The following is a 288,358-nucleotide window of genomic DNA, read 5'->3' as shown; positions in this document are numbered from 1 at the left end:
ACCTTCGTCAGTCTGAGGTTACTAAGAGTAACTTTGTAGAGGTGTTTAAATTAGCGAAGGCGATGTCCGATGCTGTAGTATCCTCTGGCCTCATCCCAATGCGGCGTGGCGATGTAGCTTACAGCAGGTTATGGTCGCTGAACTGCTGGCTGTCCAGGTGGTGCTCTGAAAACAGTGTGGGCTTTATAGATAATTGGGCTAATTTTGAGGGCACTGCTGGCCTGTTAGGGCGGGACGGTATCCATCCCACTCGGGAAGGTGCTGCTCTCATTTCCTGCAGCATAGGTCATAGTCTCAGAACAGGCCTAGTTAATTCCTGACAATCCAGAGCCAAGGCCAGGGAGCAGACGAACAGGCTAAACCGACTGTCTGCTAGCTGCACAGAGTCGTCACTCAGGGTCCACTACATCGAGACTGTGTCTGTTCCCCGAGCTCACCAAAAAGGTAGAAATACTCAGAGAGTTTGTTCCAGTAACCTAATCAATATAAAATTAGATCAGACTGACTGTACAGCTGCTGCCAGCACCTTTGATCTAAAGGTGGGGCTATTAAATATTAGATCTCTTACATCTAAAGCGCTAATGGTTAATGAACTCATTACTGATCAGGAGTTTAATGTACTGTGTTTAACAGAAACATGGATTAAGCCAAATGAATATATAGCATTAAATGAAGCGAGTCCTCCTGGATACAGTTATATACACCAGCCTCGTCTAACTGGCAGAGGAGGAGGCGTCGCGGTTATTTATAACGATTATCTAGGTGTAACACACAAACCTGGTTATAAATTTAATACATTTGAATTTCTTCATACTCATAGAATGTATGTAGCCTCGAAAAATAAGTCTACCCAGTTAATTCCATTGCTTATTATTTACAGGCCCCCGGGGCCATATTCTGAGTTTCTTTCTGAATTTGCAGATTTTATCTCAGATCTGGGGGCGGCACGGTGGTGTAGTGGTTAGCGCTGTCGCCTCACAGCAAGAAGGTCCTGGGTTCGAGCCCCGGGGCCGGCGAGGGCCTTTCTGTGTGGAGTTTGCATGTTCTCCCCGTGTCCGTGTGGGTTTCCTCCGGGTGCTCCGGTTTCCCCCACAGTCCAAAGACATGCAGGTTAGGTTAACTGGTGACTCTAAATTGACCGTAGGTGTGAATGTGAGTGTGAATGGTTGTCTGTGTCTATGTGTCAGCCCTGTGATGACCTGGCGACTTGTCCAGGGTGTACCCCGCCTTTCGCCCATAGTCAGCTGGGATAGGCTCCAGCTTGCCTGCGACCCTGTAGAAGGATAAAGCGGCTAGAGATAATGTGATGTGTGTGATGTGATCTCAGATCTGGTTATTTCCTTAGACAAAGCTTTAGTTGTCGGAGATTTTAATATTCACTTCGATAACCCAGAAGACCCTTTAAAAACAGCGTTTGTGTCCATCTTAGATTCAGTCGGGATTAAGCAGAATGTCATAGGACCGACCCATAATGGTGGTCACACCCTCGATCTAATACTAACATTCAGATTAAACGTAGACAATATAGTCACACTTCCACAGTCTGAAGTTATCTCAGATCATTGTCTCATCTCATTCAAAATATGTCTGAGTAATAATATATGCACCTCACCACGCTACTGTATTAAACGTACTTTCACGTCAACTACTGCACAGAGCTTTATAAATGATCTCCCAGAGCTGTCAACTTTGATTGGGTCACTGTCAGCCCCTGCAGAACTTGATCAGGCAACTGAATGCTTAGAGTCAACATTCCGCCATACTTTAGATAATGTAGCTCCTCTAAAAAGGAAAATGGTCAGAGACAAAAAATTAGCACCCTGGTATAATGATGACACTCGCACATTAAAAAAGACCACTCGAAAATTGGAACGTAAATGGCGTCAAACAAAATTGGTAGTGTTCAAATTAGCTTGGAAGGAGAGCTTCCTGAAGTATAGAAAAGCTCTTAGTGCTGCGAGATCAACATATCTCTCCTCCCTAATAGAAGATAACAAAAATAATCCTAGATTCCTATTTAATACTGTAGCAAAATTAACCAGGAATAAGTCCACTATAGACACATGCACACCTGCAGTATGGAGTAGCAACGACTTCATGAATTTTTTTTATGACAAAATTGAGAATATCCGACAAAAAATTCAAACTACTAATTTAAGGTCAGACAATGTAAGTGACCCTGTAGTTAACAATATAACTGTATCAGATCATCAGTTAGAATGTTTTACTCCCCTAAAAGAAACTGAATTACTTTCATTAATCTCTACATCAAAAGCCTCAACTTGCGTACTAGATCCCTTACCGACACACCTATTCAAACAGATAATGCCTGGAGTAATTGAACCGTTTCTAAAAATAATAAATTCTTCTCTTATGATTGGCTATGTACCCAAATCCTTTAAACTAGCAGTTATCAAACCCCTGATTAAAAAACCTGACCTTGATCCCTGTCAGCTGTCCAATTATCGGCCAATATCAAACCTCCCCTTTATCTCCAAGATCCTTGAAAAAGCTGTGGCACAGCAGTTATGCTCATATTTACATAGGAATAACATCCATGAGGTGTATCAGTCAGGATTTAGACCTCATCATAGCACAGAGACAGCACTGGTTAAAGTAGTAAACGACCTACTGTTGGCGTCTGATCAGGGCTGTGTCTAGCTACTTGCGTTGCTTGACCTTAGTGCAGCATTTGATACCATTGATCATTCCATTCTTCTGGATAGACTAGAAAATGTTGTGGGAGTTAAGGGAACAGCCCTCTCCTGGCTCAGCTCTTATCTAACTGATCGTTATCAGTATGTTGATATAAATGGTGATATTTCTAGACGTACCGAGGTAAAGTTTGGTGTTCCACAAGGTTCTGTCTTGGGTCCACTGCTTTTTTCTCTATATATGTTACCTCTGGGCGATATTATTCGTAAACATTGTATTAGTTTCCACTGTTATGCTGATGACACACAGTTGTATGTCTCTGCAAAACCTGATGAGAGACACCAGCTTAATAAAATTGAGGAATGTGTTAAGGACATTAGACACTGGATGCTTATAAATTTCCTTCTGCTTAACTCTGACAAGACTGAAGTACTTGTACTCGGACCACATACAGCTAGAAGTAAGTTTTCTGATTACACAGTAACTCTGGATGGCCTTTCTGTTTCTTCACGTGCAGCAGTAAAAGACCTCGGAGTGATTATTGACCCCAGTCTTTCATTCGAAACTCACATTGATCACATCACCCGGATAGCTTTCTTTCATCTGAGAAATATTGCAAAGATAAGAAATTTAATGTCATTGCATGATGCAGAAAAACTAGTCCATGCTTTCGCTACCTCCAGGTTGGAGTATTGTAATGCCTTACTGTCTGGATGTTCCAATAAGTGCATAAACAAGCTCCAGTTAGTTCAAAATGCAGCAGCAAGAGTCCTTACTAGAACTAGAAAATATGACCCCATCACCCCTGTCTTATCCACACTGCATTGGCTCCCAATCAAATTTCGTATTGATTATAAAATACTACTATTGACCTTTAAAGCACTAAATGGTCTCGCACCACAGTACCTGAGTGAACTTCTGCTCCTCTATGACCCGCCACACCTACTTAGATCAAAAGGTGCAGGCTATCTGCTGGTACCTCGTATAGTGAAGGCTACATCAGGGGGCGGAGCCTTTTCTTACAAAGCCCCACAGTTATGGAACAGCCTTCCAAGTAATGTTCGGGAATCAGACACAGTCTCAGCATTTAAGTCTAGGCTGAAAACATATCTGTTTAGTCAAGCCTTTTGTTAATGGTGTTTATGAGGTAAAGGAGTAGATCTGGAGGGTCCTCAGACATAGAGTGTTTTGGTAAACTGGGATGTATGGATGCTGTCAGTCCCCACTCGCTTGCTCACTCGAGTTTGTTGATGGTGTAGTGGCTGCTGCTTTATGTCCCGGGGCCCCTCATGCCTGTGTTACCTTCTGGCTCTCTCCTTTTAGTTATGCTGTCATAGTTAGTTGCCGGAGTCCCTGCTTGTACTCGGTGCAATATGTATACTGTTCCTACTTATTCAGGTGACATTGGGCATACCTAACCACCTGTGTTTTCTTTCTCTCCCCCCCACCCCAAATCTGTCCCTCTGAGTTACATGGAGTCAACAGGAAATCTTTTGGTGGAGACGGTGGAGACCTCGACTGGCTATCGTAGCCTGCAGGGAATCGGCCGTCAGACATTCTGTCGCATGTCCCAGACCCGGTGAAATGTAACTGAATTGTCTTGGCCAGCCCTAAGGGTCCCATTTGCATCTCATCATTGCTGAGGAGTGTGCTCCTATCACCCAATCAAGCATCCAGCCAGAGCAGGTCATGATATATTTTTACCATATTAACATGCCATTGTGTGTTATGCCTGATGTAAAGACTCGTCTCTGCGAGCCTACCACACAGATTTAATACTTGTCATTTTTAGGGCATACCTAACAACGTGTTTTCTTTCTCTCTCTCTCTCTCTCCCCCCCCCCACCCATCTGTCCCTCTGAGTTACATGTTGATCCTGGGATTGAGATGCTGGCCTCTTCTGCCCCTCGGACCTGCTTGATCCATCCTGGTGCCCTGTGTCTGGTCGGGGTTTTGTCGCCCCACTCCTGTGAAGGACGGCCCCATGAGGACAGTGTTACGACCCCGCTCGTTTAGGGAGCAACATGAAAAGGAGACGACAACAGAATTCAAATTTTAGGTCATTTATTGATTTTCAACAACAACCAGTATTTCAACAAGTGTCTAGGGGAGTAATAATGTATGGATGTATGCGAGTGAATGGTGTTTGAGTGGGTGTATCAGTATCAGTATGTCAGCTGTAAAGGAAGAGCAAAAGAGTGAGAGGACAGAGTTAGTGGAGATAGAATAAAACAGAGTACCAGCGGTGAGGTCGAGGTCAGAGTGCCCCCCCCTTGCAAAAGAGAAAAGGAGGTATTTAACGCCACCTGTCACCTGTGCACAGGTGCAATCAATTCCCCCCATTCAGGCTCCAGTACTGCACGTGCACTTGCAGATGTGTACCTGAAGGGGCACAGGGGGACGTGACACCTCCCTCCCTAAAAGAGGTTTACTAAAACCTCAGACAAAGAAAAGAACAAAACAAACCAACACCCCTCTATCCAATATCCCCGGCCGAAAGGACAAAAGGACAGAGTCAGTAGTGTTCAATGTGAATAAAAATACAATATAAAAATACATTACGTGTAAAATAGTTAACAGACAACCCTAGAGGTAGAAAACTCTAAGCACGAGACAAGGCATCAGCCACAATATTATCTTTGCCTCTAATGTGCTTGATCTGTAGCGGATACTGTTGGAGAAGAATACTCCAACGCATGATACGTTGATTCTTATTCCGCATACGGTCAATGAAGACTAAGGGGTTGTGATCTGTATAAACAACAGTGGGATTAGAAGAGGACCCCACATAGACCTCAAAGTTTTGAATAGCCAAAATCAAAGCAAGAGCCTCCCTTTCCACTGTAGAGTAGGCTCTCTGGTGACGGTTAAATTTTTTTGAATAATAGCACACTGGGTGCTCGACACCATCAGAACCCACCTGCAGCAAGATCGCGCCAGCGCCACTCTCACTGGCATCTACTGCAACACAAAAGGGACGGTCAAAGTTTGGTGCAGACAGAACAGGAGCAGTAGCAAGTAAAGCCTTTACATTAGCAAATGCAGCTTGACAGCTAGTGGACCACTCAAATGGAACTTTAGGACTAAGAAGAGCAGTAAGGGGTGTGACAACTGTGGCAAAGTTCTTACAGAAGGCCCTATAATAGCCAGCCATCCCAAGGAATCGCCGGAGCTCTCGACGGGTACTTGGTACAGGGTAATTGCAGATGGCCTCAATTTTAGCTTCGATAGGACGAACCTGCCCACCTCCCACTACCTTACCCAGATATGTGACACTAGCCTTCCCAAATTCACATTTAGCTAGATTTATGGTCAGGTTAGCCTTAGCAAGACGGGTGAAGAGTTCTTTGATCTGCCCCAAGTGATCAGCCCAAGTAGAACTGTATAAGACTAAATCATCCAGGTAAGCATCGCAACCACGCATGCCCACCAAAGTCCGGTTGACAAGCCTTTGAAAAGTTGCGGGAGCATTCCTGACTCCAAATGGCATGACCTGGTACTGTAGGAAATCATCAGGGGTTACAAAAGCAGACAACTCCTTTGCCCTGGCAGTCAAAGGGACCTGCCAATATCCTTTCAAAAGATCAAATTTGCTGACAAATCTTGCAGAGCCTACACGATCTATACAATCGTCACTCCTAGGCAATGGGTAACTATCAGGTTTGGTGACAGAGTTAAGTTTCCTGTAGTCAGTGCAGAAGCGGTAGGTCCCGTCTGGTTTGTTAACCAGCAGACAGGGGAAGCTCCATGCACTGGTACTAGCCTCGGCAAGACCATGGGTTAGCAGATAGTCAACTTCCTTTCTCAACAGTTCCCTCTTAACAGGATTAACACGAAATGCATGCTGTTTTATAGGCGGGGCCCCACCAACGTCAATGTCATGTTCAATCACTGAGGTACGAGTAGGAACATCAGGGAATAGAGAAGGGAATGATTTGATTAACTCAATAATGCTGTCTTGTTCGGAATCAGATAAATGAGAGAGTTGGAATGACAATGCTGCTAAATACTCAGAGTTTTTGAGGCGTCCCTCTACAACTGCCTGAGATGGGCACTTCACCCCATCATCTATTTCACAAACATCAGAGCTCAAACATTCAGACTCATTATCCATGGAAACAGAAGGAGACACAGTAGCGCCCTCTGCTGGCAAGGAAGCAATTAGCCCAACGGGTGTAGGTGGCTCAGACTCAACATAAGGTTTTAAAAGATTGATGTGGCAAACTTGAACTTTCTTACGCCTGTCAGGAGTACTAAGTAAGTAATTGTAATCAGGCAAACATTTCACCACTTCGTATGGCCCACAAAATTTCGCTTGAAAAGGACTGTGTACCAGGGGCAACATTGCAAGTACTTTTTCCCCTGGCTGGAAACTTCGGTGTTTAGCCTTACGGTTAAAAAGGCTCTGCATCTTTGACTGGGCCTTACCCAGTTTACGCTTCGCAGCAGCCCTTGCTTCATACAATCTGTAACGGAAACCACTAACGTAATCCAAAACGTTGGTCGGTGCTTCGGCGGCATCACACCAGTCGTCAGCTAAGACAGCTGTTGGCCCTCTAACAGTATGTCCAAACACAAGTTCGTTAGGGCTAAAACCTGTGCTCTCTTGCACCACCTCTCTAATGGCCAAAAGTAACCAAGGGAGTCCCTCTTCCCAATCAAAGCCTAGTTCAACACAATAGGATCGCAAGAGGGACTTGAGGGTCTGGTGGAATCTTTCCAACGCCCCCTGGCTTTGGGGATGGTATGCACTTGAGATATTGTGGCGTGCTTTTAGTTGTTTCAAAGCCCTAGAGAACTGTTTGGACATAAAGTTGGAACCTTGATCGCTTTGGATAATCTTTGGGATGCCAAAGATGGATATAAAATTGACCAACGCTTTCAGTACAGACTTTGTGGTGATTGATCTAAGTGGGTAAGCCGCTGGATAGCGGGTAGCCTGACACATTATGGTAAGAAGAAAACTATGTCCAGCCTTGGAGCGAGGTAGTGGTCCTACACAATCAACAATTATATGCTCAAAGGGGTTAGACATCACAGGGATGGGCTGCAATGGGGCAACAGGGATTTGTTGGTTTGGCTTGCCCGTCATCTGACACACATGACATGCTTTTACATAAGAGGAAACATCCCTCTTCAACCTAGGCCAAAAAAATCGCCGCATAATCCTATCATACGTTTTTCTTACCCCAGTATGTCCTGCCAACCCAGTGTGAGCTAAATCCATAACAGCCATTCGAAATTTATGGGGAACCACAACCTGCATCACTGTTTTTGAAAAGGTTCCATGCCGGTACACAAACTGCCTACATAGTAAATCATTCTGCAGAAGATAATGGCTCTTTTCATCATCAGAGTTTTCTTTACATGAAGCCATTGCAAAGAGAGGTTCAAGAGTAGAGTCACGAGTCTGTTCCTGAATTAACTCCTCACGAGAGACCTTAAACAGTTCTAATAATGAACAGGCATCAAACTTATCAGATTCCGTCAATTCATCAACAGGAGGACTCACATTCACAGATACAACTTCACTATCAGAATCTTCCCCATCCCCTACTGAATCAAAGTCAGCATTACCAGTTTTTGGCTCCTCTACACATGCCTGTGGGGGGAGATCGTCTACAACTGGAGGTTGGGCAAGGAAGGTATCTGTAAGTGGCACAACATCTGAGTTGAGCCCACGTGCAGTCATAGCACGAGTTACCACACATGCAGGAAATACACCAGGATATTCACGTTTACAGTCATCCGACACTCTGGAATTTTCAGACACAGGTCCAACAATAGGGACAGACACTACATTAGAGTCAGCCCACACCCTGGCACCAGCAAGATCATTGCCCAAGATGAAGGAAATTCCTGGGATAGGTAGAGATGAACGGACTCCAACCACAACATCACCAGTGACCAGTTCAGACACTAAGTGTACCCGGTGTAGGGGCACCAACATGGGAGTCATCTCAAAGCCTTTGATAACTACATGAGTCCCCATTGCAGTACTCTCAGAAAGCGGCAAGATACCAGCTAGCATAAAGGACTGTGCAGCCCCAGTATCTCTAAGTATGCGAATTGGAAGGCTAACATTGGACTGGCCAGACACAGAAACGAAACCAGGTGTAATGAAAGGTGCATAATCGGAATCTCCCCTCTCCTCACTACCTGTAATGGTAACCACAGCACGTTTACTCTTTTTAGACTTGGGCAAGAGGACTGGCCCAGTACCACATGCTGTAATTAGACCAGAAGACTTGGGGTTATTACCCTTCTTCTTACGGGAAAAGCACTCATTCGCTTTATGCCCAACTTTCTTGCAGTAAAAACAGACAAGATCAGATTTATCTGGTGGACGGCTAGGAAACGCAGATTGAGAGGACGGTGGACTATTACTACCTCCACTAGGTGGCTTACTCTTGGTAAATGGCTTACCCTTACCATAAGGTTTAGGCCCACGGCCATCAAACATGCCTTTATGGGTTAGGATGTATTTATCAGCTAAAACTGCAGCATTCTCCAAGGTCTTAACATCATGCTCCTTCAGGTGTACAGCCACAGACTCGGGAAGACCATTGGTGAAATCTTCAAAGAGAATCAGTTCACGCAAGTCTTCCTTAGTTCTAACATCATGTGCACTGCACCACCTGTCAAACAAATGCTCCTTCTCACGAGCATGTTCGACATATGTCTCCTGATCAGATTTTTTTGCATTTCTGAAGCGTTGGCGATACGCCTCAGGGACTAACTCAAAGATATGCAGGACAGTTTTCTTCACAATGTCATAGTCCTTGGATTCGGCAACAGGTAAAGCAGTAAACACCTCTCTGGCCTTGCCAGTAAACACACACTGGAGTAGCATCGTCCACACATTTTTAGGCCAGTTCAGCGAGGTAGCTACCCTCTCAAAATGGTTAAAGTATTTGTCCACGTCCTTCTCTGTGAAGGGTGGCACAAGACGGATATTTTTACAGACGTCAAACTTTGTCTCAGCAGACAGGGCAGAAGAAGCAGAAGTCTGAGGAGGTTCAAGAGGTGGTTTTGCCTCCAGCTCAAGCCTTTTCATGGCCAGAGCATGGTCGTTGGCCATACGCTGAAGTGCTACCTGGAGTTCCAATTGTTGATTCAACTCCAATCTCCGGAGCTCCACCTCCAGCTCCCTATCACGAGTACTCATGGCCCTTTTACTCTTAGGCTTTGGTGGCCCATGAGTATTCACAGGTGGAGCATTAGCAACCACCACTTCCTTCCGCTCTGCATTAACATCCCCTTTAACATCCACTTTACCGTCAACATCACCACCACCACCATTATCATCATCGTCATCATCACCATCAGCCTCTTCAAGCTCCTCCTCCACCTCCTCTTTAATAATGGAGAGTTCAATCAGCTGGTACTTAATAATGGTAACCAACGTCTCCTTTAACTTTTTATCTCCACTACTAATGGTTAGACCATACTGTTGCGCTACAGCCAGAAGTTGTTCTTTAGTGAAAGTTAACAACAATTCTACAGACGGCTGAGCAACAAAATCTTCAACAGATGCCATTGTAAAGAAGTACCTACTCAATGAGAACATACACTTTCATTAATCACAATAGCCTACTGACTACACTATCCAGCACAGTCAAACGTGTCAGTCTCACGCTAACATCAGTGATTAATTACGAATCAGGCATAGGCTACTAACCATACAAAGAGAAGGGAAAAAACGTGACAAAACAAAACGTGAGGCACAAACCTACCACTGGTGATTAAACAAAAGTCTATCCCCACTTTTACAAACGACAGCAGCTACAGAAAGCATTCAAATTACGATCTGCACAAGCTAAACAAACAATTATGTAATGTTTAGAAATAATTACTCGCTTGCTGTCCAAATTCACAGATACGCAAAGACGCGTTTAATCTGTACACCTCACTCACAGGCCAAGTTACAACCAATTATAAACGGAGATACCTCCTCGGTAACTTACAAAGCCTACGCGCTGCCTTCACCACAAACGGGAAAATGGGTTACTAATTAATGAACGCACACAATCGATCTAAAACAGACCCGCGTTCCAACCCAACATAACCGCAAAACAAGCAAGCGTTACAACAAACCGCTAACATTTACTGATACACAATACAAAATTCACTCACCCATCCTGCTGGCACGGCCCAAACTACTGCGATTGCATCCAGATGAGACCACTGATTAACATCGCTGAAATGTACAGAGTAGAAAAGTTACAGTCCTCTGGTGACCTGACATAGACAAAATACTAACTTTGCCTACCTAGTCTTCGGAGGCTTGCCGACCTCGGGGCGACTGGATAACGCATTAACTCAGTACAATCAAAAATTGTCTGAAGCGTGCCCCCGACAGGAATATAAAACTCCCGATCGGATTTACCCCTAAAAACAACAAACACAGATCGAAAATAATAAACAGGACTTCGATGGACAGGCAAAGCCTGGCTGAAGCACTCTTCCTAAACCAGAGACTGATAATTAACAACAAATGTTCTCACCTGGATGCGCTCACAGTCCAAGAGTCAAAGCCAAGCAGGCTCCCGGACGAGCCCCCAATTCATGTTACGACCCCGCTCGTTTAGGGAGCAACATGAAAAGGAGACGACAACAGAATTCAAATTTTAGGTCATTTATTGATTTTCAACAACAACCAGTATTTCAACAAGTGTCTAGGGGAGTAATAATGTATGGATGTATGCGAGTGAATGGTGTTTGAGTGGGTGTATCAGTATCAGTATGTCAGCTGTAAAGGAAGAGCAAAAGAGTGAGAGGACAGAGTTAGTGGAGATAGAATAAAACAGAGTACCAGCGGTGAGGTCGAGGTCAGAGTGCCCCCCCCTTGCAAAAGAGAAAAGGAGGTATTTAACGCCACCTGTCACCTGTGCACAGGTGCAATCAATTCCCCCCATTCAGGCTCCAGTACTGCACGTGCACTTGCAGATGTGTACCTGAAGGGGCACAGGGGGACGTGACAACAGTTGAGGGTTATACCTGTTAAAACTGTTAATATTATAGTCAGGCTGTCTGTTGTTGCCCAAATGAGGATGGGTTCCCTTTTGAGTCTGGTTCCTCTCGAGGTTTCTTCCTCATGTCGTCTGAGGGAGTTTTTCCTTGCCACCGTCACCACAGGCTTCATCATTGGGGATAGATTAGGGATAAAATTAGCTCATGTTTTAAGTCGTTCAAATTCTGTAAAGCTGCTTTGCGACAATGTTTATTGTTAAAAGCGCTGTACAAATAAACTTGATTTGATTTGATTTGATATAAATTATCCAAGGTACTTTCTTAATAATGACAAAGATGAATATAATATGGATGTGGTAGTTCATAGTTTCAACCATTACTTTGTAAACGTAGAACCAATCTTAGCAGAACAAATCCCGGATCCAGGAACATCTGCTGAAAATCTGGGCAATATAATAGATAATAATTCTTTTTCAATGTTCCTTACAGCAGCGGAAGAAAAAGAAATTGTTGATATTGTTGGGAAATGTATGAACAAAAAATCTACCAACTGTGATGACATTGACATGATGATATTGAAAAATGTTATTGATGGAATATCCAAACCATTCGCATATGTAATTTGTCATTTCTAACTGGTACATTTCCAAACAGAATGAAAACTGCAAAAGTCATTCCTCTGTACAAAACTGGGAGCAAACACCACTTCACAAACTACAGACCTGTCTCACTACTTCCGCAATTCTCCAAAATTCTAGGAAAACTTTTCAATAACCGATTGGATAAATTTATTCATCTCATCTCATCTCATTATCTGTAGCCGCTTTATCCTGTTCTACAGGGTCGCAGGCAAGCTGGAGCCTATCCCAGCTGACTACGGGTGAAAGGCGGGGTTCACCCTGGACAAGTCGCCAGGTCATCACAGGGCGGATAAATTTATTGACAAACATAATCTACTTAGTGACAGTCAATATGGATTTAGAGCACATAGATCAACATCACTGGCTTTAATAGAATTAGTTGAAGAAATCACCCATTCCATAGAGCAGAAAAAACATGCAGTTGGAATATTCATTGATTTGAAATTGAAATTGGAAAATTCATTGAAAAACCTGGTTATAAATTTAATACATTTGAAGTTCTTCATACTCATATAATGTATGTAGCCTTGAAAAATAAGTCTACCCAGTTAATTCCATTGCTTATTATTTACAGGCCCCCGGGGCCATATTCTGAGTTTCTTTCTGAATTTGCAGATTTTATCTCAGATCTGGTTATTTCCTTAGACAAAGCTTTAGTTGTCAGAGATTTTAATATTCACTTCGATAACCCAGAAGACCCTTTAAAAACAGCGTTTGTGTCCATTTTAGATTCAGTAGGGATTAATCAGAATGTCATAGGACCGACCCATAATGGTGGTCACACCCTCGATCTAATACTAACATTCGGGTTAAACGTAGAAAATATAGTCACACTTCCACAGTCTGAAGTTCTCAGATCATTATCTCATCTCATTCAAACTATGTCTGAGTAATAATATATGCACCTCACCACGCTACTGTATTAAACGTACTTTCACGTCAACTACTGCACAGAGCTTTATAAATGATCTCCCAGAGTTATCAACTTTGATTGGGTCACTGTCAGCCCCTGCAGAACTTGATCAGGCAACTGAATGCTTAGAGTCAACATTCCGCCATACTTTAGATAATGTAGCTCCTCTAAAAAGGAAAATGGTCAGAGACAAAAAATTAGCACCCTGGTATAATGATGACACTCGCACATTAAAACAGACCACTCGAAAATTGGAACGTAAATGGCGTCAAACAAAATTGTTAGTGTTCAAATTAGCTTGGAAGGAGAGCTTCCTGAAGTATAGAAAAGCTCTTAGTGCTGCGAGATCAACATATCTCTCCTCCCTAATAGAAGATAACAAAAATAATCCTAGATTCCTATTTAATACTGTAGCAAAATTAACCAGGAATAAGTCCACTATAGACACATGCACACCTGCAGTATGGAGTAGCAACGACTTCATGAATTTTTTGAATGACAACATTTAGAATATCCGACAAAAAATTCAAACTACTAATTTAAGGTCAGACAATGTAAGTGACCCTGTAGTTAACAATATAATTGTATCAGATCAGCAATTAGAATGTTTTACTCCCCTTAAAGAAACTGAATTACTTTCATTAATCTCAGCATCAAAAGCCTCAACTTGCGTACTAGATCCCTTACCTACACGTCTATTCAAACAGATAATGCCTGGAGTAATTGAACCGCTTCTAAAAATAATAAATTCTTCTCTTACAATTGGCTATGTACCCAAATCCTTTAAACTAGCAGTTATCAAACCCGTGATTAAAAAACCTGACCTTGATCCCTGTCAGCTGTCCAATTATCGGCCAATATCAAACCTCCCCTTTATCTCCAAGATCCTTGAAAAAGCTGTGGCACAGCAGTTATGCTCATATTTACATAGGAATAACATCCATGAAATGTATCAGTCAGGATTTAGACCTTATCATAGCACAGAGACAGCACTGGTTAAAGTAGTAAACGACCTACTGTTGGCGTCTGATCAGGGCTGTGTCTTGCTGCTTGTGTTGCTTGACCTTAGTGCAGCATTTGATACCATTGATCATTCCATTCTTCTGGATAGACTAGAAAATGTTGTGGGAGTTAAGGGAACGGCCCTCTCCTGGCTCAGCTCTTATTTAACTGATCGCTATCAGTATGTTGATGTAAATGGTGATTTTTCTAGACATACTGAGGTAAAGTTTGGTGTTCCACAAGGTTCTGTCTTGGGTCCACTGCTTTTTTCTCTATATATGTTCCCTCTGGGTGATATTATTTGTAAACATTGTATTAGTTTCCACTGTTATGCTGATGACACACAGTTGTATGTCTCTGCAAAACCTGATGAGAGACACCAGCTTAATAGAATTGAGGAATGTGTAAATGACATTAGACACTGGATGCTTATTAACTTCCTTCTGCTTAACTCTGACAAGACTGAAGTACTTGTACTCAGACCACATACAGCTAGAAGTAAGTTTTCTGATTCCACAGTAACTCTGGATGACCTTTCTGTTTCTTCACGTGCAGCAGTAAAAGACCTCGGAGTGATTATTGACCCCAGTCTTTCATTCGAAACTCACATTGATAACATTACCCGGATAGCTTTCTTTCATCTCAGAAATATTGCTAAGATAAGAAATTTAATGTCACTACATGATGCGGAAAAACTAGTCCATGCTTTCGTTCCCTCCAGGTTGGATTATTGTAATGCCTTACTGTCTGGATGTTCCAATAAGAGCATAAACAAGCTCCAGTTAGTTCAAAATGCAGCAGCAAGAGTCCTTACTAGAACTAGAAAATATGACCCCATCACCCCTGTCTTATCCACACTGCATTGGCTCCCAATCACATTTTGTATTGATTATAAAATACTACTATTGACCTTTAAAGCACTAAATGGTCTCGCACCACAGTACCTGAGTGAACTTCTGGTCCTCTATGACCTGCCACGCCTACTTACATCAAAATGTGCAGGCTATCTGCTGGTACCTCGTATAGTGAAGGCTACATCAGGGGGCGGAGCCTTTTCTTACAAAGCTCCACAGTTATGGAACAGCCTTCCAAGTCGTGTTTGGGAATCAGATACAGTCTCTGTGTTTAAGTCTTGGCTGAAAACATATCTGTTTAGTCAAGCCTTGTGTTAATGGTGTTTATGAGGTAAAGGTGTAGATCTGGAGGATCCTCAGACAGAGTGTTTTGGTAAACTGGGATGTATGGATGCTGTCAGTCCCCACTCGCTTGCTCACTCGAGTTTGTTGACGGTGTAGTGGCTGCTGCTTTATGTCCCGGGGCTCCCTCATGCCTGTGTTACCTTCTGGCTCTCTCCTTTTAGTTATGCTGTCATAGTTAGTTGCCGGAGTCCCTGCTTGTACTCAGTGACATATGTATACTGTTCCTACTTATTCAGGTGACATTGGGCATACCTAACAACCTGTGTTTTCTTCCCCCCCCCAAATCTGTCCCTCTGAGTTACATGGAGTCAACAGGAAATCTTTTGGTGGAGAGGGTGGAGACCTCGACTGGCTATCGTAGCCTGCAGGGAATCGGCCGTCAGGCATTCTGTCGCATGTCCAAGACCCGGTGAAATGTAACTGAATTGTCTTGGCCAGCCCTAAGGGTCCCATCTGCATCTCATCATTGCTGAGGAGTGTGCTCCCATCACCCAATCAAGCATCCAGCCAGAGCAGGTCATGATATTTTTTAACCATATTAACATGCCATTGTTATGTATTATGCCTGATGTCAAGACTCTCATCTCTGCGAGCCTACCACACAGATTTAATACTTGTGTCATTTTTAGGGCATACCTAACAACCTGTGTTTTCCTCCCCCCCCCCCCCATCTGTCCTTCTGAGTTACATGTTGGTCCTGAGATTGAGATGCTGACCTCTTCTGCTCCTCAGACCTGCTTGGTCCATCCTGGTGCTCTTTGTCTGGTTGGAGTTTTATCACATCGCTCCTGTGGAGGACGGCCCCATGAGGACAGTTGAAAGTCACACCTGGAGGATGCTCTCGACTCTTTCAGTAATGCTTTTATGGCTGAGGACTACAGTTGACTTGCTAACTTTTTAGGACTGCAGTTGTCATGAACAGTTTTGCACTCAAGTTTCCATCAATGAAGAGTTTATAACATCAACAAAACTGTCTTCATGTTAAAACTGTTAATGTTATAGTCATGAAGTCTGTTGTTGCCCAAATGAGGATGGGTTCCCTTTTGAGTCTGGTTCCTCTCAAGGTTTCTTCCTCATGTGGTCTGAGGGAGTTTTTCCTTGCCACCGTCGCCACAGGCTTCATCATTGGGGATAGATTAGGGATAAAATTAGCTCATGTTTTAAGTCATTCAAATTCTGTAAAGCTGCTTTGCGACAATGTTTATTGTTAAAAGCGCTATACAAATAAACTTGACTTGATTTAAAGAAAGCATTTGATACAATAAATCATGACATATTAATAAAAAAATGGAACGATATGGCATCAGGGGTATAGTTTTAAACTGGGTTAAAAACTACTTAAGCAACAGGAGACAGTTTGTGAAGCTGGGAGATTGCTCTTCCTCATGTTTGGACATTACTTGTGGTGTTCCCCAGGGGTCAGTGTTAGGACCAAAGTTTTTTATACTATATATCAACAACATATGTAGTGTATCTAAAGTAATGAAGCTTGTCTTGTTTTCTGACGATACAAATATCCTCTTTTCTGGTGATAATTTAATGGAACTATTGCAGGAGATCACAACAGAAATGAGTAAATTAATAACATGGTTCAACAGTAACAAATTATCATTAAACTTGAACAAATCCAAAGTAATATTATTTGGTAACAACAAAAGAAGCACGCAAATAAATATTCAAATAGATGGGGTTATTATAGAAAGAGTTAAGGAAATCAAATTTCCTGGAACAACTATTGATGAAGAACTCAGCTGGAAACCACATATAAAAAACATACAATCCAAAGTATCCAGAAGTATTGCAATATTAAACAAAGTCAAACAGTTTCTAGATCACAATTCACTCCAGATTCTTTACTGTTCCCTGGTTTCACCTTATTTAAGTTACTGTGCAGAGGTATGGGGCAATAATTACAAAAATACAATACATTCATTATTCATTCTCCAAAAAAGAGCAATAAGGATTATACACAAGGCTGGTTATCGGGATCATACAAATACATTATTCTCACAGTCAGAAATACTGAAGTTTGCAGATCTGGTGGACTTTCAAACAGCACAAATATTATTCAAAGCAAACAATAATCAACTACCACATCATATTCAAAAACTGTTCACTGAAAGAGAAGGGAGTTATAATTTAAGGGGTTTATTTAAATTTAAAAATGATAGGGTGCGCACAACCAAGAAGAGTTTTTGTATTTCTGTTTGTGGGGTGAAGCGGTGGAACAGTTTAAATGAGGAGCTCAAGGGATGTCCAGACATGAAGTGGTTTAAAAAGATGTACAAAAAATTGATTTTCACAAGGTATAAGGATGAAGGGGATTAATCATAACTGGCTGTTTATTGTGTAAATTTTCTTTTTTTCTTTTTTGAGTCTTCGTCTATTTGTTTTGTTTTTATTTTGTTCTCCATTGTGAGTGTGGTATTTGTAGTAAACTTGTGTGTAGACATATGGATATACATATATAATTAATTAATTATATGATATAGTCATAGAGAATTGATATCTGAATAGTTGAAGTAATAAGTAATACACAGTGTATGTGTGTATGTGTGTGTGTGTGTGTGTGTGTATGTGAGTGTGTGTGTAGTATTTTAGGAACGACAGAGACAATGGGGGGGTTATTATATGTGAAAAGCGCTATTAAATGTAAACAGATTGAATGGCAAACTGATATTGAATGTGTTGGGGTCAACATCACACTCTCACCTGAAATGACTCTCTCACTCATTTGTATGTATCGAAAGCCTTCAGCAAAACCTGAGTTTTATGATCAGTTAAAAAAGCTCCTACATCACTGTGATCTTAATAAAGAGGTTATTTTGATGGGTGATTTTAATGTCAATTGGAGTGATAAGGGTGGAAGAAAAAAGCTTAAAAACATTACAGACTATTTTAATCTTACACAGTTAATTGAACAACCCACAGGAGTAACTAATCATTCAGAAACTAAAATAGATTTGTTATTCACAAATAGACCAGAAAGAATTACTAAGACATTTAATCTAATAACAGGGCTGTCAGACCATAATATAATTTTCTTTGCTAAGAAGTTAAAAAAGCATCGTTTTTACTCCTCAACCGCACCCACATGTAATTTCGAATCAGTTCCAGTTAACCAACATCAAAATCTTGGGGCAGTACTAAGAGAAGTTGAATGGGATAAGGTCCTCTCTGGAGACATGGAGAATGACTGTGATCAGTTCACTTTAACAATTAAGAAAACTATGGAACCATTTTTGAAAAAGAGGAGTAAAAAGAAAATTAGGGATACTGTGCCTTTGAAGAATGTAGGGAACTCATGAAGGAAAGAGACCAATCACTGAAACTGTCGCTAAAATCTGGTCTTATTATACATAGACAAAAATTTACTTCACTAAGAAACAAAGTTATAAAAAAGTTAAGATTAGCTAAAGCCAACTTCTTCATTAATACCATTAAAGAGGCAAGAGGAAATAGGAAAAAGATACGGCAGACCTTAAACAAGCTTATTGGTAGGAAACAGAATCTTTGCAATAAAGAATTAGAGTTGAAAATAAACAATGCTCTAGTCACAGATCCAAGCATTATAGCATCAGAGTTAAACACTTTCTTTCTTAATTCTGTTTTTGAAATAACCCAACTTTTTAATCCTCCTAATTACCCCATTTGCTCCATTAATTGCTCCATTAATTATGAACAACCAGTCTTCCATTTGCAACAAATAACTGAAACAGATGTAGCTAACACCATTAGTGCCTTGAAAAATTCCAAGGCCATGGATTTCTATGGCCTTGATACAAATTTTTTTAAAAGGCAAAAAGATATCCTTGTACAGCCTATTACATGTTTGATAAATTTGTCCTTAAAACAATCTGTGGTGCCATCAGCATGGAAAATGGCCCTGGTCACACCCATTTTTAAATCAGGTGATAGATCAGACATGGCCAATTATCGGCCAATCAGTATTTTGCCTGTTGTATCAAAATATTAGAAAAATGGGTGGTTAAATTAATGATTCAACATCTCAATAAAAGTAAAAATACTCTCCACCCTATGCAATTTGGGTTCAGGACCCACCACTCAACGGAATCGGCCAACTGTTTGTTCTTAGAAAAGGTCAAAGGTTACCTCAATAGGAGCTCTTATATTGGTGCTGTCTTCCTAGACTTAAAACGAGCTTTTGACACTGTTAATCATAACATTCTTTTATCCAAGTTATCACATTTTAATTTCTCTGAGCAAGCTCTACACTGGATAAAATCATACTTGTCTGACTGAAAACAATGTGTTCATGTTAATGACTCAAAATCACCACCCTGTGACTGTCCAGTAGGGGTTCCTCAAGGATCCATACTTGGTCCAATCCTGTTCACACTGTATATAAATGACTTACCAGACATATGTAAATATGTTGATGTTCAGCTGTATGCAGATGACGCTGTAATTTTTACACATGCCAAGAACTATCAACAGATAGCCACTACACTTATGTCTGCAATGTCTCATATTGATGACTGGCTGACTAAGTCATGTCTATATCTCAATACGAAAAAGACAGTCTGCATGGTTTTCTCTAAGCAAAACATGAAGGTGTCACACTCTAATGTTTTCCTTAGAGGGCAGGAGCTTGATATTGTTAACAAATTTAAATATTTAGGAGTGATTTATGATTCAACCCTAACATTTAAAAGTCATGTAAAAAAGGTTGTAAGCAAAGTCAAATTCAACCTGCAGAATTTTAAACAAAGTTAGACCATATCTTGACACAAAAGCTGCCAAGCTGTTTTTACACACTATGATTTTTTCACACATTGAGTATTGTTTTACGAATTGGTCACTAACTAACATAACCGCACTTAAGAGTATTGAATCCCTTTTTAAGAAAGCTATAAAAATATTAGATAAAAAGCCTCTGTCATTTCATCACTGCAACATCCTCGAGAGACACAAACTGTTAAGTTTTGAGAATTTTAAAAACTTCAAGTATGTTTGTTTTTTGTACAAAGTGTTATACAGTCTTGCACCCCCTCCACTGCATGGCTTTTTTAGAAGACTTGAAAGTGGAGGTAGCACACGGGCCTCTGTAAAACGGGACTGTATAATCCCATTTAGACGCACCTCTTTTGGGCAAAATGTATTGTCAATAATAGGAGGTAATTTCTGGAATACTTTGCCCATCCCAATAAGAGAGTGTCCAACATACAACACTTTCAAAATTCATTTAAAACACAGTGGCTCCTAGAAAACCAGAGATGCACTCACTATTAATTGCCAAATATTTCACCATTTAAATGTCAGTGTACAGGTGAATGAGTATTAATGTCCTTGTCTTCTTTGTTGCTTGTCATTTGTTTGTTTGTTGTTGTTGTTTTTTTGTTTGTTTGTTTTGTGTATTTGTTTTGTGGCAATGACTATGTCATCATTATAGTGAGTGAGTGCTGGATGAATGTTTCGCTGTCTTTTTTATGCTTTGTTTTATGTTACCTGCCTGGGGACTGCAGATGAAAAGTAGTTATTTTACTAATTCTGGCATATTTACATGCTGTATTCTTATACAACAATGTTCATCAATATGCATGGTCCCTATTAAATAAACCATTAAAAAAAAAAAAAAAAATATATATATATATATATATATATATATATATATATATATATATATATATATATAAGGAAGCTCGATAATCAGTTTATATTGACTAAAGTAGAAGGGTGGGATTAAATAAGTTTTTACTTCAGCCCACTCCTTTTCGGACATGTAAACTCAAAACTGCTTAGTGCGTCCTTGTTTGTATTTTTGTCTTGTTTTCTTTTGTTTTGATTTTGATATATTATTATTACTTATATTATTTAAGGTTTATTTTCTAATTTAGTGGCTTTTTACGTGTTCTTTTTGCATATGCTGTTTTGCTTTTCTTGTTATCTGCTTATTTATTCATTGTTTGTTTACATGTTCGAAATAAACTATCATCATCATCATCATCATCATCATCACACTGCAAAAAATGATATCTTAGCAAGTGAAAATATCTTGAAAATAGTTGAAACAATCTAGCATTTCTTATTAGAAGAAAACAAGACACCAATTTTGAGATTATTAAACCTAGTTCTAGATTGCAACCAACTTATTCTAAGATGTCTTATCAAGTGTAATTATCTTACTGCACTGGCAGATTATTTCACTTGATTATAGTCTAAATGTTCTCAAATTTATTATGTTTTTCCTTATATTAGTTTTTGCAGTGCATAAACCCCTCCTGACAGGGGGTCACTGTGTTGTAGGATTCTGTGTAGATCGTTTAAGGATTCCTCAAAAAAAACCAACTGAAGCGCCCTTAAGGGTTCTAAAATGTCTTTATTAGACTGTTTTTCGGCACATACGGGACATATTTCTTGGTAGCAAAATAATTCTTTATGTGTTCTTTAAGGTGTAATTGTATAATTAAGGGTTCTTAGCTTCAAAAAAAAGTTTCTGTGTATTAAAAATAATAATGAGCATTAATTTGGAGTTTACATGCATTCCAAAATATGTGGCCAAAAGTTTGTGGACCCCTGACCATCACACCCATGTGTACTTGTTGAACATCTCACTCAAGATTTAGTTTCCTCTTCACTGTTATAATCTTGAGTGTTATATCACTCTTCTCTTCTGGGAAGGCTCTCCACTAGATTTTGGGGCGTGGCTGTGGGGATGTGGGTTCATTCAGCTACAGGAGCATCAGTACAGTCAGTGTTCCAGTTCATCCCAAAGGTGTTCATCTCATCTCATCTCATCTCATCTCATTATCTCTAGCCGCTTTATCCTTCTACAGGGTCGCAGGCGAGCTGGAGCCTATCCCAGCTGACTACGGGCGAAAGGCGGGGTTCACCCTGGACAAGTCGCCAGGTCATCACAGGGCTGACACATAGACACAGACAACCATTCACACTCACATTCACACCTACGCTCAATTTAGAGTCACCAGTTAACCTAACCTGCATGTCTTTGGACTGTGGGGGAAACCGGAGCACCCGGAGGAAACCCACGCGGACACGGGGAGAACATGCAAACTCCGCACAGAAAGGCCCTCGCCGGCCACGGGGCTCGAACCCAGGACCTTCTTGCTGTGAGGTGACAGCGCTAACCACTACACCACCGTGCCACCCCAAAGGTGTTCAGTGGGGTTGAATTCAGTCAGGACTCTGTGCAGGACACTCGGGTTCTTCACTCCAACCTTCACATGCCATGTCCTCATGGAGCTCGCTGTGTGCACACAGGGCCATTGACAGCTTTGGCTGGGCCCAGGACAAAATAATCTGAGTGGGCCCCCCCCCCCCCCAAATAATCTGAGTGCCCCCCCCCACACACACACACATACGCGCGCACGCACATCGCCACACAGCAACCACCCACACCCAACCCCTCTTTTCACAGTCTCCATTCACTCCAACCCTTAAATAACAGGTATTCCAAGCCCATTATAACAGTCAACCATTTTATTTCAACATTTCAGCATATTTACAGTTTGAACATTTCCTTAGTCTGCAACTATTCAGGTGCGAAATGCAATGCGCCGGACTTTTGCTGTGGCAAAGTCGTCAATAAGGTCATTGAAGTCCAGCTTCTTTGCAAGTTCGCGCTCTATAGAGAGCATAGCCAGCCCATTGAGCCTCTCCTGTGACATGTTTGAGTGCAGGTAGTTGATAAACCAAAATGATTGTTTACGGGATGGAACTGGGCCTCAATGAGAACAGAGTTATGGCTTTCCCAAAATCTGAACATAGAAGCATCACCACTCGTGATGTGTACAGTGAGTTTTTCAGTGTATTTTTTGTCTTGTTTTTCATAAACGTCCTTTCCGTACTCTATTTAGAATGTTACAAAAAAAATTGACACCCTCCCAACCACGTAACATTAGCCTATCTGACCTGGGGGCTGACACGTTTATTACAGATAAACCAAAAGGATTACAACGTTCCCTGGATATAGAACTGGACCGAGAAGATTTCAAAATCTTAACGTGTAAGCAACAACAATAAAACAGAGGTTGTTTTATTCATTTAGGGCTTATTAGGCTACTTTCATTAATTGCGCTTTTCATACAGGCCTATCATTTTTCACTTGAGCAAGGGAATTGTTTGAAGAGTATCCAGTCTAAGCGAAGTTTAATGTTTTGCAACAGACTAACCTCAAAACACCCCATTTATAGCCCATTCGTTACATTAAACTCTATCTAGCTGGCAATTTCACATGCCGTCGTATCTACATGGGATGATTTCCAACAAAATAAGGTTTAATTAACAAGAGGCAGCGTTCCACGGGCTTTCAGCTAACTGGAGTCCAGCTCAGCACAGCTCAGCAAGCGTGCCTAAAACATTTGGATATGATTGCGGGCCAATGTGCTATTCTTTGCTTCATTGAGATATATGCAACACAGTGTTATTAAACCGATATGTTTATGAAATAATTCAATGCCCTGTGCATTTCAGTGTTCACTCAGTGTACCCTGCTATCCCCTACTTTATAATTATGAATGGCGCGTCGCACGTGCTGGGGTTACATTACGGGGCTGGAAAAAAGTTATCTGTGTCTTACCTGGCTCAGCTGCCCCACTGCCTTCACCACCTGCTGCATCATCTGAATCTTTTCTAAAATATCTATGCAGTGAGCCCCTGAGGCTCTTGGCTTCTTCATCTCTTTTTCTCTTTTCTTTTCTTTGCTCCTGACTTGTGCATGTTGGCAAACGGGCTCGCACGCTTATTGTCGAAATGTTATGATGGAATAGTGCCGTGTTATTTGGCGCCTTAATCAAAGACCAAACCATTTCTGCATTAGGGGTGGTAGGTGGGTTCTTGAATCTATTTTCGAAGACAATAAAGGCAAAAGAACCAGAAATCATTCATTGAATGCAAATATAGCACATTTTTCTCCCCCAAATCAACACATTTTGAAATGAAACAGAATGATTAATGGCATCTTCATGAGGGACCAGTTCTGGGCCCCCCCCATGCCTGGGCCCGGGACAAAATACCCGGTTGTCCCCCCCTGTCGACGGCCCTGTGTGCACAGGAGCATCATCATGCTGGAGCAGGTTTGGATTCTGAGTTCCAGTGAAGAGGAACTGTAATGCTGCAGCCAATAGAGACATTCTGTACAACTGAAGAACCACATAAGGGTTGATGGTCAAGTGTCCACAAACATTTGGCCATATAGTGCATATACACGCTTAGAAACAAAGTGTTCTTCAAGGGTTATTTAAGGGTTCATTGGATAATGAAGGGTTCTTTTAGAAAAGGGTTCTAGTTTCTGTTAGGGAGCATACTACATTCTTTTAAAAAAGCTTCTTCAGTGACTTCTTTGTTCACGTAAAGGTGTTTGGATACGGAGGCGTTTCGAGGTGTGAATAAAACACTTTGTTGTACAGTTCTTTAACCTTTCAGTGTTCCTGCACAGTGACATCTGAAGAACCCTTCAGAGCTCAAAATGTTCTTTAAACGCATGATTCACATTTATTACACAATCTGGACAATTTTCCCACAAGTGTGTGCTTTTCTGAAGTGTTTTTGTATTTGCTGTATAAAAACTAAGTTTGGAAAATGAATAAAAGTCTTAAAGTATGAAGTTTAATGCTGAAGGCGGAGCTTCAATAATACTTTAAAGGAGCCATGACTGCCGAGCCCAGCACACACACACACACACACAAGAAACAATTTCCTGGCAACTGCACAAAATGGAACAGACCCCGAAAATAACTGCCTGCAAACTGCAAAACCACAAACACACACACACACACACTTCTGTTTCAGGTCGGGTCTTGCAGTGCAAGGCTGAGGAGACCTAAACATTTAAGTCAGAAAGAAGTCAAAAGAAAGATGATTTAATTTCATGATTTAATTTGCTTCTGGTCATGTGTGACCCTTTTTTTATGTGGCCTCGGGTTTTCTTTATGCTTGTGGATTGTGTTGTTGTAAATGGGTTCATCTGCAAAAAAAATAAAAAGGTTAACTCATACATGAGTGTTAAATGAAGAATAGCTGACGATGTGACACTAAATGAATTATGATGCTCACCTGGAGTGTCTCGCTTCCTTCTGCATTTTAAAATGAGTATTATCACGCTGCCAAGCAGAAGCAACCCTGCGAGCGCTGGGATCACAATCTGCAGGATATTAAGAGCCTGAGGAACTGAACGTTAAGAAAAAGAGAAATAATTCACAATAATTATAGATTTACTGTTGCAAGTGACAAAGACACTACTCCTGTCAGTCCCTAAAGCATTTCTGGTGATGACATTTTTTTAGGTGAAAACAAAATGACTCCCCAAAATGGGGAACAAATAAGATGTAGAGTGGAAAGTGGAAATAAATACACTCCTTTTCAAAAATGTTTACATTTTGTTGTGTCAGGTTCTGTGAACATCACTTGGACTTTTTTGAGGTTTTTGTTTTCTCTGATCCAAACATTACATTATAGGCCTTCAGCAGACGCTTTTATCCAGAGTGGCATACAACAAACTCAACCATTTTTATTGAATCTTCATATCTTTGAAGTGGGAGGACACCCACAAGGAGAACCTGCAAACTCCACACAGAAAGACCCCCATCAGCCATGAGGGTTGAATCCAGAACCTTCTTGGCAAACAACACAGTATACCACATGAATGCTCTCACCCCCCCATCTCTTCCCTCTTTCTGTCTCTCGTTTGCCTCTTTTCCACCAAATCAGTTCCAGGGCTGGTTCGGGGCCAGTGCTGGTGCTGGTTCACAACTCGTTCAACTTGTGAGCCTGCTGAGAACCAGTTTGCTTTTCCATTGCTCGCGGTGCTAAGGGAACCCACGTCATTACGTCACTGTATACGTCAGTTATGTCGTTGTATACGTCATTACGTCGCTGTATACGTCAGTTACGTCGCTACGTTTGCATAAACCTTGGCGCGAATATCGAAGCAAAAACAACACGGAAGAAGCAGCAGCAACAACAATAATAATAATGGATGACTAAGCATTTGTACTGTAGCATCAGCCACATAAAGTTTTATTTATCAGTAGCATAAAATAGTATCTATGTCTAAGACACTTCTTTATATTTCGTATTAAAACGTCTATGTAAAGTAAGACATAGAAAGCCTCACTTTAAGAGAAATTCAGGGCGAGCGTGAGCCTAGGAAGTCTATAGAGTTCTTCTCTGTCACTCACCCTGTCACTGACACATGCACACACCTCCTCGCTCCCTGTCCTATGGCCTTAGACCCTTTAAATCACGTACATTCTGACATCCTTCAGTATTCTTCAATGCTCCGAAATAGATTGACTGCTACACGCTTAAGGATTAGTTTTTTTCTTCTTCACCCTTTTTGAGGAAGGTACAGACAGACTTAAACCCACATCTGAAGAGGTGAGATCGCTCCTTTTTTGTTTCCTTTTTTTTTTTGCTGGCGAGGATTGTTTTGTTTTTGGAAAGCGCACAGGCGGTGCACGGTTTTTGTTATACTGCTTACACAGTGGTTGGACTAAACACTCTGCCCTGAAGGCTATTCTCTCACTCTTTCTCACTCTGCACCATCATACAATAAAATATTCACATTGGAAATATGTTGTAAGCGCGTTTCATGCATTAAGTTATAGGATTTGTTAACGGCTTGTATTGAGTTCGTTACAGTACAGCTGCTGCTTCTCGTCGCTTAAAAATGGCGATCTTTCACGGTCTTGTTATTGTTGTTGGTCTTAACAACTCCGCCCCCCCGCTGACGTAAGCGGTTCTTTCCTCTGGCCCAGCAGAGAGTTGGTGCTAGCCTGGAACCAGTTTTTCTGGCCCCAGAGCCAGTTCTTTGTCAGTGGAAACAGAAAACCCAGTTCCAAACTAAGCACTGGCCCCGAACCAGCCCTGGAACTGCTTTGGTGGAAAAGGGGCATCTGTTGAATTACATGTTGATCCTGAGACACCAGTGATGCTTTCTGCTCCTCAGGCCTGTCTGATCCACCCTGATGCCCTACTTCTGGCTGGAGTCTCATCACATCGCTCCTGTGGAGGACGGCCCCATATGGACAGTTGAAACTCTCACTGAGAAGACGCTCTGGACTCTTACAGTTTTGCTACGATGGTTTAGGATGACAATCGCCATGATAACTTTAGGACTACAGTTGTCATGAACAGTTTTACACTCAAGAGTCCATCAATGAACAGTTTATAACTTCAACAAGACAGACTTCCTGTTAAAACTATAATGAATTTCCTGGTTCCACAGTTGTACTTTGTGACTCTATAGGACACAGTTATAGACGTGAGTTATTTATAATCACGCTGTCTGTTATCACCCAGATGAGGATGGGTTCCATTTAGAGTCTGGTTCCTCTCAAGGTTTCTTCCTCGTGTCGTCTGAAAGAGTTTTTCCTCACTACTGTCACCTCAGGCTTCATCATTGGGGATAAATGAAGGATAAAATTAGCTCATGTTTAAAGTCTTTAATTTTCTGTGAAGCTGCTTTGTGACAGTGTCTAAAGTTAAAAGCGCTATACAAATAAACTGACCTGACTTGAATTCACTAAGAATTCATTTAAAAAAAATTTTTAAAAGTGAGAGCATTTGATTGAATTGAAATTTCCTCTCTTCTGAAGTACACACCCCCACAGTCTAAATTTGGTAAAATGACCTTTGGCAGAAGATACAGCAACCAGTGTTGTTGGCTGTCACTCCACAAGGTTACCACACCTGGATTTGGAGAAATTCCTCCTCCACTCCTTGTGGCAGAACCGTTCAAGTTCATGAATTCGATTATGAGTTATGTCTCTTTCCCCATTAGACCACAGCGTCTTTGAGTTTTGGTGAAGTTGTAACTTTAATTTTTCCAGCGTCTTCAGGACAGAGGAGTTCACACATTCTGCAGTTTCTCAGTAACGACAAGCATCATGCATCATTTTGTCTTATTAACTTCAAGAGGGAGGAAAAAGAGAAACTGGTAATGAAATGAGTGTTTATAGCTGCTATAATGTAAGTGAGAACAGGAAGTTGTTTTGCAGATGTTCCAGGAATCGAACGCTTTGGGACCATGTTCAGCTTCAGTGAGGTAACAGGAGCTCCACTACTGATTCCACCCTGTTACTGATTCCTGAACCACAGCAGTATTTTCCTGTGCTCGCAGTGTGAGCTTGTAAACCCAGTTCCACCCACTGAAGGGACATGATTGAGCCCACTTCCTGTGGCCATTATTTCATTTCCTTTTACCTTAATGACCTTTAAACCCCATTGTGTTGAAGTGTTTGTGTGTAAAAGGTGTCTTGGTGGTGTAGTGGTTAGCACGGTTGCCTCGCAGCAAGAAGGTTCTGGGTTCAAACCCAGTGGCCGGTGAGGGCCTTTCTGTGTGGAGTTTGCATGTTCTCCCTGTGTCTGCGTGGGTTTCCTCCAGGTGCTTCGGTTTACCCCAAAGGCATGCGGTTAGGTTAATATGGGACAGCCTTGGGCTGAGGCACCCTTGAGCGAGGCACCTAACTCCCAACTGCTCTCTGGGTGCTGTTCGCATGGCTGCCCACTGCACTGGGTATGTGTATGTTCACTGCTTCAGATGGGTTAAATGCAGAGAGGAAATTTCACAAGTGTGTGCTTGTTACAATCTGGCTCAGAATCGTAACAAAACCAAGGAGGACACGGGACACGAGATTACCAAATAATGAAAGAATTTACTTAAGAAAAGGAAAACTATATACAACATGTATGTGCAAAACATGTTAATCAGTAATGTTAAACATTGCAGACATGCAGTGTTAGTGTAGTGAAGCTAAATGCATGAAAAGAAATCAAATACAAAACAAAGCCATAATGAAAAACAAAGCAAAACAGCAGACGTGCGCCCAGAGACATGAGCAGCCGAGCAGAGAAGCAGCACGAGCAGCGTCAGCAATGACAGCGGACATCTTCTCCAAGTCTGGCCTTTTAAAGGGAGCAAATCGGGTGCGGCCTTAACAAGCGCCAAAGCCACGCCTATGAGCGCTCACAGAAAGAGCAGCGGCAGCAGTGCTCAGAGTCGTCACAGTGATGAATAAAGTTGTGCTTTCTTTCTTTCTCTGAAATAATCAGGTTGGGTTCTAGTCTTTTTTGAAGCCTTAAGCATGATTTAAACTGAGATTTTATTTTAACAGTAATATATTTAACATACTGTAAAATATGTATTTATACATGAATACATGAGCACAGAATATATAACTGTGGAGAAGCTGATTAGTTGTATGACTTTCTTTCTGTTCTGGATCAAATAGAATTTTAGATGGTCTCATGGTTTGTTTGTTTGTTTCTTCAAAATGGCATATTTTGTTGTGTTTTACTGAATATTGACCTTAAATGCCTTTATAAGGCTTTGCTTTTTGCTCTCTTTGGTCTCTGAGTGGACGTGGCAAGGTACTTGTATTTGGTAAGGTCATCTATAGTCTGCCTGCTCGTGCTCGGTTAGAAGGTTCCTCCATTGGATCCTGTTGGAGGCGACTCCCAGAGTGGAACCGATGTCCCAATGTTCACCCAGTAGATGCTTTATGTCAGAAGCAATAGATCGTAAAATGCTCTGATGAGGTCGTCCAACACTTCGGGCACCGTGTGAAGGAGTCCAGTTAAGAAGGTACTTTGGTAGTCGAGATGGTTCCAATCTTGCGATGTGGCCAAAGTATTGTAACCTATTTAACTGAGCATGGGTACCAAGTTTGATGCAGGTAGATCTTGCGTGGACCTCTTTATTGGGGATGTAATCATCTCAACGAATATCTAAGTCCCACCGAAGGCAAGAGTGTTGGAAGCTTTCCAAACGTTGCACTTGCTTATCTATTAGGGCCCAGGTCGGGGATCCATATAGCAGGAGTGAAAAGACACCACATTCCAGGATCTTGATCTTTGTGCGGAGAGTAATTCCCCAGTTTCTCCAAATGTTGTTCAGGGAGTTGAACGCTCCAGAGGCTTTCCCGATCCTGACGTTGATTTCTTTGTCTATGGAGCCATCACTTGAGATGATTGAGCCAAGGTACCTGAAATGATTCACCTGCTCCAAGTGATCATCGTCCACTGTTATGTCAAGGATTTCATCCTGCTGAAATGGGCACTGATAATGGAATTTGCCTATCAGCATGCAGTTGGTCTTCTTGGCATTGATCTTTAAGCCAGCTTCTTTGCCGAAGTAGGGAATATTTGATGTTGCTTCCTGAAGGCCAGCTACACTGCTGTCAAGGATGGCGATGTCATCAGCATAATCAAGATCGCTAATGTAAGCTGCTGGCTGCCGTGAACTGCGATGTTTTTGCAGCAGAAAACCATTTGAGATGTTTCTCTCTGATAATGCTTGTTCCAAGACCCAGTTGAGGATGATGTTGAAGATGGGAGGGGCCTGGATATCACCTTGGCCTGTACCAGAGTTGACGTCGAACCATTCTGTCAGCTTGTCTCCAATGCGTACTGCACTCACTGTGTTGGAATAGAATGCTCTGAATATGTTGATGTATTTGATGGGTATGCCGTAGTGTTTGAGAGCGGCCCAGATATAATCGCGATTGACTGAGTCAAAAGCTGCTTTAAAATCAATGAAATTAATAAACGGGGAAGATTGTACTCGAGAGCTTGCTCGATGATAACGCACAGAGAGAAGAGTTGGTCAATACAGGATCCGTTCCTCCAGAATCCGCACTGGTTTTCATGCAGGAGGGATTCTATGCTGTCCGATAATCTCGATACAATGATCATCTGGAAAAGTTTTGAAGCTACGTAACGGAGGGTGATACCTCTGTTGTTTTCGCAGTACGTTATGTCTCCCTTCTTCTCTACTTTGATGATAACTCCTTTTAGCCAGTCTGAAGGCACTTGTTCTTGATCCCAGACTCAGCTGAACAGGGGGTGGAGGAGGTCTACTGTGGCTTCTCCCCCGAAGCAAAGTTCCTCATTGCTAATTTCATCTATGCCGCAAGCTTTGTTGTTCTTAAGCTTTGAGAGGGCCTTGCTGATTTCACACTGAGTAGGGGAATATAAGGGTAGATCAATAAAGAGTTCATCTGCAATAAGATTGGAAGGAGGGACAGAAAATTGAGAACGGGATTAAGAAGCTCTTCAAAGTGTTCCTTCCACCGAGCAAGTTTCTCATCTTGAGCAGTTATGAAGTCCCTGTTTCAAACTGTGGAAGAGGCATTCTTCTTCTTGCCAGAAAGAACATTGATATTATGCCACACCTCTGTTAGGGTTTTGCACCCTGGTTGCTAGCATGATAATCCAGTAAACCCCCACTAGGCCACCAGGGGGATGACTCAAGTGCAGAGGCGTGAGGCGAAAGTAGAGTATCAAAAACAGTTTATTTACACTATATACAGTCCAAAGGAAAAAACAAAAGGATAATCCAAAAGCTCAGAAGATGTACAAAAAAACAAAAATATCCAAAGGGTCAAAGTCCAAAATCCAGCTAAGAAAAGAAGAGGCAAAAACTCAAATGCTCAGAAGATCAAAAGGTCAAAACAAAATCCACAAAGTCCAAAAGAAAGAAGCAAAAACCAAGAATACAAAGACACAGGCAAGGTACATGGGACAGAGGGAACTAGCACTAACAGCATAGCATAGGAAAAAGACTCCGTGACAAGGGAACAAACAGAGGGGTATTTATACACAAACTAAAATAGGACACAGGTGACACTAATGAGGACTAGGTGGGGCACAAGACACATGGAAAACAACAAACATAAAACACAGACACAGTGGCGGCCTCTAGAGGCCAAAACAAACATGACAAGAAAGAAATAACAGCGGCCTCTAGAGGCCAAAACAGTCCCAGTCCTAACAGGACCCCCCCCCCCCAGGAGCATCTCCTGTCATTCCCAGGGCGATCTGGATGGGCCAAATGGAAGACCTGGCATAGTCCTTTATCTAGAATGTCCCGGGCGGGGACCCAACAGCGTTCCTCAGGGCCATAGCCCTCCCAATCTACTAGATATTGAAGCCTGCCGTGGACCCAGCGGGAGTCAAGCAGGCAATGCACGGTGAACACAGTCTGACCCTGGAAGATGTGGGGGGGTGGGGGGTTCCTAGGGGTCAGGGGCATACGTGGACGTCAGTACGGGCCGCAACAGGGAAACATGGAATGTGGGGTTGATCCTCAGAGTCTGGGGCAACTGGAGCCGGTAGGCGACAGAGTTCACCCTGCGCACCACCTTGAAGGGGCCAATGTAGCGAGGAGCAAGCTTGCGGTTCTCCACCCGCAGCGGAAGGTCCTTAGTGGACAGCCAAACCTGCTGCCCAGGGCGGAAAGCATGGGCAGGTCTTCTATGGGGGTTGGCCTGAGTCTGGTTGGTTCTGGAGGTCTGGATGAGGGTCTTCCTGACCTTGCTCCAGGTCTTCCGACACCGTCTCACATATTGGTTGACCGAGGGCACCCCCGCGTCCTCCTCCTGGTCCGGGAACAGAGGTGGCTGGAACCCGAATTGGCACTGGAATGGTGACAGCTTGGTGGCCGATGACTGCAGGGTGTTGTGGGCATACTCTGCCCATGGCAGCCAGGTGCACCACGATGTCGGGTTATCCATAGCCAGGCCTCGCAGGGTGGTTTCCAGGTCCTGGTTGAGCCTCTCCGTCTGGCCATTGGACTGTGGGTGAAACCCAGAGGAGAGGCTGGCAGTGGCTCCGATGACCTTGCAGAACCCATGCCACACTCGGGAGGAGAACTGGGGCCCTCGGTCTGAGACGATGTCCTGCGGGAGACCAAAGACTCGGAAGACATGAGTGAATAATAGTTTAGCAGTTTCAAGAGCAGAAGAGAGCTTGCACAGTGGTAAAAAGCGGCAGGCTTGGAGAATCTGTCAACTATGACCAATATGACAGTGTTACCTTGTGACTCAGGGAGACCCGTGATGAAGTCCCCTGCCACGTGGGACCAGGGATGCCGGGGAATGGCCAGAGGATGCAGAAGACCCTGGGGATGCTGTCGCGGGTTCTTGGTTCTGATGCAGACCTCACAGGACAGGACAAATGACCTTACTTCCTTCTCCATGTTAGGCCACCAGAAGCGTCTTTTCAGGAAGTCCAGGGTCCTCCGAGCTCCCGGGTGGGCGGTGAGAGGGGAAGAGTGACCCCACTGGAGAACCTTGGCCCGGGCTTCATGTGGGACGTACAAGAGGCCTGGTGGCCCCATCCCAGGACCGGGGTCCTGGCATTGGGCTCGTCAGACGGCCTCCTCAATACCCCAGCAGACAGGGGCCACAATCCGGGACACAGGGATAATAGGCCCGACTTCACTCTCCCTGTTAGTGGCAGAGAACAGCCTGGACAGTGCGTCAGGTTTGGTGTTCTTCGAGCCGGGGCGGTACGAGAGGGTGAAGTCAAACCGACTGAAAAACAGGGCCCACCTAGCCTGTCGTGGGTTCAGTCTCTTGGCTTGCTGGAGGTACTCCAGGTTCTTGTGGTCCGTCCAAACCAGGAATGGATGTTGCGCTCCCTCCAGCCAGTGCCTCCACTCCTCAAGGGCCAGTTTGACCGCTAGCAGTTCTCAATCCCCCACATCATACCGGGACTCCGCAGGACTCAGGCGGTGGGAGAAGTAAGCGCAGGGGTGCAGCTTTCCTTCCGAACGTTGAGAGAGCACCGTGCCGACACCACTGTCCGAGGCGTCCACCTCCACGATGAATGGTTGGGAGGTGTCCGGGAGGACCAGAATGGGTGCCATGCAGAAGCGGTGCTTGAGGTCTTTGAACGCCTTTTCCGCCTGAGGAGACCAGACATAAGATCCACCTGTCCCTTTGGTGAGGTCTGACATGGGTGCTGCTACAGAACTAAAGTTCCTGATAAACTTGCGGTAGAAGTTAGCAAATCCTAAGAACCGGTGAACCTCTTTGACGGACTTGGGAGTGGGCCAGTCCCAGATGGCCAGGGTCTTGGCTGGGTCCATTTGGAGTTGGCCTGTCCGTACAATAAAACCCAGAAAGGAGACCTCGGGAACATGAAATTCGCATTTCTGGGCCTTGGCGAACAGATTGTTCTGTAGCAGCCTCTGGAGAACCTGGCGGACATGGTGGCAGTGCTCCTGCATGGTCTTGGAAAAGATAAGGATGTCGTCAAGGTAGACAAAAATGTACAGGTTAATCATGTCCCTCAAGACGTCGTTGATTAGGGCCTGAAAAACAGCTGGTGCGTTGGTGAGTCTGAATGGCATCACCTGGTATTCGTAGTGCCCAGACGGGGTGTTAAAGGCAGTCTTCCACTTGTCTCCCTGTCGGATACGGATGAGGTGGTATGCATTCCGTAGGTCCAACTTGGTGAAGACGGTGGCGCCTTGGAGCAGGTCGAATGCTGTGGACATCAGCGGAAGGGGATATTGGTTGCGCACAGTGATCTTGTTCAGGCCCCTGTAGTCAATACATGGTCGGAGCCCCCCATCCTTCTTGCCGACAAAGAAGAAGCCAGCACCAGCAGGTGAGGTGGAGGGTCGAATGAACCCAGTGACCAGGGCGACTTTGAGGTATTCCTCCATGGCCTTGCGTTCTGGCTGAGAGATGGAAAACAGTCTGCCACAAGGAGGGGTAGTCCCAGGGAGCAAGTCAATGGCACAGTCGTAGGCCCGGTGCGGAGGAAGAACGGCGGCCCTGCTCTTGCTGAATACCTCCTTCAAATCCCAGTACTCTGTGGGAACTTGAGATAGCTCAGTGAGATCAGGGGGCTTGGCAGGAGACACAGGAGAGCTAGAGAGCAGACAAGAGGCATGGCACGCAGGGCCCCATTCCACAACCTGGCTAGTGACCCAGTCTATATGAGGGTTGTGGCGGGTAAGCCAAGGAAGACCTAGAATAACTGGGAACTCAGGTGAAGGAATCAGGTGCAGGGATATTTCTTCCTTGTGACCTTGAGACTAGAGGAAGATTGGAGAAGTAACTTGGGTGACTCTTCCATCACCTAACGCTTGGCCATCGAGGGCAGACACAGACAGTGGGACTTCAAGAGGCACAGTCGGGACATTGATGCTTTGGGCGAAGTGGATATCCATAAAGTTTCCAGCCGCCCCTGAGTCTAACAAGGCTTGACAAGAGTGGACGGACTCACCCCAGGAGATGGAGACCGGGATGTAGATTCCTTGGCCAGGGAGTCCGGGAGAGAGGGTAGGCCCCGTCACAACCCTCCCTCGGCTGGACGGGGCGGTCCTTTTCCCAAGAGCTCGGGACATGATGTTCGGAAGTGACCAGGCTTGCCACAGTAGATGCAGCACTTGTCCCTCCTTCTGCGCTCCCTCTCGGCTATGGAGAGACGAGTACGGCCAACTTGCATGGGCTCTGAACAGTCACTGGAGGAGGTAGATGGGCTCCATGTAGAGGCAGTGAGGCCGGGGAGACTCACGACTTGGCGGCGTTCTCTAATCCTGTTGTCCAGACGAATAGCATGTGAGATCAGAGTTTCGAGGTCACTTGGGCATCCAATAGAGGCCAGGCTGTCTTTGATGAGGTCAGACAAACCAAGGTGAAAGGCTGAAACCAGGGCAGCCTCATTCCATCTGCTGACTGCTGCGAGCGTCCAGAACGATATGGCGTAGTCTGCGACGCTTCCTCCTTGCCGGATGGACATGAGCTTTCTGGCTGCGTCGGTACTGATGTCCGCCTGGTCGAAGACCCAAAGCATCTCATCAGTAAACAGTTCAAAATCAGAGCACTTGGGTCCCCGTCTCTGCCAGATAGCTGTTGCCCAAGCTCGTGCCTTACCAGCTAACAAGGTTATCACAAAGGCGATCTTGCAGCGATCCATAGTGTAGGTGGTAGGCTGAAGCTCAAAGGTGAGTTGGCACTGGGTAAGGAACTCCCAGCACTCACCGTGCTTGCCATCATACCTCTGTGGTGCAGGAAGGCTGGGTTTGCAAGGTGAAGGAGACAGTGTGGCAGGAGGCACTGGAGCAGGAGATGCAGGCAGAGGTGTCAGGGTTTTCCCAATTTGCTGAAGCAGTACCTCATGGCAAGCAAGGGCCTCACATTGGCTTATGAGCATTCGTCCATGGTCGCTCCAAAGCGTGTCAAAGCTGCCATAATTCCCTGAAGGTTGGCCGGGTAGACAGTTGAAGCAGCCTCTGCTGAGTCGGTCATGACGGAGTCTTTCTGTTAAGGTTTTGCTGGGATTCAAACCCTGGTCGCTGGCGTGATAATCCAGCAAACCCCCACTAGGCCACCAGGGGGATGACTCAAATGCAGAGGCGTGAGGCGAAAGTAGAGTATCAAAACCAGTTTATTTACACTATATACAGTCCAAAGGAAAAAACAAAAGGATAATTCAAAAGCTCAGAAGATGTACAAAAAACAAAAATATCCAAAGGGTCAAAGTCCAAAATCCAACTAAGAAAAGAAGAGGCAAAAACTCAAATGCTCAGAAGATCAAAAGGTCAAAACAAAATCCACAAAGTCCAAAAGAAAGAAGCAAAAACCAAGAATACAAAGACACAGGCAAGGTACATGGGACAGAGGGAACTAGCACTAACAGCATAGCATAGGAAAAAGACTCCGTGACAAGGGAACAAACAGAGGGGTATTTATACACAAACTAAAATAGGACACAGGTGACACTAATGAGGACTAGGCGGGGCACAAGACACATGGAAAACAACAAACATAAAACACAGACACAGTGGCAGCCTCTAGAGGCCAAAACAAACATGACAAGAAAGAAATAACAGCGGCCTCTAGAGGCCAAAACAGTCCCAGTCCTAACAACCTCCCGTTGGTTGCCAAAAGTAGCAGCATCCTGAAGTTTTGAGGCTACATTCGAGGCTCAGTTCTCATCATCCTTCTGAACACTTATCTTGACTTGCCTATTGTGGCAAGGTGATGCAGTGGTTATCACGGTCACCTTACAGCATGAAGGTTCTGGGTTCAAACCTTGTGGCCGACAGGGGTCTTTTTGTGTGGAGTTTGCACATTCTCTCCTCGTGCCTGTGTGGGTTTCCTCTGGCTGCTCTGGTTTCCTCCCACAGTCCAAAGACATGCAGATTTGGACTCCTATTTGCTCCTCCAAATCCCCCAGAGGTGTGAGTGTGATGGTTGTTGCTCTCTGTGTAGCCCTGGGATGGATTGGTGACCTGCCCAGACTGAACCCTGCCTCTCACCTGAAGTCAGCTGGGATTGGCTGCAGCTTCCCCTCTAACCCATGTAAGGTCACAGGGAAGCTGTATATATCACTTATAAATACAGGAATCTTAGAATCAAGAACAATTTCCTATTAAAGTGGCTGGTGAGTGTGTGCTTGACACAAGCGCAGAATGTGTAATGTTCAAGAGAGACAGTATCAGATGGTGTAAAAATAAGTGTGCTTTTATGCAAGAATAAAACTGAGTAAATAAAAAAACCACTCCAGTGACATGTTTTAGTATATTTAGTGAAGGAGAAGATGGACGATGGAAAATAAGGATAAAGATATAATATTAAATTCAACTGTAGACTGTTTGAAGTCCAAATTGATGGTAATGAAAAATGAACACTAATTTGTATAGATTTTAAAATAAGTTCAAGTTCAAGTCAACTTTGTCAATAATGCCATATGTGCAGGACATACAGAGAATTGAAATTGCATTTCCTCTTATCCACGGTGCAAACAATAATAAACATGAAATATAAAATATAGGTACAAGATATAAACTTTAAAAAGAAAAAAGGGGGGTTATTTACATACACAAGCTAAAGCTATCTAAGAAAAGACAGTGGCAATCCAGAAAGTGCAAATGTGGCAGTGTGAACAGAATTAACGGTATAAATTTAAATGTGACGAATGACAATATAAACAGAATGAACAATGTAAACGGGAACAGCAGTCTGACGGTATAGTAATTATCAGTATAAATAAATAAATATGGCAGTATGAGTAGAATTTTCAGTGTAAGTATAAATATGGCAGATATGACAGTATAAACAGTGTAGCAGTGAAGTCTATCAAAGATTAAAGATGTATAAAGTGTAAACAGTTATAAACAGTTTTTATATAGTGCAATTAACTAAAAAAAGGCAGCATGAGCAGAATTTTCAGTGTAAGTATAAATATGGCAGATATGTAAAAAGTGTAAACAGTGTTCTAAACAGTTTCTATATAGTGCAATTAACTTAAAAAAAACATATAGACAGTATTGTAGACAGTTTTAACATAGTGCAATTGAATTTCCTTACAGTTCGTTAAAGTGGCTGGTGACATTTGGTTTGTGTATTAAGGGAAGGGGGTACTGGCCTGGGAGGGAGTTCAGCATCCTGACGGCTTGGTGGATGAAGCTGTCTCTCAGTCTGCTGGTTCTCGCCCGGAGGCTTCTCATTCTCCTCCCAGAAGGCAGGAGGCTGAAGAAGTGGTGTTTGGGATGGGTGGAGTCGCCCGCAATGCTGAGTGCACTGCAGGCCAGGCATGTGTTGTAAATATCCTGAAGGGAGGGTAGGGGGACACCGATGATCTTCTCAGCTGCTCTCACTATGCGCTGCAGGGTCTTCCGGCAGGATGCAGTACAGCCGCCGTACCACACAGTGATGCAGCTGGTCAGGATGCTCTCAATGGTTCTGCGGTAGAAGGTCTGCATGATAGGGGCTGGTGCTTTAGCTCTTTTCAGTCTGCAGAGGAAGTAGAGGCGCTGCTGAGCTTTCCTGGCCAGCGATGCAGTGTTGCTGCTCCAGGAGAGATCCTCGGTGAGGTACACACCCAGGAACTTGGTGCTGCTCACTCTCTCCACAGCGGCACCATTGATGGTCAGTGGAGGATGCTGGGTGGAGGCTCTCTGGAAGTCGACAACCATCTCCTTCGTCTTCTCCACATTAAGAGAGAGATTGTTGTCTCTGCACCATGCAGCCAGTTGGCTCACCTCGTCCCTGTAGTATGACTCATCATTGTTGTTAATGAGTCCCACCACAGTCGTGTCATCCGCAAACTTGATGAAGAGGTTGGTGTTGTGTGTTGGTGTGCAGTCGTGGGTCAGCAGGGTGAAGAGAAGGGGGCTGAGCACACATCCTTGGGGGCCCCTGTGTTCAGTATGATGGTGCTGGATGTGTTGCTGCTGACCCAGACTGCCTGTGGTCTTCTGGTCAGGAAGTCCAGCAGCCAGTTGCAGAGGGAGGTGTTTAGTCCTAGACAGTCCAGTTTCTGTATCAGTTGCTGGGGGATGATTGTGTTAAATGCTGAACTAAAGTCTAACAACAGCATCCACATGTAAGAGTCCTTAGTGTCCAGGTGAGTGAGAGCTGAGTGGAGAGCGGTGGAGATTGCATCATCAGTGGACCGATTGGCCTGATATGCAAATTGGTATGGGTCCATGGAGGGAGGATGGATTTGATGTGCTGCATGACTAACCGCTTGAAGCACTTCATAATGATGGAGGTCAGTGCCACAGGGCGGTAGTCATTGAAGCAGGATGGAGAGGCCTTCTTTGGAACAGGGATGATGGTGATGCTCTTGAAGCAGGTGGGAACAACAGCTTGGCTCAGGGAGGTGTTGAAGATGTCTGTGAGCACTTCTGTGAGCTCCTCTGCACAGTCCTTTAGTACACGACCTGGAATGTTGTCAGGTGTTGATCCTGGAGAGGGATCTGCTCACACTGGCTGGAGACAGGGACAGCACCTGGTCATCTGGAAGGGGTGGTGTTTTCTGTGCAGGCATGCTGTTGTTGGCTTCAAACCGTCCAAAGAAGTTGTTTAGACTGTTCAACAGAGTGATATCCTTGTCACAGGTCTGTGGTTGAGGTTTATAGTCCATGATGGTCTGTATCCCCTGCCACAGGCTCCTTGTGTCTCTGCTGTCAGTGAAATGATGGGCTATCCTGCTACTGTACTGCTTCTTTGCTAGTCTGATGCCACAGGACAAGTTGGCTCTTGCTGATCTCAGACCAGCCTCATCATCTGCTCTGAAAGCAGCGTTCCAGGCTTTCAGTAACCGATAGACTTCCCCCATCAGCCATGGTTTCTGGTTGGCCCGTACTGTGGTGGTCTTAGTGTCCGTGACATCATCAGTGCATTTACTAATGTAGGCTGTAACAGTGTCTGAATACTCCTGGATGTTGATCTGGTGGTTGTAAGTGGCTGCCTGCTTAAACATGTCCCAGTCTGTGATGTTAAAGCAGTCCTGAAGTGCTGAGAAAGCACCCTCTGGCCACACCCGTACCTGCTTCTGGACCGGTCTGGTGACTTTGACCTTCGGCCTGTATGCTGGCATTAGCATAACAGTGATGTGGTCTGAAGCATCGAGATGGGGGAGGGGTGAGGCCTTGTATGCGCTTCTCAGTGTAGTGTAAACCTGGTCCAGTGTGTTGTTTCCCCGTGTTGCAAAGTCAATGTGTTGATGTAACTGAGGAAACACTGTTTTGAGATTTGCGTGGTTGAAATCCCCAGCTACGATGAGAAGTCCCTCTGGATGGGCTGTCTGTTGGTCGCTGTTCACTCAGTGCCTTGTCCCTATCATTGTTGTTGCAGCTGGGAGGAATGTAAACTGCAACAAGCAGGATGACAGAAAACTCCCTCGGTAGATAGAAGGGCCGGCGCTTGATGATCATAAACTCCACAAGGGGTGAACAGTGTCTGCAAACTACCACAGTGGACACCATGCATCCCTGATGTAAATACAGACCCTGCCGCCGCGGGTCTTACCTCCTTTAAAGGAAAAGTCCACCGTACTTCCATAATGAAATATGCTCTTATCTGAATTGATACTGAGCTCCGTATCAATGCGCTGTCAAAGCGCGCAGAAGGTGTTAGTACGCCCGTCATTATAGTGCGGACTTTCCATAGCATAGAAAATTGCTACGTTTCAATTTGTGTAACTGAACTTGTTTCATATCACTGGTCATATAAACCTATGTAAACAGGAAAAACGCGGAAGAGTTTGGTCGCATCTAACTACAGCCCCCAAAAATACCATTGGCCATGTTGAGCCTAGCTACATTGCTAACAGGAGTGACAGCGTGTCTGACTGCGTCTGACTGACTGGGAGGTCGCACAAAGCTCGGAGAGGCATGGAGCAGCTCGTCTCAATTCAGATAAGAGCATATTTCATTATGGAAGTACGGTGGACTGTTCCTTTAATGAGGGCTCTGTCTGCTCGATAGCATGTTAGCCGGTCGAGCTGGATGGCGGAGTCCGGTATGCTGTCGTTGAGCCATGTTTCTGTGAACACAAAAACACAACACTCTCTCACAGCCTGCTGGGTTGCTCTCAAAAGGTGAATATAGTCCAGTTTGTTATCCAAGGAGCGTACATTGGTGAGTATGATGGACGGTATAGCCGGCTTGTGTGGATTAGCCATTAGCCTGGCCCGGATATCCCCGCACTTTCCCCGCTTCTGCTTCCTCTCGCACCGCCTATGGCGCTTCCTCTGTGGGTGTGCAGCAGTAGTGGGGGTCGATGTCAAAGCGGGCTGCCGGAGTAGGCCGAGGTCATGTAGCTCCTTAGCATGTGCCAGGTTGAACTTACAGAAAAAAGTGTTGCCAATGTCAAAAAGAGTCCCACGGGTGTATGTGTGCCTCAAGACGGACAAACGCGATGAAAATATACCATCACTTGAGCACACCGATGAAGACAAACATGTAAACACCACATTATTGGGACAGAGAGGGGCTGCTGCATCCGCACGCGCCGCCATCTTGGTAAGGGCCAAGTTAATTTCTCTGGAAATTAACATACCGTAAGTTCATGTTAATTTCCAGAGAAACAGTATTAGTGTAAAAATATGCAGTGTTGTCAGGGGCATAGCTGGGGGGGGGGTCCTGGGGTGCCCGTGACCCCCCCCTTTGTCGGACCATACATTTTTTCAGTAGCCACATAAGAATATTAGAAAAGCACCCACAGTAATTTTTCTAACATTTTTTTTTTTTGAAACTAGATTGTCATCTCAGCCTCATTAGGGTTTCTATATCCTTGTATGGACTTCCTGTGGTTTGGGCGCGAAAACCCAGTTTGTCAGAGAGTGTGGGAGAGAGGCGGATGTAAGTTCAGATTTGTTAAATAATACACAGTGCGATATGAGCACAAAGTGCGTGAAACGCACACAACAGGCAAACAGTCCAAAACAGCAGGCAAAGTTGTAATTGAGGAAACAGGCAGGAGGTCAATCGAGGCGCAGACAGAATATCAGAGGCAAAACTAGACAAGATCAAGGGACGAGAAACAGGAGTTGAAAAAACAGGAGGTCAATGAGAACAGGGAACAAGGCTCAGTAAGGCACATTAGACACAACATAATATTTCGCATCATCCTTGCATGGGCGCAGTCCTTAAATAGCCCAAACACAGTTCATTGATTAAAGACAGGTGTTCTTTGTTCACAGCGTGCGTGCTGGAGCTCGTTAGGCGCATGCGCAGCCCGAGGCGCACCTTCAGGTGCACGAGCCAAGGCGCGCAGGACTGACACAGTTCTGCACAAGCGCAACACGATCGCACTAGAAAGCACGGTCAAGCTGCCAGTGTAGCTGCACTCTTTTTAGTTGTGAATTACAAGTATTTCCTCTTGTGTTAACAATTCGCCATGTCAAAATAAGCACAAGCAAAACTTTCTTCCTTCTTTCGACGTGAAGAGAGGTAAACAATTTATTATATATTTTTTTCCATCAAAGTTGCATTTTGTGGTTTTGAAGCTAAGTTTTATTGCCGTTTCTAGAACACTACATCAAGAAAACGTGGAAGAAACAGCAATAATGGAAGAGCCGGTTTCTAAGCTGCCTAAAACTAGCAATGGTAATTATTTTTTGTTACATAATGCACTCAGGCTGCCAGTCAGTGTGTGACCCCCCTTTGAAAAATCCTAGCTACGCCCCAGGTTGTGCATGAATACGCTCATATTTTTGGTAAACTGCTGGTTTTGTTAATGAACACATTACACAACTAAATATTCTGCCCTTTAGAATATGACATGCAGCTCTAGTTTTAAATGTCTGTTATATAGGTTGATGTTAACTCACGCTATGCTCTATTTCACTTTTAAGTGTTTAATATTTCAGATAAGTTGAGTTCAGTGGGAGCTCCAGATCTTGACGTTAGTGTGTATTATTTCAGGGATTGAATCAAAGCTGTTACCTGGTGTAGTGGATGTGGAGTTGTAAGTAGGGCTCTGTTCGGAATTTCCTGCAATGTAAGAGAAGTAAATCAGTAAAACGGTGCAAAACCTAAATCAGTCGTTCTCAAATGGTCTCGCCTCAGGACCCACTGTTTTTCCTGAGTCATTAAATTATGGTCCAAATCTTTGAACCACTCAAATAATAATAATAATAATAATAATAATAATAATAATAATAATAATATCTATAGTACCTTTCACTGTCCCAAGGTCACTTTACAGGAGAAAAAAAAAAGACTAAGCAGGAAGAGAGGAAGAGAAATGTTCATGGAAGAGAGAAGTCTTCAACTGAGATTTGAAAGTAGAGAAAGCAGAGCAGTCACGGAGAGATGGAGGAAGAGAATTCCAGAGTTTGCGGCAGTGGTGCTGAAGGTCCTGCCCCCACCCAAGGGTGGAAAGTCTGGTGTGTGGGACAGTCAGTAGGTTGTTACTAGAGGACCTCAGTGAGCAAAAGCTCCCCATAGCCAATGAAAAGTTCAGCCATGTCATATTATATATGTGGCATATTATGTGTCCAATCAAATATTGTTAATTTTGGTGCAAATTCATCTGTAAACAATTGGTGCTAACATCGATAAATAGAGTGAAATTCTCTATTTCTATAAAAAGCTGGAAAAAACTATGCAAAGTCAACAAAAAATATATCAAGCATGGTTTTCTGCAGGTGACAATGTGTTTTGTTTGGTGAGTTAAAGGCTGCGAAAAGCATGAAGCCATCGAAATTCATAAAGTAGGCTATTTAGAGACAAAACTCTCAATCCCTAAAGACTAGCCAGCTGAGCGATTTTCAAAAGAAAACAACGGAACCTGGATGCATCTAAAAATGATGAAAAAACATGCATGGTTCAGGAGCAAGCACTTCATGCATCATAACAATCCCATTCATTGCATTTCTAAATGCAAAAATACTCACACAGTTACAGAGGATTTTATTTTAGCTGCTGCTGTTGACGTGACCAGAGAGAGCTTCAGTGCAAATCTGCCACAAAATAAAAAAGTCTCGATCCACAAGACGGACAGAAACCAGCAGAAAGTAACATGCATTAAGGCAAGTGGGTATTTGGGTCAATGTTTGATTTATCTGGGAGGGTAAATTGCACTTATTCAGGATTATGTGCATGCATTGATACAGTGGCCCATTTTTATTCCAATTATCCACTGTCACTACTTATCAGGTACAACCTTAACAATCCAGTATGGAATCTGATCTGTTTCCTGTTATCTGAAATAAATGATTATTATCCATCTTTATTAGGCCTATGCAATGGATACATATTTATATTAATTGCATTCTCATCTCATCTCATTATCTCTAGCCGCTTTATCCTGTTCTACAGGGTCGCAGGCGAGCTGGAGCCTATCCCAGCTGACTACGGGTGAAAGGCGGGGTTCACCCTGGACAAGTCGCCAGGTCATCACAGGGCTGACACATAGACACAGACAACCATTCACACTCACATTCACACCTACGCTCAATTTAGAGTCACCAGTTAACCTAACCTGCATGTCTTTGGACTGTGAGGGAAACCGGAGCACCCGGAGGAAACCCACGCGGACACGGGGAGAACATGCAAACTCCGCACAGAAAGGCCCTCGCCGGCCATGGGGCTCGAACTCAGGACCTTCTTGCTGTGAGGCGACAGCGCTAACCACTACACCACCGTGCCGCCCATTAATTGCATTATTATGCTAAATTAAAATGCATTTCATCTTTTACATCCATATGATCAACAAATTCTGTGTGGTGTTGGGTGGGAAAGTGGAGGTCCTGAAGCAAAAACCAGTTGAGGACCACTGAGCTACAATCCAATGAATCCAAAGAGGAACGTGAAGTTAAGCCTTGTAAGATTTGATGACACTGATTCCAGAAACAGCTGTGTGGTAGATCTGAAGCAGTCTAGTGAAGGAGGTTGGGGGGGTCTCCACATTTTTCAACACTTTTTTCTACATTTAAAGACCATTTATGAATTTTGACGAAATAAAAGTAAGTGGTAAGACAGTAAAACTTGCCTGAGTACAGCGTCAGTGAGATGATGTACGTTTGAATTTCGCCATCTTTGAAAATGATTTTGCTCGTGTAGTTGCCACTGTCTTCCTGTTTGACATCTCTGATGACGATTGACCCATTCTGTGTGAACTGAAGTCTGCTTCCCTGCTGAAATATTACTGTGTTGTTAACATTGTCCAGGCTAATGTAGGCCAGCAGTTTGTTTCTGTCCATCTGTTTCCATTCGACTGAGCTGATGTCTGATCTGTCAGACTCCATGTTTGGCAGATGGAAGATGACCGTCTCGCCCTCCTGCACAGAGCTCTCAATGATGTTCATACCTTTTAGAAGAAGGCAGAGGAGCTGTTATTGAGCCCTTAGTCCTAAAGAGACATGATTTCATGGTTTCGGCTGGGGTCTAGGGGATGTCAATAAGACTATTCATATAATCAATTACTTTAGCTTACGCTTCTTTCTTTGTGCTGTCCAATCATGTTAGACACAATGACACCCTTCTGTTTTAATTCTTGAAATGTTATTTTAAGCTCTGTCTGTTCAGCCTGAATAAGAAATCATAAATAAAATGAAACGTAAGTCTGTATGCATTCGTACAACTGAGAAGCAAAACTCTACACTGCAATGCAGGTGAGGAATTGTGTTATTACTGTATATGAGTCAGTGCACGAGCAAAGGACTACAAGGGTCAGCTTTTACACCCGACTGCAGGCTACAGCACACATCACTACGGTGAAACAACTATAATCATCACAATCAGGTTTAAAAGAAGCATTTTGCTTTGAACCATATTCTCTATACACATGAAACATGACCAGGCTCACCTTCGATCACGAGGAAAAGGCTGAAGATGATGATGATGACTGTGTGTTTATGAATCTTCATCTCAGAGTAGATCCACCATGTAAACATTCACCACCACTTCCTCGTTACTGCTCATTCTCTTTATGCATTAACTTCTTACATGGCAGAAGACAGAGGAAATTGTTCTCGAAGACCATCAGGTTGGGTTGTGGTTCTGTGGTATTGTTATGTGTGAAATCATGGGGCTGTGAGTGTGACAATAAGAGGATGCTGAAGGAGATGAACAGTAGACGTGCTCTGCCTCCAACTGGATAAACAGAGACACTGCAAACAAACAGTTGTGAAAAAGAAATATACCGTCTTAAAGAGCATTGTCTCAAGATATCATCTTGTATTGTACAAGAACCTAAATTCTAAAGCAGGCTGCCACATCTAAATCTGTCGCTTCCACAGCAATGGGTATAGAGCTTATCAAAAGATGGATGGGTTTACATGGACACATTGAACTGGCTGATCTCTTGTTAAAAAGAATGAATGCAGCTATGAAACCTGGAATGAAATTATGTCCAAGTTGTCACTCTGAAGGCTGAAGTATACGTCCATGGATGTGATCTGTGCACTGTGTGCATGATGCAAATTTCGTCATGTCCACAGTCTGTGTGGACTGTCTGTGCAGCACCCAAATTTTGTGTCCGTGTAAACTTCAGCACATTGAAACTGAACGTGCAGTAATACGCCGATCCAGTAGTGGCAGTGTGCATGTGTTCAGCTTGTGCTCTGTGACACGCCACAACAGCAGAAAATTGAGTATACTTTGGAGAAACCCATACACGTCTGTATCTGTGTGGTACAAAGCAGTGTCTGCAGAAGTATACTTCAGCCCTGAGGCTGCCAGTAGCCCTGCAGCGTCCAGTACTGAGGTGAAATTAAGTGAATTTGAAGTAGATACTGAAGATACGTCTTAGGAGAAGGCATCAGTAAGAATTACAAACATGGACCGGTCTCAGATAAAGATCAACAAATTGAGCATTCACAGCAATCAGATCTAAATATGCTTGACTCAGTGAGGCTGCCCTTGCTACTCTGAGTTAATGTCTCTCTAGTACTTGGTGTGTTAGCATTACTTGCACATTTACAACCCCAATTCCAAAAAAGTTGGGACAGGGGCATGTTTACCACTGTGTTGCATCACCTCTACTTTTACCAACACTCTGTAAACATTTGGGAACTGAGGAGAGCAATTGCTGTAGTGTTGAAAGATAAATATTGTCCCATTCTTGCCTGATATACAATTTCAGTTACTCAACAGTTCGGGGTCTACTTTGTCATATTTTGCATTTCATAAGGCACCAAATGTTTTAAATGGGAGACAGGTCTGGACTGCAGCAAGCCAGTTTAGCACCTGGACTCTTTTACTACAGAGCCATGCAGTTTTAATATGTGCAGAAAGCGGTTTGGCGTTGTCGTGCTGAAAGAAGGAAGGCCTTCCCTGAAAAAGATTTTGTCTGGATGGCAGCATATTGCTCTGAAACATGTTTTTATCATTCAGCATTAATGATGCCTTCCCAGATGTCCAAGCTACCCATGTCATGTGCACTAATGTCAAGTCAAGTCAAGTTAAGTTTATTTGTACAGCGCTTTTAACAATAAACACTGTCGCAAAGCAGCTTTACAGAATTTGAATGACTTAAAACATGAGCTAATTTTATCCCTAATCTATCCCCAATGATGAAGCCTGTGGTGACGGTGGCAAGGAAAAACTCCCTCAGACGACATGAGGAAGAAACCTCGAGAGGAACCAGACTCAAAAGGGAACCCATCCTCATTTGGGCAACAACAGACAGCATGACTATAATATTTACAGTTTTAACATGAAGTCAGTTTCGTTGATGTTATAATTCTTCATTGATGGAAACTTGAGTGCAAAACTGTTCATGATAGCTGCAGTCCCCTCATACCATCACAGATGCTGAATGCTTTTCAGCTGTGAACCGATAACAAGCCGATGGTCCCTCTTCTCTTTAGCCTGGATGATGTGGTGTCCATGATTTCAAAAAAGAATTTCTACTTTTGATTCGTCAGACCTTGGGACAGTTTTCCACTTCGCCTCAGTCCATCGTAAAAGAGCTCAGGCCCAGAGAAGGGGGCGGGGTTTCTGGATATTGTTTATATCTGGTTTTACTTACATTTGTGGATGCAGTAATGAACTGTTTTCACAGACGATGGTTTTCTGAAGTGTCCCCGAGCCCATACAGTGATTTCCACTATAGACACGTGTCTGCTTTTAATGTGGTGGTACGGTGGTGTTGTGGTTAGCACTGTCGCCTTGCAGCAAGAAGGTCCTGGGTTTGAGCCCAGTGGCCGCCAAGGGCCTTTCTGTGTAGAGTTTACATGTTCTCCCTGTGTCTGTGTGGGTTTCCTCTGTGTGCTCTGTCAAGGGCTGAGGTGGCCTTGAGTGAGGCATCTAACTCCCAACTGCTCCCCGGGCGCTGTTAGCATGGCTGCCCACTGCTCTGGGTGTGTGTGTGCTCATTGCTCACGTGTGTGTGTGCATGTGTGTGTTCACCGCTTCAGATGGGTTAAATGCAGAGAGGAAATTTCACAAGTGTGTGATGAATAAAAGTTGTTCTTTCTTTCTGGTTTCCCCCACAGTCCAAAGACATGCAGGTTAGGTTAATTGGTGGCTCTAAATTGACCGTAGGTGTGAATGGTTGTTTGTCTCTGTGTGTCAGCCCTGTGATGATCTGGCTGGGATAGGCTCCAGTTGGCCCACAACCCTGCACAGGATAAGGGGTTATGGATGATGGATGGATGTTGGCATTTGTGAACAATATGACCAGTACATGTCAATCAAGTCTAAGGAGACAGAGTTGGTTTAGTAAAATAACTGCAATTTATGATTGCTTATATGGATTTGAACCAAACTTGAAATACATGTTCAGTACAAGGTTCTGAGTACATCTGCAAAGGCTGTAGCATGGGCAGTGATAGTGGGTTTCTCAAGAACCAAAAGTCCAACTGAGCTGAAAGTTAGTGCACTACATTAATCTGATAATCTATAACTGTATTTTTAATAATCACTAAATTGCTTCAAAATATGGGCACCTTCAGAAAATCAGTTTTCAGTCGACATCTCCCACAACTAGCATTGAGCTGTTGTCAGAAAACTTGATAAGTATGTTAATCTAAGTTCAATTTATTCTTCTATGTATCTTAGCATGAACTGGGGGCATTTGTGAGGAGTGCTTGGACGCTACAGTTATTATTATTATTATTATTATTATTATTATTATTATTATTATCGCATGCCATAACCCGCAGATGGGTAAAAACCACAGATTAAGTTCTCTTTTCTCTCCGTTTCACCCTTCTCCTTTCGTATTCCTTGATCCTCTTTGTGTTATACTCAGTCTCTTTGCTATAGAGGATGTGCAATCATGTGACCCACACGTGTGTACTCCGCCCACTCCGGCATATTGGACGGCATCAGGATAGTTTACCTTGCGCGAGCATAATGGATCCAGGCAGTAATCCCCAAGAAAATTCGGAAAATACCCCATCTACATCACGCGATTACTTGTCTAAGTTTGTTCAGCATCTTGAAGGTGACGTGAGGCAGCGTTACGTGGAAAAGTGTTCCAGGTTGGGGATTGCAGATCCGTACAACTTGCCGCAATCCTTGTTCAGGGAAATTCAGAGCTGCGGTGCCGGCGATTTGCCCGATCTGGCCTACCACGACATTTACAATTTTCTCGTTAATCGTGAATCGTGTTACACTGGCAAAGCCCTCAAAGCTTACAAGAGCCTGGAAGCTTATAAATATTTTGTTGCGGGATGGGTATCCCAACTATACCTCTGGAAGGTTCCGAAGAAGAATGTCTACTTGATAACCTCACGGGTAAGTGGCATTAAGACGTTTATCATAAAGAGACTATGCAGGACGTTTTATCTTAAGAATGTTCAAAATCTAAACTCAGTTCCAGATAATGACAGGGTTGTAAATATGTATGTTTTTGTCTGAAAAACAGTAAATCTGCGCAGCTTCCGTGAAAACGTGGGCAGCTTTCTTCTCATACTTCCTATTTTTCATGGACTGTAAGGCATTTGCTTATTTAGTAATTTTAATACAGAATTTACTCTGATGAAATTATTCAGACACTCCAACACCCCCCTAAAGAAAAAAATCGGATCTGCGCGTTTCAGCCGTGAAACGGCATCCGCCGTTTGCATCCCTGTTTAAACTCATAGGTTAACCGACTTTAACCGGCTAATGAGGCTCGGTGGTCGGTCAAGATTTTTTTTTAGTTTTCGCATCCCTACTATGGATTGGCCTTTCAAAGGCATATATGAGCCAAAAAGATAAAACATTGTCATAGACTAGGCCAGGGTAGTAGGGCTAGGCATAGCCATTTTAAACGTTACAGACCGTCTAGTTTCTAAGCATGCAGCTATCATTCAATCCGAAAATCAACTTAACAGATGTACTAGGAGTATTGAATTAGAAGATTACACCAAATGCTGAACAAGATATAACCATTCTCGAAAGATCTACTCCCACACACTTGATAATTAGAACGGGTTCGTCTACGTTCTATGTGCGGCCTTGCCATCCAAAATGGCAGATAACGAATATCACGTGACCTCGTGACGTCACGTGCATGCTCTCTATGTCATTGTAGGACGTCAAAAGCGACTGCAGGCCCTCTGGTGTGTCACTGAATATTACGATGCCATCAGCATTCTGAGCTTCTCTGATAAACTCTGTGAGGACTTTAAATTTGGCTTTAAGTCTATGTACATCAAAAATATCCCCATCGTAACAGAGTCTGATCTGGACACTACAAGTGTGCTTGATTTTCTTGAAAGCGAGCCAGAGTAAGATTGTAGCGTAGATTTCAAAGAGTGTTGGTGCTAATTTGCACCCCTGCTTGACCCCACTGTTGTATCCAAAGGACTGGGTGAGATCACCGTCAATGATGAGTCTTGCGTGTACATCTGTGTATAGCTTCCTGATGATTAGAATAGAATAGAATAGAATAGAATAGAATAGAATGCCTTTATTGTCACTATACACATGTACAATGAGATTAAAGCATCTCCAATAACAGTGCAAACAGCGTGTAGAGAGAGAGAGAGAGAGGAACGGGGGGAAGGGGAAGGAAAAAAGGGGGGGTGTAAGGTGCACAGTCTGAGGTGTATGTGTTGTGTTACACATTATGGAGTGAGGTATTGCACATATAAAGTATTGCACAGAGACAGTCACATTGTAAATTATTGCACGAGAGAGTCACATTATAAGATAAAATATTACACATTTGAATTATTGCAAGGTAAGCTAAGGTGCACAGACTCGAGGTGTATGTGTTGTGTGTAAGGTGCACAGTCCTGAGGTGCATGTGTTGCATTTCACATTTTGGAGTGTGGTATTGCACATTGTAAAAGTATTGTATAGAGAGTCACCTTATAAAGTACTGCACATTTGTGACCTTTGTCACTGTAACAAATGGTTTTGCAGCCTAGTTAGATAGTACATGATCAAGCTGGTGCCAATGCTTTGAATGCAGATGCTGCCATGTGTTCTTTAAGCTGTCTTTAAGCTGGAACATTGTACCCATGATACTGAGCTGAAATCTGGTGCAGAACTCTAAAAGCATGAGACCACTGGAATTCATCTTTCCGACACCATGTTTCCCAACAACATTTAGCCATGATGTTCAGTCCTTACCTACACGTGCATTAAAATCACCCAGAATGATGAGGTTGTCTTTCTCAGCTGCAGATATGCAGCTACCAAGCTTTTTGTAGAACTGTTCCTTTTCTTCGTGTGGTCTTAGCATGGTTAGTGTGTCTACACTAATGACAATTAGATAGTCACCTCTCCTCAGGTGTATGTGTAATGACATGATTCTGTCACTGACTGGTGTTGGGCTGATATCTTGAGCAGCAAGCTTGTTGGAGATGGCAGAACCAATGCCTGTTATTCTCTTGTCTCCTCCACTCCAGAAGATTGTGTGACTTCTCTCAACTATGTTCCCAGTGCCAGGACGCCAAACTTCACTCAGAGCACAAGGCCGATGGGTCGGTTCGGTTCTGTGTCGACTATAGAAAAGTCAACACGGTGTCTAAATTCGATGCATACCTAATGCCTCGTATTGATGAATTGCTCGATCGGCTAGGCACGCCTCGTTTTTACTCGACACTGGATTTAACAAAGGGTTATTGGCAGATCCCCTTGACTCCATTATCCCGAGAAAAAAACGGCCTTTTCCACACCGTTCGGCTTACACCAATTTGTCACACTTCCTTTTGGGCTGTTTGGGGCACCCGCTACGTTTCAGCGGCTGATGGATAGGGTCCTCCGCCCCCACGCCACCTATGCGTCCGCCTACCTCGACGACATTATTATCTATAGTAATGACTGGCCAAGGCACCTCGAACATCTGAGGGCCGTCCTTAGGTCGCTGAGGCGAGCGGGTCTCACAGCCAACCTGAAGAAGTGTGCGATTGGGCGGGTGGAAGTACGGTATCTGGGCTTCCACTTGGGCAACGGGCAGGTGCGTCCCCAAATTAAGAAGACAGCAGCAATTGCGGCCTGCCCGAGGCCCAAGACCAAAAAGGGGGTGAGACAGTTCCTGGGGCTGGCTGGCTACTATCGTAGGTTTATACCTAATTATTTGGACGTCACCAGCCCGCTGACTGATCTGACTAAAAAGGAGGCACCAGATCTGGTCCAGTGCACGGAGCAATGCCAGCGGGCTTTTTCTAAGGTAAAGGCTGCACTGTGTAGGGGGCCACTTTTACACTCCCCTGACTTTTCTCTCCGCTTTATGTTACAGACAGATGCGTCGGACAGAGGGCTGGGGGCTGTTCTGTCCCAGGAGAGGGAGGGGGAGGATCGCCCAGTACTGTATTCGTAAGCTGTCAGTGCGTGAGGGGCGCTACAGCACGATTGAGAAGGAGTGCCTGGCGATCAAGTGGGCGGTCATGGAAGACCTGGAGCAGAAAGCACTCACTACAATACCAGCGGAATACAGACCAACACTCTGGAAACGTTACGTGGATGACATACTAGAAAAAGTAAAGAGGGGACACACTCAACAACTCACCGACCACCTCAACACCATAGACAATACCGGCAACATAAAATTCACACATGAAGAGGAAACGGAGCAGTCAATAGCATTTTTGGACTTAAAAATACATCACACAGAAGATGGGGACATCAAAATAAAAGTACACAGAAAACCCACACACACCGACCAATATTTAAACTGGACTTCCGAACACCCCATAATGCACAAAATATCAGTAGTCAGAACATTACATGAACGCACAGCAATAATCACAGATCCACAGGACAAAGAACAGCAAGAACAACATATACAACACGCACTGAAGGCATGTCAATATCCACAATGGGCAATATCCAAAGGGGTGGAACAGGTTAAGAACAACAAAACACAGAAGAAAGAGAAAAAACAAACCAACAAACAAGAACACAGGGGAGTAGTGACATTACCGTACATCAGAGGAATAACGGAACGCATTCAAAGAGCAATGAGGAAACACAACATTAACACACCTGTCAAACCATACACAACACTCCGTCAGATCCTGGTTCATCCCAAAGACAGAATACATCCGGACAACAGATGCAACACCATATATGAGATTCCATGCCAATTATGCAATAAAACTTACATCGGGGAGACAGGAAGGAGTTTCAACACAAGGAAAAATGAACATAAGAAAGAGTGCGAAAAGGAGACAGCTACAAGACAAACCCGAACAATAAAAGAAAAGGCACAACAGGAAAATTATAAGTCAGCTGTAACAGATCATTGCAAAAGGGAAAATCATATTATGGACTGGGGGAATGCCAGAGTCATCCGCACAGAAGATAAACATCAGCGCTGGATCAGGGAGGCCATGGAGATCCGTAAGCGAAGCCCGAGGACCATCAACCGGGATGAGGGAGCAGACATGCTCTCCCACACCTGGAGTGACATCTTGCAGGGGACGAACTGACAGTAGAAGGCGTGACCGACCTGTCAAACCAGACAGGAAGGCCACGCCTTCGGAAACATCAGCTGATAAAAGGTGCGTCACCAATAACATCCGGTGACACTCTGAGGAAGACGACAGTCGTACGTCGAAACATGTCAGGTAAACAAACCTAAAAACTAGATGTCTGATAAAAAAGAAAAAAAATAACTATCTTTCCATTAAAGTTTTAAACATTAGAAGGGCTTTTAGAAGTCAGGTAAAAACCTTTCTATGGAACAGAGTAACTGATCCATGATAAAATAGTTGAGATTGTACTTAGCAGAGTTGTGATATTTATTTGTTTTTACGATGTGTTTTATTTGTCTGATCTGTCTGTCAAGCTTGCGTTATGGTTTTTTGTATGTGCTAACATCAAGGACCATGTTGGGAATAAGTGTTGTCACTTTAACATGTCATCCTTTGGATTTTTTTTTTATGTCTGTGAATCCAAAAAATAAATCAAATCAAATCAAATCAAATCAAATCAAATCAAATCAAATCAAATCAAATCAGTAAAAATAATTCAAGTATCCAAACCTTTTCAACTTATTGTGTTCTTCATTCGACATGTGTATTTCCTGGAGCATTACTGTACAACCTGTGATTTATCTGTTTTTAGCTTTGCAAATACTTTGCTTCTCTTAATTGGATTTCTTAGGCCATTTACATTCAAAGATACGATCTTTAATGATGTGACCCTGCCATATGTATCACATGAAATATTGGTCTCCCCCAAGAGAAGAAAAAAGACAGTAACAACAGTAACTATGCTGCAAAAGAGAATATAAGAAAACATAGGCCTCCAGGTGAGGAGGAGATCTATCTCCCCCTGAGTGACCCTGTTGGAAGGTCGAGGGTAAAGCCTCCCATCAAAAGAGGGCCCAATATTAGAGATGGTTATTAAGTCTGGCAAAAGAACTATCACCATCCTATGAGTCCAACATATGTCCTAATTGAAACCACTCTTCCCATATATAAGATGATTAAACAATGTGGCCGAAGGGTCATTCAAATGAAATGTTCAAACATTGTAAGTTACCACAAACTTATTTGTCAGAGCGTAGCAGAGAAGCCTTAGGTGTTTTCCTCTGTGTTATCTCTCTGGAACTCCTGCAGTTTCTTCCTCGCTTTCTGTGCGGCAGATGCGGCGTCCCTCTGACGGTCTGCTCTCCGCTCCCATCCAAGCAGATCAGCCAAGCATGTGTCCAGGGCGGGCTCTCGCTCCCTCACCTGCGGTGGCTCCGCTTCATATCCCCGTCTCTATAGCTCTCGCCATGCCGCCTCTGCGCTGCTATTAGTTCAGACCCCGGTGTCCCAGTAGATCCTCATGCTGGTGTAAGGTGTTTGAAAATGGATTCCTTTCCCCTTTCGTGCTTTCTTGACTGTGTTGTACTCCTTACGTTTTTTGATGATCTCAGCCGCGTAGTCATGATCGAAATAAATCGCCCTGTTGCCATGTAGTATTTTGCCCCTTTTCCAGGCCTCCCTTAACACCAGTTCCTTGGTAGTGAACTCCTGGAAGTTGACAATTATCGGCCTGGGTGGGTCTTCGGGTTGGGGTTTCTGCGCCAGGGAACGGTGCGCTCGCTGAATTTTCAAATCTAAATCCTGCGGCAGCGGTATCTCACATTTGAGGAGAGTTGTGATGAATGATAATACGGAGCTTTCCTCCTCGCCCTCTGGCACGCCGAATATGTGGATATTAATATGTCTGGATCGGGACTCCAGGTCCGTTAATTTAGCTTAGATGATCTTTTGCTGTTTGACACAGGTTGAAAGCACCTCATTTACCTCCACTGCCCAGTCCTCCACACGCCCCACCCGGGTCTCCGCTTCACCTACTCAGCTGGACAGGCTTTGCATCTCTTTTGTAAAGTTGGCCCAAGAGGTTGATTTTCTGTGTCAGGGAATCATTACCCCCATTCAGATGAGATTTAAGTTCCTTAATTGCCACCATTAAGTCAGTCGAGTTTATGTTTCCTCCAGTTTTCATGGCTTCATCCACGCCGCTGCTCATCTGCTGTGCCTCAGGGTTGCTAGTTTTCGCCACCAAACTGCTTTTATCTTGATATGTAGGCATTCTTTCTTCTTTCTTTTGGCCCCTTGTGTGTCTCTTCCCACTCATCCAGAGGCCGTTCGACACAAAATTAAATTAACGAGTTTTTAAAGCGGGAAAACAAACTTTTCTGGGAGGGTGGTCACAAGCACGTCTAATCACTCCATAAGCTAACCGGAAGTCCTCCGACAGCCATGTTTTAATGACTGTATGTAGTACAGCAACATCAACGATAAACAGCATTGTGACAAGTTTCGGCTGTATGTTGTCTAAAGATTAAAATGAGCTTTGCACATCAGATTTCCCATTCAAATCTGTCAAATGCAACATAACGGTACCGTATGTCACTCTAGAATGATGCGACCTCAGCTTTTAAGTTGTCTTGTATTTGTATGCATTCTTTTTACAAAAACTAAACAAGCCTTAATAAGTTTCTTTTTCCTTTTCATTTTTAAATGCTACTTATTTTCTACTCATTCATGAATAAGTTTGTGTTAAACCACTGTGTATTTAGGAGTAAATGTTTGGTGGTTGGTTTTCAGTTGCTTATAGGAATAAGCAATAGGAATAAGCGACTGAAAACCAACCACCAAACATTTACTCCTAAATACACAATGGTTTAACACAAACTTATTCATGAACTACTGATAAATTATTTATAGCTACTGTTGTACAAAATATCAGCACTTCACAGAACATGTTGCTCAGATGGCGGCGTGCATAGACGCAGCGGCTCAGTGCTCTCCTTTTCGGTGCTTTTTTTGGTTTGTTTGTTTGTTAGTGTGTGAGCTGTTACTCGTCTCGACAACATTCTGTAGCGCAAATAAAATTTATAGCCGGCATGATCTTATTGAAATAAGTAAGTAAGTAAAATGTATTTATGTAGCACTTTTCCCAGACAAAACAGTCACAAAGTGCTTCACCATAACATAAACATTAAAAGGCTAAAACACAGTAACATAATGAAACATAGTCACAGATAATGTAGCAATAGGGAGGACACAGTGAGCAGACTGTTACAGCTGAGTTTCTCTGCTCCCACGACATCCCGCTGGATATCACTAGGCCCCCCCGGCGCATTACCATCCCCACGGAAAGGAGGCAAAAGCGAGGCTGCAGAGCCAGCATGCTGGTGAGGTTACAAAGGCAACCACATAAACCACAGCTCCCTAGTGTTTTTCTCACCAGTGCCAGATCTCTCGCTAATAAGATGGATGAACTGGAACTACTGGTTGCAATGAACAACATTGTGAAAAATAGCTGTATCCTGCTCATCACAGAGACCTGGCTTCACTCATCCATTCCAGATACAGCTGTCGAGCTAGCAGGCCGTACATTACATTGGCACGACAGGACCAGGGACTCCTATAAGAGCAGAGGAGGGGGGTTATGGATTTATGTGAACAAATAGGGTTTCCGGTTGAGAGTATGTCGTGCACGTCTGGCTGCCGCTTCTCACTGGAGCTTTTTTTGTTTTATTTTATTTCTTTTTCTTTTTTTTTCTGTGTGTTTGTGTGGTTTGATGTTTGTTTGAGTGTTTTGTCCGCCGGTTGTGGTGTAGCTCTGGACCCAGTTTTGGGCGTTGGTTCCCTCCAGGCCTTGGTTTGCCGTGAGCGATGCCTGCACTCCCAGCTGTGGACTGCAGTGAGCTCGTTGCTCATTTTACATTGTGGTTGTCCAGCGCTCTGTGCTTTAACGCTTGGCATGATGTTCCGAGCGATGTTGCTCGGTGGTGTCGCGGCGGCTGTGCAGGAGGTTTGGGACACACCAGCGCTCTGCGTGGCGGAGCTTCTCTGCTCGCATTGTGGATTCATGGCGTGGTGTTCGAGCGATGTTGCTGGTGGCGGTGCTGGAGATGTGGGACCTGTTTTCGTGCGCCTTTTGGTGGGACTGTGGCTGCTACACCACGGGAATTACATCCTGACCCCTACTTGGTGGACTTTTTATTTTTATTTATTTATTTTTTATTATATTTTTATTTTTTCTTTCGTCTATTATTGTTATCTGTTGTCTGTATCTGTGTGTGTGTGTGTATGGGTGTATGGGTGTATGTTTGAACCTCCTGTAAAGCGTCTTTTGAGTACCATGAAAAGCGCTATACAAAACAGATGCATTATTATTATTATTATTATTATTATTATAACAACAGCTGGTCTACCAATACTAAGACTGTTAGTAGTCACTGCTCTCCGAACCTGGAATATGTGACTGTTAAATACAGGCCCATATATCTTCCTCGGGAGTTTACTGTTGTCACGGTAACTGCTGTGTATATTCCACCAGATGCTAATGCTAGCTCGGCCCTTGGATGTTGACATGAGATCATTAGCAGTCAACAGAGTATGTATCCTGAGGCTGTTCACATCATGGCAGGGGACTTTAATCATGCTGATTTAAAGACAGTGCTCCCTAAATTCCATCAGCACATCAAGTGTGCGATGAGGGGAGCAAATACACTGGACAAGGTCTATTCTAACATCGAGAGGGGCTTCAGGACAAAGCCACTACCACACCTGGGCCAGTCAGACGACAGACAGACAGACAGACTGACTGACTGACTGACTGACTTTCTTTCTTTCTTTCTTTCTTTCTTTCTTTCTTTCTTTCTTTCTTTAATAATCCTGAGGGAAATCGAGGTGTCCAAGTAGCATATACACATAACACACACAAAGGCACACAAACAAAATAAAATTAACACACACATCCATATCCCAAGGATATAAAAACAAGCAAACAATTCCTGCACCACAGAATATAAAAAGAAAACAATAAAAAAATTAATTTTGCATGTAAAAAAAAAGCATGTTTAAAAGCCACAAGTTAAAAATAAAATTGTGCAACATACTCAACCACTGTAGAGATACAGTATAGCAACAAAACAAATTTAAGCACTAAAATCAAAAACAGTCCTTCCTCTCAGTGTACCATTAAAAAGCTGAATGGCCCTAGGTACAAATGATCTCAGCAACCTGTCTGTTTTGTAAGATAGGGAAAGGAGCCTGCTGCTCACCATACTCCTCTGTTTGGAGAAGATGGTGTGCAGGGGGTGGCTTGCATTGTCCATAATAGCAAGCAGTCTGCTCAGCGTCTTTTTGTCAGCAACTGCTGACAGAGTCTCGAGCTCCATACCCACCACAGAGCCAGCTTTTCTCACCAGCCTGTCCAGTCGTCCAGCATCCCTTCTCCTAATACTACCTCCCCAACATACCACAGCATAGAAAAGGACACTGGCCATGACAGACTGGTAGAACATAAGCAGGAGCTTGCTGCAGACATTAAAAGACCCCAGCTTCCTAAGGAAAAAAAGCCTACTCTGCCCTTTCTTATAAAGTGCATCAGTGTTGGCAGACCAGTCCAGTTTACAAGAACATGTCCCTGTTCTTGATCCCAGCATATATCCCCTCATGAAAAGTGCTCGGACCGTATCCAGAACTGTTTAAACCTGGCCCAAAGGTGCCTCTCAACAGCTGCAGGACTGCTTTGAGTCAACAAACTGGGATGTTTTCGAGCATCAGGACTTAGAACAGTACACAACAGCTGTCCTGGGATACATCAAGTTCTGCACAGACACTGTCACTGTGGATAAGTGTATCCGGGATTATCCCAACAAAAAGCCCTGGATGACAAAAAAGTGCAGAGCCTTCTCAGGGAGAGGAACATTGCCTTTCAGGTCTGGTGACGGAGCATTATATAGTGCTACCAGAGCCAATCTGAAGAGAGGCATCAGAGAAGCCAAAGCTGCTTATAGGAGGAGGATAGAGGACTGCATTCAGAGCAACAACTCCAGGCAGGTGTAGCAGGGAGTCCAGCATATCACCAACTACAGACCCAGCAACCTCATAGCTGATGGTGACTCCTCATTGGCAGAGGAGCCGAACCACTTCTTTGCCCACTTTGAGGTGGAGACACAAGAGGCAGCCATACTACACTCACAGGTCCACAACAGCCACACTCTCATAGTGGAGGAGCATGAGGTGAGGCGCATGCTGAACTCGGTAAACCTGAGGAAAGTTGCAGGACCTGACGGTGTCTCAGGATGAGTGCTGCAGGTCTGCACAGATCAGTTGGCTGGGGTCTTTACCAAGATCTTCAACCTGTCTCTGTCTCAGGCTGCTGTCCCACCCTGCTTAAAGTCCTCCATAATTGTCCCCCTCCCAAAGAAGAATACCATTAGCAGCTTTAACGATTACCGGCCAGTAGCACTTACACCTATCATTATGAAGTGTTTCGAGAAACTGGTCCGAACTCAAATTATTTCACACCTCTTACCCAGGTTTGACCCTCACCAGTTTACCTACAGAGCTAATAGGGCCACAGAGGACACAGTAGCCATGGCTCTGCACCTTGCTTTGTCCCATTTGGAGCAGCAGGGGAGCTATGTATGGCTGATCTTTGTGGACTTCAGCTCTGCCTTTAACACCCTCCTCCCGAACAGACTGGTGACCAAACTTACACCATCTGTCATTGGATTAAGGACTTCCTTACTGATCGCTCCCAGAGAGTGAGAGTAGGCTCCTACATTTCCTCTGCCCTTAGCATCAGCACTGGCTCCTCTCAGGGCTGTGTGCTGAGCCCCCTACTCTACACCCTCTACACCCATAGCTGCATCCCTGCCCACTCCAGTAACAGCATTATCAAGTTTGCTGATGATACCACTGTGGTGGGGCTCATCTCCGGGGGTGATGAGTCCACATACCGAGATGAGGTGGAGCAGCTGTCAGATTGGTGTACAAATAACAACCTGGTCTTAAACACCACCAAGACTAAGGAGCTGATCACAGACTTTAGAAGGAAGAAAACAGACATTCTGCCCCTGTTTATTAGTGGGAACTGTGTGGAGAGGGTCTCAGAATTTCAGTTTCTGGGGGTTCACATTCAGGATGACCTGACCTGGAGCATCAACACTACAACTGTTATCAAGAAGGCACAGCAAAGACTGTATTTCCTGAGAGTGCTCAGGAGCTACCATCTTTCACAAAAACTACTGGTGTCCTTCTACCGCTGCTCCATTGAGAGCATATTGACTTACTGTTTCTGTGTGTGGTTTTCTAGTTGCACAGTAGGAGACAGGAAAGCACTCCAGAGGGTCGTCACTACGGCCCAGAAGATCATCGGCTGCCCTCTCCCCTCTCTGGAGGATTTGTACAGTTCCTGCAGTATAAAAAAAAGCACAAAACATTCTCAGGGACCCATCTCACCCCGGAAATACTGTGTTTGAACTGCTGCCTTCGGGCAGACGTGACAGGTCATGGACAGCCAGGACAAACAGGATTAGGAACAGTTTCTATGCCAGTGCCATACCTGTACATTCAATAATACATGATTAGATTAGATTAGATTAGATTAGATTAGATTAGATTAGATTAGATTAGATTAGATTAGATTAGAACTTTATTGATCCCTTTGGGAGGGTTCCCTCAGGGAAATTAAGATTCTAGCAGCATCATTACAGGATAAACAGAGAATAGAAAATAGAGAAAACTTCTAGATAAATTAAGTATTTACATACACAAATATAAAAAGAATAAGATATGGGGAAGAGAGGAAGGGGGGAAGAAAAAAAGGGGCCAGCAGGAGAGATATTGCACTTTATATTGCACATTGTCCAGTATTGCTTATTGTTAGGCTAGGCTACTGCTCCTTCCCGTCCTCTGTCCTCCCTACTCCCTACTTTACTATGATACAATATGGGATCATGCTATAGGATGTGAATGTTTGCGAGTGATGACTGCTGTTTTTAAATAACTTTTTAAATTACAACCCCGATTCCAAAAAAGTTGGGACAAAGTACAAATTGTAAATAAAAACGGAATGCAATGATGTGGAAGTTTCAAAATTCCATATTTTATTCAGAACAGAACATAGATGACATATCAAATGTTTAAACTGAGAAAATGTATCATTTAAAGAGAAAAATTAGGTGATTTTAAATTTCATGACAACAACACATCTCAAAAAAGTTGGGACAAGGCCATGTTTCCCACTGTGAGACATCCCCTTTTCTTTTTACAACAGTCTGTAAACGTCTGGGGACTGAGGAGACAAGTTGCTCAAGTTTAGGGAGAGGAATGTTAACCCATTCTTGTCTAATGTAGGATTCTAGTTGCTCAACTGTCTTAGGTCTTTTTTGTCGTATCTTCCGTTTTATGATGCGCCAAATGTTTTCTATGGGTGAAAGATCTGGACTGCAGGCTGGCCAGTTCAGTACCCGGACCCTTCTTCTACGCAGCCATGATGCTGTAATTGATGCAGTATGTGGTTTGGCATTGTCATGTTGGAAAATGCAAGGTCTTCCCTGAAAGAGACGTCGTCTGGATGGGAGCATATGTTGCTCTAGAACCTGGATATACCTTTCAGCATTGATGGTGTCTTTCCAGATGTGTAAGCTGCCCATGCCACACGCACTAATGCAACCCCATACCATCAGAGATGCAGGCTTCTGAACTGAGCGCTGATAACAACTCGGGTCGTCCTTCTCCTCTTTAGTCCGAATGACACGGCGTCCCTGATTTCCATAAAGAACTTCAAATTTTGATTCGTCTGACCACAGAACAGTTTTCCACTTTGCCACAGTCCATTTTAAATGAGCCTTGGCCCAGAGAAGACGTCTGCGCTTCTGGATCATGTTTAGATACGGCTTCTTCTTTGAACTATAGAGTTTTAGCTGGCAACGGCGGATGGCACGGTGAATTGTGTTCACAGATAATGTTCTCTGGAAATATTCCTGAGCCCATTTTGTGATTTCCAATACAGAAGCATGCCTGTATGTGATGCAGTGCCGTCTAAGGGCCCGAAGATCACGGGCACCCAGTATGGTTTTCTGGCCTTGACCCTTACGCACAGAGATTCTTCCAGCTTCTCTGAATCTTTTGATGATATTATGCACTGTAGATGATGATATGTTCAAACTCTTTGCAATTGTACACTGTCGAACTCCTTTCTGATATTGCTCCACTATTTGTCGGCGCAGAATTAGGGGGATTGGTGATCCTCTTCCCATCTTTACTTCTGAGAGCCGCTGCCACTCCAAGATGCTCTTTTTATACCCAGTCATGTTAATGACCTATTGCCAATTGACCTAATGAGTTGCAATTTGGTCCTCCAGCTGTTCCTTTTTTGTACCTTTAACTTTTCCAGCCTCTTATTGCCCCTGTCCCAACTTTTTTGAGATGTGTTGCTGTCATGAAATTTCAAATGAGCCAATATTTGGCATGAAATTTCAAAATGTCTCACATTCGACATTTGATATGTTGTCTATGTTCTATTGTGAATACAATATCAGTTTTTGAGATTTGTAAATTATTGCATTCCATTTTTATTTACAATTTTTACTTTGTCCCCACTTTTTTGGAATCGGGGTTGTATTTATTTATATATATTTATTAGTTTATCTTGTTGTATTATTTTCATAGGTTTTTAGATGCACTTTTTTTGCACCAAGGATTGCATTTAATTTTGTTGTATTTATTTACAATGACAATAAAGATATTCTATTCTATTCACTTGGAACGTCATATGTCCAGTCAAATCAGTGGAGTGGAACTAACTGTTGTAAAACCCTTGTTAATGTTCTGAATGTTTATTACTCATCTTCAGTAATATCAGAGGAAATTAAGCTTCTGTGGCAGTTCGTATGGGTGGGTGGAGCACAGAGGACGGCAGGACAGAGATCAGGTTTTGGAAATAGGGCTTTTATTGCCACACTTTTCAGTGAACAATATTTATTCTAAGCAGACAGACACACACGACAGGCGTCTTGTTCGGGGATCATCCCCTCTGCTCTCACTCTCCCTCCTTAAATAGGGCGCGGTCACTGGGAAGACACACAAACACAGGTTAATTGCTCTCAGGTGTAGTGATTCTGCCACTTACCTTCCCTGACTCCGCCCTCCTGTCACAGACCGGCGCTTGACCACGCCCCCGCTGCCACAGCTTCCTATTCCAGTCTCTGTTCTCCGAGACATACATGTACTAGTATGTCATGAAGTTGTTCTTACCACAGTGATAGGGCTGGACTGGGAATGAAGGCAGAATACGAGGCTCCCTGGTGGCATTCCAGTCACCCAGAACTATTTGCCTTTGAAGAAACACAGATCCGTCCATATACTAATAAATGGAAAGAAAATTTACCTGACAGACAGCATCAAACCAAACGTTTAGACTGACGGTAGTGCAATTCTCTTCTGTACTCATCAGGCTCGCCAGAGTTCCACTTACTTATAAGGTTCTTCTCCACCAGATCTCTGACAGGTTTTTGCATGTGGTTCAGTTCTGTTCAGGCAAATCCAAACCTGAAACAAGTTTTGCCCTGAAACCTTCACAGATCTGTGATTTTCCTCTTCAGTAGTGATGCTCGCCAAATCCCAAAAGTGATGCTTGCAATAACTGCGAGCTGTAATCCAGTTAATCTGCTGTGAAACATTAACACATTCTCTTATCAGCCTTCTCCTGCCATCCCATACAGTAGCAAAAGGTGGCATATCTTTGCTGTGATGCGTCTAACTTCCACAAACCTTTACTTGCATCTCTGCCAGCCCAGATTACAACGTTCAGAATCCTGTTTGATTTAATTCATTTGGAACAATTGAACCTCAATTCACCAAAACCCTTGGACAACATCAACTTCCATGAAATTCTCATTCATTACATGACAGGCATTTAGCAGATGCTCTTATCCAGAGTGACAGACATGCAACATACCCAGAGCAGTCTGGGGAGCAAGTGGGGGTTCTGTGTCTCGCTTAAGGACACTTCAGCCATTCCTGCTGGTCCAGGGAATCAAACCAACAACCTTTTCATCACAAAGCTGCTTTGCTAACCATTAGGCCATGACTTCTCCTGACCTTATAGCAATTTTAAGAAATCTGTAAACATCCAAGCCTGTCTATATATTGCAAGATATCATAACTGCATGTTTTATTACAACCTTTCTATTGTACTACTGTTATACTGTCAGTAATGTGAGTAACAGTAATATTCTACCTCTGTTCTTACACCACTGCCTGTTTACACTGCAACACATCGTCTTCCAATGTAAACAGGCAGTAGTGTAAGAACTGCTGTCAACAATCTATAGGCACTTGCACTATATTTATGCAGAAATGTCTTTTAACCGTCTTCAAATGTCTTTTAAATTTTAAACAAATGTGATTAAAATCTATTTATCACATTTTCACATGCTTTTGTGTCTGCTTTACTGTGCATGTTAAAATAAATCCTTGAATCTTAAATATCAGCGAGACTGAATAACTCCTCTTTTAGTCATATTTAACAACAACCGAGCTTGAACTTCCTTGTATTTCTTATGAGCTACTGAAGGCATGCACGTGATTATGAGTGATACTGTATACACCTGCTAAGAGCTACAGGACTGCTGCACTCCTGAGGAACTCCGTCTCTCTTTATTGAACTTCTGTTTCAACTTTTGTTTAAAATGCTGTCGTCTTGGTGAAGTACTGCACTAACAACAATGATAACATTTACAAGGAAAGACTTTATGAGGAAAAAAAATTATATATTGCGATACATTTCAGTGGTTAATATATGCGATTTTCTTCCGACGTTTCATTTCTAAATATTTTGCTGCTTTGAAACAAATATCAAAGGTCCTGAACTGTCATTACGCTCACTGGCTTGGTTCAACAGTTTCCGATTTTGAATTAAATAGACCTACAACAAATACAACAATGTGTACAATAGTGAACAATAGCAAGATAGAATACAATTCCACTTGGCCAATCATCTGGTTCACTGTAGCTCATCTGGTAGTGGGAGGAGTGGTCAGAAGATGCCTGTGGACCCTGCATTTAAAGGCCTGGAGGCCAGTGTCTATGGGTCCAACTCCATGTTCTGGAAGGCTATTCCATACCCGGACAGCAGTGTGGAGGAAGGTTCTGTCCAGGGTGTGAGTATTAGAGTATTTTGTAATGTAACAGTGCTTCAATCAGCAAGTGCTAATTTTCATATGAGAACTTCATCATGTTTTTTTTTTTTTTTATATTCGTTATTCTGTTTGATGTAATGTGTTAAGGTCGTGTTTGTATTATGTGTCTTTGTGTTGTGAGTTGTGTACTGAGTTTCTTTTTTGTGTTACTCCCCCTTTTATCAGTTTGAGTTCAGTTTGTCTGCTGGAAGGAGTCTCAGGCATCACCACTTTATAACAGTCAGGTAAATGTGTAAGTTTTCCACCAGAACAAAGTCTTCATAATGGAGGAGTTTGCACTGTTATTATTTTCTCACAATATCACTGTCTGCATTTTAGTATATCATAATTTGCATGTTGGGCCCTTTTTAATTATTATTATTATTATTATTATTATTATTATTATTATTATTATTGTTGTTGTTGTTGTTGTGTTGAGTGCATGGTACTCAAAGGACCTACAGTCGATGTAGTTTCATTACACTGCCCTGCATCAGTTTTGCTGACTAAAAGGTGAAGGGTGTTTTACACTATTTTTTTTTTTCAAAGATTCTTTATTGTCAATTCACTACATATCCAGGACATATAGGAGAATCAAAATGCCGTTTCTCTCCCATTTTACTTGTAAAAAACAGATAAAGGTTACACACGCGCACACACACAAATAATAATAATATATAATATAGATTAAAAAAAAATAAGAAAAAATATATATAAATATAGATAATATGGAAGCCCTGTGATGACCTGGCGACTTGTCCAGGGTGAACCCCGCCTTTCGCCCGTAGTCAGCTGGGATAGGATCCAGCTCGCCTGCGACCCTGTAGAACAGGATAAAGCGGCTACAGATAATGAGATGAGATGAGATAATATGGATAAAAATACACTCTAAAATCAAACAGTGTACAAAATAGCAGTAGTGCAATACAGTACAATAATGGAGAAGGTGCTAGAAGAGCAGTTTATGAGGTGGGTTGATTGATTGATTGATTGATTGATTCTCATTTCATCTCATTATCTGTAGCCGCTTTATCCTGTTCTACAGGGTCGCAGGCGAGCTGGAGCCTATCCCAGCTGACTACGGGTGAAAGGCGGGGTTCACCCTGGACAAGTCGCCAGGTCATCACAGGGCTGACACATAGACACAGACAACCATTCACACTCACATTCACACCTACGCTCAATTTAGAGTCACCAGTTAACCTAACCTGCATGTCTTTGGACTGTGGGGGAAACCGGAGCACCCGGAGGAAACCCACGCGGACACGGGGAGAACATGCAAACTCCGCACAGAAAGGCCCTCGCCGGCCCCGGGGCTCGAACCCGGACCTTCTTGCTGTGAGGCGACAACGCTAACCACTACACCACCGTGCCGCCGATTGATTGATTGATTTAATGTATATGACAGTAGTGTAAATGAGCAATAGCAGCAGATACAGCAGTAATGCTAATGTTTGTGGTGTGATGTGCAAACAGATGAGGTAGTTCTCTTGTGTGAATGAATGTGTTACAGTCCAGGGGTAGGGGGCAGGTAGTGGACAGAGTTCAGCATCCTGACAGCCTGGTGGATGGAGCTGTTCAGCAGTGTTGTGCAGCAGGCCCGGAGGCTCTGGTACCTTTTCCCTGAGGGCAGGAGGCTGAAGAGTGAGTGTAAAGGGTGGGAGGTGTCACCAGCGATGCTGATGGCTCTGCAGGTGAGACGGGAGTGATAGATGTCTGTAAGGGAGGGCTGAGGGGCACCGATGATCTTGCTGGCCGTGTTCACTATGCGTTGCAGAGTCTTCCGGCAGGAGGCACCGCAGCCTCTACCACGCAGGCTGGTACTGATTTTTGGAGCTGATTTCAGGAAAAACGTCAGTTTGTTTCCAGCACGTCACATTTAGTGACAAAATGTGTTCTCTATGTGGCCGATTTAAAGGCATTTTTAGTGAGCGAGGTGACAGTCACAATAAAGAAAGCTCTGTGAGAAAGTCTTAACCTGTCGTAGTTTAGCCAAGCCTTGTGCGTACAGTATAAGGGTAGGGTTAGGGTTAACCTGAACCCTGATTATACCTTCATCTTAAAAACTTGAGGTCCAGGAAATTTTTGGAAAGTATTTTTTTTTAAACAGCACTATCAAATTTGGTTATAGAGCTAGTGTTAAATGAAACAGCAAAACTTTTTTTAAAATGTGCAGGGCGGTGTAATTACTAAAGCAGTTCATTTTTAGTCTAGTCTTACACACACACACACACACACACACACACACACACACACACACAGAGAAAACAAGATACTCTCATATTCTCTCAAAATAAATGCTTTAATGGTTGTATGCGGAATAGTAATAACAAAAATTAGCATAGTACAAGAACCTAAATGCATCTAATTCATTCAAAGTCAACAGCAATATAAAGAAATAGTGTGTGTGTGTGTGTGTGTGTGTGTGTGTGTGTGTGTGTGTGTTCCATAAAATTGACAATAGATAAAGTACAAAAGAAACAGTACAGAAGAATCTGATTAAAATAGTAAATAGTTCTGTAAATAGTGGCAGTATTAATCATCTGTTTTTTTTTAAACGTGTCTACATTAGTTGAATAAAAATAAGAGGGAAAGTACAATAAAACTTCTCAAGTTTCCACAAACATACATATGTATTTTTTTTAAATCACTCCGTAATGTAATTGTCCAGTTTCCTGAGCAGCTTTGTTGCAATGTTCACTGCCTCTTCTGCATCTTCGGTTTTGAACTGTTCATTTGGAATGCGGGGTGACGGGTGGTGGTTTGGGTATTGAGTTCTCTTAGCATCAACACCAAGTGCCCTCAGCTGATTCACAACATAGGGCAAATCATTAAGGTAGGTGGCATACTGTGATATCTTCTGGGCAAGGCCTGTGATGGTAGATGCAGTCCCAGGATGCTGTCCATTCCTTCTGAACTCTGTGGCTATTAGAGCCTTTTCCACTGCCTGATGCACTTTAAACAGACACCACTCTGGGCTCACCTTGTATCCAATGTCACTCTGAGCAGCAAGAAGGTCACACTGTGCTTGTCTGTACCAGCGTTTAGCTTCTTCTTTGTTTGGTCTTGGTGTTTCTCGGAAGTGTGACCAAAAATTATACTTCCCTCTGAAATTGTTACGATAGAATCGCTCCCGCCCCCGTTTGTGATTCCCAGCCTCGTAGTTCCATCTGTCATAGAAGTCTCTGAAGTCAGCCCAGTGTGATGTGTTTGGTTGTGTTGATGTGTTGTGTTTGGTCTTTCCTCGCTGCAGCTCTTCAATTCTGTTCTTCAAATATTTAAACGCCTCATTGGCGAGCTCTGTGTTGTCCGGGTTCTTGTCTGGATGCCACCTTAAGTACAGGCGTCTAATGGCCTTTGATTTGTCCTCATCTGACATCTTCCATATCTGTTCCAAGCTCTGGTCAATCTCTGTTTTAACCTCCTCCAAAGTCTGTGGTAAGGGCCTCTTTGGGGACGGTACAGACTGTGAAGGCTCAGACCGTGAAGGTACAGACCGTGAAGGTTCAGACGGAGAGAGTGGAGACAAAATGTCTACATCTGTGCAGTTGACATTTCCAGCTGGACCTAATCTTTTTTCTCTCTTAAACTGATAAAGATCAAGGGAGCTAACTTCAATGATCTTTTCATGTCCAATCTGTATTCTATATCTTGAAGGATTCTGCCTGGTCTGTCCTGAATGCTCATCCAGACACTCCACAACAATCGCAAAAACATACTCACTTTCCAATTCATCTTTACAAAACCCAACATACTCTCCTTTTTCAAAACTGTTGAGAGGGTCCATATCAAGGGAATCATGCCATTCTTCTGGTATTGGAGTTCCAGGGCTTGGACGGAAACCAAGTCCCTCTTCAGCACTTGCAGTGTTACGGACTCCATGTTGTTCCAAGGCCCTTTCAACATCCTCCATGTTTTCACATAATAAAAGATGTCCAAGTACTGGTAGGCTTACCGAATTCAAAATGTTTTCCAGAAGTGCATTTATTTCTTTGGTAAGATACATATTGACCTCATTCACCACTTTGTGTGCCATGTTATCGTTGTGCTTCAAATAGAACACACACTCATCTTGCTGCTTTTCCACATAAACCTGAGTTTCAGTCTCAGTACCTTCTAGTGGCTGGTGATTTAACAAGAGCTCAGTGTGTAAAGCTTTGCAACAGACAATCTGAATTTTACCAAATGTGCTTTTGCACATGTGCGCAGCTTCAGTCTGGGAAATGGTGCCCTTGCTTTGTTCTCTGATCAAACACATCAGACCATGATGGAACTCATGAGAGGAGAGACGTTTTTGAAACCAGCCACTGAATTCACATGACTTTCCGTAATCACAGTGTTCCACGTGTGCACCAACCAGGTTCACAGAAATGACTCGAGAGAGCAGTTTGGGACGGATTTGTTCAGGAAGCAACTGCAACAGCTTTTGATGTTCATAGGGGTCTTCTTGAAAGTGACACTGGTTTAGTTTCACAAGTAGCTTCAGTTTTGTCTTCAGTGAATCCTCCAGTCTGTTGGCCTGAAAGCAGGTGTCGTTGAAAAACAATGTGCTGGACTCATAGAGTTTTCCATCTGTTGATGGAAGATATAGTGTGTTCTTCTGAAAGTGAGTTACTTTTCCCTCCTCTTTTATCAGACAGAAAAGCTGGTGCACAACACGTTGAACAGTTATCAGCTGGTTTGGTTGAAGTGCTGTCTTATCATAGCACTCTGTACAGATTTCCTCAAGCACAGTACAGAATTGTGTGACAGTAGGTTTTTCTTCAACACCAATCTTCCTGAAGAATTCTTCATACATTGCATGTTTTGCTTGTATGGTGTATAGGTATGGTCTAAACTCATTAGCATTAGGTAGTGTCAGGACGACTTGATGAGCTTTCACAAGATCTGTGTCATTTTCAACAAGAACAAGAGGGTCGTCAGCCAACAAAGACTGATTAAAATCCACAGACTGTAGGTAAGCGTATGAGACCTTGAACACTGCAGCTCTCGTCTTGACCAGTTGGTCTGTTCTGCACTGAGATCGACAGATATTTTTTAGGTTCTGCATGACCTGCTCTGAGGGTGGCTCATCCAGTGCTCCAGCCTTCCTTAGGGTCTCTAACTGTCCTTGAGTGAAGTTCCTTGAGGGCAGTATTGGCATGACAGTCCATATGAGAGTCTGATGTTCAGGCTGCTTTTCAAGCAGTGATCCTTTGATGGCAACCAGATCCCTTTCTTGGGCACATGCTTTGTGATAATTACAAAGCTCTGGCTCGATCTGCACAGCCAGGATAAATTTTATGGTTGCAATTCTTTGCATTAATTTTGATTTTGTCTTAGCACCCAAACAAAGCGCTCTCTGAAGCAATATTTCAGATCTGTCTTTAAGAACCTGCAGTTTAGTGTTACTTCTAGCATCTGATTCAATCTGACGAGCAAATTCAATCACCTCCTCTTCAGATACTTCATGCTTTAGTCCCAGGTCATGTAGAAGATATTTTGCTTGCATAGTGTTTTTAAATTTTTCCAGAAAAGTCTCTGGAACAAACTTCTCCTTTGGAAGCATAACTCTGTAAAGCTTTACAGTGTCATCGAAGAAGTATGAGGCCACCTGAAGACAGCCGTTGATGTCCTGAATTAATCTGACATCTCTCAAGCCTGAGGCAATGCTGTTCCCATATTTTTGATAATCATACCTTTGTCTCAGCTCCACCAGCAACCTCATTAAATCAAGAAGCTGAGTCTGTTTCAGCTTGTGTACAGAAGGAATCACAAATCTTACACAGTATTCCAAGTCATTCAAAATTTGAATGTCCAGACATTTGGATAGTGTTTCATTTAAATGGTTGTATTTGAGAAAAATGCAGTTGCTGTCATCAAACATGTACAGGCCTGGAAATTCTTCATGGAATTCAGAGTTCAGGATGAAGACATTCCTGTGAAAATCGATCCTTTGCCGCTTTCCACATATTGTCTGAAACAACGGTAAAGACTTGAACATTCTCTGACACTCGCTTGTGTTTTTAGCTTCGCTGATGCCAGATTGTAGGAAGCGTTGAAGCTCATCACTTTCATCGTCCAAAAGCATCTCAAACTGTAAATGCGGAATTGTGTCCAACTGCTTCAGAACGGCACTGCAGTCCTTGATATTTAACAGCTCTGGTCGTACATATTTGTACAAAAATTCACCAAGGTCTAGGAAGAAAATGCGGTCTAATGTCATAGTTCCGAGTTTAGTGAGAATGGGAGAAATGCCCTCAGTGGGATCATGAACAATACCATGTAGATTTTCAATTTTCTGGAGAAAACATGTTTCATTTTGACCTGGATAAATGACAGGCAAGATGGGACTGCCAGAGAAGTGCTTCTTTATTTCACCAAAGACCTGATTTTCTTCTTTATCTTGGAAATCTTTCACTTCAACATCAAAAAACCTCCACAGTTTCTTCAGCCATTCTTTTGTTTTTTTTCCTGCTGTATAAAGTCCATTCCGTTCATTAAGCAGTGAGTGCTGAAGCTGTTGTTGAAGAACTGGCTTTATGAACTTTGCTGCCACTGGGATGGTTAATTTCTCAATATATTTTCCTTTTTGCAGAATCGGGTTGTGACAAACATGATAATCTGCAAATTCTGATTTGTGTTCCTGAAAAATGTCTGCAAATTCTGAGATTAGCTTTGGAGAAGCAGAGCTGAACTTCCTTAACATCTGATCTTGGGTGAGTAGGAGGGGTAGCCCATTAAGGTCAACTGAGCTAGACTTTTTTTGATCAACATTTGGGGCAAGAGAGCTATATGCTTTATCATTACTCAGGCAAAATTTCAAGAGATTTGAACAGCTTTTTGAATCTTTGAGCAAAGTCTGGTTGATGGGTAATGGTAAATCATCATGAGTTTGTGAGACATCATTCATTCTTTTCTTCTTCAAATATCTGATCACTGATAAAGGACTGACTTTAGCCACTTCCACACCTGCAGTCTTAAAACTCTCCATAATGTTTTTGATTGTCGGTGAAGATGGTACCAAGTTCATTCCAGCGTGCTCTAAATTTTGAAGAATTCTATAGTGGCTGTCACTTGTAAAATGAGGTGAATCTGTTGAATCTGGCTTTGAAACACTTAACCAGTTAAATGTGTACTTTGGATGAGAGCCATGTAATGAGTTATCAGGAACACCTTTAAGAGTTGGTATCACAGGAAGGTTTCGTTGATTGATTGACCGGTACACTTCATTGATCATATCATGCCAAACTTGGGCAACACTTTTTGATGCAACTGGAAAGTACCTCAAGCAAAAGTTCAGGTGTGATGTGAGATGTCCTAACATTTTTGGTTGACCCTTTTTACAGCTTGTGCAGATATGTGTTAGGAGGTCAGCATACAGAGGTGCAATGGTCTTCAGTTGCAGTAACTGATTCCATTTGGTCTTTAAACTCTCACCATCTTCTTTCCACAAATCCCTTCTGGAATGATCCACTTCAAAGTTTCCATTCACATGGACAGGAAGACCGGTTTCTCCTGGCAATGGCAGAGAACAAAAAGCTCTTCCATGAAATTCATTTTCTTGAGGTTTTGTGCCTACACAAGCTGCCAGGCCTGCCTGAGGTACTTTCACATGGGATTTACCTTCTTCTTCTTCTTGGTTTTGCAGAACGGATCCATATTGCTCTGCAATAAACCAAAGGCTTTGTTTTTTCCCCGCTGCAATCTCAACTTTATAGATAGCTTTGTGTGGAGTTTCCATCCCAGATTTGATGGAATTGCGAACATGGTTATAAAAATCTTCCTTTTGCTCCATTGTACTCTCAGTGACTTTTTTCTCAATTAGGAAATTTCTGACTTCATTTCCATCCTTGTTGATTTCATGGAAGTGTATTTTTGTGATGTACTTCAAAAAGAGAATCAGTTCTTCTGGATCTGTTTTTAAAGCCTCGAAAAGGTTGTTCATTTCAGAATCTCTAACTGCATTTATAGATATTTCTGATTTGGCTGCCATTTCTTCTGTCCTGAGTGGAAGTCTGAACATTGTTCCAGAATTTAGAGGAAATTTTTCAGGAAGAAATGTATGGTAAACATCCTCAAAAGACTTTTTGAACTGTTCATCGATTGAAAACATGCAGCCAGGTGACATCTTTGTTCCAGTTTCCACATATTTCAGGTTTGGATCAGATATGCAGAGATATTCATCACCAGTTAATATCGATGGGCAGTCAGTCAAGTGGTAAACAGAATTAAAGCCAAGACCATATTTCCCAGTTCTACCCAAAGTGCCATGTTTTCCTCCTTCTCCTAATTGCTGAATACCTTTCAGGTCTTCATCTGAGAATTTCTTGTTGTTGTACACACAAAGTGCTGGGCCTTGAAGCAACTCCCATTTTTCACCAAATGTTTTCATGGTTCCATGCTTTCGTTTGTCCCATATGAAATGGATTTCTGTTGCCTCTGCATCATCAGCATTCTGAATGAGTTCCTTCAGGATATCTTTCTTGGCTGGATATGCTTCAATTATATTTTTAATCCGAACGGTGAGTTTCTCATGTTGTCCAAATTCCTTAGAAAAGGGTGAAAACTCACTAACTAGATGCTTACATATTGTATGGTGTCTTGTTGTTACTACACCAAATTTGCGTGCAACTTCTCGAGGTATTAGTTTATGGCAGAGAGTTACCCCAGCTTCCACTGGCATCCAAGGAGTGTCATTAAATTTCAGCTTGCTTGATTTCACCAACACACCTCTTTCATCAGGCATTAGACAGTCTTCAACAGTTCCAGCTACAGCCCAATACAGCCCTTTTATAAGTATGTCAAGACAGACATCAAGATCGGTCTTTGAGAGTGGTCTTGATAAAGTACTGATTTCTTCAAGGACAGAAACAAATTGCTTTGCTGTAAACTGTCCTTTAATGCCAACACAGTTCCAGAGCTTCTCATACTTGGAAAGGATTTTGGGAAGAAAATAGAGGTATGGCTTTTCCTCAAATTCACCACTCATGGCCACTGATTGCACATTTACAAAGTGGTCTTCAATCAAAACAAATGGGATTGATTGTGCATGCTCAATAATAGCAGTGGGCTCACCATCGTCCAACAAATGTCTGTTGAGATAGTCATAACAGCTTTTGGCAATGTCAAGGATTACAGAATTTTCAAATGATTTGACACGATGGTGTGCTAATTTGAGTTGTTTGAGTACTGTCTCAATTGGTGGGTTCTTCATCACCCCCAGTTTTGTGAGAACTGGGTCACCTGACATTAGGTCTAGTTTTACCCGATCGACAGTGAATTCTGTCATGTTTACCAAGTGGTAGTATTGGTCATCATAGATTTCAGCTGGCTTTTTAAGTATGGTCATCACTTCATTGTGCTGATTGATACCCAGAGCAGGAAGAAATGATATCTGTTTTAGGGTTTCCCAGTGCAAAGAATCAACATGTAAGGACTTTTTCATTGAGTCAAAGAGACACTGAAGACATCTGTATGCCTTATTTTTGTCTTTTGTCCAAACGTTGGAGATTGTTTTTGCTCTCTCTATGACTTCCTCTAATGTGAGTACATCAGTCAACATTCCCAAACTTGACAGTCGATGAATCCTTTCTGGAGTGAAGTAGTCATTTTTGGTACCATCAAGAAAGCGTCCCTCCTTTGGCTCATACAAACATGCTACTTTCCCATGAGGGTTCACCAGTTTGTTGGGGACTTGAAGTTTTCTTACTTTCTGTGTTGGAATGCATGCATGACTTCTCAGCAAGCTGTCAACCACATTATCATTCAAGTCTATGGCATTCAATATTAGAACATTCCTGCAATACGCATCCATTTTGTTCATGTTCTTGAGAACTACTTGATAAAAGTCAGGCCAGCCAAAGGTTCTCTCTTTTACCATGTCACCGAATCCACACTGAATTAAGTTATTTCTTGCCCAGGCTGGCAAAGGGACAGCATAATAGCTTGGTTCTGAATATTTCAAGAACACCTCCATGGAAAGTTTTCCCACTGCCTCATTTTCTTGGATACTTGGATCAAGAAATCTCGCATTTTCAAAGGAGCACCAGGTATTTCCATTACTCAAAAGCTCCAGGGATCTGACATCTGAGCTCTGTACAATGGCTGAGTAAAAAGCGCAAACCAAAGGTTGAAATCCTTTGTTTACTTTTTCAATATCAGGCCAAAATGTGTAGTATTCATAGTTTTGAAGACTCCCACTTTGAGATATTTTCTTCAACTCAAGCAGTGTGGTGATGTAGGCTGTAGCAACTGCATCTTGGAGTAATGCTTTGTTCCACTCCAGTTTTGGACCAGTTTCCCATAGAGCCTTCCTGTTTGATGTGACTGCGAAAGATCCATTAATATGAACTGGGAGGCCTGTATCAATTGGAAGAGGAAGAAAACAAAAAGCCTGGCCTTCTGCACACCTTTCACCCGGGGACCACGTTTTCTCCGATTCTTTTTGGAGAGGGACAGCAACGCCTCCAATTGGCAAGGAAAATTTGCATTGATTCAGTTCTCTCTGAAACATTCTCAGTGAATCTTTTGTCCCAAAACATGAATAAAGGAGCCAATATTTGGTGCAAGTTCTCTTGGCACACTTACAAACAATTTCCACAATGTTTGCAGCAAAACAATCAACAATCTCATGGCAGTTTGTGTCAAGGTTTTTCAGAGCTTCCCTGATGTCCTGCAGATGCCTTTCATTTGAAATTTTAATTGAACATATTTCCTCTTTGGAGATTTTCAGGACTGTCTCAATTGGTTCCTGTTCAAAGATTTGAAGAGACAGTGACTTTATGTGCTTAAGAAATAACAGAGGAGTTTGAGAATCATCTGTGAAGTATTGCTGAAAGGCATGAATGCGCTCTTTGTCATACACCTTGGTGCTAATTTCTGACTTGTGGGCCTCCTCTGCTGTGCGAAATGGCAGTTTAATTAGAGTACCATTGTAATGTTTCTGTTCTCTGTTTGACAGATCACAATCAAAAATCCCCTGATAAGATTTGAACTGTCCAGGAAACCTCCTAAACAGTCTCTCGTGGAACAAGTCAAGTTTAATTCCAGGAGCTGCTTTACTTCGTATGTGCTTTTCCAAGTGCGTTACATTTGGGTCAAGAATTAGAAGATTTTTTCCACTCAAAATAGACGGAATATCTGTCAAGTGGTAAACAGCATTGAAGCCTAGTCCAAACTTCCCAATTTTCTCAAATTTGTTTTCTTTTGATGCAGCGCCAACTCTAACAATGTTTTTCCAATCTTCCTCTGAGAAGAGCTCATTGTTGAAAGCCCAAAGACAAGGACCATTGCATAGAGCCATACCATCATCGATAAGCCCCTCAGAAGGGTGTGTTCTGAAGTCCAGCATAAATCCACAGGTACTCGCACCAGCATCTTCAGCATTCTGTATGAGTTCTTTAAAAATGTCACTTTCATCATCATACTCTTTGAGTATGTTTTTGATTCTCTGAGTGATTGGCTCCATTTGACCACACTGCTCAATTCCCTCATATGTTTCCTTGTCTCCAATTGACTGTGGTTTCAAAATACGGGTACTTAGAAAGGGAATTTTTAGCCACCTTGCAGTGACAGGTAGCACCTCCTCATGGATGACATAGAACTCCTCCTTATCTTGCTTTAGGTCATCCAACCCGTCAGCACTGATATCACAAAAAACAGTATTTTTCAAAGACTGTAACGTGAAGTTTTGGTTTTGTGCCATGACTGGTACAGGCGTACTGTCCTTTAAAGACTTTTCATTTTTTCGCATCCAGTCAAGGATGGCTGTTGACACTTTAAGTTCAAAGGGTTCTCCATAAGGTGGCGTCCTGTCATCAATGTTTTCTTTAATGTCAGTGAGTATGGCTTCTATTTCATCATCAGCAAGTGTTTCCCTTACACCGCACTCTCTTAGCAGGTCATCATATTTTAAAAATTCATCTGGCACTTTCTTGATGTAAAGGCTAAGATCCAGTTCAGCTGGATAGGTGAGCACTACTTCCCGAGGTGACACAAACTCAGTCTGCCTCCAGAGCCAAGGAATGCATTCAGTGTTCATCTCCTGTCTGAAATGCTCAATATTTTCTTGCATGAATTTGTATATGCTGTGCAGCTGGTTTTTGAACTCATAATCGGAATCTGGGCAGACCATGGTTGAAGCTAATGATCTCAGTACACACAGATTCTCCAAGACCTTTTCAACTGGAGGAGAATTATACAGGTCAAGTTTTTCACAGATACTCTCATTTAGGTCTGAAGCAATTGGCATGACATGTCCCACAATTGTAGAATATTTTGAAGCTGTTATTTCAGTCGGCTTGTAGAGACACTTCTTCTGGCTGTTTTTACTTTTAATTGAATTTGGACTTTCACAAGGAACCCACTGCAACCAAAGAAGCTCTTGTCTATCCTCCTCAGAGAATTTTGAGAGCAAATCATTTCTATTCAACACCCTTACAAGACCTTCAGCTTTTTTAAAAGCTCTGTTTCGTGAGTGGATGTAGAGCTTTTGAATTTGTGAGGCAACATGAAGTACATTTGCTGGGGATAATTCTTCTTCTTTTGTCTGTAGACCAAGTTGTTTCAAGCTTTCGAGCACCTTTGCTGACCTATAAACATGTGGTGGGAAGAAATCATCCTCAAAAAGATCAAGGAAGGTTTTTTTTGTGGGATCAAAAACGCTCGATGGTCTTTTGCGTTCACCTCGCTCTGTTAGAATGAAACTGAGATTCTTGCTTTTCCTGAGTAATTCTTCACTTTGGGAGAATAGGAGATGCCCATGATTCAGTATCCAAGACATTATTTTTTGTTCATTCTCTTTGGTGAAAAGCATGGCATCAATGCAGTCTACCAAGTGCATGGCTAACTGAGCAGCATCCAGCAGCTCAACCTTTAGGAGAGTCAAAAGTCTGCAGTCAGTTTCATTTGCACACTGGACTATGGTGTCAGGCACAGGTAAATCATTTGGAACATCTGGGTTGGACTTTAAAATAACTGCTTGTTTTGACTCAGTGGCAACATATTTTCCAGACATCAATCTGAAAATGGGCAGAGCTGACAGCAAGTCTCGCTCCACATCAGAGAGACAATCCAAAGAAGAAACATAGGCTTTAAACTCTTCCTTTTCATGGACTGAAGAAGCAGCAATGCCACTGACAACCTTGTCTATGTCCAAGTTCAGAAGAATTTGCAGGACATTCCTCGGGGATGGCATTAGGACATAACTTTCCATGTCGTGATGCTTCAGACACTCATCTTTCTTAATGACAGTACCTCCAACTGCCTTTATCACTTTCTGAATTTGATCTGACAAGGTGGACTCTCTGCTGCTCTGGAAAATCAGAGTGGATTTCCCCTCCAATCTTGCTAACATGAAAGTACTGCCTGCTTGGTGAAGTGGTTCCAGAGGTATTAAAGGCATGCCAATAAAATCCCTTAGCTCTGTCCAGTGAGTGTTCAGAAACTTCCAGAAATCTTTCAGCCATGTTTTTGGTGGATGATCTTCTTTAACAGAATTCCACTTCACATGACCTTTTGTCTCTTTCCACTCTCGGGGTAAATAGTTCTTGGCAAATGCAGCAACATTGTTTGCATCCAAATTAATCAGTTGATACAGTTTTGAATCTATAATTAAGCAGAGCAGATATAAAACTGTCAATATCATTGTATTTGCATTTTTACATAATAATAAATAAATAGTATTTGCTACTGCTTAAGGCTCTCAGTTCATTTTAAGCAACAAAACTACTATATTTTTCATACAAAAAATAATTGAACAGTACAAGCTAAACAAAGATACAGTTTCTGCATTAGTCTAGTAACATTCCCATTTTTTTTTCTTGTTTCAGTCAGGCACCACACAAGCTGATGATCACATCGTCAGCTTTTTTTTGGCTAATCAGACACAAGGTACACCACCACTCTTGCCAGATACTTAGGGGTTAGGTGCCTTGCTCAAGGGCACTTCAACCAGTCCTGCTGGTCCAGGGAATCAGACCAATGACCTTTTAGTCCCAAAGCTGCTTCTCTAACCATTAGGCCATGGCTTCCCCAATAGTCCCATTTGGTATTGTGTTTATGGTAAGTGTCAGGCTTGTACTACTCGAGTCCAGGACTCTGACTCGAGCCCAACTTGTGCCCTAATTTTAAGGACTTGTGACTTGACTTGGACTTGAGCACTGATGACTCGGACTTGGACTCGGACTCGTGCATTAACTGCATTTGGACTCGTAAATTGGAGACGAGGACTCTGATTTTTTTCTTTATTTTTTGTAACATGCCATAATAATTTGGTGTAAGATATTTATATCTACATTAATTTTATACTAATTTTGTGCAAGAAAATGTACATTCACCTGTTCATACGTCATGTTCAAGAACAAACTAAGGTTAATGGCGCTAAAATGCCTGGAGAGACGCCCCTAGGATTGTCCGCTTTGCTTCTACAGACTTCTCATGCAGTGGGAAAAAATGCACTGCTGTGTGTTCCATATGCAGAAGAACTATCGAGGAGACGACGGGGACGACCTCGAACTTCAATCGTCATTTGGTAAGACTCCACCTAAAGAAAGAAGTGACACGCGATGTTCATTGCTCTGTTGATAGTGGGCGGGGCTTGCTGAGCGATGAACTAGCTAGTGTTAACCCTCTCTCATGTTATTTGCCCTGCTGATAGTGGGCGGGGCTTGCTGAGTGATGAACAAGCTTTTTATCTGTAGCCTGTTAATTAAAATGGGGCAGTGGAGCAGGAACGTTAGTCCGACACAGTAGCAGAGGTGCGTTCACATAAAGGCAGCAACAGACACCGTCACATGGTGCCATTGGAGTCTTGTTCTCGGACTCGACTCAAAATATTCTTTAATGACTTGAACACTGGGGACTCAAGGTTTAGTGGCTCGACTACAACAGTGCTAATGATGCTATTCCAGCAGTCATAGTGATAAATGAACACTACTATGAGAATAATCTTCAAGTCAAAGTCCCTTCCATGCCAGGATCTGGTCTTCCCAGGCAGTTTCCTATCCCAGTACTAACCAGCTTTTTTGAGGCACATGGGTGCAGCACTGAAATCCGTTTCCATAGCCCTCAGCCTCTCACCGATACAGCTAGGGTTACAGTGGGGGGCTGGTCCTCCGGTAACCGCAAGAGTTTGACTCCCCACTTGCATCTGTATTGAATCTGTGAAGCAGCTTTTAGCTACTATGCAGTACAGCTATGGAACCAACTGCCAGAGGACATCAAAAATGCTCCTGCTGTTGGCAGCTTCAGATCTAGACTAAAGACCAAGCTGTTCTCAGATGCTTTCTGCTAACTGATAAATACCATCATCTTTACATGTTTTAAACTTTACTTAACTTTTACAGTCTCTGCATGTTTTAAACTTTACTTAACTTTTATTCTATTTTATTCTGCTGTTTTTTACTGAACTTTTACTTCATTTTATTACTTTATTTCTACTATTGCTTAATTCTCATATTATTTTATTTTTCTCTCTTCTTCCCCCTTTATTTTATGTAATTTTATTTTTTATTGTTTTGCCTTTACCTCTGTAAAGCACATTGAACTGCCACTGTGTGTGAAACGCGCTATAGAAATAAACTTGCCTTGCCTATTGCAGCGTGCCTTGCCAGAAAGCAGTAGGTACCATTTTCATGATGGTCTTTGGTATGACCTGACTGTGAGTAGAACTCGCAATCTCCTGGTCAAGAGGCGGACATGCTAACCACGAGGCCAACTCGTGGTAGAATGAGCTTAAAATAACAATAAAATTTTAATAACTGTGCTATGAAATTAGGCTTATTAAGGAAACAGTGTTTTGCTGGGAGGGCACGCTGAATCGCCATTATGGCCAATTACAATGAGGTTTTGTGAAATGATCAGGATCCCCATAAACCAGTTTATACAATAATACAAAAAAGATAATTTCCATACTTGTCATAGCCATGCGTCTCAGATGATGGACTGTGTTGCTGTTCAAATCTTCAGGTAAAAATCTGTCTTTGCAAAAAGGCAGCAACACTCTGGACCAAGAAGAGTATACATGTTACACTGACAATACTCAACACATGAAGATTGCATAAACAAGAGTCATGTAACAGAGCTTACCGTGAAAACGTCCCATTGTCAATCAAAGCAGTGTCCTCATCCCTGTTTGTAAAGGACCTGAAACTTCCATCACTAAGTGGCAGAAGCTGTAGACCGTTTAGTTCTTCATATCTCCCATCACTGAGCACATACTCCAAGATGGACAGTTTCTCATCCTTACTGATTGATTCAATCTCACTTCTGTGGAGCACAGATCGAACAAAACTTGGCGTCACCCATTTCAGAGTGTCCAGGTTTGGGAAGGTTTCCTTTATGCTGAGGAGAACATGTTCAGGAACAGTAACAAGGTTTTCTCCTTGCTCAATCAGTAACTGGACAACAGCAGACATTATATCAGTGTCGGTATCGTTTGTTGGGAAAACAGCATCTGAAGAAGTCACCCATTTCTTCTTATTTCTAGCGAGAGAAAAGATTTCTTGGTTTTGGAATAATCGTTGAAAAAGGTCTACTGCGACTGCATGCCATCGTGGCCTGTGTTCTGTCTCTCTCAAATTTGGCCAAAGACTGTACACAGCACTTACAGGCAGCTCTGACTTTCTTGATAGTTGGATCCCATCTTGGATTATCTTGAGATAAACATGAGGAAGAACCTCCTTCATTAGCAGCTCATTCCACTCTGCTGATTCATCATTCTTCTGATCCTCTTCCTGCCACTTGATGTACCTTCGGTTGTCTGTCAGGCCAAAGCATGCATTAATATGAACAGGGAGTCCTGTCCTGCTGGTTTCATTGTTTGGAAGGGGCAGAAAGCAGCTCAGTCTTCCACTGCCACATGCTTTGTCTTCATCACATTGAAATGCGACATCAACCTGAGGGTAAAAACTCAGTTTGCCAGCCAGTGTGTCAATCTCAGGTACGCGTCCTTCCATTAAGCGGCAGGCTGCCACGAGCCACTTGGTGGTTGTTTTGTCCTGACATGGTGAACTGCAGGACACTGTTTTAAAGCTGGTCTTGCCATGCAAACAGTTTCTTCTGAAATCTTCATTTTCCTGGAGAGGGCTGGATGGAGATGAGGCAGAAACCTTCATCCTCCTGGTGATGCTGCCATTTGGGTCAATATGCAACAAAGAAATGGATGAGACTGATCTCAGAAACAGAACACTAATGTCTGCATCTGGAATGAAGCTGTCAAAAAGTTGAGTAGCCTTCTTGGAGTTGTATAAATTATCAGAAATCTCTGAAGGTTCGTCACGCAGAGGAAACCGAAAGAGTGTTCCTTTGAAATAGCACTCATTAATGATCTTTTCCCAAGTGCAAGAATCATCACAGACTAGATTAACAATATCCTGAAATGGTTGGAATTGATCTGTGAATTCCAAAAGGTGCTTTCTGTCCGCTTCATCATCCAGGGACCAGCGATAGCCCTCGCGTTCATCATCGAACATCAGCTTTTGAGGGTCAAACGCTGCGAGGTGTTTGGAGCTGAATACACATGGCAAATCTGTAGATGGAAAAAGGAACCAGTGAGCATTTCCCGGTTTATTGACCATATCAAGTTTTACAATTTTAGTTCTTTGGAGAGTCATCATGCCTGAAGCTCCACCTTCTTCCTAGATAACGTTGTATAAATTCTCATCTCTCCTGTTTCAAAGTTTCTGCTGCCACCACCCTCCTGTTTCCACTCCACTATTCAAACACTCCTCCTCCAGAGTCTCCAGCGGGCGGAGCGCCGACCTAAAGACAGAACTCCAGCCCACTTTTTACATTTCCACAAGTCACTTTTAAGTTGACGGCGTGGTCTGCATGAACAAAACATTTTTTTGCTGTTCATGATGGTTCATCTCGCTTAAAGTTTTTAATTAATGCACTGTAATTTCACAGACTGTAAGTGGATCGAACAATTTCTTTGTCTTCCATGATTTATTTGATAAGAGCGTATAGTGTGGGAATATTACACTGTTATAGACTTATTAATATTCAGTTCAATTTTAATATTAAACCCTTTGAGTAATTCAATTTAATTACATCATCAAGGACTCCACCCACCCCAGCCACCACCTCTTTGAACTGTTACCCTCTGGCAGGTGTTATGGGTCGGCCAAAACACACACCTCCATATTCAGAGACAGCTTCTTTCAAACAACAATTTGCACTTTAAATAATAACAAGCACAAATAAGTTTACAGTTCATTCATGCTGCTCTGCACCTGCACTTTTTTAAATTTTATATATTTCGAGTTCATAAAACCGGTGAAATTTAGTTCCGTCTGAAATGTGGTGATTGTGATATCTGTTTATTTCTGTAATATCTCACAAAATATCAGGCCATTCTGTGGCTGGGAAGTTATTTAATTTGAGGGGATTAAAGCAAATAATGTGCATGAAATCGCTCGCTTGGCGCAGTCAAGCAGACAGAGGAAGTCCGTGTGCGCATGCGCAGGTTTACCTTCTTCTTCTTCTTTTGGGTTTTACAGCAGCTGGCATCTACAGTGTTGCATTACTGCCATCTACAGGTTTCCCTTTGAGCGTGCACTGACAGTTCCATCATTCTGTCGCTAAACGAACAGCTGATCACACCGAGGTGCTCGCTGAGCGCCCATATTTATTAGTTTGGTCCTGCGTTTCCTTTCCTTCATATAGAACATAACGTCTTTTCTTCTCGCTTTCTGTTACTGTAGTCGCTCTTTCACGTTTCATTCGCACACTCACGCCCTCCATTTTTCTCTCCTGTTTCAAATTTGTATCCCACAATGCCTTGCGTGAACGGGGAAAGCCCACCACGTGATGCATGATGTAGTATCTTGAATTGGGTCATGGTGAAGCAGGAAAAAATAGCGGAGAAGTTTAGGCTATGTGGAGGTACATTCATTAATTATTCTATTAAAAAAAAATAAAGCTAAATTAAAAAAAAACCTAATAAAATTCTGTGAAGTCTGTGATTTGAATTCAGTAGCTTTTGGTCACTAAACAAAAATAACTGAGTGTCGGGGAAAATTATTTTTATGACCTACACTTGAAAAATCTGAAAGACAGCACAGCTTTAATAAGCATTTGAAGAAATCTGACAGATTTAGGATTTGCAGGTTTATTCAGTAAAACTCTCCGAGTCTTAAATTCCAGTAGTTATGTTTTGGGCTTGTTTGAGGAATTAAGCTGAAAAGCATGTCAAACAGGAAAACATGACAAAACTTGATTTTACAATTTAGTGATAAACACAACATGATCATATCCTTTGCTATTTAGTTATGTTATTTCCTTAAAAAAAAACACTGCATTGTTATTGATGATTGCACAGCAAAATCCCCAGTGTCGAATTCATACCCAGAGTGTTGATTTAACACCTTACTGTATTTATATATGTCCAATTGGACACAGATTAACTCTGAAAGTGTTAATTCAACACTGGGGAATTTGATGACCGGTTCTTGATTTACAAACATTGCAAAAAGTCAGTTCTTCACCTGTAACATGGTAAACAGAATTGAAGCCGATCCCGAATCTCCCCACTTTGGTGGGATCGTCATGCTTGATGCTCCGCCCTGCTCGCTGAATCCCTTCCCAGTCTTCCTCAGTGAAGTCTGCATCATTGAATGCATAGAGAGCCGGTCCTACCAGAACAAGGGGCATTAAACTCAATCAAGGGTGGGTTTCCCATACAGGGACACAAATTAGCAGTGAACGAACATGGTATGAACTGAAGAACGATGGTTTGCCAAAACAGTCACACCTTGTTCATACCGTACCACGAACAACGAGTCTGACCGTCACAGCAGGAAGCAACAATAATAATAAAAATACTAGCAATAACATAATAATAATAATAATAATAATAATAATAATAATATGCTTCTTGTCCAAAAAAAAAAAAATAGAAGAACTCTTAGCAATTACAAAGCACTGAGTGAAATATTCTCTGTCTGTAATCAGACCTCGAGTGTGTTGAACGAAGTGCATTGGTGGCTCAGTGAGACAGAGGGGTGTGTACCGTATGACACGCCCCCACGGTGACTCTGAGGGATTACTCAGTGGGTTTGTGACCTGGTGAGGTGTTCTGTTCAGATTTTTCCCCAATGAACGCTCTCAATGATTAAGAACTGATTCATTAAAGTGTGTTAAAGATCTCTGTGGGGTCTGTGGTCTCTTTTCTTTGTAATGAAGACGAACTTGAGGACACTTGATCTTCTTCATACTCCTAGAAATACACAAATATACACATCATGGGAGTATTAAAAGCTTTAGTCTGTTTTGTTCTTTTACCTCCAGGTGAATACTTTAGGAAATGCAGTATTTTGAGCAGGTGGGAAATCTGTGAGAAAACACCTGCTGTCTGTCGATGCTCTACACTATTTAAGCTGCAACTTCCACCTTAATGACATCATCACCAGGAACTGAGCTTCTTACTGCAGCTTGAGAGAGAGCTGACGTTCAAACTACACAACTTAACAACAGTGTTTGTGAATATTCGGTCGAGTTACGGGCTTGGGCAGCACACCTGTGTCGCTGAATGGTGGTTCACACTGTGTAAGTTACCGCTGTACTTACCTCGACAGTTTCAGTGATGGTTTTGGAAAACACTTGCATTGCATCTGCATGGTTCCAACAATGTACGTTGCTAATGTAGTTAGCAGTTATGTTTTGGGGAAATGAACCCAGAACTGGTTCCCTGACTAAATGCAACGTGTTTTTAGTAGCATTTACTGAAATTAAGTCAAACTGTGCTTTTTGAAATGATGGTCTTTCAACAAGATGTTCAGAATCCAGTCATTACTATTTCTCTTCCGTCAAACTGCATTAATTAGTTTCACCTCAGTGTCTGTTCAAAATGAGACAGGACCAAATGTGCGCACTCGGTGTGATCTTTATTAAGAGGAATCCAGCAGTTCGAAGCGGAGGCTGGATGATGAGAGAGAACAGACTGGAGAATGGTCCTTGAGGGAGATGGGCAACAGAATATCGCATCGGGTTTCAATAACATCACCCAAGAACAGGAATCTGAATCTACACTGGGCACAGACTCACCAAAACCGCACAGCTGAAGATGGAAAAAAAGGGGAAAAAACATCAATGTCTGGTCTTTTTCCCAGCTTCACCTGCCCAGTTATAAAGGTATAAAGGATGTCTGTGAGCAGGTAAGCTTTATACCTGGTCCAGGGTAAAATCCTAACTGTTGTTGTAAACGTGTGACATCATGAAAGGTTCCAGAGAGTTTTGTCTGTAGATTGTTTGTTCTGGACTTGTAGCGTGTAGTACACACCCTTTCAGATTATGATACGGGGTCCTGCAGCATTCCTAATGATAAAAACAAACACGGCCGCTGAGGATCGTCACAGCTCGCATTTTCTCCAGATGACCAGAATTAAACCTCGCAATAGCAGGTGGTGTTCCACATGAACTTTACACCACCAACACCCCTGTATGATCTGGGAACGTAATCTTTTAAACCCAGCCGAAAATAGAGCCATACTTTTCCAATGACTGGGAGAAGTTCATGTCCCTCAGAATCTGCTAGAATGTTATCCTCAATGTGTCTGTGACCCGGGCATCAGCTCAGACACTCAGACATTTAACATCATCGCACACTGTCCAGTGTTTCCCACACACTGACGAGACTATGGCGGCCCGCTATAGCCTAATTTGGGCCGCCATAGTCTCAGTCCGCGCCCGCCCGCACGCACACACGCACGCACGGCGACACTGACGCAGCCGGCCTGACATTGCGTGCGTTGCCTATCTGAGACAGCGTGAGGAGACAACTCTGATAAGCTCCATCCTGTCTGCATCTACATGTTAAGGTAAGTTTACACAACTTTATGTAGCCTTTGACACGATTGAGAAGGTGACATTTAGGCTACGCTATTGTGCTTTATAGGCGCAGGGAGAGCGCATTGATGGACGATGTTAAGTGTTCTGTTTCAGTAAAATTACTTTGTCCATTTCGTACTGGCAAACTTACCTTTTCTGTAAGGCAACAGTAGGCTATTTTGAGGCAATATTAGTTCGCCCTACGTCGTTATCTAATTCATCAAATTAACTTCATCATCCTACCAGGATCAGGTCGTTTCCAAATTCACCAGCGAAGTGCTTCCCGCTTGGCACTGTATGTGCACAGTCTATCCAAGTGATGGAGACGTGAAGTGACAGCAGTGATAAACTAATCTAGGTCTGTGTGGCAGCAGGGGCGTGGTCAAACGCCGGTCTGTGACAGGAGGGCGGAGTCAGGGAAGGTAAGTGGCAGAATCACTTCACCTGAGAGCAATTAACCTGTGTTTGTGTGTCTTCCCAGCAACCACGCCCTATATAAGGAGAGAGAGAGCAGAGGAAGTGAGCTCTCTCCCGCACCAGACGACTTGTGTGTGTGTGTGTGTGTCTGGGTGACTGAGAGTGTGTTTGACTGAAAAGTGAAACAATAAATAGTTTTTGGAACTCAGTTCTGTCCTGCCGTACTTCTGTGCTCCACCCACCTGCTCTGACCGCTACAGTCTGCATGCACATGTTAAAAGGGAAAAGTAGTCTATTCTAACAGAGAGCGAACTTCGAGGCCACTTTTGAGAATTAGTGCTGGTAGCCTTAACGCGATTTGTTACTGGTGAGACGGAAGATGTTAAATTATTTTTAGCCTTTTCTAATAGGCTACCTTCTAAAGGTGAAGCTATTAGGCCACATAATTAAGGGAATGTAATGTTAGTTACCTACTTAATTAAATTAACTTCTTGACTCGAATGTGATCGTTTTCAAATTTACTGATGAGTGTTTCTCCACTAACGCAGGCCTTAATGCAACGCGGTGAATGTCAGGCGACGATGTCAGCCTTATTGTAGACGCTACAGCTGGAACAGAAAATCTCCAATCCTTATTAAACTGATGCTAAATTTGTTTTGTTAATTCAGATCATGAGCATTTTGAATTATTTCAAAAAGAGGGATCGAAATTCACCTCAGGATGAAGAGGTAGTGACTGAGGTCGGCCTAACATCAACTGCTTGCCGTCTTTGTCAGGATGTTAAATTGGTAGAACACTCCTAGCAAGTGAGTGCGATGAATGGGGGCAGATAAACCCATTACTCAGCCACTCAGCAGCGATTGCCCTTGTTGTGCCGGTGTCGAGCGTGAATTGTGAAAGAGACTTTTCCACAATGAACAGGGTAAGGACATCTGCAGGCAAACCAGTGATGTGAATTTCAATTTACATTTACCCATTGTTTTTATGCTCAAATCCCACCGAAGTTCAATCTCACTTTCACTTAATTAAATATTTCAGAGTGAGCTCGACAATCACAGACTCATTGTAGGAACAAGTTGTTTGCCATTTTAGGTCAAAACAGACCTTCGGAACAGACTGCAAGGAGAGCACCTGGCCGCCTGCTTGAGGAGTTCCATTAACGGGCCACAACCAGAAGATATAAATTATGAAAGGGCACTCGAACTCTTTCTCAAAGCCAAGAAAAATCGAATGCACAAGTGCAGGGTGTGGTCTTTGTAAATAGGGCAGGCATTTGTCAGGGTCACTTTTGACATACAGCAGAGCTAGAAGTCCTTGTTTTGTAGGACTTTTTGTAGGAGTTCAGGGTGTGAAGTATTGCAGGATGTTTGGTTTGGTTTGGTTGCTCTCTGTAATATGTTCTTCTTGTAGGACTGCCCTCTGCAGCAACATGCTAAAATAAACTACAAGGTGCATAACCAATACCAACAAACTTGTTCTTTGTTAGTCTTAGTTTAGTAGTATTAGTAGGCAAAACAACCCCCCGCGCACCCCTGCAATTCAACCGGACACACGCGCCACGTGCTAAACAACCCCCGCGCACCCCTGCAATTCAACCAGACACGCACACCACGTGCGGTTTAAACAAACCACTGCCTGAAGATGGAGACACTGGGATATGAACGAGTGTGAGTGGCTCTGCTTCGCACAAAGTAAAGAAGGGTAGATGTAAACAACAGTTCACTATCACATGGCTGCAGTTCTGAGATGAAGTGATGTCAGGCAGATCAGTACAGGACAGTCCGGCAAATTGTTTCGAAAGCACATCAGCAACACGTTTATCTTCTGAACTCAGGTGAACTCAGAAGTGGAGACCAGTGTAAGACCAGTTTAACTGGGAGTCATGGGCTTCTTTAAATTCCTCACACCCCACTCTCTTTTTCACTCTTAATGATGTTAAACAAAAAAAATTCATAAATATTTTGTCATATTTGGAATTCCTATATATATTTTTGTGTCCCTGTAGAACCCCTTTTAGTATAAATACGCAGGTGATTATAGAACATCGCGCTCTGAGTGATCGAGAGATTCGGACTATTTCTCGATAATCACCTCGAGCGACTCGGCAAAATGGTGGCTGATAGCTTCGTCACTGTAAGTGAGGAAGAATTACAGATGATGAGAGAAAATGCTGTTCCTAAAAGCACTAAAGACGCTCCGAAGTTTGGTCTAAAACTATTCAAAGGGAACGTGGGGTTGGGATTTATTTTATCGATTTCAAAACAAAGCATTTTATGTGACTCGGCGTAGATCAGTGACACAAGTCTGCGCCGCAAAGTTATTACATTTACATGAAGATTTTGAAATTTGAAATAAATCATTTTTGAATATGATTAAAAAAAATAAATGATCACCTGTGTGTTTACACTAAAACAATTATCCACCTCAGGCTCATCCCCATCCCCAAAAAACACGCAATAACCTGCCTCAATGATTATTGTCCAGTCGCTCTTACCCGTCATTGCTAAGAGTTTTGAGCGGCCGATAATCACCCACATCAAAGACTCTGTCCCAGTTGATCTCAACCAACACCAGCTTGCCTACCGGGCAAACAGATCGACTGAGGACGCCATCTGTGTGGCTCTTCATGTAGCCCTTTCGCACCTGGAGAAGCCCAACACCTACGTTAGGATGCTGTTTGTTGACTACAGCTCGGCGTTCAACCCCATCGTGCCGAGCCAGCTGATCAACAAACTGTTTGCACTAGGACTAACTCCATACTTGCAAATGGTTACTGGACCTTCTGACTAATCGCCCCCAGTCTGTCAGGCTTGGCAGACATACATCTTCCATCCTCACCCTCAGCGCCGGCGTGCCGTAAGGCTGTGTGCTGAGCCCCCTCCTCTATGCACTTTTCACCCACGACTGTCAACCCACCCACAAATTGAACATTATTGTTAAGTTTGCGGATGATACAATGGTCACTGGGCTTATATCTAATAATGATGAAGCTGCGTACAGAGAGGAGGCTCAGAACCTGGCAGCGTGGTGCAGCACCAACAACCTGGTCTTGAACACCAAGAAGACCAAAGAAAATCATTGTGGACTTCAGGACCTCCAAACAGACAGCACACAGCCCAGTAACCATCAGAGCAGAGGCTGTGGAGAGTCTCCAGCTTCAAGTCTCTGAGCGTGACCATCACGGAGGTCCTCTCCTGGACTGATACGACCTCAGTGGTAGTAGGCAAAGCACAACAACGACTCTACTTTCTGAGGAGATTAAGGAGAGTCAATCTCCCCCAGAAGCTGTTGGTCAGTTTCTACAGGTGCACCATAGAAAGCATATTAACGAACTGTATGACCGCCCGGTACAGCAGCTGCACCAAAGCTGCCAGAAAAGTCCTACAGTGTGTTGTGAAGACAGCACAGGACATCGGTGGCACTGAGCTGCCATCTCTGGATCTGCTACACAACACTCGCTGTGTCAAGATGGCCAAAAACATTATAAAGGACGTCACTCACCCCACACGTCACTTGTTTAAGCTCCTCCCATCAGGCAGGTGCTTCAGATCTATACGCACACGTACCAACAGACTTAAAAACAGTTTCCTTCCAACTGCAATAAACTTACTGAACTCTGATGTCTCCACAGTCTGAGATATGATGTCCAATACATTGTTTTTACATTCAATCCACAATCTGTACGTATTGCTTGATTACCATATTGTTTCTGTTAAGTGTATTTATGTTCATTTTGTATATATTATATTTATTTACTTATCACCTTTCTTAGCTCTTAATTTGCTAGGTAAGGGTTAGGGTTTTTTTTTTTGGTTTTAATATTTTGCACCGGGCGGCACGGTGGTGTAGTGGTTAACGCTGTCGCCTCACAGCAAGAAGGTCCTGGGTTCGAGCCCCGTGGCCGGCGAGGGCCTTTCTGTGTGGAGTTTGCATGTTCTCCCCGTGTCCACGTGGGTTTCCTCCGGGTGCTCCGGTTTCCCCCACAGTCCAAAGACATGCAGGTTAGGTTAACTGGTGACTCTAAATTGAGCGTAGGTGTGAATGTGAGTGTGAATGGTTGTCTGTGTCTATGTGTCAGCCCTGTGATGACCTGGCGACTTGTCCAGGGTGAACCCCGCCTTTCACCCGTAGTCAGCTGGGATAGGATCCAGCTCGCCTGCGACCCTGTAGAACAGGATAAAGCGGCTACAGATAATGAGATGAGAAAAATAAACCTTTATCTTCACAACCTCAAGTCAAAACTATGTGAAAGACCATGTATTTTTTTTTCAAAGCCCACATACCCTCAATCATAGTGCTCACGTTTCTTTTCAGTTTTCTTTTCTTTTCAAATTCTTGAGAAATTCACACCTAAACTGTGAAACCTAAAACTCCAGCGCCGTGTCGACCTTTCTCTGTAAACCTTTCACCAAACGCAAGAGATCTGAGTCCTGATGTACACGCTGTCATTTAACTAATGGTTTTGCAATAAATCTAATCAGTAATGCGAATAAAACATTGCACACACACACACACACAGCTCTATATAAATCACTGTTATCTATAATGAGGAATAATGATGCCATGATGACACTCAATATATTTATAATGATATTTATCATGTTTTATAATATTCCAGTGAATTCCTTTAGAAGTGTTGTGATTATTAATTATCGGGGCTGTGCAGTGACAGTGGTGTTACAACACAATTATAATTTATGAAGGAATTACTCACTATAAGCACAGTTATCCTGAATTTAAAAACTAATTATTAAATAATTATTGGAAGAAGATAAACTCGCTGACAGCGTTCATGAGCTCATGGTGTGTGTTTACGGTTATGGACTGGCTATAAAATCACACGCTTGAAGACGAGCAGTCTCACAGCAGGATCACAGCTCATGGATTGGGTGAAAAGGTTAAAAAACTCAGCTGCCACCTTTTTTTTAACTTCCTGAGAACTTTAATATTGAAAAAAGAAATACGAGAGCTTTGAATCAGTTTAGTTGGAATTTGTGAAAGAACGTGTGTCATGACCCGCCCCGGACTTCCACTCTCCGGAGATTCACTATCTCCCAGTTCAGCGCAATCCGGATCCGGGATGGGACTTCCATCTTGCCGGCATTCACTTCCTGTTCTGCTCTGCTGTGTATAGAGAGCGTGCTTTTGTTTATCTGCCATCTTGGACGGCATGGCTGCGCATAGAACTTAGACGAACCCGTTCTAATTATCAAGTGTGTGGGAGTAGATCTTTCGAGAATGGTTATATCTTGTTCAGCATTTGGTTGTACCAATAGACAGGGCCAAAAGGAGGGCGTGTCATTTTATAGATTCCCCGCAGACGAGGAGAGACGCTGTTTTTAGTCACTGCACACTTTATTGGACCATTGGGGTCTTTTCAAAATATTAGTGAGAACTTGCTGTATAATTGTAGTATACTGCACCACCTATCACCAAGCTGTGATCAAAAAATATAACTGGTTTTCACATGGACGTGTAATATTAATGTTCTTAATATGTATACAAATGCATCACTTGTTTATAAAGTTCTTCCTATCAGATTGTGTAAAGTACTGAAAAAGAATATGCATGTTATTTTAGGCACATAGAGGTGCAAGAAAATATATTTTTAATTTGTTTGAATATAGAAGCTGGACATATCTGTGACCCCTATACATTTATATCTGATATTGAATAATAATTCTGCACAGATAAAGATAGCGGTGATTTGTGATTTTTTTTTCAGACAAAAACATACATATTTACAACCCTGTCATTATCTGGAACTGAGTTTAGATTTCGAACATTCTTACGATAAAACATCCTGCATAGTCTCTTTATGATAAACGTCTTAATGCCACTTACCCGTGAGGTTATCAAGTAGACATTCTTCTTCGGAACCTTCCAGAGGTATAGTTGGGATACCCATCCCGCAACAAAATATTTATAAGCTTCCAGGCTCTTGTAAGCTTTGAGGACTTTGCCAGTGTAACACGATTCACGATTAACGAGAAAATTGTAAATGTCGTGGTAGGCCAGATCGGGCAAATCGCCGGCACCGCAGCTCCGAATTTCCCTGAACAAGGATTGCGGCAAGTTGTACGGATCTGCAATCCCCAACCTGGAACACTTTTCCACGTAACGCTGCCTCACGTCACCTTCAAGATGCTGAACAAACTTAGACAAGTAATCGCGCGATGTAGATGGGGTATTTTCCGAATTTTCTTGGGGATTACTGCCTGGATCCATTACACTCGCGCAAGGTAAACAATCCTGAAGCCGTCCAATATGGCGGAGTAAACACGGCCGGGTCACGTGACTTCACATCCTCTATAAACAGGCCGTTCTCAGACGGGGACTCTGCCAGAACGCCTTGTCTGTTTCTCACGGCGGCTCGGTGCCATTTTTTGCTTCCTGGTCTTCGCCACAGTTTTTTCGCTCTCACGTTTTGTCAGTTTTTCATGTTTTTTGCACTACGTTTTTGTCTCCAGTTTTTGTCAGAACTATTTTTCATGTGTTTTCATATTAGCACTTTGTCTTTGTCTACCTCGTTGTTGTCTGGATTATTTTTGTTCATCGACTCTTTTTGGACTTTAATTAAATCATTTTTTATTCATTGGATTTTCTGGTTTGTGTTCTGCTATTGGATCCGAACTCACCACATCTCGCCACCCTTAACAACACGACGTCGTGCTGAACACGCCTCCTGATGCTGATTGGCTTGTGATGTTCTGAATGTGATTGAGAAGCGAGTTGCCTGAGGGACCTGGACTGGTGCGCCTGGTGTCTCTCTGATTAACATGATGATTAATATGGACTAATGATTATGTGCTAATGGGAATGCAATGTACTGTAAACATGATCACAAAGCATAAAAACTATTTATAAAGAGATGATGAATATTTATAAAAAGATAAGGAAATATTTCTTTGAATATATATAGAGAGAGGATATTACACAGTGATGTGAGGATATGAAGTTTATCTTCGAGTAGTGAATGTGTATATCATGATTGAGTGACGTGAACAAGTGAAAATATTTTCGACACGAGAAGATAAACTTCATATCTTCAAGCCAATGCGTGATTTTCTTTTTATTATATCGACACAGTCACAAACAAAAAGTCCCCAAATTTATCAAAATGTTTCATCGATTTCCTCACGAGTGACTTAGATATTTACGTCCCGGTTTTGGTTCTCCGTGTCCCGGATGGAGCTCGGATGAAAAATACCAGTGGCGTATTTCACACTGAAACACTCGTGTGTGTGATATAATGTACAGTTCTGTACAAAAGTCTTAGTCACATTTAAAGAAATGCTGTCGACCAAAAATGGTTTAAAAATAATGAAATGGTTCTACATTAAAAAATACTATAAACAGTAATCAGTGAGCCGTAAGAAATGAAACAGAGTCAGTATTTGGTGTGAGACGACCCTTTGATTTAAAAAAAAAAATCTCCGTCTGAGGTCCAGTGAGGTCAGTTTTATGTGGAAATGATCTGTAGGTTTTCCTGAGCATCTTACAGAACCAGCCCCAGTTCTTCTGGACACTTTGACTGTCACACTCACTTCTTCATTTTACACCAAAACCCAGCAGCCTTCATTATGCTTTCTTTTTTCATCTGAAAAGTGTCTCTTATGGAATATACTGCTCAGATACAAACTTTTTTTTTTCAAACGTCTAATTTTGTGCTGGAAAACGAACGTTTGGACTCTAAAATGTTTTTGTACTGACCCGATAATGTAGAAATCATAAAATAGAAATCTATAACAAAATTTGCATGAAAAAATAAGGGGCCTAGACTTTTGCACAGTACTGTGTGTATATATTCCAGTCGCTTGACAGATTATTCAGGTTGTGCTGTATGATGAATGTGTTTCAGAAACAGCAACACAACTCGTTATACACAACACTATATGTTATCAATGAATTATTAAAGCTTTATGAGGCATTATTTTAGTTGAGTTTATAAAATCAACATTCTTTAGTTTACAGGGAATCCTTACCAACCTAGAGAATTGCAAACAGAGTTATAATGATTTATTAACACCAGAGAAAATGTCGCCGCTTATCCTCCTCATGGTTTCTGATAGTTCAGTCGCGGTCAGTTTTGTTCTGCTGCTGGTGGAATTACGCTGATCAGTGCACGTGCTGGAGAAGGTGATAAGAACACTCACCATGACTCGCTGCATCGGGTTTAGTTTTGTTCCTTGCCTGAACGTTCAGTAGAAATGTGAACAGAAATACCTTGATATTTCCCAAGCGCTGGGCTCCACACGCTGTCTGTGCCGTATCTCCTCTCATCGTGGATGAAGACAGCTTTTGAAGCTCCGGCATCGTCTGCGTTCTGGATCAACTCCTGTGAAACGACACCGAGAGTGAGATTCGTTTACTGATAAACAGAACATCTGGTTCTGTTCTGAAAGGAGTTACAGACAGTTCTGAAGGAGTATGAGATATAAAGGAAGGAAAGATGAAGGATTCTTCATAAACACTCCATCCTGTGGGTCATCAAGTGAATGATGGTGAAAACACAGAGGATTATAAAGAACTATGACATCATGAAGGATGGATAAATAAAATAATATGAATCCTCTTGGAGTAATTATGAAGCATAATTATGAGGTCGCTATAACTGCACTATGAGGAATTATCAACTAATTATTAGGTACTGTAAAATACAGGATTAGAAACTTAAGAAAATGTAAAGTAAGGTTAATGAAATTGTTATAAAGGATCGTAAAGAAACTACGAGGGGCTGTGAAGTCAATAACTGCCGAGTCATTACAAAGAGTTGTGTTGGGGTTATGAAGGAATTACAGGGGAGTTATAAAAGTTTATGAAGGATTATAAAGGATTATAAAGTATCCTGATGAAGGGAGGAATTACAAAAGAAGGGTTATGAAGTCATTATGAAGAATTATCAAGGGGTTATAAAGTCTTCATAAAAATGAGAAAGGAATTAGAGAGAGAGAGAGAGAGAGAGAGAGAGAGAGACAGAGACAGAGAGAGAGAGAGCATTTTACTGATCTCTGAGGATTTTTCGAATTATGAGGTAACATAAAATATTAGTTTCCCATCAGAGAGGCGGCATTCCATGTCCCAAATGTGTGTTACTCTCAGTTATAAAGCTCTCAATTTACTGGTCCATCTATGTTCCCACTCTCACCTGTGGTCACGAGCTGTGGGTAGTGACTGAAAGAATGAGATCACGGATACAAGCAGTAGAAATGAGTTTTCTCCGCAGGGTGGCTGGGCTCTCCCTTAGAGACAGGGTGAGAAGCTCGGCCATTCGGGAGAGACTCGGAGTAGAACCGCTGCTCCTCCACATCGAGAGGAGTCAGTTGAGGTGGTTCGGGCACCTTGTTAGGATGCCCCCTGGACGCCTCCCAAGGGAGGCTCTCTGGGCATGCCCCACCGGGAGGAGACCCCGGGGCAGAGCCAGGACACGCTGGAGAGATTACATCTCTCGGCTGGCCTGGGAACGCCTCGGTATTCCCCCGGAAGAGCTGGTGGAGGTGGGCGGGGAGAGGGAAGTCTGGGCTGCTCTGCTTAAGCTGCTACCCCCGCGACCCGGATCCGGATAAGCGGTAGAAAATAGATGGATGGATGGATGGATATAAAATATTAATTTAAAGAAGATTCTGAATTTTAGAAAATGATAAAGGAGGTCCTTATTAAGTTATTAAAATATTCAGGACTATAATGTGATTATGAATGAATAATGTAAATAATAACACAATAATGAAATGATTATGAGGGGAATGTGCAGGTGTGGAATGAAATTAAAAGCTTATGAACTCTTTTTGAAGTGAAGGGATTCCGGAGGGTTTATAAAGAAATAGAAGGGTTTATGAAGAACTGTGAATTATAAAGTATTTAAAAAAATAATTCTGTAGGTCTTGCAGAAGAATATAAAAAATAGCAAGGAATTTTAATTTAAATCCTTTTTAATCCTTATGAAGGACGATAAATGAGCTCTGAACTGAATGTGGAGTGAGTGTGAAGGATAAAGGGAACACTGAGGAGTCAGGAGGAATATAAATTACAGGTTATGATGTCGTTATGAAGGGGTTGTGAAGGCATTATTAAGACACAGAAGGGATCTGAAGAAGAATGGCAGAATTATAAAGTTTGTTAAATCACTATGAACTATTATAAGAGAGACAAAGTAAATCTAAAGGAATTGTTAAGAAATATAAATGCAGGATTATAAAGTCATTACGGAACATGTTTAGGTGAGAAAGCGGTGATGTGTATGAGTGAATATAGCGGATTATAAGGGACATTTTTGTTAGGGTTTTGCTGGGATTCGAACCTGGTTCGTTGGTGTGATAATCCAGCAAACCCCCACTAGGCCACCAGGGGGATGATGCAAATGCAGAGGCGTGAGGCAGAAGTAGAAAAAAGTATCAAAAGGTTTATTTACAATATATACACAAAAAATCCAAAAAGTAATAATCCAAAAACACTCAGAAGATATAAGGGAAAAAATAAAAAATCCAAAAGTACAAAACAAAAGCCAAAAAACCAGAAAAGAAAAGGCAAAAATACCAAAGCTCAGAAGATCCAAAAACACAGTAACTACTAGGTCCAAAAGAAAAGCAAAGTGCAAAACAAAGAACACGGTACAGAGGAAACTGGAGATAAACATAACAGCACAAAGACTCCGTGACAAGAGGACTGAACTCAGGGGTATAAATACACAAACTAAATTGAACACAGGTGAAGATAATCAGGACTAAACAGGCAATTAACACAAAACACAGGAACAGTGGCGGCCTCTAGAGGCCAAAACAAACATGACACGAAAAGGAAATAACAGTGGCCTCTAGAGGCCAAAACAGTCCCAGTCCGAACAATTTTATATTGTTATTATGAATAAACAGTCAGCTTTTTTACCATATTTTCATGTGTATACTGTATGTGATCAGTTTGTAACTGTGTATAATGATAAAGTTCACTCTGACCTTCAGTATCTGTCCTCCATCAGGGTAGCGTCTGAGAATCTCCTTCAAGTAGTCGATAAATGGTGGCGCTGTCGCTCCAAATGCATTTCTACAGAAAAGAATATTTCAGTTAGTTTCCTTTTTAAAGTAATATCTCCAAACACACACGAGTCAACATGAAGATAGCCAACAAAAACCGTAGTTTAAAGCTCATACACCCGTGTAGATAGGTTATCAGATTTCTGGAGTTTTTATAAAGGAATTCTGAAATAACTCTGCTATGACAGAGATGATGCATTCGAAAGAGATTATGAATGATTAAGAATGGTTATGCAAAGTTTGTGAAGTGATTATGAAAGAGGTATCAAGAAATATAGAGGGTTGTGAACTAATTATGAAGATTTACAAAGTAAGGATTATAAAGTCATTATTATGAAATATGAGGGATTATGAGGTAATGGTGAATGTTTTTGGAAAATTATGGAGGAACAGTAAAGTAATAATGATGAAGTCATGATAAAGGATTATAAAGGGGGTTATAAAGAAACAGAAAGGGGACAAAGGGTGCTTATGGAGCATCATAAAGAGATTTACGTAGCGGCTGTAAAGAAATACAGAGTGTTATGAAGAAAAGTTTACATTAAATCATTATAAACCGTTAAAAAGGAATGTTGACATTCGTATTTTCTTTTTAAATCCCTTGAATATGCTGAATTGATGCTGCCTTCACAAGTGCACTCGTGTCTTAGATCCAGGGTTCTCAGAGTGGGTTCTGCAAAGCAAAGCGACTTTTCTAATTCTGTTACAGTGCTGGAAACCAGAACCCATCGTTATTAGATTATTATAACTATAAATAATGTCAGCATCTTATTAAAAATACTCGTCTCATCTTCTTCCACTTATCCGGACCGGGTCGCGGAGGCAGCAGTCTAAGCATGGAAGCCCAAACTTCCCTTTCCCCAGACACCTCGGCCAGCTCTTCGGCAAGAACACCGAGGCGTTCCCAGGCCAGCCGAGAGACATAGTCCCTCCAGCGTGTCCTGGGTCTTCCCCGGGGCCTCCTCCCAGGGGGACATGCCTGGAACACCTCCCCAGGGAGGCATCCAGGAGGCATATGAAAAAGATGCCCGAGCCACCTCAGCTGATTCCTATCGATGTGGAGGAGCAGCGGCTCTACTCCGAGCTCCTCCCGAGTGACTGTGCTTCTCACCCTATCTTTAAGGGAGCGCCCAGCCACCCTGCGAAGAAAACTCATTTCGGCCGCTTGTATCCGCAATCTTGTTCGTTCGGTCATTACCCAAAGCTCATGACCATAGGTGAGAGTCGGAACGTAGATCGACCGGTAAATTGAGAGCTTCACCTTTTGGCTCAGCTCCTTCTTCACCATGACGGACCGGTAAAGCGACCGCATCACTGTGGAGGCTGCACCAATCCGCCTGTCGATCTCACGCTCCATCCTTCCCTCACTCGTGAACAAGATCCCGAGATACTTAAACTCCTCCACTTGAGGCAGGACTTCTCCACCAACCTGAAGAGGGCAAGCCACCCTTTTCCGGTCGAGAACCATGGCCTCGGACTTGGAGGTGCTGATTCTCATCCCAGCCGCTTCACACTTGACTGCAAACCACCCCAGTGCATGCTGAAGGTCCTGGTTTGAAGAAACCAACAGGACAACATCATCCGCAAAAAGCAGAGATGAAATCCTGTGATTCCCAAACAGGATTCCTTCAGGCCCCTGGCTGCGCCTAGAAATTCTGACCATAAAAAATTATTAACAGAACCGGTGACAAAGGGCAGCCCTGCCGGAGTCCAACGTGCACCGGTTAACAGGTCTGACTTACTGCCGGCAATGCGAACCAGACTCCTGCTCTGTTCGTACAGGGACCGGACAGCCCTTAGCAAAGAGCCCCGAACCCCATACTCCCAAAGCACCCCCCACAGAATACCACGGGGGACACGGTCGAGTGCCTTCTCCAGATCCACAAAGCACATGTGGACTGGTTGGGCAAACTCCCATGAACCCTCGAGCACCCTGTGAAGGGTATAGAGCTGGTCCAGTGTTCCACGACCAGGACGAAAACCGCATTGTTCCTCCTGGATCCGAGGTTCGACTATTGGTCAAATTCTCCTCTCCAGTACCCTGGAGTAAACCTTTCCTGGGAGGCTGAGAAGTGTGATTCCCCTATAATTGGAGCACACTCTCTGGTCCCCTTTCTTAAAAAGAGGGACCACCACCCCAGTCTGCAACTCCAGAGGCACTGTCCCCGACCGCCATGCGATGTTGCAGAGGCGTGCCAACCAAGACAGCCCCACAACATCCAGAGACTTGAGATACTCAGGGCGGATCTCATCCACCCCCGGTGCCTTGCCACCAAGGAGCTTGCAAACCACCTCAGTGACTTCGGCTTGGGTAATGGACGAGTCCACCTCTGAGTCATCAGCCTCAGTCTCCTCAGTGGAAGACATGACGGTGGGATTGAGGAGATCCTCAAAGTATTCCTTCCACCGCCCGACAATGTACCCAGTCGAGGTCAACAGCTCCCCACCCGCACTGTAAACAGTGTTGGCAGAGTACTGCTTCCCCCTCCTGAGGCGCCGGATGGTTTGCCAGAATTTCTTCAAGGCCAACCGATAGTCCTTCTCCATGGCCTCCCCGAACTCCTCCCAGTTCCGAGTTTTTGCCTCCACAACTGCCCGAGCTGCAGCACGCCTGGCCTGCTGATACCCGTCAGCTGCCTCAGGAGTCCCGGAGGTCAACATGGCCCGATAGGACTCCTTCTTCAGCTTGACGGCATCCCTTACTTCTGGTGTCCACCACCGGGTTCGGGGATTGCCGCCACGACAGGCACCAGAGACCTTGCGGCCACAGCTCTGAACAGCTGCATCCACAATGGAGGTAGAGAGCATGGTCCACTCAGACTCAATGCCCCCCTCCTCCCTCAGAAGCTGGGAAAAGCTCTCCCGGAGGTGGGAGTTAAAGACCTCCCCAACAGAGTGCTCGGCCAGACGTTCCCAGCAGACCCTCACCATACGTTTGGGCCTGCCAGGTCTGTCCAGCTTCCTCCTCTGCCAGCGGATCCAACTCACCACCAGGTGGTGATCAGTTGACAGCTCAGCCCCTCTCTTCACCCGAGTGTCCAAGATATAGGGCCGGAGATCAGATGAAACGACAACAAAGTCTATCAACGACCTCCGACCTAAGGTGTCCTGGTGCCACGTGCACTTATGGACACCCCTATGCTCGAATATGGTGTTCGTTATGGACAAACCGTGACTAGCACAGAAGTCCAATAACAAAACACCACTCGGGTTCAGATCGGGGAGGCCGTTCCTCCCAACCACGCCCCTCCAGGTGTCACTGTTGTCGCCCATGTGAGCATTGAAGTCCCCCAGTAGCACAATGGAGTCCCCAGTCTGAGCACCACTCAGTACCTCTCCCAGGGACTCCAAGAAGGCCGGATACTCTATACTGCTATTTGGTCCGTAGGCACAAACAACAGCAAGAGCCCTCTCCCCGATCCAAAGACGCAGAGAGACGACCCTCTCGTTCACTGGGGTAAACTCCAACACATGGCGGCTGAGCTGGGGAGCTATAAGCAAGCCCACACCAGCCCACCGCCGCTCACCACAGGCGACCCCAGAGAAGTGAAGAGTCCAGCCCCTCTCGAGCAGCTGGGTTCCAGAGCCCAAGCTGTGCGTGGAGGTGAGCCCGACTATCTCTAGCCGGTACCTCTCAACCTCCCGCACAAGCTCAGGCTCTTTCCCCCCCAGCGAAGTGACATTCTATGTCCCAACAGCTAGCCGCTGTGTCCGGGGATCAGGTCGTCGAGGCCCCTGCCTTCAACTGCCACCCAATCCACACTGCACCGGCCCCCTACGGCTACCTCTGTGGGTGGTGAACCCACAGGAGGTCGGGCCCACGTCACCGCTTCGGGCTGAGCCTGGCCGGGCCCCATGGGCAAAGGCCCGGCCACCAAGTGCTCGCATACGAACCCCAACCCCGGGCCTGGCTCCAGGGTGGGGCCCCGGCTGCGACATACCGGGCGACGTCACGGTCCTCGATTTTTTCTCCATAAGGGTTTTGGTGAACTGCTCTTGGTCTGGCCTGTCACCTAGGACCTGTCTGCCTTGGGAAAACCTAACAGGGGCGTAATGCCCCCGACAACATAGCTCCTAGGATCATTCAAGCACACAAACCCCTCCACCACAATAAGGTGGCAGTTCTAGGAGGGGATTAAAAATACTATTACTGTTAATACTGTACACATTTAAATAACGTGCCAATTTTATTTTTTGAACATTTGTTTGTAAAAATCTGAACTGGGGGTGACTGTCTGTCTGTCTGTCTGTCTGTTCATGTTACAGTTAAGGGTCTATGGTATTTCCCAGGCATGACTGAGGAATTAGAAAACAAAACAAAACTAAAAGGGTATTTGATAGACTGCGTACCTCCGCCAAGCCACATATTAGAATATCCAGATGTTTACTAATCTGTATCCGGATCAACATCAAAATCACATCACTTCATCTGAGGTTAATTCTAAAGCTGTGCACCAAATTTCATCCAAATCTGTTCACTAATTTTTGAATTACATTGAGAACAAACAAACAAATCCTGGATCCACATATATAACCGGATTTGGAATACAAATCTAATCAATTGTTCACTGGCCCATGGCTCACCTTTCCTCCAAATATCATCAAAATCTGTTCACTATTTTTTGAGTTATATTGGAAACTAACAAACAAACAGACATTGTTTGTTGGGAGGTGAAAACATAACCTCTTCCGACAAAGTGGTAACAAAACACTAAACTATTCTACACCAGTAGGGGGCAGTAGTGAAGCACACCCAGAAACATACTAAATAAAAATATCTTGTATCCTGACATGCATACAATATTGTACAAATTATATTATTCAATAACACGGTAATAACGGCAGTTTCTGAGAATGGAGAGTGTGCCAGATGTGATAAAGGTCACTATAGAGGTCGAGTACTGAATGAAAGTGTTTTACCTGAACAGATTAAATATCTGTATTTAATTCTACAGGAAACAAAGGAAATGTTTGACCCTGTGATGAAAATCTGTGTGCAAAACCACACCCTGTTCACTGCACAGGGGACAAGTTCAGAAGTGTTTCTTATCATTAGTCTGGACCTGAACTCGTGGAGCTCTCCCAGTCCTCGCCAACAGATTTGTTTAAGGGGTGTAAACAGCTTGTAGGTGTCGTTGTGGGCCTTCTTTCCCAGGAGTAATTATCAGAAGGTTTGAGTGTGTTTGTGCAGTGTGTGATGCCAGATGTTTGGTGGAAAATGGTAGATTTTAGATTTCAGTACCTCTGGAATCATCATTACACATAACAGGAGATTTGTCTTTGGTTACACAGTATTTTCAGTGAAAGGGGTGGAGCTGAGCAGCTTTTAATCTGGCTGAAGGCGGAGTCTATTTGTGGGCTGATAAAATATAACCATATAAGCATAATCTTTGAAATTATCTGATGATAACAGATCTAGGAGCAGTCTCAAATATTACAAACTGCATCTTTAACAACACACGCAGACCCCGTTACAGTGAAATAGGGTGTGGCTGAGTGTCAGCTGACTCCACATCAGTACTGAATGAGATCCGCCGTGCAGTCCGTGTGTTTTAGCCAGACCTGTTCATCCATACATCTCACATCACTCACTTTTTTTTCTTCTTGATTGTTGGTGGTAAAGTCATCGCTGCAGCTTTATGTTCTCCTGTGAACACAAAACATAACGCATCATTAATAAATCATCACTGCGCGTCGTGCTGTTTCAGGAAAATAATCAGTGATTGAGTGGTGTGTCAATGATTGTTTTCTAACTCTGTGATTTTTAGATGTTTGGTCATAAAAAGGTTTAAATGAATAACCTTTGGAGATACAAAGTCACATTTGGTGTGTTAGCCATCAAACTAGCAGACGCTCATTCAGAGTGACATACAGTGAATACACACACACACACACACACACACACACACACACACACACACACACACACACACACACACACAGAGCACTGGGGAGCAGGTGGGGGTCAGGTGCCTCGCTCAAGGGCACTTCAGCCATGGCTTTTCCTGCTGGGCCATGAATTGAACCAATAACCCTTTGGACCCAAAGCTGCTTCTCTCACCTTCAGGTCACAGCTGCCCATCTCCTCTCCTGCAGTCTAGGTTTTATTGAGTTATTTGTTTATTTATTTTATTATTTATCTATTTATTTATTCGTTTGTGGTGTGATGGTATCGCATTAAGGGCTGTAATTAGAGTGAGTCCCTGACTGTCCTGCTCTGGAACTGCAGCTTGTGCTTCATGGCATCTTTTATGTTGTTTGTTTTGTTCTTGTGTGATTCCTTTCTGCATCTGTTGCATTTATTTGCATGTGTGTGTGTGTGTGTGTGTGTGTGTGTGTGTGTGTGTGTGTGTGCATGCGTGTGTGTGTGTGTGTGTGTGTGTCTGTGTGTGTGTGTGTGTGTGTGTGTGTGTGTGTGTGTTCCACTGCGTGTGTTGATTCTGTTTAAACCTGATCAGTGTGTATTACTCATGTTTCAGGATTCTTTCGATGCCTCTGCTGATTGCCTGCAGTTTTAACACTTAATTTCATTAAAAGAGAACAAACAAAAAGACAATAAAACAAAAGAACAAAATGACAACTTAAATGCCTGAAAGGTGCTATATAAATATCTCATCTCATCTCATCATCTCTAGCCGCTTTATCCTGTTCTACAGGGTCGCAGGCGAGCTGGAGCCTACACTGTGAAACCCGATAAGGTCACTGAGCTCAAAAATTTTATTGAAAACGATTACGTAAAAATTTTTGAGGTAAGTAACTTAAATTTTTTAAGGTAAGATTTCTTAAAAATTACAATTAAGTGTAACTATAGTTTAATTTTTAAGAAATCTTACCTTAAAAAATTTAAGTTACTTACCTCAAAAATTTTTACGTAATCGGTTTCAATAAAATTTTTGAGCTCAGTGACCTTATTGGGTTTCACAGTGTATCCCAGCTGACTATGGGCGAAGCTGTATAAATATAATATATAAAATACATTATTATTATTATTATTATTATTATTATTATTAAGGGAGAGGTGCTGAATGCAGTACTCTTTTTGAACTAGGGGGCGCTAAAGATCTCTATATTCAAGGAGGATATGACATAACCCGCCCTTTCAGTCCTCTCTGACCCACAGTGCAAACAGGCAATGCAATAAATAAAAAATAGAATAACTGAAATAAACAATATAAACTTCAGCCCAATGTTTACCCAACCACATGACTTTGAACACCCGGAGGAAATCCACACAGACAGAACACGCAGACTCCACACAGAAAGGCCCCTGCCTGCCGCTGGGCTCGAACCCACAACCTTTTCGCTGTGAAGCGACAGTGATAACCACAACACCGCCTGGATTTTTTACTATTCATTCATTCATTCATTCATTCTTTCTTTTAGTTATTTAGTTCGTTATTGGTCGGTAGTTTGTTAGTTATTAATTAGTGTATTCATTCACATCTATCTATCTATCTATCTATCTATCTATCTAGAGGTGAGTTCTGACTCGGGCGGGGATAGAGGAGTAACTCAGCGCGCTTTAAGTCAAGTCAACTTTATTGTCATTATGCTCCACATGCTCATCCTCTCTGAGCCGCAGCGCAAACAGATAATACAGCAAATTAAACTCCGATATTAAACAGATCAGTAAAATCACCGCCTCTCTCAGTGTTATTATTACTGTTCTGTCTGAGCTCCGTCAGGAATAAAGTGTCGGACCTGCAGCTGATGAACCGGCGCCGGTAATAAAGGCTGCGGAGCGGATCAGAGTCACTGCACTCACCGAGTCCTGCGCGCGCTGCCGGTGCGAGTGGGTGGAGTGGAGCTCATCTCTCTCTCTGTCTCTCTCTCTCTGTGTCTCTCTCTGTCTCTCTCTCTCTCTCAGCTCCACCGGCTTTTAAACCCCGCAGAGTTTCGCTTTCCCCAGTGCAGAGCCGCCATCACACAGAAACGAAACAGAAGCCAGTTCCGCTGCTGAATCCTCCTCACGACTCCGAGTCATTTCAACTGAACCGACTCCTCATGCAGCAGCATGGAAGCGGACAGCTGAATCACACGGGTTTAATATTAATGAGCCGGAGGGGTGGCTGGGTTTAATATTAATGAGCCGGAGGGGTGGGCTGGGTTTAATATTAATGAGCCGGAGGGGTGGCTGGGTTTAATATTAATGAGCCGGAGGGGTGAGCTGGGTTTAATATTAATGAGCCGGAGGGGTGGCTGGGTTTAATATTAATGAGCCGGAGGGGTGAGCTGGGTTTAATATTAATGAGCCGGAGGGGTGGCTGGGTTTAATATTAATGAGCCGGAGGGGTGAGCTGGGTTTAATATTAATGAGCCGGAAGGGTGAGCTGGGTTTAATATTAATGAGCCGGAGGGGTGAGCTGGGTTTAATATTAATGAGCCGGAGGGGTGAGCTGGGTTTACTATTAATGAGCCGGAGGGGTGGGCTGGGTTTAATATTAATGAGCCGGAGGGGTGGGCTGGGTTTAATATTAATGAGCCGGAGGGGTGGGCTGGGTTTAATATTAATGAGCCGGAGGGGTGAGCTGGGTTTAATATTAATGAGCCGGAGGGGTGGGCTGGGTTTAATATTAATGAGCCGGAGGGGTGGGCTGGGTTTAATATTAATGAGCCGGAGGGGTGGGCTGGGTTTAATATTAATGAGCCGGAGGGGTGGGCTGGGTTTAATATTAATGAGCCGGAGGGGTGGGCTGGGTTTAATATTAATGAGCCGGAGGGGTGGGCTGGGTTTAATATTAATGAGCCGGAGGGGTGGGCTGGGTTTAATATTAATGAGCCGGAGGGGTGGGCTGGGTTTAATATTAATGAGCCGGAGGGGTGGGCTGGGTTTAATATTAATGAGCCGGAGGGGTGGGCTGGGTTTAATATTAATGAGTCGGAGGGGTGGGCTGGGTTTAATATTAATGAGCCGGAGGGGTGGGCTGGGTTTAATATTAATGAGCCGGAGGGGTGAGCTGGGTTTAATATTAATGAGCCGGAGGGGTGAGCTGGGTTTAATATTAATGAGCCGGAGGGGTGAGCTGGGTTTAATATTAATGAGCCGGAGGGGTGGGCTGGGTTTAATATTAATGAGCCGGAGGGGTGGGCTGGGTTTAATATTAATGAGCCGGAGGGGTGGGCTGGGTTTAATATTAATGAGCCGGAGGGGTGGGCTGGGTTTAATATTAATGAGCCGGAGGGGTGGGCTGGGTTTAATATTAATGAGCCGGAGGGGTGGGCTGGGTTTAATATTAATGAGCCGGAGGGGTGGGCTGGGTTTAATATTAATGAGCCGGAGGGGTGGGCTGGGTTTAATATTAATGAGCCGGAGGGGTGGGCTGGGTTTAATATTAATGAGCCGGAGGGGTGGGCTGGGTTTAATATTAATGAGTCGGAGGGGTGAGCTGGGTTTAATATTAATGAGCCGGAGGGGTGGGCTGGGTTTAATATTAATGAGCCGGAGGGGTGAGCTGGGTTTAATATTAATGAGCCGGAGGGGTGAGCTGGGTTTAATATTAATGAGCCGGAGGGGTGAGCTGGGTTTAATATTAATGAGCCGGAGGGGTGGGCTGGGTTTAATATTAATGAGCCGGAGGGGTGGGCTGGATTTAATATTAATGATCCGGAGGGGTGGGCTGGGTTTAATATTAATGAGCCGGAGGGGTGAGCTGGGTTTAATATTAATGACCCGGAGGGGTGAGCTGGGTTAAATATTAATGAGCCGGAGGGGTGAGCTGGGTTTAATATTAATGAGCTGGAGGGGTGAGCTGGGCTTCACTTTCATTTCACTGTAAACTCCAGGAGTGATGCTGAATCATGTCCTTCCTCCTGACACAATCACTCTGGGTCGGCTCACTCAGCTGGGAATCAGATCTCTTTATAATGTCCGAGTCACTACTCAAATAACCAGCAACCATTTCTGCATCTTTACGCATGGGCGTCGCCACCACTGAATGTCCCCTTCACATTTCACACTATTGTTCTTCTAAAGTTTACTGATTCTGCCTCATTCTGACACGTTTCTTGGATCCACTCCTCCTCCTCCTAACCCAGGGCTTTTCAAAGTGTGGGAGAGTCAGACCCCCCTCAGAGAGAAAATAAACAACAAACAGCCCCCCCAGAGAGCAAATAAACAACAGCCCCCCCTCAGAGAGCAAATAAACAACAGCCCCCCAGAGAGCAAATAAACAACAGCCCCCCTCAGAGAGCAAATAAACAACAGCCCCCCCCTCAGAGAGCAAATAAACAACAGCCCCCCTCAGAGAGCAAATAAACAACAGCCCCCCCAGAGAGCAAATAAACAACAGCCCCCCTCAGAGAGCAAATAAACAACAGCCCCCCCATAGAGCAAATAAACAACAGCCCCCCCAGAGAGCAAATAAACAACAGCCCCCCCTCAGAGAGCAAATAAACAACAGCCCCCCAGAGAGCAAATAAACAACAGCCCCCCTCAGAGAGCAAATAAACAACAGCCCCCCCCAGAGAGCAAATAAACAACAGCCCCCCTCAGAGAGCAAATAAACAACAGCCCCCCCCAGAGAGCAAATAAACAACAGCCCCCCTCAGAGAGCAAATAAACAACAGCCCCCCCAGAGAGCAAATAAACAACAGCCCCCCAGAGAGCAAATAAACAACAGCCCCCCCAGAGAGCAAATAAACAACAGCCCCCCCAGAGAGCAAACAAACAACAGCCCCCCCCCCCCCCTCCCCCTACAGTTTTTGTTGTTGCTATACTCACAGAAATGATTCCTGGCAGAGTTAGTTTTTATGCATTTACATCTATTTGATTTTCTTTAAAAATGTGTATGTTTCAAATGTATGCATCTAAATTAATTATAATCTACATAATTTAATCAATTCTAAAATGTATGAAATGTAATTAATTAATACATATTAATATGGTTTAAATAATCAAAGGTATAAAACAAACATGATTCTGTTATTTAAAATTTATGTGATTGGTTTTCATAGAAGTTATTAGAAGAAATGGGGAAACCGGAAACGTTGTTAGTCCAGTAGGGGGCAATAGCGCAACTTTTTGGAAGCTGGCTGCCAAAGATACATAGAAGAAGAGGAGGAAGCTGAACTCTGGTAAATTCTGGTTAAAGTCAGTTTCATGTTGGACATTAATTTAACATTCAAAATCCAAAGATAAGCCTCGTCAAACTCACCTTGAAAACAAAGGCAAATGTCCCGCATTCCACAAGACTGATTTCCCCCGGATAGATCACGCTCTCATTCTGAATGTTAGATGAATGTGCGATATGAAATTGGCATTACCCAGCAGCTCGATTGTTGAAGCGGTGGAGAGAGATGGATGTTATTCCAGGTGGATTGTGAAGGAAAGGGGGATACAAGTTATGAAGTGGCAGAAATTGTGGTGGCACCAATGTAAGAAAGAGTTATAGCTATAAATCTATTTGTTATACTAATCTGTCAAGTCAAGTTTATTTGTATCGCGCTTTTAACAATGAACATTGTTGCAAAGCAGCTTTACAGAATTTGAACAACTTAAAACATGAGCTAATTTTATCCCTAATCTATCCCCAATGATGAAGCCTGTGGCGACGGTGGCAAGGAAAAACTCCCTCAGACGACATGAGGAAGAAACCTCGAGAGGAACCAGACTCAAAAGGGAACCCATCCTCATTTGGGCAACAACAGACAGCCTGACTATAACATTAACAGTTTTAACATGAAGTCAGTTTCGTTGATGTTATAAACTCTTCATTGATGGAAACTTGAGTGCAAAACTGTTCATGACAACTGCAGTCCTAAAGTTAGCAAGACAACTGTAGTCCTCAGCCATAAAAGCATTACTGTAAGAGTCCAGAGCGTCTTCCAGGTGTGACTTTCAACTGTCCACATGGGGCCGTCCTCCACAGGAGCGATGCGATGAGACTCCAGCCAGACACAGGGCACCAGGATGGATCAGGCAGGTCCGAGGGGCAGAAGAGGTTCAGCATCTCGATCTCAGGACCGACATGTAACTCAAATCTGTAAATGTTACTGTAGCACCACCATTGCATGTAGGTTGACAAAACTGCACTTGTTCATTGTGTGAAGTTCTCTTTTATGTGCCGTTGCTTGACACAGTGTGATTTCGTTATGAAGACTGCATGATGCCATGCCATTTTTGTTATGAGTATCACTAAATCGGAAAAAAGTAAAATGCACCCACTAAAGTCACTGTTGGTGGTGAACAAAATTGCACCTGTTCATTATTTTGTGTGTCACCATTGCTTGACACAGTGTGATTTTGTGTTATGAAGTTTGCATGATGCCATGCAGACCCGCAGCCTGTGAACAGGCAAGGCAGGCAACTGCTTGGGGCCCCCTGGCCTAGGGGCCCCCTGAAAGTCAGGGCCCGAGGGCTTATTTATTTTGTTTTTCATTGTTTTTATTGTTCTTTACCATTGTATTTTCACATTTAGAATTTGAAAAACTTTGGTTTCATACATTTTTCGTTGGTGTCAGATTATTTATAACATATTGGTGATGAACACTGGTCAGACGGGCCCCCTGGAAATTTTTGCTTGGGGCCACAACAGACTCTAGAATCGCCTCTGATGCCATGTCATGCCTGTTCATTGTGTGAAATTATGAATATTCTCATTTTTAAACAGACAGCTGAGTGTCACTATTGCTTGGCACAGTGGCATGTTGTGTTACATCTAAAACTAAATAAAAAAGGAAACACAAAATAAAAAGTAAAATGCACCCATAAAGTCATTGTTGGTGATAAACTGTGTCACATTCATCTCATTATCTTGGGCAGAGCAGTGGGTTTAAAAACAGGCTGATGAATATATGGACTCGTTGAATGAGGACTTATTGTTGAGTCTCTAAAATAGTCATTGAATTACCGTAAGTGACTTTTGTAGGTAAAATTAGGTTTTTAACAACCTGTTAAAATACACCAGAATGCAGGAAATGGCATCTAATTAATTAAAAATGTTCTGGGGGAGGACCCCCCACACCCCCCACCAGTGTGTCCCCCCCCCCCACATTAAAAATGCGTCTGACGCTCCTGTCTTTACCACTTTTATGAAAGAAGACATAAATATGCAAATTAGGACACACCCCATGTCCTGCCATCTCAAGCAGCTTCTCCACCACCATTAACCTATTTCACTGCACATAAAGAGCCTGAAAAAGAAAAAAACCTTCAGTAATGATCTGTTATGTGCTGAAAGGTAAAAATCTTTGTCACATTTAACTATGTATGACAATATATTTAATATTCATTCATTCAAGGAAATTAATTGTAGAACATATTTAAGGTAGATAAACTACTTTAACAAGCACTAGAAACATTTACATCAGATTTACTTATTTATTTATCTAAATTCATGATTTTTATTTATAGTCTTCTTTTTACATATGTATTCAAATATTTACAGCCCCAGTTCCATAAAAGTTGTAGTGAGATGTATGGGGCGATTCTCCAACTATGGTACATTTTGACCTGGACATTTTCAGAGAATGTAATGTTTTTTAATTAAAATATTATTGGTATACTTTGTTTTCCCATACTGCCTAGATACCTGCCATGAAGTTGGCTCCAATGATTTTTCATGAATAATATAGAATTTTCAACCTTTTTTCTAGACATGGCAAAGAAATCGTCATTTCCATCACCTAACAAACAATGTGTTTTAAAGCAAAAATGTTCAAAGATTTTATAAACATGTTTTATCAAAGATCACACTGACATCTGTCCAAATCTAACATTCATTTATTTCTCAGAAATGTAAGTGTAATGATTTTACAATGTTAATTCTGAAAAACGCTTAATATTATGTTACTGAAACCTTTAATTTCATAGTATACACTTTCAAATCAGATATTTTTCAACTCATATACATAATTATACCCTACCTTCAACATCACACCTATCAACACAATAACAATCATTGCCTTAACTCTGTTTTCAAAATGTGTTTTACCTAAAAACGTGTGTGGTTGTGGAAACGACATGGGGTGGTGGAAAAGACAGGAAGTGGTGGAAATGACATTACAGATATAATCGGTTTTCCACTGAGAGAGAGAGAGAGAGACAAGAGAACAGTGGAATCACAATCAAAAATCAGTCTCACAGATCATTTTGGAAAAAAAAAACACTGTAAAACTTGCTGTCTAACGGGACAGGGCATATTTGCATTTCACGTCTTTGTAATTTGTTCTAAAAACAATACCAAGATTTAACACCAAGATGAATTAGTTAGACTAGTTAAACAGGGGCGGCACGGTGGTGTAGTGGTTAGCGCTGTCACCTCACAGCAAGAAGGTCCTGGGTTCGAGCCCCGGGGCCAGCGAGGGCCTTTCTGTGTGGAGTTTGCATGTTCTCCCTGTGTCCACGTGGGTTTCCTCCGGGTGCTCCGGTTTCCCCCACAGTCCAAAGACATGCAGGTTAGGTTAACTGGTGACTCTAAATTGAGCGTAGGTGTGAATGTGAGTGTGAATGGTTGTCTGTGTCTATGTGTCAGCCCTGTGATGACCTGGCGACTTGTCCAGGGTGAACCCCGCCTTTCGCCCGTAGTCAGCTGGGATAGGATCCAGCTCGCCTGCAACCCTGTAGAACAGGATAAAGCGGCTACAGATAATGAGATGAATGAGTTAGACAGCAATATTGAAAATCTTAACAATCACAGTGAGTACCATAACAATATCATAACAATCATCCTGAATATCACAACAATATAATTAGAACATCATTATAAAAATGTTGCCATGGGCCAAATGTTCAGACATTAAAGATCAGAGCATAAGACACTTAGTTAGACAGTAGTTATTACAAATCATAACAATTATGTGCGTATAGTAACAATATCATAACATAATGAATATCATTACAATCATGGATATCATAACAATATCAATATCAAAACATCATCATTGTCTTATGGCTTTGTCAAGTTTTTCTCTAGTTTCGGTAAGGTCTCAGTACACGTTTGCTCTTGATTTTTTTCTTTTCTTGCCTCTTTTCCTCTGTGTTGTCTCTGGTGTCGGCTCCAGCTGATGTGGCATGGGAATAACCATAATGTTTTCAGGGGATTGTGGTGGTGTTGCCCCTGCCAGGAAACTTTCTGCTGTCGCGACCATTTTAGAGACTCCTTTAAGTCTACTGCGTCTGTTTTGCTGTGTAATTCACCAATTTCTTCTCATTTTTCTTTGGGTCCTTTTTGGCATTTCTTTGACAGACTTCACTATACCTTTCTCTTTTTTCTTTAAATATCTTTCTCTGTCTTTCTTTAGGAATTCCGCATACTTCACTGCGTCTGATTTTATTCTCTCCCTGTATGATTTTGACTTCTCTGCCGCTGTTTTTCATGCCATCTTAAAAAAAGCAGAGAGACCACTTAGTTGGCTTCAATTAACATAATTCCCGAGGACATCAGTGTTTCCCATACATTGTCAAGACTATCAAAAAAAGTCAAAGTCCTTCCCACGCCTTACAGTACCTGGTATTCCTAGGCAGTCTCCCACTCAAGTACTAACCAGGCCCAACCTGTATGTGGCGCATCGGGCGGCGCCGATCTCCGTTTCCATAGCCCTCGGCCTCTCGCCTATTACATAGCTGGGGTTACAGTGGGGGGCTAGTCCTCTGGTAACCACGAGAGTTTAACTCCCCATGCGCATCTGTATTGCAGCGTGCCTTGCCAGATGGCGGTTGGTACCATTTTTATGATGGTCTTTGGTATGACCCGACCGTGAATAGAACTCACGATCTCCAGATCGAGAGGTGGACACGCTACCACTAGGCCACTAGTCGGTCTTGTCGAGACTATGGCGGCCTGCAATAGTCTAAATTTGGAACATGAAAAAATATTTCTGCCATACTGATGTCTCAGTCAGTCTCTTTTGTTTGCATTACTTTTAATTACTTAAGTAGGCCCTACCGCAAATTCAGGCCTGTTTTGGTGTAGAAAAAACGAACATGAATCTGTTTTGGAACCTGCAGCAGTGCGCTGCACACCCTTGGAGGCTCCTGCACTTGCGCACGCATGCACACACACACACACACACACACACACACACACACACACACACACACACGGTGAAAGCTGGTGCATCTGTGTGCCACTCCAAAGCAGCCGTAAATTAGATGAAAAGGACGTCACCTATGATTGACAGTGACTACATTTACATGCACCTAAGTATCCTGAATATGTTCAGGATATTAAGTATCCCGGCTTTGCGTTTGCGCATGTAAACACCTTTTCCCAAATTCAGTTTGCCGAATAAGCCCTTATCCCCATTTCTGAGAAATCAGGAAATGCTAGGTGGAAAGAGACCGGGATACTGTAGCATGTAAACACGTTATCCTGATTTCTGACAACTGAATGCTATAATCAGTAACCGGAATATAAGTATTTATCATGTAAACATTTATCATGTATTTATTCATGTAAACACTTTATCCTGAATATGATCAAAACCCGGGATGAGCCTCATATTCGGCAACTGAAGGGCCTGTAAACATAGTCAGTTACAGTGAGTTGAAGATTTACACCCCCCGGACACAATATAAATTACGTCTCTAAACTTAGTTTTTAATTCTATGGGCGAATTACAGCTTAATAACACAGACATGTCATTTCCACTCCAACCGGTCTTTTCCACCACCATGGAGGCCGTAGCGGAAATGACATGTTCTCACTTCCCCTCCAGTATCTCAGGGCTGCTGAGCCTACTAGCATTAGTTTTAAAATTAGCATTAGATGATCACAAATTACAACTAATAAACTTTTAAAAATCCAATTTTTTTTTCCTCATGAGATATGAGCAGTTTGGAAATGACGCACAAAAAGTGTCCACTAGTTTTAGCTCATATTTCCCTTCATTATGTTCTCTTTCTTCCCCCTGTGGGGAACTCTCTCACTCATCCATGGGTTCCCTTTGAGTGTCTGTTGCTATGGTTACTGAGTAAACAAATCTAAAGCCATAAGCCTGGGATTGTATTTTATACAGAATGGTGGAAATGACGGTAAACGCAAGGGACAAGTGTTCTACATGCGAAAAATATGACAAATTGAGATTAAATATTTTTTTAAAAATAATATATTTTATTGAAACGAGTAGTAGTGAATACTTTAGTTTGACATTATTTCATTATTAACTTTAAAGTGAAACAAGGTCAAAGACCCAAAGTCTGACCTAGGGACAGAGGCAAAAATGGCTAAAAACACATAAAATGCCTCCCATTTTATAGAAAACATCACAGTTGAACCATGATTATTTTTTCCAAGTTCCCCTTAATGAGTAGTAAGTGTGGAAGAAAAAGAAGTGTTCTTTGGTTTTTAAAATATCTGCCAGGGACAAGAAATGCACCATAGTTGAAGATGATATAGCATTACAAATCTGAAAGACAAATGGCAAAGAAAGCAGGTGGAAAATGAGAAGAAAACAATCAGCACCAGTTTGCAGCAGCCTGTTGGATGCACAGCAGTCCAGCAGGGGGCAGTGTGACCCTCTTGAGCTGTTTGTGACGCTCCAGAATCGCAGAGGAAGTGATGTAAGCACAGGAGACACTTTCGTTTTGTCGCGAGCGGCCCGGGCAGGTGAGTGACCGCGGTGTGATTTGGGACGCAGCCAGAGCGCCGCTGGATCACAGCAGAGTTCTCACCGGCACACAGCGCGCGAGTTCCAGCTGCGCCAGCTGCGTCTCACAGCTGCACTCGGGCAGAGGAGGCATGAGAGCCTGCATGTGAGCACAGCAGCTTCCATCACAGGCTTTATTCAGGGCGAGAGGAGCCTCAGATATCCTCACTGATGCTGACTGTAATCACTGACCTCACCTCACCTCACTGCACATCTGTGAGGTCTGTTACTGTGCAGCTCGTGCAGTCATCACATCTGCACCTCATTCACTCAGTATTAGAGGTGATGGAGAGACGATCAAGCCAGCGCACTACACTCATGCCCTCATGCCTCTTCTTCAAGGAGCAAATGCAGCGTCGTGCTGATCACGTGATGCAGCTGCACGTATGAAAACCTGGACGTGTCACTGAGATGACGGGCGAAAGCTCGTGTGTCGGGACGCAGCACTCTCATGGAGGTGTTAAGGAAGAGGACGTACGTGAATCTGGACCTGAGGTGCATGAGATGCCGGAACACGATGCGAGTCTGACCTCTGACCCCACAGCACCTTTTGTCAGGCGCTTCTGTAAAGGAGGAGCAGATAAACCGTACACGTGCCTGACTTGCAGCAAGACCTTTGTCACCTCGTCACATCTGGCGCTCCACGTGTGCAGACACGCCAGTGACAGGAAGTACGAGCGCAGCAGGTACAGGTGCAGAAAGCACGCGTGCACCAAGGCGTTCTCACGGCCGTCTCAGCTGGTGCGCCACATGGCCGTCCATATGGGTGAGAAGCCCTTCAAGTGCCCGGATTGTGGCAGGTGTTTCGGACGTGGGTCGCACCTGGAGACCCATCGGCGGCTCCACACGGGCGAGAAGCCGTTCAAGTGCAGTGCGTGCGGCAAGTCGTTCACGCAGAAGTCCGGCCTCATCGTGCACGTGAGAAAGCACACGGGTGAGCGGCCGTACAAATGCGACAAGTGTGGCGAGGCGTTTCGCACCGCCGCGCACCTCCTCTCCCATCAGGCTCTGGAGGCGGGGGAGGGCCGACACGCCTGCGCCACGTGCCATAAAAGTTTCAAGACTGTTTCAGTGCTCAGGCAGCACGAGAAGGTTCACAGAGAGTCACATGATTCACTCGTACGCACATGCAGCGTGTGCTGTGGTGCGTTTGTTAGCAGCTCTGAGCTCCATGACACCGAATCTGCCGCGTGCGTCTTTCACTGCAGAGTCTGCAACGTCATTTTTACAGACATGAGCACCTTTGAGAATCACTGTGAGAAGCACCAGAGAGTGGAGGAAGACAAGCTGGGGGAAGAGGAAGAAGAGGAAGAAGAGGTGGAGGTGGGAAAAAGAAAGAACAACGCTCGAGACCCGCCGTTTCGGCCGCATGTGGCAACTTCTGCAACGCGCTACACGTCTGAGGTCAGCACACGCTCCAAAACCAGAGCCAGGAACAGCACCGACGGAATCAACTGACGTTTTACGTACGTGTGTGATTTCTTGGCTTTGACTGACACTCCCTTTATTTATTGATGGATTTATTTATTTATTTATTTGTTTGTTTGTTTGTTTTTATCAGCACGTCACTGAGGAGCAGTTTAGTTAAAATGAAGAACGGACGCGATGTTCTTGTTAACTCAAACACAGTCAATCAGCCGCAACGTATTCAGTGTTTAATGTTTAGTTTTGCACTGCAGCGATGGCGTTAAAGCAGCTCACCAAGTAATGAAAGTGTACCAGTTTAGCACTTTCCTGAGTGTGTGATTTGCATATGCAAATTAGGTTCTAAGAAATTTGAGTTTGCACTCGGACTGTTGACTTCGTCCATGTTTTTGGATGAAAGTGTGTTGGTTCTTCATCAGCAAATCTGTTTGAAACGCTGAACACGTCTCCGCTGATCGACTGGTGTAAGTGATGTGAAGTTACATGATGCAGGTGTGTGTAGCATTTCTTAGGGTTTTAAACAGTTAATGTACACTCACCGGCCACTTTATTAGGAACACCCATGAGCCACACCTGCTGTTCTCTGCAGTTCTGTAATCAGCCGATCCCTCGCCAGCAGCACGACACATCAAATCCCACAGATACAAATCAGGAGCTTCAGTTAATGTTCACAATGTTCAAGCATCAGAACGGGAAAAATTATGATCTGACAGTGTGACTTTCTCTCACTGTGGTCTGGGTGTTGGTTTGATCCAGATGGGCTGGTTTGAGTATTTCAGAAGCTGCTGATCTCCTGGGGTTTTCACACACAACAGTCTCTAGAGTTTACACAGAATGGTGCAGAAAACAAAAAACACTGAGTGAGTGAGCGACAGTTCTGTGGGTGGAAACAAACGCCGTGTTGATAAGAGAGGGTCAGAGGGAAATGGACAGGTTGGCTCGAGCATTTTTGCCAGGAAGGATATAGTAACTCATATAATCACTCTTTACAACCGCGGTGAGCAGAAAAGCATCTCAGCATGTAACAGCAGAAGAACACATTGGGTTCCACTCCTGCAGCCAAGAACAGGGATCTTAGAACCAACAACACGTTCCTATTACAGTGGTGGGGAGTGTATCAGTTGAGGTTTATGGGCTCTTCTTGTACAAAAATGTTTGCTGTAAAACTTGTAAAATTGTCAGCATGAGGTGTTTGATGGATGAAATGTTTCATGCTATTCCTGTTGTATAGAATTTTGTTTCACAGCTCTGTGATGTGTCGCTTGTTTCAGTAGGACGTGTGTGTTATGGTGTGTGTTACAGTGTGTGTTACGGTGTGTGTTACAGTGTGTGTTATGGTGTGTGTTACGGTGTGTGTTACGTTGTGTTACGGTGTGTGTTACAGTGTGTGTCATATCGCTTTTCAGTATTCGAGATGTATTGTCTCATTTATTTCATCAACGAGAAGAATTTCAACTCTTACACCACAGCGCTGCTGAATTCTCATTGGTCAGAAAGTGTTGATTAATTTTCTAGAACAGGTTTATATTAACCGCGTGCATTATTATTAACAATACATTATGGTTACTATAGTAACAGCTCATTCACATTGGGATTTAAAAACGTATAATCACTGGTACGGTGAAGTTTTCTGTGATTTAACATTTATTTCTGGAAGGAGTCTCCAGTGTCAGTGCTTTAGAACAGAGGTAAAGCTCTCACTTTAGCATTTCTGTCATCTTCAGGACGGAGGAGATTCCCTGCAAAAATATTTGCACCCTGATTTACTAAATGTGTAAAAGCAAGTGTAAACTTTAAAATACCCACAAAAATGTGCAAACTTTAACTAACAGCCTGTACAGAGGAGTGTATCGTTCACATCAGCAAAAGAACATCTGGTTTTGCATTTTTATCTGAATGTGCATGTAAAATATATATATGTATATACAGATGTGTATAGGGTGGGATCAATACGAATAGAGTCATTTATCTCTGTCAATTTGTTAATTTTTCACTCTTCACATGAGGATGTGTAAAGTAATGGCACCGAAAGGCAGGTATTGCATTTGTGAAAGCCAAACAAAAGATAAAATAAAATCATTATTTTATTAAAAAGTGCTTCTCAATTATGTTTTATTCGTTAAAACAATCAAAGTTTGTCAGAAGTCTAACTTATGAATCCCACAGTCATGTTGGTTTATATTCAGTGTTTGGGACGTTGCAGTGGTTCAGTTGCCTCACAGCAAGAAGGTTCCGGGTCTCTGTGTGGAGTTCTCATGTTCTCCTCGTGTCTGTGTGGGTTTCCTCAGGGTTCTCTGGTTTCCTCCCACAGTCCAAAGACATGCAGATGACATCACTGGGCTCCTCTAAACCCCACACAGGTGGGAGTGTGTGTGTGTGCGTCTCTGTGTAGCCCTGTGATTAGACTGGTGACCCGACCAGGACGAGCCCCATCCCTCACCTGCAGTCAGCTGGGATTGGCTCAAGCTCACCTGTGACCCTGATGGAAGCAGTGTAGATAATGCATGGATGAATATTTGCCATGTCCACGCCTCCAACAGCGTTTAAAGAGCTCTCACACCTCACGTCTTCACTCTTTTTTTTTTTTATGTTCGTATTGTATTTTGAATGTCTCGTGACCATCATTCATCATCAATATAACTGACGTAAACATTCAGACGTCTGGTTAGTTTCAGTTTAACTCTTTCAGAGGTCTGAACTCAACAAAACAATTACACGCAAAAAACACACTTATTTAGCAAAACAGAACAAACAGATCAAACCCAGAGTGTGTTGAGTCAGTGAAGATTGAATGCGAGTTTAAACCCCATGATTGTGAGAGACACCATGTCTCTTTTTAGCCCTTAAAAGGTTAGCACACACTTAAACCCCTGATCAATAACTGGTTTTATTTTATCAGTTAAAAAACAGTAAATTTGTTCAAATTACAAAAGTCATTAATATCAGTATAAAACTGTTTTTCAATTGGTTCAGAGCAGAACACATGAAAACACATTACAGACGTAGATTCAGGAAGTGCACTGAGTCAATATCAGGGATTAGTATAAATACGCAGGTGATTATAGAAAACCGAGCGCTCTGAGTGATCGAGAGATTCGGACTATTTCTCGATAATCACCTCGAGCGACTCGGCAAAATGGCGTCCAATCGCTTCGTCACTGTAGGTGAGGAAGAATGACAGATGATGAGGGAAAACGCTGTTCCTAAAAGCACTAAAGACGCTCCGACGTTTGGTCTAAAACTATTCAAAGGGAACGTGGGGTTGGGATTTATTTTATCGATTTCAAAACAAAGGATTTTATGTGACTCGGCGTAGATCAGTGACACAAGTCTGCGCCGCAAAGTTATTACATTTACATGAAGATTTTGAAATAAAACTTAAAAATAATTGTATTTATTTTTAAAAATAATCCCCTGTGCATTTACACAAACGATTATCCGTCTCAGGCTCAGTGAATATTTTGTCTCGACTTCGTCTCAGTTATTATTCACCGATATTCACTTCACCTTGGGAGAATAATTATTCATTAACAGTGTGTTCTGCACAGCAAGTTTGGACAGCAAGATTATCTCATCTCATCTCATTATCTGTAGCCGCTTTATCCTGTTCTACAGGGTCGCAGGCGAGCTGGAGCCTATCCCAGCTGACGACGGGCGAAAGGCGGGGTTCACCCTGGACAAGTCGCCAGGTCATCACAGGGCTGACACATAGACACAGACAACCATTCACACTCACATTCACACCTACGCTCAATTTAGAGTCACCAGTTAACCTAACCTGCATGTCTTTGGACTGTGGGGGAAACCGGAGCACCCGGAGGAAACCCACGCGGACACGGGGAGAACATGCAAACTCCACACAGAAAGGCCCTCGCCGGCCCCGGGGCTCGAACCCAGACCTTCTTGCTGTGAGGTGACAGCGCTAACCACTACACCACCGTGCCGCCCACAGCAAGATTATATTTCGTTTTAATAAACTATGAGTTTGTAGGCTAAAGAAGTAAAAACAGATAAGATTAGAGTGAACAGTCCCGCAGGAGCGCGTCAGCGCCGTACTGCAGGAGTCCTTAGCCGAGAGTCACCTCCACACGGGGAAACGCTTCGACTGCTTCTGTTTAAATAAACACACCAAACAGGAATTACACAGCGGTGGGTTTCCCAAAAGCCTCTTAACGCTTAGAGCATCTTAACGAAGAGAGAGAGTTTATTGTGCTGCTCGCTCGACCATTTAATGATGATCTTTGTGCAACGATGGGTTTGGGAAACTCGGCACAGATATTTAATGTAAAAACAAAATTTATATTTTAATCAAACTGTAAAAGCAGTATCATAATGTTCCAACTTGGTGAAGAACACGTCTCAGACACATCAATGTTCTGACATTACAGCAAGCACAACTCTCAACTAGGAGCTGTGGATTCTGAAACTAAACCCACACTTCACTGGATTATTTTTTTAGAATTACACGATAAATTCTGAGAGAGTTATAACAGCTTTTTAAACACTCTTCCTTTTATAAGATTATTATTTATCCATCCTTCAGGCTCCTTAAATAACCGAGATGTAAGGAATAAAACACTGCATGTCATGCTGTTACAGGAAAATAATCAGCACCGAGGTGGTGGGTGCAGTGGAGTGGCCATCACCACCCCAAACTCCATTATTTTCTTAAAACAGCATTCCAGTTATTTATTTATCTCAGACTGGCATCATACTTTTTAAACATTTACACTGACATGTAACATCTGAGGAACGCGTTCGCTCCTGTTCCCACTGACGCTGTAGCGCAGTCCTGTTCTACCGGGCCGTACTGGGCTCTCTGTCCCGTGTGTCCCTCCTGGATGATGACTGACACAACTTTATTCGATCTAATTTCACACTGTTTTTGTCTTCTGAAGTCTGCATTACCTCACAGAAAGTCGTATCGTTCCTCCTCTTTATTCTCCACTCGATGGTGATTGACATGTGCCGTCTCCAAATAGGATTCCTCTGCAGTGTGATGGCCCCGCCCACACAGTCACCTTCCTCAACTCCAGTTGGTCCGTCCCACATGAGCAGAGTCTGTTTCCAGTGCGTCGACCTGAAGGACAGATTATTAACGCTGATTTAAAGTGAAACCGTCGACACTTCATTTTTCTGAGCACAAAAGTTAAATGTATACGCAGCCATGTGTGTTATCTTAAATAATCAGTGTGGACTGAACTATAAATTATAATAATAATTTCATTTTTATTTCATTATTCGACGACTACAAACCTGTTCCAGGATATACTGTAGTTTTTTTGTTTGTTTGTTTATGACATCATTTGTGTTGTTTACAGTCAGCTCAGTGTTGGAATAATAAACCCGTTAATAAAATGCTCTATAATGATCTTTTCCGACTCAGCATTAATTAAAACCTGTGAAGTCACAATGCTTTGATCATACAAGCAGGATTTGGATTTGTATCTCTAACCACATGGATTTGATACACTTTAATCAGTGAGGGGCCGGCGTACTCAGTCCGGTGTCGAGCTCCGGCGGTGATCCTCCCTCCTCTAAACTACAGAAGAACGTGCTGAACCAGGCAGTGAAGCCATGCAGAGTTCCGGCTCTTTCTATGGTGAATCTGAACTCTCTGCTCATCTTCTATACACACACACACACACACACACACACACACACACACACACACACACACACACACGAGTTCTTCTGCAATCTCCTTAACAACTAAACAACAGTCCAAACTTAAATAATCTACTCTGCATCTTCACTTCTCCTGCTCCATGCACTGTGTCTGAAACAAATGCTGTCCAGGATCATGTGACACACACACACACACACACACACACACACACTCCTTCGAGCTAACCTACCGTAGCTGAGCTTGATCTCCGAATTAGATTTATTCTTCTCAGTAATGCAGGTGAAATGAAAATGGGTGTCTCTGGTGATGAGGAGGCTGCTGTCCTTCACTGTATCTTCAAAGGCAGAAAATCAGAAGAACTGGAGCTGCTCATGTGACTTGACTTCAAGTGGAACATCACACCAAGTACCAGTGAATGTCCTGAAAATGGACACGTCGTTATTTCTGCATACATGTCAACCCCTCACGGCTCTCACCTGTACTCCCTGGAAAAGGAATCCATAATTTCCATACCAAATCCATCATAATATTTCATGCATAATAAAAATGTATCAGATCTTACCTAATACCTAATGTCAGATACAACCTTTGTTGGCTTTTGCGTGAAGAAATTAATTGACGGCTGTCTCTTTTTCTGGTTTGCATTCTTCACATGCATTTGAGATTTCATGTGTTCCCTCACGTCGTAAATTCCAGAGGCAAAAACACTTTCACGTCTCTACAACAAATTGTGCAGTTGACATACTCAGCACCCATTTTGGAAGCGATAATTATTCCAGTGAACGTTTCTGTCCATTCGGGAAGAAAGCGACCTCCAGTTTTAGATGTTTTGAGTTTTTTCTTCGGTGGTGTCGACATCTTGACCTCTTGACCTGTCTATTGTTACGCTACATGTGCTGTTATTTCCCGCTCGATGTGCAGGAAAATCACAATTGCGCATGCGCAGACATTCGGAATGGCTTGTTGGTACTGGCGGAAGTACCGGTTGAGTAATTCTAAATGTAGAAAATGGCGGCTCCCATGCATTTTCGTATTTCATGACGATGGTAATAAATCAAAATAATTTTAAGGTGAAAATGTAGAAAAATCCATAGTTGAATACCACTACGCCCGTACCATTTTTAAAATGCCAAAATCCGTAGGGAATACGGGAAATCCGTAGGGGTTGGCATGTACTGTATGTTTCTGAGTTTGTCTGCGTATGAGAGAGCTGCTGCCTGGCAGCGCTGTGGCCCTTGTGCTTGCTGTCACTCAGCAGGTTTCTGGACTGTGGAAGTTTTTTCAAGGTTTGAAGCATCGCTGTGGAAAAAACGGCCGCATACGGTCAAACAGCAAGCGTAACAGAAATCGTAAGGCAAGGCAAGTTTATTTCTATAGCGCATTTCCAGTGCCGTATTAAGCCAATGCGGTGCCCCTGGGCACTATACCCCAAGTGACCCCCCCCAACCACCACCCTGCGTGCACGCGCTCAGTAACCTCCTGCACACACTCAAACCTTGCCCTTTGCTGTCAAAAATAGTAGCATATACATAAACAATAGTACACATAAACAAGGTCATTCTTCCTCATTGAAAATGTATTAAGTACAGTAGGCTACATCAGCCCATCAAATTCACTGAAAACAACCAACGCTATGCATGTAGGCATACTGAAACGTCTTATTCAAAAATGAGCAGCATATATTTGTATGTCTCAATAAAAACCTTCAAAGCATCCATACTCTATTCTATCCATATTCAAATGTCTCAATTCAAAATGTGTATCAATTCAAACAGCATCAGCAATTTAAACAGCATCCATCTATTTACAATACAGCAGATTCAAATGTGCCAATTCAAAATGTGTATCAGTTAAAATAGCATCGATCTAGGCGACATATTCAAATGTCTCAATTCGAAATATAAATTCAAATAACATCCAGAACGGCATATTCAGATGTACAATGTACATATGTGTATCAATTCAAAGAGTATCTGTTCTGTATGAACCTAGACATGTTCTCCCCATAGCGCAGGATCAGCTGAAATAGAGAAGTGTTCTACTGGCGTCGGCTGCGCTGGGTGACATCCATAACACCCTCGTCTTCCTTCTCGTCCCCATGGTGTGAACTGATCTCTATCTGGCTTAAAGTGGCTTCGCACATCTCCTCCTCCTCCCCGGCTTCAGCGCTGGTAGTGACAGCAGTTGTCGATGTTTTTATAAAAAAACGATCTAACACTGGAACATTTTTAATTGCAGCTACACGCCTGGAGTCTTTCTCTTTTTTTAATTTTCTCTTCGCACAACCACTCAATTGATGTCTGTCCATTTTTCATTTCCACCGCGGTTTTTAAAAAATTGATGCATTTCACCGTAGGTGGACTGGCTCAACTGACAGGCTGAGGAAAGGGGGGTTAATGGTCACATAGGCCACTCTTGCTCAGAATTATGATTATTGTTGTTGTTCTTATGAAATTAGTGTTCATAATGAATTATATATGACTATTTAACAATGTCAAGTGTATAACCATTTTAAGTGTACAAACATTCACGAAAAATATTTTTAAAGTTTCTGTCATGTGGTGCCCCCCACTGGCTGTGAGTGGTTAGTGCCCCTGGGCACTGTGCCGCAGGCCCATATAGTTAATCCGGCCTTGGCATTTCATACCCAGTGGCAGTTCAATGTGCTTTACAGAGGAAAAAGCAAAACAGTAAACAATAGAAAATAAAACTACATAAAATAAATGGGGAAGAAGAGAGAAAAAAATAAGAATTAAACAATAGTAGAAATAAAATAATAAAATGAAGTAAAAGTTCAGTAAAAAACAGCAGAATAAAATAGAATAAAAGTTAAGTAAAGTTTAAAACATATAAAGATGATGATATTTATCAGTTAGCAGAAAGCATCTGAGAACAGCTTGGTCTTTAGTCTAGATTTGAAGCTGCCAACAGCAGGAGCATTTTTGATGTCCTCTGGCAGTTGGTTCCATAGCTGCACTGCATAGTAGCTAAAAGCTGCTTCACCACACTTTGTTTTAACAACTGGTTTTAATAGTAAATTTTTCTGTTGCGATCTGGTAGATCTGATTGGGTTAGGCCGCTGCAACATATCAGAGAGGTAATTGGGCCCTGTACCATTTAGAGATTTGTACACCAGCAGCAATGCTTTAAAGTCAATTCTGTAGCTTACTGGAAGCCAGTGAAGGGACCTTAGAATTGGAGTAATGTGCTCTGTTCTTTTTGTTCGTGTGAGAACCCTCGCCGCTGCATTTTGAACCAGTTGAAGTCGTTTGATGGTCTTTTTTGGCAGGCCTGTGAAAAGGCCATTGCAGTAATCAACCCTACTTGAGATGAAGGCATGTATAAGTTTTTTCAGATCATTTTTTGACATAAGTCCTCTTAGTTTGGAAATGTTTTTTAGGTGATAAAATGACGATTTAGTGATTGCTTTCATGTGACTGTCAAAGTTTAGCTCGCTGTCAATGAAAACACCAAGATTTTTAACCATATCTTTTGTTTTAATCCCCTTTGTGTCAAGAATAGTGGTAATCCTGAGTCTTTCATCTTTTTTCCCAAATAGAATTACTTCTGTTTTATCTGTGTTCAGCTGGAGAAAATTTTGTGACATCCAGTTGTTGATTTGGTCGATACACTGGTAGAGACATTCAAGGGGGGCATAATCATTAGGTAATAGAGCAAAATAAATTTGGGTGTCATCTGCATAGCAGTGATACAAAATTGAGTTGTTCTTGATAATTTGTCCAAGTGGGAGCATATAAAGGTTGAATAGTAATGGTCCAAGGATCGACCCCTGGGGGACACCACAGGTCAAGGACATTGATGTTGAGGAACAATTTCCCATGGTAACAAAGAAGCTTCTAAGTATGATTTTAACCAATTGATAACTTTACCGGTCAACCCAACCCAGTGTTCAAGTCGATATAGCAGTATGTTGTGATCAACAGTATCAAAAGCTGCACTGAGGTCCAGTAACACCAGGACCGATGTTTTGCCTGCATCAGTATTAAGACGCATGTCATTTATAACTTTAATCAGCGCTGTTTCAGTGCTGTGATTGGCACGAAATCCTGACTGAAAGTTATCAAAACAGCTGTTTGATATCAAGAAAGCAGTTAATTGATTAAAGACAATTTTTTTCAAGGATTTTCCCGATGAATGGTAGATTTGATATTGGCCTGTAGTTATTTAATACTGAAGCATCCAGATTATTCTTTTTAAGTAGGGGCTTTACAACGGCTTTTTTCAGGGACACAGGAACAACGCCAGTCTGCATTCTGCAGTCTGCAGAAATCGTAAGAGACAAGTGCTGTCACAACTCCTTTTCATTTCTCGCAGCTTCTAGAAATTTTATGAGCTTTGAGTCATATTATGAAAAATGCACTTTTTCAGTGATTGTGCACATATCTGCATTTGGGTATCTGAAACCTACCAAACCACAAACTCTCTGAACTAAGAGACGACCCAGTCGGTTCCTTTTGTTCTGCCAATTTCAGAAAACATGAGCTTCAAACAAGCCGAAAAGATTCAGCTCCTCTTCGTCACAAGTGGTGCTCATTAGAATAACTCCACCTCCTCATCTGAGTGCCTCCACTCATGGATTGAGAACTGCCTTTTTTTGTGAATAAATATTCATGAGGAAAGTGCTACCTGATTGGCTGACAGAAGAAGGGAGCGGGGTGAGCAGTGGCTCATTGTCATTTAAAGGAACAGGCCGTTCCTCGAATCATCTGTTCTGATCAGGGCTGTTCAGACAGCGTGAGGCGGAGCCGTGGGGTTTTATACTTGTGGTATTTTGACTAAAGCACGTCACAGATATTTCATTACGACCTCAGGGATCTGGGGCAACTTGTGGAAAAGGGGTTTAATACGTCACCTTTAACATCTACAAATCAGCGAGAAACCCAAACGAGCTGCTGTTCTGATCAGTGTTTTAATTCTCCCCTCCAGGTAAACAGGCAGTGTTTTAAATACAATACCGTGATTTGGAAATCTGCCAACTTGCCTCTTTGTATTGGATCAATGCAACAAACATGAATTGATGATTACTGAAAAAGGACAGAGAACTGATCTGTAAATCATTTAATAGGCTCATGGTATCACCAAACATCGAATCACTGCCTTCAGAATCGAAATCGTATCGTACAGTGTAAAACGATTCCTTCTTATTAACCCTTTGATGCAAAACATGGGTCGAAAGTGACCTGGCTGAGTTTTTATCTTCTATATCCTTGCAATAAATTAATTCCATCATTCAGTATTCAAGGTATTCCTCAATTAACTTGTTTTTGATCATCATACATCCTTATTTTATTTTTTCCTTTCTTACTTTTTGAATAAAAACCCTTTTTGTATCACTACCCTTCTAATGCACAACATGGGTCAAAAACAACCTGCATTCATTTTCCAGGTTATTTCATGTACGGCTGAGTGTTTCTATGATATACTTTTGAAATAATTTCATTTTGTCATTTACTTTTCCAAATATGTAGTAAATATCTTGTTTTTGTTTAGCACAAATCATCATTTTTATTTTTCCTTTCTTAAGTTATGAACAAGCACAGCTTTTGTAATTCGACATCAAGTTTACACACATGGGTCAGAACCGACCCGCATGCATTTACTCCAGCGTTTGGTGGGAACTGTGAATTGTGCTTGTGTCAGACATTTCACAGCTCAGCACAGCGCCCTTTGCCCGTCTCATACATGCAAGTAATGTTTTTCAATTGTTCGAACATTACCTTAGAAAAAAAATTGATGTTTAGGTTACCTTGAGAGTGAGTAGATTACTTGTCGCTTACCTAACTACATAGTTAATAAATAAATAACTGGCCCCATTCACTGCTAAAGTAATTACTTGAAACAAATTATTATTATAGTATTAAGACATTTAATTTTAAATCACACTTGGATGACCCATGTATAGTACAACCCCGATTCCAAAAAAGTTGGGACAAAGTACAAATTGTAAATAAAAACGGAATGCAATAATTTACAAATCTCAAAAACTGATATTGTATTCACAATAGAACATAGACAACATATCAAATGTCGAAAGTGAGACATTTTGAAATTTCATGCCAAATATTGGCTCATTTGAAATTTCATGACAGCAACACATCTCAAAAAAGTTGGGACAGGGGCAATAAGAGGCTGGAAAAGTTAAAGGTACAAAAAAGGAACAGCTGGAGGACCAAATTGCAACTCATTAGGTCAATTGGCAATAGGTCATTAACATGACTGGGTATAAAAAGAGCATCTTGGAGTGGCAGCGGCTCTCAGAAGTAAAGATGGGAAGAGGATCACCAATCCCCCTAATTCTGCGCCGACAAATAGTGGAGCAATATCAGAAAGGAGTTCGACAGTGTAAAATTGCAAAGAGTTTGAACATATCATCATCTACAGTGCATAATATCATCAAAAGATTCAGAGAATCTGGAAGAATCTCTGTGCGTAAGGGTCAAGGCTGGAAAACCATACTGGGTGCCCGTGATCTTCGGGCCCTTAGACGGCACTGCATCACATACAGGCATGCTTCTGTATTGGAAATCACAAAATGGGCTCAGGAATATTTCCAGAGAACATTATCTGTGAACACAATTCACCGTGCCATCCGCCGTTGCCAGCTAAAACTCTATAGTTCAAAGAAGAAGCCGTATCTAAACATGATCCAGAAGCGCAGACGTCTTCTCTGGGCCAAGGCTCATTTAAAATGGACTGTGGCAAAGTGGAAAACTGTTCTGTGGTCAGACGAATCAAAATTTAAAGTTCTTTATGGAAATCAGGGACGCCGTGTCATTCGGACTAAAGAGGAGAAGGACGACCCAAGTTGTTATCGGCGCTCAGTTCAGAAGCCTGCATCTCTGATGGTATGGGGTTGCATTAGTGCGTGTGGCATGGGCAGCTTACACATCTGGAAAGACACCATCAATGCTGAAAGGTATATCCAGGTTCTAGAGCAACATATGCTCCCATCCAGACGACGTCTCTTTCAGGGAAGACCTTGCATTTTCCAACATGACAATGCCAAACCACATACTGCATCAATTACAGCATCATGGCTGTGTAGAAGAAGGGTCCGGGTACTGAACTGGCCAGCCTGCAGTCCAGATCTTTCACCCATAGAAAACATTTGGCGCATCATAAAATGGAAGATATGACAAAAAAGACCTAAGACAGTTGAGCAACTAGAATCCTACATTAGACAAGAATGGGTTAACATTCCTATCCCTAAACTTGAGCAACTTGTCTCCTCAGTCCCCAGACGTTTACAGACTGTTGTAAAGAGAAAAGGGGATGTCTCACAGTGGGAAACATGGCCTTGTCCCAACTTTTTTGAGATGTGTTGTTGTCATGAAATTTAAAATCACCTAATTTTTCTCTTTAAATGATACATTTTCTCAGTTTAAACATTTGATATGTCATCTATGTTCTATTCTGAATAAAATATGGAATTTTGAAACTTCCACATCATTGCATTCTGTTGTTATTTACAATTTGTACTTTGTCCCAACTTTTTTGGAATCGGGGTTGTAATATAAAAAAGTATTTTTGTTCATAAAGTAGGAAAGAAAAAATTAAATTAATGATTTGTGGTAATTAAAAACAAGATATTTAAAGAATACTTGGAATATTCAATCATAAAATAAATTGATTTCAAAAGATAGAGCAAAGAAAAACTCAGTCAGCATGAAATAACCTGGAAAATGAATGCGGGTCATTTTTGACCCATGCTGTGCTTTAGAAGGGGTGTGCATATGTTTTGCATCAAAGGGTTAAGATAAACAGGAGTGAGCAGTTCACTTCCTCAACACCATCTGCTGATGGACAGATATTTTTACTCATGTCTCTGATTCCTCCTGAGTGTAACTGCTCTCACCTCCAGATCAGACATGCCGTGTGTGCATGTCCAGAGTGATGACATCACAGGGAGTGGAGAGACAGTTGTCTTCCCATCTTTACTTCTGAGAGCCGCTGCCACTCCAAGATGCTCTTTTTATACCCAGTCATGTTAATGACCTATTGCCAATTGACCTAATGAGTTGCAATTTGGTCCTCCAGCTGTTCCTTTTTTGTACCTTTAACTTTTCCAGCCTCTTATTGCCCCTGTCCCAACTTTTTTGAGATGTGTTGCTGTCATGAAATTTCAAATGAGCCAATATGTGGCATGAAATTTCAAAATGTCTCACTTTCGACATTTGATATGTTGTCTATGTTCTACTGTGAATACAATATCAGTTTTTGAGATTTGTAAATTATTGCATTCCGTTTTTATTTACAATTTGTACTTTGTCCCAACTTTTTTGGAATCAGGGTTGTAGACCAGAGTTCCCGCCCCCAAAACCACTGTAACCAATTAGACCACAGTTCCTGCCCCAAAACCATTGTAACCAATTAGACCACAGTTCCCGCCCCAAAAACCACTGTAACCAATTAGACCAGAGTTCACGCCCCAAAAACCACTGTAACCAATTAGACCACAGTTCCCGCCCCAAAAACCACTGTAACCAATTAGACCACAGTTCCCGCCCCAAAACCATTGTAACCAATTAGACCACAGTTCCCGCCCCAAAAACCACTGTAACCAATTAGACCACAGTTCCCGCCCCCAAAGCCACTGTAACCAATTAGACCAGAGTTCCCGCCCCCAAAACCACTGCAACCAATTAGACCAGAGTTCCCGCCCCCAAAACAACTGTAACCAGTCAAAACTTTTAATGCTCCATTTCTGTGAGGATTTCTGTTTGGGTGTTCCGTATTGGACTTTATTCGATGTGAACTGTACCTGAAGTGATTACAATATAAAAACTAATTAATTCAGAACTTTACTGTGTTGTTACAGTTGCTCTGTGCTGTGAATTGCAGTGAAAGTCTCATCTCATCTCATCTCATCATCTGTAGCCGCTTTATCCTGTTCTACAGGGTCGCAGGCAAGCTGGATCCTATCCCAGCTGACTACGGGCGAAAGGCGGGGTTCACCCTGGACAAGTCGCCAGGTCATCACAGGGCTGACATGCAGTGAAAGTTCTCATGCGTATTTTGTACGTAATAAACATGAGTTTGCACTCGGTGTAAAAGCTGACTGCTGCGATATGAAAGTAATATCGGCACATGATGAATATCCAGTGTGTGTTTTTATAACGTAGTGTGTCAGGGCGGTCATACATAGAGCGACTGGCATTTCCTTACTGCAGACAGCTGAAGTCCAGGCCGTAAAGATTTTCCCAGAATTCCATCTTGCGGCTGTAGTCAGCATGGGCCTGACAGGGAACGAGGCTCAGAGAGGCAGAGGACGGCCACATCATCCCTCCATCCTTCAGCCAGTGGTCCCGCACACGCAGCACCGACTCCACCATGAACTCAAACTACAACAGAATATCACCGGATGATGGAAGGAGGAGACACTGAGATTACACCACACATCAGCTGGATCATTAACATGCACACACACAAAAAAATGGACAGGTTTAGTGACAGAAAAGACACTATCTACACTATATCTAGTGCTAACAGACTGAGCAACAGTAAATTCTAAAATACTGTGTCTTCTACACGGTAACACAGCATTTTTATTATACACACTTATAAAACAGTGACCAAGAGTGCGGACAGGTGTGTAATTCACTCATGTTTTGTGTTTAATTCAGTGGAGCTGGATCATGTGACACTCAGGAGCCAATCACAGAAGCACATCCATCAGCAATGACAAATTCAGAGCTGCAAGATTCTTTATGAAATAAATGGAAATAAAAATATTTTTTGGCTAAGAATTGAGCTAATGAATTACTGACTGATTTTATGAGGAACAATAATTATGCTTAACATATTCTTCCATGAGTGTAGCAGAGCTCCATTTTATGAGCAGATGTCTGTGAGTGATGGCTGGTCAGCATTCTAAAGGAATGATTTACTGCATATCTGTACTGACAATACTGCCAGTTATTTAAAAAAACACCTTTATTTATATCAGTGTGTAAATTCTGCTTTTCTCTCTCTCACTCGGTTTATAGCAGTAGGCAGGTCCCCATCCACTCCGAGACGAGAACATCCACCTTGGATGGAAGCATCAGATCTTCAGCTCTGGAGCGAAACACCATCACAACCTCACCACACCCATCCAGTTTCACCAGTTTCTCAGTGTGTTCGGCCACCGAGCTCGCCTCCACCGCATACACCTGCAGAGAGCACGATAACCAGGTGAGATCAAACACAAACACTCAAAGTGGCTTCCGTACAGAGAATTAACTAACTTTATATAGCAGAAGATTTAATCACCGCATGTTTGGAAGATTTGATGTGACGCTGTAGCACACTTACGTTCCATACCACTCAATACATTAAGAATAAAACATGATTACATCACATAACATCACTGCTGAATCCTAATACGTTATCGTTTCTATCCACCCCACCCCCCACCCCCCCTGGCAGTCGCTCGTGACCGAGCACTAGAGTTCATGTCAGATCCGCCTCAGTTATTACTGATTCAGGGGGTGACGATGTCTTATGTGGCTGCTCAAACCCAGAGCAGAACGGAAGAGTCAGGGACACTTTGTGCAAGGCAGGGTGGGTGGTGAGCGAGGAAGGAGAAGCCGCTCTTTCCGTTGTTGTCTCTTGGCCTCTACCTCACAACGTCGTTGATTCTCCATGCGGTCTGCTCCCTGAATGATGGTGTGCCTCCACTCAGTGCGGTCCTCGGTGAGGGTCTCCCAGTTGGCATGGTCGATGTTGCAGCGAAGGAGAGTGGCCTTCAATTGGTCACGAAATCGACGTTTGGGGGCTCCTCGGGACCTTGTGCCAGATTCAAGTTGTGAGAACAGGATCTGGCAGGGGAGTCAGGTTGTGGGCATTCTTCTGATGTGTCCTGCCCAGCGGAGGTGATGTCGTGCCATCGTGGACTCAATGCTGGGGAGATTGGCTCAGAGCAGGACAGATTTATTGGAGATGAGATCTTGCCATTTGATCTTCAGGATCGCACAGAGTTTCTGCTGTTGGAAATGCTCCAGCTTTTTTATGTCACTCCTATACAGAACCCACACCTCAGAGCCATAAAGGAGGGTGGAGAGAACAATGGCTTGGAACACCATGATTTTTGTATGAAGATTCAGGTCGTGGTTTAGGAAGACACATTTAGAGAGCCTTCCAAAAGCTGTATGTGCAGCACGAATCCTATTTTCAATGTCTTTCTGCACAGTGCAGTCATTGGAAAGATAGCCTCCCAGGTAGGGGAAGGGTTCCACAGTCTCAAGGATTTCACCATGGAGTCGTATGTTGCTGGTGTCTGGAGAGGGATGGCCCAGGGCTCCCTGCGCAAGGATCTTGGTTTTCCCAGTGTTGGAAGTGAGACCGAAGCGGGAGTAGGCACCATCAAAGGCATCAACAGTAGTCTGGAGGGCAGCGACTGTGTCCACAGGAGTCGCATTGTCGTCAGCGTACTGCAGCTCCCGAACTGTGACCAGGGTGGTGAGTCTGCGGGCGCGGAGGCGTCCGGTGTTGAAGAGGCCTCCATTCATTCGGCAGGGAAGTTGGATGCCAGAGGCCGTGTCAGGAAGCTTGTGGATCATGGCCCCAAGGTAGAGGGAGAAGAGGGTGGGGGCCAGAATGCAGCCCTGCTTCAGACCAGTGGTGATAGAGAAGGGGTCTGAGATGGTGTTCTTGGCTATGACGCGACCAGTCATCCCATCGTGAAGGGCCTGTACAAGGTCTGTGAAGTGGTCGGAACAACCAAAGCGTCTCAAGGTTGCCCACATAGCTAGTCTTGGGATGCTATCAAATGCCTTCTCCAGGTCCCAGAAGATGAAAAGGAGTGGTCGTCGTTGCTCACAGGACTTCTCCTGAAGCAGGCAGGCACAGAAGATCATGTCAGTGGTGCCACAAGATGGCCAGAAGCCACACTGTGACTTTGGAAGGACTTCCTCAGCGATGGTCAGGAGCCTGTCTAGCAGGACCCGTGCAAAGATCTTTCCAGCGATGCTGAGGAGGGAGATGCCGCGGTAGTTTCCGCAGATGGATCGATCCCCTTTCTTGAAGATGGTGATGATGGTGGTGTCTTTTAGGTCCACAGGTACAGCTTTCATCTCCCACATGCACAGGATCATCATGAAAAGCTTGATTTCCACGGCTCTTCCCCCATGACAGATAAGTTCCAATGGGATGTTGTCGGGACCTGGGGCCTTCCATGCTTTCATGTGCTTCAGCGCCTTCTGAAACTCAGTGTAGGAGGGAGGGAGTGACATCCAATGCCTGACCAGGTGTTGGGGTACCTTACGGAGCAAGTCATCAGCCGCGGTAGATGGACGATTCAGGAGCATCTGAAAATGTTCTTTCCACCTTTTAAGGATGGCTTGATCTTCTATAAGGGTGGTTGCCCCATCGGCAGTCCAGAGGATGTTGGTACCTCCATGACGAGGACCAAAGATTTCCTTTGTTGCAGCGTAGAAGCACCAGAGGTCTCTGCTGTCAGTGTAAGACTGGATCTCCTTTGCTTTGTCTTGCCACCAGAGGTTCTGCATCTCTCAGACCCTTCGCTGGCACTCCTGCTTTGCCTTTTGGAAGTGTCACAAGCAGGCATGGGTAGGGCGATTCTCCCATGCAAAGCGGGCAGATCTCTTCTGGTCAATCAGTTCTCGGATATCGGCATCATTTTGGTCGAACCAGTCTTGATGGGGACGACTGCAGTAGCCAACTACATCCTCTGCAACCTTGCTGATGGTGCCATGGAGCACAGACCAGTCCGCTTCTACGGAGTCTGGATGATGGGCCGATGGTGGGGTCTCACTAAGAAGCTCTGTGAGACGGTTGGAGTAGTCTTCCTGGACTCCAGGGATCTTCAGCTTCGCGACATTGAAGCGACGTGCCCTCTTTGCTGGTCTGTTGTGGCGGGGAAGGTTACACAGTCAGAGTCTGAGGCGAGATATGAGGAGCCGGTGGTCTGTCCAACAGTCATCTGCACTGGGCATGCTGTGGGTCACAAGGACATCGCTCCGGTCCCGTGATTGGGTGAGGATGTAGTCAAGGATGGTCCAGTGCTTTGACTGCAGGTGTTTCCAGGTGGTCTTGTGATGATTCAGAAGCTGGAAGAAGGTGTTAGTGATAGCCAGTTCATTTTCAGCACATAGGCCAAGGAGGAGAAGCCCACTGGAGTTACAGGATCCAAGGCCCTGCTTGCCCAGAATGCCCTCCCAGAGTCTGTGGTCATGACCGACCTTGGCATTGAAGTCTCCAAGCACAAGGAGCTTGTCTCTGCTGGGGACAGCTTGGATGGTACTGTTCAGGGCAGCATAGAATGACTCCTTGACGTCATCCTCAGAGTTAAGGGTTGGTGCATAGATGGAGATCAGGGTCAGGTGGTTGCTGTTAGGGAGTGGCACACGGAGGGTCAAAAGATGCTTGTTTATAGCGGTTGGGACCAGGTTATAGCGATTCACGATCAATGTCTTGATCGCAAACCCATTGCCATGGATCCGCCACTCTTCAGCATCTTTCCCTTTCCAGAAAAAAGTATAGTTGGCTCCAACTTTGGAAAGACTTCCCTCACCGGCAAGTCTTGTTTCAGAGAGGGCAGCGATATCAATGTTAAAGCGGTCGAGCTCCCGACTCACAAGGGCAGTGCGTCGGTGTGGTCTTTCTATGTTATTGTGGTCTATGAGGGTCCTCACATTCCATGCTCCCACCTTGAAAGGGTTCAGTTTCGGTTTTCTCGGGTTTTGACCGTAGAAGCAGGTCCCCACTGGCCACAGTCTACCAGTCGGGGGGATTGTGGTGACCGATGTTTACCCCACCTTTTCTAGGGGTCTCTCCATTTGGAGTGGGCTGCTGTACTCCTAAATAGACCAGCCCAGTCACACCTATAACTGCCGAACTACCACATCACCACAACTTCGTGGATAGAACGACCTTCACACAAGCGCTGCCAGTGTGTGGCTCCAGACTAGAGACTTCCAGCTGACCAAGCCTGTCCCTGTCATCCAGGGTACCATCGCCACAGGACTTTTGAGGAGGGTAAAAAGAAAGTTGAGGCTCATTGGTTCTGGCACGAATAGACTTCGGGTGAATTTGTTTAAGGTGGATCACAGGTTGCATGCCTGAGACCCATGCACTTTGGGCACCTGCCTTCTCCAGCAGCACCATGGAGATGGAGACATACTAGTTCTGGTTGGGGTGCTTGCAGCGGGCTGCCGGAAAACTTAATTACAGTCAAGGTCCACCTTAAACCACGCCAGCCCGCCTGGCGCTGCTCTCATCCGCCAGTTACAAGGCAACATTCACAGCAGAGCCTCCACATAAACACAATAAAAAAAAAACCAACAAGCTGCATTTTCAATTTTATTAACTTCAAGAGAAAGGAAAAAGTTAGGCTGATGAAGGAATGACCATTTATAGCTGAGTGATAACAGGAAATAACTCCTTTCATGGACGTTTCACAACCTTACATGTAACTAAAAATGGATAAAAAGTGTTACGTCATTCTTTAATAAAGTGTAATCACTGGCACATTGCTGTGGTATAAGAGGAATAAAACACTAATATTTGTAACAGGAACTCCACTTCATCACAGCCCCATCACTGATTATTTACCGATAACAGCACTATACACTGAATAGTGTTTCTCATTCAAAACTAATGGAAGCAGAAGAGAAAATAATCTCTGTAGGTGCATTAAACACACCTCTGTGATTAAAGACACACTGATTAACATGACCATGTACTCGGAGCAGCACTGCTTCATTAATCACTGATACAGCTGGGAGTTCCAGTCTCTCTCACACACATTTACCACATCCCTGAGTTCGGGTTTTATTTCTATTAAATCCTGTAATGTTCTGTATGATTACTACTGCAGCATGAAAACATAAAATTAGCCAAATATCAATCAAAACTTATCTTAAAGGCAGAAAAAAAAACTGTGCTGTTCAATCCTGGAGAGAGAGAGAGAGAGAGAGAGGAGGCTGATAATGTCAGTACCACACCCCAAATCCATCACCTCTTCCCCCTCAGGGTGGCGCTGTTGCTCATGATCACCTGTCTGTAGGTTTTGGTGTGCGGCCGGTCAGACAGCATCTCCAGGTGAAGCTTCTGAGAGAGAAAAACAAGAGGATGTGATTTTAACGGTATTTGCAAATCACAAAATAACAACATGTATAAACCTACAACCTTAAATACAGACAGATCATTACGGAGTTCACATTAAACCTTTCATTTGTTTTTATTTTTCTTTGCACTGTTTCTTGCAAATAGGTGTCAAAAAGTTTCTCATTATTTGACAGTCTCCATTTCATTCCATGTGAGTGTTCCAACACTTAAGGAATATCATTTAATTGATGTTAATTAATTATTTAATGAAGGACTTTACACAGATATAAACAAAAATGAGTCCAAGTGAGCTGTAATAAAATAAAATGCTGATTATTAATAATAATAATAATAATAATAATAATAATGCACCACCTAGCTATCTCATTATAAACTTAGTGACTGAATAATATCCTGTTTTTCTGTCATTTTCTAACCACAAAAATGTTTTCAGTTTTCTTTATCACATCAGGCAAGCTCCATAATATACAATTGTTTTTGAAATATTTTTACTTATAAATAAAAACACATCAGATGAAGTGATTTTATTCTAACTATAAACTGAACACTGCAGAATCATTCATTTCCGTATCAAAGAAAAAATTATTTAAAAAAAAGAACAGCTAGAATATAAAATGAGAGCATACCAGAGTGCCATAGCTGCTGAAATACTCCTTATCCTGCCAGGCATCTTCCATGCCCTCGACTCCTCGGTGGAGGAAAGCGGAGGGAACGTAGCCGAAGCAGCCGCTCTGCTCGGCCCACCACCAGTCCGCACAGACCTGCTCATGAACCAGCAGTGTGTCTCCAGCTAAAATACTCAACTACGAGCAAATGAATGAATGAATGAATGAATGAACCCTTTATTGTCACTAGTCACAAGTACCAGCGAAATTGGCCATCAACCCATCCGTATATATACACATACATACAATTGACACAGGGGGAGTAGACAGGACAGGGGTAAAAAGCGGCGACCGTGGGAAGTGGGGGAAGGAAGCAAGAGCGTCTCACTGCAGTGAACTTCGGGGGGAGTTGTTGTTCCAGCAATGGCCTTGGCCAAGGCCAGTGCTGTCTGAGGGAGCCAAAAGCAGATAAGATTGGGATTGTTTGGTCTTGGGGTGAGTAGATGCATTCTTTTACACGACTACTCTGTTTGTCCGTTCTGGTCTCCAAATCGATTCATTTTCCTTTGCAAAGCCAAAAGCTTCTCCATGATGTTATCCATGTTGCGGTTCAAGTTCTGAATAGCCACAGTCTGAGTGCCGACAGCTCTGCCCACTGCTTCAATCATGTCGGGCAGCTTTATGGGGCTTTGGACAGCTGTCACCATTGTCTGATTTCCTCGATATACCAGGGCAATGCCTAATCCAATCAGCAAAAGTCCTGTAATCATCGTTCCGAATAGGTAGATGTCTTCAATGTCCTCCACAGAAAGAACCGCCAGGCACACGACCTGCCACCTCTCCTATGCATCCATCGTGTAGCCAGCTGCGAATGTTCCGGCAGGACAGGCCGGTTCCCCCAAACCCAGGCTTCTTGTCGAGAAAATTGTGTCAATTGCGTGAAGAGACCAGTTTATCAATTACATGATTTTTAGTTTGGAGAGCAGTGCGGAGAGAGTCTCTCAAAAGTATAGACAATAGACAGACGAGACAGAGAAGCAGAAGCAGGGAAGATAAGGGAAGGAGAGGCAGAGAAATGCAACCGCCTTCTGTGAGAGCATGGAGAGAAAGAGACAAACAAATTAAACTCCACATACTGTACAAACCTGTCTCTCTCACTCTCTCTGCCCCTGCTCTAAAGTGTCTGCACTCAAATGTATGTGGGCAGAGCAGGATGTCGCACACTGACCATATAAGGACACTTACTGGATCCACAGTAATACCTGTACATCATAGCCTCGATATATTGTAAGCGTGTGACATCTCGCTCCGCCCACATGCCCCACCCAATCCTGCAGGTTGCAGTAAGGGGTACTTGTGGGACGCTTTTGTGAAATGACCCTATCAGAATTCACCACCCAGTGGAACAGGGCTATTTTTTTATCCAGGTTGATCCACTTCACCGTCCAGCACCTGCACATCACCTGTTTTCTTGTTGAACTTTTGGAATTAATACATATATCAGTGTATGTTTATTTGGTTGTTTTAATTTATAATAGCTACTTATAATAGCCTCAGCATTTAGGGTTCTGATTAAACAGTAACCCATCAGGAAGGAAAGTGAATTTATTTAAGGAGATAGTGATGATTCTGTTGGTCAAAATCATACCTTGCATTCTGTTGCTGAGGGTTATTTCACAAAAATCCCCCAAATACCCTTTGGTACAGCCTGCGGGGCGGGGTGGGGATGTGGGCAACACAATATGCCATGCACTTACGGTATATGGGTGTCATACAGGGGTTGTGGTTCAGTTGTATCCTGTAATGTCCTGATGTGGTAAGTGTGTGACATGTTGCTCCAAGTGGTACTTGGGGGATTTTTGTGAAATGACCCTTTCAAAATCCACCACCCAGTGGAACAGGGTTACTGTTTATCCAGGATCATCCACTCCCACCATCCTGGGCCTTATTACTGCTACTGTATATGTCCTTCACCTGTTGTCTTGTTTTACTGACTTTTGGAGTTAATACATATCACAGTGTCTGTATAATTTTACACTATAATAGTGACCCCACAGCACACTGGCTTCGGCTTAAACTGTAAGTAAAGTGAACCTATCTAAGGAGGCAGTAAACAGTTTTATTGGCCGAAGTTTATTTTATTAGGGTGTGGGTGGAGTGAGATGTGTGCTTATCATATATGGAGGTTATGATGTACAGTGGCAAGAAGGTCTGGGTTTCAGCCCCGTGGCCGGCGAGGGCCTTTCTGTGCGGAGTTTGCATGTTCTCCCCGTGTCCGCGTGGGTTTCCTCCGGGTGCTCCGGTTTCCCCCACAGTCCAAAGACATGCAGGTTAGGTTAACTGGTGACTCTAAATTGAGCGTAGGTGTGAATGTGAGTGTGAATGGTTGTTTGTCTCTGTGTCAACCCTGTGATGACCTGGCGACTTGTCCAGGGTGAACCCCGCCTCTCACCCATAGTCAGCTGGGATAGGCTCCAGCTCGCCTGCGACCCTGTAGAACAGGATAAAGCGGCTACAGATAATGAGATGAGATGTACAGCGGTTCTGGTGAGAGTTTGGGTTTGGGTGGATCCTGTAATTGTCCTTATATGGTTAGTCTGTGACATCTTGCTCCTCCCATATCCCCGCCATCCCCCAGAGTGCTTCACATGCTATTCATGATTTATTGGTATTTTAATATTTATTTACTTTGATTCTTATATTTATTTAATGTTATTTTAAATATTTATTGATTGTCAATATTAAATTGCATGTTGATAAAGGTTTCTGATATGTAATAGTTATATTCATTAAAGTGTTTATAATTAAATGCTATTCTTTTATTTGTTTATGATCTATAAATGTATTTTTATTGCTGTTGTTGGCTTTTTTATATATAGTCTCGTCTCGTCTCGTCTTCTTCTGCTTATCCGGGACCGGGTCGCGGAGGCAGCAGTCTAAGCATGGAAGCCCAAACTTCCCTTTCCCCAGACACCTCGGCCAGCTCCTCGGGAAGAACACCGAGGCGTTCCCAGGCCAGCCGAGAGACATAGTCCCTCCAGCGTGTCCTGGGTCTTCCCCGGGGCCTCCTCCCGGGGGGACATGCCTGGAACACCTCCCCAGGGAGGCGTCCAGGAGGCATCCGAAAAAGATGCCTGAGCCACCTCAGCTGATTCCTCTCGATGTGGAGGAGCAGCGGCTCTACTCTGAGCTCCTCCCGAGTGACTGTGCTTCTCACCCTATCTCTAAGGGAGCGCCCAGCCACCCTGCGAAGGAAACTCATTTCAGCCGCTTGTATCCGCGATCTTGTTCTTTCTGTCATTACCCAAAGCTCATGACCATAGGTGAGAGTCGGAACGTAGATCGACCAGTAAATTGAGAGCTTCGCCTTTTGGCTCAGCTCCTTCTTCACCATGATGGACCGGTAAAGCGACCGCATCACTGCGGAGGCTGCACCGATCCACCTGTCGATCTCACGCTCCATCCTTCCCTCACTCGTGAACAAGATCCCGAGATACTTAAACTCCTCCACTTGAGGCAGGACTTCTCCACCAACCTGGAGAGGGCAAGCCACCCTTTTCCGGTCGAGAACCATGGCCACGGACTTGGAGGTGCTGATTCTCATCCCAGCCGCTTCACACTCGACTGCAAACCGCCCCAGTGCATGCTGAAGGTCCTGGTTTGAAGAAGCCAACAGGACAACATCATCTGCAAAAAGCAGAGATGAAATCCTGTGATTCCCAAACAGGATTCCTTCCGGCCCCTGGCTGAGCCTAGAAATTCTGTCCATAAAAATTATGAACAGAACCGGTGACAAAGGGCAGCCCTGCCGGAGTCCAACATGCACTGGGAACAGGTCTGACTTACTGCCGGCAATGCGAACCAGACTCCTGCTCCGTTCGTACAGGGACCGGACAGCCCTTAGCAAAGAGCCCCGAACCCCATACTCCCGAAGCACCCCCCACAGAATACCACGGGGGACACGGTCGAATGCCTTCTCCAGATCCACAAAGCACATGTGGACTGGTTGGGCAAACTCCCATGAACCCTCGAGCACCCCATGAAGGGTATAGAGCTGGTCCAGTGTTCCGCGACCAGGACGAAAACCGCATTGTTCCTCCTGGATCTGAGGATTGACTATTGGTCGAATTCTCCTCTCCAGTACCCTGGAGTAAACTTTCCCTAGGAGGCTGAGAAGTGTGATTCCCCTATAATTGGAGCACACTCTCCGGTCCCCTTTCTTAAAAAGAGGGACCACCACCCCAGTCTGCCACTCCAGAGGCACTGTCCCCGACCGCCACGCGATGTTGCAGAGGCGTGTCAACCAAGACAGCCCCACAACATCCAGAGACTTGAGATACTCAGGGCGGATCTCATCCACCCCCGGTGCTTTGCCACCGAGGAGCTTGCAAACCACCTCAGTGACTTCGGCTTGGGTAATGGACGAGTCCACCTCTGAGTCATCAGCCTCAGTCTCCTCAGTGGAAGACATGACGGTGGGATTGAGGAGATCCTCAAAGTATTCCTTCCACCGCCCGACAATGTCCCCAGTCGAGGTCAACAGCTCCCCACCCGCACTGTAAACAGTGTTGGCAGAGTACTGCTTCCCCCTCCTGAGGCACCGGATGGTTTGCCAGAATTTCTTCAAGGCCGACCGATAGTCCTTCTCCCTGGCCTCCCCGAACTCCTCCCAGTTCCGAGTTTTTGCCTCCGCAACTGCCCGAGCTGCAGCACGCCTGGCCTGCCGATACCCGTCAGCTGCCTCAGGAGTCCTGGAGGTCAACATGGCCCGATAGGACTCCTTCTTCAGCTTGACGGCATCCCTTACTTCCGGTGTCCACCACCGGGTTCGGGGATTGCCGCCACGACAGGCACCGGAGACCTTGCGGCCACAGCTCTGAACAGCTGCGTCCACAATGGAGGTAGAGAACATGGTCCACTCAGACTCAATGTCCCCCGCCTCCCTCGGAAGCTGGGAAAAGCTCTCCCGGAGGTGGGAGTTAAAGACCTCCCCAACAGAGTGCTCGGCCAGACGTTCCCAGCAGACCCTCACCATACGTTGGGGCCCGCCAGGTCTGTCCAGCTTCCTCCTCCGCCAGCGGATCCAACTCACAACCAGGTGGTGATCAGTTGACAGCTCAGCCCCTCTCTTCACCCGAGTGTCCAAGACATAGGACCGGAGATCAGATGAAACAACTACAAAGTCGATCAACGACCTCTGACCTAAGGTGTCCTGGTGCCACGTGCACTTATGGACACCCCTATGCTCGAACATGGTGTTCGTTATGGACAAACCGTGACTAGCACAGAAGTCCAATAACAAAACACCACTCGGGTTCAGATCGAGGAGGCCGTTCCTCCCAACCACGCCCCTCCAGGTGTCACTGTCGTCGCCCACGTGAGCATTGAAGTCCCCCAGTAACACAATGGAGTCCCCAGTCTGAGCACCCCTCAGTACCTCTCCCAGGGACTCCAAGAAGGCCGGATACTCTATACTGCTATTTGGCCCGTAGGCACAAACAGCAGCAAGAGCCCTCTCCCCAATCCGAAGGCGCAGAGAGGCGACCCTCTCGTTCACTGGGGTAAACTCCAACACATGGCGGCTGAGCTGGGGAGCTATAAGCAAGCCCACACCAGCCCGCCGCTGCTCACCACGGGCGACTCCAGAGAAGTGGAAAGTCCAGCCCCTCTCGAGGAGCTGGGTTCCAGAGCCCAAGCTGTGCGTGGAGGTGAGCCCAACTATCTCTAGCCGGTACCTCTCAACCTCCCGCATAAGCTCAGGCTCCTTCCCCCCCCAGCGAAGTGACATTCCATGTCCCAACAGCCAGCCGCTGTGTCCGGGGATCAGGTCGTCGAGGCCCCTGCCTTCGACTGCCACCCAATCCACACTGCACCAAACCCCTACTGCTACCTCTGTGGGTGGTGAACCCACAGGAGGTCGGGCCCACGTCACCTCTTCGGGCTGAGCCCGGCCGGGCCCCATGGGCAAAGGCCTGGCCACCAAGCGCTTGCATACGAGCCCCAACCCCGGGCCTGGCTCCAGGGTGGGGCCCCGGCTGCGTCCTACCGGGCGACGTCACGGTCCTGAATTTTTTCTCCATAGGGGGTTTTTGGTGAACTGCTCTTGGTCTGGCCTGTCACCTAGGACCTGTCTGCCTTGGGAAACCCTAACAGGGGCATAATGCCCCCGACAACATAGCTCCTAGGATCATTCAAGCACACAAACCCCTCCACCACAATAAGGTGGCAGTTCTAGGAGGGGCTTTATATATAGTATGAGCATAAATTACCAATAATCATAAAACATTTTAAAACACTATGAAATAACATCTGGAACACATATGGAATTATGTGGCAAACAAAAAAAGTGCTAAAAACAAAAGATGTTTGATATTTTAGATTCTTCGGCATATCCAGTGTTTCCCCTGATGACACTTTACACCAGGCATCACCAAATGGTGGACCTCGGTCCGGATCCGGACCCAATGATGGTTCTGTCCGGACCCGTGACCAATGGTAAATTCACGAGATTAAGTAATTTTCATGGAGCATTATTTTGGACGGTCGTGGCTATTGACAGCAGGCGCTGCTACTCCAGTTAATACGACAATAGCTTCACTCAGTTGAGCCAATAAAATCATTAGTTTACCCAGCGCACCACAGCAGAGCAACAAGCAGAGAGGAAGAGAGTTCAGTTCAGAGACAACCGACTGAGACAACATGGCTTGCTCCAAAAGGCGGCGGAAAGTAGACAAGGAAAATTGTTGTTTGAAAGATGAATGGACAGAGAAATATATGTTCATTCTTCCGGCGAGCAGTTCAAAACCAGTGTGCCTCATATGCTCCAAAAACGGCAACGTGAAGCGCCACTACGAAACGAAGCACAGCTCTTTTGAGCAAAGTTCTCCCCTGAAGTCCGAGCTGAGGGCGCAAAATAACCCAACTGCAAGCACAGTATGACAGGTCTACCCGACTCATCACACATACACTTACAGCCCAGCAACGTGCAAACGAATGTTCCTTAAAAGTAGCGTGGATTTTGGGGCAACATAAACACATTGGAGTGTGTTCCCTGGTCTATTCAAAGGAACACTGCACACCTTGACTATGTTTGGATCGACTTACAGCTGTGAGTCAGCTTTTTCCACGATGAACATTGTCAAAACCAAGTACCGTTCTAGGCTCAACAATGAACACCTACATATCTGCATGAGAATGGCACTAACTCCATTCCAACCAAGATTTAAATTACTGGCAGGTCAGCCACACGCCCGTTTTTCTCATTAAGAAGAGTAAAAGAAGAATTAAAAGAGAAAAGTTCAAAGAAAAATGTTCTGTTTGCATTTCCCCCCCAAAAAGCCACTTGTTTTCTGAAAATGTGGACTTTTTTTTTCTTGAAAAGTCGGCCCTCATTTTTTTAGGCTGGGACCTCCTTATTTTAAGAACAAAGAAGAGAAAATGTGAAGTCGATGCTCTGTTTGCACTTTTTAGTGAATGTTTTCTGAGTTGACTTTTTTACTTGAAGTGTAGGCCTTCAATTCTTCAGGTTGGGACCTCTTTAATTTAAGAGAAAAAGGAGTTATTCCACTCTGTTTGCACTTTTTTATTTATTTTATTCTGAGGTTTCTGTTTTCTTTAATCTGAAATAAAGGCCTTGAATTTATTTTCCTGGGACGACTTTTATTTATGGTAAAAGAGATAGTTGTGCACTCAGTTCATTTCCTGCATTGGAAATGAACAATAAATATTGTTGAAACCATATGAAAATGTGGACATAGGGGAAGGCTATAAGACACAAGCTGGACTTCGGTTCAGACCTTCTACTTGGACAAAATGTAATAACTGGACCTCAGTGACTTTTAATTGAATACCCCTGCTTTACACACTATTGACATTCTCTTAACCAGCTTCATGAGGGAGTCACCTGGAATACTTTTCAATTAACAGGTGTGTCTTGTTAAAAGTTAATTAGTGGATGAGTTTCTTACCTTCTTAATACATTTGCGATCAAACAATAAATAGTAAATAATAAAAATGCAATAAATAACCCTATTCCACAACTGTAGTAATCCATATTATGTCAAGAACCGAACAACTAAGTAAAGAGAAACAGCATCCATCATTACTTCAAGACAGGAAGTAACTTTTAATTAATAAAAATAAAGAAAAAAACATTGAATTATGAGGTGTGTCCAAACGTTTGACTGGTACTATATATTATTCATCACTTTTGGTGAAATTCAATATTTAAAATTTTCCTTTCAAGCCTGTAGACACTCCTCTCATACCCCTTTTCAACCAACAGGGAACTGGCTCTATTCAGGGTTCTTTGAACCTTGGGTCAAGCAACCGAACTGTCCCACATTTTCACTAGTTTTGACTGGAATCATTGTAATCAAGGATGTGTCATGAACATAGGGCATGGCACAAGGGAAGCAAACAGTAGTAGGAAGATGATAATTCACATTGATTCCCTGCAAGCTTTGTTCTGTTATTGCAAATATTTGTTTTTATTCTGGGCTGCATGGTGGTGTACTGTCGCTTCACAGCAAGAAGGTCCTGGGTTTGAGCCCAGTAGCTGATGGGGGCCTTTCTGTGTGGAGTTTGCATGTTCTCCCCATGTCTGTGTTGGTTTCCTGTGGGTGCTTCAGTTTCCCCCACGGTCCAAAGACATGTAGGTTAGGCTAATTGGTGGCTCTAAATTGACCATAGGCTTGAATGGTTGTTTGTCTCTGTGTGTCAGCCCTGTGATGATCTGGTGACTTGTCCAGGGTGTACCCCACCTCCTGCCCATAGTCAGCTGGGATAGGCTCCAGCCTGCCCCCAACCCTGCACAGGATAAGTGGTTATGGATGATGGATGGATGTTTTCATTCCATTTTTTAATGATGTGTCCTTTTCCATTGCTGTGCTCTGCTTCGTCTCCAAACTAATGACATGCCCACAGATATCATCATGGTTCATGCTGGAAAAAACAGCTATATTTTGGTTCCAGCTGAGAAACAACTTTTCAGATTCCGAACCAATATATTTTGGGCCAAAATGCTCTGAACAGTTCAAAATTTAGTGCACAGACAAGAACGGATTTTGTTCCTTGTTGGTGGAAAAGAGGTATGATAGAATTCTGTTGGTGCACCTGACTCAACTCCTGAAGAGCTTGAGAACTAAATGATGTGTAATGAAAAATCCATGACATGATCATACAACCAAATATTATAGTGTTAATTATATCACATCATTTGTTTACAATGACATTCATGAAATGACCCCCTGCAGATATGAACATTAAGCAGTCGAATCTGAACATCTAAACCCGTGTTTGTCTTTTAGGAGCAGGAGCAAGTGTGACATTTGCCATTAGGTACAGGAACTATGGAATACTTCTAAAGCAGGCTAAGTTTCTGTGCTTTGTCAATTGCTTTCGTGATTAGAATATGCTGTGTTTATCTGTTGCTTGTTAGGTGTGTGCTACTCTATTACCTTAGTGTTTATATCTGCTGGACTACAAGACAGGATTTGCCTATTAGTTTCATTTTAACTAATGGTTTCTGGCTGTTTCAGTTGCGTCACTGTACAAGCGATCAGCTGTTTTTTATTTGCTAATTAGCAGGGCTTTTAGTGTGGCTTCTTCCTGAAATCTCATCTCCTCTTCTACCATTGCCATAACCTGTTCATTATGTGTCTCTACCCTATTCCTGTTTGTGCTCTCACACACAGAAGGCGCTTCCATTGTCATCGTACCCCATGATAGTGATGCCTCTACAACCTCATTTACCCCTAATCTACCTCCACTGACACCTTCTGGATCACTGCTGGATTATGGAACTGCCAGTCTACCACACGGAAGGCTGACTTCATCTCTGCCCACGCCTCCCTCCTGTCCCTCCACATCCTTGCACTGACCAAGACCTGGATTTCACCTGACAACACCACAACACCTGCGGCCTCTCCACCTCCTTCTCTCACACCCCTCGACTGTGTGGCTGTTGTGTTGGTGGTACTGGTTTGTTGATTTCTCAGTCGTGGAAGTTCTCACGTCTTCCACTCTCCCACCTCTCTATCTGCTCCTTTGAATTTCCTTCCATTTCAGTCTCTTCTCCTGTCAGCCTTTTTGTCATTGTTGTTTATTGCTCTCCTGGCCCCATGGGATGTTCCTTTGATGAACTGGACATCCTACTCAGCGCCTTCCCAGAAGATGGAACCACACTGATGCTCCTGGGAGACTTCAAGCTTCACGTAGAAGCCTCCCACTCCATTGCATTCCTTCCCCTACTCCACTCCTTTGATCTCTCTGTACTGAGCTCTCCTCCAACCCATAAAGCTAGCAACCTTCTCGACCTGGTCTTCCTCAGAAACTGCTCCACCTCAGATCCCACAGTTATCCCTCTCCGTCTGTCTGACCTGTAATAAATGTACATTCTATTTTCACAGACTGAGTTTGCCTTACACCACACTCACTGCTTATTTAGTTAAAGCTCTAGCTCCAGACTATTTGCAAATGGATTATGGCACCAGTCTACATAAGCAACCGTTACTGTATTTTTTTCCCCTTGTGGCTATTTCCATTTATAGTTTCTCTCAGCTCTTTTAAGCCCTTGGTTGTCACTGCAACCACACACAGTACATTACATTATCCAGAGTGACATGCAACATACCCAGAGCAGCCCATGGAGCAGTTGGGGCTTAGGTTAGCACTTTAGCCATTCCTGCTGGTCCAGGGAATCCAACCAGTGACCTTTTGGACTCAAAGCTGCTTCTCTAACCATTAGACCATGGCTTCCCTGTCCCATGTGTAATTGCTTTGCCACTCACCTCCCATGGGTGTCTACCAGTGTTGTCCTTGGATAACTGTTTTTGCATGTGTCTTATTACACCAAATCAGCTATTTAATTTGTGCTAGCAGTGCTGGCACAAATTTTTACTCTTACTCAGGAGCTTTCTACTTTATTTCTTCTTCTTCTTCTTCTTCTTCTTCTTCTTCTTCTTCATCATCATCATCATCATCATCATCATCATCATTATTATTATTATTATTATCCTAACATTTATAGGATGCTATTTCTCCCTCAGTTTTCAACCAATCATCACCAAATTTCACATGAAGAATACCTCTGGGCTGAATTACTTTGCTATAACTTTTGGTGCTGATCAGGATCACCAAACCAGAATGATCCATGAAAAACTGTTCCAAGATGGCAGCGCATACACACGCAGTGGCTCCTCTCTGTCAGATATAGGATTTTTTTTTCCCCCAATGAAACTCAAAAAGTAGTAAAAAGATTTTTATGATATTTTGAGGAAGGGTGTGAATTTTGATGGAAAATCCAGATATTTGACTTGGTGGAGGTATCCACTTTATCAAGTGCCCTTCTAGTTTTTATGTGCTGCATATTTTCCATGTTATTGGTACATGGAAAATAATCAGAAAATACATGATTATATTTTCATATGACCTATATAACCCATGTTATAATGTTTGTCTAGTCTCAAGAATCTGAAGACTCAAATATTCTAGATAAACCAGCAGGCCTGACAGGGCTGACACCTATATTCTTCAATCTGACCCTTCTCCACTTGCCAAAATCAAACAAGAATGTAATGTTGAGCTGGAAGTCCAGTTTCAGGACCCCTGGTGGGACAAAACCAAATTACAAGTTAACCATTCCTCATCCTGTGCCCATCTTAATCTGGTACAATTTTAAGTGTGATATAGAATGCATTTAAGCAAAGCCAAATTAGCAAAATACTTTCCTGGCCTGAGCAAGAACCTGTAAGAGATGTGCCTCTGTCCAGTCTCACCTAGCCCATACCTTCTTATTAAGCTCAAAGTTAACAGGATTTTGGAAAAACTTTAAGATTATGTCTAAAGTCCTAGATACTGACATTGCACCCTGTCCACTCACTGCCATTTTTGGAGTCCTCCTGTACTATCCTGAGTTTGGTACGTTTTATGATTTGTATCTCTCATTGACCATAGATGTATCCTCTTACACTAGAAGTCAGATGGTGAGCAGCCAATCTCAGATGCTCAGCCTCTCCATGTCTCATCACAAACTCGGTCCAGAACACAGCCAAGTCCAGCGGTTTGATGGGACAGTCGTTATGGATCATAGACAGCCCTGTTATCTTTTCTTTGTAGCTGTGAATGGAAAAACAAAAGTCTTCATCAGCATGAAGCACACCAAAGATTGTTGAATATAAAACACTGTTTTCCTATAACAGCACTACACAATCAATCTCTAAGAGAGAAACAAAGTTACTGTTACCACCCTAAAGATGGTCATTTCCTGTAAGAGCACAAATTGCCCGAGGTTCCCCCCTCAATGACTGAAAATTTTATAGGAGTTATAAACAATCATTCCCTCACCAGCATTGCTTTCCCTTGTAGTTAATAAGACAGGAAGAAAAAAGCACAGGTTGTCATGCTAGCAAGAAACCACAAAAGTGTAAACTCCTCTGTCCTGAAGATGGCAGAAAATGTAAAGTTACACTGAGGCTGGAGAAATTCTCCATCTGCTGATTGCCTCTGTGGACTTGACCAATTACTGAACCACCAGCATGTGTTAAAGCATGTAGCTGTCTTCACCTTTCTCTCATTAATGTAAGTGGCAAGGTGGGCAGGCAATGAAACCTTAAACTGCTCTAATACAATTAAATCACACAAATCCTGATAAGTGTCCACCCCAGAGGCAGAATACCAGTGGGTAAAATGAGCCAAAAATATCCTGTGCAAGTCCAACATGAGTTCGCTTGTCCCCCTTCTTCCAGTTCCTAAACGTCTGCCTGCATGCTTCTGGGACTAATTCATATGCTTTTAGAACTGCAGCTTTAACTTTAGCATCATTGCCACTTTCAACAGAACTAAGGGCAGAAAAAGCTCTCTGGGCCTTTCCTGCGAACACACACTGAAACATCATAGTTTTATGATCTTTCAGTTATCCTGCCATCCTTTAACTTGTGCCACACGCTCAAGCAATGCAAACAATGTGTCTGGATCCTTCTCATCAAATCTAGGCAGCAGCCTCAAGCTTTCAGCGCAGTCAAAACCAGTTGATCCACTTCTACTACTGGCTAACAATTACTCACGTGCCTTCCCTTCCCTCACTATGTCCAACTGCAACTGCTCAACCTTAACTTTTTCCCTTTCCAATGCTAAGTCAGCCCTCTTCCTCACCTTCTCCAGCTCAAACTTCAACTTAATTTCTAATTTAGCCTTTTCCTTTTCTAGCTGTATATACTGTTCAACTGAAAACATACCATCAACAAGCCCTGAACTGACTGGATTGGGAACTGTTGAAGCCTGAGCCACTTCCAACAGCTTGGCAGGTACAGATACCCCTCATCTCAGACTTCTTTGGTACCTTGTCAGTTTTCAACCAGCCTAAGTTAATTGCCAAATCAAATAAATCTGCCTTGGCCAACTGAGTTAAAGTGCTACATGATGGCCTTTTTAGAAACTCGGAGACCAAAGCATTACTATGCTTAGTCTCCATGTTTTACCCCAATCACAGAGTACCTAGCCAGAACCTCCAAAAGAACAAAATGAGAATACGATTCACACAGTTCACAACCACAGGGAGACTGAATAAGGACCACCCCCTCCCTAAAGCCAATCCCAAACTAACTAACTGGAACCCTAGTCTTCATGTGCATACTGGCGGCAGGTATTTATGCACCTATAAACTGTGTGTTGGGGAAGACAACTTGTTCCCATCAATACTTCGGGGTGCTCCCAGGACAACCACTGATCTTATTCGAGACATCTTACAGCCCTTTTCCTTTCCATCGCAGAGCAATTCAAAGTGGCGCTGTCACCTCACACCAAGAAGCTACATTGATGTAGCGACGTGGACGTTCTTTGAGCTTTCTACTTATTTCTGGTTTCTACTTAAAAGATTAATGCTTTCCAGCTAGGTTAACTCGTCTTTGCTCGGGTTTTCCACAGCATTTGTTCTAAACTAAGCAAGTGTGTTTTCTTCGTTTTTGAGCTGTGTGACGGAGGTTGAAAGTTTACTCCAGCGGAGGAATGGCAGCTAGTGGTGTATGTACAAGATCAACGAGCGCTGCAGCAACACCAACTGATTCTGCTTTTGTGAAACGGTTCAACGACTACATCTCAAATTCACAAGTGTTTCAGGAAGTCATTTTGAGAGCGGTCAACCGAGCCATCCAGCAGGCAGTTGAGCCATTGAATGCTAGAATTAGTGAACTGGAGAAAGAAGTCGCCATTCTGAAAAAGCAACTTGAAACAACCCAGGCCAAGACAAACCACAACGAGCAGTATTCGAGAAGAAACAATATTAGAGTTTTTGGGATTAAAGAAGAGGAAGGGGAGAACTGTTATACCAAAGTCCTGGATTTGTGCAAGGAGAAATTGAAAGTGGATATCGGTCGGAATGAAATAGACAGGGCTCACTGCGTCAGTCGTCCCAAGTTAGCACGCCTTGGCCAGGCAGAGGCGCCGCCAAGGCCTATTATCATGAAGCTCTCGGGCTACATGGCGAAGATGAAAATCATGCGAGCTAAGAGCGGGCTGGGGCGCAAAAAGATCTACATAAATGAAGACCTGACCAAGGCGAACTACGATCTGCTTATGGCGATCAAAAAGGAGTTGAAGGAGAGTGGGGATGGTTTTTCCATTTATTCAGTCGACGGGACCATCATGGTGCGCAGGGATGATAGAGTCTTTCGAATCACAAGGTTTGAAGACCTGACAAGATTCGATTTGACATAAGCTGCCGAAGAGGATGAAGACACCGTGGATACCTAGAGCTAGAGAGTTTCTTGCCTATTCAGTATTTATTTCTACTACTTTATTTTTATTGTCTTAATATGTGTTCTTGTGCAGCAAATTGAGGTGAGCAGTATCATCAATTTTTTTTTTTGCCTTTAAATGGGAGTTTCTATTGAGTTACTGTATATAGGGTCGCAATAGGGCTGTTTAATTCTCTAAGATTGGCTCTCGGAGTGGGGCGGCATGGTGGTGTAGTGGTTAGCGCTGTCACCTCACAGCAAGAAGGTTCTGGGTTCGAGCCCCGGGGCCGGCGAGGGCCTTTCTGTGCGGAGTTTGCATGTTCTCCCCGTGTCCGCGTGGGTTTCCTCCGGGTGCTCCGGTTTCCCCCACAGTCCAAAGACATGCAGGTTAGGTTAACTGGTGACTCTAAATTGAGCGTAGGTGTGAATGTGAGTGTGAATGGTTGTCTCTGTCTATGTGTCAGCCCTGTGATGACCTGGCAACTTGTCCAGGGTGAACCCCGCCTTTCACCCGTAGTCAGCTGGGATAGGATCCAGCTCGCCTGCGACCCTGTAGAACAGGATAAAGCGGCTAGAGATAATGAGATGGTTCTCCGAGCAAACATTTCCTTTTTATCTAAAGGCTTGTTATTTCATTGTTTACATGTGTTCGTATTGCTTGCTATTTTTTTTCTTATGTGCGCCGAGGTTGAGTCTAATCCCGGGCCTAGGGATCGTTCGGTTTTCTTGTTGATTGGTCATTTAAATGCGCGCAGTATTAATATATCTCGTGAATCAAGTGTAGTTGAAAAGTTCGAGGAGATCACTTCAACAATGTCGAATGGAAATTTTCATATTTTTGGTTTGAGTGAGACATGGTTGAATGACACCATACCTAACCACTTATTCGATATTCCGGGTTATTGTCCGCTTTTTCGTTTGGACAGATCAGATGGTAGGAGGGCGGGGGGCTGTGGCATTATATGTCAAATCTGACCTTGTTGCTAAAAGAAGAATGGATCTGGAATCAAAAGATTTTGAAGTACTTTGGGTTGAAATAAAAATTAGTTCACTTAAACTCCTGTGCGCGGTTTGTTATAGGCCGGAATACGCCAATAGGGAAAGGAATCTTTTTTTTATAGTATCGATAGAGTAAATTACGGCCCAAACACCTTTATTGTTCTTTTGGGCGACTTCAACGCCCAGTATAATGCTGATGTTCCATCTGACTGCACTGATTTTGGAAATCTTTTGTACAGCTGGATGGAATGCAATGGTTTATCGCAGATTATAAATGAACCGACTCGCATTACTGATTCTGGTTCCACTCTACTTGATTTAATGATAACAAATTGGCCAGGCTTTTTTGTAAATTTGGGCACGCTTAGTCCACTGGCTATTTGCGACCATTGTTATATTTTTGCTAAGATTAACATTTCTTTACTTAAACGCAAATGCTATAAGTGGCAGGTTTGGGATTTTAATAATTTTAATGAGGAAGAGTTGAACAACACGCTTAGCGAATACCTTTGGGACTCGATTCAGAGTGGGTGTAGTGATATGAATATTGTTTAGAATGATTGGTTTCGTGATGTCAAACGTATAGTTGAGCAGTTTATTAGGCATAAAACAGTTGTCATTCGCCCACACGATAAACCCTGGATGGATAGCGAAGTGAGGCAAGCCATTAGAAAAAGAAACAGGCTACTTAAATTCTACTCCATAACAAAATCGGCAGCATCTTGGGGAAAATTACAGAGTTCAGAGAAACCGTACCTGTTCATTAATTAAATCTAAAAAAGTGAAATATTATAAAAAAATTAAATGATCGGCTTTCTGACCCTGAAGTTAGTGCAAAAAAGTGGTGGGGGACTATAAAGTTAATTTACGGACAAAAGCTTCATGGTTCAATCCCATCTTTGGTAGATAGTGGAGGGGTGGTCAGTGACGCGCGTGAGAAAGCGAATTTATTTAATTCATATTTTGTTAGTCAAAGTAACATTGATGACAGTGCGGCTGAACTCCCTAACGAAACAGTGCTTTTTCAAGATTTAAAATTTTTCAACTATAACTACATCTGAAAGAGAAATGAATGATTTGCTATGCAGCGTGGATATTAGCAAGGCTTGCGGGCCTGACGGATTTGGTAACAAAATTATTAAAATATGTTCAAAAGGCCTGACGAGGTCTTTTAGTAAGCTTGTAAATCTCTTTTTCGCGCTTGGTGTTTTTCCAGATGCACTAAAACTTGCAAATGTGATTCCTATTTTCAAAAAAGATGATCGACAGGAAAAATCTAATTATCGCCCGGTTTCGCTTTTAAATTCTCTATCTAAAATAATTGAAAAAGTAGTTTTTATTAGAATGTATAATTTTCTCCTGGATATTAGTTTCTTAAATCCACTGCAGTCTGGCTTCTGTCCAGGTGACAGCACTGTGAACCAACTTGTTTATATGACACACAAAATTTATGAGGCATTCGAACAGGGGAAAGAGGTACGCATGGTGTACTTAGATATAAGTAAAGCTTTTGATCGTGTCTGGCATGAAGGACTTGCATATAAACTTGAAGCAATTGGTGTACGGGATCCACTTTTCAGTTGGTTCAGGAGCTATCTTTCGGGCCGTAGCCAAAGAGTCGTCGTCGATGGGCAATTGTCTGAGTGGGCAGGTATAAAGGCTGGGGTACCTCAAGGCTCAGTGTTAGGGCCCTTACTTTTCTTGGTATACATTAATGATATTACTGACAATTTGCAATCAGATTGCTTACTCTATGCGGATGATACCTCTTTATTTGACATAGTCAGTGACCCCCAGTGTGTCTGGAAATAAGCTTAATAACGATCTTGCCAAGATAGGTAATTGGGCCAACCGTTGGCTTGTTACTATTAACCCAACAAAAACAGTATGTATGACGTTTTCAGTTAAGCGCACCAAGCCCTTTCATCCTGACCTTTTTCTTGATGGCTGCAAGGTCAAAAACGTATCACAACACACCCACTTAGGTGTCACTTTTATGAGCAATCTCTCGTGGAAGGCTCATGTTTTGAGAATATACAAAAAACATGTAAACGTGTAAATATGCTCAAAGAAATTAAGCTTAAAGTGGACAGAAAAACTCTTGATAGGCTGTATAAAAGCCTGATACATCCAGTTATGGAATATGCAGATGTGGTTTGGGATGGTTGTAATGCAAGTGAGCGTGATCTCCTCGAACTTGTTCAATATGAAGCTGCAAAAGTAGTGACGGGTGCCATGAGAGGAACTAGCAGACATGTGTTAAATGATGTGGGATGGGAGTTAATGAAAACAAGAAGAAAAATTCAGAAACTCACGCTTTATTTTAAAATTGTTAATTTAGTGCCTTTTTTTTTTACAATTGCAATTATTGCTTCAAGTATTGGACAGAAATAGTTATTCTTTAAGGTCATCTAGCAATTTTTCTTTATTTTCTAGCCGTACTGATCGTCTCGTCTCGTCTCGTCTTCTTCCGCTTATCCAGGACCGGGTCGCGGAGGCAGCAGTCTAAGCATGGAAGCCCAAACTTCCCTTTCCCCAGACACCTCAGCCAGCTCCTCGGGAAGAACACCGAGGCGTTCCCAGGCCAGCCGAGAGACATAGTCCCTCCAGCGTGTCCTGGGTCTTCCCCGGGGCCTCCTCCCGGGGGCACATGCCTGGAACACCTCCCCAGGGAGGCGTCCAGGAGGCATCCGAAAAAGATGCCCGAGCCACCTCAGCTGGTTCCTCTCGATGTGGAGGAGCAGCGGCTCTACTCCGAGCTCCTCCCGAGTGACTGTGCTTCTCACCCTATCTCTAAGGGAGCGCCCAGCCACCCTGCGAAGGAAACTCATTTCAGCCGCTTGTATCCGCGATCTTGTTCTTTCTGTCATTACCCAAAGCTCATGACCATAGGTGAGAGTCGGAACGTAGATCGACCGGTAAATTGAGAGCTTCGCCTTTTGGCTCAGCTCCTTCTTCACCATGACGGACCGGTAAAGCGACCGCATCACTGCGGAGGCTGCACCGATCCGCCTGTCGATCTCACGCTCCATCCTTCCCTCACTCGTGAACAAGATCCCGAGATACTTAAACTCCTCCACTTGAGGCAGGACTTCTCCACCAACCTGGAGAGGGCAAGCCACCCTTTTCCGGTCGAGAACCATGGCCTCGGACTTGGAGGTGCTGATTCTCATCCCAGCCGCTTCACACTCGACTGCAAACCGCCCCAGTGCATGCTGAAGGTCCTGGTTTGAAGAAGCCAACAGGACAACATCATCCGCAAAAAGCAGAGATGAAATCCTGTGGTTCCCAAACAGGATTCCTTCCGGCCCCTGGCTGCGCCTAGAAATTCTGTCCATAAAAATTATGAACAGAACCGGTGACAAAGGGCAGCCCTGCCGGAGTCCAACATGCACTGGGAACAGGTCTGACTTACTGCCGGCAATGCGAACCAGACTCCTGCTCCGTTCGTACAGGGACCGGACAGCCCTTAGCAAAGAGCCCCGAACCCCATACTCCCGAAGCACCCCCCACAGAATACCACGGGGGACACGGTCGAATGCCTTCTCCAGATCCACAAAGCACATGTGGACTGGTTGGGCAAACTCCCATGAACCCTCGAGCACCCCATGAAGGGTATAGAGCTGGTCCAGTGTTCCGCGACCAGGACGAAAACCGCATTGTTCCTCCTGGATCCGAGGTTCGACTATTGGTCGAATTCTCCTCTCCAGTACCCTGGAGTAAACTTTCCCTGGGAGGCTGAGAAGTGTGATTCCCCTATAATTGGAGCACACTCTCCGGTCCCCTTTCTTAAAAAGAGGGACCACCACCCCAGTCTGCCACTCCAGAGGCACTGTCCCCGACCGCCACGCGATGTTGCAGAGGCGTGTCAACCAAGACAGCCCCACAACATCCAGAGACTTGAGATACTCAGGGCGGATCTCATCCACCCCCGGTGCCTTGCCACCGAGGAGCTTGCAAACCACCTCAGTGACTTCGGCTTGGGTAATGGACGAGTCCACCTCTGAGTCATCAGCCTCAGTCTCCTCAGTGGAAGACATGACGGTGGGATTGAGGAGATCCTCAAAGTATTCCTTCCACCGCCCGACAATGTCCCCAGTCGAGGTCAACAGCTCCCCACCCGCACTGTAAACAGTGTTGGCAGAGTACTGCTTCCCCCTCCTGAGGCGCCGGACGGTTTGCCAGAATTTCTTCGAGGCCGACCGATAGTCCTTCTCCATGGCCTCCCCGAACTCCTCCCAGTTCCGAGTTTTTGCCTCCGCAACTGCCCGAGCTGCAGCACGCCTGGCCTGCCGATACCCGTCGGCTGCCTCAGGAGTCCCGGAGGTCAACATGGCCCGATAGGACTCCTTCTTCAGCTTGACGGCATCCCTTACTTCCGGTGTCCACCACCGGGTTCGGGGATTGCCGCCACGACAGGCACCGGAGACCTTGCGGCCACAGCTCCGAACAGCTGCGTCCACAATGGAGGTAGAGAACATGGTCCACTCAGACTCAATGTCCCCCGCCTCCCTCGGAAGCTGGGAAAAGCTCTCCCGGAGGTGGGAGTTAAAGACCTCCCCAACAGAGTGCTCGGCCAGACGTTCCCAGCAGACCCTCACCATACGTTTGGGCCTGCCAGGTCTGTCCAGCTTCCTCCTCCACCAGCGGATCCAACTCACCACCAGGTGGTGATCAGTTGACAACTCAGCCCCTCTCTTCACCCGAGTGTCCAAGACATAGGGTCGGAGATCAGATGACACGACTACAAAGTCGATCATCGACCTCCGACCTAAGGTGTCCTGGTGCCACGTGCACTTATGGACACCCCTATGCTCAAACATGGTGTTCGTTATGGACAAACTGTGACTAGCACAGAAGTCCAATAACAAAACACCACTCGGGTTCAGATCGGGGAGGCCGTTCCTCCCAACCACGCCCCTCCAGGTGTCACTGTCGTCGCCCACGTGAGCATTGAAGTCCCCCAGTAGCACAATGGAGTCCCCAGTCTGAGCACCCCTCAGTACCTCTCCCAGGGACTCCAAGAAGGCCGGATACTCTATACTGCTATTTGGCCCGTAGGCACAAACAACAGCAAGAGCCCTCTCCCCAATCCGAAGGCGCAGAGAGGCGACCCTCTCGTTCACTGGGGTAAACTCCAACACATGGCGGCTGAGCTGGGGAGCTATAAGGAAGCCCACACCAGCCCGCCGCCGCTCACCATGGGCGACTCCAGAGAAGTGGAAAGTCCAGCCCCTCTCGAGGAGCTGGGTTCCAGAGCCCAAGCTGTGCGTGGAGGTGAGCCCGACTATCTCTAGCCGGTACCTCTCAACCTCCCGTACAAGCTCAGGCTCCTTCCCCCCCAGCAAAGTGACATTCCATGTCCCAACAGCCAGCCGCTGTGTCCGGGGATCAGGTCGTCGAGGCCCCTGCCTTCGACTGCCACCCAATCCACACTGCACCAAACCCCTACTGCTACCTCTGTGGGTGGTGAACCCACAGGAGGTCGGGCCCACGTCACCTCTTCGGGCTGAGCCCGGCCGGGCCCCATGGGCAAAGGCCCGGCCACCAAGCGCTCGCATACGAGCCCCAACCCCGGGCCTGGCTCCAGGGTGGGGCCCCGGCTGCGTCCTACCGGGCGACGTCACGGTCCTGGATTTTTTCTCCATAGGGGTTTTTTTTGGTGAAGGTCATCTAGCAATTTTTCTTTATTTTCTAGCCGTACTGATCGCTTTAAAAAAATTTTTTTCCATCCACCACCCTTTCGTGGAATGATGTTAATATAAATAATGGAAATCTGGACACTTTAAGCCTGTTTAAAAAAGAATTGTTAATTGTTTTTCAAGTACCGAAATGTAACGAGCTTTTCTTTTACGGCATAGACAGATACACCTCTATTCTTCATACTAGACTTCAACTAAATGCCTGTGCTTTAAATTTTTATTTATTCAAAATAGGATGCAAGCCTTCGTCAATCTGTCAACGTAGTAATAATCCTGAAACCATCAAGCACTATTTCTTGCATTGCCCGCTATTTGCCGTCCCTAGACAATCTCTGCTCGCCTCAACTGCACAAATCTTTGCAAATAGGTGGTCGCATATGTCTGAAAATGAAAGTTTCTGTCTTTGTTTGGTTCATCTTTTCTGTCTCTCGAATTAAATGAAAATCTATTTTGCAATGTTCAGATTTGTATAGATAAAACCAAATGCTTTTGTTCAGGTAATTACCAAACAGAATGTGTGGGGTTTTTTTATTTATTGTTATATTTTGGCACCACCTGCTTGTATTTTTTCCTCTTTTTTCCATACATGTTTTCCATTTTTTGTCTGTTATTCTCATCCACTAAATTATGTAAAGAAAATTAAGAGCAAGTCCTCTAGATGAGTATTTAGTGCTCTTAGGGCAAATTCCTATACATGTTTAAATTAAAAAAAAAAAAACTACTGATAATCACATGGACAACATACCAAACAAAACCCCTAAAAACAAAAACACAGCAACCTCTCCTTGTGAGCAGACTGCTGCTACAGCCTACCTGGGGGACACAATCAATGCTCCAGCCAGACAGCAAATAGCACAGCCACCCAGCTACAATCCTCTCATTCATATAACGCATAACCCAAACTCACCATTCTACGTGGATGTATGGCTTATATGCAGTTAAAGACACTGGAGGGAGAGAGAGAGAAAAATCACCCACACACCATCTCAAACTCTACCTGCCTAACTTAACCATAAAGAAAGTCATAACTGTGGGCCTCCCAATTCAGTTCAATTACTCCAAGTTAACCAAAATGTCTACACTTTAGGTTCAAAATCAGATGAGTCCACGCTTATGCCCAGCTCACTGGGGAGCAAAACAAAGGAGGGAAGGCCACACAATAACAGCTTTTAAAGAAACAAATGCTTTATTAAAGATAACTCCGCAAAAGTAAACTAATGGTTAACTCAGGAATCAGTAGTGGATGAGGGCCGCCACAACACAGGGTGGGCTGCCTGAGAGGCACCGGCATTCCAGGAGAGAAAGCCAGAACCAGTTCAGATTTCATGGCTTTTAAAGGCCACCAAGAAGTGAAGCTAATCACCCAATGAGATGGGAGGAGCCAGGCAATCAGGGAGCCTAAAAGGAGAAAGCAGAGGCAGGAACACAAAACACAGCCTGCCTAAGGCCTGTGACTGTCTCAATGATAAAGAAACAATACTTTTAGTACTTTAAACCTGTTAATCAGACTCTGGTTCATTTTCTCCCTTGGTGCAATTCATCTGGCCAGGTGTGAACACAGTAATCAAACTGAGGTACTGAAAACAATTGCATTGAGACCCTTGGGAGGAGATAGTCTCAGTCCAGTGCCAAATGAACCCTGGAGCCGTTTATTTATCTTGGGAATGTGATCTGACCTCAATCCGACCCAACTACCAGGTGTATGCCACAGGGTTGAGCTAAACGGCTCCTGTAGCCATCTTCAGTTTAACATGTTGACGGTTAGCATGTCATTGCACATTGCTTAATATTAGCTCCCTTGTTCTGCTTAGTCGTCTGAAGGCAGCATATCTTCTTTGCAAAGTGTGAAGCAGTATATTATTTTCAAGATGTTTCCTCAAAGTGTGTGTGTTGTTCTGCTGCTATCGTTTTGCCTGGTGTACTGCACAGGTAATCAAGTCAAGTCAAGTTTGTTGATCACCACGGTTCTGAGCAAATGCCAACTCTACCATTGCTCCATGTTAAATTCCATAGCAGTGTTTTTATCACAGAAATATGCACTAGTCCAGAACACAGGACCTTCTTCCTGTATTTACTTTCATGCTCTCACCCAAGACACATCTGACCAATAAGCGGAGTGGACATTCTCACATGGTTTGTATTGATGCATTTTGGTTCACTTGGATTTTTCTTCTGTGTGAAAAGAAACTGAACGAAGTGGAAAATGCTCCAAGTTCACAAAGTCATCAGCTGACACAGACCAGAGCAAATGAACTATAAGTGTGAAAACACCTGAAGAAAATGTCACCATATCAACAATTATACATGTTTTTAATCCAGTTATGTGGCAAATCCACTGTGAATGAGCTGGAACTATAGAAATGTGGTAGAAAAAATGGTCCTGATATCGACAGAAACAACAGGACAGAGGTGTAGAGTTGAGAACATCATGATGCATACACATTTTGCTGAGAGAGAAAAGCTTAATTTTGGGATAATAGTAAGAAAATAACTGAGTAAATTGGAGCTTAGAACAGCTATATGTTAAGGAAGAGGTTCCAGATGGTCAAACTAAGAATAAGCTAAAAGCAGACAGGGGAAATGTGGACTTGAGGTAACCCTAAATTCAAAGTGAGGTAGCTCGAAGTTCAAAAGGACAGGAGGCAATGGCTGAAATGAAATTAGACAAAAAAAGTGGAAAATAATAATTAATAAACCATGGATGATGTCAGGGTCATTCCATTTGGGGAGGTATTAACGATGATGTATCAAAAGCAGGAGGAGTCTTTGGAAAATGCATTTAAAAAAGGTGTTCTAGCCTCTTAAAAACCTAGTCATGTCTCAAAGAGATTTCACGCTCAAAAGACTGGCTCCATTCCTTGAATGAACTCTTGGTTAACTTCCTTCCTGGAATGAACTTATGGCTGTGTCTTTGTCTCCAAATAAACTGCTGATTTTTGAGACCAAGAAGGACTACAGATAAATTGTTTGACTTTTCGAATGTTTGCTCTCATAAATTTAATTTGGTTGAATTTTTAATTCACTGAAGTTGTACAAATAATAATTAAATAATTTAAAGAAGTGGAAGCAACATGGACTTAAGGAGAGGACCAGTGGCGGAACAACTGCACACAAGGCCCCGGGGCAAAACACCAATCAGGTGGGGTCCCACCTCAAGGTTTCATAGGTGGTTGTGTCACTGAGGAGACTGGTCATCTTTGAGTGGCAGTCTGCTGTGTTTAGCACCACTGTGCATCTCCCTTTGTCAGCAGGAAGGATGGTGATGTTCTGGTCTCTTTGAAGCAATGTAAGAGCCCTCCTTTCTTGGCTGGTGAGGTTGGAGGGGGGTGCTTTCGCACTGGACAGAGCAGCTGATATATTCAGTCTAAGTTGTTCTGCCTCTGTGTTGGTCAGATTGTTGTTTCTGATGGCTGACTCTGTGGCTGTGATGAGGTCTACCACTGGTATCCGCTCTGGTGAAACTGCAAAGTTAAGTCCCTTGGATAAAACATCTTTCTCTGGTTGGGTGAGTACCCTGTCGAATAAGTTCTTCACCCATTTCTCTTCTATGTCTAGTTGTGTAGCCTGGTCAGATTTCTTCCTCCAAGTCATCAAGTCTTGCTGGAGGCAAGGTCATCTTCCTGCTAACAAAGGGAGTTGCACAGTGGTGCTAAACACTTTAGAATTAGCTCATATTTTAAGTCGTTCAAATTCTGTAAAGCTGCTTTGCGACAATGTTTATTGTTAAAAGCGCTATACAAATAAACTTGACTTGACTTGACAGCAGACTACCACTCAAAGATGACCAGTCTCCTCAGCGACACAACCACCTATGAAACCTTGAGGCGGGACCCCACCAGTTGTTACAAAAAGAAAGTTAGCTGCCTGCAACAACTAGAAAAGGACCAGGCCATCAACCAATCTCTGTACTACAGATTGTACCCTGGGGAAGCCGTTCCTCTCATATACGGACTCCCCAAGATTCACAAGGAAGGAGCTCCACTCAGACCTATCATCAGCAGCATAAACTCTGTCACCTATAACATTGCCAAACACCTAGCCACCATCCTGGCTCCTTTTGTTGGAAACATGCCACATCATGTCAAAAACTCCCAAGATTTTGCTACTAAAGTTGCAGACCTCAAACTAGACTCAGATGAAACCATGGTTTCCTACAATGTCACTTCTCTATTCACCTGCATTCCCACCACAGAAGCAGTCGAATCTGTTAAAAAATGACTCCTTCAAGACAGCACCTTACTGGATAGAATGAACCTCACCATGGACCAGATTTGCACCCTGCTTAACCTCTGCCTGACCACCACCTATTTCCAGTTTAATGAAAGTTTCTACAGACAGAAGCATGGATGTGCCATGGGCTCACCGGTGTCCCCTATTGTGGCCAATCTATACATGGAGGAAGTGGAACATAAAGCTTTGACCACTTTTTCAGGAGTTGCTCCCAGCCACTGGTTCAGATATGTGGATGACACCTGGGTTAAAATCAAAACCCATGAGGTGGAAGCCTTTTCTAAGCACATCAATGCAGTGGATATCAACATCAATTTCACTCGGGAGGACGTCAGTGGGAATAATCTAGCCTTCTTGGATTGTGATGTACATATTAGACAAGACAGAAGCCTGAGCATCAAGGTCTACTGGAAACCCACACACACAGACCAGTACCTACTCTTCGACTCACACCACCCACTGGAACACAACTTGAGGGTCATTAGAACCTTGCAGCACAGGGCTCAGAACATTCCTACAACAGTAGAGGGAAAAGAGAAGGAGCAGAATCACATCAAGAAAGCACTTCAGAACTGCAGGTATCCCAACTGGGCTTTCTTCAAGAGCAGATAAAGGAACATAACAGACAAGGAGGATAACAGGAACAAATGCAAGAACATTGTCATTCCCTACATTTCTGATCTATCTGAGAAACTCAGGAGGATCTTCTACAAACACAACATTCCGGTACATTTCAGACCCAGTAACACCCTGAAGCAGAAACTGGTCCACCCTAAGGACAGAATAGCCAGACACAAACAGAACAACGTAGTGTATGCAATTCAGTGCAGTGAGGAATGCACAGACTCGTATATTGTGGAAACAAAACAACCGCTTCACAGGCACATGGCTCAACACAGGAGAGCCAGTTCCTCAGGCCAGGACTCTGCTGTCTATCTTCATCTTAACAAAGGACACTCATTTCAGGATTGCAACATACGCATTCTAGCCAGAGAGGATCGTTGGTATGAGCGAGGAGTTAAAGAAGCCATTTTTGTCAACCTGGAACGGCCATCACTGAACAGAGGTGGGGGTCTAAGACATAATTTATCAGCCACCTACAATGCAGTCCTTAGCACACTTCCCAGACAACTGAATGCACACCAAAACCCAGCTGTTTTCAGTGACTCACAGGAGGACAGAGAGAACCAACAACCCATTGATCACCCCAATGACTCTCTAGGCCGTTCACACCCAGCCCCCAGTGACCCACACCAACAGGAGGACTTAACGACACTTTAGGATTGCTTTTCATCCATGAGAGGATAAATACCTGATACTCCCTATTAGTCAGACAGAACAGAAGAAGCCTTTTGGATGAGAGGTGAAACATCTTCAAGAATCTTCAAGCAAGTCCAGTTGGTCTTTTACCACCCACACTTTCCTTCTGATGTTCAACCTCTTTTAGTATCCACCACTTAATCTTCAGCTCCACTATTTCACGCTTCCTCTTTTTCACTTTCGGGCTCATCCTGCACACGACCACTCGATGTTGTCTAGCACACACTCTCCCCTGCCATCACTTTACAGTCTAAGTAAAAATAGGTAAGCCTATTTTTAGCAATATCACAACTTTTTTAAATGGATATCATCATCATCCTTCAGCAACCGAGGCCAGGATGTCGGCAACAATAGCATGCCACACAGCACGGTCTCTCATGGCCTGATTCAGTTCACCAACTTTGATACCCGAGTCCCTTGATAGCATTTGCAGGTATGTTGTTTTGCGGTTACGGATCGGGAGACTTTGGTTCCATAGCAGAAGAGTTTAGATGACTTTGCTCTCTGCTCTTAAGCAGTGTCTGGCAAACTGGAGACATCGATGCATTAGAGTATCTGAAATAGAGGGTAGATTTCCATAAATTCTCTCTTTTGTTGCGTGCTCGGACCAATGAATATTCTGCACCTGGCAAAGAAGGTTCGTATATGTCCCGTCCAGTCTTCTTTGAGTTGATTTTGTTAGAGTCCAGGTCTCTGCGCCATAGAGAAGAACTGGTTCAACTAGGTACTGGAACAGGAAGACTTGATAATCCCTTGTCAAGTTTGAGTGCCAGAGCTTTTGAAGCTTGTTACAAGCTGCCCAGGCTAGCGATTTTTGAACTTTAAAGTCCTTTTCAGAGTCCATTATCCACGCTCCAATATATTTGAAGTCTTGTACTCTTTTAATGTTTGCTCCAGAAAGAGATTTCAGATTGTGGGAGCTTTCAGTAGTGTTGATGTACTCTGTCTTGCTCTCATTGCAATAAAGCCCAATAAGAGCAGCTGCCTTTTCTAGGGACTGGAGCAGCGCTTCAGCGTCTTGGACTAGTTCTGTGATAAGCGCCAAGTCATCTGCAAAGTCAAGGTCTGTTAGGTGTTGTGCCGGGTGTCTTCGACTACGCCTAGGTTGAATCTGTAGACCCCTGACATTCAGATTGTCAAGGGATAGGTGAAGTATGTAGTTGAGGACAATGACGAAGATGAAAGGAGCGAGGGTATCGCCTTGGAGTACCCCAGTTGAGATCTCGAAAAACTCTGTCTCTCCATCTGGCGAAATAACAGTAGCCTCGGTATTAATATACAGCCCTCTCAATATATTTCTGAGAAAGGGGCAAGTAAGAAAGAGTAGTAGGCAGAGGTTAAGCCAGGGATCCCAGCAGTAATTGAAAAAAAAATAGAGGAATGTAAGAAACTATCAGCATGGGTCAAGGGGGCTGCAAGCCCTTTTGCGGGGTGCAGGGGCAGCGCCCCTGCTGGGGGTACAGGGGGCAAAGCCCCCTGAAGCTATTGAGATAAGGTGGCAAAAAAAATTGTTATTTATAAAAATTAGATGAAAATGTAGCTTTGAAGAATATACTTGCCTAAATATTCCACTGAGCGCAGCGTTTGATACAGTTGACCATCAAGTGCTATTAAATGACTGGAATCAAGTTTCGGAATAACTGTGACTGTACTGCAGTGGTTTAAATCTTATCTATCTGCTAGATCTCAATGCATCTGCTTCGAGGGCGGTTATTCCAAGAGTTTTGATTTGGTTCATGGTGTTCCTCAAGGTTCATGCCTTGGTCCATTGCTGTTTATGATATATGCTAGTAAACTGTTTGAAGTAATCAAGGCTCATGTACCTGATGTACATGCATATGCGGATGATACCCAGCTGTACTTCTCCTTCAAGCCAGACTCAGAAGTCAGTCAGAGGGATGCTGTACAGACTGTGCAGGAATGTATTGACGACATAAGAACCTGGATGACTGTAGATAGGTTGAAATTTAACGAAGACAAGACTGAGATTATTTTAATTGGCACTCAGCCACAACTTGATAAAGTGAACATTAGGCAACTAGATATAGGGCATATAAATGTACCAATAATGGACTCTGCTGTCCGCAATCTTGGTTCTTGGTTTGATTCAAACCTTACAATGACTACTTATATTAATAAGATCTGTCACTCAGTATATTATCATTTATTTAATATTAGGCAAATTAGGAAATTATCATCATATGACAGTACTAAATTGCTAGTACAGGCGGTGGTTATGGCACGAATTGATTACTGCAATGGACTCTTGTATGGAGTACCAGCTGTTCATCTCTCTAAGCTGCAGTGTCTTCAAAACTCAGCAGCGCGACTTATAAGTTATATGTCTCGATATTGTCATATATCACCAGTGTTATATGCGTTGCATTGGCTGCCCATTAGGTTTAGAATCCAGTATAAGATTGCTGTTATCACCTTTAAGGCAATTCATAATTTAGCCCCAGCATATTTAAGCGATCTCATATGCATTAGGCAGAGCGCGCGTTATAATCTGCGGTCCAATTCTAGTATTGTATTGCATGACCCTACAGTAAAGTTCAAGCAAATGCTTGGAGATCGATCATTTACAGCAGCTGCTCCTAAAACTTGGAATATTTTACCTGAACATATAAGGAAAGAGGGAAATTTTGGAAACTTCAAAAAACTCTTAAAGACACATTATTTTAAAGAGGCTTATAGCAACTCAACTTAAAAGTATTAGGGTTTTATTTTATCATTATTATTATTTTGGTTAATTGACTTTTAATTTTATTATTTTTTATTTAATTAATTAATTTATTCATTTATTTATTTTTGGATGTATTATTAACCTAGGATTGTTATAATTGCTTTTATTAGTAGTATGTTTTTATATATTATATTTTAAGTATTTCTAGTGTAATGCACATTTGATCATATTACCAAATGTTAAAATGCACAATATCAGTAATAAACATTATTATTATTACTGATTTTGTTATAATATAACAATAGTATCCATAGTTCATCTCATTTGTTTATTTTTTTGTTTCGAGTTAATGTCAATACTAGTCTAATATAAGCTACATTTCATTTTTCAAAAATCATGAATATGAGCAGAAATCAATGATTCAGTAATATTAGATATATACATATGTACAGCAAATATTGGAGATATTTGATTTAAACCTCTCTCTTTTTGAAAGGTTTCACTGCAGAGGAGTTTAATGCTCTTTTCTGGGATGCATTCTGTGATCTTTCCTCCAGTTTTCTCTGCTTTTGTTTCTCTGATCTTTCCTTCTGCTTTTTCTGATGTTCCTGCAGGGCTCTTTTGGAGAGTTTCTTGGCTGCTCTGTTCACATGAGCTTTTGTTTCAAGTTCTGTATTCACCACATTCATTAATCTCTTCTTGGATTCAACTTCCTCTCTGGCTAAGCGCAACTACAGTTTCCACAACATATTGAATTAAGTTCAACGCATTAGAAACAAAAGCACAAATGGAATTAAAACCCGTTTTCTAGCAAATGGGCGCAGCCATATTGTTTTCTCGTTCTATCGTGTACAGTCTCACGGTATTTACATCAATTTAACTTCCGAGTGTTCCCGAATGTCAACGAGAACAAATGAAGCCGACAAAAACTTCGCTAAACAAGCAAACCAAATCAGAACGTATTCTGCTGGTCATTTTACTTAAACAAACATATTTTAATGGATATACAAGAGATTTAAAAAAAAAACAACACTTTGGCTAGAAAAATAGTGGAATTCCACTAAATAGCAGACGTCTGGGATCCATGTTAAGCGTAAGCTGAGCGGAGGCTGTGTTAGCCACCGCCATGATGTATAAAAAAGAGGGGGGTCCGGGGGTCCTCCCCCGGAAAATTTTGAAAATGTAGATATTAAATGGTGAATTCTACGGAAGAGCGATAGTGCCACTAAGAAATACATATATATATTTTTAATTTCTGAGAAAGAAACTCAGAATTTTCGAGAAAAAAAGTAAAAAGTTTTGAGAAAAAAAGTCACAAATTTAGGCTACCAGGAAGTACCAGGTCATTCAGAGCTGACAGAGACTTAGTCTGCTACTACTGTGTTTAGTGCTGCTGAAATGGACGACTTAATCAAATGTTATTTCGGGATTGGGTTTAATAACAAAGAGATCCTTGCAGTCTTGGCACAGAATCACAATATTGTGATTTCTATCCGGACTTTGAAGAGGCGGTGTCGTGAACTTGGTCTTTTCAGGAGGCGAAATCAGTCGGACATTGACAATGTGATAGCCTTCGTGCAGGAGGAACTGCGTGGGAATGGACAGATGCAGGGGTATCGTTGGCTGCACTTACGAGCACTTCAGAGGGGGTTTGTGGTGTCACAAAGGACCATAAGGCTGATCCTCAAGGCACTTGACCCACATGGGGTGGAAATTAGACGGGCACGTTGTCTGAGGCAGCGTGAGTATACAACCTGGGGGCCTAACGCACTGTGGCACATGGATTCCTACGATAAGTTGAAGCCATTTGGGATTTGCATTAACGGATGCATTGATGGCTACAGTCGGTATGTCTTGTGGATGGAGGCGTACAGTATACCACCAACAATGACCCTAAAGTCATTGCCTCCTATTATATCCAGTGCATTGAACGTGTGGGGGGCTTTCCAGAGCGGCTGCGAGCAGACAGGGGGACTGAGAATGGCCACGTCAAGGGCATGCAAATCTTCCTTAGAAGAGAACACTCCGATGCATTTGCCGGCAACAAAAGTTTCTTGTATGGCCGCAGCACTGCAAATCAGCGCATTGAATCATGGTGGGGTATCCTTCGCAAACAGAGCATGCAGTTTTGGATGAACCTTTTCAAATCATTGCAAGATGCTGGCCACTTTTCTGGTGATTCCTTGGATAAGAGTCTAATGCAATTCTGCTTCCTCAAACTAGTTCAGGTAGGCTATTGTTTGCATCATCCCCGAAGTGTTCAAATCAATTTCTCAAAAAGCCAGTTAAGCCCTATAGAGGCCTACTTAACATACAGTGGTGCTTGAAAGTTTGTGAACCCTTTAGAATTTTCTATATTTCTGCATAAATATGACCTAAAACATCATCACATTTTCACACAAGTCCTAAAAGTAGATAAAGAGAACCCAGTTAAACAAATGAGACAAAAATATTATACTTGGTCATTTATTTATTGAGGAAAATGATCCAATATTACAGATCTGTGAGTGGCAAAAGTATGTGAACCTTTAGGTTTAGCAGTTAATTTGAAGGTGAAATTAGAGTCAGGTGTTTTCAATCAATGGGATGACAATCAGGTGTGAGTGGGCACCCTGTTTTATTTAAAGAACAGGGATCTATCAAAGTCTGAGCTTCACAACACATGTTTGTGGAAGTGTATCATGGCACGAGCAAAGGAGATTTCTGAGGACCTCAGAAAAAGCGTTGTTGATGCTCATCAGGCTGGAAAAGGTGACAAAACCATCTCTAAAGAGTTTGGACTCCACCAATCCACAGTCAGACAGATTGTGTACAAATGGAGGAAATTCAAGACCATTGTTACCCTCCCCAGGAGTGGTTGACCAACAAAGATCACGCAAAGAGCAAGGCGTGTAATAGTCTGCGAGGTCACAAAGGACCCCAGGGTAACTTCTAAGCAACTGAAGGCCTCTCTCACATTGACTAACATTAATGTTCATGAGTCCACCATCAGGAGAACACTGAACAACAATGGTGTGCATGGCAGGGTTGCAAGGAGAAATCCACTGCTCTCCAAAAAGAACATTGCTGCTCATCTGCAGTTTGCTAAAGATCACGTGGACAAGCCAGAAGGCTATTGGAAAAATGTTTTGTGGACGGATGAGACCAACATAAAACTTTTTGGTTTAAATGAGAAGCATTATGTTTGGAGAAGGAAAAACACTGCATTCCAGCATAAAAACCTTATCCCGTCTGTGAAACATGGTGGTGGTAGTATCATGGTTTGGGCCTGTTTTGCTGCATCTGAGCCAGGATGGCTTGCCATCATTGATGGAGCAATGAATTCTGAATTATACCAGCGAATTCTAAAGGAAAATGTCATGACATCTGTCCATGAACTGAATCTCAAGAGAAGGTGGGTCATGCAGCAAGACAACGACCCTAAGCACACAAGTCGTTCTACCAAAGAATGGTTAAAGAAGAGTAAAGTGAATGTTTTGGAATGGCCAAGTCAAAGTCCTGACCTTAATCCAATGGAAATGTTGTGGAAGGACCTGAAGCGAGCAGTTCATGTGAGGAAACCCACCAACATCCCAGAGTTGAAGCTGTTCTGTACGGAGGAACGGGCTAAAATTCCTCCAAGCCGGTGTGCAGGACTGATCAACAGTTACCGCAAATGTTTAGTTGCAGTTATTGCTGCACAAGGAGGTCACACCAGATACTGAAAGCAAAGGTTCACATACTTTTGCCACTCACAGATATGTAATATTGGATCATTCTCCTCAATAAATAAATGACCAAGTATAATATTTTTGTCTCATTTGTTTAACTGGGTTCTCTTTATCTACTTTTAGGACTTGTGTGAAAATGTGATGATGTTTTAGGTCATATTTATGCAGAAATATAGAAAACTCTAAAGGGTTCCCAAACTTTCAAGCGCCACTGTAACAGTCAGGTAAATGTGTAAGTTTTCCACCAGAACAAAGTCTTCATAATGGAGGAGTTTGCACTGTTATTATTTTCTCACAATATCACTGTCTGCATTTTATTATATCATAATTTGCATATTGGGCCCTTTTTAATGGTTATTATTATTATTATTATTATTATTATTATTATTATTATTGTTGTTGTTGTTGTTGTGTTGAGTGCATGGTACTCAAAGGACCTACAGTCGATGTAGTTTCATTACACTGCCCTGCATCAGTTTTGTTGACTAAAAGGTGAAGGGTGTTTTACACTAATTGTTTTTTTTTCAAAGATTCTTTATTGTCAATTCACTACATATCCAGGACATATATAGGAGAATCAAAATGCTGTTTCTCTCCCATTTTACTTATAAAAAACAGATACCATTTCCCAACATAGGCTATATTTATATCCACCTTTTCCATTGCTCTACCTACATTCCGATCCAATAACTTATTTGTAGCCCTAGGCTGCACAGCCATTACTATTAGCTTATCTGTATCTCTACTGTATACACCTACCTTCATTGCACTACCTGTAAATAATGGCATTTAATTTGTAAATACTGCATGTAATCTGTACATACTGCATTTATGTATACATCGCACTTCTGCTTTGTTTGCTTCTGATATGGTAAACTGCATTTAATTACCCATTTATACATGGGTCATTACGTTTTTAGTAGCAGACGTCAGGGTCGTGAAAACACAGCCAATGCGACTATTGTATGGATTAAATTATTATTATTTTTGCTGAATTATATAAAGACAACATCACTGCATGTAAATGAAACATGTACAATTTAATGTACCATATTCACACAATAGTGACATTCATCTGTGGTTGTGCCACCCTGATGTCTGCTTCTACAAACGTCATTGACCCACATGTGTGAGAACAATGAGGTTGAATCTAATGTAATCTTACACCTTTATCTATGAGCAATTATTATAATACTGTACTGTATTTCCTTCTGCATTACAGTACTGTAAACATGAATAGTAAATGTACATTGACATCAGATACAGTAAGCATGTACTGTAATAGACCTACTAAGATAATGAACAGATCTGTTGTGTGTATTGTACGTCATTTTAATTTGCATTGTCTTGCAGAAAGAGCTGGACGAGGTTGTACAGACATGGAATACACATAGAATCAGACCAGCTCCATCCAGGGGTGAGTCTGGAGGTCGTCCAATCCTACTCTACACAGCCCCACAGATTTCTGGTGGGGAGGACAGACTGAAGTTGTTTAATCAAGAGGAGGCTGATCTTTGTAAGGAGGAGTGCACACCCAAGGGTCAATTGCCTTGTGATGAAACAGTCTACGATCTGTCCACATTGCTGATACAAGAAAATGGATGGAACACTCCTAAAGATGCGTTTGAAGCTGCTGAACTGTACACACTGTTACGAGAGGATATACGAAATAATCTTTGAGGATTTCACCTACTCTGCTGTGCCCACGACCACCATGTCAGCTGCTGAACCCAGCTTGGGTGCATCGGCTACTGTTGTCCGTCTCCCTTGCATCAGCACTTGCTGTGTAAAATGGCGCTCCCTGCCTTTGAGGTCAAAATAGCAGTGCAGTTCCTCACATCCTCGTATCATCCACAAGATGGCACTGTAATGCCATGAAAGTCATGTACATTTTATGAAATACATGCATATATTGTCACATTATTGTTTTGTCACATTAAATTGCTTTTTCAAAAAATTCCCTTGTATGTTGTTTTCTTACTTTTTAAAGATCCCCTGGCTGCAGTCACAGCTGTGACATGATATCTGAAAATGCTTTCTGATCGCTCTTTGGAATCGATATAAGTAACAAATACTAACAAATACCTTATAAAAATGGGACATATATCATCTATTACCATTTTAATAAAGACAAAGAAATGTAAACTAGTTATAAAGTTTTTAATGGGAATTGTTTTTGTAAAAACAGCACAAGTTCAAACACATGTATAAAAGGTTGTGCAATCAATACATATGCCTATATCCTCAATAATATCATACAATTGTGCACATAAAATGTCCAAGAGCAATGTGCATGTGACAAGCCAACAAACCAAAAGCTGTCAGGCTAAAATGCACAGGCATACTGTAAACATAACATGAGTTCAATGAACACATAGCTTGAACTATAATATATCCAGAGAGTTCACCTGTATTGGCTGTATTTTTTTTTTAAGAAGTAAAATCAGCTGAGGGGTGTTAATGTCACAGGGCAAACGCCAGAAGCCTAGGCATTATCCATTACCAAGATGGTGCGGTCTAAAACAGCATTGAATTCTGACCTAAAATCTGGTAGGTTATTGTAACTATCTGACAGGCTCCAGCACATATCCACATGTCCAATCACTATAGAGTACTTCAAATCCAAAAAAAAGAGAAATCCATTCAAGGCAGTCATGCTGAAATGCACAGACCTAAACTAGAGTTCAGTGAACATTGCTTGAACTATATTGAGAACTAAACATAGCTTGAGCTATGTTATGAGAGTACACCTGTAAAATTGACTGTGCGTTAAGGTAGTAGAGAATACTTCAGTATTGTGATATTCACACAGAACTGTTTCCAAAGACCTATAAAACCATCCCTGAGCAATAATGCGTGCAACAGGGCAAGCATTCTGCAAACATCAGAAGCCTAAACAATGTCCATTACCCAGATGTTGCTGTCTAAGACAGCACTGAATTCTGACCTAAACTCTGGGAAGTTATCGTAACTATCTGACAGCTCCAACAGACATCCACATGTGTGACCAACGGGTCTTCTGGAGAAGTCTGACATTTTTGTAAAGACAACCTGGATTTTGCTACAAATTATTACATCGCTGCCTGTAGTAAAACGCAGAAATTTTCCAAGACGATCGTCATCTGATTCTCTTAGGTACCGTCTCAGGTGGTTTTCCACCTCCCGCTGCTTTGAGGTGGTGACCTGTTCGAATTCCAGGAGGCCTTGGACTCTCCTGGGAGTGGGTTTGAGTGCCTCATAGTGTGCCAGTAGCTCATCAATGCTGATCTTTCCCTTTGTCACCTCTTTCCAGCAGTCCATAATGTATCTTGGTTTTTGAATGAGCTCTTTATGGGTGATTTCCTCCAAGATCTGTGGAAGTGTGTGGGCGTTGACCATCTTTCTGCACTCGTATGCCTCCAGCACATCCATGAGGTCATTGTAATCCACCTTTGAGAAATCCTCAAGTGCTGTTTTGAGGATGACCTTGTCCTGAGAACTGACATAGTGCAGGAAACTTTCCAGGATGTCACAGCACACAGATCCATGAAAGAGGTCCTCCATCAGAGGAAGAGCTAATTTTATAGGCAAATACTGACAGGTTTGAAAACCTGAAAGCAAAATTCTGCCAATGGCCTGCCAGGTCTTGCGGTTAAAGTCATGCCTAATAAATGGAACTTTAACTGTTGTTCCAACAGTACAGCAATCATAAAATTCTTGCCAAAAAGCACAGTAAACATCTCTGACAACCCCGTCACCAATCCCCTTTTCCACACTGTTATCTGGAAGGATTCTCCTAAAAATTAATTGTTGTGTGAGCACAGCAGGATCCATGAACTCTTTAATCAACTCGTTTAGGCAATTACCATGGTGTATTTCTATTATTTTGGTAGCACTGGCTTGTGATGTGGTGGCAGGTGGTTGTGCTGAAGATGCATCGTGGGATACAGGAGATGTGGAGAGCAGTTCGTCAGGTGGAGCGTCCATGACTAGAAGTGAGGAGGAAGAACACGGTGATGGTGAAACAATGTTTATGGGTGGCTGCAGCTCGAGGACAAAATTAAAGGGCTCTGTGTCATCGTCATCACCATCAATGTCACCACCCGGACCACCTGGGCCAAAGGTCACTTCCTCACCCTCAATTGTTATTACCACACGTTTTGACCTCATATCATCTGTGGTACTATCATCCTTTAACTCCTTAGCGGTAGAAGCAACATAAAATTGCAAACGAGCCATGCACAAAGTGTCATAGATAAATCCAACCGTAACATCCTGTTGCACAGGGTTTTGTTTATTTTGTCCCTCAGTTCAAAGTTGAACTCCGATTCATGTCCTTTTGATGACATTCCATCTGGAAAGAAGAGCTTCTTTCCTTTTTGAAGGACCTCATCCATTCCGCATTCTACTCCAATAGGTACCGTCTGGTCCCGCCTCCCTGTTTAGCTCTGATTTGTTTCATTTGTCCTCCCTCACAGTGCAACCATCCAATTTCAATTTTTCAGTGGCTTGCTTTACGCCTCTTATTTGAAGTAGCTGCTGATGTATCAGCTGGTTCTGCATTTTGTTTTCTGTTTTCCTCAGCTTTTCTTTCGTTTTGCTTGTTCCTGAATTTTTCAAAAAGACCCATTTTGTGCTTCTGAAGAGCAGTCCCATTTCTACAGAAATTCTTCAGAGCCAGACGATCCCCGAATGATGAAAGGTATTTTGCCAGGTCTTTGTCTTCCATCAACGGAATTATGTCTTTGTCAATCTGTAAAATCTCATCTCATCTCATCTCATTATCTCTAGCCGCTTTATCCTGTTCTACAGGGTCGCAGGCGAGCTGGAGCCTATCCCAGCTGACTACGGGCGAAAGGCGGGGTTCACCCTGGACAAGTCGCCAGGTCATCACAGGGCTGACACAGAGACAAACAACCATTCAGCAAAGTCAACATTGACAATAATTAAAAGTTGCATGATATTTTACCAATGGGCAAGTCTGTGCAGACGCTCGTTAGCAAGACACATGTGGCCTGGATATATTCTGCTTCAGCATTGGCATAGGCTTCGTCAAGCTGTCTCTGAGCTTTGTTGATCTTTCGAAGTGAAGCCAATGATGGTTTACCCAGATGTTGCTTTCTGGCGGCAATGACAGCATTTCATGCTTCCTTAACCAAAACGTGTGCGTTTAGTGGTGGAGATTTTTGCTTCTTCGTTTTGGGCAGAGTTGATAGAGCAACCTCCTCGGTACATTTGGTGATGTTGTTATAAATTGTCTCAATATCGTCCTCTGGTTGTGAAAGCGCATCGTAGCAGTTTCTCACATCAATAACAAATTGTTGACGGATGGTTGTCAACAATTAAATGGATAACTTGTTGTTATAAAGTTGTATTTTTAACTTATACATATGGGGAGGGCACATCAGGGCACTTGCTGTAATTGGCAAACGGCATTTATTTTGGGGTTCAGTTTGGTTTCAAAGGATTAAACTGACCATTAGGGTTATGACTGTGAAAGTATTTTCAAAATTTCTACTTTCCTGATGTTGCATTTGGTGAACTTTTACTCATATATTACTTTTTTGAAGTTATTTTTATTGGGTCATGCAAAAACCTCCCGCACCCAACATCACCTCACTTTTGATAAATACATGTATATTAAATAAATAAATCTCATCTCATTATCTGTAGCCGCTTTATCCTTCTACAGGGTCGCAGGTGAGCTGGAGCCTATCCCAGCTGACTACGGGCGAAAGGCGGGGTTCACCCTGGACAAGTCGCCAGGTCATCACAGGGCTGACACATAGACACAGACAACCATTCACACTCACATTCACACCTACGCTCAATTTAGAGTCACCAGTTAACCTAACCTGCATGTCTTTGGACTGTGGGGGAAACCGGAGCACCCGGAGGAAACCCACGCGGACACGGGGAGAACATGCAAACTCCACACAGAAAGGCCCTCGCCGGCCCCGGGGCTCGAACCCAGGACCTTCTTGCTGTGAGGCGACAGCGCTAACCACTACACCACCGTGCCGCCAATAAATAAATCATGATTATAAAATAAATTCATTGAAATATGTGTAAAGTACTTTTATATAACAATAAATTGCTTAACAATTGTTGTAATAATAATTATAATTGTTAGTTAATACTACAACAATTGTTAAGCAATTTATTGTTATATAAAAGTACTTTACACATATTTCAATGAATTTATTTTATAATCATGATTTATTTATTTAATATACATGTATTTATCAAAAGTGAGGTGATGTTGGGTGCGGGAGGTTTTTGCATGACCCAATAAAAATAACTTCAAAAAAGTAATATATGAGTAAAAGTTCACCAAATGCAACATCAGGAAAGTAGAAATTTTGAAAACACTTTCACAGTCATAACCCTACTGACCATTGATCAACAGTTTTGAGAAAATTGTCCTTAATTATAAATAAAAACAATTCCTTTTTAGTGAACATTTAAGAGCAATAATATTGGTTTAGAATGTGGCTGTGTGTGATGTCAGAAAAACCAAAGCAGCAAAAGCATTTCTCCTAATTCTCATATTTATTCTAATCCTTCAGATTTAAATTCCATTAAAATGTGCAAAACTTTGGAAAACGAGACGCCATTAGTGTGTTAAAGATCTTTAGTGTGAGATTTTGACCACAGTATCACTGTTACCCAGAAACCTACGCTCAATAATCATAGACCAGTGACTTGTGTGATACAGTAGGTGTGTGTGTGTGTGTGTGTGTGTGTGTGTGTGTGTGTGTGTGTGTGTGTGTGTGTGTGTGCGTGTGTGAGATAAAATGATGAGTGAGTGTACAAATTATTTTTATTACAGTTAGATGATGATTAACACTCATTGAGTCTGGAAAAAGAGAACACCTTTTTTATCTTCAATGTGGACATGCAAACAAACCTAAGAGGTCGTTCTGCGGAAGCCAATTCATCAGTTTGACATTTTCAGGAATGTCTTTGGGAATGACCCCGGTGTATCTCCATAGAACCTGAAAATCAAATCAGTACCAGTGACTCCACTTCATTACACACCCAGTTGTGGCACTGTGCATTTTCAGAGACATTAAAAGTGTTTTCAGATACATTAACATTAAAATATCTTACCCCCATTTAAAATTTAGACTCATTAAAAACAGCTAAGAGCTTTAAAACGTTAAAATTACTGTACTGATATTTTCTGTGTGATTTCATTCATTTTCTAGCAGGTCTGTTTATGTTTTACATGGTTAGAGCACCTGGTCAGCAGAGGGTGCTGTGTGTATAAGGTATCAATAGCTGATGCCAGTCACTGGTATAGTGAGACGTCAGACAGTATGAATAATGCAGAGCAGCACAGACACTAAGGACTGATATTAATGTGTTTTTGTTACTGTTCCTGCAGGAATAAAATTTAATGTGCTACACAAAGGATCAGCCACAGCGTCATTTTGTCTGTCGTCTGTCTGGCATCGTCTGCATTTCACAAAAATCACTCTCAATTCTCTCTCAATTCTTCACTGATTTTTATTCTTCTTAGCAAGAAGGTAGGTCTGCCTGGGGTGCATATAGCTTCTACCCAAATTTGAATATTTGCAATTAATAATGAAGATATGGAGTAATTAATCCATAATGAGCAGTTTCCACACAATCAAAGGTAGGGGTACCTAGGGTGCATATAAAATCAACACTTCCGGTTGAGTTCCGGTTGGCGCTGCTCTGCGGCGACACGGACAGCAGAGCTGCTGCATTTTATGTTGTTTGTTTATGTTGTAAGTCGTAATGTTCTCAGGGGTTTTTTTCGGTCTGAGTTTGTTTGATGTTACACAGCATTGTGAGATGGCGTGGCTGAAAGTTTTCGGTATTGGAGTGCTTCTGTTGCTTTCGGCACTGAAGCCATGTCAAACAGTTGACAGCAAACAGGACATGTTTATCTACGACAGGGGAACACTATTGTCTCTGCGCAACAGTTACACTGCAGAAACACCGCTTATTGTCAACCTGCCCAAGGAATTACAATGACCCACGGGAGTAAGCTGGCAGGACGAGAACACAGACAACAGGCCGAGGAGACCGCGGCGAAGGGGCAGAGCCGGCGGTGTAAGGAAGAGGCTCAGACGGAGAGGGAATAAGCCGCCATTACCGTCGATTATTTTGGGTAACGTGCGCTCTTTAAAAAATAAAATGGACGAACTAAAACTGTACACTAGAAACTGCAATGAGTACCGTGAGTCATGTGCTATGGTTTTCACGGAAACCTGGCTTTACCTGGACATTTCTAATTCACTTGTTGAGCTGAGCGGTTTCTCCCTCGCACGTTTGGACAGAAGTTTTGAGTCGGGCAAGAGGAGAGGGGGTGGACTATGTGTTTATATAAATGATAAGTGGTGCAGGCAGTATACAACACGAGTCGGTCTGCAACCCGGACATTGAACTGCTGAGCCTGAGCCTCAGACCATTCTTCCTTCCAAGAGAGTTTGGAAACATCTTAATTTGCACTGTCTACGTACCACCTAGTGCCAACGCAGGGAGAGCTGCAGGCATTGTAGCTGACTGCGTACACAGACAGCTACAGCGTACACCTGACGCTCCCATACTCATCTTGGGGGATGTCAATCATTGCAACCTGGAAATGACTCTACCTGGGTTTGAACAGTACATTACATGTCACACCAGGGTTAATAAAATACTGGACAAATGTTATGGGAATATTCAAAACGCATATACAGCCATAGCCAAGGCACCACTGTCCAATTCAGACCACAACATTATACATCTTATTCCCATTTACCGCTCTGCACTAAAGAGGTGCAAACCTTTGGTGAAAACTGTTAAAAACTGGTCCATGGACAGTATTGAAACCCTCAAAGGGTGCTTTCTAAGCACAGACTGGGATATCTTTCATGAACCTGACCTGAATACATCCACAGATGTCATCACTTCATACATCAGCTTCTGTGTGGAGGCGGTAATACCGCACAGGACAATAAAGATATACCCAAACAACAAGCCATACATTAACAAGGACATTAAAGACTGCATCAGACGCAAGAGGATTGCCTTCAAAAACAAGGACTTACTACAACAAAGACTAGTACAAAAGGAACTAAATCAGAAAATAACCTCAGCAAAGCGATGATATAAGGAGATAATTGAAAAGAACTTTAATGCAAATAACACCAAAAAAATGTGGGACACTATGAAATCGATCACAAATATGACCCCTACCAGGAAACCATTGCATACAACTGATGATAGTGCTATGGCAAATGACTTGAACAACTTTTACCTCAGGTTTGATACACAAGATCATACCTCAGAATGTGATAAGGTCATCAGCACCATATCATTACAGGGTGGTGTTCCAAAAATAGACATAGATTACTTGGCTGTTACAAAACTGTTTAAAAAATTAGATACAAACAAAGCAGCCGGCCCAGATGGTGTCTCGCCATTCCTATTAAAGACATGTGCAGAAGAACTGACACCAGCTTGGGCTCCTGTCTACCAAAGGTCAGTGGACTCAAATACAGTTCCATCTCTGTGGAAGAGGGCGACTATCATCCCTCTCCCCAAAAAAGCGGTCCCTCAAGAGAACAACGACTACAGACCAGTAGCCTTGACTTCTATTGTAGTTAAGTGTCTAGAGAAGTTGATGGTGGGGAAGCTGAAATCAAACCTACAAGGTCAACTAGATCCATATCAGTTTGCCTATAGAGACAACCGTGGCACTGATGATGCAATTCTGACCATAACACATTCAATCCTGCAACATCTTGAAAATCCTAAGGCTTATGCCAGACTACTGTTTGTTGATTTCAGCTCTGCATTTAACACCGTGCAGCCACACATCCTTCTTAGTAAACTTCAACACGTCTGTTAATCCATATCATCAGGTGGTACCACTCCTTTTTAACAAACAGGACACAACAGGTCAGAGTGAACCAAACAATATCTCAGTTAAAAACAATAAGTACGGGAGTTCCTCAAGGTTGCGTGAATTCTCCCCCCTTTTCATAGCATACACAAATGATTGCATTAGCAGACACCCTACTGTTTCATTTGTTAAATTTTCTGATGACACCGCCATCTTGTGTCTGTTAGATGGGGATCTAAACACCTCTGTCTATAAGCAAGAGGTACATAGGTTTGTGCAGTGGTGTGAGGAGCACCACCTCACTGTAAATGCAAAAAAAAAAAACAGAAGAAATGGTCGTTGACCCCAGTCATGTAGGAGACCACACTCCATTACTCATTTTTGATACCAATATTGCTCAGGTTGACTCTTACAAATATTTGGGTGTTTACTTTGATAACAATCTGTCCTGGAATGTTCATGTTAATAATGTGTGTACTAGGATCCAGCAGAGATTACACTTTTTACGTAGACTCAGGGTGTTTGGTGTTCAACAGAGGATAATGTTACTTTTTTATCATGCTGTTGTTGAGAGTGTACTACGCTATGCAATCACTGTTTGGTTTGGAAATCTAACAGTAAGAGTAAAGTCCCAAATCAACAGACTGACCCGCTCTGCACTGAAAGTAGTGGGGGTGAGGGATCCACATTTCTCTCTCTTACACCATATCTGCCCATCATGTCCTCATCTCCTCTGTTTCCCTCGCCAACATGTCCATTGAAATCTACTCCTATCAGCACGCGCTCCTCCCTCGGTATACTTTCTACCACTTCATCCATCTTTTCCCAGAAAGACTCTTTCTCTTCATTCTCACATCCAACCTGTGGGGCATACGCACACACAACATTGATTACCACTCCTTGAATTTCCAACTTCATGCCTATCACTCTATCTGACCCCCTCTTCACATCAATCACACTGTTGACCAACTCTCCCCTCAAAACAACACCAACACCATTTCTCTTTCCATCCACTCCATAATAAAACAACTTGCATCCATCTCCAATGTTCTTGGCCTTGCTTCCTTTCCACCTCGTCTCCTGCACACACAAAATGTCCAACTTCCTTCTTTCCATCATACCTGCTAACTCTCTCGCTCTGCCAGTCAATGTTCCCACATTCAGTGTTCCTACCCTCAATTCTAAGCTCCTTCCCTTCCATCTTTCACGCTCACTCCTAACATACCTCCCACCTCTCTTTCTCCTTCTCCATTTTGGCGCAACAGTAGCACACTTTCCACCAGCACCCTGTTGACCAACAGTACCAGAGGCGCTTGTTGTTAACCCGGGCCCCGACCGATCTGGTATGGTATTTCTCTTTTCATTCTGCATATTAGATTTGGCACAGTTTTATGCCGGATGCCCTTCCTGACGCAACCCTCTCCAATTTATCCGGGCTTGGGACCGGCACCAAGAGTACGCTTATGCACCCCCAGTGGCTGGATTCAGATGAGATAATGATCTGAGATAACTTCAGACTGTGAAGTATGACTATATTTTCTACATTTAACCCAAATGTTAGTATTAGATTGAGGGTGTGACCACCATTATGGGTCGGTCCTATGACATTCTGATTAACCCCTACTGAATCTAACATGAACACAAACGCTGTTTTCAAAGGGTCTTCTGGGTTATCGAAGTGAATATTAAAATCTCCGACAACTAAAGCTTTGTCTCAGGAAGTAACCAGGTCTGAGATAAAATCTGCAGATTCAGAAAGAAACTCAGAATATGGCCCTGGGGTCCTGTAAATAATTAGTAACAGAATTAACTGGGTAGACTTATTTTTCAAGGCTACATACATTATATTAGTATGAAAAACTTCAAATGTATTAAATTTATAACCAGGTTTTGTGTTACACCTAGATAATCATTATAAATAACCGCGACGCCTCCTCCTCTGCCAGTTAGACAAGGCTGGTGTATATAACTGTATCCAGGAGGACTAGCTTCATTTAATGATATGTATTCATTTGGCTTAATCCATGTTTCAGTTAAATAAAGTACATTAAACTCCTGATCAGTCATAAGTTCATGAGCCATTCGTGCTTTAGATGTAAGAGATCTAATATTTAATAGCCCCACCTTTAGATCAAAGGTGCTGGCGGTGGCTGTACAGTCAGTATGACCTAATTTTATACTGATTAGGTTACTGGAACAAACTCTCTGAATATTTCTGCCTTTTTGTTGAGCTCGGGGAACAGACACAGTCTCGATGTAGTGGACCCTGAGTGACGACTCTGTGCAGCTAGCAGACAGTCGGTTTAGCCTGTTCGTCTGCTCCCTGGCCTTGGCTCTGGATTGTCAGAAGTTAACTAGACCTGTTCTGAGACTATGACCTATGTTACAAGAAATGAGAGCAGCACCTTCCCGAGTGGGATGGATACCATCCCGCCCTAACAGGCCAGCAGTGCCCTCAAAATTAGCCCAATTATCTATAAAGCCCACACTGTTTTCACACTGTTTTCAGAGCACCACATGGTCATGTCATGCTTCCTAACAGATTCCAGAACACTTAGGAGTAGCTTGTAGAATAGATCAGTCTCTTCCTCAGCCTCCAATGTCAGCACATACACTTAGATAAAAGTTAGCTTGATGTACAGTATTTGGAATGGAAAAATGCTTTATGATGCGCTCATTAAGTGGTAGCCAATCCGTCAAATATGATTCTGCTAATTTGGACATCATTATAGCAACTCCACTGTGATACATACCATTATCTCTCCCTGAGTAAATAACTGTTTCTCCTGTTGATAACTTCAGCTTTCCAGACCCAGTCCATCTACGTTCACTTATTCCAAGTGTGTCGATGTTGTAAACTCTCATTTCTTTTGTGACTAATGCTGACTTACCTATTGCATACATTGGGAATTGGAATGTATGTACAATGTTTAGTGTCTCTTTGGGCATTAGAATTTACTTTATCAGTCGATGGGTTTCTGTCAAATTTTTACCTGCCAATGTCATACTACCTGGGTAGTCCACAAAACGGATATTCTCATCTAGGGGTACCTGGCTAGCCTCTTCTTCCATCCCATTTCTAACTTCAAAAGTGTGTTTAGATTCAGTAATGAAGAATTTTTTACAGGGCTGGGACATTAATCCATCACCCAACCCCCAACCTGGAGGACCAAGAGTTGCAATTCGTCTTGCTTTTCACCTGAAACCTGCCCAGCAAGGTTGAACCTACCAGGGACCAAACTGGGTACTCCAAGATGAAGTCATATCTATGGAGCCAAATCACAGCATGTCCAAGGACATCTCTAAATGAGACATCCTTCTTGAGATATCTGCTGGTGAGTTCATCAAACCTGGCATAAAGTATTTTGGATCGAGGATCAAGGATTTTATTGTCATTGTGATCTGGGCTGCCAACTCTCACGCAATGAGCGTGAGACACATGCATTTGACTGTCTTCACACGCTCACACTCCATACCTCCGATTTCTCATGCTAGAAAAAAATCTAGTTTATCTATCTGATCTAGGCTACCCATTGCGTCACGCCAACCACTTGCGATCGATCAATTACGCCTTACGCACAGCTAAACAGGCAGAGAGGTGTTCCCTTCTGTACACACTCCCCTATGGTAGGTGGTGCATCTAATGATGCTGCACTCACCGGAAGTTGGATAATTGCCTACCGTCAATTTAGAGGAAGAGGAGGGAGAAGAAGGTATCCGAGTTGAAGATGGGTGTCTCAGACAGGTTTGTACATATGTACGCCAATGTGTGGTGTTACTGGCATAATTATGAACTTATATAAAGTTTCTTAATCGTTTTGGCCTATAAGTGTTGTGAGAATATTTAATGCCATATCGAGAGCTGTGTACTAGGCATGCTAAATCATTATAGGCCTCCTGCCGTGCCACAGCCTCTATCTTCCCCAACAAGCAGCACGGGAGAGCACCTCCTTAGCACACGGTTATTAAGGCGCATTTTTAGTTTGTTTACTGTATGTTATCATACTTTATGACTTTATTTGAAGCCATACTGGAAATGTTGTAAAATAAAGCAAGTAAGAGATAATATTACAAATGCAAGAAGAGCCGTTAGCCACCATACCTATTGTTTATTTACAGGGTATTTATTTTTAATTATTTATGATGTATGTAATTGCTCAGTTAAAGTAAATAAAGCATGGTCACCTGTAATATCAAAGAACTTGAACTTGTTGTGAATAATTAAAAAAAAAGACAGAACAATATACTGAGGAGACAGGGTTTCAAAGAGGGCAAGACAGGTAGAGAATATTTGTCAGATAACAGGCCCTGACGAATGCTCTATTACTAATAAGAAACATAGATAAGAAATAAATTAATAAGAAATATATTAATATAGCTTATTTAAGTATGACCAAAGTTTTTAAGCCCAACTTTGTGTGCACAGTCCCACCTATGGCCAAGGTTCAGCTTTTTGTGTCTCAATACTGGTCAAACCTAATCATTTTAATGTTTCTTGTAGCACATGCACATTTTGCTTACTGTTTAAGCATTTTATTTGTTCTTTTGCTGTTGATATTTTCCCCATGCCAATCTTCTGCTGAACCCAGTGGTGGGGAAAGCCCTTAAATGCATAATGAATAGTCAGTGAGGGACAATCTTATTTTTGCAACAGTTATTAAAAACTTAACATTTAGTTTCAATTCAGAAGGTGTTTAGGCTTAGCTGATGAAATATTTTCAAACATGAACTTGCCATTAAATCTGAAACACAGGTCTATAGGGCTACAGGAACATTGGCAGTCATCTGTAGTTTTCTAGTGTGGGGGCTTTTAAGCCAAAACTTGGTGCTTTTGTTGGCCACAAGCTGAAGGCCTGGCAAGTCAGGGTGTGTAAGAATGTAGGTATGGCACAGCAGGCCACTCCAAAAATCCACCAGAATGCAGGAACATCTACTAAATCCAAAATCTCAACCCCCTTCATTCTCCATCTCCAGCTGGACGACACACAAACAAAACACCAGAATGCAGGGGGACAAGTGAATATCAAACTGAATACAAAATTCCCACTTACTGCGTGGTGTGCGGAAAAATTTTGCCGTTGCACCCCCCCCCAAAAAAAAATCTCACTCCAAGGAATTTTGAAAAGTTGGCAGCCCTGTTGTGATTCACAACAAAATTCAGTTTGGCACTCTCCTAGCAGCAATTAAAAGGAATTAAAAAATCGATATGACACAAAAAACTCCCACAAGTGATAAGACAAGGACCGGTGATAGAAGTAGTTAAAATTATAAATAATAAGAAAATGTAACTACATATAGGCATCATCATGTAAAGTGCATGTAGTTCTAAGTGGAGGCCACAGCAGTAGGCTATAAAATGCATTTGTGCTCATAAAGTGCAATGATGAAAGCGACACATCTCACTCTCATTCACCCATGCGCGCGCACACACACACACACACACCACTACCACCTGTGTATGAGTCCATATCAAGTCCATGCTGTCGTGTGTGGGAGGGGCAGTGGTTTGGGGCAGGGGTTGTGGTGATGGAGGCTGCAGCTCCAAAGCTGTTTCCCAGTCCTATATGGGTGGAAGGGTGGGAGGGAGGAAGGGGGGAAGTGATAAGAGCCACAAATCTTGTCCTAAGTGGAGGTTGCAGCAGTTTCTGGAGGGGGCGGAGGGTTGGGGGGTGATGGAGGCTACAGCTCTTGGGAAAAAGCTGTTCCTCAGTCTTGTGGTTCGAGTCTGTAATGTGCGGTACCTCTTCCCTGATGGTAGGGGGATGAGCAGGGCATGTCCTGGGTGGGTTTTGTCTGTGCTTATCAACCTTGCATTCCTCCTCAGGCAATCAGCACACACAGAGTCCAGGTCTGGAAGCTCAGCCCCTATAATCTTTTGAGCTGACCTAACCACCCGGGCCAAGTCCCTCCTGTTCTCTTCAGTGTAGCCTGCATACCACACATTACAGCTCTGGCAAAGGATGCTTTCTGTTGTACTCTTGTAGAAGTTTGTGAGCAGGTGTGGGGTAAGCCAGCCTGTTTGAGTTTTCACAAGAAGAAGAGCCTCTGCTGGGCCCTCTTCACCAGGTCAGAGGTATTAAGTGTCTATGTTAGGTCCCTGGTGATGTAAGTCCCTAGAAATTTTATAGAGTCCACCCTCTCCACCTATTCCCCATTGATGGAAAGTGGGGTCTGTTTGGTCCTTCTGGACCTCCTAAAGTCCACAATGATCTCCTTTGTTTTGGTGGTGTTTAGGAACAGATTGTTATCCACACACCACTCTGCCAGGTGTTGCACCTCCTGCCTGTAGTGGGTCTCATTGTTGTCCCTGATGAGTCCCACCACAGTGGTGTCATCAGCAAACTTTATTATGGTGTTGGATGAGTGGATGGGGACACGGTCATGGGTGAAGAGGGTGTAGAGGGTGGGGCTGAGTACACATCCCTAGGGTGTTCCTGTGTTCAGGGTTATAATTGCTGACATCAGGTTCCCTACTCTGACATTCTGTGGTCTGTTTATGAGAAAGTCCAGGATCCATGAGCAGAGTGAGGTGGGGAGACCAAGGTTTATGAGTTTGTGCACCAGTTTATGGGGGATTATGGTGTTCAAAGCAGAACTGAAGTCCACAAAGAGCATCCTGACAAGCATGTTTGGGTATTCCAGGTGGGACAGGGCTGCATGGAGTGTGATGGAGACAGCATCCTCAGTAGATCTGTTTGCCCTATAGGCAAACTGGTGGCTGTCCAGGTCTGCAGGAATGCTGTCTCTGATGTATGACAGTATCATCTGCTCAAAGCACTTCATGATTACTGGGTTGAGGGCAACTGGATGGTAGTCATTGAGGCAGGTAACGGTAGATTTTTTTGGGATAGGGACAATGGTGGTGGACTTAAGGCAGGTGGGAACTGCAGCTTGTTGTAGGGAGAGGTTAAAAATGTCTGTAAAGATTCCAGCTAGCTGGTTGGTGCAGTACCTCAGTATATGGCCTGACACCCCATACAGGCCAGATGCTTTGTTGGTGTCAATCCTTCTCAGGGTAAACCTCACCTGGTGGTGCTGAAGAGTGAGTGTTTGCTCCTCCCCAGACTGAGTTCTGTCTGCTGTTGCCTTGTTGTGCTGCTTAGCAAAGCGGGCAAAAAAGCAGTTCAGGGTGTCTGGAAGATCCCTGTCCTGGCTGACCAGTCTGGTGTAATGTTTGTAATCATTAGAGTTTTGATACCTCTCCACATGTTCCAGAGGTCTTTGTTCTCAAAGTGACCTTCTATGTGCTGTCTATACCTGCCTTTGGCCTCTCTCTAATGCCCTTTCTAAGGTCTCTCCAGGCAGTTCTATAAGTCAGCATGTCTCCTGACCTGAAGGCAGTATCTCTCATCCTGAGTAGCAACCTCACATGGCAATCAAACTAAGGTTTCTGATTAGGGAACACCTTGATGGTTTTGGTGCTCAGTACTGTTTCAGTGCAGAAATTAATATAGTCCAGGATGCTAGAAGTATACTCCTCCAAATCAGCCCCCTGCAAAAATACCTCCCACACTGTATTCTCAAAACAATCCTGTAGTGATGTAACAGCCTCCTCACTCCTTACCTGTACTGTCTTCACAGCTGGTTTGGCTCTGCAGACAACTGGTTTATAAGATGGAGTTAATGTCAGAGAGATGTAGTCTGATAATCCCAGGTGTGGAGATGGTACAGCTTTATATGCCCTCTGGATATTTGTATACACTTGGTCCAGGATGTTTTTATCTCTGGTTGGAAAGCATACGTTTTTGGCTGGGAAGCAGTGGTCGATATGCGTTAGCTCATAGCCTAGTCTGCAAGCCACCCCTCTTACCCCTTTTCTGCCTTCCATCCCAGCGCCACCTCCAGCGCCTCCCAAGTGGGTAGAGGATCTCATTCTCGAGCCTTCCAGGGTGCAGGATCTCCAGAGGAATGGTGTCCAGTCCATCGATGGTATAGACCCAACACTGTTTTCTGATGACAAGGAGTTCAGTTTGCTCATAGGTGACATGAGCATCCAATGCATGGAAAAGTACACAAAACATACATAAAATGAGAGTGCTGCTATCCAACAGAGAGCACCAAGCTGCTGCATACATGTGCACCACCATCTTGCTGTTGTTCTGCAGAGGATAATCTTGTTTCCTGCTATGAGCATGTTCTTGACCCTCTGAGAAAATGGCATGACATCAATGTTGTCTGTAAATAAGTGAGGGATGTAGGATGGAGGCAATGGGCACTGAGCTGCTTCTAGATCCAAGCCACAAGGAAGTGCATGGAAGAAATTAATTGCAGGAAGAGAGAAAGCCTCAGCAATGATGGGGCCACAAGGCAGGAAAGGATCAGTGAGCATGAGGTTAAAGTGTTCCTCTTGCAGGTTCTACATTAGGGACTCGTCATACAGCAGTGCCTCGCATCCTTTCACCTGCATGTTAGTGAAGCTGAGGAGCTTGGCAACATTCTCCAATAAGTCAGAGAACTGTGGTGCTTTTGCAATGCCATCTTTTATCATGTTCATGCTACCATCCAGTTCAGCCTTGTGTAGGGAAGCTTAAAGCTCCAAGCGGTGTACGCATCAGAGCCTTGGATCAACATATTGGTCTCAGGAACCAGAACCACTATTTCATGTCCTCTCCGAGACAATTCCTCCACCAGGATCTTCATACTGAGCCAGTGGCTACCATCCACAGACATCACCAGGACCTTCCCTTCTTCCACTGGTTTCAAAAAGCTGTAAAGATAAAGCTGCAGCCAGAGAGCTGCAAGAAGACGAGACAGAGTGCATTTGCATAGAGTGCTTCAAAAGTTTTGAATTAAGATTGAAGGAACCGGATTTTGCAAAAAAATGTAGAACAATGTAAACTAAGAAGCAGGATTGTGAGAAGAACAGGCCTGGCACTCAAGCTTTTAGCATTCCTTCTGAGCTTCTCTCAAGCACAACAGGAAGTATGAAACCCTGGGATATAGGAGGGGCCTTGTGGAGGCATATGAGATTGCATGCAGAGCAGGTGTGTATGTATGAGCGTGCGTGTGTGTGTCCTTGAGCTCCAATCACATAAATCCAGTGGTCTAACATTATGAAGTCCACAAAGTACTTAAAGATTTCAAAAGATAGTCTGACAGCCTTTTACACAAAGACACAAAGTACTCACTTTTCCATGTTAATCCACTTATTAACTTACTTCCACTTATCCTTCTCATTCCTTACCAGATCTCTGAGCTAATGAGCATGTGTCTATTACTGCTGTGTAAACAAAACACAATCAGGCTCAGAAGAACCCCCCCCCCCCCTTCAGTGCATGGGCAGGAACAGCATTGCCTCATATTTCCTGATGACTGTGTGGAAAGGAAAAAGGAAAGAAAAGGGGGCTTTCTCCTGCAAAAACATTAAGGATATAATAATAAGAATACATTAATCCAGGGGTGGCACGGTGGTGTAGTGGTTAGCGCTGTCGCCTCACAGCAAGAAGGTTCTGGGCTCGAGCCCCGTGGCTGGCGAGGGCCCTTCTGTGCGGAGTTTGCATGTTCTCCCCGTGTCTGCGTGGGTTTCCTCCGGGTGCTCCGGTTTCCCCCACAGTCCAAAGACATGCAGGTTAGGTTAACTGGTGACTCTAAATTGACCGTAGGTGTGAATGTGAGTGTGAATGGTTGTCTGTGTCTATGTGTCAGCCCTGTGATGACCTGGCGACTTGTCCAGGGTGAACCCCGCCTTTCGCCCGTAGTCAGCTGGGATAGGCTCCAGCTTGCCTGCGACCCTGTAGAAGGATAAAGCGGCTAGAGATGAGATGAGAAATTATTCTTTTCAATACTAAAATATGACATATTACCTATACCTCTGGAATACTACACATACAACATTAAATGTACCTCTAAAGAGATAACGGTACAAAGGAAATTACTGTGGTAGAAAAAGGATGGCCCAAATAGGACGGACATCATGGAACTGACCAGAACAGCAATGGAAAATGAGCTATGGATCCTGAGGAAATGCAGCAGTGGGTGGTCAAAAGTGACAACTTATCAGGGCATGCAACTCCATCAAGGCAAGGCAAATTGTGGCCAGAAGGACCAGCTGCAAACTTGCACTGCACCAGCAAATCCGTCAGGAAGGAGTAAGAGCCAGGTTGAACACCATAGTGTGACTGATTCCAACACTGGAGTGGGCCAGAGGCAGGAGGAGCAGCCTCAGAGACTAACAAGTGCAGAGCCCCCAGCATGAGCACCACAAAGAGACAACCAGCAATGATCCCACAAAATCAACACAAGAACGTGTGAGAAGCCAATTCAACAACCCAAAGTGAAGTGACCTAAAGCCAATGACAAAAAGACCTGGAGAATCTTCTATGAGAACCTGCACACAACCCTCAAGATGTCTCTCCAAGGCAGCATAACTGGCAAGCTAAACCCCTTCAATATGATCATCTACGAAGAGGGAAAGCAGAGATTTGGAGAGATGAGTCAGAGGAAAAACTTTCCCAGGAAAATGGGGAGGTGAGAGAGAGAGAGAGAGAGAGAGAGATACTCAAGCTGGTAAAGGAGAGGTGACTACTCAGGAAATCTTGGAGAAAGGAGAATGAGAAGGAGGGTCTGAAGGTACTCTGGGCAGAGATCAAATGCAGGCTTGCAACTTTGAAAAGGCCAGAATGTATCTGGAAGCACAGAAATAAGAAAGAGAAGGAGAGAGTGAGATTTTTCTGCAATCCCTTTGAGTATGCCCAGAGCCTGCTGGAAGAAAAGAAGAGTGGAAAGTTGGAATCCACAGAGCAGGAACTTGAGGAGTACATCAAACATCAGCTAGATGACAGTAAGAAGTACATCCCACTCAGCTTGCCAGGGTATGTGCCCCCTCCTGCTGAACCAAGTTCCCACTTTGACACAACACTACCCAAATGGACTGAGATTCAGCAGGTGGTAGGCAGGGCAAGATCCACCTCAGCACCAGGACCAAATGGTGTTCCATACAGGGTATACAAGAACTGCCCCATGGTGCTGTAGTTATTATGAAAGCTGATGAGTGTTGCCTGGAAGACTCAAGCCATCCCTTCAGAGTGGAGCAGAGCAGAAACCACAGAAAGAACAAGATTCTAGTACCATCAATCAATTCAGAGGCATTGCCCTACTGAATGTAGAAGGGAAGTAGAAGGGAAAAAATAACTTTTCAGTGGTGGCAAAACGGATGACCAACTACCTCTTGAACAACAACTATACTGACACCAGCCATATACACCAGTTACCAGATATCTTGACACCAGCTGCCAGAAGGCAGGTGTCCCAGGGTTCCCTGGCTGTGAAGAATACTCAACCATGATCTGGGAGCAGATGTAGACAGCCAAGCATGAGAAGTCAGATCTCCATGTAGTCTGGCTGGATCTAGAAAACGCCTATGGCTTGGTCCCCCATCAACTCATCAAATTTGCGCTTGAGTTCTTCTACATCCCATCTTGTGTCCAGAGCCTGGTATCCAGCTACTTTGGCAGATTGTATGTCTGCTATGCAACACAGGAGGCTACATCAGGTTGGCATCAGCTTGAGAAAGGCATCACGATAGGTTGTTCAATCTCTCCCATCCTTTGTACATCAGTCTTCATCCTGATTGGTAGAAGACAAATGGTTAGAGGGGTCAGATGTGGTGGAAAAGTGTAATAAAACTTCAGGCTTGTTAGGAAGAAACAAACAGAAATATGAATTTATTGAAAAGATGAATTCAAAGTATTACCTCTGCCAAGGGGGCTTTCTCAAATGAAAGAATTTTCACCCAGAGAAGAGCACCCTGCCTTCCCACACCCATTGTTATATACTTGTCAAAATAACAATAGCACAACAGAGATCTTCTTAATCTCAGGGTGTCCAGCCTCGGCACCCTCTCTATCACAAAACACTGTCTCTGCACATACGCATGTTTTACTAACCTAGAAAATAGAACATAAACAGCATTCTTCATCTTACATACTGTAAACATGATACACAGTGTCTTACCTTCTAAGTATCTAAGAGACCTGAGTTCTCTAAAAGTTATATTCTTCCCCTATACAGTGTCCTTTTAAAGTTTACTTTTCTAAAAATCACTTAAAGCATAAGAATAAATCTAAAAATTACATTTTCCTCTACACAGATCAAAGTCTGGCCAATGACTGCCAGTGCTAAGGTGTTATATGGATGATATCACAAACATTCTCCAAGCAGTGGCTTGTACTGCAAGGCTCATTAAAAGACTGGAAGAACTTCTCACATGGGCCAGAATGAGAATCAAACCTTCCAAGTCTTGCAGCCTCTCAATCCAGAAAGGAGTCAGGAATGATAAAATCTTTTTCACAACAGGTAGAGAGAGGATTCCTCTGTTGGTGGAACAGCCTGTCCAGAGCTTAGGAAGGCTGTACACAACTGACCTATCTGACAAGCATACAGCTGCCTCAATCACTGAACAGCTATCTGATGGCCTGGAGAGGATTCAAGTCAAGTCAAGTTTATTTGTATAGCGCTTTTAACAATAAACATTGTCACAAAGCAGCTTTACAGAATTTGAACGACTTAATATGAGCTAATTTTATCCCTAATCTATCCCCAATGAGTATGCCTGTGGTGACGGTGGCAAGGAAAAACTCCCTCAGATGACATGAGGAAGAAACCTCGAGAGGAACCAAACTCAAAAGGGAACCTATCCTCATTTGGGCAACAACAGTCAACATGACTATAACATTAACAGTCCTAACATAAAGTCAGCTTAGTTGATGCTATAAACCCCCCACCGATGGAAACCCAAGTGCAAAACCGTTCATGACAACCACAGTCCCAAAGTCAGCAAGTCAACTGCAGTCCTAAAGTCAGCAAGTCAACTGCAGCCCCCAGCCACAAAAGCACCACCGCAAGAGTCCAGAGCATCCTCCAGGTGCAACCCCCAACTGAATTGGATTGACAGAAGCCATCTACTAGGGAAGTTCAAAGTCCATTGCTATCAGTTCATGCTATTCAGGCATCTCATTTGGCCCCTCAAGTTATGCAAAATCACCACCTCCACAGTATAGTGGATAGACTGCAAAGCCAGCAGCTACATCCATAAATAGCTGGGCCCACCTCAGAGCCTCTCCAGCATAGCCCTCTTTGGAAGGAATGCTCTTAAGCTGCCACTGACATCAATCACTCAGGGCTACTGACAGGAGAATGGCAAGGCTCATTTTAGATCTCAGAGACTTGTCTGATCCATCTTTTCAGAGCTTCAAGACCCCAGTTCGAACTGGGAGAAAGTGGAGAGCCAAGCAAGCAGTTGACCAGGCCATCAGCCAGCTGAAACACCTTGAGATCATTGGCAGGACATAGTCAGGGACAGCTGGCCTGGGGTGGGGTACAGCTCTCAAAATCTGGTCCAAAGTCATGAGGAAGGAAAGAAGGGAGCTGATGATTTCAGAAGTAGCCAGGATGGAGGATGAGCAATGTAACATCAAAACACTCAGCCATTAGCAGCAAGGAGGCTGGACTATGTGGGAAGCAGTTGTCACCAGGAGCATAAGTTGGACTGAGATGTGGAGGATCCCTCAAGCTAGGCTAAGCTTCCTAATCAGATCCACTTATGATATGCTCCCAAATCCCAGCAATGTGTGTCTGTGGTATGGTGCAGTGAAAACTGCTAGCTCTGTGGTGTCCTGAATCCAACTCTGCAGCACATCCTCTCCAGTTGCAAAACAGCAGTGGGCCAGGGTTGGTACAGGTGGTACCATGACTGAGTTTTGTGAAAGCTCACTCAAGTTCTGGAAACCCACAGACTGGAAACAACCAGAGACCCCCACCATCATCATCATCATCATCAAAATGGCTGATCCGCTTTGTTGGAGAAGGAGGAATGGTACAGAACACCACATGAAGGGTGAGATCAGCCTTAATTTCTGGGTGCAAGTGGAATCTGAGGGTGGACCTCAAGTAGCAGCTTAAATTCCTGCTGGAGATCACCACAACCCCCCTGTAACCAGACATCATCTTATGGTCCACCACAGTCTGGACAGTTATCATGGCTGAACTCATGGTCCCATGGGAGGGAAGGATGGAGGTGGCCTTTGAAAGGAAAAGAGACAAGTATACAGAGCTGGCAGCTGAGTGCAGAGGGGCAGGATGGTCAGCTGTCATCTACCCTGTGGAAGTTGGCTGTCAGGGGTTTGTAGGAACATCAACCCAGTGCTTCTTGAGGAACATAGGAGTATCTGGCCCCAAACTCAAAAAGGCACTCAAGGACCTTTCAGAAGAGGTGCAACAAGGCAGCTTTTGGCTTTGGCTGAGAAGAAAGGATCAGCCATGGGGAAAACAAGGATTCTAAGGTCAGCTGCGGGGGATGGTGGGGAGACATCCCTATGATTGCTCCACCACCATGAGATGTTCTGGGATTAATGGAGCAAAACATCAAGGAATCAGCTGAGGTGGCTTGGGCATCTCTTTTGGATGCCTCCTGGATGCCTCCCTGGGGAGGTGTTCCAGGCATGTCCCCCCAGGAGGAGGCCCTGGGGAAGACCCAGGACACACTGGAGGGACTATGTCTCTCAGCTGGCCTGGGAATGCCTCAGTGTTCTTCCCGAGGAGCTGGCTGAGGTGTCTGGGGAAAGGGAAGTTTGGGCTTCCATGCTCAGATTGCTGCCTCTGCTACCCGGCCCTGGATAAGTGGAAGAAGATGAGACAAGACGAGAATATCAATGAAGGGTGGCTCCCAGCTGATGACTGAGTTTATGCTGTTGATGATGGGTCTGAGTGGAGCTCCTTCCTTGTGAATTTTGGGGAATCCATAATTGGGGAAATTAAACAACTGCTTCACAAGTGCATGGCTCAATGCAGGACAGCCAGTTCCACAGGCCAGGACTCTGCAGTCTATCTTCATCTCAATAACAAAGGACACTTGTTTCAGGACTGTAATGTACACATTTTAGCCAGAGAAAATTGGTCATTTGAAAAAGGAGTAAAAGAAGCCATCTTTGTCAACCTGGAATGACCATCACTGAACAGAGGGGGTGGTCTGAGACACTGCTTATCACCAACCTACAATTCAGTCCTTGGCATACTTCCCAGAAAACTGAATACACATCCTCACCAAGACTCAGCTGACTTCAATGACTCACATGATGGCAGAGAGAGCCAACAACCCACAGATCACCCTAATGACCCTCTAGGCTCCTAACACCATTCACACCCAGCCTCAAGTGACCCTAACAACCTACAGAAAGACTGAAAGGGTCAACGACCCATTTGACCTCAATGATTCTCCTTAGAGTTGCTTTTGGTCCACTAAGGATAAATATCTGGAACTCCCCACTAGTCAGACAGAACAAAAGGAGCCTTTTGGATGAGACGTGAAATGTCTTCAAGGATTGCAGGCAAGTCCAGTTACCTTCTTTAGCACCTGCAGTTGTCAGCGATTAGTCAAGTTTATTTGCATAGCGCTTTTAACAGCAGACATTGTCACAAAGTAGCATTACAGAAAATTAAAGACTTTAAACATGAGCTAATTTTATCACTAATTTATCCCTAATGAGCAAGCCTGTGGTGATTTTGGCAAAGAAAAACTCCCTCAGATGACATGAGAAGGAAACCTTGAGAGGAACCAGACTCAAAAGGGAACCAATCCTCATTTGGGTGATTTGGGAGATTACTTAAGCTTTGATTGAGAGCTTGAGCAGTATACTTGGTGATGTCTTTATGTCTCTCCCTCTGCCTGCAGAAAAGCCTACTCACACATCTCTTCCAGGTGATCAAGTATTAGTGCACAGCCAGAATGAGAGCAGCTGACAAGAACTGCTGTCCTCACTGACTCCCAGCCACAGTGAATACATGCAAGTCATCTGAAAGTGTGCTCCATCATCCCTAACTCCTCTCATCTCACCCAAAAAGACAGGAGCAATATAGCAATCAAAAAGTCCTTAGGGGACCTCATCTAATGTCACCTTTGACAGGAGTGATTCAACAATCAAGAAATCCTTAGGGGACCTCTTCTTATCTCACCTTTTCACATAAAGTATACATATAGTAATCTTTATCTTAGCTTTCTCATAACACTCACTTATGGCCCATATGCTGGCATGACTTGTGAATGCCACTTATATAGCCGTCCCATAGTAAGACCTCAAACTTAAGGACAACCTTTCAGGATCTCAGAGGGCATTGCTAGAAATATATGTTTGGCATGTTTGAAACAGGTACAGTCTATCCTGATTGCTACTTGTTTTGGCTAGTTAAAGCCTTGAGGTTTATCTTCGCTCGCACATTCTGCTCTCTACTTAATGAAGATTATATTGACCAGTAATGTCTTTCTTCTTTTCAGAAGATTATGAGCCTGATGGGTGATGTAATGGTACATAATGTCTCTCTTCCTTCATATAGTAGTGTAGTCTAAACCAGTGATGTAATGCTTCATCACCCATTTCCGTTATACATAGATAGCTTTGTCAATTAAATCATCATCCAATCACATTGCTACAACACACTATTGAATGTGAATATATACTCATGTTTGTCCTACAATAAAATGAGAAACATCTCTGAGCAGCTGTGTCTGTGTCAGTGATTGTTTGCTCCTGGATCAATCTGTGAGGCAGTAGAGGGTCTACGTATATTCTGAGATCATCCTTTGTCAATTCAACCTCCTTCAGTGCAGACAGATCAAAACCTATCATTATCTCATATTTTGAGCCCCATATCCAGGATGAAACAAGCAGTATCCATGAATACATGAGGAAGACTGCCCCCTGGGATTAACTGCTAAGAGAGTGCCTCATTCAGCAGAAGACAAAAGGTAATGAAGAGGAAGAGAAAATATCATAGAATACTAAATCCATCCATAGGGTGTATCATTGTCAGATTCTCTCTGGGGTTCAAGTCAGGTGTGTTGGCTGGTCAATCAAATACAGTAATATCATGGTCAGCAAACCATTTGGTAGTAGTTTTGGCACTGTGAGCAGGTGCTAAGTGCTGCTGGAAAAGGAAATCACCATCTCCATAAAGCTCATCAGCAGATGGAAGCATGAAGTGCTCTAAAATCTCCTAGTAGATGCTGCATTGACTTTGGACTTGATAAAACACAGTGGAACAACACCAACAGATGACATAAGAAAAGATAAGAAGACCTTTATTATCCCACAATGGGGAAATTTCCTGTTTGCAGCAGCAAAGTAGATAGCAGCAGAAGAGGACACATCAAGCCACACAAGTTTATTCATTCATTCATTCATTTTCTCTAGCCGCTTTATCCTTCTACAGGGTCGCAGGCAAGCTGGATCCTATCCCAGCTGACTACGGGCAAAAGGCAGGGTACACCCTGGACAAGTCTCCAGGTCATCACAGGGCTGACACATAGACAACCATTCACACTCACGGTCAATTTAGAGTCACCAGTTAACCTAACCTGCATGTCTTTGGACTGTGGGGGAAACCGGAGCACCCCCACGCGGACACAGGGAGAACATGCAAACTCCACACAGAAAGGCCCTCGCCGGCCCCGGGGCTCGAACCCAGGACCTTCTTGCTGTGAGGCAACAGTGCTAACCACTACACCATATATATATATATATATATATATATATATATATATATATATATATATATAAAATATTTGAGGCACCTCAAATCATCACAGACTGTGGAAACTTCACACTGGACTTCAAACACTTTGGATTCTGTGCCTCTCCACTCTTCCTCTAGACTCTAGGACCTTGATTTCCAAATGAATTGCAAAATATACTTTCATCTGAAAAGAGAACTTTAGAGCACTGAGCAACAGTCCAGTTCTTTCTCTCCTTAGCCCAGGTAAGACACTTCTGATGTTGTCTCTGGTTCAGGAGTGGCTTGATATTACGAATGTGGCAGTTGTAACCCCTTTCCTGAAGACGTCTGTGCATGGTGGCTCTTGATGCACTGACACCAGCCTTAGTCCACTCCGTGTGAAGATCTCCCAAGTTCTTGAATCAACTTTTCTGACAACCCTCTCAAGGCTGTGCTCATCCCTGTTGCTTTTGCACCTTTTCCAGCCAGCCTTTTCAGCAATGACCTTCTGTGTTTTACCCTCCTTCTGGAGAGTGTCAATGATTGTCTTCTGGACAACTGTCAAGTCAGCAGTCTTCCCCATGATTGTGGTTGCATTTGCTGAATTAGACTGAGAAATACAGGGTGTTTACACTGTTTTACTCAAACTTTAAATGAAATACTCTGTCATATTTTGATTTTTTTTTTTTTTTTGCACTGGAGACCATAATTATCAAAATTTAAATAAAAAATTGCTTGAAAAAATTTAGCTTATGTGTAGTGAATCTAGAATATATTAAATTTTCACTTTAATAAATAAGTGATGGAAAACATTGAACTTTTTGCATGATATTCTAATTGTTTGAGATGCACAGGCGTTGGTTTTGCCATCTCCAATCAGCTTGCTGCTCAAGATATCAGCTCAACACCAGTCAGCAACAGAATTATGTCATTACATATACACCTGAGGAGAGGTTACTATCTAACTCTCATTAGTGTATACGCGCCAACCATGCTAAGACCGCACGAAGAAAAGGAACAGTTCTACGAAAAGCTTGGCATATCTGCAGCTGAGAAAGACAACCTCATCATTCTGGGTGATTTTAATGCATGTGTTGGTAAAGACTGAACATCATGGCTAAATGTTGTCGGGAAACATGGTGTCGGAAAGATTAATTCAAATGGTCTCATGCTCTTAGAGTTCTGCACCAGATTTCAGCTCAGTATCATGGGTACAATGTTTCAGCTAAAAGACAGCTTAAAGAATACATGGCAACATCTGCATTCAAAGCATTGGCACCAGCTTGATCATGTACTATCTAACAAGGCTGCAAAACCATTTGTTACAGTGACAAATGTCAATCGAGCAGCAAACTGCTTCACTGATCACAAGCTCCTTGTGTCTGAGTGCCTCTTCTCTATTAAGAACAAGAAGAAAGGTTCCAAACCACCCAAGAAGCTTGACACATGCATGGATGACAACAAGAAAGCACTGCTGGAACAGTTTCTCGATGACAAGTTGTCTACTTGTAACACAGATTTTGATGAGCTCAGAGATGTTCTTCAAAATCAAGTCAAGTCAACTTTATTGTCAAATATGCTATACATGCTCGACATACAGCACAGATGAAATTTCAGTCCTCTCTGACCCACAGTGCAAACAGGTAATGCAATAAATAAAAATAGAATAACTTAAATAAACAATATAAACAGTATAAACACTCTAGATAAGAAATAAATGCAGCTATAAATGCATAAATAAAATGCATAAATAATAAATGCAACTAACTATGTGTTTGGTAAGAAGAAAAGGGTGCAGAAAGACTGGTTTGATGACCAGGATGAAGAAATTCAAAAACTGCTTCAAGATGAGTCTGGACAGACATGTTTTGAGAAGGCGTATTAGTGAGCTCAAGAACGGTTGGTTTCAACAAAGAGCTGAAGAAGCAGAGCGGTTTTCTCAGGAGAAGAACCAAAGAGAGTTCTATGCAACTCTAAATTCCGTCTATGGTCCAAGATCTAGAAGTTCTCATTCAGTGAAATCTACAGATGGTGAACTTCTGACTGCTCCCAATAGGATCTAGAACAGATGGGTTGAACATTTCAATGATTTATTAAACCAACCAACTGATGCTGATTTCAGTATCTTTGACGATATAGACCAGTTCCCAGTCATCGAAGCAATGGTCTGCCCAATTGAAGATGATGAGCTTGATCTAGCTCTCAGTAACACTTGACTAGGAAAGAGCCCAGGTCCTGACAGAATTCTTCCTGAGGTACTTGTGTATGGTGGACGCTGCCTGAGATCTTTCCTACTCATCCTTTTTAATATCATCTGGGCTACAGAAATCTTACCTTTGGACTGGATCAATGCGATTATTACCATACTGTTTAATAAAGGCAACAGAAGCCAATGTGGAAACTACAGAGGCATATCGCTACTCAGTGCTGTTGGTAAAGTCTTTGCGGACATTATTTTACAGAGGCTACGTCTGCTAGCTGAATCCATATATCCACAGTTGCAGTCAGGATATCGTAACGGAAGAAGCACAATAGATGGTATTTTCACGCTTCATCAGCTGATGGAAAAAAACAGAGAGCAGCGCAGAAGTCTATATATAGCTTTTGTGGACTTTGTGAAGGCATTTGATACTGTCAACCGTGAGCTCCTCTTCATCATCCTTGGTAAACTTGGCTGCCAACCAAAGCTCATCAGAATCATCTACACAGATGTACACAGATGTACACGCAAGACTCATCGTTGATGGTGATCTCACCCAGTCCTTTGGATACAACAGTGGGGTCAAGCAGGGGTGCAAATTAGCACCAACACTCTTTGGAATCTATGCTACAGTCTTACTCTGGCTCGCTTTCAAGAAAATCAAGCACACTTGTAGTGTCCAGATCAGACTCTGTTATGATGGGGATATGTTTGAGCTACTTATACTTAAAGCCAAATGTGGCAGCAGGGGCGTGGTCAAGTGCCAGTCTGTGACAGGAGGGCGGAGTCAGGGAAGGTAAGTGGCAGAATCACTACACCTGAGAGCAATTAACATGTTTGTGTGTCTTCCCAGCAACCATGCCCTATATAAGGAGAGAGAGGGCAGAGGAAGGGGGTTCTCTCCTGCACCAGATGGCTTGTGTGTGTATGTGTGTGGCTGGGAGAGTATATGTTCGTACTGAAAAATGCAAATAAAAAAGAGCTTTTTGGAACTCAGTTCTGGCCTGCCGTCTTCTGTGCTCCACCCTTCCACACGAACTGCTACAGTGGTGCCGAAACCCGTGGGCCCTGGAGCACAGACGCCGAACCGCCCCATGGAGTCTTCCCCATTCGCCAACCTGGTCCATGCCCTCGCCACTGCCCAGCAAAGCCAGCACCAGGCACTAGTCATGCTCCGTAAGGAGTAGGAGCAGCGCTTCAAGGACCTGGTGTTGGCCCAGCAAGAGGATCGACAGGCGTTCCGGCACCTCCTCGCGTCGGCGGGGACTACCAATGCTTCCACCGTGGGCCCGTCCCCCCTCACCCTGACCAAAATGGGCCCACAGGATGACCCCGAGGCTTTCATCACGCTCTTTGAGCAAGTCACGGAGACCTCGGGGTGGCCGATGGATCAGCGCACGGCGTGCCTCCTCCCCCTGCTAATGGGAGAGGCATAGCTGGCCGCGCTACAGCTCCCCGCTGACCGCCGGCTGGCCTATGCGGACCTTCACCAGGCCATCCTCCAGCATGTGGGGCGCACTCCTGAACAGCAGTGCCAGCGCTTCCGCGCTCTGCGCTTGGAGGAAGTTGGCCGACCATTCGCGTTTGGCCAGCAACTCCGGGACACCTGCTGGCGGTGGCTGAGGGCCGACAACCGCGATGCCGAGGGGATCGTCGACCAGTTGGTACTGGAGCAGTTCGTCACGCGCTTGCCAACAGGAACCGTGGAGTGGGTCCAGAGTGGGTCCAGTGCCACCGCCCGGCGTCGCTGGATCAGGCCAACGAGCTGGTGGAGGACCATTTGGCGGCTGTTCCGGTGGAAGGACAGCAGACAGCCTCTTCTCTTCTCTCCTCTTCTCTCTCTCCCTCTCCCTCCTCCTGTGTCCCGTCCTCGCCCCATTCCCCCACCACGGAGGCGGGGGCCGGCACCACCCCAGCCAGCCCGCCGCAGCCACGGTGCCCTCCCATTTCTCCCTTCTGTGTCTGTCTCCCCCCCCCCTCAGGTGAGTGAACCCCAGAACACCAGTGCAGAGAGGAAGACCAGGCCGGTTGGCTGGCGCTGCGGGGAGATGGGCCACCTCCAACAGCAGTGCACGGTAATGGAGATGGGCGTGGTGGTTTGGATCCCCAACGCGCCAGAGGCTGCCCTCGATCGGGCTGGAGCGTATCGCATACCGGTGAGTATTCAAGGGGATACATATCAGGCGTTGGTGGATTCCGGTTGTAATCAAACCTCAATTCACCAAAGCCTGGTGCAAAACGAGGCATTGGGGGGAGCACAGGGGGTGAAGGTGTTGTGTGTGCATGGGGATGTTCACAGCTACCTTTTGGTGTCAGTCCACATTTTTTTCTGAGGGGAAAAATGCATAGTAAAGACGGCGGTTAATCCTCGCCTCACCCACTCGATAATTTTGGGGACTGATTGGCCAGGATTCGGGGAGTTGATGAGCTGTTTAGTGGAGAGTGGGTCCTGCCATACGTCAGCAGGGGGAGGTCCTGGTGTTGCCTTGGCGGGAGCAGCTGTCACAGAGCCGTCTACGTCATCTCTGCATCAGAGTGAGGAGCCACCGGCTCCTCCTCTATCTCTTGGGGAATCCCTTGTGGATTTCCCGTTAGAACAGTTGCGAGACGAGACTCTGCGGCATGCGTTTGACCAAGTGAGAGTAATCGATGGTCAAACGCTCCTGCCGAACACCACCCTGTCCTTCCCCTATTTTTCTATTATGAAGGATAGATTATACTGAGTGACGCAGGACACTCAGACGAAAGAGCAAGTCATGCAGCTTTTCATTCCAAAGAGCTGCCGGGAATTGGTGTTCCAGGCGGCTCACTTTAATCCCATGGCTGGACACCTAGGGCAGGATAAGACACTAGCCCAAATAATGGCCCAATTCTATTGGCCAGGGATTCGCGGCGATGTTCGTAGGTGGTGTACGGCGTGCCGCGAATGCCAGTTAGTAAATCTAGCGGCCATTCCAAAAGCGCCTTTGCGCCCCCTACCATTAATCGAGACCCCATTTGAAAGAATTGGGATGGATCTCGCCGGGCCATTAGATCGGTTGACATGAGGGTACTGCTTTATATTAGTTCTGGTGGACTATGCAACGTGATACCCGGAAGCAGTGCCTCTGCGCAATATCTCAGCATGCAGTATTGCAGAGGCGCTCTTCCGCGTTATCTCCCGAGTTGGAATCCCGAAAGAGATTCTGACTGATCAAGACACCACGTTTATGTCATGGACACTGCGCGAACTGTATGGGTTATTGGGGATTAAACCGATCCGCACCAGCGTGTATCACCCACAAACGGATGGTTTAGTGGAACGGTTTAACCGCACCCTCAAGAATATAATTAAAAAATTCGTAAATGAGGATGCACATAATTGGGATAAGTGGCTCGAGCCCTTGCTGTTTTCAGTGCGAGAGGTTCCCCAAGCCTCCACGGGGTTCTCCCCGTTCTAATTATTATATGGGCGTAAGCCGCGTGGCATTCTAGATGTGCTGCAGGAAAATTGGGAGGAGGGACCTTCACAAAGCAAAAATGAAATTCAATACATTATGGACCTGCGCGCAAAACTCCACACCCTCACCCACCTAACCCAGGAGAATTTGCGGCAGGCCCCAGAACGGCAAGCCCACCTGTACAACAAGGGTACGCACCTTAGAGAGTTCGCACCGGGAGATAAAGTACTTGTACTGTTGCCCACATCGAGCTCCAAATTGGTCGCCAAGTGGCAAGGACCCTTTGAGGTCACACGGCGAGTCGGGGATGTCGACTACGAGGTGAGGTGAACGGACAGGGGTGGGGCGCTACAGATTTACCACCTCAACCTGCTTAAACTCTGGAATGAGGAGGTCCCCGTGGCGTTGGTGTCGGTGGTTCCAGAGAAGGCGGAGCTGGGGCCGGAGGTTCAAAAAGGGGCATTGGCGTCTGGTATCCCTCCAGTCCCCTGTGGAGACCACCTCTCCCCGACCCAACTCGCGGAGGTCGCCCAGTTGCAGACCGAGTTTTTGGATGTGTTCTCGCCCCTGCCCGGTCGCACTAACCTCATAGAGCACCACATAGAGACGCCCCCGGGGGTGGTAGTGCATAGCCGCCCTTACAGGCTACCCGAACACAAAAAAAAGGTGGTTCGGGAAGAACTCGAGGCCATGCTCGAAATGGGCATCGTCGAGGAGTCCCACAGTGACTGGAGCAGCCCGGTGGTCTTGGTACCCAAGGCCGATGGGTCGGTCCGGTTCTGTGTGGACTATAGAAAAGTCAACGTGGTGTCTAAATTTGATGCGTACCCAATGCCTCGGATTGATGAGTTGCTCGATTGACTAGGCACGGCTCACTTTTATTCGACACTGGATTTGACAAAGGGATACTGGCAGATCCCCTTGACTCCTCTATCCCGAGAAAAAACAGCCTTTTCCACACCGTTAGGATTACACCAATTCATCACACTTCCTTTTGGGCTGTTTGGGGTGCCCGCTACATTTCAGCGGCTGATGGACAGGGTCCTCCGCCCCCACGCCACTTATGCGGCCGCTTACCTAGATGACATCATCGTCTATAGTAATGACTGGCCGAGGCACCTCGAACATCTGAGGGCTGTCCTTAGGTCGCTGAGGCGAGCGGGGCTCACAGCCAACCCAAAGAAGTGTGCGATTGGATGGGTGGAAGTACGGTATCTGGGCTTCCACTTGGGCAACGGGCAGGTGCGTCCCCAAATTAATAAGACGGCAGCAATTGCGGACTGCCCGAAGCCCAAGACTAAAAAGGGGGTGAGACAGTTCCTGGGGCTGGCTGGCTATTACCGTAGGTTTATACCTAATTATTCGGACGTCACCAGCCCGCTGACTGATCTGACTAAAAAGGGGGCACCAGATCCAGTCCAGTGGACGGAGCAATGCCAGCAGGCTTTCTCTGAGGTAAAGGCTGCACTGTGTGGGGGGCCACTTTTACACTCCCCTGACTTCTCTCTGCCCTTTATGTTGCAGACCGATGTGTCGGACAGAGGGCTGGGGGCTGTTTTGTCCCAGGAGGTGGAGGGGGAGGACCGCCCAGTCTTATACATCAGCAGGAAGCTGTCAGTGCGTGAGGGGCACTACAGCACCATAGAGAAGGAGTGTTTGGTGATCAAGTGGGCGGTCCTCGTCCTCCATTACTACCTGCTGGGGCACCCTTTCACCCTCTGTTTGGACCACGTGCCCCTCCAGTGGCTCCACTGAATGAAGGATGCCAACGCGCGGATCACCCGTTGGTATCTGGCACTCCAACCCTTTAATTTCAAGGTGGTCCACAGGCCAGGGGCGCAGATGGTCGTGGTGGACTTCCTCTCCCGTCAAGGGGGGGGGGAGTCGGCTGCAGGCCGGACGGCCACCCGGCCTGAGTCGGGCGGTGGGGGTATGTGGCAGCGGAGGCGTGGTCAAGCACCGGTCTGTGACAGGAGGGCGGAGTCAGGGAAGGTAAGTGGCAGAATCACTACACCTGAGAGCAATTAACGTGTTTGTGTGTCTTCCCAGCAACCACGCCCTATATAAGGAGAGAGAGGGCAGAGGAAGGGGGTTCTCTCCCACACCAGATGACTTGTGTGTGTATGTGTGTGGCTGGGAGAGTATACCTATGTTCATACTGAAAAATGCAAATAAAAAAGAGCTTTTTGGAACTCAGTTCTGGCCTGCCATCTTCTGTGCTCCACCCTTCCACACAAACCGCTACACCAAATTTAAAGGAAGCTCAGTATGCTGATGACATCGCAATATTCAGTGACACACCAGAGGGCCTGCAGTCGCTTTTGACATCCTACAATGATGTAGCAAAGAGAATGGGCCTGTTCATCAATACTGCTAAAACAGAGACCATGTGTATTGGAAACACTGCTGAGTTCTTCGTAGACGGTATCAAGTTAGCCAATGTCACTCACTTCAAGTACCTAGGCAGCTATGTCACCAGTGACTGCTGTATGGAGGTGGAACTCTCATCCCATATTCAAGCAACATCTTGTGCATTTGGCCGCTTGAGGAATAGAGTGTTTGACTCGCATGATCTCACAGTTTTGACCAAAATTACCGTGTACAACCAGTGCTTAATGCCTCGTCTGATGTATGGTAGCGAAACATGGACTTTATATCAGCATGAAGTCAGGGAGCTCCGTACAATACAACAGTGCCATCTACGTCTCATCCTGAACATCAAATGGGATCATTTCATCAGCAATGAAGAGGTGCTATGGCGCGCAAACTTCAAAGATATAGAACTAAAGCTGGTGAGAAATAATCTCCTCTGGCTAGGGCATGTCTGTTGTATGGACAATGACAGACCAGCAAAAGAACTCTTGTACTGTGAGTTGGCACATGGTTCTTATCCAGTAGGTCGACCCAAGCTCCGTTTCAAGGACACCTGTAAAAGTGCTCTAAAGTGTGGCCATGTCCTTGATAAATGGCAGTCAACAGTGAACAACAGAATGGAGTGGAAAAGACTGATTAGCACTGTCTGCGCTGAGTATAACACAAAGAGAATCACAGAATACAAAAGGAGAAGGGCGAAACGGAGAGAAAAGAGAACTTAATCTGTGTTTTTTACCCGTCTGTGGGTTATGGCATGCGAGAGAGATGCACAAGTACATTAAATATTTTTAAAATAGGAGTTCATTTTAGGGCGGCACGGTGGTGTAGTGAGTAGCGCTGTTGCCTCACAGCAAGAAGGTCCGGTTTCGAGCCCTGTGGCTGGCGAGGGCCTTTCTGTGTGGAGTTTGCATGTTGTCCGGTTTCCCACAAAGACATGCAGGGTAAGGTTAACTGGTGACTCTAAATTGACCGTAGGTGTGAATGGTTGTCTATGTGTCAGCCCTGTGATGACCTGGCGACTTGTCCAGGGTGTACCCTGCCTTTTGCCCGTAGTCAGCTGGGATAGGCTCCAGCTCGCCTGCGACCCTGTAGAACAGGATAAAGCGGCTAGAGATAATGAGATGAGATGAGTTCATTCTTCTGTGCCTTTTAAAAGGTTTTTATTTTGGCAGTTACAGTAACATATCCCCCTGGTGGAACAACTTAAGCCCAGTGCACTCAGGTGACTTCTCGTCCCAAGCATATTGCGATTTTTGGATGCAAGTTTCCTCTCTCGGGTAGCTGGTTGTGTGCGTTATCTGTGACCAGTGGGCGATTTGGGGAGGGGGATGCAAGTCACATGGAAATCAGGTGACTACCAGTACTTTGCGGGCAGGGATTGGCTTAGCCTTTGGAGGTGATTGCTTCGTTTTTGCAAAGACATGCACACGCAGCGATCTCTCTTTAAGAAGTCAGCGACTAGTGATTTTTTGTAGCAGAATATCAAGCATGTTTGATATATATGATCTGTTGCAAGCAACAAAAAAATTCTGTTGCAAATATTTGCACACGAAGCAATTTTTCGCTTGCATCAAAAAGCTGCACGACCAAGTGATGGCTCGTGTGAGTAAGCCTTTAAATTAGTTAAAATATATTGAAATATAAACATGCATCTGGTTGTGATTGTGAATCCATAGCCTTATATTTCAGATATATTGAATCATAAAACACTTACATAAGAAAGAAAAAAAGATGCACAAGATGAACAACAAAAGAAACTGTTTGCATTGCAATATATTCTTATAGTGGCACTTGAAAGTTTGTGAACCCTTTAGAATTTTCTATATTTCTGCATAAATATGGCCTAAAACATCATCAGATTTTCACACAAGTCCTAAAAGTAGATAAAGAGAACCCAGTTAAACAGATGAGACAAAAATATGATATTTGGTCATTTATTTATTGAGGAAAATGATCCAATATTACATATCTGTGAGTGGCAAAAGTATGTGAACCTTTGCTTTCAGTATCTGGTGTGAGCCCCTTGTGCAGCAATAACTGCAACTAAACGTTTGCGGTAACTGTTGATCAGTCCTGCACACCAGCTTGGAGGAATTTTAGCCCGTTCCTCCGTACAGAACAGCTTCAACTCTGGGATGTTGGTGGGTTTCCTCACATGAACTGCTCGCTTCAGGTCCTTCCACAACATTTCCATTGGATTAAGGTCAGGACTTTGACTTGGCCATTCCAAAACATTCACTTTATTCTTCTTTAACCATTCTTTGGTAGAACGACTTGTGTGCTTAGGGTTGTTGTCTTGCTGCATGACCCACCTTCTCTTGAGATTCAGTTCATGGACAAATGTCCTGACATTTTCCTTTAGAATTCGCTGGTATAATTCACAATTCATTGTTCCATCAATGATGGCAAGCCGTCCAGGGATAAGGTTCTTATGCTGGAATGCAGTGTTTTCTTTTCTCCAAACATAACGCTTCTCATTTAAATCAAAAAGTTCTATTTTGGTCTCATCCATCCACAAAACGTTTTTCCAATAGCCTTCTGGCTTGTCCATGTGATCTTGAGCAAACTGCAGACGAGCAGCAATGTTCTTTTTGGAGAGCAGTGGCTTTCTCCTTGCAACCCTGCCATGCACACCATTGTTGTTCAGTGTTCTCCTGATTCGATTAGATTCGATTCGATTCGATTCGATTCGATTAGATTAGATTAGATTAGATTAGATAAAACTTTATTGATCCCTTTGGGCGAGTTCCCTCAGGGAAATTAAGATTCCAGCAGCATCATTACAGATAAACAGAGAAAATAAATAGAGAAAACTTCTAGATAAATTAAAATAAATTATTTGCATATACAAATATAAAAAGAATAAGATATGGGGAAGGGGGGAAGGAGGGGAAAAAGGGGGGGCAGCAGGAGACATACTGCACTTTATATTGCACATTGTCCGGTATTGCTTATTGTTAGGGAGCCGGCCCGCCTGATCAGTTTGTCCAGCCTGGATGTGTCCTTCTTGGATGTGCTGCCCCCCCAGCACACCACGGTGTAAAACAGGACACTGGCGACCACAGACTGATAGAACATCCACAGGAGTTTCCTGCAGATGTTAAAGGACCGCAGCCTCCTAAGGAAGTATAGCCTGCTCTGTCCCTTCCTGTATAAGTGATTGGTGTTGCAAGTCCAGTCCAGCTTGCTGTCCAGTCACAGCCCGAGGTACTTGTAGGAAGTACTCCACCTCGACTCCCCTGATCAGAACTGGTCGTGACCTTGGTCTGTACCTCCCAAAGTCAATGACCAGCTCCTTGGTCTTTGAGGTGTTGAGCTGCAGATGGTTCCTGTTGCACCACACAGCAAAGTCCCTCACCAGGCTCCTATACTCCTCCTCTCTTTTGTCACTGATACACCCAATGATGGCTGTGTGATGGTGGACTCATGAACATTAGCCAATGTGAGAGAGGCCTTCAGTTGCTTAGAAGTTACCCTGGGGTCCTTTGTGACCTTGCCGACTATTACACGCCTTGCTCTTGGAGTGATCTTTGTTGGTCGACCACTCCTGGGGAGGGTAACAATGGTCTTGAATTTCCTCCATGTGTACACAAGCTGTCTGACTGTGGATTGGTGGAGTCCAAACTCTTTAGAGATGGTTTTGTAACCTTTTCCAGCCTGATGAACATCAACAACGCTTTTTCTGAGGTCTTCAGAAATCTCCTTTGTTTGTGCCATGATACACTTCCACAAACATGTGTTGTGAAGATCAGACTTTGATAGATCCCTGTTCTTTAAATAAAACAGGGTGCCCACTCACACCTGATTGTCATCCCATTGATTGAAAACACCTGACTCTAATTTCACCTTCAAATTAACTGCTAATCCTAGAGGTTCACATACTTTTGCCACTCACAGATATGTAATATTGGATCATTTTCTTCAATAAATAAATGATCAAGTATAATATTTTTGTTTCATTTGTTTAACTGAGTTCTCTTTATCTACTTTTAGGACTTGTGTGAAAATCTGATGATGTTTTAGGTCATTGTAGCTTTCCCTAGGTGTGGGTGGAGCACAGAGGACGGCAGGACAGAGATCAGGTTCAACAAATAGTTTTATTGCTTCCACTTTTCAGGGAACACAATCTGTTTAACACAGACACACGCACACACACACATCAGGTGTCTGGTTCGGGAGAGATCTCCTCTGCTCTCGCTCTCCCTCCCTAAATAGGGCGCGGTCCCTGGGAAGACACACAAACACAGGTTAATTGCTCTCAGGTGAAGTGATTCTGCCACTTACCTTCCCTGACTCCGCCCTCCTGTCACAGACCGGTGCTTGACCACGCCCCCGCTGCCACATACCCCCACCGCCCGACTCAGGCCGGGCAGCCGTCCGGCCCGCAGCCGACTCCCCCCCCCCTTGACGGGAGAGGAAGTCCGCCACGACCATCTGCGCCCCCGGCCTGTGGACCACCTTGAAATTAAAGGGTTGGAGCGCCAGATACCAATGGGTGATCCGCGCGTTGGCATCTTTCATGCGGTGGAGCCACTGGAGGGGCGCGTGGTCCGAACAGAGGGTGAAAGAGCGCCCCAGCAGGTAGTACCGGAGGGCGAGGACCGCCCATTTGATCGCCAGGCACTCCTTTTCAATCGTGCTGTAGCGCCCCTCACGCACTGACAGCTTCCGGCTGATGTATAGGACCGGGCGATCCTCCCCCTCCACCTGCTGGGACAAAACGGCCCCCAGCCCTCTGTCTGACGCATCCGTCTGTAACATAAAAGGGAGAGAGAAGTCAGGGGAGTGTAAAAGTGGCCCCCCACACAGTGCAGCCTTTACCTCCGAGAAAGCCCGCTGGCACTGCTCCGTCCACTGGACCGGATCTGGCGCCCCCTTTTTAGTGAGGTCAGTCAGCGGGCTGGTGACGTCCGAATAATTAGGCATAAACCTACGATAGTAGCCAGCCAGCCCCAGGAACTGTCTCACCCCCTTTTTGGTCTTGGGCCTCGGGCAGGCCGCAATCGCTGCTGTCTTATTAATTTGGGGACGCACCTGCCCGTTGCCCAAGTGGAAGCCCAGATACCGTACTTCCACCCGCCCAATCGCACACTTCTTTGGGTTGGCCGTGAGTCCCGCCCGTCTCAGCGACCCAAGGACGGCCCTCAGGTGTTGCAGGTGCCGCTGCCAGTCGTTACTATAAACGATAATGTCGTCCAGGTAGGCGGCCGCATAGGTGGCGTGAGGCCGCTGAAACGTAGCGGGCGCCCCAAACAGCCCAAACGGAAGTGTGACGAACTGGTGTAAGCCGAACGGTGTGGAAAAGGCCGTTTTCTCCCGGGATAATGGAGTCAAGGGGATCTGCCAATATCCCTTCGTTAAATCCAGTGTCGAGTAAAAGCGAGCCGTGCCTAGTCGATCGAGCAGCTCATCAATACGAGGCATTGGGTACGCGTCGAATTTAGACACCGCGTTGACTTTTCTATAGTCCACACAGAACCGGACCGAGCCGTCGGCCTTGGGAACCAAGACCACCGGGCTGCTCCAGTCGCTGTGGGACTCCTCGACGATGCCCATTTCGAGCATGGCCTGAAGTTCTTCCCGAACCACCTTTTTTTTGTGTTCGGGTAGTCTATAAGGGCGGCTACGCACTACCACCCCCGGGGGTGTCTCTATGTGGTGTTCTATGAGGTTAGTGCGACCGGGCAGGGGCGAGAACACATCCGAAAACTCGGCCTGCAACTGGGCGACCTCCGTGAGTTGGGTCGGGGAGAGGTGGTCTCCACAGGGGACCGGAGAGGTACGTGATGCCAAATTCCCTTTTTGAACCTCCGGCCCCAGCTCCGCCTTCTCCGGAACTACCGACACCAACGCCATGGGGACCTCCTCGTTCCAGAGTTTGAGCAGATTGAGGTGGTAAATCTGTAGCGCCCCACCCCTGTCTGTTCGCCTCACCTCATAGTCGACGTCCCCGACTCGCCGTGTGACCTCAAAGGGTCCTTGCCACTTGGCGATTAATTTGGAGCTCGACGTGGGCAAGAGTACGAGTACTTTGTCTCCCGGTGTGAACTCTCTAAGGCGCGTACCCTTGTTGTACAGGCGGGCTTGCCGTTCCTGGGCCTGCCGCAAATTCTCCTGAGTTAGGTGGGTGAGCGTGTGGAGTTTTGCACGCAGGTCCATAACGTACTGAATTTCATTCTTACTTTGTGAAGGTCCCTCCTCCCAATTTTCCCGCAGCACGTCCAGGATGCCGCGCGGCTTACGCCCATATAATAATTCGAACGGGGAGAACCCCGTGGAGGCTTGAGGGACCTCTCGCACTGAGAACAGCAAGGGTTCGAGCCACTTATCCCAATTACGTGCGTCCTCACTTACGAATTTCTTAATGATATTTTTGAGGGTGCGGTTGAACCGTTCTACTAAACCGTCCGTTTGTGGGTGATACACACTGGTGCGGATCGGCTTAATCCCCAATAACCCATACAGTTCGCGTCGTGTTCGTGACATAAACGTAGTGCCTTGATCAGTCAGAATCTCTTTCGGGATTCCAACTCGGGAGATGACGCGGAAGAGTGCCTCTGCAATACTGCGTGCTGAGATATTGCGCAGAGGCACTGCTTCCGGGTATCGCGTTGCATAGTCCACTAGAACTAATATAAAGCGGTACCCTCGTGCTGACCGATCTAATGGCCCGACGAGATCCATCCCAATTCTTTCAAACGGGGTCTCAATTAACGGTAGAGGGCGCAATGGCGCTTTTGGAATGGCCGCTGGATTTACTAACTGGCATTCGCGGCATGCCGTACACCACCTACGGACATCGCCGCGAATCCCCGGCCAATAGAATCGGGCCATTATTCGGGCTAGTGTTTTATCCTGCCCTAAGTGTCCAGCCATGGGATTAAAGTGAGCCGCCTGGAATACCAATTCCCGGCGGCTCTTTGGAATCAAAAGCTGCGTGACTCGCTCTTTAGTTTGAGTGTCCTGCGTCACTCGGTATAACCTATCCTTCATAATCGCGAAGTAGGGGAAGGACGGGGTGGCGTTCGGCGGGAGCGTTTGACCATCGATTACTCTCACTTGGTCAAACGCATGCCGCAGAGTCTCGTCTCGCGACTGCTCCAATGGGAAATCTGCGAGGGATTCCCCAATAGAGAGAGGAGGAGCCGGTGGCTCCTCACCCTGATGTGGAGATGACGTAGACGGCTCTGCGACAGTTGCTCCCGCCAAAACGACACCGGGACCTCCCCCTGTCAACTGGCAGGACCCACTCTCTACTAGGTGCGTCATTAAACCCCGAAATCCCAGCCAATCAGTCCCCAAAATTAACGAGTGGGTAAGGCGAGGATTAACCGCCGCCTTCACTATAAATTTTTCCCCTCTGAAAATAATATGGACCGACACCAAAGGGTAGCTGTGAACATCCCCGTGCACACACAAAACCTTCACCCCTTGTGCTCCCCTCAATGCCTCGTTTTGAACCAGGCTTTGGCGAATTGAGGTCTGATTACAACCAGAATCCACCAATGCCTGATATGTAGCCCCTTGGATACTCACCGGTATGCGATACGCTCCGGCCCGATCGAGGGCGGCCTCCGGCGCGTCGGGGATCCGAACCACCGCGCCCACTTCCATTGCTGTGCACTGCTGTTGAAGGTGGTCCGGTTCCCCGCAGCGCCAGCAAACCGGCCCGGGCTTCCCCTCTGCACTGGTGCTCTGGGGCTCACTCACCTGAGGTGGGGGAGAGACAGACACAGAAGGGAGAAACGGGAGGGCACCGCGGGTGCGGCGGGCCGGCAGGGGTGGTGCCGGCCCCCGCCTCCGCGGTGGGGGAATGGGGCGAGGACGGGACACAGAAGGAGGGGAGAGAGAGAGAGAAAGAGAAGAGGAGAGAAGAGATGTCGACATCTGCTGTCCTGCCGCCGAGACAGCCGCCAGATGATCCTCCGCCAGCTCGACTGCCTGATCCAGCGACGCCGGGCGGTGGCACTGGACCCACTCCGCGGCTCCTGCTGGTAAGCGGGCGATGAACTGTTCCAGTACCACCTGATCGACGATTCCCTCGGCGTCGCGATCTTCGGCCCTCAGCCACCGCCAGCAGGCGTCCCGGAGCTGCTGGCCGAACGCGAACGGGCTGCCGACTTCCTCCATCCGCAGCGCGCGGAAGCGCTGGCGCTGCTGCTCCGGCGTGCGCCCCACGCGCTGAAGGACAGCCCGGCGAAGGTCGGCGTAGGCCAGCCGGCGATCGGCGGGGAGCTGTAGTGCAGCCAGCTGCGCCTCTCCCGTCAGGAGGGGGAGGAGGCGCGCCGCGCGCTGCTCCATCGGCCACCCCGAGGCTTCAGCGACCTGCTCGAATAACGTGAAGAAAGCCTCGGGGTCATCCTGCGGGCCCATCTTAGTTAAGGTGAGGGGAGACGGGCCCGCGGCCGGAGCGCTGGTGGGCCCCGCCGACGCGAGGAGACGCCGGAACGCCTTGCGATCTTCTTGCTGGGCCAGCACCAGGGCATCGAAGCGCCGCTCTTGTTCCTTTCGGAGTGTGACGAGCGCCTGGTGCTGGCTTTGCTGAGCCGTGGCGAGGGCGTGGACCAGGTCGGTGAACGGGGAGGATTCCATGGGGCTGCTGGGTTGGTGCTCCATTTCCCGGGTTTCGGCACCACTGTAGCCTTCCCTAGGTGTGGGTGGAGCACAGAGGATGGCAGGACAGAGATCAGGTTCAACAAATAGTTTTATTGCTTCCACTTTTCAGGGAACACAATCTGTTTAACACAGACACACGCACACACACACATCAGGTGTCTGGTTCGGGAGAGATCTCCTCTGCTCTCGCTCTCCCTCCCTAAATAGGGCGCGGTCCCTGGGAAGACACACAAACACAGGTTAATTGCTCTCAGGTGAAGTGATTCTGCCACTTACCTTCCCTGACTCCGCCCTCCTGTCACAGACCGGTGCTTGACCACGCCCCCGCTGCCACAGTCATATTTATGCAGAAATATAGAGAACTCTAAAGGGTTCACAAACTTTCAAGCACCACTATAAGTACAGATGAAAATGGATGTTTCTATTTAATTTCCATTGTGGCCTGCTGGTGTAAGTGGTTAGCACCTTTGCCTCATAGCAAGAAGGTTCTGGGTTTGAGCCCAGTGGCTGATGGGGGCCTTTCTGTGTGGAGTTTGCATGTTCTTTGGACGCTCTGGTTTCCCACACAGTCCAAAGACATGCAATTCGGTTAATGTGCAATGGCTTCGGGCTGAAGTCCCTAAGAGTGGCAGTGTGCATGTATGCAGTGGCTTTGCTCTCCTATGGTGAACTAAATTTTGTTGTACATTTGTGCAGTGACAATAAAGGCATTCTAATTCTAATTTAAAAATGTACTCGTATTTGCAAATATTCTTTGACTATATTTTGAAATATACTGTGTTTCCCTATGAGCTGATGTTTAAAAGATGCATTTAAAGCAGCCACTGATTCAATGCAATGTGATTTAGAGATGTTTCAATTACATGCAGTGCAATAAAGCATGATTATTCTTTGCAGCAACTGTCATCGTAGTAGTGGAGGGGAATTTAGATGTAGTGATAGCTTCAGCCACATGGTGGTGCTGTTCCAGCACATGTTGAATAATATGACTGAACTCCAAACTCATCTCGTCTCATCTCATTATCTGTAGCCGCTTTATCCTGTTCTACAGGGTCGCAGGCGAGCTGGATCCTATCCCAGCTGACTACGGGTGAAAGGCGGGGTTCACCCTGGACAAGTCGCCAGGTCATCACAGGGCTGACACAGACACAGACAACCATTCACACTCACATTCACACCTACGCTCAATTTAGAGTCACCAGTTAACCTAACCTGCATGTCTTTGGACTGTGGGGGAAACCGGAGCACCCGGAGGAAACCCACGCGGACACGGGGAGAACATGCAAACTCCACACAGAAAGGCCCTCGCCGGCCACGGGGCTCGAACCTGGACCTTCTTGCTGTGAGGCGACAGCACTAACCACTGCAGCACCGTGCCGACCCCAGCTCCAAAATCAAATGATGAAATATATTTATAAAGAATTAAAATAAAAATAGAAATCTTAGGCCTGATTGAGCAAGTGTGAAATGGACCTTTAACCATTATATTTTTGTAAATACATTTTAAACAATAATTCAATGTTAAAATAATTCTAATCTGGTATCATTTCTATAGTAACAGCTCATTCACAGAGACGGACGCTCCACATCATCTGAGAATAAAAGAAAACATTACTTAACAAATAAAAATATCTGGTCATATAACGATATGGTAAAGTTTTCTGTAAGGAAACGTTGATTTAACATGCAACATTTCTGGAAGGAGTCTCCAGTGTCAGTGCTTCATAACAGTCAGAGGTGAAGCTGTAACTTTAATGTTTCTGACATTTTCAGGACAGAGGAGTTTACATTTTATGCTTGTCGAATGCAACTATAAATGGATAAAACCTAATATATGTCATGTTTAATCAATTCTAAATTGTAATGTTTGGCAAATCACTGTTCCATAACAAGAACATATCCCTTGGGGACATGCTGATGTATGAAAATAATGAACTTCAGGGTGGTAAGCGCAGCTCACCATCATTACACCAACACATTTTTTATTATTATTATTTTACTGTAACAGCATGACAGACACAGTTTTTATTTTTTACTTATATAGTCAGTGTGTAAATGCACTGTAAAGTGAATGTAGTTATTAGGACAGAAGCATCAGGTCCAATCTGGCAACCTGGGATTGAGGTTTGTAAAGAGTTAAACACTTGAACAGTGCTGCTGAGCTCCAGATCTGCTCTGTGAGTAGAAGACTTCATAGAGGGAAGCTTGCGGCTCTCCACCGAGCATCACCAGAGCGCTCACAGCAGATCATGGCACTTTTTCACCAAGGATTCATTCAGGAACAGTAAAGAGAACTCTCATCACATCCACATCACCTCGCATCACAGCACATCCTCAGTGCTCTGGATGAGCAGACTTCTGCAAAATGCCACCACGCTGAAACTCAGTCAGCTGACGAAAGACAGCCTGTCACTGTCACAGGGCTTTACTCATCCTCAGCACCGAGAAGTCTTGTGCAATCTGTGTGAGGGGTCAGGAACACTTTTCTAACGTTTTTCCCTGCTCTAAAGGTGAGTTCTGCTTTACATCACACCTGATACACAGCTACAGGAGAGATTTATGCTCTCTCAGAAGTGTTGTGCATTTTAATTTCTTACATGGCTTCTGGTTTTAAATTCTGTTTACACTCTTCAGTTTAATATTTATTCTTCATGTACTGTATTTCTTAGATTATTATAATTCATATATATACAGATTATATTTCTCTTACACACCTGATACAACAGCAGTGGCCCAAAGATTTTCTTTCAAAATTTGACATGACCACATCAGACTATTATTATTATTATTATTATTATTATTAGTCATAGGCATTTCAGGTGTTTAAGCATGTAGACATGCTCAAGTTTCACTCAAAATACCTTGCATGCATTCATGTTTGTTTTAATCCTGTCCATATTTAGTTTAGTTTGCTAATTTTTTTTTTTGAGGAAGCCTTAACTGCAGATGAATGAGGGACCTGGTGTTTTATTTGTCTTTTTAAATTCCTTTGTTCTTACATTATCACCAAAGCTGCATTGCTTTAAGACGTACACATTTATGTCTTGTTGATTTTGTGTGTGTGTGTGTGTGTGTGTGTGTGTGAGTGAGAGAGAGAGAGAGAGAGAGAGAGAGAGAGAGTGTAGCGTGTCCAACAAAAATTTGTATGACTGCTAATTTTCTAATCTGTTTTTTTTTTTTTTTCTGGTGCCGGGACATTCCAGACTTTAATGTGTTTTTTTTTTTTTTTTAATGGTTTGTTGATTTCATTTAGAGTCTGCTGTGACATAATTCTACTATCATGATTTTTTTGTATAAAAATAGCAGTACTGAAGAGTTTCACAAATGTGAAGATTTGAAGATTTATGATTTACTTTACCTTTTATGCCCTTATATATTATGTGTGTGTAAGATAAGCGGGTGGCTTAAATGCATTTTATTTGAGTAGTTATTAATTTAATCTGCGGTGCATTAAGACATTTAAGAGTGCATGTTTTTATATCACTTGTGAGATGGCTATGAATGTGTTTCGCTTATTTGACAGAAATGTATTGTCTGTATTTGGACGTTTCAGTGTTTTGTTTTGTTCATGAATGCAGCAGATTTGCATTATTTGTTTGACCATGTTAAGCAATGCCTCAAATATGTCAGATGAAAAGCTTCATAAACTACTGAAGTCATATTTCCTGGGAAAGAAGGAAAGTTATTCTTCTGAGGTAGTATCACTATTTTGTGAACTTTCCTACATCTGAAAGCCTTAAGTCTCTTCAGGGAGAGAGAGCCGTATAGTCTGGATTATTTAATGGATTGTTGAATCTTGGGGCTGATTTTATTGCTTGCCTTGGAATGTTGACATACTCTGATTTGCTATAATACAAAAGATAATGATATAGTAAGTAATAAACCAGGAAGCTGATACATTATGTTTTTGAACATACAGCACATTCATAATGAACATGAATATTTCAGTATTTTCATGGAAAAAACAGCATGTCTGTACAATATATTTAATTTCATGCTTTCAGTATTCTTATTTGTTTATTTATTTTAATAATTATATATTTAAATATGTTTATATATTTAAAAATGTATACAATTATATAGCAATTTATTTATTAATTTACCCACCAGAATTTTATATTTTTATTCAGAAAATAGTTATAAACAAGGATGCTTAAAATGTGTTTAAAACATTGTGTTTTAAATGTTTCTTTCATTTAAAAACACATTTTTTTTGTTATTTAAGCTTCAGAGCTTGAAGAACATTTCAGAATATCATCCATGCAGGAATATTTTAATTTTATTTCATATTTACTTCATAAACTCCATCTGTATGCCTGAAGTGTTATTTTACATGCTTATTTTATTTTTTAATGCTCATTAATTCTGCTGTATTTGTTCTTGCAGTAAGTACACACACTTCAGGAGAATTCACTGTGTCTGAGTGTTGCAGTGTGTTACTGGTGAATAAACCTGATTGTGTGATGTCCTGTATGTATGGCATGAGGATTTACATGCATTAGGATCCTTCCTTTGTCCTGCATGTGTTCATATGATGTGGTTTTATGAATGGAAATACTGATTGTTGCGTTTTCCTGTCACACTTAGAAAACCTGTGCAGTGTGTGGAGAGTCAGTGCTTAATGCTTTATCAACTCACACTATTTTTTTTAAGATTTCATCCCGATGCTTAAAAGAAAATTCTATTCTTTTTCAACAAATTTAGAGAAACTACAGTACTTTTAATCTGAACGTTTCAGGAATGTGAGTGTTTTACTGTTAACAATGTTTTACAATCAGTCCGATTGATTATATTTGTGTGTTAATATGTTGAATAAACTTTAAGTTCCAGTACGGGAGTGTGTCAGTGTTTTAATAATTTTATTAGTGTAGATTTTTTCCTACAATCAGTTATATTCTCCCTTTTTCTGTGCAGATCATTCCAACCATGGCGTTTCCTAACGGGTATGTAAGAGATCTGGATTTTCTCCTCCTCGTCTAAGACTGTGGAGAAAAGCAAAAGCATCCAAGATGCGAAAAATCCAAACCATCGTGCTGCTGCTGTGTTTGCACAAAGTGAGTGCACGGTTACAAATTCTGTGTATTATTGAAGCTATTTTTTATTTATTTATTTATTTTACATTTTGGCTCTATATTGAAAAACAATGTTTTTTTTATTCCTTTATGACTTACAATGTGACAGTGATAATTAGTTGAAAATATGTGAAATATCACTTTATAGATGCTAATGATAATTAGCGACTAATTAGGCAGACAGTCATGGTGGATCGTAGTCTCAGTACAGTTGAAAGACCTTGGTTTTATTGGAGCATGCAGTGAGGACGATGCCATGGTCTAAATTAACACGCAGAATGCAATTAAATTTCTTAATTGTATCTAAATGAGGCATGTCCTACTGAGTTTAACAGTGACGGGGTAAAATAAAGTGTCTTTTATTAGTCAGTAAAATGTATATTTTTTCCTTAGGTGCTGTTTAAAAAACAGAAATATATCTATTTATTTAATAGTTTATTTGGTTAAACTGTTTTTTTTTTTTGGTCCATCCTTATCCCGCTTTCACATTTCATCCTCATCCCATATTTTTACATTCCATTGGAACCATCCTCATCACCCTTTGAGGACAAAACTATCCTCAACCCCTTTTGCACATATATACCCTTTCTCGCAGTACACTGCCATTCCATTCCTCTGTCCGAATGGAAATCAACATAGACATTTTCAATCAGTATAAACAAAAGAATTATGTTACTGCCACAAGTTTTTAATAAGACATTGTCCTGTGGGTAGAGAACACTGTAGGGTTTCTGTATGTAGAGCATCGTGACTCTATTACCCGTTTTTGACCCACAGGAAAAGGGGTCTTGAACTGATTCTGTTTTGGATTCTTTGACCCTTGGTGTCAGCTGGTGAATCAGACCACATTTCTAGCAGTTTTAAGAGGAACCGTTGTAATCAAGGATGCGTCATCAACAGAAGGTGTTGCACAATGAACAACAGAAGTAAACAGTAGTAGCAAGATGGTAGACTGCATTTATCACCTGCAAGCTTTTGTTCTGTTATTGCATACATTTGTTTACATATAAAAAACAAGCAGGGGCCAACCATTAATGATAAGATGATGAAGAAACTCTCCAAACTAATGACATCATCATGGTTTGCAATGAAAAAAACAACAATCTTTTGGTCCCAGCAGGGAACAAACTTTTCAGGTTGTGAACCAATTTAATTTTGGTTGAAACACTCCGAATGGTTCAAAATTTGGAGCACAAACCAGAACAGAACCCGTTCCCTGTTGGTGGAAAAGGGGTATGTGTTTAGCTGCTGGTGAGCAGGGTGATGGGTATAGGGAGGGGGAGGGGTGTGAGCCACCTTCTAGGCAAACAATTCACACCTCCCCATGATAACATTTGGTACCAGCTTGTAGTATCTGACCAGGTGGGTGGAGCACAGAAGCACAGCAGGCCAGTACTGAGTTCTCAAAACTCTTTTATTTTCCACTTTTCAGCGCTACACATTCGCTTGTACACACACAAGTGTTCAGGTTGGGGGAGAGCTCCCCTCCTCTGCTCTCCCTCTCCTCTTTATAGGGCACGGTCACTCGGGAAGACACAAACACAGGTTAATTCCTATCAGGTGCAGTGATTCCACCACTTACCTTCCCTGACTCCGCCCTCCATTCACAAACTGACGCTTGACCACGGCCCCGCTGCCACATACCCCCACCGCCTGGCTCCCCAGCCTGTAGCCGACTCCCCTCCCCCCCTTGATGGGAGAGGAAATCCACCACGACCATCTGCGCCCCTGGCCTGTGGACCACCTCGAACTTAAACGGCTGGAGTGCCAGATACCAACGGGTGATCCGCGCGTTGGCATCTGTCATGCAGTAGACACGTGGTCTGAACAGAGGGTGAAAGGGCACCCCAGCAGGTAGTAGCGGAGGGCGAGGACCACTCACTTGATGGTGAGGCATTCCTTTTCGATTGTGCGGTACCTGCCCTCACGCACCAACAGCTTCTGGCTGATATACAGCACTGGACGTTCCTCCCCCTCCATCTCCTGGGACAGAACAGCCCCAGCCCCCTGTCCGACACGTCTGTCTGCAAAATAAAGGGGAGAGAAAAGTCAGGGGAGTGTAACAGTGGCCCCACACACAGTGCAGCCTTTACCTCAGAGAAGGCCCGCTGGCATTGCTCCGTCCACTGGACCGGATCTGGTGCTCCCTTTTTAGTGAGATCAGTCAGTGGGCTGGTGATGTCTGAATAATTAGGTATAAACCTACGATAGTAGCCAGCCAGCCCCAGGAACTGTCTCACCCCTTTTTTGGTCTTGGGCCTCAGGCAGGCTGCAATCGCTGCTGTCTTATTAATTTGGGGATGCACCTGCCCATTGCCCAAGTGGAAACCCAGATACCGTACTTCCACCCGCCCAATCGCACACTTCTTCAGGTTGGCGGTGAGACCCGCTCACCTCAGCGACCTAAGGATGGCCCTTAGGTGTTCTAAGTGCTGCGGCCAGTCATTACTGTAAATAATGATATCATCTAAGTAGGCGGCCATGTAGGTGGCGTGGGGGCAGAGGACACTATCCATAAGCCACTGGACCGTAGCAGGCACCCCAAACAGCCCAAAAGGAAGTGTGACAAACTGGTGTAAGCCAAACAGTGTGGAAAAGGCCGTTTTCTCTTGGGATAGCGGAGTCAAGGGGCTCTGCCAATATCCCTTTGTCAAATCCAGTGTCGAATAAAAATGAGCCATGCCTAGTCGATTGAGCAACTCGTCAATATGAGGCATTGGGTACGCATCGAATTTAGACACCGCATTGACTTTTCTATAGTCCACACAGAACCGGACCGACCCATCGGCCTTGGGAACCAAGACCACCAGGCTGCTCCAGTCACTGTGGGACTCCTTGATGATGCCCATTTCGAGCGTGGCTTCAAGTTCTTCCTGAACCACCTTTTTTTTTGTGTTGGGGCAGTCTGTAAGGGCAGCTGCACACTACTACCTCCGGGGGCATCTCAATGTGGTGGTCTATGAGGTGGGTGCAGCCGGGCAGGGGCGAGAACATGTCAGAAAATTCTGTCTGCAACTGGGTGACCTCCGTGAGCTGGGTCGGGGAGAGGTGGTCTCCACAGGGGACCGGAGCGGTGGGCAATGTCAATTTTCTTTTTTGAACCTCCAGTCCCAGCGCCGTCTTCTCCGGAACCACTGACACCAATGCCATGGGGACCTTCTCGTTCCAAAGTTTTAGCAGATTAAGGTGGTAAATTGGTAACGCCCCACCCCTGTCCATTCGCCTCACCTCATAGTCGACGTCCCTGACTTGCTGTGTGACCTCAAAGGGTCCTTGCCACCTGGTGATCAATTTGGAGCTCGACGTGGGCAACAACATGAGTACTTTATCTCCCAGTGTGAATTCCCTAAGGCGCGTGCCCCTGTCGTACAGATGGACTTGACGTTCTTGGGCCTGCCGCAAATTCTCCTGGGTTAGGTGCATGAGTGTGTGGAGTTTGGCATGCAGGTCAATAACATATTGAATTTTGTTTTTACTGGTTGAAGGTCCCTCCTCCCAATTTTCACATAGCACATCCAGAATGCCACGTGGCTTATACCCGTATAATAATTTGAACAGAGAGAACCTCCTGGAGGCTTGTGGGACCTCTTGCACTGCGAACAACAGGGGCTTGAGCCATTTATCCCAGTTGCGTGCGACTTCGCTTACAAATTTTCTAATTATGTTCTTGAGGGTGCGATTAAACCGTTCAACTAAGCCATCCGTTTGTGGGTGATAAACGCTGGTGCGGATAGGCTTAATTCCCGGTAACCCATACAGGTCGTGCAGTGTGCATGACATAAACGTAGTGCCTTGATCAGTCAGAATCTCTTTGGGGATTCCGACTTGGGACATGATGTGGAAGAGCGCTTCTGCAATACTATGTGCTAAGATATTGTGAAGAGGCACTGCTTCCGGATATCGCATTGCATAGTCCACCAGAACTAAAATAAAGTGATATCCTCGTGTTGACCAATCTAATGGCCCGACGAGATCCATCCCAATTCTTTTGAACGGGGTCTCGATTAATGGAAGAGGGCGCAAAGGCTCTTTTGGAATGGCCTTGGGATTTACTAACTGGCATTCCCGGCACGCCGTACACCACCTATGGACATCGCCGTGAATCCCTGGCCAATAGAACTGGGCCATTATTTGGGCTAGTGTCTTATCCTGCCCCAAGTGTCTGGCCATGGGATTAAAGTGAGCTGCCTGGAATATAAATTCCCAGCAGCTCTTTGGGATTAAAAGTTCTATTATTGATTCTTTAGTCTGAGTGTCCTGCATCACTTGGTATAATCTATCCTTAATAATGGAAAAATAGGGGAAGGACGGGGTGGTGTTTGGCTGGAGAGTTTGACCATCGATTACTCTCACTTGGTCAAACACATGCCGCAGAGTCCCGTCTTGCGACTGCTCTAACGGGAAATCCGCAAGGGAATCCCTGAGAGAGGGAGGAGGAGCAGGCTGCTCCTCACTCTGATGCGGTGATGATGTAGACGGCTCTGTGACAGCTGCTCCCGCCAATGCCACTCCGGGACCTTCCCCCGCTAAACTATGGCAGGCCCCACTCTTCACTAAATGTGTTATTAATTCCTGAAATCCTGGCCAATCAGTCCCCAGAATTATCGAGTGGGTAAGGTGAGGATTACCAGCCGCCTTTACTCGAAATTTTTCCCCTCAAAATAGAATGTGGTTGGACACTAAAGGGTAGTTGTGAACATCCCCGTGCACACACAACACCTTCACCAATTGTGCTCTTCCCAATGCCTCGTCTTGCACCAGGCTTTGGTGGATTGAGATCTGATTACAGCCGGAGTCCACCAAAGCCTGATACGTATCACCTTGGATACTCACCGGTATGCAATACGCTCTGGCCCGATCAAGGGCGGTCCCTGGTGCACTGGGGATCCAGACCACCGCGCCCACCTCCATTGCCGAGCACTGATGCTGGAGGTGCCCCATTTCCCCGCAGCGCCAGCATACCGGCCCAGGCTCTCTCTCTCTCTGCACCGGTGTTCCGGACATCACTCACCTGAGGGGGAGAAGACACAGCCAAGGAAGTAGGAAATGGTAGGGCACCGTGGGGGCGGCGGGCCGGCTGGGGTGGAGCTGGCCCCCGCCTCCGCGGTGGGGGAATGGGGTGAGGATGAGGAACAGAGAGAGAGAGAGAGAGAGAGAGAGAGGGGAGAAGGGGAGACACACTGTCCTGCCATCAGAACAGCCGCCATATGGTCCTCTGCCAGCTCGATGGCCTGATCCAGCGATGCCGAGCGATGGCACTGGACCCACTCCGCTGTTCCTTCTGGAAGTCGGGTGACAAATTATTCCAGCACCACCAGGTCGATGATTCCCTCGGTGTCATGGTTGTCGGCCCTCAGCCACCGCCGGCAGGCGTCCTGGAGCTGCTGGCCAAACGTGAACGGCCGGCCTCCTCCAGGTGCAGCACATGGAAGCGCTGCCGTTGCTGTTCCAGGGTGCGACCCACATGTTGGAGGACGGCCCTGCGGAGGTCTACGTAGACCAGCCAGCTGTCGGCGGGGAGCTGTAGCGCTGCCAGCTGCTCCTCGCCCGTTAGCAGGGGGAGGAGGCGCGCCACGCACTGTTCCACCAGCCAACCCCACACCTCTGCTGCCTGCTCGAAAAGAGCGAGGAAGGCTTCGGGGTCGTCATGCGGCCCCATCTTCGTTAGGGTGAGGCGGGGAGGGTCCGCGGCAGTGGTGATCGTGGACCCTGCCGACGCGAGCAGGTGCCAGAACGCCTGGCGATCTTCCTGTTGCGCCAGCACCAGGGCTTCAAACTGTTGTTCCTGCTCCTTCCAGAGGGCAATCAGCGCCTGGTGCTGGCTCTGTTGGGCCGTGGCGAAGGCATGGACCAGGTCCTTGAAGGGGGAGGACTCCATGTGGCTGTTCCCTTCTGCACTCCGTCCTGGGTTCGGCACCACTGTAGTATCTGACCACGTGGGTGGAGCACAGAAGCACGGCAGGCCAGTACCGAGTTCTCAAAACTCTTTTATTTTCCCCTTTTCAGTGCTACACATTCGCTCGTACACACACAAGTGTTCGAACTTGGGTGGCACGGTGGTGTAGTGGTTAGCACGGTCGCCTCACAGCAAGAAGGTTCTGGGTTCGAACCCAGTGGCCGGTGAGGGCCTTTCTGTGTGGAGTTTGCATGTTCTCCCTGTGTCTGTGTGGGTTTCCTCCAGGTGCTCTGGTTTCCCCCACAATTCAAAGACATGCAGTTAGATTGACATGGGGCGGCCTTGGGCTGAGGTGCCCTTGAGCATGGTACCGAATCCCTGACTGCTCCCCGGGTGCTCTGGTGTGGCTGCCCACTGCTCTGGGTGCATGCGTGTGTTCACTGCTTCAGATGGGTTAAATGCAGAGGATGAATTTCACTGTGCTTGAAGTGTGCATGTGACAAAGGTTTCTTAGGTTGGGGGAGAGCTCCCCTCCTCTGCTCTCCCTCTCCTCTTTATAGGGCGCGGTCACTGGGAAAGACACACAAACACAGGTTAATTCCCATCAGGTGCAGTGATTCTATCACTTACCTTCCCTGACTCCACCCTCCATTCACAGACTGATGCTTGACCACACCCTCGCTGCCACACAGCTAAAACAGACAGCACCACTAAAGCTTTTTTAAATAGTAAAACACTGTATACAACTGCCACAATAAAATTATAACATGTAAACCTAGTAGGCTCGGTAAAACAACAACAAAAATAAGAAATACTTAAGAAAAACTGCAAATTCCTAAAGTCCTGAGTGACACAAATAAATTCAGTCCTGAACATGGCCATGCCCAAAACAGATGTAAATTGTATTTTTTGGCAAAAGAGAGTTCAGTGTGCCATTATCATCCCTCTTTCACCTTTTGAAGGGTCTGTCCTCATCCCTATTCCTCACTCTGAAGGAAGCTATTCTGTTCTGTCTTCCACACTGACAGCAGAGCAGCTCAGATCAACAGATATCAGACAACCAGATCATCCTTCTCTGAGACTCCAATGGGCCTACCTTTATTCCACCCATCGTCATTCCTCTTTCACATTCAGAAAGGTCCATACTCATGCATCTCACCCTGAAAGGTCCATCTTCATGCCTGTTTCACAATCTGAAGGGTCCATACTCCTCCCTCTTGCACATATATAAAGGTCCTTTTTCCTCTCTTCCACTTTGGCAGGTCCATCCTCAAGCTTCTTTGATGATCTGAAAGGTCCATTGTTAACCCTTGCACTATTTGAACAGTTTGTTTTTATGCATCTCTTGGACTTTTAAGGATTCTTCCTTATCCTCCTCACATACTCAAAGACCATCCTCATCCTTCTCTCACACTTTGAAGGGTCCATCTTTATCCTTCAGTCACAATATGGATGGATCACCCACATCCCTCCTTCTGTGTCTAAAGAGTCCATCCTTATCTTTCTTGCAATCTGAGGGGTCCATGCTCATCCTTCTCTCTCAGTATGCAGAGTCCATCCCCATAGTTCACTAGCAAACTGAAGCGTTTGTCCTCATCTCTGTCTCATAATCTGAAATGCCCATCCTCTTCCCTCTCTCACAATCTCAAGTGTTCATCCTCTTTTACACGTTGAATGGTCTATCCTCATCCCTGTCTCACATTCAAAGGTTCATGATCATGCCTCTCTCACTCTGAAGGATCCATCCTCATGCTTGTTTTGTAAACTGAAAGGTCCACCTTCATCCCTGATTCACAGTCTGAAGGGTCCATCCTCTGCCTTCTCTTGCAATGTAAAAAGTTCATCCTCATTCCTTTTCTTATGCACCAAACTCTGAGGATACTCTCTTCAGTAGGACCATTTTCATCCCTCTTTCATCTTTATAGGGGCTGTTCCCATCCCTCTTCTGCTCTCTTAATGAATCATCCTCATTTCACTTCCCTACCACACTTATAAATGGTAGTCATCATCTTTCTTTCATAATCTTTCTTCAATACAAACCATCTTTATCACTCCTTTCACTCCAGTGTGTCCTTCTCATCCCTGTTCCATACTCAGATGGGTCATCTTTTTCCTTCACCAAAGGGACCAACCTTCCTCATGTTTCTTCCAAACTCTGAAGGGACCATCCAAATCTCTTTTCCACACTCCTAAAGGAACTATTCTCATCCTTCTTCCACACTCCAAAGGGACCATGCCCGTGCCTCTTCTGTATTCACAAGGGACCATCCTCATCCCTCTTCCATGCTCCAAAAGAGACCAGTGTCCTTATTATCCCCCTTATTCCCCAAAGAGGACTTCCAGCTGGCCATTATTTCTGGATGGATCCTCAAGGGGGGACAAACATCTGCTGAGAGACATCAATGCATGCACACTTTCACACACTGATATGCAAACAGTCACATGCATAATAGCACAGACATACACACACCCACACACACAAACCCTCATTTAGACAAACAATTTGCAGTCACATGAATGTGATGTTGCAGAGAAACCACAAAACTCTGCAAATACTTCTGTTCTGAAGACGTCACAAAACTTAAAGTTCCAGCTTCACCTCTGATTGTTATAAAGCGCTGAAACTGAAGACTCCTTCCAGAAATGTGACATAAACATCTCCTTCCAGAAAACCACCATATTGATAATTATACACATCTTTTAAACTATTTATGTGGAGCTTCCGCTGTCCCGAGAGTGCATTAATATAAACCTGTGATTTGCAGCTGCGCTACTGTCAGAAAATTAATATGACCAATCAGAATCCAGAATAGTGCTGGGTTATAAAGAAACATTAAGAAAATACAAATAGATATAAATAGTAAAACTCAGATTTTTTTTTCTGTAACATGATTATATTAAGATTTTGATCTGGACGACATCATGGTCATGAAATGCTGCCTGATTTTTACCTGTATTCTTTCACTAGGATGTGAAGCTCCACCTCTGATGCGCTGTCTCTCAGTCTCACACACACACACACACACACACACTGTACATTTTACCAGTGTAATAAATGGTCCAGTGTCAGGATTAAAGGGAATGCTTTAATCTCATGGCTCTCATAACGCCGGCCTGATTGATTAGGGTTTTTTTTTCCAGGAAGCTTATGTCAACAAGGGAAAAATAAACCTAATCCTTCTTCAGAGCTTGCCATCCTTGTAAGGTTTTCCCGCCATGCCACTTTATCATGGCGCTGAATTCCAGAGCTGTTGGGTGCCGATAAGAGGCTCACTGCTTTTCACACACTCGTCCCGCTGGACAATATGACGCTTGTGTGTATTCTTCAAATTCGGAGTGTTTCCATCAAAAAGTCCGCTTGCTGGATTTGCTTTTTTTTGTGAAACAAACTCAAAACCTACAAACTGAAGCAAAGGAACAGGACTAGAAAAAAAACAGGAAAGAAAATCAAGAGTGAAATTGTTGAAAGTGTAGGCAGGAGCCCATACAGTTCTCTGGGAAAGAGTACACACGGATTTAGAAGTATGTGTGTATACGTGAGTGTGCTGTTCTACAGTGGCATTATCAGTGCACAGCTTTGTACACTACTGATGTGTATCTGCTCTGATATTGAGTCCATTGCGAATTGCCAGAGGCTTCAATAATCCCTCCTAAACGATGTTGACTGTGACATTTACTGTCTCATATATTGACGCTTTACAGTCTGAAGGTATACATTTTCTCCCCATCAAATACCCTCCACTTTCCCAAATCCATCCCAAGACATCCCACTATTCCATCACCATCGTGTATACTCCAATAATTCCACTCTGATCCATTTCTTATAGTAAACACTCCTGGTTATTGGGTTTCCTGCTAGCGCTATACCAATGCTAGCACTCACACACACAGTCACTAACTGTGACGCCATTGTCATGTGACGACTGTAATATGTGATATATAAAATCAAGGCCCTATGTCAGTGTTAATAAGACTTTCTTCCATTAATTAAACCTAAAAAATTAGTTGAATTTATACAATCCAACTTGTAATTCATACAGAATGTTGTGAATGGTTAAGGACAGCGTGGAAACTTTTTTTTTTTTTAAGCTCGTGAACTTGTTCATGGTGGTGTAGTGGTTAGCGCTGTCGCCTCACAGCAAGAAGGTCCTGGGTTCGAGCCCCGTGGCCGGCGAGGGCCTTTCTGTGTGGAGTTTGCATGTTCTCCCCGTGTCTGCGTGGGTTTCCTCCGGGTGCTCCGGTTTCCCCCACAGTCCAAAGACATGCAGGTTAGGTTAACTGGTGACTCTAAATTGAGCGTAGGTGTGAATGTGAGTGTGAATGGTTGTCTGTGTCTATGTGTCAGCCCTGTGATGACCTGGCGACTTGTCCAGGGTGAACCCTGCCTTTCGCCCGTAGTCAGCTGGGATAGGCTCCAGCTTGCCTGCGACCCTGTAGAACAGGATTAAGCGGCTACAGATAATGAGATGAGATGAACTTGTTCATGAAATTGTTAATGACTGATCAGCATTTAACTCTTTTCACCAGAGGCCAAAAATGGACTTTGAGCCTGTTTTCTGCAGGCCTATGTTCAGTGTTGAATTAATTTTGTGATGTCACACTCCAAAGTAGTGGTTCATGGTTCATATGAAAGGAGACACTAAGGGCTTTAAGAATTTGCAGTTTTTCATAATTATATTTTTTACCTAGCATATTAGCTTTAAATTTTATATTTATATTGTGCCAGTTACTGGTGCATCTCAAACAATTAGAATATCATGAAAAAGTTCATTTTTTTCATAATTTAATTCAAAAAAGTAAACTTTCATATATTCTACATTCATTACATGTATAGTGAAATATTTCTTTTTTTTATTTTGATGATTATGGCTTATAGCTCATGAAAATCAGGAATCCAGGATCTCAAATTATTAGAATATTTCCTAAGATCAATCAAGAAAGGATTTACAATACAGAAATGTCCAACTTCTGAAAAATCTGTTCATTTAAACACTCAGTACTCAGTTGGGGCTCCTTTACCACGAATTACTGCATCAGTGGGGCGTGGCATGGAGGCGATCAGCCTGTGGCACTGCTGAGGTGTTATTGAAGCCCAGGTTACATTGATAGTGGTCCTTCAGCTCGTCTGTATTTTTGGGTCAGGTGTTTCTCATCTTCCTCTTGACAATCGCCCATAGATTCTCTCTGGGCTTCAGGTCAGGCGAGTTGGCCGGCCAATCAAGCGCAGTAATATCAGGGTCAGCAAACCATTTGTTAGTAGTTTGGCACTGTAGGCAGGTGCTCAGTCCTACTGGAAAAGGAAATCAGCACCTCCATAAAGCTTGTCAGCAGATGGAAGCATGAAGTGCTCTAAAATCTCCTGGTAGACGCTGCATTGACTTTAGACTTGATAAAACACAGTGGACCAACACCAGCAGATGACATGGCACCCCAAATCATCACAGACTGCAGAAACTTCACACTGGACTTCAAACTCTTTGGATTCTGTGCCTCTCCACTCTTCCTCCAGACTCTAGGACCTTGATTTCCAAATGAAATGCAAAATTTACTTTCATCTGAAAAGAGAACTTTGGACCACTGAGCAACAGCCCAGTTCTTTCTGTCCTTAGCCCAGGTAAAACGCTTCTGATGTTGTCTCTGGTTCAGGAGGGGCTTGATATTAGGAATGTGATAGTTGTATCCCCTTTCCTGAAGACATCTGTGCGTGGTGGCTCTTGATGCACTGACACCAGCCTCAGTCCACTCCTTGTGAGGCTCTCCCAAGTTCTTGAATTGACTTTTCTTGACAATCCTCTCAAAGCTGTGCTCATCCCTGTTGCTTGTGCACCTTTTCCAGCCAGCCTTTTCAGCAATGACCTTCTGTGGTTTACCCTTCTTGTGGTAGGAGTCGATGATCATCTTCTAGACAACTGTTGAGTCAGCAGTCTTCCCCATGATTGTGGTTGTGTGGACTAAATTAGCCTGAGACATACACAGGATTGGGGCGGCACGGTGGTGTAGTGGTTAGCGCTGTCGCCTCACAGCAAGAAGGTCCGGGTTCGAGCCCCGTGGCCGGCGAAGGTCTTTCTGTGCGGAGTTTGCATGTTCTCCCCGTGTCCGCGTGGGTTTCCTCTGGGTGCTCCGGTTTCCCCCACAGTCCAAAGACATGCAGGTTAGGTTAACTGGTGACTCTAAATTGACTGTAGGTGTGAGTGTGAATGGTTGTCTGTGTCTATGTGTCAGCCCTGTGATGACCTGGCGACTTGTCCAGGGTGAACCCCGCCTTTCGCCCGTAGTCAGCTGGGATAGGATCCAGCTTGCCTGCAACCCTGTAGAACAGCCTTTCTCAACCGGGGTGCCGTCTGGCTTCGTTAGGGGTGCCGTCAAAAAATAATATATTCTAACATTGAAATAAATAAAATGAATTAAAATTCCAAAAAACGATAGTTACACTAATGCAGATCATCGCCGCCTCATGCATCATCAAAATTTGTCTCACGGCCCCCTTTCCCATGTCACAATGTCACTGCCAGGGTCAGCGTATGGTCAGCGTGACTGCGTGTATTTTATATGGGGGTGCCTTGAGAATTTGCATACTTCTGAAGGGTGCTGTGACTGAAAAAAGGTTCAGAAACACTGCTGTAGAACAGGATAAAAGCGGCTAGAGATAACGAGACGAGATACACAGGATTTATACTGTTTTACTCAAACTCAAAATGAAATATTTTAATATTTTGAGATTTTTTTGTGCTGTAGGCCATAATTATCAAAATTAAATTAGAAAAAGCCTTGAGATATTTTAGTTTATGGGTAATGAGTATAGAATACATTAAATTTTCACTTTCTTATATAACTGATGGGAAATATTTAACTTTTTCAACATATTCTAATTGTTTGAGATGTACTAGTATATATAGTGTTTTGCTATTAACATTTTTTTTTTGTTGTACTCTCCATTTTACCTCTGTACCAGTGTTATTGTGGAGAGGTGTGAATTGTTTGCCCATCACCCTGCTCTCCAGCAGCTGAACACCGAGTCACGATATTCTACACACAGAAACTCACACGTTCTGATTAATCTTATGACAGTTTATTAGTAATAAAAATAATTTGTTTATACTTGTTGAAAATACAGCATAAATCAATTTCCATTCTGTTGGTGTAATCGAACACCAGTGTACTGCGAGAAAGGGTTAATTTAACAAAATCCTCCCTTGTCTATGCTCTTCCACTCGCCCACCTCTTGATTATGCCACTTTAGAACTTTTGTCTTCTCACTGAAATCACCACATCCTTCACAAAATGTATTTGCCTCCCACCAGAGCCATTAAAACGCAGCCGAGTAAATTGGAATCATTAACATCACTAACAAAGTTGGCAGACAAAAACTGATCTGGAAACCAAATGGCATCGTCATAACATGTGAATGTCAATTAAAACTCTTTAAGTTTGCAAAGTTCATTTGCACTGAAATTAAATGTTTCAGTTTTGTTGTCCTGATTTTTCAGTGCTAGCTGTTTAGCGTTTACTTAAATTTGTGTAGATTTTGATGTGTCTGAAGTATTCAGTGTACATGAAGTTCATGCACTTCATGAGTTGCTCAGTAACTTACAGTTTATTTCATTACCAAGTTTTTGCCCGACCTGAGATGAGTTTTATGTTCAGATGTACACTATTTCCTAAAGATCGGATTTCTTTCTGTAATGTCACTTCTTTCATTTCTAATCTCTGCTCTGCTCTGGCTTGGCATGTATATCATATTACCACCAATGGGACTCTAAACTACCATAAGTTCTGGAGTAACAGTCCTACCAGAAATACACTAATATAAGAGCAAATGGCACTAATGAAAAAAAAATTGCATTTATTACTTTGTTAAAAAAAAGAAAGTTAAAAAAGTTTCTTAATCTGGAAAATCCAGATGATTTGGGAGACTAAACACTCTTTATCCATGGCTTTCCTGTGAGAGACAGTGGGGTCGCCGTGACACCCGCCTCTCCCTGATGCTGGTCTTTGGTTTCCGGTTTATCCAAGCAGCTGAGGCTGAGGGAGCCGAACGTAGCCGAGCGGAGCTAGCGATGACAACCATGTTTTAGTCAGAGGATAACGTCTTTGTAAATTATGTCTTTTTCTGGTTCGGCGTGTGCCGTCATCAGGTGCACAAACAACACGTGAAAGCTTAGGGCCTCTGCATGCTCTTGCGACAAGGCTTTCACAGATAGCTTTTCGCAGACAGTTGTAATTTATCGTTGAGCGGGGAGTAATAGGCGTGCGCGATGTTATTCACCGCCACAACGCAAGGGGGCGCGAAGTCACGAAATCGCTAGGAGTAGTTGGTGGGTGTGGTTAGTGGAGTGTTTATCCTCTGGTTACTTATAATGACTAGAACTGGAGTCGTATAGATGTCCGTACTTCCTCACTTCCTCGATCAACCGCTCTTCGTGCTGCTCCATCTTCGCTCGTGTTTTTAAAAATGCCGGTTGTGAAAACAAACCAAACCGGGAAAGTAGGGAAGCGGAAGTGCGTGTACAGCGGATGTAGAGTGGACCAATCAGAGCCCTCTTGTCTGTGAAGCTGTCTGCAAGGCTTCTGTGGTGGTCACAATTTTTGGGAGGTGCACGCCGAGCGTCTGCGAAGGTGGGGGGGCTACGCAGACACCATCTGCGACGCCATCTGCGAGGACTGCGTTGTCAGCATAAATTGGCCTTTAAAGATTTTATGAATGGAATCTGTTGTGAGCACAAACGGACTGGCAGGGCGTGTTGTCCAGCACCATACACTGTGATTCCTGTCATTCAGTAACCGCTGCATTTAGGACCTGGATCAACTTTAATTCTGTGTCACTGTTGTTAGATATTGTACATTATTCAACATTACACTACATCGCAGTCATTTAGCTGACATTTTTATTCAAAGCGACTAACAATAAGTGCCTTTAGCCGAGAGAGTCCGAGAGCGAACAGTGCTGAAGCACGAGTGTCAAACAAATAACCTACAAATACCATCCAGTATCTGGAGCGATCGGGGAGTTAAGGAGTTGAAGAAGCTTCAACAAATACATCGACAAGGAATTATTTAAGTACGGCTTGTTTATTATTTCCAAAGTTTGACAGTATCTGCATTAAAACGGTGAGCCTGTGCTTCTCTCCTAGCTTTTGCTTCTTGAGCCGAGACAGATGCACATTGAGCCTGTATGGTACTCAGCAGATGCTTTTGTCCAAAGCGACTTACAATATATAAACACTCCATTATTATTAAACCAATCCAATAATCCACTCGCTCTACTCTGACAGAGCCGACCTTCCAGATGAGAGCTGCTGCATGACTGCAGGATTTATTCCCTTTTTTCGCTCTGGCTCGGCTCAACCTCAGCCTTTAAACAAACAAACTCGCTCTCGCTCTCTTTTACACATAACTTTGCCAATGTTATTACTGTGCAGATAACTGTACGCCTCCATGCTTTTGTAGTTCCTCAGCTCATCGCCATCAGCGCCCTCACTAAGAATAAAATAAGTGACAATGTCAACATAGCTGATGTCGGGCCACAACTTCATGTCGTCTATCCGTTCCGTGAGGGGAGACGGATGGGGCACTTTGATCATATTATCCTCAGAGCACGTCAGAAAATCAGACCTGTGTAACCATCTTTTAGCCAACCTACATAGCAGTTAGCATTAGCTACAAACATCGCCACAGTGGAGCGGAAGAAAGATCCCTGCTTCCGCTATGACACAGCAATGAATCATGGGAAAGGTCAGAGTTCGAGAAAGTTGTGGATAAGACAAAACAAATCTCATGACCGATTCGAATGTGAGCACAGTGTGTCAGCCTGTAGCGGAGGACTGTTCTCCTTTTTACCTTATAAATGGAATTTGTTCTATATTTCACACACTGCAGGGAATATTCCTCACCACATTGATCCCAGTGTCTAAAAGCATGTCCCTTTCAATGACCTTCATCTCCGTTAATATAAAAATCTATACCATGCGACTGATGGTCTGTAATGGTGTCTGAGGAGCTGAAATGGACACAGCAGAGCTATAAATCTGCAGCGTAAATACAGCTCCAGCGTGTCAGGTCAGGTGGGTCATGTGATCAAGCAGAGAGCATTGCGGGAATATTTAGCATTCAGGCTCCAGCGCTGCTAGTTACAAAGCTAATTACTGAGCCGCTGTGAGGGGATCGTTTAACCCCTGAAGGAATAAAGATTATTGTCACAGAAACTCAACCAGAATGGGGCAGGGCTAATCTTAGGTGAAGTACGCGGGGCTAGTCATAAACCTTTAGTGATGGTTTAAGCCCGAAAAAACTAAATTCTAATAAAATGAGAGTTTAATAGCAAAATTATGAGTGTTGAGAGTAAACATACCAATCTGGCAACCCAAAGAATCATTTTTAAACACTTATTTCAGGTTGTTACTCTCAGAGTATCTGAAAGATTTTAGTCATGTGTAACCTGTAGAGTGTTTTTTTAAAGTAGCAGTGTAGCATTTTTACTCCCGTTTCACAGATTGCTAATCCTGTAGCGCCCAGCTCTATGGTGTGTGTGTGTGTGTGTGTGTGTGTGTGTGTAGAGAGAGACTGATAAGACCAAAATATCTTTCCTTCTTAATTAGATCCCCGACACTCATAAATGGAAAAGCAGGAGTGGAGATAACAGGAGAATAAACTCTCTACACTTTCCTTAATCATCTCCTGTCTTCTGCACAGAATCATTTCTTCCATTCACACACACACACACACACACACACACACACACACACACACACACACACACCAGTCATCAAGCACTGATCCTGAGATTAGAAAATGTTTCTTCTTCTGCCTGCATGTTCTTCAGGATAGATAGATACAGTGCCTTGCAAAAGTATTCACACCCCTTGAACTTTTTCACATTTTTCCACCTTACAACCACGAACTTAAAAGTTTTTTATTGAGATTTTATGTGATAGACCAACACAGAGTAGCACAGAATTGTGAAGTGAAACGAAAATGATAAATGGTCTTCAAAATTTTAAACAAATAAAAATCTGAAAAATGTGGTGTGCATTAGTATTCAGCCCCCCTGCATCAATACTTTGTAGAGCCACCTTTTGCTGCAATTACAGCTGCAAGTCTTTTGTGGTATGTCTCTACCAGCTTTGCACATCTAGACACTGAAATTTTTGCCCATTCTTCTTTGCAAAATAGCTCAAGCTCAGCCAGATTGGATGGAGAGCGTCTGTGAACAGCAGTTTTCAAGTCTTGCCACAGATGCTCAATGGGATTTAGGTCTGGACTTTGACTGGGCCATTCTAACACATGAATATTCTTTGATCTAAACCAGGGGTCACCAAACTACGGCCCGCGGGCCGACTCCGGCCCGCCACCCCCCTTTGACCGGCCCCCCAGCCCCTCTGCCCCCCACCACTTGGACCAGCCCTATGAGGCAATCCCCAAAAGTGGTCATGGCCTATTTTTTTTTAAATTGCTTTTTGGCAAATAATAACATGTCTGCATCTTGTATTTTGTTGATTTTATCAATTAAAATTGATATTTCGTTATAAAATGAACTATTCATATTTTCCGAATTTTCGTCATATGCTCGCGATCAAGCAGTGACAGGCAGCGCACGCGCAGAGAACTGTCAGTGTTCAGGACAGCAAAATGGCGAGCGGTCAGCGAAAAGCTGACAGAGAGTGCAGAGTTTTTAAAGAACAGTGGACCACCGATTATTTTTTCGTTCAGTGTAAGGACCGTGCAGTTTGTCTTGTATGTAAAGAAAGTGTGTCGGTTTTCAAAGAATATAATCTGCGTCGTCACTACGAAACCCGCCACAAAGAGTATGCTAGTTTGCGAGGGAAAACAAGAGAAGACAGGATTCGGAGGATGAAATGTGGACTGGCTGCACAACAGAATGTATTCCTTCGCCAAACCCAGATCAACCAGGCTGCTGTCCGAGCTCGCTATAAGGTAGCTCACCTACTAGCTACCCATGGAAAGCCGTTTACTGATGGGGACTTTGTTAAAGTATGCATGCTTGCTGTGGCCGAGGAGGTGTGTCCCGACAAGAAGGATGCGCTCAATGCAGTCAGTCTCTCCGCACCTACTATGACCAGGCGAACCGAAGATTTGGGGGACGACGTGTATGACCAGCTGAATGAGAAAGCGTCAGAATTCGAGTTTTTTGCTTTGGCCATGGATGAGAGCAATGACGTGCAGGACACAGCACAACTGCTGTGATCTATTGATCTATTGCTCATATTATTATAATTTCACTGTTTTTTAATGTATTTATTTTATAGGCCTATTTATTTGACCTTTATTAAGTGCTGCACACAATTATTATTAATAATATCAACAGGCCTACCTACAATTTAGAATTTTCCACTCACCTTTGCCAGTGTCAATCACCTCAACTAGGCAGATGTTTCTTAACTTGACAGCTTTGATGTTATTTTTATTAGAAAATAAATAAATGGAATATCTGTGGTATTTCAAATTAAAACCAAGTGTGAAGACTCGATTACTACTTTTGCAAACCACTAGTAAAGATAAACAAATATGTGCCAGGAATTAAGTGTGGATATAGTAGTGTGGATATAGTAGTGGGGATATAGTAGTGGGGATATAGTAGTGGGGATATAGTAGTGGGGATATAGTAGTGGGGATATAGTAGTGGGGATATAGTAGTGTGGATATAGTAGTGGGGATATAGTAGTGTGGATATAGTAGTGTGGATATAGTAGTGGGGGATATAGTAGTGGGGGATATAGTAGTGTGGATATAGTAGTGTGGATATAGTAGTGTGGATATAGTAGTGGGGATATAGTAGTGGGGATATAGTAGTGTGGATATAGTAGTGGGGGATATAGTAGTGGGGGATATAGTAGTGTGGATATAGTAGTGTGGATATAGTAGTGGGGATATAGTAGTGGGGATATAGTAGTGGGGGATATAGTAGTGGGGATATAGTAGTGGGGATGGCCGTGCCAGGCTAGTAATCTCTACTACACAATGAGGCCTGCTGGTGGTCATATTTGTCTGGGTCATACAATTCTATGTTATAGAGCTGACCCGACCCCGGCCCCCATCACAGTCAGGAACGACAGTGTGGCCCCCAGAGAAAAAAGTTTGGTGACCCCTGCTCTAAACCATTCCATTGTAGCTCTGGCTGTATGTTTAGGGTCATTGTCTTGCTGGAAGGTGAATCTCCTCCCCAGTCTCAAGTCTTTTGCAGCCTCCAACAGGTTTTCTTCCAGGATTGCCCTGTATTTAGCTCCATCCATCTTCCCATCAACTCTGACCAGCTTCCCTGTCCCTGCTGAAGAAAAGCATCCCCATAGCATGATGCTGCCACCACCATGTTTCACAGTGGGGATGGTGTGTGCAGGGTGATGAGCAGTGTTAGTTTTCCGCCACACATAGTGCTTTGCGTTTAGGCCAAAAAGTTCAACTTTGGTCTCATCTGACCAAAGCACCTTCTTCCACATGTTTGCTGTGTCCCCTACATGGCTTCTGGCAAACTGCAAACGGGACTTCTTATGCCTGTCTTTCAACAATGGCTTTCTTCTTGCCACTCTTCCAAAAAGGCCAGATTTGTGGAGTGTACGACTTATAGTTGTCCTGTGCACAGATTCTCCCACCTGAGCTGTGGATTTCTGCAGCTCCTCCAGAGTGATCATGGGCCTCTTGGCTGCTTCTCTGACCAGTGCTCTCCTTGCTCGCTCTGTCAGTTTAGGTGGACGGCCATGTCTTGGTAGGTTTGCCGTTGTGCCGTACTTTTTCCATTTTTGAATGATGGATTGAACAGTGCTTCTTGAGATGTTCAGAGCTTGGGATATTTCTTTATAACCTAACCCTGCTTTAAACTTCTCCAGAACTTTATCCCTGACCTGTCTGGTGAGTTCTTTGGTCTTCATGATGCTGTTTGTTCTTCAGTGTTCTCTAACAAACCACTGAGGCCTTCACAGAACAAGTGTATTTATGCTGAGAGTAAATTACACACAGTAGGACTCTATTAACTAATTAGACGACTTCTGAAGGCAATTGATTGCACTGGATTGTATTTAGAGGTATCAGAGTACAGGGGGCTGAATACTAATGCACACCACATTTTTCAGATCTCATCTCATCTCATTATCTGTAGCCGCTTTATCCTGTTCTACAGGGTCGCAGGCGAGCTGGATCCTATCCCAGCTGACTACGGGTGAAAGGCGGGGTTCACCCTGGACAAGTCGCCAGGTCATCACAGGGCTGCACATAGACACAGACAACCATTCACACTCACATTCACACCTACGCTCAATTTAGAGTCACCAGTTAACCTAACCTGCATGTCTTTGGACTGTGGGGGAAACCGGAGCACCTGGAGGAAACCCACGCGGACACGGGGAGAACATGCAAACTCCACACAGAAAGGCCCTCGCCGGCCACGGGGCTCGAACCTGGACCTTCTTGCTGTGAGGCGACAGTGCTAACCACTACACCACCGTGCCGCCCTTTCAGATTTTTATTTCTTTAAAATTTTGAAGACCATTTATCATTTTCGTTTCACTTCACAATTCTGTGCTACTCTGTGTTGGTCTATCACATAAAATCTCAATAAAAAACTTTTAAGTTTGTGGTTGTAAGGTGGAAAAACGTAAAAAAGTTCAAGGGGTATGAATACTTTTTCAAGGCACTGTAGATAGATAGATAGATAGATAGATAGATAGATAGATAGATAGATAGATAGATAGATAGATAGATAGATAGAAACATTTCCACTGACAAATCTGATACATTAATATTCTCACTATTTAATTTTTTGTTGTTTATATATACATTCAGTTATTGCAAAATAATACAATTTAAATTATGCTCCAAATTGTGCTACAAAAATCTCAGAAAATATCTGAGAGTCAGTGGAATCATCTGAACATTTACTTTAAAAAATACTGCTTTTAAGTCTGCTTTCAAATTTGAATTTTTCCAGACTTGACAACCCTATTCGTTGTGTGCAACCACATGACAAAATAGTGTGACGTGTGCATCTGCCGCCATGTTGGATGATATACAAATCCAAAATGCTCTCTTGTGCAAACAATAACTGTGATGCATCTCTGACTTTCTCAAAATATTATGATTCTCTGGAGTCCTCTGCCAAGTCAAGATTCAGAGAAAAAGCTGAAATTTGTGGCTTTGACCCGAATATGTTAAAACTGTCTGGTGATACAGAGGATTTAGCCTCATTACCACCAATTGAATACCCTGAGATTGTGAACTCTCATTCTACACACACACAAACTCGCATAAGTAAACTGAAGTTACTGGGTTCCTGGAACGGTGTCGCTAATCTCTCATCTGGTAAAGCTGATCCACATTCTTCTCCTTGTGTATCCAAACTTGCTCAGGTTTGTGTTGCTTCTAATCTGGCTTTCTTGGCAGATCTTTCATTTATGGGCTTTCGGTATGAAAAATAAGCGTGACATCACATGCACACGAAAAACAGCAAAGCCCCCCCCCCCCCCCCCCAAATCATAGTTCAACATTTCAGAAAGTACCAATTCAACATCAAAATCTTTCCACCTCCTGAGGAATAAGGTCACAAATTTGGGGTACAAGTAATGAAAAACAAACATGGAGGACAAGGTGTTAGTGAAAGATGAGTTTTGTTAGTCAGGCTCTAATAATTGAACAATTTGGATCCATTTAAATGATGCACTGACTTAATAGGAAATGATTCTGAAAAAAATTGCTCACATCTCATTGAGCGGCTCTGAAATTGTGTTGTATCGCAGCAGACTCTGTGATATTGTCCAATATTGAATTATTGCATGAAGAAACGAAATCATTTTATATTGTAAAGTGATTCAAAGATATCTATAATTATCTAACTGTTGCCTTACGAATTGAAGTTATATCAGAGAAGAGTCAATGGTATCATCAAATATTTTATTCATCACATGTACATTAGAGCACAGTGAAACTCTTTCTCTGAATTTAACCCATTTGGGGATGTGAACACAACCACATCAATGGGCAGCAGTTGGGGGTTAGGGGCCTTCCTCAAGGGCACTTCAGCTATTTCTGCTGGTCCAGAGAATTGAATCATTGACCTGTTGGTCCCAAAGCTGCTTCTTTAATCTATAGGCCATGGCTTGCCCATAAAACAAACAACTCTGTTGGGACTTGAACCCACAACTTCTGCATTAAGTCTCTGGTTAACCTAGAAATCCAACACACAAGCCATTGCACCACAGAGCTAACCAGAACCCTTCAGAACCAGAGTTGTTTCTTGCTGTATGATGAGAAGATTCAGTGCCGTAGTCAAATATCAAATTGTTGCCTTATGACTTGATATTGAGTGAAAATCTGACAGACGGGAGTGTTTCCACTCTGACATCATCTAGTGGACAGTGCTTTTAATCCTCCTGATGTACAAATGGAACCACTTTTCTACCAACAGGGAATGGGTTCTGTTCTGGTTCAGGCACCAAATTCTGAACCATTCAGAGTCTTTTGACCCAAAATTAATTGGTTTTGAACCTGAAGAGTTGGTTCCCAGCTGGAACCAAAAAAACATCTGGTTTTCCAGTGCGAGCCATGATGGCATTAGTGGGCGGCTCATTAGTTTGGAGAGTTTTGACATCATCTTATCATTTGTAGTCGGTCTAAACTTTTTTTTTATGAAAACAAATATCTGCAATAACAACAAAAATTCTAAGGTAATCAACATGATCTGCCATTTTACGACTACTGTTTACTCTCATGTGCATTGTGCCACGCCCTCCATTCATGACACATTCTTGATTGCAATGGTTACAATGCTCAAAACTGATGGAAATGTAAGATGGTTTACCGTACTATCTGTCACCGAGGTTCAAAGGATCCTGAACGGAACCAGTTCAAAAACCCGTTCCCTGTTGGTGGAAAAGCGGTATGATGTGTTATAGAAACAATAATGCATGATAACGAGCACATAAATATAAACCTGTGTCAGAGCTGCTGTTACAGAAAATACCGAAAGGACCAATCAGAATTCAGCAGCAGTAGGAAAACACCTTGACAATGGCACCAAAAACTGAGTCCTGAAAATGAGGCAAGCAAATGGTTCCTTTCTTTCCTGCTGCATCGTCACATTTCTGGCGGCTGTTATTCCATCTGAGAGCGAGTCAAACACCTCAGCCACACGTCAGGACTCTGTCCTGGGATTATAGAGGTGTTGACGTGCTGATAGCTTCCACCTGCTGAGCAAGGATTGCGCTGAAACGTGTCTCTCTCTCTCTCACACACACTCACACATCCTTCAGAATACAGATGCTTTCATTAACTCATTATCACACACGGTATAATCATGTCATATCTTTCGCAGCTCAGCACTTTAACATGCAGTCATTTAATCTCCATATTATTGTCATTGTTTTGTTTTTTTTGTTTGTTTTTTTACATTCAATTGTTGACATTTTTGAGCACTTTATTAATACACATCAGTGACAATATTCATATTTTATTATCACATTGTGCAATAAGTCCAGCACTGGGAATAACAGGTGCAATATTTGTCAGGTCTTAGTTTATCTATTAACGTCTGTGATATCTGTCACTACACATGGAGCAAAGAGAGACGCTGTGTCGTTCTGTTGTGCGTGACGTGTTGGATGGACTGAATGACAATAAAATTCACTTTGACTTTGAATTCGCAGCTCCTCATTATGAATCACATGACTCTTGGACATTACGCTCATAAATCATTTGTTTGCCATCAGTGTACCCTCGCTGCATTACAGCATGACGTTTACATGGTGAAATGATATCAACTTGTCGAAATAATGGTTCAAAAAAACAAACAAACAAACAAACAAACAAACAAACAGGGACTGAGAATTAAAGAGTAAAGAACAAACATGCATTATGAAATGCCATACACGATCTTACAACTAACATACGGTATGTAAAGTAATTCAGAATCGTATCTTACCACTTACAAGCTGTGTTTATAAAGTTTTGTTCATTTCATTTTGTTTCATTTTCACACGTTTCAGTCCACAGCGGCTGCATTTATTTCACACTTCATCTCTATTTTATTTCCTCACCTGCACACGGAACTAAAGCATAAACTCCATTTAAATCGCACTTTCTCTACACTGTCAACTTCATTTAAAATCATAATTGACGACGTGGGTAATGGCGGCGGAGTGACCACACGCCTGGCGCTTGCTCCCTGACCATTTGTAACTTTAACATATCTACACTCAGACTTTTTGAATTATTTTGGCAACGTAACATTTTTTTGGAGCTGAAATGAGTAAATCCCACGGGAACCGCGGCAAGAGCCAGCCCCAGCTGACTCAACACTTCAGCACGCACGATAAAGAAGCTAGCAAGGCAGACGCTGGCAGTGTAACAACAGGTGGAGCCCAACCGCTAACACTGGACATGCTCATCGGTGAACTCGAGAAACTCTGCAAAGATGTAACAGGTGAACTCACCACCTCCCTGAATACTGCCATGGCTCCTATCCAAGCAACTCTCCAAAAGATTGCCGATACCGTAGCCTCGCATACAGCTACCATCTCCGCAATGGAAACAGCCCTCACTTCCCACTCAAATGACCTGACGACTCTGCAGTGCGAAGTGGCCACACTGAAATCCAAGGTGGAGACCACCACTCAGATGAACGAAAAGCTGCAGCTGGCTGTCGAGGATTTGGTTTCGCGATCCAAACGGCAGAATCTCCGTGTGATTGGCATCCCCGAGGGAGCGGAGGGGACCGACGCTCGGCTCTTCATGTCTACGCTGTTCAGGGAGGTGACCGGAGACGCTTTGCTGCATACTAACTTTGAACTGGACCGAACTCACCGCAGTCTGGGGCCGAAACCGGCACAGGGATCCCGGCCCATTCTTGTTCGCTTTCACAGGTACATCCAGAAAGAGCGAGTGCTGCTTTGGGCGAAGAAAACATGGAGCATCTCATACCAGGGTTATCCCATAAGGATCTTTGAGGATTTCAGCACCTCACTCGCCAAAAAACGGGCATTGTTCAACAAAGTGAAGTCTCTCCTTTATAAGGATGGGATACGTTTCGGTCTGATCTACCCGGCGCAGTTACGGGTCACTGTTAACGGGCAGTCTCGCATATTTGACTCCACGGATGAAGCGGAGCGTTTCTTTTTTTTTAATGACTTTCTTTATTGGAAGCAATTTCACAGGTAACAACAAGACGGTACAACGTGACAGAGAAAACTTCCATTCTATCATTTTTTTCCCAGTTTTTTTTATCCCTCCCACAATCCCACCCCGCGCAAAGGAGAACAGTTCTATGAATCCAATATCAACATGAAAACAGTACAGAATACATACAACAAATACATGAATAAGGAAAATGCTAAAGTAAACAAGTAAATGAAATAAAAATGTAAAAAAACAAAACAAAAAAACACAACAAAGAAAAAAGAAAATAAATTTTAAATAAATAAATAAATACCGGGGGGGGGGGGGGGGGGGGGGGGCTCAGTCGTCGCAATCAGGCAGAGAAGTCAAAGATTCAATATAATTCAAGAGAGGTCTCCAAGTCTTTTCAAAAGGACCTAAGGAACCATTGAGGGAAAATCTAAGCTTTTCAAGTTGAATAGACAGTAGTATCTCTTTCACCCACCTGCTGTGAGAGGGAGGTTGAGGGTGTTTCCAATTCAGAAGTATGAGTCGCCTGGCCAACAGGGTGGCAAAGGCAAGAACAGTTTGCATAACTTTAGAGGCAAAAGGCTGCAGGGAGGAACCAAATAGGGCCAAGAGAGGATCAGGGGAGATAGTAGTGTTATATGCTGTGCTAAGAGTATTAAAAATTTCAGCCCAAAATGTGGCAAGCCTGGGACAGAACCAAAACCTATGGGAATGGTCGGCTGGAGATTGTTTGCACCTATTACATGCTTCAGTTACACTGGGGTAAATCCGAGATGGCCTCAAATTAAGCGGAGCATTTCTACCGTGATCTCAGCAGTAAGTGAAAACATGACGTCTCTTTACACATCTCCTTTAACTTTTTTGATGCTTTCTGAAAACTGGACTGAAATTGTGGGCTGACTAAACGGCCTGATAAGCCTACGGCGTCTCGCTGTAATTTACCCTTGTTGAGATCGAGGCTGATTTTTGTTGAGATGTTTGTGTGAAGTCAAATGAATATTAAAGATGAATAGGCAGGCTTTTCCTGCTGAGATTTTGAACTTAAAACTAAGCTCCTAATATGTAAGATTCAATTATTCATCTCATTATCTCTAGCCGCTTTATCCTTCTACAGGGTCGCAGGCAAGCTGGAGCCTATCCCAGCTGACTACGGGCGAAAGGCGGGGTACACCCTGGACAAGTCGCCAGGTCATCACAGGGCTGACACATAGACACAGACAACCATTCACACTCACATTCACACCTACGGTCAATTTAGTCACCAGTTAACCTAACCTGCATGTCTTTGGACTGTGGGGGAAACCGGAGCACCCGGAGGAAACCCACGCGGACACGGGGAGAACATGCAAACTCCACACAGAAAGGCCCTCGCCGGCCCCGGGGCTCGAACCCAGGACCTTCTTGCTGTGAGGCGACAGCGCTAACCACTACACCACCGTGCCGCCCCAGATTCAATTATTATTATTATTACTCTTATTATTTTTATTTTATTTTTATTTAAAAACTGGTACACCAAGGTTTCTACGTTGCCAAATCGAAAATATCAGAGGTGTACACTTTTTCACAGTTGAAAAGGAAGCAGGCTCCTATCGGTCAATCGGTTGTGTGAGGTAGTAGTTCCTGCATGCTCATCATGTTAAAGATGAGGTTAGGACAAGTGTGTAAGCATGTTTTGAACCTGAAGGTGTCATTAAGGACATCTGCATTTGCTGTGTTTGGGACTTTTTCTTTTTTTTTCACTTATTTTTGGAAGAGTGTTCTTTTTTCCCTTGGACTCTCATGATGGCACTGTATATGTTGTTGCTACCTTGCATTCTGTTACTAAGCTAACTCGGCTAAGGCACCACCTCATCAGAGCAATTAGAGGATTGATGTTTTTTTCACTGATTCTATGGCTGACTTAAGCCAGAGGGACATGCTACGAACCATCAGACTCACGAGTTGGAATGTCAGGGGACTTGGTGGACCTATTAAAAGGACACAAGTACTTTCACACCTTAAGAGTTTGAAAACAGACATTGCGTTTCTCCAAGAAACCCACCTTCGTCTATGCGACCACACCAGACTACAAAAACCCTGGGTTGGTCAAGTTTTTCATTCCAACACTCGCTCAAGAGGCACAGCTATTTTATTGCACAAGCGAGTACAGTTCTCATCAGGACAGGTCATATCTGATCCCAATGGCCGTTATATTATTGTTGTTGGTGTGCTGTTCCAAACTCCTGTTATTATGGTTTGTGTTTATGCCCCCAACTGGGACTGTCCTAATTTTATGACTTCCCTATTCTCATCCATTCCATGCCTAGATACACATCACCTCATCTTTGGGGGGGATCTTAACTTATCTGTCAATCCCGTACTCGACAGATCGTGCCCAAGAAGATTAACTCAATCCAAAGCAGCTAAATGTTTGTCTGCATTCACAGATCAAATTGGCAGTGTGGATGTGTGGCGTTTTTACCACCCGACAGCAAAAGAGTTTTCATTTTATTCCCAGGTTCATCAAACATACTCTCGAATTGATTACTTTTTCCTTGATAAGATTTTATTACCCTCAGTGAAACAATGTGAATACTCATCGATAGTTATTTCAGATCATGCCCCCCTCTTATTAGACTTGGAACTAGTCCCTCAAACTAAAAGCCACTCGACCGGGAGATTAAATACTGGGCTATTCTCATCTGACAAATTTTGTGAATTTATCTCTGACAAGATTTCACACTTTCTCAAAATTAACAAATCTGTCTCTACATCACCTTCTCTCCTGTGGGAAACCCTCAAGGTAGTAATACGTGGAGAGATTATCTCATATAGCGCCAGGATACGAAGGGGGGAAAAACAAAGACAACTTGAACTGATGGAGGCAATTTTTCAAATTGACAGACAACACTCCACTTCAGCCAATCCCACTCTCCAGATGGAGAGACTTAAATTACAGACTGAATTTGACCTCATTTCCACAAACAAAGCGGAGTTTCTTTTAAGGCGTACAAAAGGCACTTACTATGAATATGGAAACAAGGCTAGTCGGTTACTAGCACGGCAACTAAAACATCAGTCCTCCTCCCAATTCATCACACAAATTCATGAAACCCCCCAAACTTTAGTTACGGACCCAATCGAGATAAATAATATTTTCGCTTCATATTATTCTGATTTATATAAATCAGAATCCTCATCAGACACTACCTCAATGAACAAATTCTTAGATAACTTAGTTTTCCCTTCAGTTGATACTAATTCCAAAAATACTCTAGATGCTCCTCTTCGCTTGAAAGAGGTGAAAGCCAGTCTTAAATTAATGCAAAGCGGCAAGGCACCAGGCCCAGACGGCTTCCCATCCGAATTTTACCATAAATTTTCTGATCAACTCGCTCCCCTGTTATTGGATATGTTTAACGACTCCTTTGAACTTGGCACCCTTCCTCTGTCCTTGACTTGAGCGTCAATATCACTTATCCCAAAGAAAAATAAGGACCTTGAAGATTGCAGCAGCTGGCATCCTGTCAGTTTGCTCAACAGTGACATTAAGCTGTTGGCTAAGACCCTCGCCAGCCGCCTCGACCCCTGCCTACTAAGCATCATCTCAAAAGACCAGACTGGTTTTATAAGGGGCAGGCAGATATCCTCAAATATACGCCGTCTGCTCAACATACGGTAATACTGTCGAAACCTGAATCGCAAGACCCTGAAATGGTCATTTCTATGGATGCGGAAAAGGCTTTTGATAGGGTGGAGTGGAATTATTTATTTTCAGTTTTATATAGGTTTGGTTTCGGTCAAAATTTTATCTCGTGGATTAAACTGCTATACAGCGCCCCAATTGCTAGTGTAAGAACTAATTCAACACAGTCCAACTTCTTTCCTTTAACACGCGGCTGCCGCCAAGGATGTCTGCTATCACCATTGCTGTTCGCCATTGCGATTGAACCACTTTCCATTGCCCTTAGGAGTTCACCGCTTTTTACCGCTGTCTATGGGAATGAGCACAGAGTGTCACTTTATGCTGATGACCTCTTACTCTATGTCTCAAATCCCATTGTCTGCACCAACAAGATTCTGGATATTTTACACACATTTGGTTCCTTTTCTGGTTATAAATTGAACATTAATAAAAGTGAATGCTTCCTTCTTAATAATGCAGCAAAACGGATCCCGGCTCAAGCACTACCATTCCGCTTAGCCTCTTCTAGTTTTCAATATTTAGGCATTAATATCTTGAATAGTCTCCCTTTGCTGTATGAACATAACATTGTGGAACTGGTTAAAAAGGTTAAATCAGATCTACTACGCTGGAATGTCCTCCCATTGTCGCTTATAGGTAGAAACAATTCTGTTAAAATGAATGTCCTACCAAAATTTTTATTTCTTTTTCAGTGTTTACCTATATACCTGCCCAAAGCATTCTTCAAGGAATTGGATAAGATTATTTCACATTTCATTTGGGCGGGAAAGAATCCAAGGGGGCGGCACGGTGGTGTAGTGGTTAGCGCTGTCGCCTCACAGCAAGAAGGTCCGGGTTCGAGCCCCGTGGCCGGCGAGGGCCTTTCTGTGTGGAGTTTGCATGTTCTCCCCGTGTCCGCGTGGGTTTCCTCCGGGTGCTCCGGTTTCCCCCACAGTCCAAAGACATGCAGGTTAGGTTAACTGGTGACTCTAAATTGAGCGTAGGTGTGAATGTGAGTGTGAATGGTTGTCTGTGTCTATGTGTCAGCCCTGTGATGACCTGGCGACTTGTCCAGGGTGTACCCCGCCTTTCGCCCGTAGTCAGCTGGGATAGGATCCAGCTCGCCTGCGACCCTGTAGAAGGATAAAGCGGCTACAGATAATGAGATGAGATGATGAGACATTATCATGAAGGAAATATATATATATATACGCGCACACATCTATCCAGATGTAGATTTAGATTCCTTATGATTGAAGCATAAAAATCTCTAAGACGACACGAGGAAAAAACCTTGACTGAAAATGGAAGCTGCTCCCTTGTGTGTGACAGCAGATAGTGGGATTATAAATCATTATAGTGTGCATGTGTAGAATGTAAAGTTGAGCAGTACTGAGTGTGTCGAGAGGATGTTCAGAGGAGCAACACATCATCTCATCTTCATCATCATCACCAACAGTGGTGACTTTATTTGACGGAATGATGGAGAAATGATTGGTGATTTACTTGACATTGTGAGAATTGAGTCAAGCAAAACTGGACGGCAACAAAACTTTCAGCTACGGTCACACTACAGCTCGTAATGCTTTGTGATGGGTTTTCAATGAAAATGAGGCATTCTGGTGGCAATGCGTGGTAATGTACATGCGAGCTAAAAGCTGTGGTCACGCATCAGGTGAACACTTGACTGTCACACCTTCACATGCTCACAGTGTGCATTGGGACCCAGTCATTATGGGAAATGCCTGATGCTGATTTGAGCACAATCAGCATGTGCCGATAAGGACATTGTTTTCACAGAGACTAATATATTATCATTATGACTGTCATGTTTGTTTTTAGCCATGTTTATGATGCTGGTTAAATAATCTGCTTTATGACTCTGCTTTCTGGGGTGGCACGGTGGTGTAGTGGTTAGCGCTGTCGCCTCACAGCAAGAAGGTCCTGGGTTTGAGCCCCAGGGCCGGCGAGGGCCTTTCTGTGTGGAGTTTGCATGTTGTCCATGTGGGTTTCCTCCGGGTGCTCCAGTTTCCCCCACAGTCCAAAGACATGCAGGTTAGGTTAACTGGTGACTCTAAATTGAGCGTAGGTGTGAATGTGAGTGTGAATGGTTGTCTGTGTCTATGTGTCAGCCCTGTGATGACCTGGCGACTTGTCCAGGGTGTACCCCGCCTTTCACCCGTAGTCAGCTGGGATAGGCTCCAGCTTGCCTGCGACCCTGTAGAAGGATAAAGCGGCTACAGATAATGAGATGAGATGACTCTGCTTTCTGTTTCATTTGTGCTTTGTTTTTTTTTTAATATCATACCTGCGAATAAAAACTCTTCCTGCACTTATATACATCTACCAGTGCATACCTGACAGAATATCATCACCTGAATGTTTGCTTGTTCAAATATGTTTAAAAAAATAAACAATTTCCATGGGTTGTACTTATTTTTTCACATGACTCTACCTTAGCTACTAGTACATCCACTTAATACCATGAGTCATCTCACAAATATGATGATTTTTGTTGGTGGTGATGCAGATGACTCAAGGTCAAGGTTTTTTTATTTGTCATTCCAACCATATACAGTTGGTACAGTACACAGTTAAAATGAAACAGCATTTCTCCAGGACCACGGGGCTCCATTAAACATCACAGGACTACAATCTATAACACAACATAAAGTGCAAGAGTGCAACACTGCAGACAATAAACTACACAATAGACAGACAATAAATGGACAATAAACGACACAAACAACATAAAGTGCAGAGTTGAGTGTGCATATTGAGATAGTGTATGAAAAGGGAATAAATAAATGTAAACCTTGTGTGTGTGAGAGACACTGTAAACATTGTAAAGTGATAGTGTATTATTGTCCACTGTCCAGAGACTGCAGTGTGAGTGGTGTGATCAACAGTCTGAGTGAGTATCAGTCCAGTCCCTCAGAGTTGAGGAGCCTGATAGCATGAGGGAAGAAACTGTTCCAGAGTCTGGCTGTGAAGGCCCGAATGCTTCGGTACCTTTTTCCAGATGGCAGGAGGGTGAAGAGATTGTGTGAGAGGTGTGTGGGGTCGGCCACGATGCTGGTGGCTTTCCAGATGCAGCGTGTGGTGTAAATGTCCTTGATGGAGGGAAGAGAGACTCCAGTGACCTTCTCAGCTGTCCTCACTATCCGCTGTAGGGTCTTGCGATCCGAGACGGTGTAATTCCAAAACCAGACCATGATGCAGCTGCTCAGAATGCTCTCACTAGTCCCTCTGTAGAATACTGTGAGGATGGGTGATGGGAGATGGGTTTTCCTCAGCCTCCATAGGAAGTAGAGGTGCTGCTGGGCTTTCTTGACTATGGAGCTGGTGTTGAGGGACCATATAAGGTTCTCTGCCAGATGAACATCAAGGAATTTGGTGCTCTTGATGTTCTCCATGTGTGAGCAGTTGACATACAGTGGAGAGTGGTCACTCTGTGTTCTTCTGAAGTCAACAACCATCTCTTTTGTTTTGTCCACGTTCAGAGACAGGTTGTTGACTCTGCACCAGTCTGATAGCCATTGCACCTCCTCTCTGTATGCTGACTCATTGTGTTTACTGATGAGACCCACCACAGTTGTGTCATCAGCAAACTTGATGATGTGGTTCGAGTTGTGAGTTGCTGCACAGTCATGAGTCAGCAGAGTGAACAGTAGTGGACTGAGCACACAGACCTGGGGGGCCCCAGTGCTCAGTATGATGGTGCTGAAAGTTCTGTTCCCAGTCTGGACTGACTGAGGTCTCTCACTCAGGAAGTCCAGGATCCAGTTGCAGAGGGAGGTGTTCAGGCCCAGCAGGCTCAGCTTTCCAATTAGCTGCTGAGGAATGATTGTGTTGAATGCTGAACTGAAGTCTGTGAACAGCATTTGAACATACGTGTCCTTCTTGTCCAGGTGGCTGAGGGCCAGATAAAGAGTGGTGGGCATCATCTGTTGACCGATTACAGCGATACATGAACTGCAGGGGTTCCAGTGAGGGAGGCAGCAGGGTCTTTATGTGCCTCATGACGAGCTTCTTGAAGCACTTCATGATGATGGGTGTGAGTGCAACAGGATGGTAGTCATTGAGGCAGGACACTGAAGACTTCTTCGGCATGGGGATGATGGTAGTGGTCTTGAAGCACTTTGGAACAAGGGTGTTGCTCAGGAAGATGTTGAAGATGTCAGTGAGAACATCTGCCAGCTGGTCTGCACATCCTCTGAGCACTTTACCAGGGATGCTGCTGTCTGGTGCAGCAGCCTTCTGTGGGTTGACTCAGCATAGAGTTTTCCTCACATCGGCTGTGGTCAGACACAGCACCTGGTCATTGGGAGGAGGGCTGGTCTTCCTCATTGCCATGCTGTTCTGTACCTCAAACCGTGCATAGAGGCTGTTCAGCATAATTTTGGAAGGGAAGCATCATTGTCACAGACAGGTGGTGTTGTCCTGTAGTCCGTGATGGCCTGGATGCCCTGCCACATGTGCTGTGTGCCGCCACTGTCCTGGAAGTAGCTGTGGACTCTCTGGACGTGTGCATACTTTGCTGCTCTGATGGCCTGAGACAGTTTGGCCCTTGCTGCTCTTAGGGCCACTCTGTCACCTGCTTTGACGACAGCATCTTGGGTCCTCAGTAGTGCACACACCTCTGCAGTAATCCACGGCTTCTGGTTGGGGTGAGTGGTGATGGTCTTAGAGACAGTAACATCATCAATGCACTTGCTGTTGTAGCTGGTCACTGATGCTGTGTATTCCTCTAAGTTAGTGCAGTCGCCATTGGTTACAGCCTCCCTAAACATATCCCAGTCAGTTCTCTCAAAAGAGTCCTGGAGAGTAGAGATGGCTCCTTCTGGCCAGGTTTTCACCTGTCTTAGAACTGGTTTGGAGCATCAAGGCATTTCCGTTTCCGGTTGAGAGTACGTCGTGTGCATTCTGGCTGCCGCTTCTCACCGGAGCTTTTTGTTTGTTGTGTGTGTGTGTGTGTGTGTGTGTGTGTGTGTGTGTGTGTGTGTGTTTGTGTAGTTTGATGTTTGTTTTCGTTTGAGTGTTTTTGCCTGCCAGTTGTGGTGCAGCTACAGATCCAGTTTTGGGTGTCAGTTCCCTCCAGGCCTTGGTTCACCATGGGTGATGCCAGTGCTCCTAGCTGTGGACTGCAGTGAGCTCATTGCTCATTTTAACATCATGGTTGTCCAGCACCCTGTGCAGCAGTGCTTTAGTGCTTGGTGTGATGTTCCGAGTGATGTTGCTTGGTGGCGTCGCGGTGGCTGTGCAGGCAGTTTGGGACATACCAGTGCTCTGTGTGGCGGTGTGTCTGTGAGCGCTTTGTGGATCCATGGCGTGGTGTTCCGAGTGATGTTGCCCGGCAGTGTCATGGCGTCGCGGCAGCTGTGTGAGATTTGTTTTCGCGCACCTTTTGGTGGGACTGTGGCTGCTACACCATTGGAATGACATCCTGACCTCTATTTGGTGGACCTTTTTTCCCCTATAATTATAAAGCGACCTTGGATTTTGAGAAAGGTGCTATAATAAATTATTATTATTATTATTATTATTATTATTATTATCTGATGAGCGGTCTGTATGCCGGAATTAGCATAACAGAGATGTGGTCTGAGTAGCCAAGGTGGAGGCAGGGCTCCGCCCGGTATGTGTCGGAAATGTTTGTGTAACAAAATCCAGTGTATTTGCCCCTCTCATTGTAAAGCCCACATACTGATGGAATTTAGGGAGCACTGACCTGAGATTCACATGGTTGAAATCTCCGACGACAATAAACAGTCCAGACTAGTACATAAATGTATCATTATGTGCATGCGAGTTGCTCCAGAGGACAGATGCATTCACATTACAGTTAGCTACAGATCACATGTAATTATGAATGTAAACCATCAAGACAGGCAAATCCAATCTGAGCAAAAACTTGGCACTGAACAATAAGGCGCATGAAGCTCCATTTAGTGTTATATGGGGTGGACAGTAACAAAGTACATTTACAGTGGTGCTTGAAAGTTTGTGAACCCTTTAGAATTTTCTATATTTCTGCGTAAATATGACCTAAAACATCATCAGATTTTCACACAAGTCCTAAAAGTAGAGAAAGAGAACCCAGTTAAACAAATGAGACAAAAATATTATACTTGGTCATTTATTTATTGAGGAAAATGATCCAATATTACAGATCTGTGAGTGGCAAAAGTATGTGAACCTCTAGGATTAGCAGTTAATTTGAAGGTGAAATTAGAGTCAGGTGTTTTCAATCAATGAGATGACAATCAGGTGTGAGTGGGCACCCTGTTTTATTTAAAGAACAGGGATCTATCAAAGTCTGATCTTCACAACACATGTTTGTGGAAGTGTATCATTGGCACGAACAAAGGAGATTTCTGAGGACCTCAGAAAAAGCGTTGTTGATGCTCATCAGGCTGGAAAAGGTTACAAAACCATCTCTAAAGAGTTTGGACTCCACCAATCCACAGTCAGACAGATTGTGTACAAATGGAGGAAATTCAAGACCACTGTTACCCTCCCCAGGAGTGGTCGACCAACAAAGATCACTCCAAGAGCAAGGCATGTAAAAGTCGGCGAGGTCACAAAGGAACCCAGGGTAACTTCTAAGCAACTGAAGGCCTCTCTCACATTGGCTAATGTTAATGTTCATGAGTCCACCATCAGGAGAACACTGAACAACAATGGTGTACATGGCAGGGTTGCAAGGAGAAAGCCACTGCTCTCCAAAAAGAACATTGCTGCTCATCTGCAGTTTGCTAAAGATCACGTGGACGAGCCAGAAGGCTATTGGAAAAATGTTTTGTGGACGGATGAGACCAAAATAGAACTTTTTGGTTTAAATGAGAAGCGTTATGTTTGGAGAAAGGAAAACACTGCATTCCAGCATAAGAACCTTATCCCATCTGCGAAACATGGTGGTGGTAGTATCATGGTTTGGGTCTGTTTTGCTGCATCTGGGCCAGGACGGCTTGCCATCATTGATGGAACAATGAATTCTGAATTATACCAGTGAATTCTAAAGGAAAATGTCAGGACATCTGTCCATGAACTGAATCTCAAGAGAAGGTGGGTCATGCAGCAAGACAACGACCCTAAGCACACAAGTCGTTCTACCAAAGAATGGTTAAAGAAGAATAAAGTTAATGTTTTGGAATGGCCAAGTCAAAGTCCTGACCTTAATCCAATGGAAATGTTGTGGAAGGACCTGAAGCGAGCAGTTCATGTGAGGAAACCCACCAACATCCCAGAGTTGAAGCTGTTCTGTACGGAGGAACGGGCTAAAATTCCTCCAAGCCGGTGTGCAGGACTGATCAACAGTTACCGCAAATGTTTAGTTGCAGTTATTGCTGCACAAGGGGGTCACACCAGATACTGAAAGCAAAGGCTCACATACTTTTGCCACTCACAGATATGTAATATTGGATCATTTTCCTCAATAAATAAATGACCAAGTATAATATTTTTGTCTCATTTGTTTAACTGGGTTCTCTTTATCTACTTTTAGGACTTGTGTGAAAATCTGATGATGTTTTAGGTCATATTTATGCAGAAATATAGAAAATTCTAAAGGGTTCACAAACTTTCAAGCACCACTGTACTTATGTACATTTTTTTGTATCTGTACTTTACTTTTTTTGGAAACTTTTACTCCACTACATATGAGAGATAAATACAGGGTGTTTCAAAAAATGTGATATTATTTGAGCTATAAATATACCAGAAACTACATAGTCGAGGCAAATGAAACTGAACAGGCTTAATGTTGAGCAATATAAGATTTATTCCTCAAAATTTGAATGAGAAATTCAGAAGGTATGTGGATTCCATTAATGATTTCACAAATTTTCAATATGCGCGTTGCCCGACACACACACACACACACACACACACACACACACACAGCCTTCCTCTTTGAACTTTTTGTGCCGTGTCCAAATCTGCATTGCAGTTGGTGCATTTTTAGAGAATTCTCTCATAAATGAACGCTGCAGTCTTGTTCAACTGTGTTCAAGTGTCCTCTAACACACAAAACACCTTTTCTTTTCCAGTGAATGGCATTTCTATACCTAAAAAGATTAAAAAAAAAAAACATTAAACATAAAATTTTGACCTGTTTCCACACATGCTGTTAAAATTTGAGGTCAATTGAATGAGAACTGGCAAAGTTATTAGATTGTGAAATGATATCAAATTTATTGAAACACCCTATATTGTACTTTTGACTCTGCTACATTTCTGTGAAAGTTCCTGGATGAATTTTCCTTTCTTTTCTTTTCTAAAATGCAATAGGCCAAACGCCATACTCATTACAGGAGAAAGCCAATCACAGTAAAATACTCTTACACTCAAGTTCAAAACACTTGCTGAATTTTTTGAACAGTTTAATTTAAACATGGTGGTGGTAATGATGGCTACAGCAGATAAAAATGATTCGTCACCAGAATACATCACCAGAGCACGCATGTCCATACCTGAAGTCCATGTGTGAATTTTTTTTTTTAAATGAAGAAATATTTGTATCATTTTAAATGTTTGCCATGCACAAACTTCCCTACTGCCTAAACACATTTCCTGTGCAACCTGATAAAACATGTTGAGGTATAGAAACATTTGTTGTTGGGGTTAAAGTAGCTCCTGTGCCAGGACCTGATCTTCCCAGGCAGTCTTCCATCCTAGTAGTAACCAGGCCCTTCAGGCACATTGGGTAGCAGCACATCTCCGTTTCTCTGGCCCTCGGCCTCTCGCCTATTACAAAGCTACAGTTACAGGGGGCGCAGTCCTCTGGTAATGTTGTTGGCTTGAGGGTTTTTTTAAAAATGAAATAAAAAAACACAACAACGACTGTCATTTTGTTCATCCAGTTGTGTTTCTACAGGAATAGTCTACTTTTTTTAGACTATTTATAAGCTTTTTTGTAAATATACACTCATTCTGAATTTGATGCCTGAAACACATTCTAAAAAAGTTGGAATAGGGGCGTGGTTGCCACTGTGCTTCATGACCTGTTTTATTTTATTTTATTTATTTTATTTTTTTAACAACACTCAGTAAGGGTTTGGGAATCAGGGACACTAACTGTTGAAGTTTTGAAAGTGAAATTCTTTCCTATTCTTGCTCAGTAGTCCAAGTCTCCTTTGTCATATTTTGGGCTGCTTAACACCCCACATAATTTCAAAGGCAGGCAAGCCAGTTTAGCACCTGCACTCTTTTACTACAAAACCACATTGTTGTAACACACAGAATGTGGTTTGGCATTGTCTTGCAGGAAAAAACAGGGACGTCATTGAAAAAGACATCACCTGGATGGCAGCATATGTTGCTCCAAAACCTGTATGAACCTTTCAGCATTAATGGAGCCTTCACAGATGTGTAAGTTCCCCCTGCCATAAGCCCCCGCCCCCCCCCCCCCCCCCCACACACACACACACACCAGGACACTGGCTTTCGAACTTTGCTCTGGTAACAGTCTGGATGGTCTTTTTCCTCTTTATTCTGGAGGACAAAAAACATAGACTTGTCAGACCACAGAACACTTTTCCACTTTGTATCAGTCCATCTCAGATGAGTTCGGACCCAGATAATTCAGTGCTGTTTCTATGCGTTGCTGATATTTGGTTTTCACTGTGTATGGTAGATGGAGTGACAAACTGTGTTTAACGACAACGGTTTTCCGAAATGTTCCTGAGCTCATGTAGTAATGTCCTTTATACGATCAGGTCAGCTTTTAATGCAGTGCCACCTGAGGGGTCGAAGGTCACGGGTGTTCGGTGTTGGTATTTGTCCTTGCCCCTTATGTGCAGAGATTCCTCTGGATTCTCTGAGTCTTTTGATGATATTATGGATTGTTTATGGTGAAATCCCTAAACTCCTTGCAGTTGTACAGAGAGAAACATTGTTCTTAAACTGGTGGAGTATGAACCAGCAGTTTTTCACAAAATGGTGACCTTCGTCCTCCAGCCCTACTTGTGAATGACTGAGCCTTTCCGATTACCAGTGAACCTGTTTAATGTAGAATGTTACAAACAGGTGTGTTTTTTGAGCACTCTACAACTTTCCCAGTCTTTTGTTACCCCGTCCCAACTTTTTTGGAACGTGTTGCAGGAATCAAATTGGAGGCATCAAACTTTCACTTGTATTGGAGTAATATTTGACCAGGAGTATCTATACTTTGACTCAAGTCATGCAGTTGTGTAATTTCTCCATCTCTGGTTTTACAAAGCACAGAGTCTCAACAGCTTTTCATTACAACATGGCATGTGTTGTCTGGAGCTACAAACAGCACTGAGACGCAAAGTGTTGGACTGCTTCAAAAGTTTTGGTGCTATCCCCAAACCCAAATAGTTTCAGAATAACATATGATTGAACAGCGTGAACATGATTTTCAGAGAACTGAAACACAACATTGTGTTGTCCTCAGTCTCGAATTCATGGCCACTATAATTTCTCCAAGTTACAGATTTCATAGTGGGCTCGAAAAAAATTTAAATTACAAGTTAAGATGGTTGTCTCTCATGCAATCTCATGCAAACATTTATAATAGTAATAGTTATATGATTTGCATATTCACATCAAATGTTTAATACATTTCATCAATTCATCTGAAATAATATTTCAAGTACAAGGCTTGATATTTCAAAACATCTAGCAACTACTAATTTAAATGTTGAAACAACCAGTTTTAATATGCTTTTACTGTGATACCTTTTTTACAATATATACACAGCTCGAGTTAAAATAAGGGGCCGCGTGTCTATGTCCTCAGAAACTCCTGGATTTTAGCAAATAAGATTCAGCTTTTTCCATATACAAAAATATCTATATTTTATAATCCATTACTGACTACAAATGAGTTTTCAACCCAACAATCACATTAGAAAAGATGATAAAAAAGCAAACAAACTTATTTCAAGACCTACCTTACTTTTATTTAATAATTGAAAGGTAATCAAATGTAAAAAAAAAAAAAAACATGTTTATAAAAGCAGATAGTTGTGATGAATAATTTCAATTCTAGGAGAAGCACATTGCATTTGCACATCACACAATATCAGATGACAATTTAAATCACCAATAAATGTTTTGAATTCACTTATTACTACATAGCACAAAAATCAGAAAAGTGCACGGCCAATATCATTAATTTCAAAATTCTTTCCTTAGGAGCAATACTTGCAGAAAACGCCCGGGCCAAAATTATCCATGACTTTGCATTCTGACCATGTGAAAGTTTCTGTTACTTTGTTTTGATACGTTTCCACTGACGGGAATTGCCAGCAGAGCTCTCACTCTTTCTCTTCTGGTTTTTATTGTTGCCTTTCTCTAAAATTCTCTTTTTCAGCCTCATCAACTTTGCAACTCTCTTTGCCTTCTTTTAAGTCCCTTCTTCCCGCTGGAGCTGTACTCGATAGTCTTTGAACAGCAGTTACAATACGCAACTCCCAGGACGTCCGGTTTTCTCAGCCATATTCCCCATTTGTCACCGTTTTTGTCACACTCGCTTTACCATTCCCATCTCCATTTATTTCTAGATGTCTTTTCTAATTCTTTTGTATTGGAGCCTTCTGATAAAAACTTTATTTTGACATATTTTGATCAGCAACCAGAGGCAAAGCACGTGGATCTGTCGCAAGGGAGGGAAGCGAAATAAGGCTTATTATAAAAGCTGAAGTTTCATTGGACGGCAGTTAACAGTGAGCCAATCAAAAGCACCGTTCTAACTTGCACCAAAAGAAACGGCGACTCATGGGAATAGCGGTGTTGATTTGGTCGAACAACGTGCTACGTGCGTGAAACGTGATATCACACATGTATAACACCGTGAAACAACGGGCTAGTCAGGACCGCTCGTCAGTGAGCGGTGTATAAATTGAATGAGGTTTGTGGCGAAGACGAGATGAAAAGATTTGTCTCGTGCAGAGACTGTACCGCGGTAACCCGGTGATACGCTGAGAGTGAGACAGTGAGAGGGCCACCCCTATACACCCCTCCCCCCCAAAAAAAAATCTCAACGGATTTACACGATTTGGAAAAATTACTTTTTCAGAACCAAAAAAACCGGAGCTTCCGGCACAGGCAGGAAACCTTGCACCCGTGCTTACTGCCCTGAAACCCTATAACAGCAAGTCTCAAAGTGGTTTATTCCCTTTATACTACAGCAATTTGCAGATGATTACAAATTTTTATTCATTAAAGAACATCATATTTTTAGCAGTTTGCAATTACATTTAATGTTTTGGAATGTTTGTGATATGGAAAGTTGTAGACTGGGTGATATAGCTGAAAAATTGATCATGATAAAATGTTTCATTTCAGTTGATATCAATAATTATTTTTAATAAATACCTGGAAGAAAAAAAGGTTGAATTTAACAACTTTATTTTGAATTTAAACATCTTATTTTACTTTGGTGGGCCATGCAGGAATATTAACAGCCACTTAAAGTATATTTGGCGAATGATTTTAGAAAATAAGTCTGAAGAATGAGAACGCTCTATGAGTGATAGATAAATAATAATGAACTTAATGTACTGTGTTGCTAAAAGGAACTGTGTTGTGCTGGAATTATCAGTCAAACAGCCGAAAACATGAATGGAGATTTCACACTGGAGACAATCTCAGTCAGTATGCACATTATGTGCTCTTGTCAATATTATCATGACAACATGGAGTGCTTGAGTCCAGTCAGCGCATTCAGCTTTGTAATAGTGTTTTTTGTTTTCCTATCCTATTTAATGGATTATTAAAAAGACATAAGTCAAGTCAAGTCAACTTTATTGTCAAATATGCTCTACATGCTCGACATACAGCACAGATGAAATATCAGTCCTCTCTGACCCACGGTGCAAACAGGCAATGCAATAAATACAAATAGAATAATTGAAAAAAAAAACAATAAACAGTATAAACACTCTCGATAGGGACTAGACAGACTAAACACTCAAACAATATAAACAGAATAAATAAACAGTATAAACACTAGATAAGAACAAGACAGACTAAACACTCAGACAATATAAACAGTGTAAACACTCTAGATATGAACTAGACTAAACACACACACACACACACACACACACACACACACACACACACACACACATAAATTGGTGCAAATAACCAAACAGTCAAGGGCACTTGAGATACAGCAGGTAAACATGAAATAAGCAGAATAAACAAACTAGCAGCTGTTAAGGTGAGGTAGTGCGGAATAGTGCAAATGAGCGAGGTAAAGTGAGATGTGCGGCCCCTGAGTTCAGTGTGTTAATGAGCGATGAGATGTGTGTGTGTGTGTGTGTTGGGGGCGGAAACTGTGAGGATGTCAGATGCTGAAGGGGGGGCAGGGGGCAGAGGGGGGAGGAGGGGCAGAACAGGGAGGGAGTTGAGCCTCCTGACCGCCTGGTGAAAGAAACTGTCCTTGAGCCTGCTGGTTTTGGCCCGGAGACTCCGCAGTCGCCTCCCCGACGGCAGCAGGCTGAAGAGGCTGTGAGATGGGTGGGTGGGGTCACCTGCAATCCTGATGGCTTTGCGGGTGAGGCGGGAGTTATAGATATCCATTAGAGAAGGGAGAGGGACACCAATGATCCTCTCAGCTGCCCTCACGATGCGCTGCAGAGTCTTGCAGCAGGACACGGTGCAGGCGCCGTACCACACGGTGATGCAGCTGGTCAGGATGTTCTCGATGGTGCCTCTGTAGAAAGTGTGCATGATGGGGGCTGGGGCTCTTGCTCTCCTCAGTTTGCGGAGGAAGTACAGACACTGTTGAGCTTTTTTGGCCAGTGATGTGGTGTTGTTGCTCCAGGACAGGTCTTCAGAGATGTGCACACCCAGAAACTTGGTGCTGCTCACCCTCTCCACTGCAGCACCGTCGATAGATAGTGGAGCATGCTGGGTGTGCACTCTCCTGAAGTCCACAACAATCTCCTTCATCTTCTCCATGTTCAGGCGGAGATTGTTGTCCTTGCACCACATGGCCAAGCGGCTCACCTCACTCCTGTAGATTGTCTCATCGCCATTGTTGATGAGACCCACCACAGTCATGTCATCCGCAAACTTAATGAAGAGATTAGAGTTGGATGTTGGTGTGCAGTCGTGGGTCAGCAGAGTGAAGAGGAGGGGGCTCAGCACACATCCTTGGGGGGCCCCTGTGTTCAGTGTGATGGTGCTGGAGGAGTTGCTGTCGACCCATACAGTCTGTGGTCTCCCCGTCAGGAAGTCCAGCAGCCAGTTGCACAGGGAGGTGTTGAGTCCCAGCTGGTCCAGTTTATGAATGAGCTGCTGAGGAATGATTGTGTTGAATGCTGAGCTGAAGTCTATGAACAGCATTCTGACATACGAGTCTTTTGTCTCCAGGTGGGAGAGGGCTGAGTGGAGGGCAGTGGAGATGGCGTCATCGGTCGAACGGTTGGACTGATATGCAAACTGGAAAGGGTCCAGGGTGGGGGGGAGGGCAGACTTGATATGCCTCATGACTAGCCACTCGAAGCACTTCATGAGGATGGGATGCGACAGGGCGGTAGTCATTGAAGCAGGAGGGAGACGGCTTCTTTGGGACCGGGATGATGGTGGTGGCTTTGAGGCACGTGGGGACAACAGCCTGGCTCAACGAGATGTTGAAGATGTCTGTAAAGACATCTGTGAGCTCCTCAGCACAGTCTCTCAGGACACAACCAGGAATTAATGCTCTGTGTACATTTGATCATTCTGTTTTCATGTAAATAACAGAAATTAAAAAGCCATTTTTGTTTTTATTATCAGAAATTGCAGATATTAAATGTAAAAGCAGCCTGTGGTCATCACCGACAGATAATGTGTGTGATTTACTGAGCAGCACAAGTGGAGCAAATTCCATTGTGATCTGAAATCACACGAGGAAGAGTATTTTTGTACCAGCAGGGCCCTTTCTACCGGTTAACACCACAAGTACTAGTGCATCTCAAACAATTAGAAAATTGTGAAAAAGTTAATGTAAAAGTTAAGGTAAAAATTAATTAGGTTATATTCCAAATAAAGCTATTTATTTCAGTCTGATGCACTGAACAGGAGACAACATAATGGTGTGGTGCTTTATTTAATTAGTTTAGTTGCAACGAGCTTAATTCAAAATCCCAGTGAAATCTGACAATACAGACAAATATGAATGTTTCTCAAACATTTATTCTGCCAAATGAGGATACAGTATACCGTAACCCTTTGGGGGACACTTAGTTTTCAGAGCAGATATCAAACAAATACATAAGCTTAAACTGATAGTGAAGTTTAGAAAGAAAATTTGCTCACCATTTCTGTCCTATCTCAAAAACAGCTTTCATTATTTAAGTGCTAGCTAGAGCTACTTTACAAGATGGGCTAAAACACAAAGAAAAAAAAAAACTAAGGTCTTACTTGGTCTTACTTCGTTTAGCCCAAAATATAAGTTGTCATAAGTTGTCAAGTTGTACAACATCACAGGAAAGATGAACATCCTTGAGACTATTTCACAGTACGCAGCTACATTCTTATAAACTCAATGTCTAGTAGATCAAACCGCAGCTAAACCGTCTCAAAACGGTGCATTGGTTGAACTCGGCCCTGTTTTCTCTGTTGACATTTACTGACCTCGATCACGCAGACCTCTTCAGCATCAGCTCCCTTATCACTCTCCTGTTCCTCACTCACTCTCTTAAAAAATCGTCGTATATCCATCTAGCCAACGAACTGAAAGGACACATTAAATCTTCTCTCGCCATAACTACTGCTACTAATGGCATTTAGTTTTCACTCGCAATAATTGAAGAACATACCAATACACAGATGGGACAGAATATAGAAAGCTGTCGAGTTTAACTGTTCACGCTAATATTGGCTAACATTTTCCATAAAGTTCAATTTAGCTGCCATAATGTTAAAAGGGACAAGTAGCCTCAACATCACATTTTCTTCCCCTTAGGTAAACGTAGGTAACGTTAAGCAATTAACAATGACTGACATCAACTTACAATCTCTTGTTCACTGTATCATTCACTGCGAATTAAGTCCTCTTCTTCTCTTAACAGCTCTGCCGGCCTCAGGAACGCAACGTTACAGCAAGTAGGCCTAATAGCATACAGCTCCCGCCTGAACCGCACATGCCCGCCTACCTGGCTACGCTGGGAAACATAACGATAATTTTATTTGTGTCGTAGCTAGAACTTGTAGACACATTGTTTGACTCGTTTTCTTGCTGGTTTCTGTTATGTGCAAGTCTGCACTATTATATATATATATATATATATATATATATATATATATATATATATATATATATATATATATATATATAAAACACTGAAAATTATAGGGGGCTTGGGAACATTTTAGGGGGGCTTAAGCCCCCCTAAAATGGACCTAACAATGTCCGTGGTCATCACAAGGCTGACACATATGGCCCTTTTCCACTACCCTTTTTCAGCTCGCTTCAGCCCGACACGGCTCGCGTTTCGACTACCTTAGAGCAGCACGACTCAGCTCGCTTCAGCCCTGCTTAGCACCCAAAACTTGCACGGTTTTGGAGTAGGGCTGAAGCGAGCCAAACCGAGCCAAGTGGGGCTAGGGGCGTGAGGAGACACTCCCCTGTGCACTGATTGGTGAGGAGGAGTGTCCTCACATGCCCACACACGTCCCGCGAGCACGCTGGGATCTGTAAACACCATAAACCAGGAAGAAGAAGAATTACGAATTACAAGAATTTCTGAAGCCTTATGCACCTCGCCTCATCTGTACGCTCTTGCCAGTATCTGCTGGCGTTGTTGGTGACAACAAGCCACAGCACCAAGACCAGCAACACTAACGACTCCATGTCCTCCATGTTTATTGTTTACTATCCAGGTCGTGAGACTACCGCTTAAAAGATCACTGATGTCACTGTTTGCGCCGCCTAATGACATCACATGACGTCCACCCACTTTCGCTAACTCCACCCAATGTGTCCACCCACTTCCAGCCAGCACGGTTCAGCGCGGTTGTAGTCGAAATGCAACTCCAACAGCCCCGCTCAGCAGCTGGGCTGATGCAAACTCCGCACAGAAAGGCCCTCGCCGGCCACGGGGCTCGAACCCGGACCGTCTTGCTGTGAGGCGACAGCGCTAACCACTACACCACCATGCCGCCCCTAGATGTATTGCATGTAAACTAAAATGTTTCAACTCAGCAGCATTGGTAGTGGAAAAGCGGCAATAGACAACCACACCTACGGTCAATTTAGAGTCACCAGTTAACCTAACCTGCATGTCTTTGGACTGTGGGGGAAACCGGAGCACCCGGAGGAAACCCACGCGGACACGGGGAGAACATGCAAACTCTGCACAGAAAGGCCCTCACCGGCCCCGGGGCTCGAACCCGGACCGTCTTGCTGTGAGGTGACAGCGCTAACCACTACACCACCATGCCGCCCCTAGATGTATTGCATGTAAACTAAAATGTTTCAAGCATTTTTCTATGTTAAGTTTGACAATTATGGCCTACACTGCAAAAAAAGCATATCTCAAATTATGAGAATATTTCATTTTGAGTTTGAGTAAAACAGTATAAATCCCATGCACCTCTCAGTCTAGTTCAGTCCACACAACCACAATCATGAAGAAAACTGCTGACTCGACAGTTGTCCAGAAGATGATAATCAACACCCTCCACAAGGAGGGTAAACCACAGAAGGTCATTGCTGAAAAGGCTGGCTGGAAAAGGTGCACAAGCAACAAGGATGAGCACAGCTTTGAGAGGATCATCAAGAAAAGTCGATTCAAGAACTTGGGAGAGTCTCACAAGGAGTGGACTGAGGCTGGTGTCAGTGCATCAAGAGCCACCACGCACAGATGTTTTCAGGAAAGGGGATACAACTATCACATTCCTAATATCAAGCCCCTTCTGAACCAGAGACAACATCAGAAGCGTCTTACCTGGGCTAAGAAGAGAAAGAACTGGGCTGTTGCTCAGTGGTCCAAAGTTCTCTTTTCAGATGAAAGTAAATTCTGCATTTCATTTGGAAATCAAGGTCCTAGAGTCTGGAGGAAGAGTGGAGAGGCACAGAATCCAAGGGGTTTGAAGTCCAGTGTGAAGTTTCTGCAGTCTGTGATGATTTGGGGTGCCATGTCATCTGCTGATGTTGGTCCACTGTGTTTTATCAAGTCCAAAGTCAACACAGCATCTACCAGGAGATTTTAGAACACTTCATGTTTCCAACTGCTGACAAGCTTTATGGAGATGCTGATTTCCTTTTCCAGCAGGACTGAGCACCTGCCTACAGTGCCAAAACTACCAAATGGTTTGCTGACCCTGATATTACTGCACTTGATTAGCCAGCTGACTCGCCTGACCTGAACCCCAGAGAGAATCTATGGGCGATTGTCAAGAGGAAGATGAGAAACACCTGACCCAAAAATACAGACGAGCTGAAGGACCGCTATCAATGTAACCTGGGCTTCAATAACACCTCAGCAGTGCCACAGGCTGATCATCTCCATGCCACACCCCACTGATGCAGTAATTCGTGGTAAAGGAGTCCCAACTGAGTACTGAGTGTTTAAATGAACAGACTTTTCAGAATCTGGACATTTCTGTATTGTGAATCCTTTCTTGATTGATCTTAGGAAATATTCTAATTTTCAAGAGCTATAAGCCATAATCATCAAGATTAAAATGAAAAAGGCTTGAAATTTTTCACTTTGTGTGTAATGAATATAGAATATATGAAAGTTTACCTTTTTGAATTAAATTATGAAAAGAATTAACTTGTTCATGGTATTCTAATTGTATATTTCACACCTGTGGGAAACACTGCTCACTTCCACACTTCATGATGTTTCTCTTGTTGTGTGTGATGTTGGTGATGGTGCAAGCGGCTACACCTATTATACTACGTTAAGTGACAGCTCAGGGTTAAGTTCGGTGGTCCCTTCAGGGTGATAGTGAGTGGGGGCTGTTTGAGTCAGGAAGGGAGCATGCCTGGGTGCTCAGGCAGCCAAACTGCAAATTTGTTATGTGCCTTTCTGGCAGTTTACATTTAACACATTTACAGTGGTGCTTGAAAGTTTGTAAACCCTTTAGAATTTTCTATATTTCTGCATAAATATGACCTAAAACATCATCAGATTTTCACACAAGTCCTAAAAGTAGATAAAGAGAACCCAGTTAAACAAATGAGACACAAATATGATACTTGGTCATTTATTTATTGAGGAAAATGATCCAATATTACATATCTGTGAGTGGCAAAAGTATGTGAACCTCTAGGATTAGCAGTTAATTTGAAGGTGAAATTAGAGTCAGGTGTTTTCAATCAATGGGATGACAATCAGGTGTGAGTGGGCACCCTGTTTTATTTAAAGAACAGGGATCTATCAAAGTCTGAGCTTCACAACACATGTTTGTGGAAGTGTATCATGGCACGAACAAAGGAGATTTCTGAGGACCTCAGAAAAAGTGTTGTTGATGCTCATCAGGCTGGAAAAGGTTACAAAACCATCTCTAAAGAGTTTGGACTCCACCAATCCACAGTCAGACAGATTGTGTACAAATGGAGGAAATTCAAGACCATTGTTACCCTCCCCAGGAGTGGTCGACCAACAAAGATCACTTCAAGAGCAAGGCGTGTAATAGTTGGCGAGGTCACAAAGGACCCCAGGGTAACTTCTAAGCAACTGAAGGCCTCTCTCACATTGGCTAATGTTAATGTTCATGAGTCCACCATCAGGAGAACACTGAACAACAATGGTGTGCATGGCAGGGTTGCAAGGAGAAAGCCACTGCTCTCCAAAAAGAACATTGCTGCTCGTCTGCAGTTTGCTAAAGACCACATGGACAAGCCAGAAGGCTATTGGAAAAATGTTTTGTGGATGGATGAGACCAAAATAGAACTTTTTGGTTTAAATGAGAAGCGTTATGTTTGGAGAAAGGAAAACACTGCATTCCAGCATAAGAACCTTATCCCATCTGTGAAACATGGTGGTGGTAGTGTCATGGTTTGGGCCTGTTTTGCTGCATCTGGGCCAGGACGGCTTGCTATCATTGATGGAGCAATGAATTCTGAATTATACCACCGAATTCTAAAGGAAAATGTCAGGACATCTGTCCATGAACTGAATCTCAAGAGAAGGTGGGTCATGCAGCAAGACAACGACCCTAAGCACACAAGTCGTTCTACCAAAGAATGGTTAAAGAAGAATAAAGTTAATGTTTTGGAATGGCCAAGTCAAAGTCCTGACCTTAATCCAATGGAAATGTTGTGGAAGGACCTGAAGCGAGCAGTTCATGTGAGGAAACCCACCAACATCCCAGAGTTGAAGCTGTTCTGTACGGAGGAACGGGCTAAAATTCCTCCAAGCCGGTGTGCAGGACTGATCAACAGTTACCGCAAACGTTTATTTGCAGTTATTGCTGCACAAGGGGGTCACACCAGATACTGAAAGCAAAGGGTCACATACTTTTGCCACTCACAGATATGTAATATTGGATCATTTTCCTCAATAAATAAATGAGCAAGTATAATATTTTAGTCTCATTTGTTTAACTGGGTTCTCTTTATCTACTTTTAGGACTTGTGTGAAAATCTGATGATGTTTTAGGTCATATTTATGCAGAAATATAGAAAATTCTAAAGGGTTCACAAACTTTCAAGCACCACTGTAAGTGAAACTATTGAACATTCTATCAAATAATTTTCTTATTGCTATTGATGGTACATATTGCTCTCAATTTTTGGCCCAGACCGACAAAGTTGGTTGTTGTTATCACTTACTTTAAATGCATCTCTTATTTCTACTGCCATCATGAGACGGAGCATGAGATGGGCGTCGATGCTTGATTATTGTTCCATTACCAACATTCTTTATACTGAAGTAGAAATTTAATTTAATGGTAAATATTACAGCTGTCTATGAATAGGAATATAAAAAGACAGTCCAGGGTGATGGGACACAACAATCATTGTTAAGTCGTGAAAGCTACAGGAGGGTTAATGGTGCAGTGTGTTAGCAGCACTAACGATGGCTGGGATTTATCTGTCTCTCACACACACACACACACACACACACACAGAGCTCGCAAGCGCTGCAGCCCACTGAGCTCAGTCATTGTGTCAGACTGCTGATGAAGAGTGATGGTGATGGTTTCGGTGTGTGATCCTGCACTCAGCCATCAGAGCTCCATTTAATTACCGACGCCTTGTGATCCCCCTACAGCTGAACCTCATCCCAAATCCACTGCAGAGGAAACACAGCCTCAAACACATACACAGCACAGACAGGAGAGAGGGAGAGAAATTAAAAAATGAGTGTAATATGAATGAGAGAATGAGAGAGAGAGAAAACAACAGTATGAGAGAAAAAGAGCTGCTTTCAACTGTTTTTTTTAAGAATAAGTGCATAGTGCATTTTAAGAGTCTATTGTCAGTTAAAGTCTGAAATCAGTGAGGAGTGCGTGTTAGTTTCATTTCATAAGCAGTCATAAGGAGCAGAAAGTACAGATATGAAGATTTTCCCACTGACGGATTTTAAAGCAGTTCTGATAACAGCTGACAGAATGTTATATGATCAAATATTAAAGCAGACATGAATAGTTTTACATAAACAGAGCTTCAGAAACAGTTACAAAGGCAAGTCACGTAAGAATAATTATGTTAATTATAATTTTTAATAATTCTAAAATTTTACAGAAATAGATATCACATATCTTCATATAGCACTATAGAATAATTTTAAATAAAAGAATAAATGGAAAGCTGCAGTGAAAGTTACCCTTTTTACTCCTTTATAAGATCAAAGTTTAAACTAAATTTAGAGGGAGGAGTTACACTAGACTGCATTTACATTACATTAATGGCATTTAAGTTTAAAGTCAATATGTACCACTTTTAACCATTAAGATATGAGGCCTATGGGGACGGGGTTATATCACATGTTTTGAGATGTGGGGTCTAAGGGGGCGGAGTTATACCGCAACAAGTTTTGGAGATGTGGGGTCTAAAGGTGTGGAGGTTTACCACATTGTGTTTAAGAATAAACTGCACTGTACTACTTTTAAAATTTGAGAGGCGGGGCCTAAGGAGTGGCATTATGCCATACTGCATTTAAGGAAAAAAGTCACCCCGTACAACCTTTGAACTTAAAGGGCCTAAAGGGCGGAGTTACAACATCTAAATATTGAAAGGTGGAGTTATACCACACTGTTAAAAAAAAGTCACTTCGTATCAGTGCAAGTAAAGAATGTTGTTTAATGCCACTAAAGCGTTGTCTTTAATTCAGAAAATCACTTTAAAATATAAAAATGTAAATGCGCTTTTCTGGTTTCAGGTTGTTATGTACTGTAGAGCGTAGTGTTCTAATTGTTGATGTAATGGGTTGGAGGTGGGGTTTGCTAGTCACTGCCTCCTGTATAGTGCTTTATATACAACAGCCCATATAGTAAATAGTGAACAGGGAGGGATTTAAGACACAATGAGTGTTAAAGTGTCCAGGACGACATGGCCGCTCCTGTAAATCACGTTCCAGAGTTCAGCTTTGTTTATAGGAGACAGGACACACACCTTCACTGACTGTACAAGCACAGCGACATCCACTGTACAGTTCCTCATCACACTGTTTCATAATTAATGAAAAAAACAAATACACACACACAAAACCACACTCTGTCCTAAACCCCATCGCTGAAGAGCTGCATGTGGCAGACTTCTCCGGCTCGTTAGCTACACTAGCCTCGTAGCTCACACGCTAAACACACATTGATTACATCTGACTGCATTTGTGGCGAAAACAAAACTGTGTACTTCTGATTTTTCACAGAATGTTTCTGATAAATAGATGCATTATCGTTGGATATCAGAGCGTTTTCTGTAAAACATTAAAGGGGAAATCTGGGATTGTTTTAAATCTGAGCCCTATTTCCCATCTTTTGTGGATCCAGATTTTTACTCCGTGGGAAAAAAAAAAAGATTGAAAAAGGTCCAGTTAGAATTCTGTAACTGGCAACCACAAAAGGGCTATACGTACAATACAGTCCTATGGAGAAAATATCCACGTCAAAGTAAACCGCTTGTTTTAGCCACCGAGAGGCTCATAATATTATTATAAATGTCTGACAACATGGAACAGGTCCCGACAGGGCTACCGTACGCCTGTATGTGTTTACCTCAAGTGTTTCTGCACTCAGTGTTTTATCTTTCTGTTCTTCCCGTCTCACACTCAGTGCCTGTGGGATGTGTTCTGGCTCAAATAAATACCAACAGTCATCAAATTCAAATCCCTCATTTATATCATCGTAATCAGTGTAATATTCAGGCATTACTTTGGAAATAGACATTTTTACAAATTCTGTACGACTTCTCCTTTTGTAAACATCAGAAAACAGCCTTCATGTGATATTAAGCCACAGGCTTTCTGACTGAATCTCATCACAGGAAGTCAGAAGAGAGAAACAGAGAAAGACAAGAAGAGAGTGTATTCAAGAGAAATGGTGCAGATCTGATCGCTGAACAGAAATTATCGCCTGTGGCTGATATGAAACAACAGCACAGAAACCACATCCCTGCAGCAGCAGCAGCATCCTTCTCTCCGCCCGCGGGTCCACACCGACTTTTAATAACCGTCTCCAGGGCTTGGGCAGGTCATTGTGGGAATGACCTCTCCATGTCCGGCTGTAAAATAACCTGTCCAGCCAAGAGACAGAGCGCTGTGTCCTGTCGAGTTTGCAAGCAAGCAAATAAATAAATAAATATATAAATAAATGTATTATTCTCAGTATTAAAATTGTTGATGATATCAAAGTTCTGATAAAGAACTCCCAATCCTTCTGACAGCAATGAAGAGTGAAAATAAGAGCCAGGGTTGCCAGATTACACTGTTCAACCTATTAATTATATTTTATAATCAGGTTGACATGAAGGATTATTCATACCTCAAGATTACTATTTCGTTTGCTGTAGAGCTTTAAAATGGATTCAGATTCCTGTGGCCATGGTTATCACTGTGCCAGGTTCTCCGTGTTACAGGGTCAACAGGTCAAACTGTGGAATGTATTTTTGTTAGCCACAAAGCCTGCATTCGCCTGCTACACATATTTTCCTAAGCTCACTGAGAAACTGTGTTGTATTTCTTCGCCTGAATTTATGATCCTCTGCTGAGGGTTTTTCCGTCAGTAGGCCATTAGCTGAGCGTAGGAACAATTTATGAGTTCAAATATTTTGAAGATCTTGTGTGGAACCGTGAATTTGTTTTCGTTACCACTGATTGTTATCATTCTAGGATCATTTAACATGCAAAAAACACAGACTCCTATTGTGTAGTTAAAAGCTTTAGATGCTATTTGGTGGGAGTTATGAGAGGGCCTATGTATTTTCAAACTCAGCAGAAGTGTTTGCTTTACCCAATGGGAAGCCTGAATGGAGAAAATCAACCCTCAGGACATCAAAATGATCACATCTCATCCACATGATATTGTTCTTGAGAGACAAAAGAAAATGTCATGCACAATAAAAAAAAAGGTAAAATTTCAGATGCCTCTGCAATCAGCACCTTTAAGGTAGCTTCGGTCATGTAAGTGTATTTTTGGCTACTTTTGGGATTCAGACTTCCACGACAGAGGGAGGAAAAAAATTTGCCACTACAATTCACAGACATTGAGACCCAAATCAATACAATCTGACAACGCAGTGAGATAATAAGACTCTGATCTCTGATTGGAGCGACTGTCTAAGTGCTCATGTGAAAGAGTGTATAGGATAGGAAATCTCTGTTCTTGCTTTAAGACAGCATATATTGAGGAGGAAATGAGATCACTGCAGTCGGAGGAAACTCACACAGACAAGGAGAGAATATGTGAAACTTCACACAGACAGGAACCCAACACCAGAACCTGGGACCCCGGAGCTGTGCTACAGTTCCACCCATTATATGATTAGTATTGTTATTTTTTTTAAATGATTTTATAATAGGGCAGCACGGTGGTGTAGTGATTAGCACTGTCGCCTCACAGAAAGAAGGTTCTGAGTTCGAACCTTGAGGTGGACTGGGGACTTTCTGTGTGTGTGCTCTGGTTTCCCGCCACAGTCCAAAGACATGGGGATTAGGTCAACTGACTCCTCTAAATTGCCTGTAGGTGTGCAGGTTGTGTGTCTCTGTGTTAGCCCTGTGTGACCTGGGCCCAGCTGAACCCCACCTCTCACCTTAACTCAGCTGTGATTGACTCCTGTTCCCCTGAAGGATAAGTGCTATAGATAACAGATGGTTGGATTTTATTGCCAGTTTGTTCTGAGAGGTTTAGTGCTAGAAAACATCCATTATCCATAACCGCTTATCTTGTGCAGGGTCGCAGGCAAGCTGGAGCCTATCCCAGCTGACTACGGGTGAAAGGCGGGGTTCACCCTGGACAAGTCGCCAGGTCATCACAGGGCTGACACATAGACACAGACAACCATTCACACTCACATTCACACCTACGCTCAATTTAGAGTCACCAGTTAACCTAACCTGCATGTCTTTGGACTGTGGGGGAAACCGGAGCACCCGGAGGAAACCCACGCGGACACGGGGAGAACATGCAAACTCCGCACAGAAAGGCCCTCGCCGGCCACGGGGCTCGAACCCGGACCTTCTTGCTGTGAGGTGACAGCGCTAACCACTACACCACCGTGCCGCCCTTGCTAAAAAACACTGGGGGGAAACAGCAGTAGAAACACGAGCATGGTGTGTGAATTCTGCTCCTGACAGTTCTTTAACCTCAGCTGCATCACTCCAGTTCATAATCAGTCTCAACTAGAGATGGGAGTGTTGGGGTTTAAATCCTGCAGTTATTATTCTGATTTGCAAAATTTTCTAACAATTTTAATTGGCTACATCATTGAAACCACTGTGACTCTGAGCAGGTCATGTGTAATCAATGTAATAAATGCATCATACAACATTGTGCTGCTGTTTGTTTGACCCGAGAGCACCTGCATAAAACTAAACACCTGCTCTTGGGATGATTTTTGTCCACATACACACTTCTAATCTTAAACAGATTACCGTGTGCACTTTCTGGCAAGATTTCTTTAAAAAAATGAAAAAAGAAAAGAAAAAAGTGTGCCTCCTATTCATATGTGTATTTGTAGAACACATTAATTGTTCACTACAAATATAAAAATACATTGAGCTGAAGAAGAGGATAATATTCTGAGAAAAAAAAAACTCAAATTCTGAAATTAAAATTGCAAATTTACAAGAAAAACTTGGATCTCTCTGAGACAGCAATCACATGCTTCCTGGCTGCAGTGCATTCTGGGAAATGCAGTCATAAATCTTTTAGCCCTTTATTCTTTTATAAAGGAGGAAGGACTGCATTTCCTTTTGGCTCTCGACTTCTGTGGTTTGATGACGTTGATCCAGCCTTGCAGTCAAGCAATCTGGTTCCTTGATTGGGGGGGTTTAAATAAATAAATAAATAAATAAAAGGTTTTTTTTTTTGCCTCACTTTTTTCTCATAAACGTTACCTTTTAATCTGAGAATTTGAGAGTTTTTTTTCTGGCAAATTTATACTTTTATAATTTCAAATTTAAATTAGGGGTTTTTTTTCATAAATTGATCACCTTAATATCGGAAATTCTGATTTTCCCCCACAGTATACTACGTCTTCCCTCAGCTCCGTATTTCCTTCTTCTTTTTCTTGGCCCAGTGGCCCTAATACGCTCTCAGAGTTACATCTCTACACTTCAGATTAACTTATCTGTTATTCATTTATTTAAAATGAGTTAATTCATTTAAAATTGACTTTTTATTTTTTGAAAAATATGTGTACAATATTTTAAAATTACATATGAATTATACATAATACATGTTAAATTAAAACCCTGTGCTGTAAATAACACTTCTGTGATCACTAAAAGTACAATTGGTTTAAAAAATTAACAAATAAAAATGATAAAAAGAACACGGTGTCACAAAATAGATTTATTTTATAAATATTAATAGTAATTATTTTAAAGTAAATTAAGAAAGTTAATTAATAAAAATACAGTAGTTTTTCACTGGTGCAGAAAATGTTTTTATTTACCAAAGAGCTCAAGGGGTAAAAACACCTGAGAGCGATGACGTCCTCTGCACCTTTACCATTATTATTTTTTCCTCCCGTCATTAGTTTGGTCATGATCATGCTTGCGCAGTGGAAATGTCATCTGCTGGGTTTTTTTTGCTAAAAATTTCAAGGTTACTGTTGAAATGTTCTCTGTTTTGAGGAAAGTCGAATTCGCTCACAGCCCAGTGCTGCAGATAAACTCAAGCTGTCTTAATTAATCTTTCTTGCTGTTGTCCTCTAATAGACCTTGCCAAGATTTACCTTTTTATCCAAACAAGCTGCGTCAGTGTCTAACCTCCCTCATAAGCACCACTGAGTGTACGTGTTAATAAAAACTCTGGAGTTCTCCACTGATTCCTCCTCATGCTCTGTGTTGGATACAGGAGCTGCTGATATGGCAGGGTGTGGGAGTTTTATTTCCCTCATGTTTCACGCTGTGTCACCTGGGAACTCAAGACTCACACTGAGACTCGGGCGATTCTGGAGAGTTTGGCAGGACGTTTCACAAATTCTGAACACATGCCAGAGCAACACCTCTTCTTTATGCTGATACGTCCGGTCAAAATTCCTCACATCACAGCAACATCAGCACCACTGAACTGGGGCAATTAAAATAGCGCAAGCAAAGGAACACAACTGTACAGAAACACACCCAACAGAAATATACACTCAAATCAAATTCTGTACATTCTTAGTCTTCAGAAAGATAAGCTATCTAAAGGCAAGATTAGGAAAACTGATTCAGAAAGGTGAAATTTGGAAATATAAAATTTCGAGATATTTCATACAGGTGCATGGCACCTTTTGTTTGAATGCACCTGTCAGTGACTGCACGAGTTCATGGCAGCCTTCAAGCCTGGCCACCACGGACTACAACTCACAGGCACCACAGCGCCCTCCCTCTCCCGAGTACTGATTGGGAGTACACCTGTTCTCAATTCAACTCCCTATATAAGCACGCCAAACACTTGCAAAGTATTGTTCCACGTCTGCGTACCTGATCACACCAAGCCTTTGTTGTTCTGACCTGACTCTTAGTGTTTCTGACCCTGCTACGCTATTCTCTCGACCCTCACTCTGTTATTCACCTCTGACATCCTGTTTGCTGATCAACAGACTTCTAGCACGAACTTGGCTTTGATTCTCGTCACATGATTTGGATTTGTTTCCCAGTTTGCGGTGCACCCGCTCTCCGCTGTGTTTGCATCTGATAGCAACCGTTTTTCAAGTGACCAAAAATATTGGAACATGTGCCTGGCAGGCGTTTCTTGTTGCCCAGGTGTGTCCTGTTAGATTGATTGGTTAAACAGTTAATAGCTCTGAATGTCTACTCCTTGGTCTGAGGCCTGGTTTTTCCTGTGAAGACTGCATTTTATTGTCAGAAAGGATAAACTAACATGAAGACCAGAAAGCTGTCTATGGGAGAAAAGCAAGACATTTTGAAGCTGAGAAAACACAGAAAATCAATCAGAGCCATTGTACAAGCACTGGGCATCGCCAGTACAACAATTTGGAATGTCCTGAAAAACAAAGAAACCACTGGTGTACTAACCAGTAAAGAGCCAATCCAAGCCAAGGAGAACATCAGTAGTTGATGACAAACATTGTGAAAGTTGTGAAGAAAAACAAAAAATAAAAATAATTGACATCACCAACAGTTTCCACAAGGCAGAGGTGAAGGTATCACAATTCCCTGTTTGAAGAAGACTTTGGGAGCAGAAATATAGAGGCCATGCCACAAGAGACAAACTCCTCATTAGCAGGAAGAATCAGAAGACCAGATTGAGTTTGCTAAGAAATCGAGAGGAGCCACAAAAGTTCTGAAACCAAGATGAACTTCTTCCAAAGTGATGGAAAGGCCAAGGTGTGGAGGAAGAAAGAAAGGATCTGCTGATGATCCAAAACATACGGGCTCATGGGTGAAGCATGGTGGTGGTAGTGTCATGGCTTGGGCTTCATGTTTGCTTCTGGAACAGACTCACTTATCTTTATTGATGATGAACTCATGATGGTATCAACAGAATAAATTCAGAGTCGACAGAAACATTCTGTCTGATAATTTACTGAGAAATGGATCCATTCTAATTGGGAGGAACTTTCTCATGACCCAAAACACACTGCAACACAACAAAAACAGGACTTCATCAGGGGGAACAGTGGAAGGCTTTAGACTGAATGAGTCCATCAGCAGACCTGAACCCACCTGAGCAGCGTTTCACCTCCTGAAGAGGAGACTTAAGAGGAGAACACCCCCCCCCCCAAAAAAAAAAAAAAAAGCTGAAAGAAACTGTGCTATAGGACTGGGAAAGCATCACAGAAGAAGACCGTAACAGTTTGGTGATGTCACTGGGTCACCAGGTTGATGCAGTTACTACAGGCAAGGGATATGCAACCAAATATATATATATATATATATATATATATATATATATATATATATATATATATATATGTTATTTACCAGCTGTGAGGTCCGTATCGTTAAATACCGTGACCGAGGTCTTGAGAGTACTGAGCGAGGCCCTCTGGGTCGAGGTCAGTATTCAAGGTCGAGGTCACGGTATTTCACCATACGGACCGACCTTAAGCTGGTAAATAATATATATTTTTTTTCTTTACCAAATTCTAACAGAAAACGAGAGCGCCCGAAAGGGAAAACTGAGCCGAGCCGCCATTTTGAATCCTCATTCACGGCTGTAATGCAAATGGCTTCCTCCTCGGTATACAAGTGCACTTCCATGGCAGGAAAAACACTACATTTTGCTGCCTATGTCGTCCCCTATTTATACAAAACTGAGTTATTCAGGATTCAGCCATGTTTTTGCTCGGCATTAGCAAGTAAGAGGTTTTTAGCTTTCTCCTGAAATATTTTCTTTTATTTTTTCTTCCTCAGGGGAGTAAAACTCACTTTCGCTGTGAACACTGTCGTTATCGCTATCCATGCTGTAAAATTAATGCTATTCTCCTGAGAAATGCAAAAATAAATGTTGACAAAAATTGCTACTATGTTTGTTGTTGTTGTGAACGAGTGAGTCACCAGAGGTCCGTAACCGGGGTCTGTTACTGGGGTCCGTGCCATAGGATACGGACCCGCTCGCCAGCCAATCAGAGCGCAGGATTTGGACGGCGAAAAAAATAATGTGTTATTTTCTTTCACTTATTTTAAGACTATCTATTCAAGTACTTTTTCTCAACTGAAAACTGGGTGGTCTGCTACTGAGATATACCAGGAAATGAAGGCTGAAATTCTGATCAATCATCTCATTCATCTTTTGATCTCAAATTCAAGTGTCTTCAGTGTATAACAATAAAAGAATTAGCCTTGCCATTCCAATATTTTCAGAAGGAAGTGTATACGTATGTCTAGAGCCAGGAGGCTTCTGGTTCATTGATGTATTTTTGGCTGTACATTTTTCCCTTTTCCATCCGTCCCTTGGTAGAGATGAATGATAGGAATTTATTTATTTGAATCAGGATGGAGTTTGCAGTTACAGTGGTGCTTGAAAGTTTGTGAACCCTTTAGAATTGTCTGTATTTATGCAAAAATATGACCTAAAACATCATCAGATTTTCACACAAGTCCTTTCCCCAAACATAACGCTTCTCATTTAAACCAAAAAGTTCTATTTTGGTCTCATTTGTCCACAAAACATTTTTCCAATAGCCTTCTGGCTTGTCCACATGATCTTTAGCAAACTGCAGATGAGCAGCAATGTTCTTTTTGGAGAGCAGTGGCTTTCTCCTTGCAGCCCTGCCATGCACACCATTGTTGTTCGGTGTTCTCCTGATGATGGACTCATGAACATTAACATTAGCCAATGTGAGAGAGGCCTTCAGTTGCTTAAAAGTTACCCTGGGGTCCTTTGTGACCTTGCCGACTATTACACGCCTTGCTCTTGGAGTGATCTTTGCTGGTCGACCACTCCTGGGGAGGGTAACAATGGTCTTGAATTTCCTCCATTTGTACACAATCTGTCTGACTGTGGATTGGTGGAGTCCAAACTCTTTAGAGATGGTTTTGTAACCTTTTCCAGCCTGATGAGCATCAACAACACTTTTTCTGAGGTCCTCAGAAATCTCCTTTGTTCGTGCCATGATACACTTCCACAAGCATGTGTTGTGAAGATCAGACTTTGATAGATCCCTGTTCTTTAAATAAAACAGGGTGCCCACTCACACCTGATTGTCATCCCATTGATTGAAAACACCTGACTCTAATTTCACCTTCAAATTAACTGCTAATCCTAGAGGTTCACATACTTTTGCCACTCACAGATATGTAATATTGGATCATTTTCCTCAATAAATAAATGACCAAGTATCATATTTTTGTCTCATTTGTTTAACTGGGTTCTCTTTATCTACTCTTAGGACTTGTGTGAAAATCTGATGATGTTTTAGGTCATATTTATGCAGAAATATAGAAAATTCTAAAGCGTTCACAAACTTTCAAGCACCACTGTAGATCTCTGTGGTGGCATGGTGTATCTCGAATGCTATTTCCTGTAGTGTAAAGCAGTTAAGCTCTTCAACACACTGATTTCCTGTTTCAAAAGGAAGGACGTCAACATACGGAATCAATTCACGGCTCACGAGCCAAATAATGGGACTAAATTTAATGTTGTTGTTGTTTTTTTATTCCAGGTAGAAAACAGCTAACATTTTAATTATCTTCTTCCTCTATTTATTTCCATGGACACAGTGTGTTAATGAGGCTGCGTGGGAATTGATAAATGACGCGACCCTTCAGTTCATCGATTTCACATTAAACACACAGCTCTCAATTTGCTGGGTCATTATGGCCTGTTTGCATCATTTGCGCAGGTGTGTCTGAGGTGAACAAGGCTTTCTGTGATAAAACCACAACGTATAAACAACTATAGGCTTTCACACAGACACACTTTATATGCTAACGTTTTGTTATCTTGCTTTTGCAGAGCTCTGCCCCTGTTCCAATGATTTTACAGGGTAATGTTTGCGACGAGCGTACAGCTTTGCAAACTGAACTCGCATATGACTCAATTAAGCTTACAGCAAAATGTGTAATTAGCACAGCACTGTGTGTGTGTCTGGTGTGTGTGTGTATGTGATTTCAAACGGCCCTACTTAAAGCTTTCACATCTGCTGCAGCAAATGATCCCCTCCGCTGTGCCTTGGGATGGCAGCCGCCGCTAATTACCAATAAAACTAAGTTTGGATTATTTCTACAAATTATTAAGACTTTATCTTAAGTGGACCAGAACTTGACTTCCCAGAGCAAAAAAAAAAAAAAGAAAGAAAGAAAGAAAGAAAAAAGGTTATTTGGTGTGTAGGATGGTTGCAGAATGATGGGGTGGATTATGGTCCACCTATTTGTGCTTTGTATACTTTGTGTAATGAGTTTCGAGACACAGACAGAGTGAGGAATTATTCAGCACCTTAAAATTTTAGGAAACTGGAATTATTCATTGTGAGGGAAAGAAATTCAGCAACAAATCAGAATCAGTGCTTCTTAATATATTGTATGCAAATTAATATACATGTGATATCAATTTGCTTCTTATTGGCTGGCTGCTGTGGGTTATTTTCTTCTATCAGGATGTAGACTCTGAAGAATTTAGTGATAAATCATCAGGCCTCAATATTTTTAGGAAAGTTGCATGTAAAGATTTTTGGTGAAAGGCGAACTAAAAATTATTTGCAGATTTACAAAAATTTCAGTAATACTGACTTTCCTTATTTGGCAATAAATGCCAATTCTGATACTTTATAACAGTAAGCCACACCCACAAATCTCCATTCAAGGTGAAAGATCACAATGAGGTGAAAATGAAAAAGTGACATCTAAATGATGAAAGAGTGGCTCCTAAGAGTGCTATCAAGTCAAGTCAAAGTCCCTTCTACACCAGGACATGGTCTTCCCAGATAGTCTCCTGTCCCAATACTAACCAGCTCTTTGAGGCGTATGGGTGCGGCGCCGATCTCTGCTTCCATAGCCCTCGGCCTCTCGCCTGTACGGCTAGAGTTACAGAGGGGGGCGGGTCCTGTGGTAACCACAAGAGTTTGACTCCCCACTCGCATCTGTATTGCAGCGTGCCTTGCCAGACAGTAGTAGGTACCATTTTTATGATGGTCTTTGGTACGACCCGACTGCGAGTAGAACTCACGATCTCCCAGTCAACTAAGAGTGCTATGCACCTGCTATTATAGGGTGCCATTACTTTTGTTCTAACCAAATATGGCTAGTCTTACTAATATTCATATATACTAGGATATATATATAGGCTCGTGAGCCGTGAATTGATTTCATATGTTGATGTCCTTCCTTTTGAAACAGGAAATCAGTGTGTTGAAGAGCTTAACTGCTTTACACTACAGGAAATAGCATTCGAGATACACCATGCCACCACAGAGATCTACAGTGGTGCTTGAAAGTTTGTGAACCCTTTAGAATTTTCTATATTTCTGCATAAATATGACCTAAAACATCATCAGATTTTCACACAAGTCCTAAAAGTAGATAAAGAGAACCCAGTTAAACAAATGAGACAAAAATATTATACTTGGTCATTTATTTATTGAGGAAAATGATCCAATATTACATATCTGTGAGTGGCAAAAGTATGTGAACCTCTAGGATTAGCAGTTAATTTGAAGGTGAAATTAGAGTCAGGTGTTTTCAATCAATGGGACGACAATCAGGTGTGAGTGGGCACCCTGTTTTATTTAAAGAACAGGGATCTATCAAAGTCTGAGCTTCACAACACATGTGTATCATGGCATGAACAAAGGAGATGAGGATGATTTTCCTCAATAAATAAATGACCAAGTATAATATTTTTGTCTCATTTGTTTAACTGGGTTCTCTTTATCTACTTTTAGGACTTGTGTGAAAATCTGATGATGTTTTAGGTCATATTTCACAAACTTTCACAAACATGTTCACAAACTTTCAAGCACCACTGTGTGTGTGTGTGTGTGTGTGTGTGAGTAAAAAATATATATATATATATATATATATATATATATATTTTTTTTTTTTTTTTTTTTTTTTGATGTGGTGTTATCAGGTAACCAGTACTGCCGAAAACAATAACGCTTTAGGCAAGCACTTAATTTACACTTTGCTACTGAATTGAATTGAAATTGCAGTTTTTCTGTTTTTCACACTGACACACAGTTTACAGAAGAGACAGGAACTGATCTTCCTTTCTGCATGCTGAGTTACTTGGGTCATGGGTCAGCAATCAGCAGGAGAACAAATACTTTACTAATTGTACCTCCAAGCAAAATTGTTATTTTTTCCTCCGTACATCTTTATTTAGACCTTCAAAACACTCATTACATCTCTTACAGATCTTTTCTTCTCTCATCCAGTCAGTGACTGAACGCTACACAAAAACCAAATGCAGCATTTCACTCACATCAAATCAAATGCATCAAAACAATAACTTCAGAACAATTTTACAGTAGAAAAAGAAGAATCCTTTATTTTTGTCACATGCACACTCAAGCACAGTGAAATTCCTCCTCTGTGTTTAAACCAGAGGCACGGTGGTGTAGTGGTTAGCGCTGTCGCCTCACAGCAAGAAGGTCCGGGTTCGAGCCCCGTGGCCGGCGAGGGCCTTTCTGTGTGGAGTTTGCATGTTCTCCCCGTGTCCGCGTGGGTTTCCTCCGGGTGCTCCGGTTTCCCCCACAGTCCAAAGACATGCTGTTAGGTTGACGTGGGGCGGCCTTGGGCTGAGGTGCCCTTGAGCGAGGTACCGAACCCCTGACTGCTCCCCGGGCGCTCTGAGTGTGTGTGTGTGTGTGTGTGTGTGTTCACTGCTTCAGATGGGTTAAATGCAGAGGATGAATTTCACTGTGCTTGAAGTGTGCATGTGACGGATAAAGGTTTCTTCTTCTTTTCTTCTTATTTGAAGCAGTGAACACACACATGCACACGCAAGTGATTAATGAGCGCACACACACCCAGAGCAGTGGGCAGCTATGCTACAGTGCCCAGGGAGCAGTTGGGGGTTCGGTGTCTTGCTCAAGGGCTCTTCAGCTATGATACAGAGGGAGGGGAAAGAGATGTTCTCATCTCATTATCTGTAGCCGCTTTATCCTGTTCTACAGGGTCGCAGGCGAGCTGGATCCTATCCCAGCTGACTACGGGCGAAAGGCGGGGTTCACCCTGGACAAGTCGCCAGGTCATCACAGGGCTGATACATAGACACAGACAACCATTCACACTCACATTCACACCTACGCTCAATTTAGAGTCACCAGTTAACCTAACCTGCATGTCTTTGGACTGTGGGGGAAACCGGAGCACCCGGAGGAAACCCACGCGGACACGGGGAGAACATGCAAACTCCACACAGAAAGGCCCTCGCCGGCCACGGGGCTCGAACCCAGGACCTTCTTGCTGTGAGGCAACAGCGCTAACCACTACACCACCGTGCCGCCCGGAAAGAGCTGTTCATTCACTCAACTCCCCCAACATTTTTCCTGTCGATCCCGGGAATCGAACCAGTGACCCTTTGGGCTGTAGATACTGTCGTAGGTTTTTTCATTTGAACACATTTCTGCCTGGATACTTTCAGACTTCTACTTTTCACATGTTATCTATACTCTCACTTCAGTCTAATTTCCTCGGTACCTTTTTCCACCCCAATAATAAGACGCTCTAGTTAATCTGCGAGTTGTAACCTCTGAAGCATGAATCGGGTTGAAAGCCTTTCGTCTAAGTTGCAAGTCATTACCTTGGAAGTCCTAATGATTTTTTTGCAGAAGGGGATGATTTATAGGCTACTGTGTGTGGAAATGTGTTCATTAAAAGAACAAACCTATCCCTAACAGACAGCGTGTAATGGTGTCCTGCCGATGTGGACTGCCTGCTGATTTAATGTCATTCTATTACGAGAGAACAAAAAATAGTGACCAAGTGAGCTAATGCTGGCCAAAGCAGCATATCTGAAAATAACAAACTATTCTTGTTTGGTTGTTTTTTTTTTGCATCTGCCTACCTCATTATTTTTAATAAAACTTTTTTTCAGGGTTTTTCAAACAGAAAACCTAAATGCTGGATTTTCTTGCTCCACATTCTTTATTATGTTAATTTCACGGATGATTCAAAAATAAATAGCTCCAATTGGGAGTTCATACTCTAGCACTTACTGTCTTGTTTTGTTTTTTTTTCCCTCTATTTTTGTAAAGGTCACGTGCAGGCGTCTGCAGATTCCTGAGCTGGGCGTCAGTGACTGGGGAGAGAGTGATAATGAGGGCAACGATTCTCCCAAAGGGCCAAGCAGTCACATGCCAAACCCTCTGCGCTTGTTCTCCAGAGGATATCGTGCTCTCAAGAGCAGCATGAGACACATGACATATTTGGAAAAAATGGATGACTCCTGGGACTGGTTATCTAACCAGACAGCTGTTGGGGAGGCGCAAAGCAGGACTAAACGCAGACCCATAGTGAAGACGGGAAAGTTCAAGAAAATGTTTGGCTGGGGAGATTTCAACTCCAACATCAAGACAGTGAAGCTGAACCTCCTGATCACAGGGAAGATAGTGGATCACGGAAACGGGACATTCAGCGTCTACTTCCGGCACAACTCCACTGGCTTAGGCAACGTCTCGGTGAGTTTGGTACCACCATCCAAAGTAGTGGAGTTTGAAATGGCACAACAGAGCACAGTGGAAACCAAGGACACTAAATCCTTTAACTGTCGGGTTGAGTATGAAAAAACAGACCGGAACAAGAAATCAGGGATGTGCGGCTTCGACGTCTCAAAAACATGCTACCAGGAGCAGACACAGAGCCACGTCTCATGGCTGTGCTCCAAACCCTTTAAGGTCATATGCATCTACATCTCTTTTTACAGCATCGACTATAAACTGGTGCAGAAAATCTGTCCTGATTATAATTACCACAGTGACACACCGTATGCCTCCACAGGATAATCTCACCACCCGAACTTGACTCAAACCAACCTGGGCCAAATCTGCAGCTCAAACCAGGCCCATTACTCACCAACCAAACCATCTCCTATAGTCACTGCTACATCTCCTCCATAGGGTAAAGCTCTCTCCCCAAATGTGGCCTGATTTCAAGGTCCAGATCTCTCACAATTTTGGTCCAAAATCTCTCTCAATCTTGTGGGTTGGCTCGCTCTGACCTGGGATCAAAATCATGGACCAAACCCACAAACCAAACTCACGGGCGGACTCGTTCCCAGACTTGGCCCATAATCCCAGCCCAAACTTTGGCTCTCAGAGACCCAATTTGGCTCAAACCCATGGGCTGACTCAGTCCTAAGCTTGGCTAAAAATGATATCCCAAGCTATTTAAGTATCTCAGAAACCAAACTTGGCCTGAGCTCCTCCCACAGTTTCTCCCAGATTTGGCCCAAACTGACTCACCCTACAGCACTCAGCTCCTCGTCAATACCA

The 288,358-nt window shown here is 43.6% G+C and overlaps 5 protein-coding genes and 1 pseudogene across 7 annotated transcripts; 2 read left to right on the top strand and 4 right to left on the bottom strand.

Annotated features, from left to right (window-relative positions):
- Window positions 1-25,224: 25,224 nt before the first annotated feature.
- LOC132891398 (uncharacterized) lies at window positions 25,225-46,405 on the bottom strand. The gene is made up of 5 exons (XM_060928907.1): window positions 46,208-46,405; window positions 45,392-45,709; window positions 43,342-43,389; window positions 25,419-25,532; window positions 25,225-25,329 (listed from the first exon to the last, which is right to left on the bottom strand). Exons 1-5 carry the CDS (start codon window positions 46,293-46,295, stop codon window positions 25,232-25,234), a joined length of 666 nt encoding a protein of 221 aa, XP_060784890.1. The 5' UTR covers window positions 46,296-46,405; the 3' UTR covers window positions 25,225-25,231.
- Window positions 46,406-68,494: 22,089 nt separating this feature from the next.
- On the bottom strand, window positions 68,495-107,380 carry si:dkeyp-118h9.7 (sacsin). The gene is made up of 8 exons (XM_060930481.1): window positions 107,231-107,380; window positions 105,058-105,112; window positions 99,388-99,475; window positions 96,665-96,776; window positions 85,681-85,827; window positions 82,280-83,720; window positions 82,106-82,194; window positions 68,495-79,798 (listed from the first exon to the last, which is right to left on the bottom strand). The coding sequence occupies exons 2-8, from the start codon at window positions 105,090-105,092 to the stop codon at window positions 68,859-68,861; spliced, it is 12,852 nt and encodes a 4,283-aa protein (XP_060786464.1). The 5' UTR covers window positions 105,093-105,112; window positions 107,231-107,380; the 3' UTR covers window positions 68,495-68,858.
- Window positions 107,381-116,972: 9,592 nt separating this feature from the next.
- Window positions 116,973-134,244, top strand: LOC132892090 (zinc finger protein 239). Of its 3 annotated transcripts, none has more exons than XM_060930480.1 (2): window positions 116,973-118,517; window positions 134,113-134,244. In XM_060930480.1, the coding sequence occupies exon 1, from the start codon at window positions 117,463-117,465 to the stop codon at window positions 118,507-118,509; it is 1,047 nt and encodes a 348-aa protein (XP_060786463.1). In that variant the 5' UTR covers window positions 116,973-117,462; the 3' UTR covers window positions 118,510-118,517; window positions 134,113-134,244. The 3 variants fall into 3 exon arrangements, with proteins under 3 accessions (XP_060786463.1, XP_060786461.1, XP_060786462.1); XM_060930478.1 differs by lacking the exon at window positions 134,113-134,244 and adding an exon at window positions 120,765-120,971; XM_060930479.1 differs by lacking the exon at window positions 134,113-134,244 and adding an exon at window positions 118,613-120,550.
- Window positions 122,555-149,669, bottom strand: prmt2 (protein arginine methyltransferase 2). Its single transcript, XM_060930612.1, is given in 13 exon segments — window positions 122,555-122,587; window positions 123,385-123,556; window positions 123,950-124,104; window positions 131,982-132,000; window positions 132,002-132,058; window positions 132,943-132,949; window positions 133,245-133,468; window positions 134,114-134,277; window positions 135,539-135,543; window positions 139,007-139,087; window positions 139,090-139,177; window positions 139,822-139,998; window positions 149,565-149,669. Coding segments are annotated over 13 exon segments (1,287 nt in total).
- Window positions 149,670-151,742: 2,073 nt separating this feature from the next.
- Window positions 151,743-193,213, bottom strand: LOC132892218 (UDP-glucuronosyltransferase 1A1-like; annotated as a pseudogene).
- Window positions 193,214-222,128: 28,915 nt separating this feature from the next.
- nxph2a (neurexophilin 2a) lies at window positions 222,129-288,095 on the top strand. The gene is made up of 2 exons (XM_060928906.1): window positions 222,129-222,187; window positions 287,123-288,095. Exons 1-2 carry the CDS (start codon window positions 222,143-222,145, stop codon window positions 287,867-287,869), a joined length of 792 nt encoding a protein of 263 aa, XP_060784889.1. The 5' UTR covers window positions 222,129-222,142; the 3' UTR covers window positions 287,870-288,095.
- Window positions 288,096-288,358: the final 263 nt, after the last annotated feature.

This window comes from Neoarius graeffei, chromosome 9 (genome assembly GCF_027579695.1).
Source record: "Neoarius graeffei isolate fNeoGra1 chromosome 9, fNeoGra1.pri, whole genome shotgun sequence".
Classification (NCBI taxonomy): Eukaryota; Metazoa; Chordata; class Actinopteri; order Siluriformes; family Ariidae; genus Neoarius; species Neoarius graeffei.
This window is presented reverse-complemented; position numbering and strand designations above follow the sequence as displayed.

Bases quoted from the DNA above. Each gene is read 5' to 3' on its own strand.
- LOC132891398 (XM_060928907.1), bottom strand. From the start codon at position 46,295: ATGTTTACATGGTGGATCTACTCTGAGATGAAGATTCATAAACACACA. The intron at 45,710-46,207 runs GTGAGCCTGGTC...TTCTTCTAAAAG, and splicing joins CCTTTTCCTCGTGATCGAAG to GTATGAACATCATTGAGAGC. The intron at 25,533-43,341 runs GTAACAGCTTTG...CTTAACGTTCAG, and splicing joins CTCCACATCCACTACACCAG to TTCCTCAGGCTCTTAATATC.
- si:dkeyp-118h9.7 (XM_060930481.1), bottom strand. From the start codon at position 105,092: ATGACTTTACCACCAACAATCAAGAAGAAAAAAAA. The intron at 83,721-85,680 runs GTGAAGAACTGA...TTCCATCTACAG, and splicing joins TTCTGTTTACCATGTTACAG to ATTTGCCATGTGTATTCAGC. The intron at 79,799-82,105 runs GTATGGAAATTA...GCTTAATTATAG, and splicing joins GAGACGCATGGCTATGACAA to ATTCAAAACTGTATCAACTG.
- LOC132892090 (XM_060930480.1), top strand. From the start codon at position 117,463: ATGACGGGCGAAAGCTCGTGTGTCGGGACGCAGCACTCTCATGGAGGT.
- nxph2a (XM_060928906.1), top strand. From the start codon at position 222,143: ATGCGAAAAATCCAAACCATCGTGCTGCTGCTGTGTTTGCACAAA. The intron at 222,188-287,122 runs GTGAGTGCACGG...ATTTTTGTAAAG, and splicing joins TGCTGCTGTGTTTGCACAAA to GTCACGTGCAGGCGTCTGCA.